This window comes from Macaca fascicularis, chromosome 1 (genome assembly GCF_037993035.2).
Source record: "Macaca fascicularis isolate 582-1 chromosome 1, T2T-MFA8v1.1".
Lineage (NCBI taxonomy): Eukaryota > Metazoa > Chordata > Mammalia > Primates > Cercopithecidae > Macaca > Macaca fascicularis.
Genome location: NC_088375.1, coordinates 56,281,856 through 56,570,213, shown reverse-complemented (window position 1 = coordinate 56,570,213; position 288,358 = coordinate 56,281,856). Strand labels below are relative to the sequence as shown.

The 288,358-nt window shown below is 36.0% G+C and overlaps 1 protein-coding gene, 1 long non-coding RNA gene and 1 pseudogene across 13 annotated transcripts; 1 reads left to right on the top strand and 2 right to left on the bottom strand.

The window, feature by feature from the left end:
• Window positions 1–86,687: 86,687 nt before the first annotated feature.
• PTPRC (protein tyrosine phosphatase receptor type C) lies at window positions 86,688–209,088 on the bottom strand. Of its 10 annotated transcripts, XM_005540329.5 has the most exons (33): window positions 208,991–209,088; window positions 208,787–208,902; window positions 153,798–153,824; window positions 148,877–149,074; window positions 146,076–146,216; window positions 143,222–143,365; window positions 142,369–142,443; window positions 141,242–141,268; window positions 138,486–138,719; window positions 137,203–137,331; window positions 135,615–135,752; window positions 132,360–132,479; window positions 128,250–128,408; window positions 125,948–126,153; window positions 121,743–121,803; window positions 115,660–115,768; window positions 114,937–114,971; window positions 112,365–112,474; window positions 111,720–111,810; window positions 111,553–111,629; window positions 109,566–109,602; window positions 109,371–109,468; window positions 108,576–108,701; window positions 101,740–101,897; window positions 101,406–101,541; window positions 99,583–99,732; window positions 95,522–95,612; window positions 94,174–94,307; window positions 93,103–93,237; window positions 91,334–91,456; window positions 90,933–91,111; window positions 89,282–89,417; window positions 86,688–87,777 (listed from the first exon to the last, which is right to left on the bottom strand). In XM_005540329.5, the coding sequence occupies exons 2-33, from the start codon at window positions 208,857–208,859 to the stop codon at window positions 87,502–87,504; spliced, it is 3,933 nt and encodes a 1,310-aa protein (XP_005540386.3). In that variant the 5' UTR covers window positions 208,860–208,902; window positions 208,991–209,088; the 3' UTR covers window positions 86,688–87,501. The 10 variants fall into 10 exon arrangements, with proteins under 10 accessions (XP_005540386.3, XP_045250394.2, XP_005540387.3 ...); XM_045394459.3 differs by lacking the exon at window positions 135,615–135,752; XM_005540330.5 differs by lacking the exon at window positions 143,222–143,365.
• LOC102146457 (phosphatidylethanolamine-binding protein 1 pseudogene) lies at window positions 154,523–168,229 on the top strand (annotated as a pseudogene).
• A 17,225-nt stretch (window positions 209,089–226,313) lies between the features above and the next one.
• LOC102117400 (uncharacterized) lies at window positions 226,314–286,640 on the bottom strand. Of its 3 annotated transcripts, none has more exons than XR_010584684.1 (4): window positions 286,529–286,640; window positions 242,783–242,879; window positions 241,258–241,329; window positions 226,314–235,326 (listed from the first exon to the last, which is right to left on the bottom strand). It is a non-coding gene; the product is annotated as an uncharacterized lncRNA (long non-coding RNA). The 3 variants fall into 3 exon arrangements; XR_012431078.1 differs by lacking the exon at window positions 286,529–286,640 and adding an exon at window positions 251,412–251,549; XR_010584685.1 differs by lacking the exon at window positions 241,258–241,329.
• Between the last annotated feature and the right edge of the window lie 1,718 nt (window positions 286,641–288,358).

Sequence of the window (288,358 nt, the reverse complement as noted above, 5' to 3'; positions counted from 1 at the left end):
TGGAATGGTGTTATGTCCCCTTAGAGGGCATAAGTTGAGTGCTCTTAGGAGACCTTCTTCATAGATAGCAGAGATGTTTGTGAAGTTGGTGTAATTTGAGATCAGCGGAGTCGGAACTATATTCACCCTCAGTCCTATTATGGAGCCTAAATTTTCCATAGCTATTTCGTTTTGGTTTAGGTAAAAGCTCTTTTCAAACATAACGCAGAAGTGAGGGCAAAGTAGGGAAATTATAGGTTATCCCATTATAAGCTTTTAATAACTTTTCTCACATTAGTTTCTTAGATGAGTTATATAGTCAAGGAAAGGCTTTGGTGGAATGAGTTATAGCTGCAAGAGAATTTTGATGCCTGCTTTCATAATGCAGTGCCTACGGAAAATATCAAACAAAGTTTAAAATTCTATGAAAAACCAACCATTATCCTTAGAAAGAAAGAATTCAGAAAACATGAGATATACAGTAAGGCCTGGGATGAACAGACCTGGTTATGTTCCCACACGTAGGTAGTGTTTACACGTCAAGCTTTAAGTTACACTCTCAGGTTGAAATTCTAGTGGTAGGAGTTTGGACGAGGTACTTCACACTCTGATTCCGTTTCCTTGTGTCTAAGCTACAAACAGTTTTAAAACTGACTTTATAAGGTTGCTGTGAGTTTGAATGAAGTATATGTGTATATATACACATATATATAATGAATATATACATAAAATATGTAAATCTTTACGAATAAATAAAGAATATATAAATAAGAATACAATATATATTTTTATATAAATAAGAATAACTATAAAACATCAAGTGGTGCCTAGCTTTTCATAAGACTTGAAAATATTAGTTATATTATTAGCAGGAATCTTAAAAACTCAGAAGCAGCACGTTTCTGGAAGTAATGGGGAAACTAAAGGGGAAGAAAGAAAAAGAAGTTCCAGGGTCTGAAGAGGCACCAGTGGTATTATTTCAGTTCAGTGTGCCTTCACTGTGGTCAGCTGAGTGACTCTAAAGTTGGTCTAGGTCCTCTGGTACCCAAAACTTAACAAGCATATTTTGAGATGGGATTTTGAGGCTTTTTCCATGTTGTGGGGATGATTGCCTCATTCTTATATCAGGAGATAGAAAGTGTGCTATAGAGGAACATGGAGACACACGCGCGCACACACACACACACGCGCCACACAAGCGCACACACGAGTAGTCACATACACTGACCTTGTGATCATAAGACGAAGATCTAAATTTCAGCTCAACCCTTAACAGCTATGATCTTCAGCCTGTTACATATCTTTTGGATCCTCAGTTTTCTTATTAGTAAAATAAAAAATTAAATAAATATCATCTTTTAGTCAAAGAGTATCTTACCTATGTATACAACTGATAAGAATGATTCTTCTTTGAATAAAATGGGGAAGACATCGGAGTTTTGAAAATTCATATCTCCTCCCTTTCCTTGCTAATCCCCTAGATAGTTGGATAACACTGGACAAGACAACTTCCCACGCCCCTTTCTGCTTTCAGTCAAGTATTTTAACCACAGCACTCTCTTCTTTGAAGTAAAATTATCTATAGAAGTTGTGTATGACATCTTTTGCCTCTTCTGCGGAATGACTTTATATTTTGCTTTTTCCCTACTTTAAGGCTTCTTAAAATATATCCTTATGTCTTAGCCAGGCATGGGGGCACACACCTGTCATCCCAGCTACTCAAGAGGCTAGGAGTTCAAGGCTGCAGTGAGCTATGTACTCTAGCCTGGGTAACAGAATGAGACCCCATCTCTAAAAAAAAAAAGAAAGAAAAAAAAAAAAAAAGGTCTTATATTTATTTATTTATTTATTTACTTACTTACTTACTTACTTACTTTTGAGACGGAGTTTCATTCTTGTTGCCCAGGCTGGAGTGCAATGGCATAATCTCTGCTCACTGCAACCTCTACCTCCCAGGTTCAAGCAATTCTCCTGCCTCAGCCTCCTGATTAGCTAGGATTACAGGCACCTGCCACCACACCTGGCTAATTTTTGTATTTTTAGTAGAGATGAGTTTCACCATGTTGGTCAGGATAGTCTCCAACTCCTAACCTCAGGTGATCCACCCCCTTGGCTGAGATTACAGATGTGAGCTACCACGCCCAGCTTAATTGATTTTAAATAGAATAATCAGTAAACGACTACCGGGAACACTTTTAAAGTATGATAAAAGTACAAATGTGTTCATATTAAGCAATCATTAATAGATCACTCTCAATAATCATGAATGGCTCTTACTTTTACAGCCTAAAAGTGGTCTAAATCTCTCATTGCTGACAAGAAAGAGCTTTCCTTTTGTAACTCATATTTGTAGCTTTCATTACATTTATAACAACTGTAGCTTATATTCAGGCTTCTAGTATTTGGTAGATAAAAAAAGGATTTGAAGTCAAAAGAGCTGGTTTTAAATCCAGCTGCTACCACTTACTAGTTCTATGAAATTTCACCAAATTCTTAAACTTTTGGAGCCACATGTACAGCTAAATTATGTTCTCCACTGTATTCATTTGTTTTGTTTTTTGTTTTGTTTTGTTTTGTTTGAGACAGAGTTTCCATCTGTCACCCAGGCTGGAGTGCAGCAGCGCGATCTCGGCTCACTACAACCTCCGCCTCCCTGGTTCAAGTGATTCTCCCTCCTCAGCCTCCTGAGTAGCTGGGATTATAGGCGTCCGCCACCACGCCCGGCTAATTTTTTGTATTTTTAATAGAGGCAGGGTTTCACCATGTTAGCCAGGATAGTCTCCATCTCCTGACCTCGTGATATGCCTGCCTTAGCTTCCCAAAGTGCTGGGATTACAGGTGTGAGCAACTACACTCAATTGTTTTTTAGAACACTGTACTTTCTTGATCATCCTCATAGTTTATCCTCTGTGTCCTTTTTTATGCATTTCAACTGTCTTTGTTGGTTCTGCCTCCTCTTCTCACGTCTCATCATTACAGTGCCCTGGGACCCAGATCTTCATAATCTCTTCTTCTCTATTTGTAACCATTCTCTTGATAATCTCGACCAGCCCAAAGCCTTTGCATAATATCTATATATCAATACTTCCCAAGGTTAATCTCTAACTCAACCTTTGTCCCTAACTCTAGACTTATATGTCCAACTGCATACTTGGTGTTGCCACTGTGCACTAGATACACTTTCAATATGGTCAAAATCAAAGTCCTTGATCTTCCTCCACAAACTTCTTCCATGTCTAGTCTTTCTAATCTCAATTTAAACGACCCCATCATAATAGTAGTTTAGGCGAAAACCTTAGAGTCAGCCCTTTCATCCCCCAAATCAAGCGACTTAATTATTGGCTATTCCTTATGATGGTTTCTATTGTAGCCAGGGCCACCATCCTATCTACCTGAATTGTGATAGAATCTCACCTCATTTCTCCTCTTCCTTGGGCTCTTGGCAGTCTCTTCTTCATGAGGTACAGGGAGAAATCCTTTTGAAATGCAAACCTGATGATGTCACTCCTCTCCTTAAAGCCAGTAATGGCCCCCCTTTTACACAGAGAAAGAGAGGAATTCCCAGCAATGGCCCCCCAGAACCCATGTGACCCTCCACCTTCATCTTCTATGGCTCTTCACCTTGTATATTCCCTTCCAGCCCCAATGGCCACCTTACTGTTATTCTAATAGGCTTTCTCACAGGCCTGTCACACTCCTCCCTTTTCATCTTTGCAAATGAAGATATGCCCTATACCCGCAGCACCTTCCCACAGATATCTTAATAGCTATTTTTTGTCTCTTTCAGGCCTATGACCAAATAATTGGCTTTACAGTGAGACCTATACTGGCCATGTTGTCTTATTAGACAAACTGTTCCCCAATCTACCTCTCAAATTTATCTTATTCTGTAGCATTTAGCCCCTTCCAATATATTACACAATTTATGCAGTTTTTATGTATATTAATTGCATACTTTCTCTCTTCCACCACTAGAATGTAAGCTCTTTGAGTGGAGAGATAGTTTCTTTTTTAATTGATTCATCCTAAGTGCCTAGAATAGTGCATGATATATAGCAAGAGATGAATAAAATTTTAGTTTACTGAATGAAAGAATGAATGTATATTTTGAAGTGATTAAATAAAATAGTCTAAACTACAGCACCTACCACAGTGACTAGCAAAGAGAAAACACTAACCATACATTATATTTATTGTCAAGCAATTTGCTGGGGATACCTTCTGGGGACACTGGATCACTGAATGTATCATTTTGGTCATGTGGAAATAGCTCCCTATATAAAGTTCTATATGAGTTCTAAGAGCAATGGGGTTAAAACAAGGAAACTTAATCTGAGGGATTTTTGTTCATCAAATCCCACACTTGTTTGCATGATGATAAATTTTTGGTGTAAAAAGACTATTCATGACCATTTTATCAAACAAGATTGTTGTACAGTGTTTCCCACCTAATGGTAAGCAGTGCATTACCTTAGCTGTCTTCAGGCTGTCTTTTTCTGAACTTATTTATAAATGTCTCTAGAGAAATCATCACACTTTATTTTGAAGGTTTTAAGAAGTATCTGACACACATGTCTCACAGGTATTTCATTAAGGGCCTAACGAATGAAATGGTTCACATTTTATAACTAAAAAGAAATTCCCTTGATATCAGAACAATTATTCAATTCCTTAATACTTGTGATGAGCAATGCTTGTGAAGTCACAGGAATCAACATAAATAGCCTTTCTGGACTTTGCAGGTCTTTGGTTTCCAGGTTGGAAATACATGGTTACTATTTTTGGCATATGCAAGACTTTTAAGAATGAATCAAATTTCTACGTTTACTTTAGGGATTAACATATACAGGCAGGGCAGATTAAAAAGCTGTAAAATCTTTGCAACTTCAATAAAAAGACATGAAAAATGTTATTTTTAATTATTTTAGTTATATAGTGCTGATAGCAGAGGCGAAATCGAAACATGGAAAACAAGATGCTAGCGTAAAACACCTTATTTTTTTGTTTGTTTTGTTTTCTTCAAAGAACATTTATCATGTGTTTGAAGGGTACTGAGTTAACAAGGCTCTGGTGCAAACCCTACCTAACCATGGGGTGGAAGGTTTACAGCAGTGTCACTTCCAGCTGCCAGCAGGTGCTGCTCTGGGTATCAGGCTAAAGACTCGATTCATTAAGTTCTGCCACTCCAGTACTGTACTCTTTATGACAAGAAAAACAAGAAGGAACAGTGAGTCTCTTATATTTAACCCATAAAACTTAACACTCTGACCTCAATCATATAAACCAGAAGTGAAAGAGGCAATTGCAAATCTGACCAATAAAACTGGTAAAGCACTTACATACTGGGAGTAGAAGAATATATGTCTTCGTGTAGGGGAAAAAGAACAATCTGCAAATTCCTGTTAGGTGGTACCAGAACTGGTGTAGTCCATATCCTCTGCAGCATTTTAGATGTGTTTGTGCATGCTTGGTACACTACTGGGTGGCCTCATTACAAGCTTGGTTACACAAGGGACTGGGGAAGCCTTGGAGTAGAAAGATATATAAGAGAAGGGCCACACCACCAAAGCCTCTATTGTGGAGAGAAAGTCAAATCCCAAATCTGTTCCTTTCCTTCTCTGTGTCAGGACTGAAAAACCCATTTGTGTCCTAGAAAGATTTTAAAGTAGATACGAGAGAACTATTTTGTACTAAAACCCAGATGCAGGGCACAAGGCAATGCTCCTTTGGAACAAATCCTTCCAGGCCTACAGCAAACATGAGGTTTTGGTGCACAGGAACCTCAGCTTGTTCTGCTTTATGCAGGCAGAAAAGGCCTAATGATGAATCTCTTTATCTTTACATGGAATCATACAAAAAGGTCCACCACTCCCATAGTTTTGCTGTATTTAGGGCTAGAATAAATCCCTTTTAAGGCTCCTTTCTGTGTTCTCCTGGAAGAGGTGGGGTGGAGAGGTTGAAGACAGGGAAGAAGACTCTTGCTGAGAATGAGAACCTGGTTGATGCCTCTTTTGTTTAAGGAAACTCCAGAATGTGTGCTTGGGTAACTTTGAGTAGTTTGGGGTAGGTGGTGAACTGTGACACTGTCTTTCTAAGGAAGTCGCTGGTAAGTAGAGTATAAAAGAATAAAACAGTCTTTAAGGAAACAGACTCTGAGTAAAGATGGTCAGTGAACCAAGGAAGAAATGTTAGTAATTTATTGATTTTTAAAATTCACTTAAAAGTTTTCTATTTATTATTCTCCGATATCATCTCCTAGTTATAACTCAACTGATAGTAAACATGTGCCACGCACAATGGTTTATTTGTTATACTTTTGATGAATTATGGAAAATATGTTGCCTTCAATATGACATACAGTAATGTGAGGGAAAGTGGAGTGGAAACGAGGGACTTTTTGAGAAGCAAGCAAGGAGGTCTGGAGTAGGCATCCTTAAAATCGTTTATGTGGCTGCCAGCATTTTAAGATGACCCCCTATAAATGCAATGAGCCAGAACTACTGCAATTATGTTATATTACATAGCAAAGTAATTTGACAGATGTTGAGAAGGTTATTCATCAGTTGACTTGAAGATAGGGGGTGTCTCCCGGTTGACCTAATCTAATCACACAAACCTTTTAAAAGCAGACTTTCTTCCAGCTGGTAGCAGAAGACATTCGAGATATTGGAAGTTTCAGGGAGATTTGGCATGAGGTTGGTTTATTGTGGAGATGGAGGGGAACAGGTGAAAGGACCTCAAAGCAGATTTTAGGAACTAAACGTGACCTCCTGACTGAAAGCCAGCAAGAAGACTGGCACCTCACTCCTGCAACCACATGGAAGTAAATTCTGCCAACAACATAAATGACCTTGGAAAGAAATTCTTCCCCAGATATTCCAAGTAAGAATGTAATCTAGGCAAGACTTTGGTTTTAGCCTCATGAGATCCTAGATTGAAAACCCAGCTGAGCCCTCCTAGACTTCTGACCTACATATCTGTGCTATAATAAATGGGTGTTGCTTTAAGCAGCTAAAGTTGTGGTAATTTATTATGCAGCAATAGAAAACTAATACACTTGGGGAAACTGAGATGAGAAAATGCTGGTTTTCTTCAATAAGTGGAAGGACATTGGATTAAAAGTTTGGCAAAAAGTGCCTGGAGGATGTGGAACCATCTAAGTGTCAGACAATAAACAAGGGTAATTTTAGGTCAACGCTTATTAGGCATTTTGATTAGGTGTCCAAGGAATACCAAAATCCCCTGTTTGCTTGTGTGGCAGCCATGGGAATGTGCCTCTCAACCTTCAACCACAGAAAGTGTAATTGAACTCCAGCTGCTGCTCTTTGAAATCCATCACTGCTTTGTACCAAGGCTATGCCTGTAAAAGGGCTGCTCCTTGCCAATCATTGAGTGCAAACTGATTCCTAAGGCACGGTCATTTTGGAGCAACAAGAGACTTTTCCGATGGCTTTGGTTTGAGTTCTTGACAGCTTTTGTGACACTTCCTTAAACTGTATAGAAGTATAGGTGCTTCCCTCCAATCTCTCTTCCCTTCCTCCTACACGGGGATGAGACTTGCATCCTATTAGACTGTTTTCTCAGTCCTTCCTTCCTTCCTTCCTTCCTTCCTTCCTTCCTTCCTTCCTTCCTTCTTTCCTTTCTTTTTTAGAGACCTGATCTTACTGTCATCCAGGCTGGACTGCAGTGACATCACCATAGCTTACCCCAGTCTTGAACTCCTGGGCTCGAGCCATCCTCCGACCTCAACCTTTTGAGTAGCTATGACTGTAGGTGCATTCCCCCACATCTGGCTAATTTTTTAAGACTTTTGGTAGAAATGAAGTCCTGCTATGTTGCCCAGGCTGTTCTCAAACCTGAAACTCCTGGGCTTAAGCAATCCTCCTACTTTGGCTTCCCAAAGAACTGGGATTACAGGTGTGAGTCACTGCACCTGGCCTTCACCATTTCTTCATGCAGGCTTTTTTTTTTTTTTCTAACAAAATCCATGTAAGCTTAATACTGTCTTAAACAGTCTGCTTTTTGGAGAATCCGGAGTAACACAGCTGGATTCTCTCTCTTAGTTTCAATATGAACATAAGACAAATGCTGATGACACAAATATTACCAACTGAGGCTTTGGGTCTGAGTGCTAATGTAGACCTGTTGTAAACCAGGCAATACCTCATCAAGCCCCCTTCACCTCAGCTAAATTATAACCATGTTGACCTGAATGTACAAGGATCAAAGGATCCTGTCAATCCAAACTTGAGCTTCAGATTCTACCACTACAATAATGGGATGACTGGATGAGTCAAAGCATCTCCACCAACATCAGAAGAGAAGGACTCAGAGAAAAGAACTATTATGTTGGTGCAAAAGTTATTGTGGTTTTTGCCATTTAAAAGTAATGGCGAATACTGCAATGATTTTTGTACCACCCAGTAAGAGCAAGTTCTTGCCTTCATGCCTAGATTCCAGTTGGCAGTAACTCTGGTCTAGATGTCAAATGGGTCAAAAAAGCATCCAAGGAGAGGGGGAGTGACTAAGTGACTCTTTGGCTTCACTACCTCAGCTACTAGTCTGGTTGAGTGGAAGGAAGAAATAAATTATGACGAGAAGAGCTTTCATTTTTATTTTCTTTAAAGCATCCATTCATAGAAAATGTGGAGTAATTAGTGACCTGGAAAACGACCACTCAATCAAGATTACTCCTTCCTGGGGAGGAAGATATTAAAGAGAGCAGCATAAAAGAGACTGGAGCTCTCCTTTTGGAGTCACTTTGTAGCTTGAAGGTGTCCAAATTTCTGGAGATGGCATCAGAAGATAGGACTGTTGTAAGGTCAGCAATTGTCTTAGTTCTCTTCTCTGATTCCTCTTCTGGCATGGATGGAGATGCTTTGACTCAACCAGTCGTCCCATTGCTGTAGTGGTAAAATCTGAAACTCAAGCCTTCTCCTTCTGGCCAACAGAAGTATCAGCAGTGAGATATTTGCATGAACTCAGCAGGCTGCAGGAATGTCAGGAAAATACTTTCTCACCTCAGGGGATCTGGGCAGAAGAAGAAAAAAACGGCAAATATCAGAGGATAACATAGTACTGGACACACATAACCCACTCTAGGATCATCTCAGCCATATTGGATGACAATTTAAAGGAAACTTAAGGTCCTATAGTAGCAGACAAGGATTAAAACCTGGGTTGTAAAAGTTACAAACACATTGAATAATCCTTGGTAGGCATAAATGTATTGATCTGCTCATAAATTTGAATTTTATGCCTCTCTCACTTAAAAACAGACTCAGTAAATACACTTTCAAGTACTTATTATTTCCTCCAGACTTAGTTGGAATTTAGTCCTTCTGTCTAATTAGATGTAATTTCTGTTTTCCAATAATGTATATGTATTAAAAATTATGTGAGAACTGCTTTTATTTTATGAGCTGCAAGTATACTATAATACAATATTTCTTAATGTTAAAGATTTTTTAAAAGATGAGATGTGTAAAGAAAATCTATGCTCAACTCTTTGAAAGTGATACACTATACCAAACTGTGTGCCATACCCCATTTGGGCTATCATAACAAAATACCTTAAAGTAGATGGCTTATAAATAGCAGAAATTTATTTATCACAGTTCTGGAGGCTGGGAAGTCCAAGATAAAGGTACCAGCAGATTTAGCATCTGGTGAGAGCCAGCTTTTTCATAGATGGCTATCTTCTTTGTAACTTCACACAGTGGAAAGGACAAGGGAGCTACTGGGGCCTCTTTTATAAAGGCACTAATTCCATTCATGACCTAATCACCTTTCAGTGGCCCTTCCTTCCAATACTAACACATGGACATGAGAGAGCTTATCTCTCTCTCTCTCTCTACTCTTCATGAGGATGCAAGAAGACGGCTATCTGCAAACCAGGACATGGGCCCTCACTAGTCACTGGCTCAACTAGTACCTTGATCTTGGGTTTCTCAACCTCTAGAAATGAAAAAAAATAATTTTTTGTCATTTAAGCCATCTAGTCTATGGTATATTTGTTGTAGCACTACCAATGACTAAGACAATCCTATAATTCACAACTGAAAATTATTTGTCTTAAAACTGTTGGCATGCTATAAAAATGTTTTTTAACTTTAAAGTAATAAATGAGGTTGAAATGTAGTCATTGCGAAATAAAGTTAAACTTTGTGTCAACCAACATCTATGAATTAAACTGGCATTTCTCTTTATACTAGGGTGATTTTTGTATGCTATAGTTGGCAAAGTTTGTAAATTATAAATCAGTAAGAGACCTATTTAAAATATGCTTTTGATGAGAGTCCTGAACGCACCCCTGAGGTTCAAGCTAGAAGACATCTCACCTTCAAGAAATTCTTCTGCATATTATTTGCCTAGACCCACTGAGGGGAAGGACATTATACGAAGAACAAAAGATCACTATTGTTTTTTGTCAAAGATGTTTTTTTAATAGGTCCCTATCAAGGTATATTTTAAATAATATATGAAAACCCTATCATAACAATTGAAAAAATAAACTGGTTCTGAGGCTAGGTCAAGGATTCAGGGATTGAGAGATCAGGAAATCAAATTTTATACAAATAGAGGACCCAGAATAAATCATTAAACCTGATTTAACATGTATTACTACAGTTGTTCACTCTCAAAAGGAGTCAACATGGAAGGCACTGAAAGAGCACTGGCTTTGTAATTCAGTTCAAATCCCAGCTCTGTCCTTTGCCCTTTGCTTTCTGTAGTTCAGTGTTTCTGTGCCTCACTTTGAAAAGTAAAGGAGATAGGAAATGTGAAAATGAATATCATATATATGAAATGGATGGTAATGAGGGCATATATTTTAGGTAATGCCATTTTTTTTTCTGATGCCTTTCAGCCAGCTATTGGGTCAACTCTTAATTCATGGCAATGAAGTCTTTTTGGGAGGCCAGAAAGACGGTGGGCAGTTAGGGAAAACCTGAGTAACTGAAAACAATTGAAACTTCAAGATTCTGTAGACACTGTTTTTACCCAAGTTAAAAAAAAAAAAAATCAGGTATCCTTTGTGTTTTGTTTGCTTTCACTCCTCTTTCCACGTTTTTCTTAGAAACAATACAAAGGGAAGTGCTGGAAAGGAAGGTGTGTTCCCTTTAAATGATACAGAAGAGGGAAAGGGAAGTGTTGGGTACAGGAGGGCATGGTCCCTGGCTAGGGCTCCACCCCTAGGACTGTCACCACGGACCTATGTGAGGACAGGTATTTTTGTTTTTCTTCCCAAATGTTGCATTTCCCAAGACCACCCTCACCTGCCATGCCCTCATCCTGTGCCTATAAAAGCTCCAGAACCCCAGCAGGCAGACACACAAATGGCTGGACATCAAGAGGACGTCAAGGGGAGCACACCAGTGGATAACAACACCTACAGATCCTGGCACACTGGCAGGCCATCAAAGGTGGAACAATGCAGAGTTTGGCTGGAGTGGTCAGAGGGAAGCCCGGGCCTCTGAGTGGCTTGACTCCAGGAGAAAACCACCTCCCTCTGGCTCCCCCAACTTCTAAGAGTTATTTCCAATCAATAAAACCTTGTACTCATTCTCCAAGCCCAAGTGTGATCTGATTTTTCCGGTACACCAAGGCAAGAACCCTGGGATACAGAAAGCCCTTTGTCCTTGCAGGAGTCTAATTGAACTGACTAACACAAACTGCCTACAGATGGCTAAACCAAAAGAGCACCCTGTAATACATGTCCACTAAAGCTTCAGCTGTGAACATTCACCCCTAGACACTGCTGTGAGGTCAGAGCCCCACAGCATACCTGTCTGTATGCTGCCCTAGAGGTTTGAGCAGCAGAGCACTGAAGAAGTGAGCCACACCCCCGTCGCACACCCTGTGAGAGGGACAAGAGAACTTTTCCCATTTAAATTGGGGGCTCGTCTGGGATCTCGGAAGGTGAGTGTGAACAAAAGCGAAACTGCCAGGTCTGCCTTTCTTCCAAAACCCTACCACCTCTCTTTCTTTCTTGTGGGTAAGAGGCTATGTTTTCCTTTCATCTCTTTTCTTTCTTGCACACAGTTGAAATGGCTCTTATTTCTCCGTTTATAATGTTAAGAGTTTTGCTGCAGGCTATGGCAATGTTACTAAGTAAAATGAGCATTTGGCTCAACCACCAAAGGTGCAAATCAGACCAATTTTTCCTAGAGTTACCATGTATGCCTCCACCTTGACAGTCATAGGCACGCATGGCTCAGGGCACCTTTCCCCTCCCAGCTCGGGTGTGTGGGTGTGCCTGCAGCAGTCAAAGACCAAGCCCAACAGCCATGGGCGGGGGGAGGCTGGATAAAACTGGTGGTAGCTGGGACCCTACTGGGTGCTTCCTGCCCAACGTGCCAGTGAAACCTTCCCTCCCCTGGCCAAGGAATTCAGCCTGCTCTGACCTAAGGGAAGGATGGGAAAGTTATAAGGATTAGAGGGACCCACTTGCACTATGTCAGGGGTTCTTCTCCCAGCATCTCCCCCTTTTTTCCCCTTAAACTGTTTTTCTCTTTTTTCATTTTCTAAGTGAGAGGGGTCCCTCTCCCAACTCTGTTTCTGGTAGGGAAGTTAACAGAAGAGTGACCCTTGCTGGCTGAGAACTGCAGATTCAGCAGGGCACATGTGAGACACTCTAAACAGAAACAGCCTCTAAAATGCCTTTTCAGTCCCGAACTAGATTCTAAGCTTCAGGCTGAGGTCCTAGAAAGAAAAAACGGATCCAAAGCCAGGAAATAGGCACAATGTAAATGGGCAGGACCAATTACTGTTGACTAAATCCCCCACCCCATGGAAGGAGGCCATGGTTCATGGCATAAACAGGCCCAGGGAACTCAGAGTTTGCCAACAGCAGGGAGAAAGGGAGGCATAGGTGAGGGCAGTTAATTCTGATTCTCCAGGTTTTCCCTGCTTTATGGGTACATACTGCATTTGTACCTAAGGCCGGCGCCTGGCTAAGGTCACTGGGGCTCAGGGACAAGAAGTGGAAAGTGAAGGGAGGATGCTCACCTTCTCTCTCCATCTCACCCTGAATTTTTCAGTGAAAGAAGAAAGGGAAATGAGGATGCGTCTTTACCCTCTCTTTCTGAATGGACAACCAGTTCTCTTCACCACCCCCAGCTTATACTCCTCTGGAGTGTGTCCTGAACCATTGGGATTGCTTTGACCCTCAGAATCTGGAGGAAAAATGCTTCATAGCCCTCTGCACAAAGGTTTACCCAAATTGTGGTTTACGGGAAGGACTGGGTTGGCCCCAGGAAGGAACCCATTCATTTCAATAGCATCCAGCAGTTGGAACTTGTCTGGAGATGTGAGGACAGATTGTCTGAGGCCCCATATATGCAGGCTTTCTATACCTTACAAGGCAATCCAGACCTTTGCCAAAAGTGTGAGATTGATCCAGCTCTCCTGTTTGCCATCTCAGGGAAGGCTGTATGGGGAAAGTCCAGGGCATTAAGTCCCAGAGGCACTCCCAGCTGAGGAGCCGACTTCCTCCAGCCCTGCTCCTCTGGGTTCACCCAGACCTCCCTATTCTGCTTCAGCCTCTCACTTGTCCCCTCCTAGATATCCTCACCCTAAACAAGCCCCATTCTCACTCTTGCTGCTCCAAAAGATGCCCAGTGAATTTGGGACCAGTAAGGTCCAGGTCCCCTTTTCTCTACAGGACTTAAAGCAAATTAAGGGGGATCCTGGCAAGTTTTCAGGTTACCCTGATAGATACATAGAGGCTTTCGAGAATTTCACCCAAATAGTTGAGCTCTCCTGGAAAGACGTTCCGTTACTTTTGAATCAAACCCTGATGGACACTGAAGAACAGACTACTCTGCAAGCAGCAGAGAGACATGGGGATGAGCTTTGTATCACCTATAGCATCAGGGAAGGAGGCGAATATTATCCCAACTGGAAGAGAAGCAGTACCAATGGATGACCCTAAACGGGATCCTAATGATGAGGTTGAAGCCTGGAAGAGGAGACACTTTCCGGTGTACATAATGGAAGGCTTATGTAGAACTAGAACCAAGCCTCTCAATTATACTCAGTTGTCCATGATCGACCAGAGATTTGATGGAAACCCCACTGCCTTCCTGGAGAGAATAAGAGAGGCCTTGGTAAAGCATACCTCTCTCTCTCCTGATTCAGTCGAGGGACAACTAATACTAAAGGATAAATTTATTATCCAGGCAGCTCATGACATTAGGAGGAAGCTACAAAAACAGTCCCTGGAACCAGACAGTACTTTAGAGAACCTCCTGAAAGTAGCCACCTCAGTCTTTCATAATAGAGACAGGAGGCCCTGGAATGAGAGAGGAAATACAGAAGCTTTAATGGCCACCAAGCAAGCTCACAAACCCCAGAATTCTCAGTGTGCTCCTGTTAACTGCTAAAGATATAGCAAGAACAGTTATTTCATTCTAAACGTTTATCCACGCCCATGCAAGGTTTAATTTCTTTCACCTGGGTGAAACAGCACAGGGTACGATGTTGTTGTTAGTAGATTTTACTGCTTGTCTCTGTAATCTTTGGCACTAAATTCTTTTTTTGTATAATACACATATTTAACCCATGCATACTTAAACTTATAAAACTTGTTTTTTCCCTCTTACGCCTAGAAGCCATCAAATTCCAAACGGTCGGACAACCAGAGCCTCAGACAATGGTTCTCCTTTGTTAGAAACCCTTAGATAGGCCGGGCGCGGTGGCTCAAGCCTGTAATCCCAGCACTTTGGGAGGCCAAGACGGGCGGATCACGAGGTCAGGAGATCGAGACCATCCTGGCTAACACAATGAAACCCCGTCTCCACTAAAAATACAAAAAAATTAGCCGGGCGTGGTGGCGGCACCTGTAGTCCCAGCTACTCGGGAGGCTGAGGCATGAGAATGGCGGGAACCCGGGAGGCGGAGCTTGCAGTGAGCCGAGATCACGCCACTGCACTCCAGCCTGGGCGACAGAGCGAGACTCCGCCTCAAAAAAAAAAAGAAAAAGAAACCCTTAGATAGACCTCTGGGAGGAGTCTGACTGCCATTTCCCCCAAAACAACACCCGGCTGTCAGCAGGAAACAGCTAAGACAGGTCATCCAGTTAGACGTACCTCTTTGGAGTGGGGAAATGATACTAAAGGGAAGTGCTGGGAAGGGAAGGGCATGGTCCCTTTAAATGATACAGAAGGGAAGAGAAGTGCTGGGTAGAGGAGGGCATGGTCCCTGGCTAGGGCTCCACCCCCAGGCCTGTGCCTACGAACCTAGATGAAGACAGGTATTTTTGTCTTCCTTCCAAAATATTGCATTTCCCAAGACCACCCTGGGCTGCCCTGTGTCTATAAAAGCCTCAAGACCCTAGCAGGCAGGGACACAAGCTGCTGGACATCTGGAGGAATACATCTGCGGAAGAAGATGGAAGCAGCTGGACGTCAAGAGGCTGTTGAGGGGAGCACACCGGTGGAAGAGCACACGACGCTGGCACGCTGGCAGGCCATCAGAGTTTGGCCGGGGTAGTCGGAGGAGAGCTCGGGCTGCTGAGTGGCTCAACTCCAGGGGAAAACCATCTCCCTTCTGGCTTCACCATCTGCTGAGAACTACTTCCACTCAATAAAACCTTGCATTCATTCTGCAAGCCCACATGTGAACTGATTTTTCCAGTACACCAACGCAAGAAACCTCGGAATACAGAAAGCCCTCTGTCCTTCCGGTAAGGCAGGGGGGTCCAATTGAGCTAACACAAGGCACTTACGGATGCCTAAACTAAAAGAGCAACCTGTAACACATGCCCACTAGAGCTTCAGCTGCAAACTCCTAGATACTGCCATGGGGTCGGAACCCCACAGTCTGCCCGTCTGTCTGCTCCCCTAGAGGTTTGAGCAGCTGGGCAATGAAGAGGTGAGCCACACCCCCCAGTGCACACCCTGTGAGGGGGACAAGGGAACTTTTCCTGTTTCAGAAACACCAAAGTACAATCAATCCATCAAACGAAAAAAACAACAACAGCCTAAAAGACAAGGTTGATGTGAAGGAGAAAAATACAGTATGTATAATGCTCAAACTGATTTTTAACACTGGACACTTGAGAGTTGTCAATGTTTACATGATTCAGACATACCAAAATGCTAAATAAATTCCCCTAATATAAAGTCAGTTCTATACATTTTAAGAATCAATTATGGGGAGCCAGGAGTGATAATTCAACTGAATAATTTTCCTCAAGTGTTAGGCATATGTAGAAATGCCTAATTGTAAAGTAACAAAAATCATCCTGAGTGTTTCAATTTCATGTTTGCCTAACAACCAGTATACTCACTAGAAATGACAAGTTGTACACATTGCATTATAGGGGAAGCTATAAAGAAGTTCAAACTTTTTTCCTCTACTTCATTCTTAAACATGAAAAGACAACTGTTTTGAGCTGAATTTGTTTCTTTTCTAATAGAGTTATTATAAAGAGTTCTCCGCCTCCTCCTTTCAGGCATTTCTGAATGTTTTTATTTACTGTTCGAGCAATTCCAGGAACTACGTACCTGTGGTTCGTGGCATTCATGTTCTTTATAGGGCCCCACGTTTTCAGGGAGGTTGTAAAGCTTTTATTATTTTCGGAGAAATCTCTGCTGTTGTGGTAAGGGTGGATTTCTACTCTGCTGTATTTGATATGCCTAAAAGAACATTCTTATTACAATATAACAGTGAGTACTCAAAACGACGTGTAGAAACAGGAAGAAGTTTGAGCTAACAGAATTTATGTGAAAATGATGCACAGGGAAAGATAATGGGATGGGGCTACGCCATAGAGACTGCGTCTGATCCATGCTCATCCTTTACAACCATCAGTCTAAGCTCAGAAGAGGGAATCTCTTTGCATAAGGGCTGTCTTTCTCCTTCTAACAATTGTGGGAGGCTTGATGTTCTTCATTGATCTCAAACAAGGATTAAGAATTTTTATTAAAATGGGGTTTAGCAAACCACTACCAACCAATAGCCATTGGAACCTTTAATAAATGATGAAAATTTTATGCTGTTATGAGATTAGTGTAATCTTGGTAGCATAGACATGGTTCTAGGTGATTTGCTATTTGGCTAGGTATAGATTTAAATGTATATTTGAGGTTAGTCTGAAGTTAGGACTTAATTTTTAAAGAAATAGTGATAGTTTCTCTCCCACAGTTTATTTTAGACATCCTGAAGCTATCATGTAGACTAATACTGCTACTGTCGCGTCTCAGTTTGCTAACTTACTAGGGGCTTACCTATACATGCACTGATTTATCTACATCCTACTCCAGTTGGTCTCTCTGAGCTTCCAAAAACTCACAAAAGCCATTTTGAATTGATGACACTGCCAGGGAACCAATGGACTGTGATTTATAAAAGGGTGACTGATCGTTTTTTCATGTCTTTGATATGTACAGACCCTGCTGAGAAGAGAGCATGTGCCACATTTCTTGAGGCAGCACATTTTCTCTACATTATGGTATCATGGACTTGGCAAAACATGGCTGGGAAACATCTAGCTAATGTTTAAATAATTCCAAATATGGCATTAACTATCTAACAAAGAAGGTATATTTACACTGGGAAACACTGAAGAGCATATTTAGAATAACTCAGTACCACTTACGTGGAGGAGGACACTAACTCAGTATTATAATTAGAAGAGCAGCCAAAGTCTCATAATATTGCAAACTATCTTCCCTAATGTAACATGTACATTTCCTATATTATCCATTTTGCCTACTTCACAATATTTGTGTGTGTGTTTATGTTTTGACAATAGAGTACCTTCAGCATTGCACTATAGTATTGAGTCTCCAGCTAAAATACAAACACTATTTAGAAAAGGTGACATGTTATGCTTTGCCTGTCACAATCATTCCAGCTGTGACATTTAGAGTAATGAGATTTAAAGTGGTTATATATTTAAAAGACTAGATGAAAGACAGAAATAATTTGAAGCAATACTGAAATCTGAAGTTGCCTCATTGGCATTTCTTCATGGTCCAAGATCACCTTTAACTCAATGTAACTGAAGGTAAAATCATTTACTTCCCCACCACACCTGATTGCTTTATTTAGACCCCTCTGCCTTCCCAGTCACTTAGTATAGAAACCTCAGAGTTATCTCTGACTCCTCCTTCTTCTCGGCTCTTCTTGTGACATTTGTTGATGGATTCTGACATCCTACCTCCTTTTCTATCCATATGCCTTGGTACAGGGCTTATGATTGACCATGTAGACATTGCATGAACCTGTTCAGGAAGCTGCTTGCAATTAAATTAATTAATTTGTTTAGCTGCTGTATCCTTTACTAATTGTAAATTAATTTATGATAGAAAACATTATTTAGTCATAGTTTTTCATTAATTCATTGATATCTAACAAAGCCCATTGCCTAGCTTTGTGTGTGTGTTTATGTATATTTTCATGGATGTGCAATGTCTTTTGATAAAATTCAGCATTATGTAAATAGATACAAGCTATAAGTCCAGGAAAGCCAGGTGACAGCATTAATGATAATATATACTATTTTTGAATGCCTACATTGTGCCAGTTAGTTGAGACATATTCTGTAAGATCAGTCCAACAACCTTCAGAGGCAAGTGTTACTAGTCACATTTTCTAGATAACTAAATAAAGATTCAAAGATGTTAAGTAATTGTCTAGATCCATCTATCTCCAGAACCTTTATATCCATAAAGACAGGTGCTGTGGAAAGAAGGAGAAGGTGTTATGAACAAGAGATAGAAAGGTCTTGATGATATGCTTTTGCTTTTGTCTTAAGTTTTGCTCAGATTCCCAATCTGTCCACTAAGCTCCTTCAGGTATACTAGGAAAATTCATGTTGTGTTATAAAAATTATATTTGGATGAGCAGTAATAGAGAATACTGGGTAGTCCAACACTCCATACATGCATATAAAGTTACTTTTTGATTGTAGAGCTGTCATTTTCAGTTAGGAGGCGCATAATCACGTGCATGTGCATATGCATTTATGTGTGTCTGTTGTTTGAAAGGCCGATATTTGCACTCCTTCAAGTCTCCTGACAAATCTCTTTTCAGAGAAAAATCAGGATACTTAGAACTTAGTGTAAATTGTTTATTGCATTTTGAGAATGCTGCAAATCCTTTCTTCTCTTGACTTGAGCTGCTAAGCTGAAGCCTAAAGCTGATTACACAATTGTGTCCTAGAGTATTTAAAATAACTTTTCAATGTGTCAAATATGATAAATGTTGAGACTGACCATTCGTGATTCTTTCTCAGATTGGGAGTTCCTTTCAGAATTAAATCACAAATATTCATGTACAATGTATGTCTGAAGTGGATTTGATTAAATTGCTCTGTATCCCATGTTCTGGAGAAGTATTCTATCTGAGTTGTATTTACTATGTTGAAATTTATTTTTGAAGTAGAATTTCACTGTACAGGTGTCTTTCTATTGTGCATTAGTGGTTTTTGTTGTTGTTGATTTTTACTTCCTTGGCTAAAAAGAAAAAGTCGTAAGTCAGTCAACTTGACAAAGATTCTTGTAAGAATTACCCCATTGTCACAGAGATGTTTGATGTAATTGAACCAACACTCCTTAACTACTTTCCATATGCAAAGAACTCTGATATATGTTTTTGTCTTATCTAATCCCTGACAACACGGTGAGTTGGGTACCGTTATCTCTATTATATAGATAAGGAAGCCAGGACCCAGAAACCATAAGGGACCTGCTAAGGTCAGGCATTTGGTAATGATATGAATTCTAACTTGGGATTTTGAGAACAGAACAGAATTGTATAAATTGTCTCCTCGAGTCTCAAACCCTACTAGCCACCACACATGTTATTTTAGCAGTTCCTCGTGGCCTCAGAAGTGTAAAGATTATGATACCCAAGACACCTTTGGAACTGAATTATGGCAGATCCCTAGCCTGCTAAATAGGTCAGAGATTTGAATGAACATAGCATTGTGAGTACAGATTCTTAAAACTTCAAAACATGTTTAAAATGCTTTCTCGATCAATGATTAACATGAAAGTTTATTTTCCAGTCATAGGAAAGAAAACTATAGAAAGTTTGTGGATAAATAGCTCAGATTGTAGAGTCAAAAGCTTAGGAGATCACCTTTAATACTTTTTAGCTTTGTGACCTTGTGTAAGTTTCTTAACATTTTTGAGCCTTAGTTTCTTCTTATGGAGTATGGAGATAATGGCACTTATGACTTGTGAGGATGAACTGGATGTTCACTGAGAACTATTGTTATAATTATTATCATTCCTGTAAGACTTTGAGAAGGTAAATTACATGATAAAACTTTTTCAATGGTTATTATTATATTTCAAGACATGTGATTGGAACTGAGGTATAAATGGTCTATGCAATGCGGTAATTTTTCCCTCAAATTTATGTTACCCAGAGGGTAGAATTATGCCATTACTTTTAGTTTCTCATGATAAAACATTTTGGGAGAAGTTATCATATGATATTCTTCCTATCTCTCAGAAGTATTTCATAAACTATTCTGAGAAGTCAATAATTTCCTATAATTTATACAGCACTTTTAAAATTCTTAATATTTTTTCTACTTTATAACAACACTATGATGTTGAAAAGCTAAATATTACCATTCTTATTTTAAAAAGTAGAAAGTGAAATTGAAAGTGAAGTTTCAGTAAACAAACACATGTATAAATCTGGAGTGCCTTCTCTTAGACCATGCCAAGGAAACATTTTCTCAAATGATAAGAAAAGAGAACACAAAAAAGTCAGAACGACTTCAAAACTACTGTGATTTTTTCACTTTAATGTTGAAGTCCTTTAGAAGCTTCTCAAGCAAACACAGAATCCATTGCAGAAGTGAGAAATCCATTGATTAACTAAAGATATTTTCTCTTCAAAATCATGATTCAAAATATTTGCTCTTACTAAGAGGAGAAACTGAGCCTATCAAGACATTCTATAATAAATTTTCACAAGTAATGACATTCTGGAGTTATGTTAACATGCATATTTTATCTCTGCATTATGATTCAGTCTCAAAATAAAAATTAAAATACTTTAGAATATAACATCCTTGACAGATAGCTCATTTAAAAAATTGCTACCTTTTCCTGTAGAGCCTAGATGTTGTGGGTTAATCAATGTGTGCAGCTTTAAAAGACATAAACAAACACACTACCAACCACACCAAAAAAACAAACAAACAAAAAAAAAACCCCTGAAAAACCCACAGGCGTTCCTACTTCCACTGAAGCTAATGGATGCCATTATAATCTTACCAATAGATGTAAGCAGAGGAATCTGGGTGGGGTTTACCAAGGAACATTTAAAAGAGAACCGACTTGTATACTTTGCTTCTCTTTCTATCTGTCTGAAACGTCAACTGCAGGTGCAACAGAAATGAGGGAAACATCAAGAGAATACTTGGGTCTAGAGTCAAGATACCCTTGAGCTACAGCACCAGCCTTGAATTAACCATCTTGATTTTGTATTATTATAAACTGAGTGAATGAATGACTTAGTGACTGAATGACACAATGAATGAATTCTGATTTTATTAAAGTCATTATCATTTGAGATTTCTGTTATATAAGGTCATACCCAATTATTAAGTGAAATAATATCCACAGGAAAAAGTGACCATACATGAGCTCAAGCAGTGACTTAGTGAGGCCATCTGCCTACACGTAGTCACCATCTCTACAAAGACACAAAGTAAAATAAGCCCTTTGAGAAGTGATGGAAAAAAAAGACTTCATTGATGAAAACTAAGAAATTATATATATATATATATATATATATATATATATATGCAATATATATCCATAATTACTAGTATTTCACTTGTTCCAAACTTTATTACACTGAAAATAATCTCACTGTAGACCTGAAAATTAAAGTAATATCATAAAACTTAATTTGCCTTTTTTTTTGTTTTATGTCAGCTCAATTCCTTTTACAACCCAGTAAACTTTCATTTGAAATAAATGTAATAGAGCTAAAGGTCTGCCATAATCTACAGAACCTGTAAAAGGTCTGTGGTCCATAGACATGAGCAGCCACTAGCTGAGCACCATATGCACACAGGTGATGATGAAATCTGCAGTTTTCAAGGAAGTCCAGGCTTCCCTTTAGCCCTGTGGCTGGGCTATATTTCACAGCAGCAGCTGGAGTGAACCGAGGCATGGAAGCTCAACCACACAGGCCTTAGCAGGAGTTCTCAGACTGTCTGCCTGCCAGGCTCTGTCCTGTGATCTGTGGGCACCATTCATAAACTTGGTTTCCCATTAAAAAAAAAAGAAATACTTTAAAAATCATGTATCTTCTACTCTTTAAAAACATAGCCCTGTGATAACTATTCAGATTAAAATATGACAATTAATACTTGTTGTGTTGATTTAAATAGGATAAGGTAGGGAAAAGACCCCAAAGACCTTTTTTTATTAGACCAAAGTGATACAAAAACAATGTATTTAATAAACTCAGCCCTGAAACCTGGACTCACACCCAGTTTTGTTAAGAGCAACAGGTGATGGGGCTGTGAGCAATGAAGACTGCTGGCAGGCCCTGGCCCTGCTGTCTCTCAGTTGAACTCTTGTTAAATGTGCTGCTCCAGGACCCATTCTCTGACAAGGGGGATATCCCATTTCCCTAGGATATAAGACAACTCCAAAAAGTTCTTCAATTTTATTACTGTAATCCCTGGATATTTTCTTGTCTCTGTTGAAATCTTGCCTTAGCATCAAATAGCTTCTACCTCCAAAGCTTTTAAATATTGCTAAACTTTATCATGAATAAGAAACAAAACACTGTGATTCATGACAACAGATGGGATCCTCTGTCATCATTTCCCTTAAAATGGATCTTACAAATGACCTATTTTACATATACAATATATGTGAAATATGGTTGTAGTTGCATCAAATTATAAAACTAGAGGAGTATTTGATGATGAAGAATGAAAATGCAAGTACTACGAGGTGGAAAACACTCAAGTCAGTATCAGTTGTCACCCTAATAGGAATTACAAGTTAGTTTTATTTTGTCCCCCTTTCCAATGCAATATATTAACTTTCTAATTAAAGTAAATGAAGTGAAGTCAATAGTATGAGGAGAAGTCAAGGGAAACTTCCTTGAGGGGTTTATAGTAAGCAGAATAATGCCCTCTCCCAAAATGCCCATATTCTAATTCTAGAAATCTATGACTATCTTACTCTACAGAGAAAAAGGGACTTTGCAGATTTAATTAAGGGCCTTGAAGTGGGAAGATTACCCTGGATAATTTAGGAGTACCCAATATAATCCCAATGGTCCCTATAAGTGGAATAAGGAGGTCAGAGTCACAGAGAGACTTTTGAAGATGCCACGCTGCTGGTTTTGAAAATGAAGAAAGGAAAGTCTCCATTCCATAAGACAATGTGGCCTCTAGGAAACAGATTCTCTCTTGGAGTCTCTGGAAGGAAGGCAGGCCCGCCATCATCTTGATTTTAGCTTGGGAAGACCTATTTTCAACTTCTGACCTCCAGAAGTGTAAAATAATACATTTCCATTGTTTTATGCTACTAATTTGGAGAAATTTGTTTCAGCAACAATAGGAAACTAATACAGAGTTGATATTTGGTTTGAATCTTGAAGATTGAATTCAATAGAACAATTATGGAAAAGAGTGCATTCTCATCAAAGGAAACAATAAATGTTAAAGCATGAAGGTTAGTAGGAGGATGTCAAGTTGACTTGCATAAAATGAAGATATATGTGAGGAGATACGTGTGTGTGAGGTCAGATTAGGTGACAGAAGGATATTCATATACTCAAAGAATTTATCTGCTCTTCTAAGGAGTTTGAAAAATGAGGAACTACTGAGAAAGACTTAATTGTATCTACATTTGGGAAATTTTTTAAAATAGCAGTCACAAGAAATGGAGCAAAACTGAAATGCAATGATAGCAGTTAAGATCCAAAGATCCTAATACCAACCAGGAATGATATTTGATATGACCACCTATATAGGAGCACTAGGATGGAGCAAAGGCATAGCTAAGGTGCTGGCTGGATACCAAAGGAAAACTTGAGTCTGGTTCTGATTTGCATATGTAGCAACTGAGCAGACCTGGCAGGATCAGAATAATAACTACTGTCCAAGTGTCTTAGAAATACCCTGGCCCCTCCATCACTGCAAAAGAAGATGCACAGTAAGAATTTTCAGTAAATTGGAGATGTTATTTAATAAAATCATTCTTAGAAATACGCAATTTAAACTTTACTGCTGTCCAAGAAAAACAGACTTATTTGTGACTAGAATTCATGCACATTAGCAGGCAAATCTTTAATTTTCTATTTATCTTACACTTTTAACTACTTGATCTGTATAGGAGATTAATTCTCTCCATTTTTACACTAATCTAAATAAAGAGTCATTTTGACAAGGTTTTGAGCACTGATTAGTCGACAACAACCACTACAACAAGCAATCCCCAGGAAAGCTTTCTATTTTTCATACCTCTGTATATAGGACAATGAGAAGTCATTTATTTTCACCATGTAATAGAGTTTGAATCTTGGACAGGTTTTCTTTTTTGAAGCAATTTACAAGAGCATGAGATACTCAAACATGCCTTATATTAATTCTTTGTTAAGAAAGCATTTCAAAATATTTACTCACTTGTTTTTCTTGCCTTTGAAGCCCAAATCTTTATTTTCAGTCTTTTGCAGATTTCCCAATATACTTAGGCATAGAGAGAGCATGTGCTGAAGTTTCTTCTTAGAACTCACCTATATGAATAAATATATAAGTAACAATCTGTGTGACTCTTAAATGTGCATTTTGCAAATTACGTGTCAAATACAACATATTATCTGAATATTCTAACCGTGTCTTTTTTCTATATAACTCATCAACTTTTCACTCTCAATAGAGGTGAAGACGAGTTATTTGTTAGACCTGACTTAGTTTGACAAGCTTACATGACTTGCAAAGAAGTTACCAATGGAAACAATGTTTTTGTCTCACAGTATATATCCATATTTTTTTCTTCTGCAAATTTCTGTGAACCATTAACAAAATGAATATTTGCAGATATTTTATTCACTGAAAGAAATTGACATTATATTCATTTTGCCTACGTGTAATGACAGAGCTATAATAAAATAAATTAAGACATACTGTGATTATTTCAATATTATGATACCATGATACTGGTGTAAAAGTATTAAGACTGGAAATTGAAATTGAAAATATGTGGGGACCATCTCTGATCAGTAGAAATGTAAATAAACAATTATAAAATAGTAAAATCATATGAAAATAAATGATTACATAAATGTTATTCATTTTCTGTGAAGAAACAATTAAGAACTTTCTTTTTCTAAATAGAAAATAGACTGATAGTATAAATCTTAAGACAATGTTAATAGATGCCTTTAAAGCTAAGGATAATCTGCTGAAAGTGACAGAAAGATAGCCCTGTTTCCCTCATCATCCCAGCTAAAAATAGCCAAAGTCCTACATAGGAGTGAGGCTGTCCTGGACACGAACGCATAGTTGGTCTGCCTGCTGACTGTAGACACATGAGTGAATCATCTGACAAGCCCAACCCACAGCAGAATTCCAAATTAAATAAATGCTTGCTCTTTAGGCCACTAAGTTTTGGGGGAGTCATTGTGGTAATAAAGAATTTACACAGAAATTAATACCGAGGAAAAGTGATACTATAACACCTAAAATATATAGTGTTGGCTTTTGGAACTAGGTGGCAGAAAGAAGATGACAAAATGGCAAGCAAAGTGTTAGCAAGGCCTAAACAAAAATGGTGAGAAAATTATGATAAGTCTGGTAAAATGGACACATGCTATAAAACAGCAAATAAATCTGTTTTTGAAATTGGTTAAGAAGAAATTCAGGTAGACTATTTAAAGTGTCATCTGGCCTGCACAGCAAAATACACTATCATTAGAGTGAAAAGGCAACCTACAAAAACAGGAGAAAAATTTTGCAATCTACCCATCTGACAAAGGTCTAATATCCAGAAATTACAGGGAACTTAAATATATTTACAAGAAAAATACAACCCCATCAAATAGTGGGCAAAGGATATGAACAGACACTTCTTAAAAGAAGACATGTACATGACCAACAAACATATGAATAAAAAGCTCAACATCACTGATCATCAGAGAAATGCACATGGGCTTGATAAGTAGTTGGAATTAAGTCTAGATAGAGAAGTTTATCACTAAAATAATCATAGGTATTGTTTTTATAATTAGAGTTGAAAGAAATCAGATTCATAGAAAACCTAAAATGTTTTTAAGGGAGTTATATAGGAAGAAGTGTTGCCAGATTAAAAATTAAGGTATTTGAAAATTAAAAAGCCTTCTGGGCTTTCAACATTTTTTGGCCAAGAAAGAACTAAGAAAGTTCCTCAAAGGCCCTGTTTTCTAGTGATGTCTTTAGAGTGGCCAAGGAGGCGAGGAAATGGAAGTAAAGTTGACTTGAACAATGTAGGGGTTAGAGATGCCAATATCCGCAAGGTCAAAAATCTATGTATACATTTGACTCTCCACAAACGTAATTACTAATGGCCTACTCTTGACCAGAAGCATTACTAATATCATATATAGTTGATTAACACATTTTTATGTTATATGTATTATATACTCTATTCTTACAATACTGTAAGCTAGAGAAAAGGAAATGTTAAGAAAATCATCAAGAGTAGAAACTATATTTACTATTCATTAAGTGGAAGTGGGTCATCATAAAAGTCTTCATCCTTATTGTCTTCATGTTGAGTAGGCTAAGGAGAAGTAGAAAGGGGTGGTTTTGCTGTCCCAGGGTGACATGGTGGAAGAAGAGGAGGAGGTAGAAAAAGAGGCAGGGGAGGCAGGCACACTCAGTGTAACTTTATGGAAATATATTGTAATTTCTGACTTTTTGCTTTTTCGTTTCTCTAAAAATATTTCTATGCAGTAATAATTCTTCTTCCACCATTTGCTTTAGTATCAGTGCCATTATCAGAGAAGGATTCTTGTCATAAAAGAAGTCAAAAGCAGTCTTGAATAATCAAATCTTTCTTCCACCTAATTGTCCAATGTCAGTTTGTTTTCTGTCACTGCTTCTTCTATGCCTTTTCCTCATCATCTGACACTGGTTGGGAAGCACTCAATTCCATTGAGTCGTATTCTGTTATTCCTCTGTTGTGATGTCTATTAGGTCTTTAATTTCTTCAGGACCCAGATCTGGAAAGCCTTCATCTTTCACCTTTTTTTCCCCCCTTTTTGCCATATTCACAATCTCTTTCATAATTTTCTTAATTGGCTCTGTTATAAATCTTGTGAAGTCAGGTACAACATCTGGATACTTTTCTCCAGCAGGAATTTATTGTTTTGGGGTTGGTGGCTTTCATGGCCTTTTCTATAACAATGATGACATCTTTAATAATGCAATCCTTCCAGACTTTCATAACGTTCTTCTCTATTGGGGTTCTTCTCCATAGAATTGACAATCCTTTTCATAGAGTACTGTGTGTAGTGAGCCATAAAGGTCCTTACAGTGCTCTAATCTAGAGCCTGAATTAGAGATACTGAGTTTAAGAACAAGTAGACCACTTCAACATCTTTGCCACTGAATTCATGGAGTTCTGGGTGGCTAGGGATATTGTTCAATACCAAAAGTACTTTAAAAGGCAGTCTCTTCCCGGCAAAGTGCATTCTGACTTTAGGGAAAAATATAGATAGAACAACTCCAGAAACAAAACAAAACAAAACAAAACAAACAAACAAACAAAAAAACCCTTCTTATTCAGGCCTGCTTGTTGTGCAACTAAAAGACTGGCAGCTGGTGTTTATCTTTTCCCTTCAAGGTTTGAGAGTTAGCAGCTTTATAGATTATGGCAGTCCTAATCATAAACCCCACTGCATTTGCACAAAAATATTGGGTAAGCCTATGTTTTCTGTCTTAAATCTTGGTGCTTGCTTCTCTTTCTTACTAACACATAGTCTTTGTGGCATTTTTTTTTTTTCAAAAATGAGGCACTGTTGTCTACATTGAAAACCAGTTTAGGCAGATATCCTTTCTCCTCGATGATTCTCTCAATGGCACCTCGGAACTTGTCTGCTGCCTCCTGGTCAGCAGAAGCTGCTTTTCCTGTTATCTTAACATTTTTAAAGCTAGCCCTAGCCCTCTTTCTAAAATCATCAAACTATCCTTTGCTGGCATTAAATTATCCAGCTTTAGATCCTTCACCTTCCTTCTGCTTTAAGTTGTCATACAATGGTTTTTTCCTTAAATCATATTAGATTCTTATAGGGATTGCCTTTTTCATACAATCCTGCACCCACATAAAAGCTACATTTTTGATACAAGATTAAAGCGTGTTTTGAAAAAAGTATAAGATTTTCATGACTGCTTGTACAGTTGCAGTGAGGGCTTCACAAATTTCCTTTTCTTTTTTCACAGCAGCCCTTACCCTGGATTCATTTATCTTGAAATGGCAGGTAACCACAGCCACAGACCTCAATATACAGTTTACACTGAGAAATTCAGCTTTGTCATTTAATATCATGACTTTTCTCTGGTTCTTTGGAGCCCTTGCAGCATCATTAGTGGCACTTTGTTTTGAGAAAAGTCAGGGACCCTGAACAGAGGGACTGGCTGGAACCACGGCAGAAAAACATAAATTGTGAAGGTTTCATGGACATTTATCAGTTCCCTACTCTTATAATTTCTTATGCCTGTCTTTACTTTAATCTCTTAATTCCGTTATCTTCATAAACTGAGAATGTATGTCACCTCAGGACCACTATTGTACAAATTGGTTGTAAAAAGTGTGTTTGAACATTATTGAAGCAGAGCACCTTGAAAAAGAACAGAATAACAGCTATTTTCAGGGAACGAGGGAAGATAACCATAAGCTTTGAATGCCTGTGGGTTTAGGCAGAACAGAGCCATATTTTTCTTCTTGCAGAGAGCCTATAAATGGATGTGCAAGTAAGAGAGATATCGCTGAATTCTTTTCCCAGCAAGGAATACCCTGGGGAAGGAATGCATTCCTAGGGGGAGATCTATAAACAGCTGGTCTGGGAGTGTCTGTCTTATGCAGTTGAGATAAAGACTAAAATATGCCCTAGTCTTCTGCAGTACCCTCAGGCTTACTAGGATTGGGAAATTCCAGCCTGGTAAATTTTGGTCAGACCAGTTCTCTGCTCTCCAACACTGTTTTCTGTTAAGATGTTTATCAAGACAATACATGCACAGTGGGACATAGACCCTCATCAGCAATTCTAACTTTGCCCTTTACCTTGTGATCTTTATTGCCCTTTGAAGCATGTGGTCTTTGTGACCTACTCCCTGTTCATACACCCCCTCCCCCCTTTTTTTTTCTTTTTTTTTTTTTCTTTTGAGACACAGTCTCGCTCTGTCACCAAGGCTGGAGTGCAGTGGCGCAATCTTGGCTCACTGCGAGCTCCGCTTCCCAGGTTCACACCATTCTCCTGCCTCAGCCTCCCAAGTAGCTGGGACTACAGGTGCCTGCCACCATACCCGGCTAATTTTTTGTATTTTTAGTAGAGACGGTGTTTCACTGTGTTAGCCAGGATGGTTTTGATCTCCCAACCTCATGATCCGCCCGCCTCGGCCTCCCAAAGTCCTGGAATTACAGATGTGAGCCACTGCACCCAGCCCCTTTTAAAATCCCTAATAAAAACTTGCTGGTTTTGCAGCTCAGAGAACATCACAGACCTACTGATATGTGATATACAGAAAATATATATGTGAATATATATATGTGATATACAGAAAATATATATGTGATATACAGAAAATTCCTCTCTCTGTACTCTTTCTCTTTATTTCTCAGACTGGCTGACATTTAGGGAAAGTAGAAAGAACTTACATTGAAATATTGGGGACCGGTTCCCCTGATAACTTTGTATACTGCCATGGTGTTCATCAGTGCTTATGGTATTCCACTAAGCAGAATGAAAAGTTTGTGAGAACTTAGAGATCACTTTTTACTGCAATACACAATTTATTGGAGAGACAACTTGCTCCTGTGGAGATGATTAATGTCACAAGGTATTTTGAGTGGATACTCACAACATGTGAGCTCACCATAATAGCAACTGCAGGTGGCTAAAAAAAAATTACACTCATACAGTATGTACCACAGTTAGTAACATAGTTATGATTTAATACTACATCTTTACATTCATTTACATTTCTGTCCACTGCAAATGGCACCATGTACAATTGGTGTTTGTGTCAGTAGTTTCAATCAATTTTAACTTTTTGTAATTGGTATGTGTATACTTTATGGTGAGTAAATTATAAAATAAACAAGTATCTACATATATTTTATGCATTCATGACATACCCATATTTTTCTTATTTCATTTCCAGGCTACATGGTTCATCTGAGTTTTTTAAATTATCACAAATGTCCAAAGTCTTTTTTTATATAGTTTTTGAAAAAAATCTGCTTACAAGTGGACCCATGAATTTCAGACTCATGTTGTTCAAAGGTCAACTGTAGTCTCAACTGGCAAAGTCAAGAAAGAACACACAGGTAAAATCAAAATCCACAGAGAACAATTAACTTGAGAATGTCCAGATTATAAAACAAAAAACAGTACTTAATTAAGGGCTATTTCCCACTCACAGAGTAGGAAATTTGGCAATATTTGCTCAGTAGGATTTCAGAATGCTGTTGGTCAGCGACAACTCTTTCATTAATTCTTTTCCAAATGAGAGTATTTGTTATAGTTATCATGCCTCCTTTCTACCTTTGTATGTTAGGAGAATGTGGGATACTTAAATTGTCTTTTTGGTCCTTTAATCTCTGCATCAAGAGGAACCGTATCAGGACCTGATATAAAATTTCAAGCTTTATGCAGCAATTTCAAGCTTCATGCTGCAATTGGATAAGACTTTGGGGATCTTGGGAGGGGGTGAGAGGATTTTGCAAGTGGAAGTGATATGACTAGTTGTGGCAGAAGGTAGAGTAATTATATATTGATGGTCAAGAAATGCCCACAAGTCTTCACTCTACCCTCTCTTCAGGGCCTTTGCAATGTGACTTTATAATTCCTCCCATCAAGAACTCCTTAAATTTGTGGCATTTTTTTCCAAAATGGGACTCTGTTGTCTACATTAAAAACCTTATAAATGTCTTATAATTGCCATTTATCTACATGTCTAATTTTATGCCAGTTCTATACTGCCTTAATTACTCTTGCTTTGTAGTACATTTTAAAATTTGGAAGTGTGAGTCCTCCAACTTTGCTCTTCTTTTCCAAGATTATTTTAGATATCCATTGTTGAGTTGTTGTCTATTGTTAAAAGTAGAAACAAAACCTAATTAAACACATGTCATTGGCTTTGGACATAAGAGGTATTTGGTGCTTTCCCTTTAAATATGAACATGTTTAGCACAGTGCCAGCTACATTTTATGCACCTAGTAAATGTTTATCCCCATTTATGTCTGCTTTCTCTTCACACACAAAGGAATATCTTATAGTGTAAGATAAACTTTGGCAGCTATTAAATATTTTCTGTGTGCATATTTTGGATCATAGGATTTTCTATCTTTCAATGCAGTATATGGTATATGGGAATAACCTCTAATGAAACACATGAGATCACAAAGTTAACACATAGTGATCTTAGTAAAACATGGTGGGAACTTAAATCATCTGGTCTAGCTGTATAGCACTTCGTGTAACAATGCAGGGCCAGATATGCACAGTGCTGACCAAGCTAGGAATGATAATATCTGACAAGTTAGGTTGCTTTGCTTGTTGATATGATGATCTTGAGAGAGCTGTCAGGCACTTTATGCCTGATGAACTGTAGAGCAGCCTGTGCTTCTCTGACTGTGTTTTTTCCTGTCTGGGATGTGGGGAAATAACAGAGACATAAACCCCCGGAACCTCTATTTAGTGGCCTGGAACACTGAGTTTTTTTGTAGGCTATTTTCTGGGTATTGCTGAAATTTCCCACAGAAAGCAAGAGCCACTAAAATCACTTCTCTGTCTGCTAAAGGGATTTTCTCATTCTTTGGATCCCTTCTCTCACCTCCACTTTTTGGGTCCACATCCCTTTTTGAATTTTCTCCTCTTTCTTGAAGGGTGACTTATTATAATTACATACTTCATTAGACATTGTTATGCTCTTCTTCCATATCCTTATAGCTACAAATTTCCTGACTCTCCCTGACATTCTTGCCAAATCATATTTTTTGCAAAGGTTTCCCAAACTGGTGTAATTATAATAAAATCTGAAGAAGAGGGTGACGATTTTGGAGAATAGTCAGACACCAAATATACTTTTAAGTAGCTGTTGTATTCTAGGCATTCTGTTAGCTACAGAAGACACATCCATTAACAAGATGGATATCTCCCTTTCCACACTGTTAAACAAATACTTATATATGTAGTAAGTGCTGTGAAAAAGTGCATATTTCTGTTGGGAGTAGCATTTGGCCAGAGATATCTAGAGGAAATTGAGACTTGAAGAACAAATATGGGAAGGTTGATGGAAGGAACATTCCATCCAAAGGAAATAATGTATGGAAGCCCTGGGGTGGGAGAAAACACACCCTGTTTGAAGATCTAAGAGAAATTCTATATTACTGGAACTTAGAAGAAAGAAAGAAAGAAAATGAGGTTGTGCATTTGGAAGGAGACACCTGAAGTCAGTCTTAGAGACCACTTTTAGGATTCTATCCTAATGCCTAGGGGAAGATTGATGGTTCATCCATAAGACTGGCATGAAGGGAGTGACATTTTCAAAAGATGCATCTATGGATTGGAGGTATATTGGAAGGGGTGCAAGGAAGTATAAAGAAAAATAAATTAATTTATTAACTCTTGAAAGATGGAAACTGCAAATCTCGAGGTTCTGGGAGAAGAAGGCATGGATAATGACATGTTGGTTGTAGCCTGAGAAAGTAGGGGTATGTAGAAGTTAGACATGCCATACTGTTGATATTCCAGAATGCCAGAATGGGAAGGATGTGTGCATCACTCTAGGCAGGTGGGGTTATTAACAGTTTGGGGTATGTTAAATTGCATGCCTGGAATAATACTTTATGAAGGGAGAGCACACACTTCATAACATTCCTAAATATTAAAGTCTATTGAGTTTAAGCTCTTGCTAAGTTAGGAATATTTTTGCCTGTCTGTTCTCATCTTATACTGGATTTCAATAAAATGGATTCTTCATTTGGGTAATAAAACTCAGTCTGTTGCTTGTAAAATTTGAGCACACATGCTCACAAGTCGTAGACTGAAGAAGGAGACAGCATGAGCCAAGGTCTTTGAAGAGAATCGGAAGGTTGATGACTGAGAAGCCTCTGCAAAATACATTAATGTCTATTTTTACCTCCAGATGGAACCTTGAAAGGCAAGGCCACAGGACAAGGGATGAGCCAGAGCAATGCCCTTTACTGACATAGCTTGGGAGTCACGACCGTGGACTCTTAATAAACCTGTCATGGTGATTTTCATGTGTTGATTCTCTGGGATAAAGCACAAAATTTAAAGGCAACTCTATGTCATTTTATGAGGAATGAGGGAGTGGAGAAGGTTTGGGAAGAAAAAACAAAAAGGTGCCAACGCATGTATTTTAACAATCAAAGGAAGCAGCTTACTTTTTCCCAAGTGAAGTGAAGCCGGTGGATAGCCCTTTCTTGTGCGTTTGTGCTGCCGCTTTGCCTTTTGTGGTAGAGAAATAACTTGGATTCAGGAGATTCATATGCTCATGGGATCCACAAAGCTTGTTTTGATGAGACTCTACTGTTTAACCCAGCAAGGGTAGGTAGCCAATATTGCTTGCTTTCCTGTCTTTCCCGTGCCTCCTCTTGGTTCTTGGAAACAGACTAAGAAGTTATAATTTTGTTCCCTAAATGCTTCATGCCTGTTTTCCTGCTGTCTGTTATACATATATGAGTCATTTTCCAAATGTTTAAAAGACAAAAATATTGTGTCAGAGCTCATTGTAGCACCCTGAAATTCTTTGAAGAGACCAAAATCTCTAATGGAAATTGCTCTGAACCAGGAACCTTGATAATAGCTCTCTATTATAGTTCACTTTGTCACTCACTGGCTGCATGAACCTGGACAAGCCAATATGTGTCTTCAGGCTTCAGTTTCCAACCGTGTGCAATTTAAAGCATGGATTGGATGATCTCTAATCATGTTTTTATGACTTTTTTGGTTGTATGAAGAACTTGCTCTGTTAGATATACTCAAAGACTATAAACATGTTAACACAATGGTTATCACTCCAGAGCTATTGATGAAAAGAAATTAGGACGAAAAGTGAAAAAGGAGAAAGAGAAGGACAGAGGAAATGCCAGACTTTAGATGATGTGACTCATTTTAGTACTTGAACTGTATTTGGGCCAAATAAGAAACTTCATTTAGGTTGTTGCATCAATCAACTTAAGCTAGATTGTGCTGCAGTAACAAATAATTGATTATCAGCATCATGAAACAATAATTTGTTTTAAATTCACATTTTATATCCAGCATGGTTTGGTTGGTCTTGGCTCTGCTTCATATTTAGTCATTTCTGGGCCTGGGCTTACAGAGCAACCTCCACTAGGGATATACCATTCTTGAATCAAAGGCTACAATAAAATCACATGAGTGCTCTTAGGCTGCTGGTGAGAAGTGGCATGTTTCACTCCCATTTCCATTTTATCAGCTGAAGCAAGTAACCAGGGCAAGCCTGACATCAGTGGAAGCAGGAAACACAATCATCTTACAACCACAGTAAGAAACATTTAGGATCAATAATGCAGTTGAGTACAGTAGCATTTTTATGAAAACTGAACAAAATTTAGTGGCCCCATCAAGGGAAGTAAGGACATCTGACCATAGATGTGCTAACCAAAGTCAAATTGTAGTCTACAGAATCATCATTATTGATGATCCATGGAGAATTTGTTCCAGGACCCCATCAGATACAAAAATTCACAGATACACAAGTCTCTGATATAAAATGACATAGCAATTGCATATAATCCATGTACATCCTTTCACATACTTTAAATCGTCTCTAGATTACTTATGATATCTAATACAATGTAAATGCCATGTAAATAATTGTTATATTGTATTTTTTTTTCTCTGTTTTGAGGCAGGTCTCGCTCTGCCACCCAGGCTAGGAGTGCAGTAGAGAGAATACAGTTTACTGCAGACTCAACCTTCCAGGCTCAAGCAATCCTCTGACCTCAGCCTTCCAAGTAGCTGGGACTACAGGCACACTCTACCATTCCCAACTAATTTTTGTATTTTTTGTAGAGATGTGGTTTTGCCATATTGTCCAGGCTGGTCTTTTACTGTTGAATTGCTATCTTTTATTGCTTTTGTTTTTGAATATTTTTGATCCATGGTTGAGTCCATGAACGTGGAACCTGTGGACATGGAGACCCAACAATAGTACTTAATGTCTTTCTAACACAGCTACCTTAGATACTCTGGAAAAATTGTATGCCAGCCAAAGCAGTGGAACAACCATATTCTACTCACTGGATTGTCCTCAACTGTTCAACAATACCTCCCAAACCTGTTCCTGATTTCCTCCCAACATGCAATGACTCCATTCTCATTGTGCTCTTACCTGTTTCACTTAGTTGGATTATTTCTGTTCAAAAATATGCATGATTTTTAAAACTCAGAGTTTCACAGCTCTTAAAAGTTGTATAAACCACTGTATTTATTCGATAAATGTGGGTGAATTTGGCTTCCTACAAAGCAATAACGAATCTTCCACATATGAAGTTTACCGTTTCTGCAGATGGAAAACTGTGTAACTTGCTTCTCACATCATTGTTTTCATTTTGCAAGATATGAGTTTCTTGAATATTGATGTCACCTATAATACATAAAAATTAAAGTAATTTAGTGCACCTTAGCTTGATAGCTTTCTAAAGATATAAACAAGCTACTTGGTTTAATGAGGGAAAAATATTTGTCTAAAGGAAAATGGACTGACAGCTTTGTTACATATTAAAAATCAACCAATAACTATCTTTTAGTGTTGTTGGTGGTAGTTGTTTTGTTTTTTTAAGCAGGAAACACACAGATACACTCTAAAAATCATTCTTAGTAAAAGTCTTTAATATCATTTTACTTATAGATACTAAGTATAAATCCTCCATTAAATCTGTGTTAAAATATAATATTCTTTTATTTGTCAATTAATAATTTGTAATGGCCAGAAAGTAACCATTTCTAAAGCAGTTCTCTAGACAAAGTAAACTTGTAAACCACCATTAGATGCTTTTGCTCCTTCCTCTCTGTCACGTGATATTAAGAAAGACTGACCTGGGTGTGGTGGCTCACACCTGTAATCCCAGCAATTTGGGAGTCCAAGGCTGGCAGATCACCTGAGGTCAGGAATTTGAGACCAGCCTGACCAACATGGAGAAACCCCACCTCTACTAAAAATACAAAATTAACCGGGTGTGGTGGCACATGCCTGTAATCCCAGCTACTGGGGAGGCTGTGGCAGGAGAATCATTTGAACCTGGGAGGTGGAGGTTGCAGTGAACCGAGATCACGCCGTTGTACTCCAGCCTGGGCAACAAGGGTGAAACTCTGTCACAAAAAAAAAAAAAAAAGAAAAGAAAAAAAAATTCTTGGGACATGTACCATTGTGCTAAATCTTCCGTTGATGAACATATTGCAATCTTTCCATTGTTGCTTCACTTCTCAGCTTTTTATGCAGGTACATTTTTTAAATTATCAGCAGACAAAATATGTCTCATCCTTTTCCTATTTATTCATATTCTTTTCATTTGCCATTTTTCAGTATTTGGAGTATGCTGGCCATGAGTCCCACCTTACAGACTGGCTCACTGAAAGATTCAAATACTTCCTCCAGTCAAATATCCCCAACTGTTATTTCCAACAATTCCTTGTTACTTACCGGCTTTATTACTTTGGGCTTTTGTTTTCAACTTCTGCATATTGATTTATAACTAACTGTTATTTTTAGCTGTGTAATCTTAAACTAGTCACGTGAATTCCCTGGATTCCAGTTTTCTTAACTGTAAAATGAGCAAACTATGAGAATTCATCCATGTTGTTATGAATATAAAATAAACTATTGCTAATAAAACTCTTAAAATAGTGCCTGGCCACGGTAGCTCATGCCTGTAATCCCAGCACTTTGGGAGGCCAAGGCAGGGGGATCACGAGGTCAAGACATTGAGACCATCCTGGCCAATATGGTGAAATGCTGTCTCTACTAAAAATACAAAAATTAGCTGGGTGTGGAGGCGGGCGCCTGTAGTCCCAGCTACTTGGCAGGCTGAGGCAGGAGAATAGCTTGAACCCAGGAGGTGGAGGTTGCAATGAACTGAGATCCTGCCACTGCCCTCCAGCCTGGTAACAGAGTGAGGCTCTGTCTCAAACAAACAAATAAACAAACACATAGTAAGTGCTCAATAAATGTTAACGATTACTATGGAGATCAACACCTGTAATAATATTTAGTTTTCTAATTCAACTTTCCTACTAATGCAGCCCTTTCCATTTCTGGCTTTGAAAATAAAAATGTTTTCAATAATACAAGAAATGCATTTAACAATTTTACTTACAAAACAGTTTTGCACATAACATTTCAGTAAGCTCCATGAAGGTAGGAATCTCTGGCTTCCTGTCTTGTTCAGTGTGGTAAGATGTTTCTTGGTAACTGCTGACTGAATGAAAAACCGAATAATGTCATTTTATACTTGCACCCCTGAGTCTCATGAAGAAATGGTGATATATATTAAACCAATCATATTCATTTGGTAGGGCTACCATAACAAAGTACCACGGATTGGATGGAGGGCTTGGGCAACAGAAATTTATTTTCTCATAATTCTGAAAGCTATAACTCTAAGCTCCAGGTGTTGGCAGGATTGGTTTCTTCTGGAAGCCTCTCTCCTTGGCTATAGATAGCCGTCTTCTCCCTCCGAATTCATATGGTCTTCCCTCTGAATATGTGTGTTTTTCTGTCTGTTTCTTATAAAGACATCAGTCATACCGGTTAAGGTTCACCATAAGGATCTCATTTTAAACTTAATAATCCCTTAAAGTGCCCCCTTTCTCCAACTATAGTCACATGTGAAGTCCTGGGAGTTAGGACTTTCACCTATGAATTTTGGAGGAATTCAACTCATAACACTAGTCTCTTATATGAGAGTAACATAGAGAACCAACCTTTAGTTATCAGGTCCATTTCTCTTCCATCAAAATGTGCTTTACCTTGGTATCAGTGGCCATTGCTAAGCAAACAAACATTTGACAAAACTAAGACTCATCTAAGGGTCCAAAATTCACATGCAGAAAGACGTGGGAATAGAGATTAAAAATCAAGATCCAAATTTTAAAATTGGCAGAAAAATGCTAGATAAACTACTAAGTGAAAGGAAGTCAGGATGAAGGGAGAAAGGAAGAAAAAGGTCTACTAGAAAAATAACTTTTTGTGTGTCTCTTTTTATTAAAGCTAACTTAAACACACAAAAGAAAGTTGTTTTATGTCAGTAATCTAAGAATTAGGGGAAAAGGTAACATTAGCCATAATATTGTTAGAATCCTGCTTAAATCATTTTTAAAAATGTATGCCGATCCTAAATACTCTGAAAGAATTGATAAAACAAGAGCATTTTTAAAAAATGTATATACAACAAACTACCAACAAGCAAATAAAACCAAAATTAATTGTAGAGTTTTTATTAACTGCCCTAGAAGTGGTTCTATTTGTGTCAGCCAACAGCTTGTCACAACAACCACAACTGTTATGTTCAAATTGTGCTGCTTAAAGTCTCAGCCCTTGAAGCAGTGTTCCACACACTATTTCTGCATTAATCCATGAAGTTAATAAGCATTTGTCTCCCCAGTGGTGCCTCACTGTCTAACTGAACTACTTATATCCTGTAAATTTGCAGTCTGTTTGACTTCTAGAAAACAAAGCAGTCAGGCTTGCCTGATCTCATCAGTTTAATCGTAGAATATCTAACCTACTCCACAACCCTTGTATCTTTATATTTTAAAAATTGGCAAAGCAAGAGCTGTTATTAGAGACATGTGTTCCAGACTGTAATCAGAAATTGTGAGTCTTTCTGGATGAACATGAAAAGATGAATATAGTATATTAAAAACGAATGTGGCTAATGAATTACTATGTGCCGAAATTCCCATAGTAGTCATGTATAGTATGACATTGTTGAGGACTTAAGTAACAGTCAAAAAACGCACTTTCCAAGGAAAACGATTAGCCCAGAGAGTCATGAATCTGTCAAATAACCCAAAAGAGTGAGTGTATATTGGAGATTCTTACATATTAATCATAGTTTTACCTGAAAGTTTCTTAGCGCTAGCTAAGTTAAGTCTGAGCAGTCAAGAAATAGCACATATCAATCAAAGGAGCTTTATCCCAGAGATATTTGTGAACAAAAATGTACCATTCTGTGAACTGCATCCTTAGAGGTTTGTACCTTCTTGGTACTAAGCAAATTGATATCATGGTTATATAATGTTGCAGGGAGGCAGAGTGCCATAAAGATGCATTCATTATAAAGAACAAAACCAGATACACAGGTCTTCTTTCTGTTTTGCCATTTGGACAGTACATCACAAAAGCCTTCCCTGTTTTGTGCTTAGTGAAAAAAAAATAAGAATGACTAGTATTCATAAAATACCTATTCAGTTCCAATCACATTTAATGATTTAATAATTAAATTTGATGTTAATCCAATTATCAGATTGAATTCATATAACCACCCTGTGTATGGAATATTATCATCATTCCCCATTTTAAACCATGAGAAAGGGAAGCTAAATAACTTTCTAATGGTGGCACACTCAATGAGTGGTAGATCGTGGACTTGAACTGGCGTATTTGCTGCCAGAGTACAAAAACTAACCACTATGCTCTACAGCAATTTGGGGCATAACATTTAGTTAACCTTAGCCTAAGAGAGAAAATGCTGAAAGCAGCCATGCATGAATGTGTCTTAGTAGGACAGAGGCCAGGTTTCTTTCAAGGAAGAAATAGCAATAGGACTTAGTCCATGTAGAGAACTTCCTCTGTGAACACTGCAAGCACCTTTTAAGCAGTAATGAAGAGTAAGGATTGAGATCCTGGGTTTGACTACCAGGTCTACTGCTCACCACCTATGGGACAATGAGAAATTCTTCTAACTTCTCTAAGTTTCAATTTCTTCACTATTTACTTAAGGTAACAATAGTATTTATCTCATGTTTGAAGAAGTAATACAACTTTCTTATTTTTAATATTTTGAAAAATAATGCAGAATGTATTAAGAAGCACACATCATTAAGTCCATTTGACAGAAGAAAAAACTAGGATGTAAAATTTACATTAAATTCAGTAATTTCTGAAGTCTAAATCTATGTTTTTCCTCCTAAAATGTGTAGCTTATTATAACCACGGTTTTTATCTAAATTTTCAAAAGTTACAATTAACTGTTAGGTGATAATAAATTCACTGTCAATGGGGATGTTGATTTATATTGTGGGGTCCATCTAGCAAAGAAGTGACATTTAGTTAAAATATGAGCTACGTAAGCATCTTTCCTGAGCCTGAGATATGGTGACTTGATGACCACTAAAATATCTGACCATCCATAGCTTTGACTCCTTGAAAGATTTCAGATTCTGTTATCACGCTTCTTCATGTAAGCAGAAAACAGTGTTATAGTGTCTTTCTCCTTGGCTAGTTACCTTAGTTGGTTATTTTATGTTTCTAACTACATTGAATTATTGGGTCCAGGCCAATATATTTATTACACTGTGAGCAAGTAAACTTTGTGTTCTACGACCCTAGGGTAAATCCTGAAATTCATCAAGATTCCTTGAAATGCAAGTATGGATGAATAAACTCCAATTCATTTCCAATTCTGGGAACTAGACTAAGATATATGCACTAATAAAGGCACTCTGGTAGCTTTATTTTTTATTCAAAAAATATTAATCCTTGGGTAGAAACAATTCACTACAAAAAAAAGCTACATTTTGCAGAAGGTCATTTCAGTTTTATTAGTACTAATGTTGGGTCTCCTTTCCTGAAATCTGAAATTAACTTGCAAGTTCTGAATTGATACTTAATCTACGCCTGCCATGCTAAGTGAGATAATTTTTAAACTGAATGTGTGAATGAATGAATGAATGAATGAATGAATGAATGAGTGAACAAATAAATAAATAAAATACCTGTACTGGAACACAACTTTCAATTTAATTTACCATTCTAGTACCCTCTGCTGCCTTTTGCAGACATTATAAGTATGTTAGACTGAAAGTTGATTCAAGAAAAAAACAGAATTCTCTTTGAACTATTTTATTTCAACTGTGTATTCTCTTACATGTTATGTAGAGTTTATGTAATTTTGTTTTTGTAGAATCAAGTCTCTCATGAGAGCTTTATTTTCTTTCATTTGCATTTATTTTTATGCCTTGTCCTTGCTATTTTTATGCTCAAAGGCCATACTCAGTTATCATTTCAAATAAACAAGAGAAGATCAACTTGAATGGACTGGAACAGAGAAGAGATGCGCACATCAAACAGCACTCCGCCATTTACCAAGATGCAGTGATACAAAATTTGCTGTAATTTTTAAAGGTAATGAGAATAAAGTTTTAGTCAAAAAAGGGGAACAGATCCTTTGAATCAATGCAGAGGAAGGCTTTGAATATTGCCCAACACAAATTCGTAAATTTTCTTAAAACATTATGAGACTTGTTTGCATTTTCTTTTAGCTCATCAGCTATCATTAATGTTATTTTATATGTGGCTCAAGACAGTTTTTCTTCCAGTGTGGCCCAGGGAAGCCAAAAGATTGGACATCCCTTTTTAAAATAAATCCTCACTGAGATTTTATGTAAATGGAGTTGTAGTGACTCACAATGTTAGACATAACATCCAACAACATGTATGTTTCAATTTCCACTTCCAGAAATGGAGCAACTTTTATTGGACTTGCCCACCTTGCCACAAAATACCATCTTAAAATGGAATAAAATATGCAAGACAATCCTTAAAAAAAATGGGCAACAGAAAGACAAGACTGTGATCCTTGAAAGAAAGAAAAACATATAATGAACCTTATATCCAGCCCAGGTTTCTGCTTGAAGGAACTTTCCATACTGCAGTGCAGATGCATAGACTCCAGATGGAGAACAGTGGGCCATTCTGGTAAAAGAAACAGAGATTGGAGTCTGGGATGATGAGACAGCTGGAATTTCTGGCTCAAGATATCAGTAAGGGGGAAAATACCCAGAATGGGAGGCCCCAGAAGTTTTCATGGGATTCCCTCTCAGGTTCTCTGCCAAGAGATTATTTGACACACACAGGCAGGCCTCCACAGGGTCAGAATAGTGTGGCTCCTGGGGGCAGATTGATGAGTAAAGACACTTGGTATTGTACAGTGCTAGAAAAGGTGATTTCTGGTTCATCCGGAGGGACCAAGCCTTGCTGAACACCTTGGGCATTTAGTTGCAACTTCCAAAATATTATACCTTAAAAGTAAATACCACTCTCTAATGTAAGATCTGAATCCCAGAAACAAGATCCAAACCAAAGTTTAGGGTCCTAACTTAACATAACCCATCACTTACTTGTATTTCTATAGTTCTTGTCATTTTGCATACCCATTCATATTTTTTTATTCATTCAGTAAATAGCAAGTATTCACTAAGCTCTCATTATATACATTAGGGTACAACGGTAAGCACTTTCATGTTGTTGAGTATACATAAAACATCTCCTTGGTATTTGCCTTCTTTCTCATTCTTTTAATCACTATCTGCCCACCAAAACCCAAAGCAATTTTTCTGAGCCACATCTCTGTATTTCAATTTGAATATAATTAATCTGAAACCACTATTCCCAAGCTAGAGTGAATATAGCCATTATAATGGCAACTGGAAAACTCTGTAGCTGTGATCAATTGAGAAATGAAAAACAATCATAAGTGAGCAGTTCAGGCATTGCTCATAATGTCTGTAACTCATGCTTTATTTTACTATTATTGTTTCAGATTTAAAAAAAGCTTTTTCCTTTCACTCTGAAATTATAAAATGAGAAATATAAACCAATGTTTTAATGCTATATCAACTTTGTAGTAACATAAACATGTTGATATTTTGAAGTGATTCAAATACTTTTGGTCATCAAAGGGTAATTATTAGACATGTTCAACAGTTTATAGAGTTATTTGATAGACTCTTTCAATATGTACAGACATAAAAGGAACACAAATTCTTTTCTTAAAAGAATTTAAAGCATAGTTCACACATCATAATGATCACATTTCTCTCCCTAAATATTTTCAAAACAGATATTTTTACCATTTTACAGATAGAAAAACTGAGATTCATTTTATATTAAGTAATAAAATCCAGACTTCTCAGGCCCTGTCCAGCATATACTGGCTTCCAGCAAAGCAGCTCCTTGAATTTAAATTTTCAAAAGAGCTGTTTCCTATTCTAGGCTTACACACATTTGATGTTGAATTTCAAAAAGGCAAAAAGCTCTTTGTGTATGAGTTTCATTCTGGCAAACATAAGTGCATTTTGCCATAATGTGGGATGAAATGAGAAAAATTGAAAAAGTATATTAATTCTCTATTTAATTGCAATGGTATGAATTAGAGTAGAGACTCCTTACAATGCTGTAAAATAGGGTGATATATTTTCATAAAAGAATAATAAACTAAAACTACATAGAAATCAAATGAATTTCGATATGAGTTATTAGAAGAAATTAAGGTATGTCTACTTTATTATAACAGTTCCCTAAATTTATCTAATGTTTATAATTTTGTATTGTATACTGAGATTAAAAGATGATAAGATTTCTAATATATGCATAAAATAAACCACAAGAAATTCTAACCTCTGGAAGCTATTGTATTAGCATTAAGCCCTAAACTTAAAAAAAGAAAAAAAAAATGTAACAACAGCCAAAGTAAAAAACGCTGAGTCTTAAGTCTACTAATCTAAAACTAATCAGTGGCTATTTCTGAAACTATCTATCTAGGAAGAGACTCCGAGACAATTGTGTTTTGGGATTAGTGATATAAGTACTGAGAGTAAAGTAATATCTTTCACTTTTGAAATCCATGTGTCCCTTGGAAACCAGTGGGCCTGAAGCACCCTGACAATATTGGTGCTATACATGAAGGAATGATACCAACATTGAGCATCAAAAACAGAAGTGTACATATTAGACCAATGATTCTCAACCAGGGGATGATTCTGCTCCCAGGAGACATTTGTCAATGCCTAGAAGCATTTCTGATTGTCACAGCTTGGGCGTGTACCTAACATCTAGTGGTTAGAGACCAGGGAGGCTGCTAAACATCTGCTGAGAACAGAAAAATCCCCTATGAGAAAGAACTATCTGACCCAAAATGTCAATATTGTAGAAGTTGAGAAACTCTGAATTAAACTAGTATTAATAGTAATCACAACTTTTAAAAAGCATTGAGATAAACCTATTAACATGTGTCTTAGTTTGTGTTGTACTCTTATAACAGAATACCTGAGACTGGGTAATTTATAAAAAAACAGAAATTTATTTCACACAATTCTAGAAGCTGGGGAGTCCAAGATCAAAGCACAAGCAGGTTTGGTGTCATGTAAAAGGCCTAGTCTCTGCTTTCAAGAATGTGCTTTGAGCACTGTATCCTCCAGAGGGAAGGAACACTCTTGCTCACAGAGCAGAACCATGGAAGGGCAAAGAGAAGATGAGAGAGTGGGCAAGACAAGGCCACCCTTTTGTAATGGCATCAATCTCGCCCATGAGGGTGGAGCCCCTGTAGCCTAATCACTTCTTAAAAGCCCCACTGTTAATACTTTCACGATGGCAACTAAATTTCAAACTGAGTTTTGGAGGAGGCAAACATTCAAACGACAGCAACATGTAAATAAAGTTGTTTGTAGTAGGAGTGAATTTTTAAGATTTCTTTGTTGGTAATTGAAGTGTTACCATATATGGTACATAGATTAGGTATTTTGCAATCTTTCTTGACTGAAATCAAAGAGGCCTTTGAACAGGAACAATGAGATAGCTGATATGGTAGCTCTGTGTCCAAATCATATCTCAAATTGTAATCACCACGTGTTGAGGGATGGACCTGGTAGGAGGTGATTGGATCATGGGGGTGTTTTCCCCCATGCTGTTCTCATGATAGTGAGGGGGGTTCTCATGAGATCTGATAATGTAAAAGCAGCAGTTTCCCCTGTGCTCTCTCTCTCTCCTGCTGCCTTGTGAAGAAGGTGCTTGCTTCCCCTTTGCCTTCTGTCATGAATGTAAGTTTTCTGAAGCTTCCCAAGCGAGTGGAACTGTGAGGTAATTAAACCTCTTTCCCTTATAAATTACCCAGTCTCAGGTATTTCTTTATAGTTCTGTGAAAACAGACTAATACAGAGAATGGGTACAAGGAGTGGGGAAAAGCTATAATGATAACCTGAAAATGTGGCATCTACATTAGATATGGGTAACAGGTAGAGGCTGGAACAGTTTGGAGGACTCAGAAGAAGACAGGAAGATGTGGGAATCTTTGAAACATCTTAGAGACTTGTTTAATGGTTTTGACCAAAATGCTGGTAGTGATATAGACAATGAAATTCAGGCTGAAGCAGTCTCAGATGGAGATGTGGAACTTCTTGGGAACTGGAGCAAAGGTCACTCTTGCCATGCTTTGGCACAGAGACTGGCAGCATTTTGCCCCTGCCCTAGAGATCTGTGGAATTTTGAATTTCAGAGACATAAGTTAGGGTATTTGGCAGAATAAATTTCTAAGCAGCAAGGCATTCAAGAGGTGACTTAGCTTTTTCTGAAGACATTCAGTCATATGCATTCAAAAAGAGATGGTTTGGAATTGGAACTTATTTTTGAAAGGGAAGCAGAGTGTAAAGGTTTGGAAAATTTGGAGCCTGACCATATGGTAGAAAAGAAGAAAAATCCATTTTCTTGGAAAAATTCAAGTTGGCTGCAGAAATTTGCACAAGTAACAAGAAGCCAAGACAATGGTTAAAATGTCTCCAGGGCTTGTCAGAGATCTTCACGACAGCTCCTACAATCACAAGCTCAGAGCCCTAAGAGGGAAAAATGGGCTGGGTCCAGAGCCCTGCTTCTCTGTGCAGCCCTGGAACATGGCACTGAGCATCCCAGCCACTCCAGCTCCAGTCACAGCTGACAGGGGCCAAGTTACAGGTCAGGCCATTGGTTCAGAGAGTGCAAGCCCAAGTCTTGGCAGATTCCACATGGTGTTGGGCCTGCAGGTGTTCAGAATACAAGAGTTGAATTTGGAGAACCTCTGCCTAGATTTCAGAGGATGTATGGAAATGCCTGGATGTCCAGGCAGAAGTCTGTTGCAGGAGAGAGCCCTCATGGAGATCCTCTGCTCGGGCAGTGTGGAAGGGAAATGTGGGGTTGGAACCCACACACAGAGCCCCCACTGGGGCACTGCCTAGTGGAGTTGTGGGATGGAAGAGGGCTACCATTCTCCAGACCCTAGAATGGTAGATCCACCAACAGCTTGGACCGTGTGACTAGAAAAGCCACAGGCACTCAACGTCAGTCTGTGAAAGCAGCCACAGGAGCTGTACCCTGCGGAGACTCAGGGGCAGAGTTGCCCAAGATTGTGGGAGATCACGCCTTCCATCAGCGTGGCCTTGATGTGAGACAGGGAGTCAAAGGAGATTTACAGCTTTAAGATTTAATGACTGCCCAGCTGGGTTTCAGACTTTGTTTTGGCCAATTTCTCCCATTTGGAATGGAAACAATTACCCAATGTCTGTACCCCCATTGTACCTTGGAAGTAATTAACTTGCTTTTGATTTTACTGGAAAATAGGTGGAAGAGTCTTGCCTTGTCTCAGATGAGACTTTGGACTTGGACTTTTGGGTTAAAGCTGGAATGAGTTAAGACTTTAAAAGACTGTTGGAAAGGCATGATTGGTTTTGAAATGTGAAAAGAACATGAGATTTGGGAGGAGCTGGGACGAAATGATATGGTTTGGCTCTGTATCCCCACCCCAATCTCGTCTCTGATTGTAATCTTCACCTGGTGGGAGGTGATTGGATCATGGGGGTGTTTTCCCCCATGCTGTTCTCATGATAGTGAAGGAGTTCTTATGAGAACTGATGGTGTAAATGTAACAGTTTCTCCTGTGTTCTCTCTCTTTCCTGCTGCCTTGTGAAGAAAATGCTTGCTTCCTCTATACCTTCTGCCATGATTGTAAAGTTTCCTGAGGCCTCCCCAGCCATGTGGAACTGTGAGTTAACTAAACTGCCTTCCCTTTGCCCAGTCTCAGGTATTTCTTTATACTAGCAGGAAAATGAACTAATACAATAGCATGTTAGTTGTGATCAAGGTACTGTAACTTAGGACTATATTTAAATTAAGTCCATTAAAAATTTCAAGAAAACCAAATGTTTGTGCTTTTTATCATGGTTTTAAAATATGAATCATATTCTTATGCACTTCTTTTCCCAGATAACATGCTTTAGGGGGCCAGAATCTCACTAGAAATTGCCATGAAATTTATGTAGATTAACTAAAGCTAAAAATAAAGTAGATTGATTGACCAAGTTGAAAATAGGTTCTTGCAAACTCTAGACCCTGCTCAGATGCTATTCTGAGCACATTCCTTGTTAATGTACCTGGTGCAGTGTCCTACTGAATCAGCATTTGTTGGTGAAAGTAGTATTATTGATGACCACAGCTACTTATAGCTTCAGAGCAACAGTTAATTATTAATCCCAGACCCAAATATTGTACATGTCAAAACAAAACCGTTAAATATAACAAGGTTGTGGAAATTTTTAAAAGCTGCTCTAAATTCATACAGACTGAATGAATACTGATTTTGAGGCTGAGGATAATAGTAATGACATGAGTAGAGATGTGAAATCTATGTGAATTACACACAGTTTATGAATGCTAATGAGGAAAGAACAAGATGTAATGATTTTTTTTCCTGAACTGAATATGTACATCCTTGCTTTTACTTTGAGAAATTGTTTTTTGAGGGCTGAGCTAAATTAATAACTTGCTTTCCAATAATATAGTTTTATTCACAGAAACCTTAAGTTATTCAGTCACTTTGATAAATTACTGTTTCACTCTTTCTATATAAAGTGGGAATAATATTGTGGCTTTCCCTAGATAATTCAGGGGTGAAAGGTACTATATAAAAGCATAGTATTTATTATGAAACTGGCCTTATAGCTTATAGATTTCATGATGATTTCATTTGGGCTTAGCTAATGGCTTTTCCATTATTGCTGGGTAACCAGGAGAACATGCTGGATCCTATAGAACTATCCAAACTGGAATAATCTCAAAGGTTCCAACCACAATGGTAAATGTGTTGGCTGTGCTAGAATCCTTTGAGGGCCCTGTGGCTTATGTTGATTAATCGCCTTTCACTCCTAAGCCTTTACATTTAATAGTAAGTGTTTTAAATACTCTCTTTCTGAAGTGATTTCCAAAGCTCTTTGCAGTTCTAAAATGCTATGATACTCTATAAGTACTATTGTTTTTCTTTCTCACAAGACAGTTTCTTCCTTTGAGTAGACACTGATGAATGAATCACCTCCTGAAATACCATCAACATCAAAACAGAAATCACCCCATTGTCATAACTGCAGGTAGAAGAACTTCAGGATAGAATCAACCAGATCAGAGTTAACAAAGAAGGAATGTATACAAGACATTAAAGCACAATGCTTTTAAATGTTCCAATAAAATTGAATGTAATGTATTTTTCATATATATTTTTAATCCTTCTAATGTGAGAGGTAATTTGTGAAAGAACATGTTAAAAATAAAAACTATAACAATGAAAACTAAAGTTATTTAGAAATATAGTTCTAATGAACATACATGCTATTCTAGGACATTTTAGGCCATCTAGAAACTCTCAAACTCTACTGACTCCACTGTATCTGTGTTCTTCAGTCAGAACCTGAAGATATTTTCATGATTTCTTACATAAGAATAAACAAAACTCTTTGTCATCAAAGATAGATTTTTTCCAGCACTTGCTTTAGAGAATGAAATGTATTGGGTATTGTATATATTTCTAAACTAATTTGTTTTCATTAAAACTATATTCTGCTCATCAAGAAAAATAAAAAGAAGGATAAGGGAAGAAAAGGGAAAAACTAAGGAAACGCTAGGTGAAAAATAAAGCAGCAGTCATTCAAAAATATTCATGGACTACAGAGAAATCTGAAGGTCTCTGCTTTTAATACTCAACATCTGCCTTTAAAAACATATCAATCACATGATCACTAGCAGCTGTTGCAATTCGACTTTTAATCAGCCATGATTTTCAAAAGAGAGAAAGAATGTCGCTGGATCAGTGGATGGAAAGTTATTGCTTAGAATGCATCAACTTGGAACTGGAAACCAATTCAAAATTTAAAAAGACAAAACTTTACTAAGCACTGTAAACACTATTATGTGTAAAGTACTGTGCTATGAACAGCATAAATGGTCGCACATGTTTGGAAGCCCGAAGAAAACAATGCAGGTTGTGACATGTATTCAAACTGATACATTTAATGTCACGTGACATGTGTTTAAAAAAAAAAAAACTCTACCAATCATAGCAAGGCAGGAAAACACAAAAGCATCATATATTTCAATCACAATAAATACTGACTGGAATGGATCCTCCAAATTTTAAGGGACGATTCTTCTCTAGGTATCTGTAACTCCCACCGATGCTATTGGAAATTAATAATTCGTGTGGGAGTGAGAACATCAGGGATTGTAGCAATTTTACATCTGTCAGGAAACAGGCTACTTCTGGTTTGAATTACCTACATGCTTCCTTGGAGAAAACTTGTCAGGTCTGTGCCATTTACCTTTTCATGCTGGCAACATGCTAAAAATTATTGCATTAAAGCAGGGCATGTTGTTCCAAACTAAAGAAAAAAAATGTATTTACTTCCAGCACAGGATACTTTTAAATTTATCAACCATTTGCTTCTAGAGCTGGTCACAGAGGAATCACTGGTGTTTAATAAGATCAAAAGAGAATTAGATTTACATGTGACTTACGCTGGCAAAATAGCTATTTGTTGCACCCCAGGAACACGTATATTGGGAATGTTTTCTCTAGTGTCATATTCACTGAGATCATGGTGGTGATAATGTTTCATGTGTGATGGCTAAATAAATTTCAATTGAATTCCCTTGGAAGATGTATATTTACAGTCCGAGTTTTCCTTAAATGACAAAAACAACCAATTTATTTTTTCCTGTATTTATTATTTATTATAAATAAAAGGCATAGATGAACTATAGACATAAATATTGCATGGTGGTTAATTTTATAATGGGAAATGATTTCTCATAACCGCTCTAAATTATATCCTACAAGATTTATGAGCATAATCATGATTGTTAGCCATCATATCTTGCTCTAGAGCACAGCAAACATTTATTGAAGACATATGTGCCTATACCCTCATATTCAAATATTCTATATTCAAAAATGATGATAGATAAACATATACAAAGGTATGGCCTTTGCTTTCCTAGAGTTAAGTCATAGAACAAACAATAGGACAGTTGCAACTGGGATGCAAATGGAGATTAAGAGGAGAAAATAATGGCTTCTGTCTTGGAGTGGTAGAAAGAGTGGGATGAGTACCTGAGAAAGCTTTACTGGTGATGGGATATTTGTGTCAGCTCTGTGGTGTGTGAAGGGCATCCTAAGTAAAGGAAAGCACATAACTGGTAGCAGCGTAGGTAGCGCTGAACCAGAAGCATGGCTACAATTTAGCACAGATGTTGGAAAAAGAAAAGGGATGAAACAGAGCCCCTAAACTGTAGCTGGATTGTAAACAGTTTTTCTTGCCATGCTTTCATATGTACTACAACAACAACAACAACAACAACAACAACAAAACCTGAGAATCCATCCGAATATTATTTTCTAACTCTGCTCTGAGAAGTCATAAGATTTACATGGGGATCCATCAGTGACAAAAAATGTGGGTGAGATAAGAAGAGGAATGAGTTCCAGCATCCCAATTCCCTTACAGATTTCAGCCAGATATGAGCATCGTTTATCCACCAGATGCTATTAAAGAAAGGGTGTTGCTATTTAAGTAAAAATAAATAAATAAAGCAGTGAAGAAGTTTAAAAATCACCACATTATATTTTTGAAATGAGAAAACCACAGATAAACAATATTTCAGTTGGTTGGTTGGTTGATTGATCGGTTGGTTAATTGGTTAGGTGGTCAGTTGGTTGGTTGGGTGGTTGCTTAGATGGTTTATAAAGCCATTCTGACAGCTGTTGAAGAATGTGTTTGAGGAGGACAGACCACTTTTGAAGGAAATGCAACAATTAATGTGAGACATAATAGAAACCTAAAATAGGTCACTTGGAAAATGAAAAAAAAAGAGGGCAGACTTATCCAGATGGACTGCTTAGCACTCAATACCAAATTAGAAAGTAACATGGTTTAGAGGTGGGGGTGTACAGCAGGGATATCCAAAGTGTAAACCATGGGCCTGCAGCATCAGTATCCCTGATAGTCTCAGGGCCACCCTAAACTTCTTGAATCAGAATCACTGGGTCAGGAGCAAAGTGGGAGGAAGTAAAAATCTGTGTTATAACATATCTGCCCGATGATTTGTATGTGTGACAAAGTTGTAGAAACACCTATATAAAAGGTGAGCCAATATTCCTAGTTTAGTAAATAGAGGGGGTAGTGACTGAAAAAAAGGTATATTTGGAGACCAAGATAATTGTTACAGTTTTGGATATGTCATACTTGATATAATTCAAGGTTATCCAAGTAGAAATTAAGAAATGTGAGTCTGGATCTCAAGACAGGAGTTAGGATGGGTTATTGATGAAGGTAATACATGCTGCTTTAAGAGTAAACTCCTACATTTTAGTGTCTACACCTGCAGGCATTTGTTTTCTGTTTGTGTTAGGTCCCAATAGGTATTACTGATTGATAGGTTTCTCAAAGTTTCTCCAACAGGTGGCCTCACTGATTCACCAATTCTCTGACTGGTAGTCTCATCAGCCTCAGGATGCAGGTAAAAATGAGCATGGAAGACCATGCATGGCAAGCCCAAAAGATGTTACTTGCTGTGATATTATGAAATAGATATGTGGTCTTGGTCCACGTTTCCTGGTGTACAGCTCCTAAAACACTTGAAATCTTCAAAGTTATAAGAGTGTATTTTGTAAGCTAATAAGATGAGTGGTTAGTGGGGCTCCTAGGTAGCTTCAAGATAAGGGTTGGACACCACAAAAATCCAGCCATGATTACAGGGTTAGGACTATTAGACCCACCTCCCAACCTCCAGGGAGGGAAGAGCGATCAATGGTTGAGCTAATCAATGGCCAATAATGTAATCAATCATGCCTATGTAATGAAGCCTCCATAAAAACCCAAAAGGACAGATTTCAGAAAGCTTCTGGATAGCTGAGCATATGGAGGCTCCAAGAGGGTAGCATGTCTGGAGAGGGTATAGAAGCTTTGCTCCCCTTCTCCTGTACCTTGCCTCCAGATGCATCTCTTCCATTTGGCTGTTCATCTGTATTCTTTGTAATATCCTTTATAATAAATGGGTAAACGTAAGTGTCTCCCTGAGTTCTATAAGCCATCCTATCAAAGTAATCAAATTGGAGAAGTAGAGTCAAAGGAACCCTGATTTGTAGCCAGTCAATTAGAAGTATAGGTGACAATCTACTACTTTTGATAGGCATCTGAAGTGGGGGGCAATCTTGTGGGACTGAATCCTCAACCTATGGGATCTAACACCTGGATCAATAGTGTCAGAATGGAATTAAATTATAGGACACTTAGTTGGTGTTTACTGAAGAATTGCTTCATAAATAGGGAGAAGCCCACACATCTGGTGTCAGAAGTGTTGTGCTGTGTGACTATGTGAGAACAGGAAAACCACTTGGTTTTTCCCATTTCTATACTAGCATGCCAACTTGAATGGGATAATTCAATCATTTGGTCAAATCTTGCTGCAAGACAGGTGATAAAATATATTCTAGCTGTGAACCTAGGAAGAAGGAGACAGAGATTTAATAAAATGTCAGCCGGTCTGGGCCACTTTTGGGTACAGCAGTTTAAGAATCAGAAGTACATGGAATGCTTTTTGAAACCATGGAAGAAGACAGACTGTTCTATTTAACATGTCTTTTGCCAAAAAGCAGCATAAATATCATGATAAGACATGTCGATATGCTAGTCAACTGATGAGATGTATTGCATAAGCATAAAAAAAAAAGTTCACAACACTTTCAGACACAAAGGCAGAAAATTAGGAAAATAGAAGTAAGGCCAACAATATTCAGGATATCGGAATTGATTTTGCTTTCTTTTGGAGGACAGCTCATATAGCTAAAGATTTGTCACAGTTTTTTGAGATTGAAGGAAGCACAACTAGTCATTAGGAAACCCTATTCTTATCCTAAAAAGTGATTATTGTAAAATAAATGCATACATACTGCTTTCTTGAATAGATACAATATTTATGTAAATGTCCTTTTTCATAGTATTATTTATATTTTGGCTTTTCTATGAAGCACTCAGTTTGTCTTACAGTATCTCATTCCTTTCTTAAAAAACCACATACCTAAGAGCTAAGATCGTAGATGTATTGAAAAGTGATAGAATAAGAACTTAGCTATAAAAGGCTTTTATCCAAAGGCACAAGATAAAATCAAATCAACTGTATTAATATAGAAGGGAGTTGAAATTTCCAGTGTTGATCTTATTTGATAGCTGAAAATGATCCACACCGCATTATGTTTTTTTCTTCGGAAAACAATCAGCTTAGTGGTGAGCAGGAAGTTAAGTAACTTAAAATAATTCCTTTATATACTATGCAGAGTATATAATATAAATATTATAGAGTATATAATATAAATATAAATAGAATAAACAGAGTATATAATATAAATATAAATAGAATATAAATATTCCTTTATATACTATTTCTTCATTTAGTTTTCATCTATCTTTGCAGACTTACTCACTTTATAATTCCTGGCTTACTAGTTTCTCACTGTCATTCTCCCATCCTCATCACCCAGCCCCAGCAGACCTGGAGAGAGCTTCAAGAAACTCAGAAAGCTTTGTGGAGCACATTTGAAAACAAGAGAGGAAAACAAGCAGAAAGACACACAGGCTAGACTTAGAAAATGATTTAGAATGTTCTCTTCATGGCTTTTCCTAGTAAGGTAAGGGGCCAAAGTAGTTCACTCCATTGATATTTGAATATTCACCATTGTAAGCCCTTTTTCACACATGGCATGATAATATTATATAATTCAGATATGTGTTATTAGGTATAAAGGAGATAAGAACTACCTGAGACCTAATAGTATTTAATAGACTCCAAATTATCTCTATCTTGTTATCATTAGTTCCTGTGACAGCACTAGATGAAATCTCCCAGAAGAGGGAGCTGTGGTGGACTGGAGGTTTGCCCTCCCTCTACTCAGACAGGTCACACTGCTAACAGTGGGCTATGGGTTGCTATGGTTATCACACAAAGCTGCTGAATAGGGAGGGAACTGTGACAGCTGCTGTAATGTGGAGGGGCCCTTAACCCCTGTAAACTTTTGTGAAAGTGGTTTCCTTTGTGATGAGCTTGAGATGTTACACTGCTTACTTTCGTGTTGCCAGTGTATATCCTGAGGTCAATAAACTTTCCTAAGATTGTGTGACCCAGACTGGTGTTTGCCTTCAAAACATTACCCTGGCAACCAGAGGGAAGTCTTAGCTACAGAGAGAGGTAGGGGCATCCTAGTGACCTTTTGTCTGGAATGTACCTCCCTCTCTTCTCGAGAAAATTCTAATCATATTTCAAATGTCACTTCTTTTCCTGAGGTTTGCCCTACTTGTTTCCCCAGATCATCTCAGAAAAATCATTTCCCCTTCTGTGTTCCTATTGAGCTTTAGGCCAAATCGCAAACACAAAACAACCGCTTTAAGTTGCAGTGGTAGACAAGGTAGCTACACAGCTTTGCAAATTTAGTGTCAGCACGTCTTCATCTCTCAAACTCAGGTGGGCATCTGTTCTTCCTAAAAAAGCCAGGATAGGACAAAGCCTATTTCAATTAAACTGTAGGCCAAAGGGATGTGAGGAACAAAAGATGCAAAGAAGAGAAACAAAGTCACACAAATAGAAAGGTTATCACTGCATCAATAATTCACCAGTGGCAGGCCTTTAGAAGGTTTACTGGGAGGAAGTAACTCAGTTATACACAAAGAGTAAATAATCTGAATTTAAATGAATACCAAAAACGTCAAAAAGGGCAATTTTTCTGCAAATAACCAAGAGAAACTCTAAAATAAAGAACTCATATTCCAATCCAGATTAATACTTATCCAGAAAATGTCGAGATCTTGTACTTCAAAGAAAAAGGAAGGAAAACTATCTTTAGTTATGATGGTGGTTTCTGTTTGTTTTGGTTGTGATATTATTATATTATTTTTAACTAATGTCTAATAATGAAAAGTATATTAATAGCTATTAATAACATTTATTGATAGCTTATGATGTGCCAGGTATTTTATTGTATACTAAGGACTTCACATCGACTATACAACCAAGTATTTTTATTGTTGATATTTTTCAAGTGAGAATATTGAGACTTAGAAAGGTTAAGTTACTGGCTGAATGTGACAAAGCGAGGCCAGTTACAAAAGGTAGGATTGAAGTCATGCCTTCTGGGTTAAAAATGTGCTCCCTTTACCTCACCATTATATTATATTGTGAGGACTTTTATGTGAACATCTATAATACTGTTTACCATCATCATAACTTGTATCCTCGGTGGAGGAGAAGACAGGGGCAAGGGTCAGGGCAATTATACCACAAAGCAACGAAAATACTGATGGGGCAAGCTCCTCCAAGGGAGATAAATGGATGGGTACAAGAGGACAATGACTTGACAAGGGACAGAAGAATCTTCTAAGCCAAAGAGAGCAGAATTGACTGAGTGGGAGCATAAATCAGTGCCTTCCTGTGAGCAGTGGCTTGGAGACCCAAGCTGGTTCCCTCATGCTACCCCATGATGTCAGAGTGCTTTGTTTCCAGGTGTCCGAATGAAAGAGAGAGAGTGGAGAAGGTACACCTGTTGTTGACTGACTTAGACAGAAGTTCTCTGCTCACCGTCCTTCAGTGAGAATTGCTCACATGACCAGACCCATATGTATGTGGGAAAAGAAAACACGGCCATTTGGTGAGATCTAAAATTCTAACAAATCCATTAATGGTTATAACCCAACAGTTGATTTGTTTTCTGCTTATTTCTCCAGCCCCAATCTAACCAAACCAGTCTTCTCTTTATCTATTTTTGACACCAAGACTCCACTTGACAGTCTTCGCAGGTATTGTTTCCCTTCCTTTTTCAGTAGTTAATTCCTGCATATCTTACAGAGTGCCTTTTTTTTTTTTTTTTTTTTTTTTTTGAGACGGAGTCTCGCTCTGTAGCCCAGGCTGGAGTGCAGTGGCCGGATCTCAGCTCACTGCAAGCTCCGCCTCCCGGGTTCACGCCATTCTCCGGCCTCAGCCTCCCGAGTAGCTGGGACTACAGGCGCCCGCCACCTCGCCCGGCTAGTTTTTTTTTTTTTTTTTTTTTTTTGTATTTCTTAGTAGAGACGGGGTTTCACCGTGTTAGCCAGGATGGTCTCGATCTCCTGACCTCGTGATCCGCCCGTCTCGGCCTCCCAAAGTGCTGGGAATACAGGCTTGAGCCACCGCGCCCGGCCCAGAGTGCCTTTTAATTACATCTTCAGGGAAGACTTTTTTGGCTCGACCAAATCCTAGATAAGGTTCTCGTAACACCACCTACCATTTTTGGTTTCAGTATCAATTTTATACTTTGTAATTATTTGACTAATTTTTTTCTCCCCTTCTACTAATAGACTGTAATTTGAATGGGAGCTGTCTTTTTGGTTCATTGTTTTGTTTTTAGAGATTTACAATAGTAGATACTTAATAAATGCTAGCTGACTGAATGATTGACTGACTGGCTGAATAAATAAATACATAAATGATTGACTGACTGGCTGAATAAATAAATACATAGTATCTTTATTAGCATTTTATCACTAGAAGCTTTCAAAGAGTAGAATATCACTTGTCAAAAATGCTATAGAAGAACTGGTATTTGAAACCAATGGATTATTCATTTATTTATTCATTACATACATTTTGAGTGTCTGTACTGTTAGGGATTATGAGGCACTGGAGACCAATTTGGAACTCAGAGAAACTTTCCATCAATCACCATGCTTGCCTTCATCTGGTCTTTGAACACTCTTCCTTCTACCTGGAGCCCTCCTTCACTGTGCCTTTTTCTTTTTCCTCTAACTAATTTTTAAACACCCCAGGAGTCTCAGCTTAAGTGAATTTCATCCAGGTACATCCATGACTCCCAAAATCTGTTTTAAAGGCACTATGTGTCACTTGTATGTTAGTTATCATGGGGTATATAGGATGGGTGAAAACAGGTGTGGCAGACCACTGCTGCTCCCCCAGTGTCCACCCTTCTCCACTGACATATCATGAACTTTTAGCTGAGCACAGAGCCACCCAGTTAAAGACCACATTTTCCATCCTTCCCGCAGCTAGGTGGCTTCTTGCAGCTGGGCTGGCCACAGGACTACACATTGATGAAAGAGATGGGCGTAGATGTATGTATGACCCTTTCAGGTCTTTTCCTTGTTTATGATTGTCCATAAAGTCCCCTGATCCCTTCTCCCTTTCTTCTGGCTGTAGTAATAGCAAAAATTGGAGCAGACTTCTCGGGCCTATAAGTGTGGGGCATGGCCCTACCAATCCACAAACATACAGGAGAGAAATGCACATTTGCTTATTTATTTCATGATACTTTGGGGTTTGTTAACAGAAGCTTAGCTTATAATCTGACTAGTGCAACAGAGATCATATTTGTAAAGTTTATCTTCGTATCCACTTCTTGATGCGTTGGATCTGGCGGATAGTAGGAACCTAATAACTATTTATTGAATAAATGAATGAGTAGTTTGGTAATGTCAAAATGAGGGGTGTGATGATTCAGGCTGGGAAATGGCCAGTCTCCAGGTAATAATACGAACCAACAAATACATATTAGGCTTGATTATTCCTTGCATAGAGAGACACATAACCTAGATGAATATATATTTATATATGATATATATTTAATAAACATTATATATTTCAATAAATATTAGGCATATTATATTAAATATATAGCATACATTAATATATACTATATTATATATTATATCATTCATGTTGTTATAATTTAGTATGTTATAAATGTCATTAAATTATAATTTTATTATATTATACATATTATAATATAGATAATACATATATAAAACATATTATTTTCCTTAGAGGAAATCAGTTCATTATTTAAAGACTGAAGGAAAAATTGAGATGCATAGGCTGAAAGGCAGAGAATAAAACAGATTTCAGCAAATTGTTAAGTTATTAACTGTTTGGTGATTTTTCTAAAAAATGAAAACTCATATTTAAGTAATAGCAATCTGTGAGAATCCTGAGGGACAGCAGTACAGTTTCTTTCTTTATTCTTTAATAATTGGTGTTTTAGTTTTCCTATTGGAGACACTTGGCTTAATTTTGGTGTCCTATGTTTACCTCCCTAACTTGGCAGCAGTACCTTTTCGTAGACTCTTCAATCTAGGGCTAGAATTGGGTATTATCATTGGAAACAGAACAATGCTAATTTTCTTTATTCCGTTTTTTTCCCATTCTTATTTAGACTTAGTTCATTTTTAATCATTCTGTTATTTTTTTGTGAGTGCAGCCATATTTTTAAATATATGCATACTTACACAAGATCTACTTAATGGTAACAGGAAGGACCTCCAGAGCATCTGCCCCAGTTACTTATCAGGTCACTTTTTATCCTCTAAATATAGATTATTCATTGCTATCACTATTTTTCTTTGTAGTCTATCTTTATTGGGGTTATTCTCTCCAGTAGTGATCACTACGACCTCTATGCAGTTATTTCACTGATGAATCAATCCATATAATAATCTGACAAAAATCTTAAAATGACTTTTTCAGGTTTAGGTAGCGGATTACTGCAATGTAATGATTACTGAATTTGAAATATATGTAATTCATGTAGATGCTGAGTGCTAGGAAAATCTCAGAGTTCAGGAAAGGAAGTCTTCGTTGAGATGGTATTACCAAAGTAATAACTGCTAGGCCTCCTTAGGCCTTGTCGTGGATGTCCTAGAACATCACTTCTACCACATCTTATTGGTAGAAGCCAGTCCCAAGGTAAACTTCAATTTCAGTAACAGGAAAAACAGTCTACGAATGAAATTGAGGAGTGCCAGGGAGTAGCAGTTGGTGCCCATCTTTGCAAACTATTTACTATACACAGCACACTCTTGAAGTCCAGAAATTTGTCTTCCACTATTTCAGAAACATATGCTTGAATATTCAGTTTCCTCCATTTTCCTCTTTATTTACCACACTCTTGCACATATGGGATCCCACTGTCCATTTTCTATAAATATCATTTTCCTATTATATAAAATATTTTAAAATACAGATTTAAAGTTTTTTTCTCTCCTATAATTTTTCTTCAGGTTCCTAATTAAATTTTTAACTCCTCTTTCATTTTGCAACTTGATGGCTTTTTCTCTTTCATTTACTTTCTGGTATCTGTCAGTTCAATATTTTAAATTTTATTCTCTTCTTTGAACACTTGTAGCTCTACTTTAACTAGAATTCAAATTGCCATTTTCATAAATCTGTTTGAGTTTTTGAAGGGTGACTTGGGTCATGGTATCCATTTACTTCCTGGTGATGATAATTTTATATCTGTGTTCAACAACCAGCTTTTTTTTTTTTTTTCATTTCTACCTCTTTTGGGAGGTAATAGTTTTGCAGAGATTGTATTTTGTTTCTTTTTTGAGTATTTTTGAATGGACCATCAATTTGTGGAAGAATATTGTAAGATACAATTTCTTTGCTGTCAGTAGGATATTCTCTAATAAAAGGTTTTGTTTATGTGTGTGAAAGTTGATTTAAATTTTCCTTCTATTTTCAGCTATTAAATATCAGCAGCTGCATATAGCTTATAAATCCCACATTTTTCACTCTATCTTTTAGTTGCATAGACAATGCACTTACACTCTTCCTCTCTCCTCTGGATGTGTGCTTTCTATACATGCTCAGCTACAATTCTCTCTCTCTCTTTTTTTTTTTTTCTGAGACAGAGTTTTGCTCTTGTTGCCCAGTCTGGAGTGCAATGGTATGATCTTGGCTCACCGCAACCTCCGCCTCCCAGGTTCAAGCCATTCTCCTGCCTCAGCCTCCCAAGTAGCTGGGATTACAGGCACATGCTACCACACACAGCTAATTTTGTATTTTTAGTAGAGACCAGGTTTCACCATGTTGGTCAGGTTGGTCTCGAACTCCTGACCTCAAGTAATCCACCCGCCTCGGCCTCCCAAAGTGCTGGGATTACAGGCATGAGCCACTGCACTGGGCCCCCTCAGCTACAAGCTACAATTCTTAATCTCCTTCTCACCCTTTCCCTCCTTCTGCTGCTTCCTCACGCCCTTGTTACCCTCAGGCCTCTTCCACAGGCACCAACATGGCCCAGTATCATCATTCCAAGCAATGACTTCACAGTTTTATCCTTTGGGAGATGTGATATTGTTGGGGAAGTCTGTTCTTTTCCACTTTTTTCCTGATTGTCTTCTCCCAATATCATCACTCACCCTAGTTGTCGTCATATACATTTCATATATACTCTCTTACAATCAGTGATGTTAATACTTTTTTAAAAGCTCCAAATTGCCTGTGTAAATATTGTAGCTACAGCGTTAAAAAAATTCTTCTATTGTCTCTTATACCTACAATTAGGAGCTGCATAACAACATTTCAGTCAATGATGGACCGTACGTACGTTGCTGCTCCTGTAAGGTTATAATATCATGTTTTTACTATACCTTTTTATGTTCAGATATATTTAGATACATAAATACATCCTATTGCATTACAATTACCTACAATGTTCAGTGCAGTAACATGCTGTACAGGTTTGAGGCCTAAGAGCAACAGACTGTACCATACAGTTTAGGTGTACAGTGGCCTATACTATCTAGGCTTGTGGAAGTATACTCTGATGTTCTCACAATGACAAAAGAGCCTAACAATGCATTTCTCAGAATATCTCCCCATCATTAAATGTCTCATGACTGTATATATGTATTTATGCACACACACACACGCACACACACACACACAGACTAAATATATGAGGTAAACAAATGAGGCCACAGAATTCATAGGCACGATTCAAAGAATTCAATGTATGAACACCCAGTACCCAGCTGGTATTCTGAAAGAAACAGAATATTAATAGACCTTTGATGCTCCTGTGTGATTTTATCAATAGCATGCTCCTTCCCCCTGTCCACAGGTAAGCATGTCCTGAAGGCTGTATCATTAGTTTGTTTGTTTATATTTTTAGAATACCGATGTGTATACATGCATGCATACATACATATATATGATTTGTAAAGTGTATATTGTTTACTTTTACCTGTTTTGGGCCTTTATAAAAATGAAATGATTTTTTAAGCACTCTTCTACAGTTTCTTTTTCTTTTCTTTCATACTCATAGCTGTCAGTCATTCATTTACATTCATTTTATAATTATGAAAGTTTCTCAAGTATATATAAAATCAGTGTGTTATAAAGCATCATAGCTTCAAATTTGCACATTTAAAACTAAATGTTTGTCAAAGTTATTTAGTAGACGTTTATTTTTCCAAGTACCACTGTATAGAACCTATTCAACTTTTATTATTTTTCTGTTTTAGTTTTTCACAGGACTTAGAATTATGTGTGCATGTGTTTATATTTGAATATTGATTCTGTACTGGTCATACTTGTTACAAGTATATACTCCAAGTTTCTGACTTGCTTTTTCATTCTTAATATATCTTTCAATGAACAAAAGCTCTTTTAAGATACTGAGTTGTATAATTTTTTTTCCTTTAGGGATGGTGCTATTTGTATCTTGTTTACAAAGTCCTTCTCTCTCCTAAAACAAGAAAGTTATTCTCCTATTTGTTTATCTAAAAGTTTACAATTTTCCTTTTGCATTTAAGTTTATAAATTATGGAACTAACATTTGTGTATTATATGAAATAGGGAAGCAATTTAATTCTTTTCCATATGACCAATCAATTGCCTCGGTAGCTTTCCCCATTGATCTGCATTGCTAAGTCTATTGTAAATTATGTTCCCTACAAATTCACAAGTCCGTTTTATTAGTCTATTCCTAGATTACTGCCACAGTATATTAGATTGAGTATATTTAAAACATATTTTTATGTCTAGTGATAGAAGTTCTTTGACCTGAGTTTTCCAGTCTCCTCTATTTTTGTGATTCTCCTTCCCCTTCTCCCCACCCTCTCCAATTTATTCTCCTCGCATTTGTCTCCCTCTTTCCTCATATTTCTTTCTTTCCATCTTTTCTGCATCTCTTCTTTTCCTTCTACTTCTCTTCCTATAGTTTTTCCTTTTTTATTTCTCTCCCTGTCTTCCTCTCTTCCTTTATATTCCAATCTTCCCATTCCCTTAATTTATTCTTGAAAGGACTAATAATTGTTTGACTCTCAAATAAACTGTAGCTAAGTATAGGAGACAAAAATATGAGTGGGATTTAAGTTAAGGGAGAAACTACTTCTAAGAATAATAAATTCAAAGGGAAAATTGAGCAGGGATCCAGAAATGATTCTTGTAGTAGGTAGCATTTGAGTTAGGACTTAAAGTGACAGCTAGATTTTAGAGTGAATATCTCCAGGCTCAAGGCCTTCCAAGTAGAAGAAACACATTGAAATAAGTTTCAGGAAGATAAAAATATAGGTGATGGCATGCAGTAAGTAGAGCATTTCAACTAGTCCATGGGTGCACATGGTAGAGGGTCCTAAGTCAGCAAAAGAGAGTGACCTTAGTGTCCTTTCCTTGTGAGTCATTGAAGAACCACGAAAAGATATGCTATAGGAAGGTTATTTCAATGTGTTACATAAACCAAAGATGGGAACAACTGGAGTCCAGGAAACCATAAAACAGTACTGGCATAGTTTAGTCAAAAGGTAGCAAGGGCATATGCTAGAGCCTTGGCATCAGGAATCAAAATAATAGACACCTGCCAGTCTTTGCAAAAAGACCATCAACCGGTCCTGGTAATCATGGGCAGTGAGGGAGGGGATGAGATCACAGACAGCACTGAGACCTTGACCCTGGAAGAGTAGGAGGTTGCAAATTCCATTTACAAGGACTGGATGGGAATATCTAGTAGTGTATTGAAAATGTGAGTTTGGTCTCTCTGAGGAGCAGCTGATGCCACACAGACAGAGGAGGAGAATGTGTAGAAGTGGGAAAATGTGAATTTGGATACTGTAGTATAGTGGAAGCTAAGAAAATATTCTCCTCATCATTGAAAATGGTCAAAATCAGAGTCACCATCCCACAATTAGAAATAGGCCAGCAGGACCCCTTGTCCTTGGGGAAATCAGTGTCCATCTTCTAGGTCCAAAGCCCTTAGAATGTTTACTGTCAGGCCGTGGCATTGAGGAAAAGGCAGTGGGCTGTTGGTGTCTGTAGGCCCAGGTTAGTGGAGGATGGGGATGAGGAAATTCATGCTTATAGTGTCATATGCTACAGAAGTCAGGAAGCATGAGGATTAAAATGAATTACTAAATTTATTAATCTAGAGATTATTATTAAATTTGGAAAGACTAGTGGCAGGAGAGGATTTGGGGCTAGAGATGAGAGTTCAAAGATTTGAAGATCAACTAAGGAAGGAGAAAATGTAGACAGCTGATTTACACTATAATTTTGAGAATTTGGAGTTGATCAGGAGAGAGGTCTGGTGGGCTGAGGAGCTATGGGGGATGGAAAAATAGAGCATTGTTTTTAGAATGGGGAAAAACTTGTTTGTAGTTCAGAAAGATAAAGAGAAGAAACAAGTTTGAAGAAGCAGAGGCTGATAAACTTGTGGAGTAGTTTGAGTCTATGGAACCAAGAATACAGGTGGAGGGGTCTCATGTAGGAAAGAAGGGATAAGCAATGCCTAATCCTTTGAGGGAGAAGAAGGCCTGAAGGAATTGAGATATAGAGGGATTTTGAGTTAGGAAGGTACCTACCAAGGAAACACTCTGAATCTTCTGCTCTCAGTGAAGCAGAAGAAGGAGTCATCGGCTTAGAGTGATGAAGGGGCTGAGTGTACTCAGAACTGAATATCACAAAGGGTTGCAAACAAATAGCTTTGCAAAATGTGATCAAGATTTAATCACCAATCTGTGGCAGCATCCATAGAAACATATCTGGTGTTTTTACAGGCATACCTCGGAGATACTGCGGGTTTGGTTCCAGTCCACCTCAATAAAGCGAGTTACACACAACTATTTTGGTTTCCCAGTGCACATAAAAGTCATGTTTATACTATACTGTAGTCTATTAAGTGTGCGATAGCATTATGTCTAAAAAAAGTACTACCTTAATTAAAAATACTTTATTGCTGAAAAATGCTGACACAGAGACTTGAAGTGAGCACACGTTGTTGGAAAACTGGCGCCAATAGATTTTCTCAAGGCAGGGTTGCCACAAGCTCCTATCTTCAGTTTATTAAAATAAATCAGTGTCTGCAAAGCACAGTAAAGCAACATGGAATAGAACAAGATATACCTGTATTATTATGCTGTTGTTGGTATTGCTATGGATGTGCTTAATTTCAAATTTGCTTTCCTACTAATATTAGCACTGAATAGTTGAGGGAAAACTTTCATTTTCTGCCTTACTGCTTATAAAACATGTTAATAGGTAAAAATAGAAATCAAAGCCATCTTTTCTTTTTGTGTGTGAAATTACAGAGTACAAGTTTAAAAAACAAGTTTTCGTTTAACTCTAGAGGCAGACCTAAATCTTGAGGGGCATAAAAAAAGATTTCACATGGGAAGCTGGATTTTTAGGCTAATGAATGCAACTCTATTTTTGATACTATGCTGTGTGTTTATATAAAATAGAGGAGCATTTTAGGCCAATTAGTGGCTTGCAAACCCTATACTTTTTCCAGCAAGGACTAAGCTTGACAAACTTGAGAAGTTAATACAGAGAAGCGTTGGCAGTGGATCGTGCGGTTGGCTTGACTCAAGGCAACAAAGCTTTAGCATAAATTAGTTTTTATTTGTTAAAAGAAAAACAAATTCTGTTTGTTTTTGTAATACAGTTTGTTGGTTCTTTTAATTTGGGGGAAAATTTGGGGAATTCCAGTTCTCAGAGAAGTGAGAAGCTGAGCTCAGCATGAGCCAGGCCCTGGCTTCCAGGCCCTGTGTAAACAGCCACATGCGTCTTCCTCAATACACCTCGGTTTGAGGCAGCAGGGCGGGCCTGTTATGCCTGGACCTCAGCTGAACCAAGAGTGCTAGCCGGCCAATGACTGCTGTGTGATCCACAGTAGATTATTCAGACCACCAAAGGGAGCCTGTGGCTCTTCTCCCACCAACCTTTAGCCCTGACTTTTATGTAGTGGCTGTGGAAAGCAAATTTTATAGAATGCTATTACTTTGATGGAGAGATGATCTCATCCTGTTCGCGAGTTTTGCAGATAAGAAAAGTGAAAATAGGACTCAGAATTTGGTTGAGTCAAAGCAGACTGGTACAATACCTGACAAACTCAATTCCCAAGTCGAAGGTCCTTGAATATAAAGTATACAATCAGTAGACTCCTTTTCAGATGTCCATGTGAGAACTACAGTAAATGAGGGGTGTGTGTGTGTGTGTGTGTGTGCGCGCGTGTGTGTTTTCATCCCAGTCTAGAAAAAAAGACAGACATGAAAATCAAATGACTTGTAGCACAGCTAATGGTAAAATCTTCCAAATCCAGAATTCCTGTGATCATTGTGTTCCACTCAGCAGCATAAGCCCCAGTCTTCGTGGCAATTCCCAGTTGAAGTAAAGCTCGTTGCGGCTGGAGAAACTTGATGTGATTGTTGCTACCTGTCACTTATTTTCACGAGTTTGTACCATTTCAAGATTTGTGGCGCAAGGGTTTCTTTAGAAGTCTGCAACTAGTATTAGTTCGGTCCTTTTGAACTTACAAAAGCAGTGTCACATTCACAGTACCTTTGGTACTCACAGTAACACTATAAAGTGTTGTGGCAGATATTGCTAGTTGTTGCCAATTTCTATTTTCTTCTTCTATAGTAACAGAATCTCTGCTTTTTATATGGACACAAAAGCCACATATCCCAGCCTAGTTAGGTGTGGCCATATAGCTAAATTATGGCCAATGAGATAAGAGTAGAGGTAATGAGGTATAGGTAGAGTTAATGTTTGGAAATTCAATGTTCTGTCAACAAACGGCGACAGCACACTCTCCACTGGCTGGAATAATGCTGGGCTTGAGAAACCTTGTTCTAGGTGATTTTGATACATTCACGAATAATAAATGCATATTACTATCATTATAAAGATAAATGGTTGTGTGACCTTGTACACATTATTTAATCATTCTAAATTTGCTTTTCCAATCTAAATTTGAGATACTAATAGTCGCCATAAGGGATATGATAAATATTAGAAGGGAGGTATATAAAGTGTGGATGACAGTGTTGTCAGTACTAATAGCAAGCAGAGCCTGGTTTTGAGAACTGTAGAGTGTGGGGGACAAGAGGGGAAGAGATACAGAGGTGACTGCAGGAGTGGGACTGAGAGGCAGTGGCCGGTGTCAGAAGGCCTTCCTCTTTTTCGTGAGGTGGCTGTGGTGCATTCTTTACTGAACAGGACAAGACTCTGTGGTTAGTGCTGGAACTCTTTGTCCTGAGTTAACAGTAACAGGAAGAGTGACTCAGTATCCAGCCTCAAAGGATGGAGAAGCTGAGTCTGGTTTGAAACTTCCTCTCTCAAGTCAGGATTTGTCTGGGAACTAGATGAGTAGAAATGACTGTTAGTGTGCTCCATAGAGACCAATAGGCCCAGCTAAGACAGGCTGGGTGGGAAAAAAGGCCGAGGGGATGACAGAATTTGGGCAACAGGGATTTTTATTAGCCTGGTGGTTTGAGCTAAGTTTTAACAGCCAGTAGACCTACACTTGAATCCTAGATCTACTACTTAGCAACTGTTATTGGTACCAATTTCCACATCCTTAAAGTGGGAATAATAGCTAGCTTTTGAAGTCTGTTAATCATAGCCATCATCTACTGAATTCATACTGTGGATCAATCGCTTTTGTAAATATTTGTGCTCATGATCTTAAGTAATCTTCACAATGCTGGGAGGCAAAAACCGTCATGATTTCCAAGTTACAGAAGAGAAAACTGGGGCATAGGGAGGTCAGAACATAGACTCACACGATCAAACTCTACTTCGTTGTTGCTTTTCCACTTAGGATTAAATGAGAAAATATAAAGTACTTAACACAATGGTTGGCTCATTGCCTTGAATAAATAGTAACTTTTAAATATTATCCCAATTTTAGAGATGAAAACCATGAAGCTAAGAACATCAAAGCAAATGTCCCCGAACTGTGTGACTTTGTTGGTAGAACAAGGTTCACGCGTTTAACTCCACACAGTTTTGATACATTCTGCCTTGAGCCAAAAGGGTATCCAACAGTGTGGAAGCAGGTGCCTCACCCAGGATGGAGCAGGATGCTCCACCAGCTCTCAGGGGTCATGCCTGAACTCTAAGGACATGGCTTTATCCTTCTCAGGATGTATTCGTCGCCTGCTACATCTTGAACACAGCAGCCATGAGCAGTCTTCATCCCATGACCGCTGCCCGCCCCTTGTTTCCGCAGACCCAGACTCCTGGAGTGCTCGAGTCACATGATCAAGCGCTCATTTCTGTTTGTGAAGTGTCTCAGCCAAAAGGAAAACCATTAGGTATCAAATTGCAAGTAGAAAGCATCCAAGAAGCTGCCTATTCCAGCACCAGTTCCTGCCAAAGAACCTTAAATAAACTTGGTGGAGGGAAGATGTCTGAAATTACTCAGTACGCAGTATATTTAGTTTGTTAGATTAATAATAGAACTTGATTTCATCTAACTAATTAATTTGAGTTCTAAAAGCAGACACAAATAATAGGCTTCGTTTTTTTCTTTCATTCTGATTCCCTTTGGGGAATTTTTTTTGGGTAAAATTTAGTCAATGTATTACTAAGGATAAAAGAAGTGAAGTAGTTATCTAAAGAGTGAAGTAGTTTTTTATTTATTTATATTTTTAACCAAAGGTGAGAGGTAAAGTCAAGCAATTTCTCTAACAATCAATTGCTATAAACAGCAGTAACATGGATAGAAAAGAATACTTGAACAGGAAAAAAAATCAATACAACTTAAAAACCACAATTAAACACGTAAAATGTTTGCCTTCATTTTTGAAAAGTATCTTATCTCAATACAATATTTTCTGAAGGAAACTGAACAGTTATGTCCCTATTTTAAAAAAATAAGTCTAATAAGGTAGACATTCCTTATGTTCTACATGATTTAATGAATTTCATGACACTTGACTGACTTCTCATTGCAAGGCACATTAATATAAATGACTCTCACTAAGCAACAAATGCTGGAGACAGAAGTTCCTCTGCCCTGAGAGCTCCCTGTGAGAGAGAAGAGGGTGAGCAGGAGTCAGGCACGTCCTTGTTCCTAGCACTTGAAATGGGAGAGGACTGGCCAGAAAGCAGAAGAAAACAAGATCTAATGTTTTACCTTTGAGTAAAATTTATTTTCTTGGAAAAAAAAAATACATGGGTGAGAGTGCAGTTCTCCATACTCGTTTAAATGCTCCAGGAATAATTTTTGGAGGAACTGGAGTAAAGTTCAAGGCAGATGTTGAGACTGGGAAACAAAAAAGTAGTATAAGATCATTTAGTAAGGAAGGGTAAGAATAGGCTGAAAGGAGGCAATTCAACAAGACCAGGGAATAGTTGAATGTCAGAGTCAGGATTAAACACAAAAGTAGAAAGTTGGATATTTAAACCGTGAGATGTTAATACATGTAGTTAAGAGTGAAGCAGTAGAAAATTAGCTGAGTAGGCAGAACAGGCAAAGCATCAGGACAGCAAAGAAACCCCTAAATTAATGGGCGGAAGAGTTACAAACACAAAAGCAATGAAAGGTCCAAACCCCAAGCTGTGAAATCAGTTGGTTCAAACTGCCAGTCACAAATAGTACATGAAGGAAAATTTAAAGTACTTACACTTAATAAAAAGAATTTCCCTCTCCTGGGACAGCAACAGTTTGAAGAAGAGAAAAAGTGTTTGTGTAAAAATCAAGGACATTTTGCCTTTTCCCATGAAGCTCTGAAGAAAGGAAGAAAGCTAGGGAAAATAAGAAAAGATGGTTTGCCTCTCTGGGACACGTTCCTCCTGGTGACATTCCTCTTCCTCCCCCTGGTCTGATGGTGGTGTAAATAGTCCTTCTTAGCACACAAAGTAGATAGGCTATATGCTCTGCAATACAGAGTCTGCCTTTTTGGGATCTATAAATCAAAGATGCCACAGATATGTGATAGTGAGTCTGAAGTCAATACAGGTCATAAGGACAGATTAATTGATCCTGTGAAGATGCTTTGCAGACGACAAACAGTTGACCAAAATGATAACTGACCGTGTGGTTAAGGGGTCACATTCTCTAGTAAGGTGGTACTTCCCAAACTTGTTCACCTCAAGAGCTCTGAGTAAATGAAAATAGTTAGAAGACATACTGGAGACATGCATGGTGGCTCACACCTGCAATCTCAGCACTTTGAGAGGTTGAGGCAGGAAGATCACTTGAGCCCAGGAGTTCAAGACCAGCCTGGGCCACAAAGGGAGACCCCCCATCTCTAATTAAGATAAAGAAATTAAAATAGACAGATGTGGGGGCATGTGCCTATAGTCCCAGCTATTCAGGAAGCTGAGGTGGGAGGGTCTCTTGAGTCCAGGAGGTTGAGGCTGCAGTGAGCAGGGACCATGCCACTGCATTCTGGTCTGGGTGACAGAGGGAGAGACTGTGTCTAAAAAAAAAAAAAAAAAAAAAGACACACTGGAGTAAAGAGGATGCAGGAGAAGATCTAGTTCTCATGCGAGGCCTCTTTATCCTTGCAGGTAACCTCAAGGTTCCTGTGGCTTCAGAACAAGGTGAGGGATATGAGGATCGATGTCAAAGTATACAAGGGCCTCCTCCACATGGTTCGGAAGCTTTGCCTTAAGAGACAGTCTTAGATCTCCTGAGTAGTTACTCTTAGAGGCAGGGAGCCATACAGTTAGATGAATGAATATAAGCAAATGTCAAAGTTAAACAGAAATCCTGGAAAATGTTGTATAGAGAAACTGAGTCCAACACAGGCTAAGGTGATGTCTCAAGTGGTAAATATAAATTAATGAAAGAGTCATTATTTCCCTGGAGTGAAAAGGGAGATCTTCTCTCTTCCCTCTTCATTTTCTTCCTCCTCCTCCTCTTCCTCTTTTTCCTACTCTTCTTCCTGTTCGTCCTCCTCCCAACATGTATACAAATGCAATCAACAGAGGCAGATAAAGAGAAAAGTAACCCAGCAGACCAACAGCAACAATTTTATACAATGGAAAATAGGACTGGTAAAATGTTCAGGCTGCTGTGTTTTGTCAGGCCAGAGCCATGTTTTTTAAAATAATTGAATTTGTGTGCTTTTCAGTAAAGTATATGTTTTCCATGTTTTTGAAGCTGCCACCACTTAATATTTTATCAACTTTTTTCATTCATTTTTGTTATTTTTCTAACCTCTGAAGATATTTGAGTTTTGCAAACTCCAGCTTTTGAGTGATTCAGAGAAGACCTTGAAACCAGCATTGTGAGAGGCATAACCTCTAAAGATGGCCAGTCCAGCAGAGATAAGCTTGGGGTCCAAGGAAAATAATGTACAAAAACAAGACCACAACTAGCAGGAAGACAGAAATGACTTCTAGTAAGAAAACACTGTTACTATGAGTTATCATAACAGTTTCTAATTTTTAAATTATAAACACAGATTTGTGCATACACATTTTTTCTAAAATATGTATTTCTTATATTTTTTTTTATTAAATATACGTCTAGTTTACCACTGTATTTTGTTATTTAGTGAATTCTTTCATTTCCAAGTGTATCCAAAGAAGATGTTGGAGTACCTAAATTTACATGAACTTAATCTGTCATCTGACTAAGATACTGCTAACTAAATATTTTGGCAGAGAAGACTCTTTATTGAGTCTTCCACATAGCCTAGAATACATTGCATAAATGAACTTCAGGGAATGTATTTTTATATTTGTCAAAATACAAAGCCTTTGTAACATTGTTCGGATTTGGGTCAAAGAAAAATATGACCCAACCTGTAACTCTGTATCTACATATATTTTTTGCCAGCTAGTGTTGTGTGAAATGAAGAAAGGTATATGACTGAAAAGATTAGAGTAAGAAATCTACAAGTGAAATCTCTGACCCTAAAAACGCACACACTTCCCAGGACTGCCTGCTGTCATCAATGAGCTACGAGTGGATTTCTATAAAGAGTAAGTAAAGATACCAGGCAGGTCCACTTTGGGAAGATTGTATGAAACATAGTTTAGAAAAAAAAAAATTCTCCAGAAAGAATACAATCAATTTATCCTATAAGGACTTTTCTTAAGTAAGTGTTAAGTAAGTGTAGGCAACCTCAGTAATATAAAATATCAGCATACACCTGAAAACCTGTACTGAAAGCAGGTAGGACTGTACTGTATGGTTTATTGACACGCACATGTAAGTTGCAGCATTTAGAAACCCACCCACCATCAGAATCAAGCCATTGTAAATGTTTTAGCGCAACCTGGTGGTCATTCTGTTTTCTACAACAAGGTGATAAAAGGCATTCAAACACATCTATTTAAAAATATTTCAGTATAATAAAATCATCCCAGAGAAAACAGATTGTTCCCATGAAATTTACTATTCTGTGTTACCTAATAATAAAATATAAAAATAAATTGATAAAAAACATAGTTTTTAAAACTTTGCTTTTAATTCAGCATTCATTTAGAAAGGAACTATATATATTGGGTGAAAAAGCATTCAAGACTGAAAATCCAGTCTTCAAAAATTCATTTTCTTTTCTCAGAGGATAAATTTAATCAAACTAATTCTTTAGATTATTTAAAACATTCATAACTTGGTCTTAGAGAAAGGAAAAGTTGGAATTTAAAAATAAGTAAATTATATTTACGTAGAAAAACTCTTAGAAATCCACATATAAAAACTGAATGCTTATGATATGTTGTTTTACTAATTACTAAAAATTTAATGTAGAATAATAAAAAAGTGTAAGATCATTTTATAATTTACTTGTCTGTTATCTCTAGCATACAAACACCACAGAATTCATTTAGGTTGTATATGAGCCTTATAAGTTTTTTTAAAAAAAAGAAAAAGTTGTCTACTTCCCATAAATCAAGACTTAGGAGACCCAGTTTGATGGAGATTGAAATCCTCAGAGAAGATTTACTTTCCAGAGAGCATTCAGGGACTTATTTCTTCTAAAATTTTAGATGATAAATTATTGGGGTCAGAACTGTTAAGAAGTTTGAATATTCTTTCAAGATTTTCTTTCTAGACTTTGAAGAACAGTATCAAGCAAGTACATAAATAAAGCCCAGAGTTTCCACAGTGCATTTATCATCAATCCACTGCCTCTCACCTCTTGGGGAATATTTACATTTTCTTTAAAGATGTTATGATTGTACAGGATTAAATATCAGTCTTATTTCTAAATTAATGATTTAGTGTTAATCGTCAAGCCAGTAATTCTAATTTAGAGATGTATCTTTATGGAGAACTTCAGCTTCAAATGTGATTATTTTACTGAACTTAGATGGAATATCTACTTGGTTGTCTATAATGGATTAGCCCAACTTTAAAGAGCTTTACACAATGGAAAAAGCAAGTGCTTCTCTTACTTAATACTACAAAGAAATTATACTTTCCCTTGGTGAAATTCACTTATTTTTTAGCTTATTTCTATGAACATGAGCTATTTCATACTTATAAAAGCTTAATTTATTAAAAATATAGATTCTCATGAATAAAATTATTGTTTTAAATGTCCATTTAGTAATAAAGTCACTTCACTGCGTCCCTGTAAAATTCATGAAACATCACATTATTTGTACAATATGTTGTCCTATGACAGAACTACCTGTTTGGTTAGATGAAGTGGAATTGTTCAATGTGCATCCAGATGGAAGTTAATGGCACATTTGTTTTTGCACATGTCTGCTGGGAAAAAACGTCAATGGAGACTTCTGGGACATCATATTTTATTAGCTGCTTTAAAGTAATACCCATTTCCTGTCTTAAAACTTGGTAGGTGGCGTGTGAAATTATTTTTAGTTAAGGTAAAGAAACTAGGCAAGAAGTCCTACAGCCAGGTGCTCCCCTCCATGTCAAAAAAAAAAAAAAAAAATCTTCAAGGATGAGAGGCCTCAGAATAACTTTGCTAAGTCGACTTGGCTTCATTCCGTCACTTTTTAAAATTCCTCTCTGAATTCCCCTTACTTAAGCCCCCACTTTCGTGTCCCAGTCTCACTGACACAGTGTTGTATGAAAATTTAACTCTGCTGTCTAAATGGGGTTTGGGGCAGACCATAAAGGCCCCCCAAAAACTTGATTCCTTCCACTTAAAACACCTCCAGTAAATGTCCCCCAAACACATCATGTGCCAGGTGCTTGAAAGACAAGTGGCAAAGTGGCAAGCTCACTGGGAGATGAACTCTGTTAAGGCGAATCAAGAAGAAGAAAAGGCACAGGGGGTAAAGCATGCAGTGAAAATGTTGAAAATGGTTAGTCCCATTGGAGAACTAAAGCAGCTAAGCATCCTGGAAGCTGGAGAAAACAGCACCACATTTATTCTAAGACATAAAACCAAGTTTGTGAGTGATGTGGTTGAGAAAGAAATGATAATAAAGTTGAGAACTATCTGTAGTACATATTTTACTGGAGATTGATATAATTTGTATTTCAAAAACATTATGGGGGTGGCTATGTATAGGTAGTGGCAGAGCATATACAGGATATTACCCTATCTTCTCAATTTTCTTGTGAACCTGAAATTACTCTCTAGAAAGTCTCAAAAACTAAAAAAATTAAAAGTTCAGTCATGGCTAAAACCAAGGTGATTTATTCTTATAATAGCAATTAAAGCACACCTATTGCACATTTAGATGTTTCCACTACTGCAAGTTGCTACAGAAAAGATATACAGATAGGTACAGGTGTAGTTTCTGATGTTGAGGAATGATGTTCCCTAAGGAAGATACTTATTAAAAGGTTACAGTGGAATATGATATATACTACAGTAGAATTACAATCAATGTGTTATGAAGGAAAGATGAAGAGACTAATAAACTCTGACTGTGAGGCAGTGAGACGATCTTTACAGATCTGGTAATATTTGAAATGTGTCTTAAAGGCATTGATGTTTACAATAAGTGGGAAAGAGCTCAGGTTATCTCATCAAGGAAGTCTGGAGCTGGGCAAAGGAAACACAGATAACAAGTGCAATACCTGGAATAGGAAAACATTGTAACTAATATGCTCGGAGAGCTATTTCTTCATAGAGCATCCACACAAGGTGATTAAAAGTGAATACCCTGAGAATAAATTAATAAGAATTTGTGGAAGTACAATTATATTTAAGAGAGAAAACATCAATAGAAGATACAAAAAGTTGAAGATTCTCGAAGAGTAGAACAAAAGGATAAGAAGATTTTTTTAAATTGGCCACAAAATATAAGAAAAATTAGGGAATGCAGACGTTCAATACAAAAACAAGGTTCTGTATCTTCGCCCTTTCACACATAAATACCCAAAGAAGAATGAAATGGGTAAAACAGAGAAAAAGAGATACAGAAAGAAATTGACAGGATAGGCAGAAGTGAGTAAATTATCAAGGGAACAGTCAGTGCTGAAAAACAAAAGAGAGATTCCTTTAAAAATCTGAAGGAAACTAATAGACGTGGAAGATTGAACAACTGCCCCTGAAGGATGCCAAATGTATGAAAGAGAAATTCAAAGATACAGTAAATTTAAAATTTCATGAAAAAAATAAAATCTGAATAGAAGGATTAAAAATACACATTGTGTCTCAGGAAGAATCCATACAGAAAGACTGGCACCAAGATTGAGCAGGATGGACTTCATAATTTCAAAGATCAAGAAAGAATCATACAATCATCCAGGAAGAAAAGACAATTAATGCTTATAAGAGAAAACGTTTGGTTTGGCTCCAACATTTCACAGCAACAACCAACGACAGAATTCCATGAAATTAAGGTTATACAATTCTTTGGGACAAAAAAAAAAAAGACTCTTAATTTTTTTAAAAAAATTTTTGCTATGCTTTCTTTCAATCATAAAAATGCTACATATTCTCAAATATTCAAGATCAGAAGGAAACAGCATCATAAAGAAGTTTGACAAGACCCACTTTAACTTTATGATGAAATCATGCTAGTTAAAGATGAATGAGGCCGGGAGTGGTGGCTTACACCTGTAATCCCAACACTGTGGGAGGCCGAGATGGGCGGATCATGAGACGTCAGGAGTTTGAGACTAGCCTGGCCAAAAGGTAAAACACGGTCTCTACTAAAAATGCAAAAATTAGCCGGACATGGTGGCACATGCCTGTAATCCCAGCTCCTCTGGAGGCTGAAGCAGGACAATCGCTTGAACCTAGGAGGCATAGGCTTCAGTGAGCCGAGATTACGCCACTGCACTCTAGCCTGGGCAAAAGAGCAAAAGTGAGACTCTGTCTAAAAAATAAATAAATGTATATATAAAGAAATAAAATAAAAAATTTAAATTTAAAAAGATGAATGAAAATAAGGATTTAAGGATTTTAGCAATAGAAAAACCCTACAAAGACTCTAGATTCTGATTCATTTTAAATGTAGGCCTACTGCAGGGCTCGTTTAATATTGTGGATTTAGCAACATAAATACAAAAAATATCAAGAAGTGTAGAGAGACAATGATGGAGGAAGTTTGAATATGACAATTCATTATCTTGAATAGCAGGAATATATATAATAGTAAGTGCAGTTAAACAATTTTGAAGTTTTTATGATCTTTCTTTGGCTTAGGTTCAGTATGAAGTCATAAAATATATGTTGTAAAAAAAGAAATTTGAGTATAGGTTAAAAAATTATTTTTTAACTTGTTACAATTCTTTTTTCTTTATTATGTTCATGTGAATTAAAAAATAATCATTTTTAATATAAGGAAAATCTGTATTTTATGTTTTCAAATTTTTGTTATTACTAGATTTTTCTACATTTTTAAAAATATAAAAACGGACCAGGCATGGTGGCTTATGCCTGTAATCCCAGCATTTTGGGAGGCCGAGGCAGGTGGATCACGTGAGGTCAGGGGTTTGAGACCATCCTGATCAACATGGTGAAACCTGATCTCTACTAAAAATACAAAGATTAGCTGCGTGTGGTGGCATACACCTGTAATTCCAGCCACTTGGGAGGCTGAGGCAGGAGAATGGCTTGAACTCAGGAGTTGGAGATTGCAGTAAGCCGAGATTGTGCCACTGCACTCCAGCCTGGCAACAGAGCAGGACTCCGTCTTAAAACAAAGAAAAGAAAGAAAAAAAAAATCTAAAAATATTCTTATTTAGCCTTCCTTCTTCCTCCTTCCATCCTTTCTTTTCTCCCTTCTTCCTTCCTTTCTTTCTTTCTCCCTTCCTTTCCTCTTTTCTTCCTTCTATGTGTAGATAGAGAAACAACTAGAATCATATCCACAAAAATATAATGATGTTTATATCTGTAAGTCTGTTAGGGAATTTTCTTTAACGATTTTTCAAATAGGGAATAGATTCACAGTTTAAAACTCAGAACTGTATGCTAACATGTCCAAGCTCCTTCTGATGTCACCATCTCCTGCCATTCCCTATAGGTAATGAATAGAGTACCTTAGTTTCTTTAACTGGATGGCCATAAATGGGCACTTTAGTTGTTTCCAATAATTTCTCTTTTCAAAGGAAGATGTAATAAATAATCTGTACATGTATTTTGTAACTGAATAGATATTCCTCGAGGGTAACTCCCCAGATGTAGAGTTTCTAGGTAAATGTAGAAATACACCTATACATTTGATAGCTATTGCCACATTGGCCTTTTTAAGGTTGTTTATTTTGTCCTGGTAAAATCATGAAAGTTCTTATTTCCCCACAACACTGAAAACAGGATATATTTACTATTGAAAATTGTTATCTCAGTGAAGTTTTAACTACCATTTTTCTTATCTGAGTAAAGTTGAGCATATGTTTAGGGCCTTTTGGAAATCTTGTTCTGTGAACTCTCTTTTCTCCTTTCACCACTTTCCAGCTGGATTTGGGATAGTTCATTAACATTTTTATTGGTGCTTTTCTGTGTCACTTGCTTTTTTAAAATAAGGATGTATCGTTTAACAAAATAATATTTATTCCAAAAAGCACAAACACCAGAGATCAAGAGTTTGGCCCAATAAAAGACAGGGAAACTTCTTCTGAGATAGGAAAGGAAAAGTGAATATGATAAAGATATAATATATTTTTAAATGCACAAGAACAAATTCAGGCGAATGTCTGCTATTTTTTTCTAAAGTGAAAGAATCAATGACACTTGATGAAAGTAGTAGCCATGGAGATGTTCACATTTGGGAGAATACTAAGGGGGATAGTAAAAGAGATCAATTGAAAACAGGAAAAAATCTATTCATTACATTGTGGTCTGGAATTGATGTTGGAATCATTCATATTTCATAGTGCCAATAGGTAAGTTTTATTTTTTAAAATAGTAATAGTTTCAAGTAGAGCAGCAGCTGGAGTGGGAATGGAGGCAAGGAGGAGAGAAATCTGACTGATAAAAGCTTAGTTGTTAATGGAGCTGATAGGCCACCATAGGAGAAGGGACTGATGATGCTGTTGCACAAGGAATTGAAGTGAGGGCATGGAAAAAATTAAATAATTGAAATAAGAAGAAATACTAGACTTTTCAGTGGAGTAGCTAGAAATTCCAGACAATATCCAATTCTTCCCTTTTTTTTGCAAAAGTTAATATTATAACGTGTCTTGCTCTTGTAATAATTTCAGTTGCCACATAAAATCACAAAATATAAGTCTCAGCTAATATTCCCGGACAGATGTCTTATACATAAATCTCCATAGAATTATATAAAATAATAAATAGCCTACAAAGGATGTCATCTTGTGATGCTAAATAAAATTAATCTCTTCCTTTAACATTATATAAATATAGAGTTGACTTTATTTCTGAAATTCAGATGTTCCTTAAATGACTACAGGACATTGAATTAAAACATACTGTAGAAATCTGTAGAGAGAAACTTATAAGACTTTAGTAATTTGACTAAAGTTGTCATTGATTCAACTGGTTTTGACCTTTTTTAACTTCTTGCATTTAAATTGGAAACAAATATTTTGCTATCTCCTGAAAGAACAAGTAGAGTTTATTTCCCACTGACTCCCATCAAAGAGAAACTTGACTTCCATGATTTAATGTCAGTTTAAGCAAAGAGAAAACCGCCAAAGCATATTTTATTTATAAAAATAACTTGGTTCATTTAAGAATGCATTTTATAAAACTGAAACTGACTGTGAGCTCAGATGAGAAACATTTGACTGTCTTAGGGGAAACCCATACACTTGCACACACACTGGAAAAAACAGATTAAAGTGTACTACCACATTTATATCCTTGATATGCATTTTCTCAGATAATTCACTTGACTCTAGCTATTGAACAATCACTTCTTGTTTGTTAAAGTAAGTGTGATTCTTTACATTTTACTTGTGTTCCTTCAAGATGGATGCAAAATTATCATTTAAGATTACCAGATGCTCTAAGATAGTATGGGATCAAAGTCAAGATTCAGCATCTAGGACAAAGATCTGGTAGATTATTAAAGAGTTGGTAACCTAATCAATATACATCCAGGTGAGAAAAAAATAGTGTAAGGTAAAAAAATGCATTAAAAAAAAAAACAAACAAACAACAAAAAAAAAACATGATGTCAAAGGAATCAGTGCTAAAACCTTCTACAGAGTGTTACCTTAAATACCTAAGCGTTCTTTGCTATTGTCTACAAGGATCCTCCACAATATAAGAGAAATAATGGGAAATTTATTTGCCGAGTCAATTCAGAGTAACTCAACGCAGATACTAGATGGCCCTTGAAAAAGTTTAGTTTTTTGAATTTCTGGTAATTTTGACAAAAACATTCACATTTTTAGCTTTAGATCTTTTCCGTATTCTTTGTTTCTACTGCCGCCTTTAGCCTAAGTTGTCAATGCAATGAAAACAAATACATATAATTGAAAGCTCTTTTATAATGGCATTTGCTACATGCCATGTTTTTAAACTACAATAATCCCTTTCACTCCTGTCTTATAAATTATAGCATACTTCAAAAGCACAGAAATATAATTCATGATGGACTAATCTGTGTTAATGACAAGTCAGAATTATTGATTACCCATAAAAATTCTCAGCGGACAGTGACCTAATACAACATCAGGAGACCCCTACATTAAGCTTGTGTTAACCAGCGGGGACAGGTTCTGCGGATGACCAGTTTCTCTTCCCAGCTTTCATACCATGGCCAGATTATTTCCTTTCCTGGTGCCACATTCTCTTCCCACTTCAAAACGTGTACATAAAAAACTAAAGATTACACAACCTGTAAAAATTCAATAAAATATTTTTATTCTTTGGTGGGATACCAGCTTCTATGACTGTGATTTCCCTGCTATCTATGAAAGATATGACTGAATCCAACAAACTTCCCTTTTCTGAAAAATTAAATAAAAATGCACCAGAGTTTCCACTTTTACTGTGGAAAGGGTGAATAAGCATCAAGAAAGCAATGTTTTTCTAGAAGGAAAAACATGGGTTGTTTTACATAGAAAGTCCATTTCCAGGGAACTGGAAATACTAAGCTAGGGACAACTAGATCAGAAGAGAGCTCCCTTGGACTCAATGTGTCACCCCGGATAGAGTTAATGAGTCACACTCCCCATAAATGTGGTTTGCATTTTATGGTGCCCTGTTAACTTGTTTTAAATACTGGTTGATGGGTCCTCTGACAAACACACAGAAATGTGATCCAAACAGTAAGAACTTGTTCTGATTACCAAATTGTGGGACAATGGAACAATGACGTTTGTTATTTATTGTAGTGTTTTATTTCCTGGCACTCATTTCAGCCATGAGGTGATCTTTGCTCATACAAATTATGAGAACAATTCTTTCCCATGGTTGTTTTAAGAGTGTGTTTATTTTTATATAATAACTTCAATGCTGTGAGTTCGTCTAAGCTCACTATGTTGTGCAGTGTTGAGAGCATACATTACACACGGTTTTGGTTTTTGTTTTCATCATGAAATAAAGAAAAGACATAAAACAATTTAGGTTGTTTTCTACACCAATTTTTCAAAGCACATGAGCTTGATATTTGCAAGGTGGATTATGAGCACAGCCTACAGTGTTTGGAAGAGCTGGTTCAAGTCCTGGCTCTGTCACTTGCTATAACAGACCAGATACCAAACTTTTCTAACCCTTTACCCCATATACAATGGAAATAAGAATATATGTGGCATAGGATTTGTCTTAAGAAACCAATGCAAGTGTAAAACAAGTGATAAATACCTGACATGTGTTGCATCTCAATAACCTTTAATTATAATAATAATTTTTTAATTATGTGTAATGATATGAGATACATATTCTTGATTGAATCAGTATTTTTAAAGTTCCCATTTGCACACTAATGTAAATAGTTTCATTTAATCTTTTCATCTCAGGATCTGACAAAGCTGAACCCTCAAATGTTCTTCTAAATATCTTCAACTTTTATTTTAAGTTCAGTGGTACATGTGCACGTTTATTACATAGGAAAACTTTTGTTGTGGGTTTTTTTTGTACAGATTATTTCATCACTCAGGCATTAAGCCTAGTACCCATTAGTTATTTTTCCTGATCCTCTCTGTTCTCTCTCCCTCCAATAGGCCCCAGTGTGTGTTGTTCCCCTCTATGTATCCATGTGTTCTCATCATTTATCTCGCACTTATAAGTGAGAACACATGGTATTTGATTTTCTGTTCCTGAATTAGTTTGCTAAGGATAATGGCCTCCAACTCCATCCATGTCCCTGCAGAAGATATGATCTCATTCTTTTTATGGCTGCATAATATACCATGAGGTATATGTACCACATTTTACTTGTCCAGGCTATAACTGATGGGCATTTAAGTTGATTCCATGTCTTTGCTATTGTGAGTAGTGCTTCATGTGTCTATGTATCTTTATAATAGAATGACTTATATTCCTTTGGGTATATACCCACTAATGGGATTGCTGGGTCAAATGGTAATTCTGTCTTTAGGTCTCTGAGGAATCGCTACACTGTCTTCCACAAGAGTTGAACTAATTTACATTCCCACCAACAGTGTATAAGTGCTCCCTTTTTGCCACAACCTTGCCAGCATCTGTTGTTTTTTGCCTTTCATAATAGCCTCTCTTATTGGCATGAGATATCTCATTGTGGTTTTGATTTGCACTTCTCTAATGATCAGCGATGCTGAGCTTTTTGTCACATGATTGTTGGCCACATGTATGTCTTCTTTTGAAAAATATCTTTTTATGTCCTTTGTCCACTTTTTAAGGGTTTTTTTTTTTCTTGTAAATTTAAGTTCCTTGTAGATTCTGGATACTAGACCTTTGTCAGATGCATAGTTTGCAAACATTTTTTCCCGTTCTGTAGGTTGTCTGTTTACTCTGTTGATAGTTTCTTTTGCTGTGCAGAAGCTCTTTAGTTTAATTAGATTCCATTTGTCAATTTGTGCTTTTGTTGCTATTGCTTTTGCCATCTTCATCATAAAACGTTTGCCAGTTCCTACATCCTGAATGGTAGGTATATAGATTGCTTTCCAGAGTTTATATAGTTTTGGGTTTTACATTTAAGTCTTTAATCCATCTCAAGTCAATTTTTGTATATGGTAAAAGGAAAGTGTCCAGTTTTAATCTTCTGTATATGGCTAGCCAGTTATCCCAGCACCATTTATTAAAAAGAGAATCTTTTTCCCATTGTTGTTTTTTGTCAGGTTTGTCGAGGATCAGACAGTTGTAGCTGTGTAATCTTACTTATGGGTTCTCTATTCTGTCCTATTGGTTATGTGTCTGTTTTTGTACCTGTATCATGCTGTTTTGGTTACTGTGGCCTTGTAGTATAGTTTGAAGTGGGGTAGCATGATGCTAACAAATGTGTTCTTTTTGCTTAGGATTGCCTTAGCTATTCAGGCTCTTTTATGTTCCCTGTGAATTTTAGAATAGTTTTTTTTTTTTTTTTTTTTTTTTGAGACGGAGTCTCACGCTGTTGCCCAGGCTGGAGTGCAGTGGCGCGATCTCGGCTCACTGCAAGCTCCGCCTCCCGGGTTCCCGCCATTCTCCTGCCTCAGCCTCCTGAGTAGCTGGGACTACAGGCGCCCGCCACCGCGCCCGGCTAATTTTTTGTATTTTTAGTAGAGACGGGGTTTCACTGTGGTCTCGATCTCCTGACCTTGTGATCCGCCCGCCTCGGCCTCCCAAAGTGCTGGGATTACAGGCTTGAGCCACCGCGCCCGGCCTAGAATAGTTTTTTTTTTTAATGTGAAGAGTGTCAATGGTAGTTTAATAAGGAATAGCATTGAATCTATAAATTGCTTTGAGCATTATAGTTAAATGCTTTGGGCATTTTAACGATATTGCTTCTTCTTGTCCAATAGCGTGGACTGTTTTTCCATTTATTCGTGTCATCTCTGATTTCTTTGAGTAGTGATTTGTACTAAAACAACTAGAGAACCAAGAGCCAACAAATCCCAAAGCTAGCAGAAGACAAGAAATAATCAAAATCAGAGCTGAACTGAAGGAGATTGAGACACATGAAAAAATTCAAAAGATCAATGAATTCAGGAGCTGGATTTTTGAAAACATTAATAAAATAGACCACTAGCTAGACTACCACCACCAACAACAACAAAAAAGCCCAGGACCCGATGGATTTACAGCTGAATTCTACCAGATGAACAAAGAATAGCTGTTACCATTCCTACCGAAACTATGCCAAAAAAATTGAAAAGGTGGAACTTCTTTCTAACTCATTCTATGAGGCCAGCATCATCTTGATACCAAAACCTGACAGAGATACAACAAAAAAGAAAACTTCAGGCCAATATTTGACAAACATTGATGCAAAAATTCTCAACAAAATACTAGCAAACCAAATCCAGCAGCACATCAAAAAGCTTATCCACCATGTTCAAGTAGACTTTATCCCTGGGATGCAAGGTTGGTTCAACAAACACAAATCAATATACATGATTCATCACAGAAACAGAACTAAAAAGAAAAAACACGTGATTATCTCAATAGTTGCAGAAAAGGCTTTCGATCAAATTCAACATCCATTCATGTTGAAAACTCTTGAAAATCTAGGTATTGAAAAAACATACCTGAAAATAACGAGCCCCATATGTGATAAACCCACAGCTACCATCATACTAAATGAGTAAAAGATGGAAGCATTCCCACTGAAAATCACCACAAGACAAGTATGCCCTCTCTCACCACTCCTGTTCAACATAGTATTGGAAGTTCTGGCCAGGGCAATAAGGGAAGAGAAAGAAAGAAAGGACCTCTAAATAGGAAGAGAGAAAGCCAAACTATTCCTGCTTGCAGACGTCATGATCCTGTATCTAGAAAATCCCATAGTCTCAGCCAAAAAGCTTCTCAGGATAATGAATAACTTTAGCAAGGTCTCAGGATACAAAATCAATGTGCAAAAATCACTAGCATTCCTATAACCAACAATAGCCAAGCAGAGAGCCAAACTCCCATTCACAATTGCCACAAAAAGAATAACATGCCTAGGAATACAGCTAACCAGAGAGGGGAAGGAGCTCTCTGCAAGGAGAACTACAAATGTTCTTTTAAGTGAAGTAGATGTAGTTGATCCTTCCATGTTAAAACGGCAAGATTTAAAAAAAAAAATAGGATGCCAAGTTAAATTTAAATTTCTAATAAACAAGAAACAATTTTTGGTGCAAATATGTCCCAAATACTGCATGGGACATACTTGCACTAAAAAACTATTCCTGTTTCATTTAAAATTCAAATGTGACTCAATGCCTTGTATTTTATCTGACAATCAAATTCCATGTCATTGTGAAGAAAGTAATCATGGATAGTTTAAGTAAAGAAGAGTTTGTCTTTAGGGGATCATAGCAAAAAACAAGAATTCATTTGTTGTCAATTATCAAAAGCTTTTAATTGTCACAAACATAATTAAAATTTGCAATCACTTTTGATTTGGGCAAAGAATAAAATGTAAAGAGGTTTACAAAAGAATGAATACAAATAAAATGGACCCTTAGAAGAATGAATCTTTTCACTTAAAACAGGAAATAAAAAAGCCTAATTTTGAATGTCTTTGAAGAACCTGAAGATCATTCCAGATGTAAAGTTTGTGTAAGAGATTGAAAGCACAGCCTTTTCTACTCATTTTAACAGATATTCATGTCCTTTGAAGCAATACATTTGAAGGTCTTCATATCAAGAAACATGTTTCAATTAGCTAGGAGCAATTATCATTCACTTATTCAGATCTAACATGGTGTTATGAGGACATCTTAGAACTAATATCTGGTATAAATCTAAAATTAAGATCAGTCCTAGTTAGTTGTAAAAATAAATTTTATATTTAATGTTTTAGAGGGAAAAAACAAAAATAGATATGAAAATTTATCTGTACAACTATAAGAATTCTGAGTGGAAGCTTAACACATTTAAAATTATCATTGCAAAGACAGACGTTCAGCTAATAACTTTACACAGTTTTCCTCTTGCAAGAAAATATTAAAATGTATATCTCTTAAATGAAATATTTATCTGTCACTTATGTACACAATTAGTAGCCTGGGACCTGGAGTCTAGGGTTACTACATGTATCTTTTATGCCCATCGAATTCTAATACCAGGAATAAAGCAAACAACTTTAAAAGAAACCTAGAAGTTTCTTTTTGCCCAACAAATGGAATATTCTGGATTCAGAACATTATCCCTACAATGAACCAGGCTTTTGTAAGTCAAAACTTTTTGCTTAATATTTCTGACTGGGTCCTGGAATTAATAATGGCAGTGCCAAAGTTTAGCAAATAAATCTTTTATACCTTGTAACAGATCCCCATGAATGCAACCCATAGCCATAGACATAGACCTATAAATCACATATTATTTCTTTCTAAAGGTAAAAATCATAGACATATAATTCCATGTTGGTGCCATGGGTATCCCTTCTGTTTAGTATATGTTCTCACAAAGTAATGGGCTTTCTTAGCCGCTTTATCTCTTTCTTTACAACAAATTCCCATATGTGGAAAAAAAAATGTTTCAAGCTTGATTCTTAAACTAACAGAAATTATTATTGCTCTATTTTCTAAGTAGTTTTTATCTTTGAAAAGATAGTGTCAGGTGGAAAATACATTTAAAACACACAACTACCATATTTGGAAGATGTTACTTGCAATAGAAACTTCTGAAGAAAAACTTTGCTTGTAGATTATTTAGACTTTCTGCTATTTGTATTTTGAAGCAATTCACAGAAAAAGTAGGCATACATCATAATGTTCTATTGAACTGCAAATTTTAACTACATTATCTAGAAAATGGCAACTGATCAAGTTTCAATAGAAGAAAAGAAGGCATAATGGTTTGAGTGACTGAAGAGATAAGTGAAAGCAAACTTTATTTTTTGTGCCTATAATTGGTGACTCTAATCCCCTTTTCTCGCTAGTAGGTAAAGATGTAATAAGTAATCTTAATATAAATTAGAAACTATGGCTTCATTGTAAAATTTACTTCTTTCCGTCTGTTAAATAAGCACGAGGATCTATATAATACTATAAGGGTTAATTGTTAATTTTATGTGTTACAATAATGAAATAATTAGAAGTAGGGACACAAAATAAATGTGAGTTGAATGGACAGCAATTGATGCTGTATAGTTAAGACATATAAAATCAGACAAAAGAGTAAAGATGTAGAAAACCAAACCAATCTAAAGGCTGTATTTGACCTTTGTAATAAGCTATTACAGAATTCATGAAAATGAGTTTTTATTATTTCATGAAACATACCACTATTCTTGATTTTTTTCTAGATCTTAAACAATTATTAGACTATTGGATAACTGGGGCCTGTAAAATTGTTCTGCAAATGTTAATAACTGCATTAAACATATTTCAACAGGTGCATACACATTTCAGATTTGAACATATAACACAATGTATTATAAACAAGAAAAAAATAATCGTTGAATTTTATTATTAGTGATATCCATTCCTGGTAAAAAGAATCTAAGCATTGGAGAAGTTCAAAGTAAATGCTTTAATGAAAGTTATGAATGGTATTTAACATGAGACCTATGCATATGCAATATTATATTTTTCATATCAATGAAAAATTCCATAAAAATAGCTATGTTAAATTTCATATGTAAACATTTAACAAATATATTTGTATTTTTTTATTTTTATACAATGAATATTAATACATATTGCATTGGTTTATTTTAATGATGTTTATTTAAGTTCAATTGTACAAAACATAATTCGTGATCAAAAGTATCAAGCAATAAATTTTAAATATTGTACAGGGAATAATAGATGATAAAAAATTGTAAACCCCATGTAAAGACAGCCAGATAAGCTCACTGGAAATTTTTTAATTAAATAAGCTTAAAAAGATATTGGATTAAATGATAATATATGGAATATAAGATTTCCAAATGTTAATTTAGTTAACTGTTTTGTAGTAGCTATACACACACATACCACTTTTATGTACTATCTCTAGAAGTAAAATCTGGAACTATATAAGATATATAAGATATATATGAGTAGAACAAGGAGGACATCTTGAGGTCATTTTAGAAATGTACATGATTTTATAGTCTGCACACAGTTTATGATTTTAAAAACAGATCCTTCAAGCTAAGTAAACACTTCTAATATAAAATGTATTTTTTCTTGATAAAAACAAAAAGGCAAAGCAAAAGCTTTTAGATTCACTTGAAAGAATTCTCTTTCTCTCACACACAAACACACGCATACACACATATACATACACATGTAAAGGTTACAAAGAAGTTGTTTCTTACTGAATAAGAAATAAAATTTTAAAATAAGCATACGTATGTACAAACTGTTCTGGCAAAACTATCTTAAATATTTTTCCACAGTAGTAAAATAGAACCCTTCCACAAATATTGGTTCAATACATTTAATTAATCCACTGTATACTATTTTCACTTCCTACTTCTAGAAAAATAGAAATAACAGCTAACAGGAGGTTTGGAGTTTCCCCATTTATGTCTTTTCCTATGAACCTTGATTTAAAGCTGGACTTGCAGGACCATTGACAGAATGTTCTGGCCCTTCAGTGCCACTTGTGGTTTCAGAACCTGTAGCCTGTTCCTTTGCTTCAGGGAGCTTTTCTGTGGCACCAAGTGGATTAACACAATTAGCATCCTGCTTTACTTTGTCCACTTCATTATCAAATTCAATTTTATCTTCTTGATGGTTGTTTTTCTTTACTTGTCCATTCTGAGCAGGGTAGGTGCTGGCAATGATGTCATATAGGAATTGGTATTGCTCCTAGTAAAGGAATTAAGCAGGAAATTACACGAAGAAAGTTGATGTCATTTTTTTTATGCCAGATGAAGATTAGCAAGAACTAATGATTTATTTGTGGAAGTATTGGATGACAGAAAAGTACTTTGATATGTTCTCATAAAGACATTTAAATAATTTAGTTTCTTTATGGTCCTAAAGGGTTGACTGCAGGGTACTTTTTGAACTTTACCTTGGAGCAACCCCAAACTGGTGTTCACTCCTCTCATGGGCCATTTCCATGCCTTTGCTCATGATGCCATATTTTGTACCTATCCTCCTGTCTAATGCCTACAAATCATTTAAGAATCAGAGCAGGAATCACCTGCTTCAAGAAGCGCTCCTTGATTCCTAAAGTTTAAATTAAATGCCCTCATTTGTGTTCTTCTTATAATTTCTCTGTCATTTTACATACTACATTGATTAGTAAATACCTGACTTTCCCTCAAACTCACCAATTAGACTCTTTATAGCAAGAACATATAGCAAGCATTTGATACATTTTTAAGTATCAAGATTTGAAATCTCAATATCATACATGATTAAAAGCTTTATATAGTTTAGTGAGTAATTAAGTTTACACTGTGAATAAGGATTAATTCCCAGATGACCATCTACAGGTACTACCACCTAGAGGGTATACACGATAGATCGATTACAAGAAAATAAAACTTATTTTCCTCCCTGTATGCACATTTCTTTGCAATATGAATTTGCAGGCCCTCTCAAGAAGTGGGGTCTGTTTCCTACCCCTTGAATCTGGGCAGGCTTTATGACTTATCCGACTAATAATATACAGAAGAAGACATCTGTGTCACTTTCAAACCTGGGCCTCAAGTGGTCTCACACAAATCTTCTTTCCTCTGTGGAACTTGCTGCTTTAATGTGAATAAGCCTGGGCTAGTCTTCTGGATGAGGAGGGACATGTGGCCTACTCGCTGTTGTTGCCATAGCTAAATGGCAGCCACATGCCAGCCTGCTGGCAGTGTAGGTCACTTTAGACCAGCCAAACTGTAGGGCACACATCAGCTGAAGGCAGACACATGAGTCAGCCTGGTCTCTATTGGCTGAGCTTGAGGGCATCAGCAGAACATTCCAGCATATCATTAGACTACTGAACCATAATAAATGTTACTTGTTTAGGCCCCCAAATTTGGGGGTGGTTTATTACACAACACAAATAGATACAGGAGTGAAGGCAAGAAAATTAAGAAATTCAGGAGCATTTAGGGAAAGACTCTTCATGAACTCTCACAACAAAGGGCTAGGAACTTTAGGCTCTTATTTAGATTGATAACAATTTAATGTGAATTATCATGTAAAAGTAGAAAAGATAAAAGAATAGGAAAGAAAATATAGGAAAGGAGAGAAAAGGAAAGGGAGAAAAGAACAAAAGAGAGGAAAGGAGAGGAGAAAAAAAAAAGGAAACCATCAAAAAGAAAAAAAAAAAGTTCCAAGCACGTTAAAAGCAACAGTGAAGTATACTTACAAATGTGGAAACCATGCCAGGCCTAGCTTTGCGTAGAGCTTTTACCACTTGAAAAATATCCACTACCTCTTCTGTTTCCGCACTTTCTAAGAGATTTAACAAAGCACAAAATATTCCCGTTTGCTGAGATCCATCCCTATAAAAGAAAGAAAAGGTAGAAAATAATCCTACTTGTTACCAAAAAGGATGATATTAGAATAAAAACAGGAAGAGAGAGAATATATTTTTTACTTTATGTTTATCATAATTATCTTATTCCAACCTCTTTCAAGAACCAAATTATGTATGCTAAATGCATTTTTAGGCAAACTTTTTCAATTTAAGAGTATGATAATCCTGGAATTGAAAACTTATTTGTCTTAGGCTTTAAAAATATATTTTCTTTTATTTAGTATTTTATAGATTTTAGTGCATTTTTATTTACATCTGAAGTTGTTGAAACCAATATCAGAATCTCAGTATGATAGATAAGGAAACTAAGATTTCAAGAAGAGAAAGGTATAGCTTGAAGCTGATGTAACCAGAACTATTAGACCTAATATTCTGTAAATTACTAGAACACATGCTTCTTCACTCTTCTGCCTCTCTACCACGTTCACAAATGTTTTCACTTCTGCATCAGTAGAAAAGTAATATCCAGTAGAATTATTCATTAAAAAGAGAGCAATTAAATAGTTTACCAAACAATGAGCAGTATAAAGCATTATCATGAAGATTCGGTTTAAACAATATGTTACCAGCAGGGTGCTTTAGTTATTGTACATAAATCATATTCTAAGAAACATATATAGTTTTACAGTGTAAACTTCCCTTTCTCAGCTTTCTTTCCACATAAATGCTGAATATTTGTATATTTCTAAAGGCTTGATTCTAGTGTATGCGATTCCAATAATAACAATTAGACTTTTTCAGAAATTCTAAAAGCTTTTCACTAGATTAACATTCCTCATTTTACTTTAATGTTTTTCATTTCTCATTTACTTCAATATTCTTTTTCGTGTAAACTTTTATATTATATATCCTTCTTTCAATTATATTGCTTATTTAAGATGAATATGTAAGCATCTATCATCTATCACAGATGAAGGAACTAATAAAATCCAGTAGTATTATTGATATTATCACAATCTTTGCCCTTTGGTTCAGTTTAGAAAATTAAATAATGAGTTTCAAATCAAAATTGCTAACCTTTGGGATTTCAGTTAATATTTAACTTAAAATATGTTTAATAAACTTCATGTTCATTAAACATATTAGGTGTTTTTGTGACACCTAATAGAGTAGATCAATGTATATGAGTATATGTGTAATGTGATACCCATCTACCTATCTGTTCACACACCTTTCCATTCATTAATTCATTCACACAGATGACATTCCTGGCTCAATGTTAGCTACTAAGGAATCAAAGATGACATGACTCCAAGTATTAAAAAACACAACTTAAAATTACTGCACTATAATATAACCACTTCTATTATATTTCTATAATAGTTATGCTGTGGAAACAACCAAGAGAGTGACTGACTCCATAAGAAGTTTTTACTGTGGTTATGTGTTTCATATATGAGGATAAATAGGTAAGACAACATGTGAACCGGGAAGTCAAGCATTATGATTTTTGGAGCACATTCTACCAAATCCCACCCACCTGCAGTGAATGAGGAGAGGTGTACTCTTGTGATGCTTGTTCCCTTCGGAGGAATTCTTCTGGGGAAGTTTTTCTTTGAGGACCTGAATCAGAGAGACTAATTCCTTGGGTTCTGCAGGAAGCTGCTCCACACTCCAGTTTGTATATTGGTACTGGTACACAGTTCGAGAGTCTTTCCTCTAAAATCAGAATTGAAGAGAGCATTAACTGGAGTGAAGGTCAGCTTATTTTCTAATTTGATAGTCATATTTTCTTCACAATTACTTTTATTTAAATAATTTTAAAATGTTATTCTGAAACATTATGTATATGTTGGCCTTGCCTGCATAGAGTAATTTACATTCATTTTGCTACCAGATCCATTATACGAAAGAAACATACTCCCAAAATTGTTTCCATACCTTGGAATGTCTCAGTTCAAAGACACGAAGGGTGTAAGTTGAAGATTTGTTTGTGTCTTTCATGTCAACTTCGATATCTCCATATGTTTGCTTTCCTTCTCCCCAGTACTGAGCACAGATTTCCTGGATAAAAGAAGACAATTCAACAGTTTCTGTTTGCTATTTAAAGTATGCAAAGGATCAGTCTCCTTCTTTCTCCCTTTCTCTCTCTTTCTCTGTCTGTGCCTCTTTTCTATTAAATGAAAATTATTGTTTGCTAAATTTGAAACCTGCTTATAAAAATCCAGAATCTAGTTTAAGCATTGGGGACTCATTTAATAAATATGTGGTATTTCCTTGTGTAAGAAAAGGGAAGCTGAGCACAATCGAGGTGGCTGCGACACCCCCGGAACAGCTGTCCCCCGGAACAGCTGTCTTCCTTAGTGTAGGTCTTTGAGGTTTGCTCCTCTTTTCCACATGCTTATCATCACCTCTTCAATATTTATGGCTGGCATGAGTCAATGTTATTCACGACCCTTTCAATAACTCAGGTCCCACTGTCCCTTCAGTGGTTCTTGAGGAAGAAGGCTGCATCTTTTGGAGCTTTGTCTCTGTCATCTTGTTGACCAACACCATGAGCAGCTTTATATATTTTGTCTGCATATCTAAGGAAAGGGCCAGATTGAAGAGTAGATGAATCACAAAAGTGTTTCTTCTCGCTACCAACTGTTGTCTACCAACTACGACCCATCAATTTCTGACAAATACAGGCAGTCCTGCCTGTACTTCCATCCTGTTTCCCAGCTTTCACAATTTATATGAAGGAAAAGATTGTGGGAATTCCACGCTAGAAATCTGGACATATGTTCCTTTAAAACAGAAAACATAAAAAGCAACTTTCCATGTACAGGGGAAGGGGACCAGGTGAGGGTGAGAAAGAGTGGGATTTGGGGGAGAGAGAGGGACATAATAAATCTTAAATCTTTTGCATACTTATAAGGTTATTCACTGAATAAGCTTGAACATATGTCAGATAATGTGGTCGGTGCTAAAGCTGAGTGAGATCTACCACCAGGGAAATTTTAATAATAACTGAAGATATTAAGGAAAGGATAAAATATCTGTCACAAGCATTAAGTAAAAGATCAAATTATATCTTAGATTCACCTTCAACTATAGACTTTTATGGCAATAAATATTACATGGGAATAAAGAAAGGAGGATACAGATATATTTTTCAGGACTTTGGTCTTGTTAAAAGCATAGGGTCAAAATTGGAAGAGAGCACACATTTAGTTACATGGAACATCAATAAGTTTAGACTCAGTGATGACAATGCAAATGGTGTGTTCAGGCTTGGGCACAAAACCTGCTTGTCCAGAGTGGAGAGGATGGAAAACATAAAAATGGGAGGAAGATGAAAGACACATGACGGGGTGATTGTCGAGGGCGCTGGATATCACAAAAAGAGCTTGGTTTTTATCTTGAGAAAATGAGGAAAACAGAGTGAAAATGTAGCTGTTATTTGCTGTGACACTGGCATTGCTGCGTCCTGGCTAATCTGTGAGTAGCATGCAAGACTGGAGGGGGCAAACACGAGAGACTGTCAGAATCCAGACATAGCTGATGGAGGCCAACACCAGGGTGAAAGGGGTAAGATTGAGCAGACAGAATAGTGTGATGGAGGGCTAAAAAAGATGTGGGTATGGTGATCAAGCAAGCAATCCAAGACTGGAGAATGAAGTTTTATGACAGAAAGGTTTAAAAAAAAAATCCTCAAAAGTACAAACCTGGTCTCCGTGTTTCAGTTCTGTCAGCATAACAATAACTTTGACTTTTCTTTGGAAGATCATCTGCCAAAAGTCACCAATGGTCTCCTTCAGTGGTCCCTGAGCAGCAATCATCACTTCAGGTTTCCAGTAGCTCTTTTTAGACAAAAAAGGGTGGGGACTTTGTTACTACAGAAGAGAGCTCAGTAGATTCTTAAAATAACTATTTTGAAATAGAGTTACTTAGTTTGATATCAGTGCTGTCACATACAAATAGTAAGATTCCTATGTCCAAGAAACAATGTAATAGCTATGTGTAAAATAATTATGCAGATAATAATTCTTAGCTAATAATGTAAAATCAAGATTACAACATATCTTGGGAAACAAGTTTTCCTTTCCACAAAAGACACACCTTTTTGTTTCTCTATAAAGGTTAGTGTGATTATAACAATAAAATACTTAAGCATTTGAAATTACCTTCATCATGTCTATACTAATTTTAATTAGTGTCTTTATATTTTTATTGTATTTCTTAATTAAACTAATATTCCATGAATGTGTGCTTTAGGAAACTGGAAAATAAGTAAATCCAACTTAATGTATAAATAATAAATATTTAATAAATGACTAAAGTTTCATTGTTTGAATTCTCAGTTAATTAAAAAGGTGGGGGATGTGACACAGACTCACCTAATAATTCAGTTAATCTGAATGAAAAGTTTCTAACCATACAAATATGCAAATTTGGCTTTGCCTACAATTTGGGTATCTGAGCATGTATAAACATTTTCAAATACTTGTATTTGCTCAAATTTTACTATTTTTAAAATTGATGTGATTATAGCCATATTTGTCATAAAATATAACCAATAGCATTAACTTATTTTGTATCAGGTTATTAGGTTATAGTATTTTTAAATCTTTCATTAAGTTAAAATGTAGCATTGAAATTGAAACTCTTATGTCAATCTATATGTAGTTATGACCAAGCTCATTATTCTTTTATAAAATCACTTAATGAATGGCCCTAATAACATAGATATGACTTTAAAATGGCTGGATCTTGGGTTTTGCAATTTAAGTACCTACCATTATAAAAGATGCATTGATGTATTTGCTTGGTTCCTCTGAATCACTGTCATCATCAGAGGATTCATCTGAATCATGGTCACTCTCTTTACTCATTTCCAGCTCATGTTTAAGTGGCACTCTGTTATAGTCATCTATGTAAAATAAATCAGTAGTAAGCCTTCCTTTAAAAAATTAAATTTCTTCTTCATTGTCATGTGGAAATTTGAAAGTATTTAAAAAGGGACACATTGCATTATGAAAACTTATTGATCTGCATGAAATAAGATCCTATATAAAATTCAGTACTTGTTGATAAACAAATTATACAACAAAAGTCTAAGGAAAAGGATTCCAGGAAAAAACATGGAACATAATTACATGTCAAACAACAAATACATATCATAACATTATATATGATTATTTAATTTTTGATACATACACTTTAGTTTCCCATACAATATTATAATTCTGCTTGATATAAGTTTACAAAATACATAGCTTAGATTTTTTCCCTCAATTACATTCCAGTAACATTAAATTAACAATCTTATATAGGTAGCTTTGATTAATTACTTTTTAGCCCAGAAAATTATTTGATCCATAATTTCTCACTGTTTCTTAATTGCTATAATTTACAATAACTTGGTCAAATGATTTGATTAACCATATCACCATCAATTCCATATTTTAAACTACATTCGTAAGGACTCCTGTGGAAATCAACTAGGTCAGCCATGCACTGATCTGATTTATTTGGTCGTCTAATTTATCAACTTGTGTTATATTTTATCCATGCTAATTTTAGTTTATGCAGCTGAATAAAATTACCATATGTGATGTTAATATGCTTAAAGAGTAGAATTCAAGTCTTGAAACTGTGCATATTGTGATCTGTTAAATTTGATGATTTAGAGTTTATAGAGTATATCCCCCTACTTTCAACCTCCCAGATATAAGGGATAAAAAGGAAACATAAAGAGAACAAATGGATGTAATTTTTACTATTTGTCAATTACTCTGGAGTAAATAACTGAAATAAACTAAAAATGAAAGAAAATGGGTAAAAGAGACTTGCTCTGTTTTCTCCCAGCTTTAAATATTTCACTTTTACGACAATTCATTTCTGAAATAATTGGTAAAAAGAAAACACTGAATACAGTCTACCCTCCAAAGCCCATTGTAAATGTTCAGGATTATAAGTCTTTGCAATAACTAGTATTTCAATACCTATTAACTTCTTCCCTATTAACAATCAAATGTTGAAATCTTGCTTCAAGATCATTTGTATGAGTGTGTGTCCCACATTAAACAAATCCAAAAGAGCTTAACTTTATCTGATATGAAAAAAATAAAATAAACTACATACATGGGATGACATTAGAATTCCTGTTTTTATTTTTATTTTCTTCCTGATTTCCAATGTGCTGTGTCCTCCAGCTCCTATATGAAGGAAGTCTCTGAAGAAAAAAAATGAAAAACTCATTTAAAATGTAAATATTGGCTTATTGCATAATAAGATGCTCCCTAAAGAAAAGCATTTCATTATTTTTTGTGAAATTTGCATATGCTCCCTATAGGCCATAATTTTTCAGTTTGCCTCTGATTATTTTTTTCTTTAAATTGCTCAGGCATTTAGTCCTTTTGACAGGGTGAGTATGAGCTAAAGATATATAATATGTAACAGACTATGTCTCCTTCTTCAGAGCTGCTTGATAGAAAAATAATAGTTTGTTCTTACATAAGTTGAAAGCACTAGACTGATGTTGATCTATATTGCAAAAGCAATGGTAAGTTATTTTAAGTTATCAGAAATAAACTTTGGAGACACCACATTCATAGGAGACTTGGCACATGTTTTGAAAGTTGATTCTTAATTTGTTTACACCTTCTAGATTGATTTCCTCTCACCCACAGTTACTAATTAGTCAGAAGAGATCTATCATTTCTACAGATGAGGCTCACAAATCCTTTTAGTTTTCCTTCCTCCTACTTAATCTAGTCTACCCTCATTTGTCACTTGTAAAACATCAACAACTTCTTAACTGGCCTCTTTGTCTCCAATCTCGCTTGCTCTCATCCTTCTAAAACACAAAACAGAAGATGCTTTTCTGAAGATTAACTTTCCACCACTATAAGAAAACAAAAAACCTCCTCAAAATAGTGTAAGAAGTCTTTAGTGATATGCCCCTGACTATTTCTCCAGCCTTAAACCCTTCTAGGTCCCTCCATACTTCTACCAAACCAGCTTCCTCAATTCTTGGAAAGGCCAAGCTTTTCTTTAACTCTTGGCAGATAAACTTGTTTGTTGTTGTTGTTGTTGTTTGTTTGTTTTTGTTTTTTTCTTACTTGAACTACCTTTTCCCCTTTTGGTTGCTCTAATAACTTTTCTTACCCTATAGGTATCAGTTTAAATGCCAATTTATTCTGGAAGACCTCCCTGCCTCCAGTCTTTCCTCTCCACTAGTCCTTAAATAAGTAGTTGTCAAGTGAACAATATTTAATGATAATATTTAATGTTACAAATAACTTAAACTGAGAAAGCTCCTCATGTACAATTCAGTAAGATTTTATATACACACACATGCATGTATATATGTGTGTGTATATAGATATATATTTTTTCAGCATGGTACCCTCGTTCAAATTAATCATGGCACTCTGTTTCAAACCTCATTCATAGCTATGTAATTGAGTGAAAGCAAACATCATCATTGAATTTTAGGCCACTTAAACACCACCATGAGCTGCATGAAGGACCACATGTTTTGGAAATTATTATAACACCTTGTGCTCTTGTGAGTGTAGTCACCGAGGCAGCCTGTGCCCTGTAGCAATACTCAGGATTATAGGTGGAATTAATGGTTCACCTTCATCTAAGACACAAAGGATCTGTCACTCTTAAATCTCTGCCTGCTTCACATGCCATCACAAGTCTAAGCTTCCCAGTGCATCCACATTCCCCAGACTTTTATTCCTGAATGGTTATTTGTATCCTCAGATACAACCCAGTCTCTTACACCTTACCCAACAGTGCCTTCCTCCCCTGCCCTCTGATGCTCATAGTCTGTCATCTGTGAACTCCCATTTATCCTAATCATCTTCTTCCAACAGTCACTTCACCTTTTATTTTCTTTCCACCAATTGAACTTTCCATCACTGAAAGTGATGGAAAATTGAAACATGGATGTCAGCTAAGAACACCACCAATAACTCGGCAGCCCTTTTAGGAAAAAGTTGACTTTCCCCCTCATACTCCTTTTACCTCACAGCTTTAAGAAAAGATACGTGTTCTCCTTACTCTCTGATTCTACTTGCAAACCATTTCTACTTATTCTCTTTCAAATAAACCAACCACTCTGATATTCCTGCCATCATATTATGCTAGCTTCTATCCACTGCCCTTCACTGGGAAGTGTCAGGGATTGATTTCTAAATCACTCCACCTCATTTAGTTTTAGGCTTGGCTAAGTATGTGCTCTTCTTTCCAAGGTCTGTCATCATTTTTGGTTAATTCAACATTGACAAGAATGATCTATCCAACACTCTAGTCCCTTCATTTCTTAGCTTCTTCACCTCCCATGACTTTCCCTCCACTTCCCAGTCATCCACTTTCATCATTCCACCTTTGTAGGTTTCATTCCAAATACCACATCACCTCTAAAATCACAACTTCAATTATCCCTGTTGTTGAAAATTACCCCTATTATTCCTGGTCATTTATTCTAGTATGTTCAACCTAGCAATCTGTAATTCTATCAAAATGTCCAACCTATTATCCTTACTGCTTTCTCTCACCTCCCTCGTGCGGCCAATTTGCTTTTTATTTTCCACCTCAGTCATCATTCATTTGTAAACACCCTCAACTTGTTTGCCTCACTACTTTCAAATAGACACTTTTCGAAATCTAGATAGGTTTAACTCAACCATCTGCACACACAGCCTTGACCCTCAAAGAGCTGAATGCTGCTATAGAAAACAATACAACCAACTGACTAATTCCTCTTTAAACTTATAATGATAAATTTAGATGATCAAATGATAACTTCTGGCAATCTGCCTAGGGTGATTGCTTTTCTACTTTGAGATAACTAGTTCATACCCTTCCTCAAGCATTAAGCTCTTCTTTGCCCTACTCGCTCCTGTATCTCTCAACTCTCAACTGATGATCTAGCCTCATATTTTCTTGAAAAAGTGATAGATCATCAGGCAAGAGCTGCCTCAATTTCCCAATACTAAATTGACCAACCGACTTGCATCTCTACCCTCATCTTCTGTCTTACTGTCTGCTTAAATGGAATAATTTCACTGCTTCTATCTGTGATCTGGATCACATCCTCTCATCCGTCTTCCCGTGACCACTTGCAGATCATTTTGACTCCTGTGCCTAGAATTGTACTTGGCACACACAGCAGAAACTCAAGCACATTTGTTTAGTGAAAAATAGTCTGTCTTTTCTATAGTAAATAAACATTCATAAGAATGTTTAACTTAAATGTATAACTGTCTCTAAACAGCATATGTGTTTACATGGATTAGTAGGGCAGGTATAAGGTATATTGAATATGGTTAATTTATCAGCTAGAAAAGCAAGAAAACAACAATAAAACACTACTCTGCTTGAGACTACCCTGTGCCTGCTAGTTCTTCCATTGTAAGTACAGGTCTTCTGGGGTATTGAGTCACTTGGTGATTACTGCATGCTCCACCTCCACCCCCATCTTAACTCCACTTTGATCCTAAACATTAAATGGTTCTGCATCTGACTAAAAGCATACTCCTGGTCTTTAGAAACTCTGAATTTACCAGTTCGGTACATTACAGAATGACTCACTAAACTGGAAATCATAGGTGGAACAAAAAAAACACAAAACACTTTTTTGACAACGGAGCAATTTGAGGACAGATATGCCAAATTTCTGAAATTATAGTGAACTACATGCTAGGTTAGCTGTCAGAATAATTGCCTAATAAATAGGTTAGGACACATGTACTTATCCTTTACTGTCTGTCTGGCAGCTCCAGCCAGTTCAACTTCCTAAGCAGTCATAAACTCTTCTAATGATTTCCTTTACAAACGAAAACCAGATACGGTTTTTAAAGGTGATATGCTATATTGCCTTTGGCAGATGAGTTTTGTGGCTACATACTGTTATCTTGACACTTTATTTTATACCAGCTTAATGAGGAATGACCGAAAGTGTTAGTAATAAAGTCAGATTTCTGGGTCTAAAGAAATCTATATAATTGTTGTGTGGATTCAGGCATTTCTCTTAACTCGCTGTGTCCTAGTTTTCTCATCTGTGCTCCACTGGTTCTGGTGAGGACCAAACACAAGTGCTATGTCAAGTGCATAGCAAACACCTAGAAAGTGGATGACACTCAGTAAAAGTTGCCTGTAATTATTATCAGTGTTGTCACCATCATTACCTGGAATTCAGCCTCTAGTGGAGATGGCTCACTGGGTGGATCCCTTTTCTTCATGTTATGTAGATATGGATGTAATTCAGACAAATTCACTTCTGTTTCTCCAAACTGATTGTATTCAACCAAAGCCTGATGGATCAAGATGTACTGGGCCTACAATTTCAGGAAAAAATACAGATAATTAACTAATAATTTAGAGTCCTGCAAGTCATATTTAATTAAAATACACATTCCCCATAATTTTGCTCATATTGGAACAATACATGGCAAAGCAAACTGATATCTATAATATTTATGTGATACCTATAATATTCTGGAAGTTCACTCTCAGAGTTTTCTGGAATATGAGCAAATTCTATTTTCAGATTATTTTTTCAGAAAAATTACTTTACAAATAGATTATCCATGTACTCTGTATTGCACAACTTTTATTCCTAAAAACTAAAAAACATTGTATGTTACTTCATTTAGTAATTATTGGGACAATAAGCCAAATTACTGAATGTAAAACCATAATAAATTTCACAGTATATTCAAGAGGTAAAAAAGCAAGTTGTTATTCCTTAGAAAACCTTTTTAAATAGTTTTTAGAACTTTCAAAATAAGAAAACTATTTTTTAATAAGAAAATTATTTTTTTAATCCAATATGCCAAACCCAGATTTAACCACTCTTAACTGCTTATTTTGTTTGAATCCAGTATTTTCAAGGAAATAGTATACTTTTGATAATCCTCTTTAACTACCACCTTTAGTTCCCTGAGTTTGGCAGTATCTTTCCACTGTACTTTATTTTCCACTGTAAATCATTTCTTTTTATCTGGTTAACAATTTGTTTTTATATTTCTACTCTGCTATCTATGCATCTATAATCATAAGCACTGTACATTTTAGTGCTTTAAAAAAATCACATGAATTATATCTTGAATGTTTCGTGTGCCAACTTTACTCACTCATTGTTTTCATCTGAGCATCTCTCCAAACAGACAGACACAAACCTAGATTATTGCTTTCTACCACAACATAGCATTTGTTGTACAGAGAGTTCACATGTCCAAATTTCGTTTTCCTATTCCCCTATTGATACATATTTATGGTATTTCCATTTTTTCATTGGTATATATTTCAGTTTTGTGGGTTTTTTTTTTTTTTTCTATTCTTGCAAATGTTTCTAGTTGATGCTTCTCTTGGGTATGTGCACATATGTGATTTTTGTGAGGTCAAATACAGACATTTTTAGTAATAACCATCACTTACAATCACCAAATGCATAGCATGTGCCAGAGACTTGTTTAAGTGTTTTACTTGTATTACTTTTGGGGTTATAAGTCTGTGAGGTATTATCATTGCCTCCATTTTACAGATGACTTAACTGAGGCGCAGTCAGACTAAAAATACTTAATAAATAATACCACTCACCCTTGTATTAATAATTAAAAACAAGATTTGGAACCTGAAAGTGTAGTTTCTAAAACCAGGCTGTTGACTACTATACTATTCCGTCTCTTCAGTTTAATTTTATGAGATGATGCCAAATCTGTTTTCAGCGTTTTTAGTTTTCTTGCCAATCTGATATATGTTAATGGTAGTTCATTATTTTAAAAAGTATATGTTTTGTGGTCATCTTTCTTCCACAGTACTTTTAGGCACTAATGAAAAATGCTTCTAAGTATTTCTGGTGATTATCACATGTCTTAGTTTTCAGGAAATCATCTACTCTTTGAAGTTGTGAAGAATTTCGATTTTTTAAAATATCATTAATATCACTTGGAAAAGATTTAAGTCCAAAGAACCAAAGTGAGAATAATCACTAAAGGTTAGAACATACCTCTACTTGAACCATCAGGCATCTCTGTCGCCTTAGCTTGACAACGTAACCATAAACATCTACTTTGTTCTCAGCTTCCAGGCCTTCTAGCATGGCATCAATTCCAATATAGGTGCCTGTGCGCCCGACACCAGCACTGGCAAACCAAGCAAATAAAAGGTAAAGGCATGATCACGGTAAAGCTGCAGGTGTGAAACAGATATAAGAATCTAAGTTTCTCCCATAGGTTGTTTCCCAAAATAGCAATTGCCAAAGGGAAAGAGGTCTCTAACAGCCCTAGGCAGGTGGATTCTGTTGGAGTTGTTGTTGTTGTTGTTGTTGTTGTTTTTCCTACCTGCAGTGCACCACAATGGGACCACTGAAGAAATTGCTGAAGGCATTCACTCTCCTTCTCAGTTTGAGGAGCAAGTGAGGATCCTCAGGCACCCCGTGGTCTGGCCAGCTGGTAAACTGAATGTGAGTCACCTCTCTTCCAGTTGCTTTTTCTTTTTTCTAGTCAAGAGATAATATATTCTTTGAAATGATTTTTTAAAGCAGACTATGAAACATAAATAAGTGGAAGGGAGTACCAATACAGAGTCTCCTCGTGCAAACATAAACCACTCAAAAGAGTTCATAATTTCCTCAGGTGTCTTATACATCTTCTCAGCCATGACTGCATTTTCCTTTTTAATCAATAACTAGTAGCTAAGATATTGTGCAGGACTTGCATGCACTACCCGGTAAGCAATATCTTACCAGTAAGGTAAGTAAGGTAAAGAAAGTATAACCAAAATTTCTAGGAACTTGCATGCTGTCAAGCCAAAAAAAAAAAAAAAAAAAAAAAAAAACAAAATAAACATACACCATAAAAGGGGGGTGCGTGGCTGAAAGCTTTTTGGATGTGTGTTTAAAATGATATGGTAAAGGTCATTCTCACAGCTGTTTAAAATACTTCTACTTGATAGGCCAGCAAGCAGGACTCATTCTTATGTGAGCAAAGTCTGATTATTTGATGAACATTATATTCCTTAGACCTTCACATGGTAGCACTGTCAACTCAGAATGTAGAGAGGATTAAGGAAAGTCAGCCCCAGGTTACTGCTCAGGTTTGTTCTAATTTCAAGGTAACCACCACAAGATGCATAAGTCATAATTCTCTCACCAGGTATAAAGAACCATCTACATTTAGATAACAAAAGAAACATACAAACTGAGTTAATTAACACCAGTAAACCCAGACTACAGAATGTAGCCAGATAATCATCAACCTAGAAATATACCCTCATATCTATGGATCCGGTGCCTTTGTGGCTTAGTCAAACAAGTATTTAGCCAGAAACTATTGATAGGATTGTTTCACAGCACTCTATAGACATAACAATTAGTAATACCATGGAAATCTAAGAAGACCTATGGAGATATATAGAGTAAGTCTATTTCTTCTGTAGAAAATGTATCTAGACTATACAAAAATAAAATTTAGATTACTAAAAGGCCTACAATAAATGAAGTTAAGAGAAAATCTTAACCCCCTATACAAAGACTTGTATTTTTTTTAAACAGCTCTATTAAGAGATGTTTTACAATCTTGATAGGTTGCATGTATCCAGGAATTTATCTATTTCTTCTAAGTTTTCCAATTTATTAGCATATAACTGCTCATAGTAGCATCTAATGATCACTTAAATTTCTACAGTATCAGTGGCAATGTCTCTTTTTTCATCTGTGACTGTATTTATTTGAGTCTCCACTCTTTTACCCTTAGTCTGGCTGAAGGTTTATCAATTTTATCTTTTTTTTTTTTTTTTCTTTTTTTGAGATGGAGTCTCGCTGCAAAGCCCAGGCTGGAGTGCAATGATGCAATCTTCACTCACTGCAACCTCGGCTTCCCAGGTTCAAGTGATTCTACTGCCTCAGCCTCCCAAGTAGCTGGGATTACAGGTGCATGCCACCACACCTGGCTAATTTTTTTTCTTTTTTTTTTTTTTTTTAATTTTTAGTAGAGATGGGGTTTCACCATATTGGCCAGGCTGGTCTCAAACTCCTGACCTCAAGTGATACAGCCACCTTGGCCTCTTAAAGTACTGGGATTTCAGGCATGAGCCACTGCACCTGGCCTGTCAATTTTATCTCTTTTTAAAAGACAACATTTTATTTCATTGATGCTTTGTATTATTTTTTTATTTCAATTTCACTTATTTCTACTTTGATCTTTATTTTTTTTTTCTTCCAATTTACCGTTTGGTTTGTGCTTGCTTTTCTAGTTCTTTGAAATGTATCATGTTGTTTATTTGAAATTTTTCTTTTTTAATGCAGGTGCTTACTCTTACAAACTTTTCTCTTAGTACTGCTTTCACTGTATCACATAGGATTTGGATTGTTGTGTTCCCATTTTCATTTGTTTTGAGAAATTTTAAAATTTCCTTAGTGATTTCCTCATTGAATCAGTGGTCATTGAGGAATACATTGTTCACTCTCCACAAGTTTGTATAGTTTCCAAAATTCTTGTTATTGATTTCTAGTTTGATTGTAGTCAAAGAAAAGTTTATATAATTCATTTTTTAAAATTTTATAAGACTTGCTTCATAGCATAACACAAGGTATGTCCCTGAGTATGATCCATGGATCTGAAGAATGTGTATCCTTCAGATATTGGTTGAAGTGTTCTATAAATGTCTGTTAGGTTCATTTGGTCTAAAATGCAAATTAAGACCAATGTTTCTTTGTTGATTTTCTTCCTGGGTGATCTGACTAATGCTGAAAGTAGGGTGTTGAAGTCTCCAACTGCTATTGTATTGGAGTCTATCTCTCTCTTTAGCTCTAATAATATTTGCTTTATATATCTGTGTGCTCCAGTATTATGTGCATATATATTTACAATTGTTATATCCTCTTGCTGAATTAACTCCTTTATCATTACATAGAGACAATCAATATCTCTTTTATTCGTTTTTGTGTTGAAATACACCTGTGTGATATAAGTATAGGTACTCCTTCTCTTTTTAGGTTTCCATTTACATGGAATATAATTTTCCATCTCTTATTTTAAGTCTGTTTGTGTCTTTACAGGTGAAGAATGTTTCTTGTAAGCAACAGATTGTTGGGTCTTATTTTATTAATCTATTCAGCCACTCTATGTATTTTGTTTACAGAGTTTAGTACACTGATATTCAGTGTTATTGTTGATAAATAAAGACTTACTCCTGCCATTTTGTTATTTCTTGTATGGTTATTTTGTGGCCTCCTCTTCCTTCTTTCTTTTCTTCCTGTCTTCCTTTAAGTGAAGGTGATTTTTCTCTGGTGGTCTGTTTTAATTTCTTGCTTTTTATTTTTATGTATCTGTTGAATGCTTTTGGATTTGGGGTTATCATAAGGCTTGCAAACAATATCTTATAATCCATTATTTTATGCTGAAGACAACAGAGATTGTGTAAACAAACTAACAAGCAAAGTGTAATATAATGAAAATGCTACATTTTAACTTCATTCCTCCATTTTTTATCATTTTATTATTTCAATTCATTTATTATTTTGCTCTCCGTGTCTTGAAAAGTTGATGTCACCATTATTGTTGGTACCCAAAACCTGAATGGACAACAAGTAATGAGATGGAGGTTCTAATGAAAAGTTTCCCAGCAAAGAAAAGCCCAGGACCTAATGGCTTCATTACTGTATTTTACCAAACATTTAAAGAAGAACTAATACCAATTCTACTCAAACTATTCCAAAAAATGGAAGAGAAGGGAATTCTTCCAAACTCATTCTACAAAGCCAGTATTACTCTGATACCAAAACCAGACAAGTACACATCAAGAAAAAGAAAACTATCAGTCAATATCCCTGCAAAAAGCCTCAACAAAATACTAGCAAACTGAATTCAACAGCACATTAAAAATATCATTCGTCCTGATCAAGTGGCATTTATCCAAGGGATGCAAGGATGGTTCAACATACACAAATCAATTATTGTGATACATTATATCAACAGAATGAAGGACAAAAGACAAATGATCATTTCAATTGATGCTGAAAAATTATTTCATAAAAATTCAACATCTCTTCATAGTAAAAAAAACCCTCAAAAAACAGGGTAATGAAGGAACATACCTCAACAGAATAAAAGTCACATATGACATACCCACAGCTAGCATCATACTAAATGAGAAAAAACTGAAAGCCTTTCTTCTAAGATCTGGATAAAGACAAGGATGCCCACTTTCACCACTGTTGTTCAACATAGTACTGGAAGTCCAAGCTAGAGCAATCAGACAAGAGAAAGAAACATATGGCATCCAAATTGGAAAGGAAGAAGTCAAATTATCCTTGTTTGCACATTATATGATCTTATATTTGGAAAAACCTAAATACTTCACCAAAAAAACTATTAGAATTGATTCACAAATTCAGTAAGGTCATACGATACAAAATCAACATTAAAAAATAGTATTTTTATATGCCAACATTGAACTATCTGAAAAAGAAATCAAGAAAGTAATCTCATTTGCAGTAGATAAAAACAACATAAATACCTAGGAATAAACTTAACCAAAGAAGTAAAAGATCTCTACAATGAAAACTGGGAAATATTGATGCAAGAAATTGAAGAGGACATAAAAAATGGAAAGCTATTCCATGTTCAAGACTGAGTATTGTTAGAATGTCCATACTACTCAAAACTATCTACAGATTCAATGCAATCTCTATCAAAATACCAATAATATTCCTTACAAGTAGAAAAAAATAATCCTAACACTTATATGAAACCACAAAAGACCCAGAAAAGCCAAAGCCATCCTAAGTGAAAAGAACAAAACTAGAGGAATCACAATACCTGACTTGAAATTATACTTCAGGGCTATAGTAACCAGAACAGCATGGTACTGGCATAGAAACATACATAGAGCAATGAAACACAATAGAGAACACATGAATAATTCTATAAGTCTACAGTGAACTCGTTTTTGACAAAGGTACCAAGAATATGCATTGGGGAAAGGACAGTTTCCACAATACATTGTACTGTGAAAACTGGATATTCATATGTGGAAGAATGAAACTAAACCCCTACCTCTTGCTGTATATAAACATTAAGTAAAAAATGGATTAGACTTAGATATAAGACCTTAATCTATGAAACTACTAAAAGAAAATGTTGGAAGAACTCTCCAGGACATTGGTTTGTGCAAAATTATTGAATAATGCCCCACGAGCAGAGGCAAACATAGCAAAAATGAACAAGTAGAATTACATCAAGTTAGAAAGCTTCTGTACAGCAAAGAAAACAATCAACAAAGTGAAGAGACAAGCCACAGAATGAGGGAAAATATTTTCCAACTCTCCATCTGACAAAGGATTAATATCCAGAATACAAAAGAAGCTTATAGAACTTTATGATAAAAAATCTAATAATCTGATTTTTAAATAGGCAAAAGATCTGAACAGAAATTTCTCAAAAGAAGACATACAAATGGCAAACAGATATATAAAAAGGTGGCCAATATTATTTATTATCAGAGAAATGCAAATCAAAACTATATTATCGCCTCGTTCCAGTTATAATGACTTATATATAAAAGACAACCAAAAATGAATGCTTGCAAGGATGTGAAGAAAAGAAAACCCTCAGACAATGTTGGTAAGAAAGTAAATCAGTACAACAACTATATAGGACAATCTGGAGGTTTCTCAAAAAAAAAAAAAAATAAAAATAAAACTAAAAATAGCACTACCATATGATCCAGCAATCCCACTGTTTGGTATATACCCCAAAGAAAGGAAACAGTAGATTGAAGAGATATCTGCACTCCCGTGTTTATTGGAGCACTGTTCATAATAGTCAACTTTTGGAAACAACCTAAGCATCAATCAACAGATGAATGGATAAAGAAAATGTAGTACATATATACAATGAAGTATTATTCAGCCATAAAAAGGGGTAAGATATAGTCATTTGCAACAATATGGATGGACCTGGAGGACTTATGTTAAGTGAAATAAGCCAGACACAGAAATACAGACTTCATATATTGTTACTTATTTGTGGGAGCTAAAATTTAAAATAATTGAACTCTTGGATATACAGAGTAGAATGATGGTTATCGAAGGATGGGAAGGGTATGGCAGGGGTGGAAATGGTGATGGTTAATGTGTACAAAAATATAATTAGATAAAAAGAAGAAGATCCAGTGTTTGATAGCACAACAGGGTGACTATTCAACAATAATTTATTATGCATTTCAAAATAAACAAAACAGTATAATTGGATTGTTTGCAACAGAAAGAAAGGATAAATGCTTGAGATAATGGACCCCCCATTTACCCTGATGTGATTGTTATGCATTGTATGCCTGCATCAAAACATCTCATTTACCCCATAAATATACCTACCATGTACCCCAAAAAATTAAAAATAAAATTCATTTGTTGGAAATAAAAGATACATTTTACATACCATAAAGTTCACCAGTTTAAAATGTACAATTCAGTATTCATATTACATTCACTAAAGGATACAACCATCACCTTTATATCTAATTACAGAACATTTTCATCATCACAAAATGAAAGGCTGTTCTTATTTGCAGCCACTCCCCTTTTCTGTTTGACCTCCTCAGCTCCAGGCAACCACTGATCTACTTTCTGTCTTTATTGGCTTGCCTATTGTGGATTTTTCATATAAATGGAATTATATAATATGCATGATGACTTCCATTTTAACTATTATCTAAGGCCACAATGACCTCCTTATTTTCTGAACTAAACATTCCATCGCTGCTGCATAGTTAGAACTTTATACTTCTTATAGTGTTCTCTAATTCTGTCATTTCTCTTATGGAAAAATTAATCTTTTTCATAAAAGTAGAAACTCACTGACAATAAGGACAAATTGCTTATTCTTTTAACAATTCGATTATGTATTCAACACATTTAATGGACCTTCCCTCTTTTTATAATACTTCGAGGGTCACAGTATAATACTTTCGATTTGACTTGGACAAAAACGTCTTGACCAGTGACTTAAATTTGACCCTATTGGCTTTTGTCATTGTTCCAACCACAGCTTTTCATCCTAAAGGTTATCAAAAATAATTTTTCCTGATATATTTTAATTTCTCAAATTTAATATTCCATAATTATATTTTTATAAAAACAGTATCAAAACAAAAATTATGTAAAAAACAAACTCACATTTACAATGTTCAATTTCTGAATGATGTAATCTGGACATCTTTTGTGCTGGTTGATCTTTACAACAACATCTCCAAAAGCCCGAGTGCCCTCTTCCATTGACGGCCAGTATTCTGCACACTTGTTCTGTATTTGAAAACATTATTAAGTATTTGAATTTTTAATTTAAGCCAATTTTTATCCAACTTTCTTTAAAGAGTGAAAACAAAACCTATACTCATTTGAAATTCTCAAAACATTTGTGTAGTTCAAGCATATATAAACCTTAAGCTGTGATGCTTGATATATGTTCTATTTCCCACTTATGAGTGCTGTAGAATTTCCTTCATACTTTTTAGCGAGATGATCTTTCCAGGCTTACATGCATGTTAAGAGAGGAGACAATCATTTGTCAGCAAAAAAGATGTGATTGCTTGTGGTTAATTTTAGGTAGGGGGACAGAGAGGCTTTTACTCCTAAAGTCACATTACATGACTCACCACCTATCTGCCCAAGGTCAGTTTTGTTTCGAGTATTAAGTTCTTGTGAAGCTAAAACAGTGAAATTTACTGAACTTATAACAACACTGCAAAGAAACAGGAATCAAGTTTAATTAATCAGAAACAGACATATATTTGTATGTTAAAAGTTTTAGTTTTCTACAGGTATGAAAAATTTAAATAAAAGTTAATACTGATTAAAATAGAGAACTCTCTGTTTAGTCATGAGGCAGATATACGTGGCTTTTCAAAATGCCATTCAACACTTTATTTTCCTAACCCCAAGATCCACACTATGAATCTTCTTTGTTCTTACCCTGTTTCCTTCTTCACATCGAGTGACCATGACAATAACTGTGGCTTTCTGTTCCCAAATCATCCTCCAGAAATCATCAACGGTTTCATCCCTGGGACCTAGGAGGTAAACAAATAAAAGTTGATAAGAAATGTTTTCTTAAAAGTGCTATAAAATAATTTTTCAAAAAGAATATTGGATTATCAAAGAAATTACCTTGTGCAGCAATGTATTTCCTGGGTTCTTTGAAACCCTATTGAAAACACATGCAAAGATATGTCATTTGCTGAACATTCAATTACTCATTAACATGAAAAATTGTGAGTTAGAGGAATTGCCTTAGATCCATCATTTTGTGATTGTGAATTTCTCTGGGCAGTTTCAAAGTATTAAGGGGATCTTATTAATTGGTGGTCAGGCATTTAATTTGCTCAACATGTTAGCATTTGCAAAGAATATTCATGACTTTCATGTATCTTTGCTGTAAACTTCAAGCAATTTTAACACTAGGCTTCATCTTCATCTGGGATGTTGTTATAATTTACAAAAGTGCTCTAGACATTTCAACATTTTATATCCTGCCAACTCTTATAGGATCATCTGCCACTGTTTAAACCTGCTCACCAGCCATGCAGTTACTTTTGGGATTTTTACTCAATTTCTTTCAACAAATCATTCTTGGATTTTACCCGCATTTTCACCTCTTAATTTCTGCTGGAATATGATGATTCCCTAGACTTCTCTGCCATTTCGGATAAGAGATATAATAACTTTCATTTCATTACCTACAATGTCTGCTTTCTCTGCTCCTGTTACCAAGATAAAGGAGTACAGAGGCAGATAAAATATTATACTGGCTTCTTCCAGAATTATCTCAGACTCCTAAATTCACCTCAGCAATGAAAGGAGCTCTTCAGAAAGAGATGGCCTTTACCATTGGATTAAATTTGAAACATGGGTCACAAGAATTCAACATTAATTTAAGTAACTTCCTGAAACTTCTATCTCATGACACAGTATTGCGCATACATTCATTTACTTAATAAGTATTTATTGAATAGCTACAATATGTTAATCACCTATCTAAAAGCAGAAGACATATGCTTTCTGGGAGCTCCAAGTTCCAATGGAGAAACATAAGTAACCTGATACCATAATTACCATATATATTTGAATAGAAAATATAGTTGCTTCTGGTAGGTGAGGACACTGGGAAAATGGCAGATTTGGGGAGAAAAAAAGATTTTTTCAGTCTGTATATATTTTTATACTGTTTAAAATTATTTAACCTATATAATGGATTAATTATTTAACATTTGTATAATAAATTAAATTTTAAGATATTTTAAATAAATTAACCACGTACAGACATTTACATTTCTGCATAAATCCAGTGGACAGATGATCTGTGTTGATGAGGAGTGTCTGCTGAAATTTAGTATGATTAAATTAACGGATAACATTTTGGAGTCAGTCAGACTCTGGTTGAATTTCAACTCAAGTATTTACCAGTTGTGTGAACAAGGACAAGGTAATTAACTAAACTGAGCCTTCCAGTCCTCACTTATATGGCACATGGCTGAGGCAAATGTGGGCTTCTTTTGAGAAATACATGTATAGATTATTTAGTCTAATATCTAGCACACAAGAGGTACCAGAGTACATTAAATTAATTCTTAATATAATTTTGTTTGTAGAGGAAAATTCTGTTATACCCAATACCAATAGTCACATAATAAATATCCTTGCAAATATTAATAATTTTCTGTTTTTATCAGTGACATATGGGCTCACTTCAAAATATTTTTAATAATATTTCTAAAATTTTGCCGAGACAAAGAAGGAGCTGAATGAAATATACAGGAATAAGAAAAATGCAAATTTTGGCCGGGCGCGGTGGCTCACGCCTGTAATCCCAGCACTTTGGGAGGCCGAGGCAGGCGGATCACAAGGTCAGGAGATCAGGAGATCGAGACCACGGTGAAACCCCGTCCCTACTAAAAATACAAAAAATTAGCTGGGCGCGGTGGCGGGCGCCTGTAGTCCCAGCTGCTCGGGAGGCTGAGGCAGGAGAATGGCGTGAGCCCGGGAGGTGGAGCTTGCAGTGAGCCGAGATCACGCCAGTGCACTCCAGCCTGGGCGACAGAGCGAGACTCCGTCTCAAAAAAAAAAAAAAAAAGGAAAAATGCAAATTTTTACTCACATCAATATAGCTGGCATTTATGTAGTTTGACCCTGCATCTCCATTTATCTCAGAGAGTTCAACACGGTTATAATCATCTGTTTAAGGAAAAGAAAAATAAACAAGTAAAATAATGAATAATCAAGTGGCCTAAATATATGGGAATTCAATACTCGGTAAGTACTCACAAGGAAGAATGTCAACATAACGGTTTTTATTCTGGTTAAAGGGCTTTCGAGCTTCCTTTATAGGAAACTTGCTGAACACCCGCGGGATGCTCTGAAAGAAACAATGATTTCTTGGATCACAGAAGATTCAGGAAAAATGATCGTTTTGAGCAAATGAGATATCCTGTAAAACATTTTCCTCATATTGCTAAAAAAAATTTGCTTAGAGTAATTGAAATTAAGATCAGGAATTATGTAAAAATAAAATCACTTTTTTAAAAAAAATTAATGATTGACAACTTTCAGAACAAATCTCTTGAGTAGGGACAAATTTAGGATTAGTTGTTGTGTCACTATCAAATTCATTTAAAAACAGATACTTGGATGAGTACCTAGAGTACAACTACAAAATCAGCCAAATACATTTTGTGACACAACTTCATAATACAATAAAGCATTACATTGAAATATTTACTAGCTCCACACTATAATCTCGTCAACCTCTATGAGTCTCCTTCTGGTTCATAGATATCTGCTAATAATATCTATTTTGCTTATGTTGCAATATCAAGTGGGATAAATTATGAAGGCAAATTGCAATATAAATACATTTAAAGTGGAATTGTCTTGATGTTGAATTTATCATATAACAAAAGCAACACACACCTGAAATTCAGCCAGAAAAAGTCTTCCTTCATCAGCAATCTTCCTCTTATAAGTTTCCAACAAAATATCTGCATGGATTGGCTCCACATTCATCAGTTGTTTTTCATCATCTGGAAACATATTAAAGATTCAGTACTAGTTATATGTGTCTTTCAGGTGGGCATACACATTTCATTAAATTTACACCGTGTACTCAATCCTTTAGCTTCTTTCCTCTTCGTATACATTTCATCTGAGAAATCTCACTCACATCCAAACATTTACCTACAAATCAATGACTGCTCAATCTTGTACTTCAGATCTCTTCCGGGCTTTATATTGTTCCCTCTACCAGAATGTTCTTCCCCATTTTCTATGCTTAGAGAAGGGATGCCAGACTAAACATCACCATTATAAGGACATTCACATTTGTTTGATAATATGTATTTTATAGCAATTGCCATACTTATTTATTTATAATACAATTATTATTTTTCTTTGTATTGTTTTCATTTTCAACTTGTAAAATGCTGTAAACATGCAAATGAAATAAGACAATATGATTAATACCCTTATACCCATGACACAGCTTAATTTGATCATCTGTTTACACTAAACGGTGAAACAGTTGTGTTAATTCGTTTTGCTTCAAGTACATGAAACACATGATATACTATGTTTGTGAAATAACTTACTAAATAGTAAAAGTATACTAACCATAAAAAGCTATAATTGCATATGGAACTTGAAAACCAAACCCTTTAGAAAGGTAAGATAATTTAATCTGTCACATATATAAAAAGTATGTTTCTCCCACTCTTCCATGTACTACTGATAGTATTTCTTTCAGTAATCATATTAATTTTACCCATTTAACAGATAAAGAAAAAAGGTATCCATGAGGGCAACCCATTTGTCTTACTACCCATGGAAACTTTCTATCCAATCACAGCTATCAAACTGGCTATATGCAATTGTTTCTTTAGGTTGTTGGGAATGCCTGGTATTCATTCATTCTGAACTGAGGGCCACATTCAGGGTTTCATGGGGTCTGAATGAGTAAATTCTACTGCATTCCAAGGTGCAATCAGAATCAATTTTGAGATAAAATATTTCATTGACACTTTCCAAGTCCACCTTAACTCCTTGAGATGGATTTTCCTTTTCTGCTCAGGTGTTTATTACTGATTGTGCTCTTCATTCCTCCCTCAGCTTATGAAAATGAATCCTCAGGATACCCTATCTCAGTGTTATTTATTCACTAATATTTATCAAATCCTAGATACTCACTTTGGTACTGGGCATAAAGCAGTAAATAAGAAAAAAAGCCTCCATGCTTTCACAAAGCTTACATTCTAGTTAGGGGAGTATAATCAACAACCAAATGAATAAATATGTAATAAGGGGTCAGATAGTGTTACATTCTGCAAATAAAAATAAAGCCTTTTAAGGAGCACAAAAGATTCAACCCTAAAGTTTCTGCATAGAGACCTGGTACCTGCTATTACCAGAGGGAAACACTTCTAACACAGATTAACACAAAGGACTTCTGAAATTATTCCTGTCTTAAGCATGAGAAAGCAAGTAAATTTCTTTATTGTAAACAAAAGTTCAATTTCTGCAAAGGTTCAACTTTGTCCCTTTTTATTGGATTAGAAATCACATTTTAAAAAAATTAAATAATATAAATGTTGAAAAAAAAGATAAACAAATTTGTTTTCTTCTCCTAAGTAAAATTGCTGTTCTTTATCCTGTCCATAAATGCGTCTTTAGTGGGAGCAGCCAGCATTCCACCCCGGCAGGGACTTGAGGAGATGTACCATCTCCCCATCTCTGTGACTTCCATCCACTCTTCCCTCCACCACTCCCTAATTTGTTGGTCCATTGGTTCCCCACAATCTTAACAGACCAGATTTCCGCCCTCGCACACAGTTTTCTATCTTCTATATATGTATAGAATCATACACATTCAACTACTAGGGCATGTATCAAATTACCGTCGTATTTCTTGATATATCTGCTTTCCTCTATTAGATTACAAACCCTTTAAGGGCAGAGTCTGTGCCTGTCACTGTAGTACTCTCAGTACCTGGCACAATGCTTGGCGTACACTGGGAACTTCACAGGTGCTGAGTGAGTAAAGGAATTTAAGTTTTATCACTGTATCAACAGAAGTCCAAGTTAAATTAAAAATGCCCGGTTCTTATTTAAAATGAATGGGACTGGGCACAGTGGTTCATGCCTGTAATCCCAGCACTTTGGGAGGCCAAGGTGGGCGGATTACTTGAGGCCAGGAGTTCGAAACCAGTATGGGCAACATGGTGATATCCCATCTCTACTAAAAATACAAAAATTAGCTGGGCCTGGTGCTTTGTGTCTGTAATCCCAGATACTTGGGAAGCTGAGGCACAAGAGAATTGCTTGAACCTGGAGGCAGAGGCTGCAGTAAGCAGAGATTACACCACCACACTTCAGCCTGGGCGACAGAATGAGACTCTGTCTTAAAATAAATATAAATAAATAAATGAAATAAAATGAATGGATTCAAATGCAGGGGAAGGAATATTCATCAGCAAAAAATATGCATACTTACCCCTTTCAACAAGCTCCTGTTGTTCATCCAAATTGCTGTGAAAACAGGAAAAATAAGTTTCTATATTCTCAAGAAGCACAGAATTCAGTTGGTATTTAACTTATATTTAATGAATACATTGAAGGGAAAGGAAGGAAGTCAGGGAGAAGAAAAGGAGAAGAGAGGAAAGGAGAAGAGGAAAGGAGGGAAGGCAGGAAGAGAGCCTGGAGCAAAGGGAGGACAGAAGGATGGGAGAGAGGAGAGTCAGAGAGGAGAGAGGAGGGTGAGGGAGGAAAAGAAACAACCAAGACTTGTTTGCTAAACTCACATAAGTAGCCAAATGATTTTATTTTAAATCTTCTGTTTTTCATAAGATGTGGTTGTTTCTGGCCAACGAAACACATTAACTTCCCCAGACATCTACCTCCTTTCTTTTGCTTTCGTCACTCCTAGATCCCTCTGACCCACTTTGTACTAAAAAACACACACGTTCTTTTCACTGGTTATTATTAAACAAGTCCACAATATTATTAGTAAATTAGGAAAATAACATTAATGTTTAATTCAAACCAATAAAACCATACTAAAAGTTTTTGATTAAAAGTTCCGTCATGAAGTGGGCTTTATGCTGTCTTCTCTCTAGTTCATGTATTTCATTTAACTGGTTCCCTCACTGCCATATGGATATGTGTTTGCACCATTACTACTACCATTATTATTTGAAAATTCATAATCAACTCTTACCAGGATCTTTTCTTATGTAGATCATAGATTTTATAGAGAACAACAAGTAGGGCTATTGATGTCACAATAATCAGAAATGCCAGAAATGCTATCAGTGCCTTAGAATTATCTAGAAATGAAAAATAATACATTCAGAGAACCATTGTCAAACAACTTGCTAGACTGGTTGAATAATCACCTCCAAAGTATTTACATTTTAATATTTTTCAATTTATTGTGAGGTTTGAAAAAATAAACATTTTAGAATAAGGTCAAATACAATAAAGTTCTAATTCTGTGATTTTGGCCATATTGTTTAGAACCAATAAAAACATTTTATATTTAAGGAGAGTAAGAAGAGAAGAACAATTCTCTTTCTCTTGATTAAATAAAGTTCTTTTATAAGACACATTTAAATTTAATTCTCTTTTTTCCAGACACTTCAGTTTGAAGGGATCAAGGAGGTAATCCAGTTATTATAATTTTTGGAGACAAACTCATATAGTTTAACTTCGTATGCAGAAGAGGGTAGTCTCTTAAGGGGATGAGAAAGACTTCTACTTCACAAAGATAAACCCTCTTACCTGTTCATTGAGGTGTAAAATCAATTCAAGAGACAAAAATGGTTTCATTCTGTAGTTAGGATAAGACTTACCCTGACTTAAATATTCACTAAGTTTAATGTGAAATCCTGCCTTTTCCTAAGGAAAGGGCATAGAAGAGAGGGTGTGTTGGAAATATCTCCAGTATATTCACCTTTTCTTATGTAGTGAAAATGCAGCAAAATAATGCGGTGACTTAAGAGCCTCAGCTCCAGAGCCAGACTGCTTAGCTTCCAACCCTAGCTCTACCACTTCTTAGTTGGGAACTTGGCCAGATTTCTTATTATCTTTGTCCCTCCTTTCCCAAAATCCTAAAATGTGACTAAAGGTGTTGATTCACAGTAAACACGTAGCACGGTGGCTGGGACGTAGTAAGCACTAATTATTCACTATTCACAAAAAATATTTTTGGCCTTTGGTCGTCTGCCAAATTCAGCTCTAGGCACTTAGGATATCTACAAAAAGAAAAACAAGAGTCCTGTTCTCATAGAACTTACTCTCTAGTGAAGAAAAATAGATAATTAATAATAAACAGAAGAAATAAGTAAATGGTGAAATAGGTTAGAAGATAAGAAGGACTGTGAAGATAAAAAGGAAGACAGTCTGTGGAAATGCTACAGAATATAAGGCAGAAAAAAATATTAGTTTTCAGGAAATTTGCATTCTCTTTGGGGGAAACAGACACCAGAAAGGTAACTGAACAGACAAGCACAGTGTCTTACCCCTGTAACCCCAGCACTTTGGGAGGTTGAGGTGGGTGGATCACTTGAGGCCAGGAGTTTCAGAGCGAACTGGCCAACATGGTGAAACCTCATCTCTACTAAATATACAAAAAAATTAGCTGGGCATGGTGTGTGTCTGTAATGCCAACTACTTTGGAGGCTAAGACATGAGAATTACTTGAACCCAGGAGGCAGAGGTTGCAGTGAGCCAAGATTGCACCACTGCACTCCAACCTGGGCGACAGAGCAAGACTCTGTCAAAAAAGAAAAGAAAAAAGAAAGGTAAGTGAACAAATGAAATAATTATGTATTTTTTCATATAGTCTGAAAAAAATAAGTAGGGTGATAAGGAAGTAGAGGGGACGTATTTTATGTATGGTGAGTGGAGGCCTTGAGCATGAGACAGTTCTTCCACAACTGGAAAGATGGAAATGACTCTACCAAGCAAACAGCTGCCAGAAACAGTTCATCTCATGATCAAAATTTCTGTAACTGGGAACTCATACAAATAGGAATATTGAAAGTAATTTCAGATAGAGACTGTAAGACCTGAGCTTGAATTCAGGCTCTGTCATTTCTTTGACTCATAGAGCAAATAGATTAAATTATCCAAACTTGAGTTTCCTCATATACAAAATAGAAATAATGTTATCTCCCTTAACGGGGTATTTATACTGCTGGCATATATAAAGATGGATAGATAGATGAATGTGAATATATAGGTGGATGGCAGTGAACATTTTTAGGCAAGAAGTTCTTATTGCAATAGGCTCCTAAAATGACCCAAAGTGTTCCTTGTCTTATCTCTATCTCAAATTCTTTTCACTGAAATTGTCAATCCATACCAGTGATTACTAGTATACGTATATCAATCAGCATGATTGTTTCCAGATTTTGTGAATAAAAACCTCATCAGAGGCAACATCTAACCTCTAGAACACTCTGAAGTGAGATTTTGCAAGAAACTGCAAATGACTATAAGATAGCATTCCAATCCATAATAATGAATTAGATTAGGTTATAAAAATATTAAGCAGCATAAGACTTTTCTCGATAAACCTAATAATAAAATAGCCAGTCTTCAGATAAGCTTGCATTCTAAGCACACATGTGTTTCCCCCTTCTTTCCAGGAACTCTGCCAATATTAAAGAACTGAAAATGTCGTAGATCTATAATGACAGAGAAAATGAGAGAAGGGAAATTAGAGGTAGAGCAATTTCAACAAGTTGTAGAAGGTAGAAAACAAAGGAAAGGAGGCCACAGCCTAAATCAAAGGAACAGATTCCATTTGCTCAGAATGCCTGAGTCTCAGGTTTGAAAGTGACATATGCAGTAAATGTGAAACATGGGTCAGAACATGGAAGTCAAATGTCTATTTACAGCAACAACAACAACAACAACAACAACAACAAATATCTTCTTGAAAAAATACTACCAGGGAGGAGAAGACAGAAGGAAAATTAAATGAAAGCAGTGAGAGACTCAGAATAAAGTCAGACCCAGTACAGAGAAGGGATGAGGTGCAGGACTAAAATTAGGAGGACACTGTAATTGTCCACATATGCAATAGTTGGACACCTATCTTCCCGTCCTACTGTGAGAAGAACCACTTTACCCTATGACAAGGAGTAGGGTGATTCTGGAGATTAATTTCTGCAGATTAATTGATTGTTGGTGATAATGAATGATATCAGAAAAAAATAAATCAACAATATCATAGGAAATCTCCTCAGTCATCAAGATCTTCTAAGGACCACAGAACATCTGATCAACCTTTCCTTTTGTCTCACTGTGACTATGACTAGACTACCAATAAGAACCAAGCTCTTAAGGAAACCAGCAACACCAAAGGGGAACGCCAAAATAATAAGTCGACTTATGAGTTCTATGACTAATAGACTTGACAAAAGACTATGGGAAGAAAATGCAGCAAAGAATTATCAGATACATAAATCTTCAGGTTACAAAGGTCAATAGCATCCAGAAAAATGGATGAAAAAGATTCAGGGCCGGATTCACACCTGTAATCCCAGCACTTTGGGAGGCCAAGGCAGGAGGATCATTTGAGATCAAGAGTTCAAGACTAGCCTGACCAACATGTTGAAATCCCATCTCTACTGAAAATACAAAAATTAGCCAGGCATGGTGGTGAATGCCTGTAATCCCAGCTACTTGGGAAGCTGAAGCAGGAGCATCACTTGAACCCAGGAGGCAGAGGTTGCAGCGAGCCAAGATTGTGCCACTGCACTCCAGCCTGGGCAACAAGAATGGAGCAAAACTCCCTCTAAAAACAAAAAACAAAGCAAAACAAACAAACAAAAAATTCAGGTAAGACCAAGAATAAACAGAGAAACCTAATATTTCCAGGGGGGGAAAATCTGAAAACAGACCAAAATAAATAAATAAATAAATAAATAAATATGTGTGTGTGTGTGTGTGTATATATATATAATATATATGTGTGTGTGTGTATGTGTATATATATATATATAGAGAGAGAGAGAGAGAGGGAGAGGGAGAATCAGGATGAAATTAGAAAGTAAAATTGGATTCAGGAAAATAAGACAGAAATAATTTTTAAATTCTAAAATTTTTAGCTTAGAATTTTATATCTACTCGATACACTGAACAAGTGCCAGAGTAGAATAAAGATATTTTTATGTATGAGAGAATTGGAATACTTTTTTCTTATACTAGAGTGTATATGTTAGTGAAATCAGAAGGAAAAAAAAAAGTGTGATACAGCAAATCTAAACCAGAAAACTGATGGAGGAATATTTTAAGATGGGGTGTGAGAGTCCAGATCAGAAGAAGAAGAAAGGGTCCCCAGGAGTTCAATTGACAATGACATCAAAATACGGGTGGTGGAATGTTACGCTGGGGAATCCCAACAACACATCTCTAGTAGCTGTACCCTAGTAATTCACAACCCAAGTCCTTTCCTGGAATAGATATCACTATTTTCAAAGTAACTATATTATTTATCTCTTAGGGTAATGATATTGTGAGCGGAGAGTGAATACAATGTTGTCTCCTTTGTGGAAAAAGGATGCGGGCTAATTTTTTTGGCTCCATTGACCTGGAAACCTGATAAAAGTGGAATATTAGCTGGTTACCAGACAACATTGCTAATGGCAAAATGACCCTTGATTGCTAAATTACGCCTGAACAGGGAGTGCTATATATGAACTCTATTGTCCTCATGGGAAGTACTAGCTTTGTGTTTCCCTGAGTGCAGTGCTCGCTCATAACTGAGCACACCCTCCCCTGTCGGCATGTCTGGAAGCTATGCCCATGGAAATAGTATAAGAAATACGATTCCTTTTGGAATGCAGCTCCTACACCTACACATGTGGTCTCATTCTCTCATATCTCAGTTGTCTTTGAGAGTGTCATAAGAAAAGTAGCTGGATTACTGCGTGCACTGCTGCAAGGGTTCCTGCTGCAAGGATTCCCACTGCCAGGCTCCCTTGCTAGCATGCTGTGCTTTCTGTCCTGTGTCTTTCCAAGTGAAATAGTTCCAGATCTGGCCTATTAAGATGTGAGTGTGAGATGTTCAGCTGAGTCTATGACCGCTATAAATTATTTACAATTTAATAGGAAAGATTCCATGAAGTCATTTTTATTATAAAGATATTATAAAAGAAAAAGGTAATGTGGAGATAAAATCAAAGCTATATTGCTGGATTTTTTTTTTGACATTTAACACAAAGAGGTTTTGTTTCATAAATCTGAGCAGAAAGAACTACAACTTTACAGAGGGCTTAGTAAAGCAGTTTGGAAAATAAGCTGTTTTTATATTTTCTCTTTTGACTTTGCATTCATATCAGTGACTGTGCACATGCATATGTATGTAAGAGAGGAAGACCTAGAAGTGGCAAAGATAGAAAGACCTAGAAGTTGCTGACAACAAAGTACATACAGTTTAAATAATTCTATTTACAATGTTAACCGGTAGAAAAAGCCCAAAATAGCATACTAGGTCTCCTTCCTCCAAAGGCTCAGATCAATTGGTAATGTTAGTAACTCTAGAAAGAGCAGTATACAATATTGCTTTTACATATATATGTATATATGTGTATATATGTATATATGTGTATATATATGTGTGTGTGTATATATATGTGTGTGTGTGCGTGTATATATAAATATGAAGGAAACTATAAGGAGACCCAAAAGTAGAAATGGTTAAAAGTGGTTGCCTGGCAAACAGAATCGTGGGTGGGGAAAGTAACATGCAGCTGTTATTTTCATTATTATAATGAAATTTAATCATAAGTAATTTTTTCATGTACACCTTTACTTTGATTAAAATATTTTAAATATCAATGATAAACATTTACATAACTATATTGTTATTAGGGAGGGCTTATCATAGCTTCCATTAGGTAAATCAAGACAGACTTATATCAAAGGCCCACTTCTGCTAAGCATATGCTAAAGAGACAATAAAATAAACAGATAATCTAAAATAGTATGCAAAAAATGTTACTAACATAATGATATTTCATAAACATAATCATAATTTAATAGTTTGGGTATATAAATCCTCTTATAAATTCAACAATCCTTTAATAATTGGATCTCCTAACTTGAATTTAAGATATTGTATTTTAATATATTTAGCCTATATATATATGGTTTTACTGACAATTAAAAATATCATATTTATGGAAAAGACATAATTGAAGCATTTAACAATCAAATGTGATTATAAGTGTAAAATAAGCATTTATATATATCTTAATATATATAATAAATAGCCCAGTGATAACTTACAAGATGTTGATTCACGTAAAATAACTGGTTCTCCAGAATATTTTCCATTGTGATAATAGGCCTGAATTTCAGTAACAAAAAGTAAAATAGTTAGTTTTCTAATTATTTCTACATTATATTATAATGTAAAACATATATATTATTTTTCACACCATGCTGTGTATTTACATTAAAAGTATGCTGATTTGCTTTAAAGTTAAACTTCAAGGTTATGTCGGTATGTTGTCAAATATATTTGAAAGACAAAAAGATATCTTATCTCACTTAGCAATAATAATATTAATAGTTATTAAACAATTATTAAATAGTTATTTAAAAAATGAAACTGGATGAAGAAATAAAATCCAATACATCAAAATGTTCATAACTAAAAGTTAAAATTCACTATTAATAGGCTAATATTTCATTTAAAAAGGAAATTCAACCATATGCTGTTTACTAGAATTATACATAAAACGCACATACTTTTTTAATGGCCCTGAAAAAATTTACTATATAGGCATAAGGATCATAAACACCTGTGTCTCATAAAAAGTAATGCAAATAAAGTGAAAACAATTTAAAGTAATGCAAATAAAGTGAAAAACAAAGGGAAACTGAAAGGAGCCAAAGAGAAGTAAAATCTTTGACCAAAAAAATTTAAGTAAAATATATTTGAATAATATCATTCAAAGAGAATAATAATAAATATAATAAATCTGACAAATATATATCTAAGCTTTTATCCTATGGAGAATATATAATTTACTCAATATTCACAGAATATTCATAAATATCATACACTGAGCTGTAAAAATTATTCTACAAATCCAAAAAGGCAGAAATTGTAAAAGCCAATTAACTTTTACAAATTAATAATTAATAGCAACAAGAAATTAAAGCCCCAGAAATGTAGAAAATCCCTCTTAAATAATGGATATATTAAAAACTCCTCCAAGTTATAACTGCACACTCATTAGAAATCATCAATAATCAAAATGTTTTACTTTAAGAATCATTGATTACATATCATGTGAAGGCCTTCAGAAATTAGTGATAAACAATATGGACATGAGATACAGTCAATCAAAGTACAATCCATAGCCTTTTTTTTCCTTTAGTTTATAAAAATGAAAAAAAAATTACAAGGATGAAAACAGTTTTAATCCGAAAGTCACCTGAAGAACATCAAAATAAATCTGTGGAAAAGAAAAGTAATAATAATAAATCGACTTCATTAATTTGTTAACCAGAGATCACAATGGTGAAAAAGCTGAAATGACTGCTCTCTCATGAAGGTGTAAACACAAAACATGATAGTGGAGACAGAAATAAGCATAAAAAGAAGATACAGCAAGTATAACAAAGAAAACAAAAGACAGTCTTTTGAAGAGTAGGGGAAGAGAATTCGAAACTGAGTATCTCCTAGTTTGAATGTTAAGGTTCTATTTTAATATGATGTAAACCTATATTTTTCCAGAATAACTTATAAGATTTGAAGAATGGGAGAGGCATATTCTAGGAAGTGGGAAGAGCATGGAGTGAGGTAGCTAGAGAGAGTAACACCTAGATGCCTCTTAGAAAATACAGAGAAACCAGTGCACCTGGAGCTTAATGGACACTGGGGAAGCAGTGGGAAATGAAGCATAATATGTGATGATGTGACAATAACAAAATATTTTCTCTACACTGACTATTCTTTGAAAAAAGTATATATGGCACACTCACTCAAAAAGATTAAAATATCTGAAAAGACTAATCCTATTGAAAGAAAATATAAAAGAGTCGTAAAGAATTTCTCTGCATGAAAGGAATGAAAACAAATTTTTCAGGAACAAATCACTCCTATACTATTTAAAGTTATAGAGTATAGGCTTCGCACAGTGGCTCACGCCTGTAATCCCAGCACTTTGGGAGGTAAGGTGGGCAGATCACTTAAGATCAGGTGTTCCAGGTCAGCCTGGCCAACATGGTGAACCCCCGTCTCTACTAAAAATACAAAAATTAGCCGAGTATGGTGGTGCATGCCCGTAATCCCAGCTACTTGGGAGGCTGAGGCAGGAGAATCGCTTGAACCTGGGAGACGGAGGTTGCAGTGAGCTGAGATCACGCCACTACACTCCAGTCTGGGTGACAAAGTGAGACTCTGTCTCGAAAAAATAATAATAAAAATTTTTAAAAAGTTATATGATATAGAAAAACTGGAACATATAAGCAATATGTTTATCAGATCAGTGTAACCTTTATACCAAATTTAATAAGAATGATGTCATCCAACGCCTATGTCAACAACATCTCTACTCACTGAATGATCTCCTTTTTGAATATCTACTAATAAAGACAATAAAATAATAGACTTGATTTCAATAATACTCTGAGAGAGTAGCACACAATGACAGAGCAGGGGTTTTTCTCTTAGAATGTGACAATGGTTTTGCATCATATAAACAAATCACACCAGGCCATCACAACTATGGCATCATCTATCATAATGCCATAAAAATCGATAAAATCTAACCGACATTTCCAGTTCAAAAACAAAACCAAAAAGTTTATAAATAAAAAAAACATTTCTTTAAGTGATAAAGAATATGGGCCGGGCACAGTGGCTCACGCTTGTAATCCCAACAATTTGGGAGGCTGAAGCAGGCGGATTACTTGAGGTCAGGAGTTCCAGACCATCCAGGCCAACATGGTGAAACCCCATCTCTACTAAAAATACAAAAATTTGCCGGGTGTGGTGGCAGGTGCCTGTAATTCTAGCTACTCGGGAGGCTGAGGCAGAAGAATCACTTGAACCCAGGAGGCAGAGGTTGCAGTGAACTGAGATCGCACCACCACACTCCAGCCTGGGCAACAGAGCAAGACTCCATCTCAAAACAAAAAACAACAACAACAAAAAAAACACAACAACAAAACAAAACAAAAAAAGAATATGGAGTCATTTGTCAACATCATATTAAAAAGTTAACTATGGAAATTTCTATTTAACAGGAATAAAAGTGACAGATACATTTGTTTAAAAATAAAAAGGGGAATTATGTAAGACTTAAAGTGCTGTGAAGAAAATTAAAAGGCAAATTATAAACCGATAACAACATTTATTACGCATGTGACAAAGAGTTTACTATCACTAATATTCAAAGCATTTCTCCAGAGAAAACTGGATAAAAGAGGTAAAGAATAACACACAGAACAATAAGTAAAGAAACTTCATTAAAATAAAGTTTTTTACCATATTTCAACCCCCAAATATATTTCATACCATATTTCAACCTCCAAATAAAGAAAAAGAAAGGCATATTCAGTGTTGGTGAACTTCTCAAGAAGCAGTCATTTCATGCACTGATACACAAGGACAATTTGGTAAATTTTATAGAAAAAAAGTTACATATCCAAAAAATCCCAAAATACGTATACATTCCTTCTAACCCAATAAATGCATTATTAGGAATTTATGAAACAAATTATTAAAGACATATTCAAAAATTTTGCTTTACCAATAAGTGTGTTATTTGAATGTTGTTTATATTAGAGACCAACATAGTTATAGTTAATAGAATATGATGAAGCCATACATAGAATATTTTGGTCATTAAATACTACACAGTAGTTAAATATTTAACATAGAAAGGTGTGCATGATATAATGATGTATTAAAAATACAGTTTACCAAACTGTATTCTGAATGTTGATAATACATGTGTTAAATGCATAGAAATGTGTATGCTATGAAAATATATGTACAAAATATGATCAGTAGACAGTGAGATAATGAGTATTTTAAATTCTGTATGCTCACTAGTATTTTCTAGGATTTATTTCAAATATTTTCTAATCTCAAGGTACGTGTGAAATTTTGCAAGTGAAAAATTCCACATTAATAAAGACAGAAAGCCAAAGTAAAGAAAAGGTAGATTTGGTAAAGTAATAATCTGTTGTGCATAAAGTGTTGTGCTTCTTAACACAGAAGCAATAATTTAACTATAATTAAGTCGTATTGAAGTTCTAAAATATTCCAATGAAACATTTGCTTTACACCACTGACTTTAGTTATAGGAATAAAAATTTTCAAGTCAAAAAATTGAGACTTTTTAAGTATGATTCCATTAACATCAGAGCTTCTCAATCTCATGTGAACAGTGATCTTAAAGTTATTCAAGTACTATGAATCAATCATTATCATGTATGTTGGTACTATAGTAATGTAGAGAGCATACTTTTACCTTAAGATTGTAGTATGTTGAATATTGAAGATTGTTTACAGAGAAATCGCACTCAGATTGTGACAGATTTCTAACTAGAGTATTTCCAGCTTCGACTTCCAGAAGGTAAAGTTCAGTGGGGCCATTAACGTCCCTGGGAGCCTCACACTTGACACGCATACTATTATCTGATGTGGAGACAATCATGTTCTGGACCTGGCTTGGAGCTATCAAAATGAAGAAAGATTTGTCATTAATAATTTAATAGAGGCATGTGTAAATTATTTGACAATACTTGGATACAGTATAAAGTATTTTAAGTGTTAGCTTGGGGATTATAAATGAGAAAGTTATGATAGTACATAAATTAAAAAGCAATATAGAAACCCTGAAAAATAAATCACTTATTTATTTGGTAAGTATTAGCATATAGGTTGTACATGAAGCCATGTGAGTTATTGCAATCCCTGAAGGAGAGTGTGTAGAATTAAAGAATAGAGAAAAAGGGAGCGGAGTGGGGAAGAGAGGGAGTTTTGTGAGAGGAGAGGAAAAATGTTGTTGATTGGGAAACCTCTAAGGCCTATTATACAATCCAGACCCTCCTTTCCTACAGTGCTAATGTTATCCTGCTAAACTCCTAGATGGGTTCTTCAGGAATAGAAACAAATTGTCTGCATTTTCTGTGATATAGAAACTCAAGAAAACAACAAATGCATAGAGCTCCAGGACCTGAACTTTCAAACCAAAACCTAAATGACCTTAAAAGTGTTTCACATTCAGCCGCAAACAGCACATTTCTTCACAAATACAGAGCTCGTTAGGGTCTCTGGAGCTATAGATGCTGCCTTAAAACAGGGCATTTCTTCTTCCCTGTCCTCGATGGAGGTTAGCAGATCTAGCTTTCGGCCTGGAAACTATGGAGAGATTATACTAGTGGCAAGAGCCAAACGCCATTGAAAGGAAATCTTAAATGGATAACGTGACATAAAATAAAACAGTAAGTAGTTGAGGGTAATGAAGAGAAGAAAATGTTAATAAAATATTATATTTTATGAAATGTTTTATCAGGTGAACAGAGGTCAGTAGGCTAATGCTTTATGAGACACTGCTAGGTTTCTGATTACAATTAATATTTCCAGATAGTAAAGACAACAGCAAACAGTGAATGTTTTAATCTAAGTTGGTTAGGTAGTTAACTGCTTGAAATTTTACAAACTGACGCCAGTTAAGATGCTTTTATGCTTTGAATCCAGGATAACGGTTTTCTGAATTTTTTGATTTTACATGTTTATAAGCCCTAGATATTAACAAATGTGCCAGGTAAATGTTTTAGCTAGAATAAAGATAGAAATATTGTAGGCTCGTAAGTTCATACTGTGTCCGGAATTGGTGGGTTCTTGGTTTGGCTGACTTCAAGAATGAAGCTGCGGACCCTCACAGTATTACAGTTCTTAAAGATGGTGTGTCTGGAGTTTGTTCCTTCTGATGTTGGGAGTGTTCTGAGTTTCTTCCTTCTGGTGGGTTCGTACTGGCCTCAGGAGTGACGCTGCAGATCTTCCCGGTAAGCGTTACAGCTCATAAAGATGGCATGGACCCAAAGAGTGAGCGGCAGCAAGATTTATTGCAAAGAGCCAAATAACAAAGCTTCCACAGTGTGGAAGGGGACCAGAACAGGTTGCCGCTGGCTGGCTCAGGCAGTCTGCTTTTATTCCCTTATCTGACACCCACATCCTGCTGATTGGTCCATGTTAAGGAGAGCTTATTGGTCTATTTTCCAAACCTTGAGCTAGACACAGTGTGCTGATTGGTGTATTTACAATTCCTTAGATAGACATAAAGGTTTTCCAAGTCGCACTAGACCCAGGACAGTTCAAGCGAGGTGAATGTGGGGCAGAAGTGCTGGGGAACCTGGTGCAACCTCCGCAGCTGCTGGTCCGGGTGCTAAACCCCTCACTGCCCTGGGCGGGACTTGCCAGCTGGCCGCTCCAAGTGTGGGGCCGTGGAGCCCGCACCCACCCGAAACTAGCACTGACCTGTGAGCCGCTGGCCTGTGAGCGCCGTGCACAGCCCCCATTCCCACCGGCACCTCTCCTTCCACACCTCCCTGCAAGCCCCCGCAAGCAGAGGGAGCTGGCTCCGGCCTCAGCCAGCCCAGAGAGGGGCTCCCACAGTGCTGTGGTGGGCTGAAGGACTCCTGAAGCACTGCCAGAGTGGATGCCGAGGCAGAGGATGCCCCAAGAGGGAGGGCTGCTAGCACGTTGTCACCTCTCAATGCCTTGCTTTTTACCATTTATGGAAAGAAGCATTAAAACATATAACTTACGTGCACTTTCAGTTGTGAAATTACATGTTGCAGCAGTTCCATTACGTTGCACTTTTGCAATGATGTAGGCATGTAATGATAAACTATAGTTTGTATAAGGTTTCAAATTTTGCAAATGATATGTTGTCAGGTGTTTATCCAGACTGAGGCATTTTTTTGCTGAGGAAAAACGTGAAAAAATTTAGTAAGTCATTAAAAGTCAGTACTACCACATATCTAATTTGGTCTCTACATCATATTGTTCCAAGTGGACTTCAAACTATTGAGTGATTGAAAAATAAGTACATCCTTGATACTCAAAAGTACCTACAATTATCAGCCAGTGTATTGAAGAAATTCAGTTATCATTGGTAAAATTAAATATTGAAAAATTATGGTTTTATATCATTAATTTGGTACATAAAATATTTAATGAGTTCAGACTCATTTGTAAAGATGATCTCTTTTTTTTCTGAGAAAACACAGCCCCCAGTGAACACTATAAGTCTTGAGTTGCATGTTTCAGAATGATTCTTTTTTGGAAAACCTTTTCTGATATGTAATCTCCAAACTTTGAACATCGATCAGTATTAGCTACTGTTTTGAATGTTACATGCAGAATCCATTTGATCATCAGTCATTAGGTTGATTCTATCATAGTAATTTGAACACTAGAGTAATTAATGGGACTTGTGAGAATGAGGGAGTTTCATGCTGGAAGTGGAATTAAGCTGTTCATTGAAAGGTAAGTGGAACTGAGTACGTGTAAGGGAGAAAAGAAAACCTTACAGACAAAAGAAGGAATGTTTTTGAGTTTAGGGACAAACCTGATCAGGACAACAGCTCTGGCTGGGGAGGCATATGAGAAGTAGGACAGTGTCTAAGTGTGTTTTCACACTCAAGCAGAAGAGTTAGCACTTGTTAAGTAAAAAAATCACCAGCTGCTGCTATTTTTGAGTAGCCAAGTGACATCAGGAAAGAGGATGATTAGAGTGACAACATGTTTCTGGAGAGCAGTTACAGTGATAATAATAATATAATATCAATAATGATTTTAAAAAACAATAACTCACTGTATGTGCCAAGCACTGTTTCAAGGGGTATACATGAAATAATTAATTTAACCATCACTGCAACTATTATCTGGCACTCAGTATCATCTGATTTTACAGATGACAAAACTGAGCCACAGAGAGATTAAGCAATTTGTTCTATTTTTTTTCTTTAAAAAATAAAAGGCATTACACAAAATAACTTCCAGCGACATCATGGTGGTCTTGAAAGGTGCCTATTGCTTTCAGTAACTTTTGAAAAATAATCCTTTAAATCCAATCAAAGCACAAAAGGTCTCTTCCCCAATTATCCAATTACCAAGAAGCTTCACTGTCACTTGCCCTCATTAAGTTAATGAGATAAAACTGCAGTTCTCCAAAATATTTTATGCTAAAAATGTGAGAAAAAACAAACAAACACACTTGGGAGGCCAAGGCGGGCGGATCATGAGTTTAGGAGATCAAGACCATCCTGGCTAACACAGTGAAACTCCGTCTCTACTAAAAATACAAAAAAATTAGCCGGGCATAGGAGCGGGCGCCTGTAGTCCCAGCTACTCCGTAGGCTGAGGCAGGAGAATGGCGTGAACCCGGGAGGCTGAGCTTGCAGTGAGCCGAGAGGCGCCACTGCACTCCAGTCTGGGCGACAGCAAGACTCCGTCTCAAACAAACAAACAAACAAACAAACACAGGAGCAAAAAGAAAACAGATCAAGCTACTGAACTTGAACATCTATCACATTTTCTGTTAACCTCAGTTTCATCATATGAACTATGAAGATATGTGTGCACATCTCCACTGAGTTATTAAAATAGTTGATAAAATCTTTAAATAATACATAATAAAAAATAGCTGCTAAATGAAGAAAACTAAATTAATGTCAATTGCATTTTTTGTCCTCTTTTAATCCCTCTCTTTTAGAGACATTGAAAAAATTAAATTGTGAAGTAATGAAGTGAAATTTAATATCTGATTAAAAAGTAATACAAACTGCAAATTTCATAGACTTTCTTCCTGTGGATTTTTAATAGTACTTTTATTTAAAATGGTGAGAAAAGTTAAATTGCCTTAACAATACTATAATCCTATCAACTCTCTTTGCTTTAGGTAACACGGGAGGGGAGAGAGGTGTATGTTTGAGATGAAGAAGAAAACAAAAGCAGAGCAGGCTGTTTAGAGTAGAGCTGGCTCCAAAGAGCCCTTTATGCAGTGTCAGGGCATGGTCCAAAGCTGCATTCAGTCACCAATCGGTGGCTTTGGAGAAAAGAAAACACACAGCCTGATATCATCTAGCCTCCCCTTCTCAGCCATTCAATCCCGTTTAAGTGTTCTATGCGGACAGCTATTAAATTTGAGTAACACTATTTAGTTGCCCAATAAGAAGGACCCATGCTAGTTGCCAGCAAACAAAGCAAAATTCAATGACTGCTACTAACTCATTACATCCTTTTTACCCTAATTATGCAAATACAGTGGAAATACAGTTTTAAAAAAAAACTGTGTAAAATTTAAAGAGCCATAGACGCATAAAATGTCTACCATATACTCTGACATCGACAATACTCTCTAGCAGAGAGAGTGTAGACATTGAAGAATGCAGCAAGGGAGAGTGAATAGAGGATTCAGAGAAGAGAAAAAAAAAACGAACAATGTGTTCTCATAGAAGCTACACAAAGTGTTTGTAAAAGAGGTGTCCAATGAGGCAGACAGTACCTCTGTTGTTTTATCTTCCTGGAATTTCCATTTTTTCTTCCCCATAGACTTAACTTTTAAATTTACCGTAACCTCAAATATATTATATATATTTCTTTTCCTTGGCCTTTGAATGTTAATTTGAAAACTACATGCATATCTAACTTTGCTTTAGTAGTCTGATTATTAAGACCTAAAGACACTAGCAAAAAAAAAAAAAAAAGGCCATTAAAATATAAAATAATATAATGAAGAAAAATAGTCTTTCACTTTTCAAGTTTTGAAATTTATGTCTGGTTCCTTCCCCACAGCACAGAGTGACAGAATTCTGTAATTTTTTTTTTTTTTTTTTTTTTTTTTTTGAGACGGAGTCTCGCTCTGTTGCCCAGCCCAGGCTGGAGTGCAGTGGCGCGATCTCGGCTCACTGCAAGCTCCGCCTCCCGGGTTCACGCCATTCTCCTGCCTCAGCCTCCCGAGTAGCTGGGACTACAGGCGCCCACAACCGCGCCCAGCTAATTTTTTGTAATTTTTAGTAGAGACGGGGTTTCACCGTGGTCTCGATCTCCTGACCTTGTGATCCGCCCGCCTCGGCCTCCCAAAGTGCTGGGATTACAGGCGTGAGCCACCGCGCCCGGCCCTTCACTCCTATTTTAACCTATGGATAAAAGAATAGAGAAAGGGTTATCCCAGGCATTGAGGATGATGCTCTGAGATACTCCACTGATGTTATTTTCTACAAACATTTTAGATCCTTTAAATTGTCCAGAAGATATTTGTTCTCTTAAATAGCACATCATTTGAACATTTCATGAGTAAACTAGTCATAGCACATTTCTTTCTTGTTTTTTTTTTTTTTTTTTTTTTAATATATTACTTCTGCAGAAGTCTAATTCTAAACTTAGAACTATGCTCCCAAGATTATACCAACCTGGTCTCAGTGGTTACATGGGCCCATGCTCATTTTTATTCACCCAACATTTTGTCTGTATTATTAGCTGAAACAAGTTTTACAAGGGGTTTACTTGTTTGTTGGTTTGTTTAGAAGTCTGAATGATGAGTTCAAAGTGGTTAAAATCACTTACATAATACTTGCAAGACCGAAATGAGTATTGTCATCCAGAGATTTTCTGTCTCTAGGCTTTGCAGCACAAAGATTTAAACTAAGATCAAGAAAGACAAGCCAATATTTAGAATGTTCTAGATTTTAGTCATTTCTGAGACTGGAAAGCTTTGAATGAGTGGAAGCAGTTTTAAGATCTGGGTGTATACTATGACTATCCCGTCTCTCAGCAGAGAGCTTCGTGGCTCACTGGCTCGATCAAAATTTCTAGTACTTTCAAATTCTTGATTTCTCTTTTCTGATGAAATTAAATTCTACACAGATTACCTGTCTTGCTTACATAACAGAGAGTAAAATTATGAAATGATCTTTGAGGGGGATTCCAGGTAATTACTCCTTGATGTGCATCTTCATGTCTACAAACAACATTCTGAGGCTGTCCTGGAACTGTTAAAAGAATAAGAACGTTAAGTAATATGAAAAATAAGACCTGGATAAAGCATTCTTCATATTATAAGCATGCATTATTGATAACCATGTTTTGACAAATGATGAATTAAAAATAAAATTTAAAGAAATGCATCTGGGCTTATTTAATTTGTTTTAGAGTAAATTCCTTCAACAAAGTAAATGTCACACCAGATTGGCATTGTGAAACCTAAGCATTCCACTGACTTGAAGATATCTGAGAACCCCCTCTTCCTTTCATACACATTATTCATATATATTATTACCCAGATACTACCTACAAATCCGGAGATTTGTAGGTTTTGCTGTGCTGAAAACCTAGCATTCACAGCACTAATAAATGTAGCAATCATTGAGTAGCACTTGTCATTGCTTTCAGTAACTAGTCATTTGAAACTGAGAAAAACTGATAAATGTTTAAATAAAGTGTATGAAGTAAAATTGACATTAAAATGTACCCATTTGAGGTATAGTTTAATGAGTTTTAACAAATGTATACATCCACATAACCAACACCACAATCAGGATGAAGAAAATTTCTGTGATCCCAAAATGTCCTTCTGTGACACTTCCCAGTCAACTCAGTTCCTTTGACCAGACTCACATAGCGTCTGATCAAATTTCTGTTACTACAGATTAAATTTGTCTTTTTACCCATTGCATATAAATAAAATTAAACAGTAAGTACTTTTTCACACCTAACATATTGCACTCAATGTAATGTTCTGAAGATTCATCCATTTAGTTGCATGTGTCATAGTTACCTTTTAAAAATCTATCAGTAGTTATTGTAAAGATATACCATGTTTTACCTATGATTCAGCAGTTAATACACATTTGGGCTGTTTCCAGGTTTTGGCTACTATGAATGAATCTGCTTTGTCATGTTTCCTCTTTGGTAAATACCTGTAGTGAAATTCCTGGGTCATGGCTGCACATCCTAACCAATAGTAGTATCTGTCTTTTTAAGTTTAGTCATTTGAATGGATGTATAGTATTATCATCTCGGTATTGTTTTAATTTGCATTTCTCAGATAACTAATGATGTTGAGCATCATTTAATGTGTTTATTAACTGCTTATATATCCTCTTTTGTGAAGTATATATTAAAAATGTTTGTCCATTTTCAATTGAGCTATTTTATTCCTTATTTTGCAGCTGAAAGAGCTCTCTATATGTTCTGAAAAAACTTCTGTTGTTGAAAAATTTAATTTTGATTTTTACAAATGATTTATTACTTTTTATTTCCTTAATGGCTTCATCCAAAGAGCAGGAATGTTAAATTTTGATGAACTCCAATTCATCAAAAAATTTTTATGTTTCTTGCTTTTGTGCCCTAAGAAATCTTTGCTGAAGGCACACATTTTCTCCTATGTCTTTTGATTAGAATTTTTATAATTATAGCTTTAGTATTTAGGTCTGGAATTCATTTTGAATTAATTTTTATGTTTGTTGAGAGGTGAGAGCTGATGTTCATTTTCTTTCTACAGAGATACCAGTATCATTAGTTGAAAAGACTATTTTTCTCCCACTGATTTTTGTGCTTTTTTCAAATATAAAACATAGTTTTCTGGGATTTCTATTTTGTTTCACAGATTGATAAAGAATGTAATAATTGTGGTACTTATAAAAATATATTAAAATTTTCTAGTTATGCTGAGGATATAGTTTTTACATAGTTTTATTTGCTCTTCTTGTAGCTATATATTATTTTGGAGGATTATAAGGAGACATGGATTTAGGCAGCCTCTTTAGCCTTCAACTACCCTTTTTATATAAAACTTAGAATCACGGGCCAGGCATGGTGGCTCATGCCTGTAATTCCAGCACTTTGGGAGGCCGAGGTGGGCAGATCACGAGGTCAGGAGATCAAGACCATCTTGGCTAACACGGTGAAACCTCGTCTCTACTAAAAATACAGAAAATTAGCCGGGTGTGGTGGCGGGCACCTGTAGTCCCAGCTACTTGGGAGGCCGAGGCAGAGAGTTGCTTGAACCCAGGAGTCGAAGGTTGCAGTGAGCCGAGATCGCCCACTGCACTCCAGTCAGGGTGACAGAGAGAGACTCCGTCTCAAAATCAAATCAAAACAAAACAAAACAAAACTTAGAATCACATTAGTAAGCTGTGTCAAAAATTTCTCAATATTATCGTTAATAAACAAGTTCAGTAATGTGACAGATTGCAAGATCAATACAGAAAAAGCAATTGTATTTTTGTACATTAGTAACAAATCTGAAAATGTGATTAAGAAAACAACAGCATTATAACCAGGTATAAACTTAAACTAGAAATAAATTTAACAAAAGAATTATAAGACTAATGCACTGAAAACTACAAAACATTTTGAAAATAAATTAAAGAAGAAGACACCTTGTGTTCATGAACTGGAAGACTAACATGGTTAAGATGGCAATATTTCCCAAATTGATCTACAGATTCAGTGCAACCCCCGAAAGAATCCCAGATGACTTCTTCATAAAAATTGAAAAGTTGATCCTAAAGTTCATACAGAATTCCAAGTTCCCTTAGATATTCTAAACAATCTTGAGAAAAAGTAACAATTTGGGGGAACTTACAGTTTCCAATTTCAAAGTTTACTACAAAGCAGCAGTAATTGACAGTGTAAGCATGACATATAAATCTATAAAATAAATCTGAAAGTTCAGAAATAAACCCATCATTATGGTCAACTAATTTTTGATATGAATGGCAAGACTATTCAATGGGAGAATAAATAGTGTTTTCAGCAAATGGCACTAAAAAATTAGATGGCCATAAGCAATAAAATGAAATTAGACTCTTACCTCACCCCGTATACAAATATTAACTCAAAGTAGGTAACAGAGCTAAATTTAAGAGCTAATGCTATAAAATTTTTAGAACAAAACATATGGATAAATCTGCATGACTTGGCAATGGACTTTTACATATGACACCAAAAGCATAAGCAAAAGAAGTAAAAATAGATAAATTGAGCTTCGTTGAAATAAAAAGCATATGCTTAAAAAGTATCAAAAACAGTAAAAAGACAACTCATTTCCTATGATTCTCAAGGAATTATAAGAACATGAAAAGGAAAGCAATTTTATATATAAATGTAAGTAACATACTCACTCCCAAAATCTGTTTTTATAAGTTTGGTTATGTTAATATACTTGTGGTTATTATAGAGTATTTCTGAGTCACACTTATACTCATATTCAGGTTCAAGGTTTTCTAAATAAATGCCTTCCTTATTATATGTTTTATTACCTGAAATAAAGAAATATTTCAAATGAGTATATCTATGCAATATTTCACACACACATTTATTTTCTAATTTCACATTTGTAATTCTCTATTTAATATTTATCAGATTGAAACATCCATGGAGATTGTCAAAATAATAAAAGTAAAAGATCCTGAAAATAATTTTGCTACATTCCACTTTTAAGAAAATACAGGCTGAGTTTCCCTTATTCAAAATTCCTGGCACCAGAAGTGTTTTGGATTTAGGTTTTTTTTGGTTTTTTTTTTTTTTCAGATTTTGGAATATTTGCATATAAATGATAAGATATCTTGGGGATAGGACACAAGTTCAAATTCAAAATTCATTTATGTTTCATATATGCCTCATATATGAATAGCTTGAGGTCATTTATTTTTCTCTGGGGATGCTGACTAAATTCTGTGTTGTGTTTCTGCATTTTGACTATGACCAGTCACTTTAGGTCACATGTAAAATTTTTCACTTGTTTGAGCCACATCATGTTGGCACTCAAAAAGTACTGGATTCTGAGAACATTTTGGATTCTGGGTTTTCAGATTAGGGATGCTCAATCTGTATATAGCAAATATAACTTAAAGTTGAGATTGCACCTCAGCTAGTCTTTGTCTAACAGATTCTCTAGAGAAAACATTTTATTATCATTGGTCTGTCTTATGTTTGCTGTTCCTTTCCTCATCCGCTTGCCTCATGGCCATGAATCTATACGATGATGATTATGTAATGATTACACCCAGTGCAATGCTCCATCCTCTATGTGTGTATCTGTGGATGTACGTGCATGCACATGCACACCTGCGCACATCTATCTGTCATGCCAGCTATGGCCTGGCAGATGGCTTTATGTCAAAGGGTGGGAGAGTTCATCGCATTAAATTCAAATACACTTTAAAAATACTATCTCAATTATTAGTTGTCTCAATTCAAACCCAAACATATCCCTAGATGCACTTGCTCTTCTTTTTCTGCTGTCTTGTTATTTAAGTGTTCTTGAACTTGTGTATCAATTTTGTTGATGCAGAATGGAAAAAGTAAACTCTTGAACCATACAATCTTGTATTTGTTTTCCTTCATAACAGAGTTCGTGTATTATTATTTTCTTATAACACCCTTATCTCATGATCTCTTCAACAATGCCTGTGTATAATAATTGCCAAGAAAATTATTGTAAATTAATTGACTTTTAATTTTTAGATATTTATTTTTCATGAGAAATATTCATTTTGTGAATTTGTTTGAATGGTATAAATAATTTAATTATTTGACTCTAAATATACCAGAGACCAAGAAAAAGACAAGAAAGAAAAAAGACAAACAGAGGGAGAAAAGAGAAGCAGAGAGGAAGAGAGAAAGGACAGAGAGTAAAATTAAATAATATCTAGAGCAACATTGTACTACAAAAAAAAAAAAATTCTCTGGTCAATGTTATATTCTTACCACATTGAAATCTGTAGGTAATTTTACTTTTATCACAAGCAAAGGTTTCAATAATTTTCCATTTTAAACAAATAGTGGTATTTGCTTCTACATCCGGTGTACAATCATCTAACTGAAACTTTTCAACCTCTGTCAAGAAGATACAGAAATAAATTTGATTAGTATTTCATAATGTGTGCCCCAAGCCCTCACTAATTCCTAACTTGTCAGTTAAAGCCACTGAAATTATGCTAATAACAGAATTTGGTAAGTATTGAGATTGCTATGGGAAAAGTCTAATAACTCTAGGGATTTGGTGTTTTTTAAATTATTTACTTTATTATTTTTAGCACCATATATTTTGGTAGTATTTCATTTATAAGTTATACTACATTAAAAAATGAAATGCAAGCAAACATTGATAAAATTGTAGCTTTTGCACATTTTAAAACAAACACTCATTCCGTTTTGTATTTTTGTTTATATCTTCAATTTTTGTTTACTCTTTACTTTGAATTGAATGATTATTATAAAGAGTATTGGGGGTTTCCTTCTCGGGAAATGCATTTTTAAGTATTGTTACCTTCTGCGTTTAATTAGTAATTTATCTCAGTAATATTTTGGGAAAATGAATAAATTAAATGGATTTTTAACATATTTAAATGTTAATAAATATATTAATAGTCTCGAATTATTAAATAATATGACTTTTTTTTTAAATTACACAGCTCTGGAATCCCTTTTCCAGAATGCTTTTGGCTAAGAGATGCTTCCCTGGAGTCTGCCCGACGCCTGTCACCCCCTCCTCTTTCCCAGCAGTAGCTTAGCTGACAAAACCAGCTTGATCTCCCTCACATGACCATAACCTTCCTCTTTTGAATGTATTTGTTCTTCCCGTACACATCAAATCCTTTCTGTTTCTCCCTAATATAATTAAGATAAATGTGTACTTAAAGCAGAATAAATATATGTACATATGTAATTAATGACTTCAGTTAAGTAGAGGAGAATAAAGAAAGCTTGTAGACAATCACTTAGCAGGATAAATCATATTTAGTATATATGAACATCTCCCTGTTAAAGAAGTAGAAGTGGTGATTTATGATTATAAACAGAAGGCTTATATGACTCTATCATTTTTACTTGGTTAAGAAAGCAGAAAGTTCACCCACTCTTTTCCAAGGGACTTCCTTTTCCTCAGCCCTGTTCTCTCACCAGACCAGTTCCTGTGACCAGTGGAGAACACCACACGCGAAAGTGTACTGATTTTATAAATTTATGAAAAGAAATAAATTGATATTTACCTGGTGGCACATCTAATTTTAATTCTTTATGACGATCTGTACATGAATTATGAGATACGAAAACATTCATTTCTTTACATTCTGGAAGATTAAGCACCTCATTGTTTGTGCAAATATTGTGTGTGTGATTATTGTTTGTACATTCCACATTCTCATTAACATTTAGCTTTGCTGTAAATAATTTAGTTTTGTTGTTATATAAGTAATCCACAGGGATGGTTGCATATTTTTCAGCTAAAAGAAAATAGAACATTGAGTGTTATCTTATTTTTCCAGAATAAACAAAACCACATTCATGCAAATGCCAAAATATCAAATCAACTAACCAAATATCCCCAAAAACATGAAAAGGAAGAAACATATCAGATGCCTCCCTATCATTTTTCTCGTAATTCTCTGTGCTTTACTGCCCTATCAACAACCCCAGCTTGTAAATTTATATTTGAATGATTACCAGATGAGCGTCTGTCTTCCTAGCTGGACTTGGAATTTCCATGAGAGCAAAGTCTGGTCTATTTTTATTATCACTGTAAATCTAGGAATATGCATAATATTTATCATTAATGGGAACTCACTAGTTACTTGTTGACTTGATGCACAAATAAATGATGCATCTGACACATTTATTCTTGCTTTATAATTTTCTTGTTTTCTAAAATGTAGTTATTAACTATCTGTCTCTTCATATATGTGGAGCAGTAATTACTCAGACACCAGAAGCCCTCATTCATTCCTTAACTTGGATAAAATTATGATTGATAATATACCTCCAAAGCACCTTTTTTTTTAGTGTCAACAATTTCTGCTGAGTGATAAAAATATCTTTACAACAAATATAAATTTATTAATTCATTGTTATTCACCAAAAATTATTAAGCCTTTGTCATGCATAAGACATGGTCACCAACACTAGGAATTCAAAGGCAAGTTAGATATAATCAGCTTTTAGAAATGTATCCTCCAATGTGAAGGCAGACACGTGCATGAATTGCAGGAGACATACAAACCTCTAAAATAAGATTATGCCAGAAATAATGTGGCACTAAAAAGAGAGAGATCTGTTCCATTTGGAAGGTATGGGACAGGATTTCCAGAGAAAGTGACTTAGTTTGTGTTTTAAAATATGGACAGGAAATAGAAAAATAGACATGGGGTTTGGGGAATGAGGTTGGAGCAGAATTCCAATTGTAGAGGAAGAGCAGGAGTGGCCACAGAGGCAGGAAGGAACAGTATATGTTTAGAAAACTGTAAGTGGGTGACTCATGCCTGTAATCCCAGCACTTTGGAAGGCTGAGGCGGGTTGATCACCTGAGGTCAGGAGTTCAAGACCAGCGTGGGCAACATGGTGAAACCCCATCTCTACTAAAAATAGAAAAATCAGCTGGGCTCAGTGGCATGTGCCTGTAGTCCCAGCTACTTGGGAGGCTGAGGCAGGAGAATCACTTGAACCTGGGAGGCAGAGGTTGCAGTGAACTGAGATTGTACCACTGCACTCCAGCCCAGGCAACAGAGTGAGAAAAAAAGAAAAGAAAAGAAAAGAAAAGAAAAGAAAAGAAAAGAAAAGAAAAGAAAAGAAAAGAAAAGAAAAGAAAAGAAAAGAAAAGAAAAGAAAAGAAAAGAAAAAGAAGGAAGGAAGGAAGGAAGGAAGGAAGGAAGGAAGGAGGGAAGGAGGGAGGGAGGGAGGGAGGGAGGGAAGAAAGGAAAGAAAGAAGGAAGGAAGGAAGGAAGGAAGGAAGGAAGGAAGGAAGGAAGGAAGGAAGGAAGGAAGGAAGGAAGGAAAGAAAACTGCAAGTGGTTCCATATTACTTAAGTGAAGAACATAAGGAGGCAATGATGCAAGAAGAGAGGAGGAGAGGTGAGTAACAACATGATTATAAAAGATAATATTAATTAAACATACATATGAAGGCCACTCTTTGCACTAAATGTACGGAAAGCTACTGAAGGCAGTGACTCCAGTGGTGAGACTTAGAAATGAATGGAGGAATAAGCCCTGATCATGAAGAACCACTTTGCTTCAACTGAGAATCAAGGAAGAAAATGAGAAAAAAAAAAAAAAAAGAGAGAGACAAACTGTTTTCAAGTATCTGCTTTGAACCAGCCCCTAACAAGCAAGACACAAAGAGAGAGAAAGAGAGAGAGATTTTTCCTCTTGATAAGCTTTGAAGGTATTATCCACATTTTATATTTATCATCACACTGAATCCTTGTCCTCCCCCTGTGCACCAACAAATTTGCTGTCATTTCATTTTTTTTCAAATACCTAAACTAAAATTAAGTAGCTTTACCAAAGTTGTCTAACTGGAAAATTTAGTTTTCAACTCTTATTTTGGATTCCAGGGTTATATGTGCAAGTTTGTTACAAAGGTATATTGCATGATGCTGGGGTTTGCAGTAAAATTGAATTCGACACCCAGGAAGTAGGCATAGTTCCCAATATAGGTAGTTTTCCAACCCTTGCCTTCCTCCCTCCATCATCGCTCTTGTATTTCCCAGTGTTTATCATTCCCAACTCTATGTCCCTGTGTAGCGAGTACACATCCTGGTACTCAAATCTAGGTCTGAATATAAAATCAAAACATCTTACTACTAAGAGATACTAGCTCTTAAAATTTGAGACTAGTCATTGGTGAGAAATTAGAGCCAGTGAGTTCAGCTTGCTAGTGGGTCCTGAAAGCTTGGAATAAAGAAAGATGTAATTAAAGTGCTATCCCAAAGTGAGGTATGCTGAGGTATATTTAAGTAAATAAACTTACCACATGTTGGCTTAGATGTAGTAGTAGCTGTAATGGAGGAAAAAAGAATGTAAATTACTAAAATTTTGCTTTAGACTATCTGCCATGTCATTTTGGGGATTTACAGTACTTCTACTTCACAAAGTCTATCCAGTTAGATTTAACAGAATATGAAGAATTTGCCTAGTACAGGTTTTCATTTCAAAACTTAAAGCATTATAAAGGAGTGAGCTAATTCTACAAACTTTTTCATGAATATACCCAATAAATGCAATTAGCAATATTAAGACTTTTAGGTACACATCTAATTGCAGTATAGCAACATGGCTGAAGATTCACACAGCCAAAAATATTTTAAAGGTCTTCATTTGTTTGATTAGTCTCGATGTCAATTTATATAATTATAATTCCCATAGTACGAAGTTCATACTTTTCGTTTACAAAAAAAAAAAAAAAAAAAGTCAGAGAAAAGGCAAGGACTGCTTCATTCTCTAGATTAGCTTTTGTAAGCTCTTTGCACATCTACTAGATCCAGGGTAACAAGTTGCTCTCTCAACAGATCGAGTAGTGTCTTGTGTGGGTGTATGCATTTCAGTGAATAATTGGGAGGACATGTGCTTTGTGTAAGCTAAGAGATCTCTGCTCATCTCGATTCTGGGTTGGAAGAATGTGGAGAGAATGGTGGGCTTGTAAGCTCTGATCAGCTTACTTGCTGATTCACACATACCAGTATTGCTGTAGCCACCCGTCAATGTCTCTTTCCTTTATCTCCATGCCCTCTCACTGCTTAACTGGAACTCTGCAACCAGCCCTATGCTGCTCACTGCTTGCAATGGACAGCCCCTTTGATGGGCCTGTTCTTTCCCATACTAAGACCTAAACCCCTGAGAGAAAAAGTTCCAGTAGATGTGGTTATTTCTCACACATGCTTTCTGATGGATTATGACAGTAACAATTATATCCTGATCTCATCAGCTGTTGCACTGCTAAGCAGAGAAATGTCTTCCTGCTGTTCCATCACCCTCAGGATTCAAACACTTAATGCAACTTAAAGAAAGCAGCCTGAGGTAGAGTGGGTAGAAGGCCCTTGTGAGAGCACATCACCAGGCACGTGGGGATTGTGTGGCTGTGACTGAGGGTAACGTCACCTATTGTTGGGGTTGAAATGACAGTGCTTCCAGAAGGGCTCGGAGTGGTTGTTTCAGAGGCATTAAGGTAGGAAACTGCAAGAAAATGAACAGAAGAATAAAAGTTAATGTGTTTGTTATATTGAAAGGTAAAAGAAAAACTCTTTAGCAAAGATAATTTCCTAATGGAATCTTTTCTCTGTGAGTCCTCTTTTGATTTGACGTTTGCTTGTTTTAAAAATAATAAAGTGAATCAAAGATTTATTTCAAGTCATTTAAACTGAACATTGTATAAATTGAGAGAAAACTATTCATTCCTTGATATAATTCTTAGTTGATGTGCAATCTTCCTCAAACTATTCATTTCCCTTTCATTCGCAGCTTTGCATATTTGGATTCTAATAAGGGTCACAATTACTCTTTTAAAATATTTATTACATACCAGATTTTACATATTCAGTCATCACATTAATATTTTGAAAGGAGTGTTATTATGTCCATTTTTACACAAAGCAAATCTGACATACAGAAAGTATTAGTAATTTGCCCTATAATCAGCTAGGAAGTTGAAGAAACTGGATTTGATCCTAGAGCTATATGACATTAAGGCCTATTATTGATTCTTCTTTGCCATGGACTTTTGTAATGTTAATAATAAAATAAAATACGCCCAGAAAAAGCTTACTGGCAAGTTTCTTTTGCGTAATTTGGTGTTAATACGTGAGCATTTGTAAAATGAGAAACTAGATTAGAAACTAGCTCTTTTATTATTGTGCAAATAATATTTGGCACAATAATAAAAGAGCTGCATTAAAGTTTTGAGTTTCCATTTCATTATCTATAACTGAAGACACCTAGAGCACCATAGTCAGACCTGAGGTGTTCGCTGTGATGGTGGTGTTGGAGGTGCGTGCAGGTAAGGCAGCAGAGCTGTTGCGTGCAGGGATGAGGGTGGTTGCTAATGGGGAAATTGGGTCTGTAGGAAAGGTGCTGGCTGTACTCCTCTCTCCTGGGACATCTGCAATCAGAAGGGCCATCAGTACCATCAGTTGTGTCTGTCATGCAATGACAATAGTCAGATAGCCAACATGAGCACAATTACTAAAGTTAAGGCAAAGAAACAAACCTTCAAGCCCTTCTGCTATACCACGACACATATATTCTACAGAACCGTACCCAAAACACCAGGGCTTATGGGAAAGATGACTTTAGGGGCAGACAACTGGAAACCTATGTGGCTTCATAATCAGAGCACAACTTAAAATATATATATATATGTATATATATGTGTATATATATTTATATAGTTTGGACAGCCCAAGAAGCCTAAAATGCTGGGCTGCAGGCTGCCTTAGGCAATATAAAAAATGTATCAAAGCAGTAGAGACAGGTGCTGTCTTAGTGGTGCTGAGACCACGTAGATGGAGGTAGAGCTCTGAGTGTGAAAGGTTGGCACAGGAGGAAATGCAACTTGATACATGCTGAGAGCCTTGCAGGCACACACCTCTCTGGGGAGGGATCCCTGGGTGCAGGTGCTCAGTTTTAATTTTCTTAAAATAGAGCTGAATGGGATCCTGCCTGTGCCACAGCATGAGCTCAAAGGTTTTCTTTTTTTTCCTTTCCAGCTGAAGGTTACAATTCTACTTTCACAATTCAGGCTCCCCTGGCCAGGAAAAATCAAATTGGCTTGAAATCCAACAAGCTCCACATTACAGTGGCATCATTCTTTTATTTTCCAATCACATGGGGGCTAATTGGTATAGAATCTAGGGTTGTAGCCAAAGAAACTGCACATTGTACTGGGTTAGAACTTTTCATTGTCAGGCTTCAAATTATGTAAGGTATTTTACATCATTGCCCAACATCACAACCAGAATTACAGCACAGGCAATCAATGTATATTCATTTGGTGCCTACTAGATGACTAGCACTATGCTAGTTGCCATGGAAAAAGCAAAATAAATATGAGCTACCCTCTATTCAAGAGCTTGTTGGGTTATTTTCTGTCAAGATCCCTGGGGTCATCAGTTCAATGACGTGAGATTAATCTCACATTTGCAGGCAGAGTCTGTATTTCAGCAGTGATACACGCATGCATGTTCTGAACATGGCTTTGATTTGAGCATGCAGGTGTCTACCAGTTACAAATGCAGTACAGTCTATAATTTCACACATACATTCCATTAGAATTGAAAATGCATCTTCCAAATAATTGAGCATGGGTTCTCAGCTCAGTCTTCAAAAGCCGCTAAACCACGAAATTTAACTAAACCATAGAACAGAATAAACAACATAAACATGAGGTTTTCCATTCTGGATCCCCAGAGGAGGGCTTCAGCAGAACATGTAGAAGAGTGAGGAAAGCTCATTTATTCATCTTTTAAAAAACTCATTCAGACATAGAACTGGCCCCCTGCAGAGTTTTGAAAGCAGCCTTTTTCCACCTTCTTTTCCACACTCCTCTCACTCACTTGTTCTGTTCTCCCCTCTCCAGCAGACCCTGCTCCCAAGCCATTTTGAGGCTTCCACTCTCAACCTCCCCGAACTCCCTACCTTCCCTCCTCCTCACTTGAAAACTTCTTTTCTCTTGTTATGCAGGTACTCTCAGTGGTGGTTATGGGTGGCATTTACAATTTTAATCAGTTTGATTAATCCTAATAGATTTTTAAACAGTGGAATTAGCCACTTTGAGCAGAAGAATTCCTGGATCAGGACACAGCAGACTAGTCTGTGTGACAACTAGCCCCCAGGGGTCAGTCCCCTTTTGTTATTTTCCAGTTTCTTCCCTTCCACAATTTCGGGTTCTGTGGGTTTGCTAAAAGCTCCAAATATTTTTATTGTGGTTCCCATGGCAGCCAGACTAGGTGGAATGAGGCAGGTGAGGGCGGCTCTTCTCCCACTTGTTTAAAGAGGGTGGATTGTCTGGAATGACTTTTATGCCAAGGGCGCAGTTTTAATACTGCAAAATAATAATTATTCTATATGATGTGCTTGATTCCTACCTAAAGCAAGACCATGTTCCTGCCAGCTACATAGGTCTACCATTTATATCTTTAACTTTCAAGCGTTCAGATCACTGAAATTACATATGCGACTGTGTGGATTTGTGATCTGACAAAAAAACATACTTGTTTTTCTTGCATATAAAAGGGCACCACGAAGTGATATGGAGACTAATTTTGAAAAGAAAAGGGAGGAAATATTTTGTACTGTTGTTATAAACACAGAGATGCCATCCTGAAAGATTCTTGATGTTTGAAGGGGAAACAAAACCATTCCTTTCTTTTTTCTCATTCTGTAAATAACAGTGTCATTGTGGTTACAACTTCTCACTGCCCTTCATTGATAATAGGAGTCACTCTTCAGCCTGGTTTCTGTTGGTGTAAAGTCTTTAAGTAAAGATTTATGCATGTTATTTCTTACTTCTAACAAAAAGTTTTCCTTGTAGAATAATTGCCTAAAATATATAAAAAATAGACTGTCCTGAATACCTCTTTCCTCCTGAGCAGATTTTTGCTGTAGTCTCACAATTCTCATTATTATTTCATCTCTACTAAAAAGACAATTGTTCTGTGGTTTCACATTCCTAAGAGTGACTGAAATTCCAAATTCATCAACTAACAGTAGCTGCACGTTAAATAAGTGGTTAGATTTCCTCACACCATTCTTAAATACAGGTAGTCGTCTTGCACTCTTCATATTTGCACAAGTCTAAAGGACCCGCAAACCTGAGATATCATTGCTGCGTGGGGTAGGGCTGAGTGTGGTATTGGCGGCGGAGCCGCTGGGTGTCTGCGTGTCAGTTCCAGTAGAGGGCGTCTGCGAGTCTGCATGCGTGGGAAGGTGAGGCGTCAGTGCTGATGAAACACCTAAGGTAGGAAAGTGAGATCATTACATCAATCTTCCCCCACTGGAGATGAATAATTTATTAAGAGGTTATAAGGAGCAAATTGCGATTGTAGTTTACCAAACTGTGAAGTGACCGTATCTGTTAAAATGTGTCTATCAGTATTTAAATTTGCTTGACTGGAAAGTGACAGGCACCTGAGTCCTCTATTTACATATCCTTGGGAGGTTTCCTGAGCTGGATGCAGCCACAGAGAATTCGTGTTTCCAGGTGGCATTACTGACTTTCAAATCACTATGAGCTTTCTGAATTCTCCATCAACTCTACAAACTGACAGATGCAACATTTCTTTGTAAGCAGAATAAGAAAGGAATCTTCCAATATACTAGTATCTCTTACAAATTACAAAGAAAAGAAGAAATTTAAAAATGGACAAGAGATGTGACAAACATCTACCTAATATACACAAGGGTCCAAAGGTATATGAAAAAATGTTCAGTGTTACAAACAAATTTTTAAATGTAAATCAACATGAAATATTTCTAACTAGCATACTGGCAGAGTTTGAAAAGGTTGATAAGATCTAGTGTTTGAAAACATGTGGAAACAATCTCACATGTCCATGCTTACACACACAGTCTCTCACATACTCACAAAATCATATGTTGAGAGCCTGGAGGATATACAACAGTGGTTAAAAAGGTATCTTTAAGGAACAGAATTTAAAGGGATGGTATTTTCATTGTGTGTCTTTTAAGTACATATGAAGTATACACTTTATATACTTTACTCCTATATGTATATATTTATATGTATGTATATATAGGATTAAAGTATATACACACAATACATACATATATTTTATATATATTTAACAGTATATACAAATATATATAACATATACCCATCTATATTGAAAATGTTTTGAAATAGTCATCAACTATTCTTATAAAAATAAAATTACACAATTAAATTTAATGTTATGCACATGGATGGTTATTGTAACCATTTTCAAAAATGAACAATTTTGAATAGTGTATATAATATTCTTAGAAATATGGACTAAAGGATTTTTACCCCAATTATATCAATAAATGAAAAAATTGCATTCAGCTGTATAAATCAATCACAATCATAAATTAAATAACTCATATAGACTTTATTCCAATAGATAATTGAAACATGACCTGATGAAAAGATTATTTTCTAGAAAAGAAAGTGTGTTTTTATTTGAAAGCATAAACTTTTCTAGGTAATTTCACCATCAGTATTATTTTGCTAGAGCAAATCAGTATTTTAAAATTATTCATCCTTATTTTCAATCTATTCTACTTTAAACCTTTCTCATACTGTGCTCTATCTGTAAATTTATGGCTTAAGTGGTTTTAGATTTTTAAAATGTGGAAATGAAAGTTAGGAATGTTGCACGTTTTTATTCGTATATGTGACATGAAATACAGAACCTTCAAAAGGAAAACGCTATGTAACACTACTCAGGCAACAAACAAAATAATAAAATAGCATGAGATGTTCTACCTAGTCATCAACACCTTCATCCTTGCCTTCCTTTAGTAAAAATTTTGGGCAATGTGTTCAAATTTTTACAATGTTTAGACAGAACCTAGTCACTACTCTGCTATGGTGACAGGGAAACAAATGGAAGATTAAATGCACAGTCTTGTACTTGCTGTAGGAAGGCACTGACTGTTTATTTAACTGCTTACTATATCCAATAAACTTCATCAGTATGGTACTCAAAATACTTTGAAGTACCCTAAACAAAATTTCTGTGATGGTGTTATATACGCTTGTTTTTTCAAATGAAGATAAATGGCATTGTTAAACAGTTCAAATAGCTTAGTATCTTTTATCAAAGTATGTCTATAAACCTGTTTGCCCAAAAAAAATGTCAACATAACACATTATTTCAGGAAAGCATGAACACTCTCCTGATAGTAAATTTGAGTACTGAATACACTGGCAGACCTGTTGCTAAACATTAAATGAGCATATACTTATATCAGCATTGTAAGGAGCATCAGTGTCCCTCCTTGGCAAAAATATCTCTCACATCAATCTGATTTTTTCTGGGAACATGGCTACATTGCCTTTTATTTTACCAGTAGAACTCACCACCTTAATTAAAAATGTTTTCAATAATGCAAATGCTCTTAAAAGAAACTCATATAACAAAATTGGGTTGTCAATTCTCAGAATGGATTTAAAAATAATACATTCTCTATCTTCAACAATTTTTGGATAAAGAGAATCTAGAATGAAACAAAGAAATGGGAAGATTCCCGTTTAAGGCACCTTCCAAGGAGAGCAGGACTGATAATCTCTGAACTTGGGAAATTCTCATCTGTCCGGGTGGCAGGAAGCCAAGCGGGAGAATCATGGAGAGTGTGTATAGATCAGAGGATACTAGAACAAATTTCCCTCCTGATTGTCCTTGGAGATCTTGCCTCCCTCCTTTTCTCTCTGCACTCCCTAACAACATGCATTAATTACTTTGGTCGATCTATATTTCACAGATACCAATTTCCTGCAATTTCTGCACTTCAACAAAATCACATCCTCAGAAACTGTGAAAATAATTTAAAGACAAGTTGTACTGATAACTTTAGAATTTTTTAAATGACATTGCCCTGATATTTAAGTTAACAACTTTTGTGTGCCAACCTGTCGTATTAAAAGCACTAGCGTTATCCAAAGAGTCCGGGGATACGTGGGTTGAAGTATTGTCTGAACTAAGAGATGGTGTGGTCTCTGAGAAGTCATTTTCTCTTTCAGAGATGCTTGCGGGTGAGAATGCAGTGGTGTGAGTAGGTAAGGGGTCACTTGAAAGTGGAACACTGGGCATCTTTGTCGTTCTCCGTCCTGTTAAATTAATGGAAAATGGAAGAAGGACAAAATAAATATGTGAATCATATCCCAAATGTATGCTCATCCCAGTATACTAACTCCCCAGTCCATTATAGTGTATATATACCTATATCTACACATACATACACACACACCATACATAAGTATATGTATATGGTGTGTATATGTATTCATAAATATATATACACAAATATACATGCATACATACAAATATTGATGCATACAGAGATACATATAATATATAGACATAGATCTAAAACAAGTTACAGAACGTCGGCTAAAGATAACAATGGGGAAACGAAATTGAAAGCAGCTTCTCACCTATCCAAAGCAATTGTGTTCAGAAGGATGAAGCATAATGGGTAAAGATGATTAAAAAAATTAAAAAGTTGTAGATAAAGAAAAGGATAAAGAAAGGCAAAGTTAGAAGGTTTTTAGGAGAGCTAGGGTTTCAGGAGAAAAAAAATGAAAGACAAAACTTCTATTTATTCATGGATATATATACATATATATATATTTGAGACAGAGCCTCACTCTGTCACCAGGCTGGAGTGCGGTGACGTGATCATGGCTCACTGCAACCTCCGACTCCCTGGTTCAAGCGATTCTCCTGCCTCAGCCTCCCAAGTAGCTGGGATTACAGGCATACACCACCACATCCAGCTAATTTTTGTATTTTTAGTAGAGACGGGGTTTCACCATGTTGGTCAGGATGGTCTCGATCTCCTGACCTCATGATCCACCCGCTTCGACCTCCCAAAGTGCTGGGATTACAGGTGTGAGCCACCACGCCCAGCCTATTCATGGATTCTTAAAAAAATAAATTAAATGCAAACAAAGCAATGAAAATGTGTATAAAGGACTGAAAAACGAAACTCACAACTAGGTTTACAAACAACCAAAGTCTACAGAAATGTCTTTGACTTCATGATAACAAAGAGATACAAGTTAAAATACTGAAATAATTTCCACAGTTCAAGTTTCTTTAAAAAGAGGAAAATACATCACAATGTAGTAGTGGAATAAGTTTATGCACAGTTGACATGAGTGTACAATGGTTAAAAAAAAAAATATTCTGCAGGGCAAATTAGCACTACTAATTAAAGTCCTTTAAAATTTTTTCATGCTCTTTTACTGAAAAAAGCGGTTTTCTTTATAAAAGAATAGAAAAATGCACCAAATTTGTTAAAAAAGAAAAAACTAATGTGATCTCTGGATGCTGGGATTATAAAGATGTATTTAAATTTTTTTTTTTTTTTTTTTTTTTTGCTTAACGTATATTTACTTTTTGAAAAGCAAAAAAATATATTTTAAAATATTCAATTAGGCAAAAACTGAGCTATATCACACAACAAGTAATAATTAATTCAGTTCAACAAGATTGGGTAAAAGACAATGGCATAAATATGGAAAAAGGGAGAGAATGAGAGAGAAACTAGAAAAGGAGTAGAGATGATAGGACAGAAAAGAGTTAAGAATGAAAATTGCAATATTACTCAATAGAGAAGAAAATGGAAATAGTATTAAAAACAGCTTTATTCATTAGTATCAAAGTTAAAGTTAATTTTTACTAAATACAGAAAAAATTCATCTTAATTATATTGTACTTCAGAAATGTCAATATACATGAAATATTGCAGAACTATTCTGTGATTACAGAAATGCAAAATGATCATAGACTTGTTATGTGTGTTATTTTCCAAAGAAAAACTTTAGTCTCTAGAATTTTATAACCAAATACCTCACAAATAAATCCATCAAACTTTTATCCATAATTACATGCCAGCATATCCAACTAAGTACAGTAATAGGATAGTAACTACCTCTAGTCTTCAGTATAAAATCAGGTCTAACTTAATATTTTTTCATCTGCTATGCATTGAATAAAAGAAGGGGAGGAAGCCGGGCGCGGTGGCTCACGCCTGTAATCCCAGTACTTTGGGAGGCCGAGGCAGGTGGATCACGAGGTCAGGAGATCGAGACCATCCTGGCTAACACAGTGAAACCCCGTCTCTACTAAAAAAATACAAAAAATCAGCCGGGCGTGGTGGCGGGCGCCTGTGGTCCCAGCTACTCAGGAGTCTGAGGCAGGAGAATGGCGTGAACCCGGGAGGCGGAGCTTCCCGGGAGGCGGAGCTTGCAGTGAGCCCAGACAGCGCCACTGCACTCCAGCCTAGACTCTGTCTCAAAAAAAAAAAAAAAAAAAAAAAAAAAAAGAAAGGGAGGGAGAGAGGGTGGGAGAAAAGAAAGGAAAAGAGAAGTGGGTGGGAGTAAGGTGGTGGAAAGAAAGTAGGAAAGAAGGGAGGGAGGAAGGAAGCAGAGAGTTTAGAATTCTTTCTATTCACATTAAGTCACTGTCATCATTATAGATGATTTTTATAATGACAATTGTAATTTTGTCATTATAAAAGATTGACAATTATTAATTTGTTATTTTTAGATTAAACCAATTCTGGTGTCTGCGGGCTTCCAATGATCCCTTTTGCTTTGAGAGAAATGTTGCAACAAGTTCCCTTTATCGTCCACTATCATTCTTTTATTAGATGTGAATTACAAACAGACCAGAAAGAAAATTATGCAACAGTCTCCTTATAATAGTATGTGATGGTTAATATTGAGTGTCAACTTGATTGGATTGAAGGATGCAAAGTATTGTTTCTGGGTATGCCTGTGAGAGTATTGCCAAAGGAGATTAACATTTGAGTCAGTGGACTGGGGGAGGCAGACCCTCCCCACAATTCCCCCAAACTCCGCCCAATGTGAGTGGGCATCATCCAATCAACTGCCAGCGAGGCTAGAAAAAGCAGTCACAAGAAGGTAGGAGAAGTGGGCTTGCTGAGTCTTCTGGTCTTCATCTTTTTCTCCTGCTGGCTGCTTCCTGCTCTTGAACATCAGACTCCAAGTTCTTCAGCTTTTGGACTCTTGGACTTACTCCAGTGATTTGCCAGGGTTCTCAGGCCTTTGGCCACTGACTGAGGCTGCACTGTCAGCTTCCCTGCTTTTGAGGTTTTGGGACTCCGATTGGCTTCCTTGCTCCTCAGCTTGCAGACAGCCTATTGTGGGACTTCACCTTGTGATTGTGAGTCAATACTCCTTAATAAACTACCCCTCATATACACATCTCTCCTATTAGTTCTGTCCCTCTAGAGAATCCTGACTAATACACAGTACTATGCTATTTTGATAAGTAGCATTCCTGAAGATACTTCTGGCCAAGCAAATTCAGTCCCAGGTGTAGGAAGAAAGGTTTTCAGAGAACCACTCTCCTTCATATCTTTGCACACATCTTAAGTTCAATTCACATTCCCGTTCACAAATAAGAATTTAAAATTAGAAAACCTGACTCAATTGCCAATTCCACATTGTTCTTGAACCTCCACTTTGCAAATTCTCCTGGTTTCCATTAATGACATTGTTGTGGCCAGTATTTGGGAGAGACCACTTTCCTTTGCATTTTGGTTAACAGTGTTAACTTACCTGGTTTCATCACTTGGAGGCTTGTCATAATAGAGTCAATTCAGAGGTAACAGAAACTCCCTCAATAAGGTGATGAGTCATCTGCCATTTTAAAAAATCACTACCCATTCTACCTTATACCCATCCCTTTCCTGCAAAAATAACCAGTTGGTATGGTTGAGATGAATCAATCTTCTGTAAAAGTTGGAGATACTAAGTTGCATTTGAGTAGGTGGCATAAACCAATCACAATCTACTATGCAGGAATGACTTTCATTTATTTATAAAACATCACTGTCATGCTAAAAAACTGTAAAATTATGTTAGACCTTTTTTTAAAATAAGGAAATATAGTTCTTATGCAGATTCAGAAGTGTTTTTGTTAGTATTTTCATGGTTATTTGTTTTCTTCATTTGGACTGAATTTTTATTTATGACAAAAATAATCATTTTAATAACCCAATTTCATGATATGTTGAATGTACATTAGTTGTGACTGTGCATTACTATATTAAATCAAAATTGTTTTCATCAATTTACTTACCTTCTTAATACGTACTGTCAACCATATGATTATGCAGGAAATAAATAATACATTTTCAGTAACATCATTTAAGTGATGTGATTTTTTTAACCATCTGCAATTTAATTTTCTCTCTTATTTTGCATGTACTATGTATGAATTTATTTGCAGCATCTCCGTTTTTTAAATTTAATTTATCTCAGGATCAAGACATTTATTAGGACTATTAATTGAATTGTTCAGTAGAATTTGAAAATTATTATGTAAAAATATCTTAATAGTCTCAAAGGTTTTGTATACCATTGAAAAACGCACCATACTCTTAAAGAAATATAGACATATACAAACCTATTATCTACATATCTATAACATAGATAGACAACTCTTAACCTGCTTTCAGACTATAAAATTTTGTGATCTAACTTAAATGCATTTATTTGTAGTCTTAAAATATTAAAAGAGAGTAGAAACCTGTTGTGTGATTTACTGTCAAGTTCAGGGAAAGTTACTATTTATACACAAAACATATATATAAATTTAATAGCATGTTTAGGTAGTTATTAAACTTTATAACATATAAGCAGAAAGTTTAAGAACAAGTGAATGTCAAGAATCATTCATGATTATAAAATTTATCCTTAAAAATAATTTCAGTGATAATAATAGAAAATTGTTATTAAATATATAAACTTTGCAACAAGAATATAAAATAGTAAAAATGCAAATATTAATTCTTACCAGTGGGGGAAGGTGTTGAGCCTTGCCCTGCAAAGAAGAAACAAAAATCTCTTAGAAAATTTCAAATTTCATTCATATTCATGTAAACATATATTAGATTTTTACATGTACCTCAAGCTTATGATAGAACATTCACCAAGTGGCAATTTTCAGTAGCTTTTACCCTAATGAAACTATATTCCCTCTCTTAATATCATGTTTACAAAGCCCAAATATGTCAAAATTATGTTATTTATTTTTTGAATGCCCAGGCTAAATCAGAAACATAACAGACTAAAGGATCACTATCAGGATTAATTTCAAACCTGCAAAAGACTTTTGAAAAACTTTTGAAACATTTTTTTCCCAAATGCATTCATTTATTTAGATAATGACGATTAATTGAGCACCTATTTTGTGCTAGACATTATGCTACATGCTAGGGATATAATATGACCAACATATAAAAATTCCCTGCCCTCAATGAGCTCAATTTAGTGTGAGATATGAACAAAAACAATCAATACAGCGTGATGACAGGTGAGACAGAATGTGCTAAAGGAGCACATAACAGGATCATCTTATTTATATTTCCAGGGTTGGTGGTTGGCTGGTAGAGGAGTTGATACAGAGGATTTCTTGGATGTATTTAAGGTACGACCTAAAGGATTGCATATAGCTAGCTTGGTCCCAGAGGAATAAGAAGCTGGGATTTATCTTACAGGCTTTAGATATCCATTAGAGGGATGTCTTTAATGGGAGGCCTAATGGAGAAACATTTGAATTTTAGATCAACCTTTCAGGAAATGGAAAATGGATTATTAGAGAGCAAAGGTGAGGGCAGGAAAATCAGGAGACTAAAACCAAAGCAAAACAGACAGAGATGATGTTCTACATAAGAAGAATTGTACCCCAAAAGAAAGGATGGGGAAAAGGACCTATGAAACGCTTAAGCAGCACCAAGACTTCGTAAATCCTTGCAAGTGAGAATAAAGGAGAAAGAGTAATATGGAAAATATCTCAACTGATAGTTTAACATGCTAGTGAGTTGTAGTTTCACTGAACTTAAGAAATAATAAACAATGAGTAGAGAGAGGTGAATTGGAATTTGCTTGAGATTCCATGTGAAAATGTTTAATAGCATTTGAACACAGAGGTTCGTAGCTCATGCTATACATCTGGGTTGATGCTATAGATCAGCATACAGATACATTTTACAGCTACAAAGGTGAAGGAGATCACCAAACTATGTAAAAGAGAAGAGTCCTATTGGGTGAACCCCACTCCCGATATTCAACGTGGGTTCTTTTCTATTTCCCTAAGTGCTGGCTGGTCTGAGAAACAAAGGGAAAGAGTACCAGAGAGAAATTTTAAAACTGGGTGTCCGGGGGAGACATCATATGTCGGCAGGTTCCGTGATGCCCCCCTTAGCCATAAAACCAGCAAGTTTTTATTAGCGATTTTCAAAAGGGGAGGGAGTGTACGAATAGGGTGTGGGTCACAGAGATCACATGCTTCACAAGGTAATAAAATATCACAAAGCAAATGGAGGCAGGGCGAGATCACATGACCACAGGAAGGGGCAAAATTAAAATTGCTAATGAAGTTTCGGGGACCCATTGTCATTGATAACATCTTATCAGGAGACAGGGTTTTAGAGCAGACAACCCGTCTGATCAAAATTTATTAGGTGGGAATTTCCTCGTCCTAATAAGCCTGGGAGCCCTACAGAGACTGGGGCTTATTTCATCCCTTTGTCTACCACAGTAAAAGACAGCCACCCCCAAAGCGGCCATTTTAGAGGCCTACCCCCAGGGGCGCATTCTCTTTCTCAGGGATGCTCCTTGATGAGAAAAAGAATTCAGCGATATTTCTCCTATTTGCTTTTGAAAGAAGAGAAATATGGCTCTGTTCTGCCTGGCTTACTGGCAGTCAGAATTTAAGGTTATCTCTCTTGTTCCCCAAACATTGCTGTTATCCTGTTCTTTTTTCAAGGTGCCCAGATTTCATATTGTTCAAACACACACGCTCTATAAACAATTTGTGCATGACCACAGGGTCCTGAGGCGACATACATCCTCCTCAGCTTACAAAGATGATGGGATTAAGAGATTGAAGTAGACAGGCATAGGAAATCACAAGGGTATTGATTGGGGAAGTGGTAAGTGTCCATGAAATCTACACAATTTGTCAGAGATTGCAGTAACGACAGGCGTAAGAAAATATAAAAGTATTAGTTTGGGGAACTAATAAATGCCCATGAAATCATCACAATTTATGTTGTTCTGCCATGGCTTCAGCCAGTCCCTCTGTCCGGGGTCCCTTACTTCCTGCAACAGTGTCTAAGATAGAATCCTGAAGTTCAGTGAATATGAAGGAGAGAGCCAGCATAGGTAATCAAATTTTCCAAGTAGGAGAAAAACTGTAGCAAACAGGAATAAAGAGTAGAGGGTAATTCAAGAAGGAAGTGGTTGAAGTGAAATAATATGGGGATTAACATGCGGGATAAACATGGGAGAGTAACATGGGTCAACTGGATTTATCATCTGGGTTTGTGGAAATGTTGAAAAGAGCAGCTTTCTTGGCATCATGTGAACTAGATTCAGTCTACAGTGAAGTGCAATGTTTTCATCCCTCATCTTAGTAAATGCCTACTTAAAAAATTCTAAAGTTCTTTTCCAAATGACAACAAACTCAGATTATTAAAGGGAATCAGAGATCAGATGGAAGAGTGAATTAGCTGATACTTAAGGTGACTTCCTGCCTTTATATTCTATCTTCTGAGAATAAACTGACATGAAAACGTTTTCTTCCTTCAGAGTTGCTGTCAGAGGAGCATCACTCAGTATTTTTCAATGACATTCCCTGGCTTATTCCTTGAAGTAAAATGTATTTTTATATCATTGATGGGTGATACATAATTATTAACATATTTACTTTCTTATTTTCTCATTGTATTTCTCTTTTTCTTAATAATTCATACTTAAATATTGTTTTTAATTGATATGGTTTGTATTTTTGTCCCTTTTCTTATCTAGTTAACTTTTATCTTTCTGTTTCATGTAAACTATTATTATGTTTATTTTCCCATTAACAGTGTTCCCACTCTTCTTATTTGTTCTTATTTCCCTCTAAATTAAGGTCTTAGAATTGTGTTGGTTTGCAAAAGTGGTAATAAGAAAAAAATATTAGTATAGTAATAATTAATACCTCTCATGTTTGAAATGAAAGGAAGTGTCCTTTGTTGTTTGTGAAGAACACAGCATATCGCCAAATTTAAAATATCCAAGTTGCTTTTGAGTGTGTGAACATACTTTATACAACACATATATCTTCTTTATCTGAGAAATACATGAGCTCTTAAGTATCTAAAATTATGTTGATATGCCCCTTCTCATGCAAGCACCTAATTCCTTGGAACTTGAAACAAGTTAATTTAGTTCACTTAGGTTCAAGAAACATATATTTTTGTGCTGGCATGCTGTTAGAGACTAGGTTCAAACATGATCAAAGCATGATCCTTGCCCTGGAAAATCTTATAATCCATAAGAGACATATATCTAGTTATCTGCAAAGACATTTCACTCATGGATACACCTGATTAAGACTAATAATCAAAATTGCTCCCATCAACATCAACATGAATCACATAATAAGAGGAAGAGGAGGAGAGAAAGAGAAGCAGCTGTAGCCAAGAGTTTTGTGTATAAGAAGTGATTCATAAGTAATTGTTGGATTCTTTTAAGCATGAGTAAGTGCAAAGGAGAAACCAAACAGATCTGATGATAACAGCTTTAGAAGAAGAGTCAAGGAGCAAGCATTGTAGACCTTGAAAAGGAGATTGAACTTTTTCCTCAGAATGATGGAAGCCATTGGATCAGTTAATACAGAGGAGAAATCAGAAAGTAAATTTGATGACAGAGAAAAGAGGAATCTTAATGTTACCTGCACCACTAATTCCACAGACCACTATATTCTATTGTTCTGATTTACTACCTTGTTGTCACCAACTATAGAGAGCGTTTCGTAGAAGAAAATTATAATTCATCATCCGTTTACTACAGAAATGAGAAGAAAAATGCTGGGACACTATGTGAAGCTATTTCTTTTTGAACAAAAGAACTGTGAATACCTGAGTAAATATACTAGAACTGTTTCCAACCAGTACACTATGCATCAGACTACATACATGTTCCATGTCTCAGAGAGATTAATAAACTTCCAAGTGACCCAAAAGCAATGAGTTTTTTAAAAGAAATACATGATGTATAGTATTTTAATCTAACTTCTGAAAAGAAGGACAAGAGGTAAATTACCAAAGTGGAGAAGACTGTCTCTAATGATTTACTTTTTTAAATAATAATTTTAAAATGATATTTTATTATTATTAATTGTTAATATGTATTGAGTGTTTACTGGGTGCCAGGCACTATACTAAGTCTTTTGCTTATGTTTTTTTCTTAAGCACCACAAAAACCCTACGAAGCTTAGAAAAGTCAAGTGTCTTGGCCAAGTTCACAAGGCCAGTTTAGTATATGCGAGCCAGATTTGAACTTGAGCCTGTCTGACTTTACAGGCCATACTCTCACTCATCAGACATCCCTCTTTTCCCATCAACTTGTCTTGACAGCCTTTCCTCTTCGTATGAAATTTTAAGTATGAAAATCTTTTAGAGAAGGTATTTATTAAAAACTCATAAGCTAAGTAAAAATGCATCTTAATCATAATTTGACTGCAAGTAAATTACTAGTAGTGCTACAAATGCTAAAATAACCTTGACCCTAAAAATAGATATGCAGATTAAATCATAATATGCTGAGTGAATGCTCTATAATGGTACAAACAAATATTAGAGAAAACTCAGAGGTGTGTCGACTTAATTTATTACAGAATATTGTTTTGACAGGAAAGTCAACCAAATCACACTAATATCAAGCACAATTACTAAAATTTACAGACTTTTTGTTTAGATGTTAAGAAGTTTCTGGAGCTAGAGGACAGAATAACAGGCATATATATATATATTTTTTTTTTCTGAACTCATCATCGCTTCATATTCAAAATTTCCTCAAATCTTTTCATCTTTAATGCAGCAAAATTTAATATCCTTGGAAAACAGCATAATATATAAAGATCTAACATTTTCCTTTCTTCTATGTTCATGCTTACTTCGCATAAAGGCCTCTTGAATTGAATATGTGTTTATTTGTACACCGATTTATCACTGGATATGATTCTAAATTCCTCCACTGAGTGATTTTTAGGCTACGCTGTATTATTTCATTTTTATATACTGTTTCAAATATGCACATGAACACACACACACACACACACACGCACACACGCCCCACACCATTTTATCTTTTTAAAACAAAATTCCAAGACTTCAGCATCACTGTTTAGACTTAGTGTAAGACTAAACTCACTTGTCCTCATGGTCATAAAATCCCTATAAACAGATTTTTAGTTTTGGTAACACTTTTAGTCAACATGATCCATGACAGAAAAGTGTTTTTGTCCTTGAGAAAAACACATAGAATCAATTTAAAATAAAAATTTTAAGTTAAAAACTACTTCAAAATGTAAGCCAATGCCCTTAAGAATATAATGTAGACACTAGAGTGATCCAACTTGAAGCAACATATCAATTTTCACAAGCCATGTGCACTAGATTACATAAGTCTATGTTTTCAATCTTTTTAATATTAAAAATTTTAGCAGTCTTAAAGTAGGAACACACTAAATGTGACCTATATAAAATAGCTTAATTAAAACACCTACATAGCATCTAAAGGACATGCCCTCCAAAAAGTGATCTAATGACTGTGTGTGTGTGTGTGTGTGTGTGTGTGTGTTTGCTCCTGTATTTTTTTTTTTATTATACTTTAAGTTCTAGGGTACATGTGCACAACGTGCAGGTTTGTTACATATGTATACTTGTGCCATGTTGGTGTGCTGCACCCATCAACTCGTCAGCACCCATCAACTCATCATTTACATCAGTTATAACTCCCAATGCCATCTTTCCCCTCTCCCTGCTCCCCATAATAGGCCCCAATGTGTGATGTTCCCCTTCCCATGTCCAAGTGTTCTCATTGTTCAATTCCCACCTATGAGTGAGAACATGCAGGGTTTGGTTTTCTGTTCTTGCGAAAGTTTGCTGAGAATGGTGGTTTTCAGCTGCACCAATGTCCCTACAAAGGACACGAACTCATCCTTTTTTATGGCTGCATAGTATTCCATGGTGTATATGTACCACATTTTCTTAATCCAGTCTGTCACTATTCACAATAGCAAAGACTTGGAATCAACCCATCTAATGATTTTTATATCAATGTTAGCAGTACACTAACAAATACTTTGGTGGAGAATGCCTTTATATATTAAATAAGGTAGGGGGTAGGTGAAGGTACTTAACTACTTAGAGAAAACTATACAACCAAATATCTGCAATAATTTATTAATGTCTCTATCATATTTTAATTCTTCCTAAACTACATGAGCAATGACTTCAATTGTCTGTTGCACTTCATATGTGCAAACATTATCAAACATTACTAAAATCATAGATAGAAGCTACTGTGCTGAATCTTCACTGATAGAAAAAAAGACCTGATGAGATTAGTTGTGGCCAGGTGCAGTGGTGCACACCTGGAATCCCAGCACTTTGGGAGGGAGAGGCAGGTGGATCACTTGAGCCAAGTGATCCAGGCTGGGCAACATGTAAAACCTCATCTCTACTAAAAACACAAAAATCAGCCAGGTGTGCTGATGTGTGCCTATAGTCCCAGCTACTTGGGAGGCTAAGCCCAGGAGTGGGGGTTGAGGCTGTAGTGAGATGTGAAGGTGCCACTGCACTCCAGCCTGGGTGACAGAGTGAGACCCTGACTCAAAAACAAAAAACAACAACAAAAAAGATTGGTCGTATAAGATATTCAACTATTTCATGACCTATCCATTTAGACTGGAGTATATGGTTAAATATTATTCTGCTTGTCCAGTGCAAAACAAATGAACTGATGTAGTTACCTAATTTGTTTTATGTATGTAGACAGCCTTGTACTGTACCCTAGTTCCTGTATTACTTAAAAGTGACAATATATTCTTAGTGGAGTCAAACAGATTTGGGAAGAGCAAATAACATTTTTGCATAAAGTACTTAATAACTAGTGCATAATAAATATTTATTTAATATTTGGAGATTATTTAATACAAATTACACTACAATATATGTAAACATTCTTTATGAACAATACTGGGAAGGTGTGGAAAATAGGTAAAGAAAAATATGTGAAATAGTAATGGAAATTAAGAGGGCACACGTGTAGGTGTGTGACAATAAAGAAAAGGCACCACTATTTATCAAAGTATGAACTGCATTGAGCTTTCTCTCAAATTCTATGAACACATCAAATCAATATGAAATGAAACACAGTAAAATATCTAGTGTTCTACATATTACAGTTACTACATTCTATAGTTTAACTTTTATTTTCTAGGGATGAAATTTTTTACATTTTTTTAAACTTAAAAGCCTTGCGTTTTCGTTAGTCAAAGGAGTATTTAGTAATATTTCAGTAGGTGGCACCATAGCACTAAAAATCTGTAAATTATCTAAGAGCTCTTTTTCCCATTATAATCCTGTTGTGAATCACCAATGGAATTGACTAGATACATTAAACAGATGAAAATGTAGATAACAGAACATTTGATCTTCAAAGCTGTGTTATTCTAACACATGTATTGTTACTGAATTTACCTTTCCCAATATGTTTCTTTTACAACTCAAAATGTTTAAATGATGACAAATCAAAGTTACCTTGAAGTCACACCCCTAAGTCCCCGATCAGAGATTTCAGCAAAAACTAGGAATCAATTTGAGTGAAAACGGCATTTCAAAAGACATACTTGGGCTTTAAATACCACCCGTTCTCCCTCCCCCCTAAAAAAAAATGGGATGCTATTTCCAAGGGAATTTAAACCTGTCTAGTTCTGCAAATCTGGGAAAAGTACAAGGGCAGAAGGGTAAAATAGAATAGATGAAATAAATACTTATTCTCAGCATCTGCCCTAAAATGAATGATAGCATGTTTTGAAGGTTGAGAATGCATACTTGACCTCCATAAACATAAAGGCTGTACAAAAGTGGAAAAAAGCAAATCAAGACAAAAAATAAGGGTCAGCTGAAACAGATATGTATGGCTTTCCTTTCTTAGCAATGCATGATAATAATAAAGTATACAATAAAAATAAGAGAATTACACTTTTCTTTATGCTGGAAATCTTCTATGTGATCCACAGACAATAACTCTAACAAATCATATTAAATTATCAAGTATTTATGGAGTAAGCACTCTGGGCAGTGACAAACCAGGGGTTAGGATTTCAGAAAACCACAGGAAACAGTCTTTTCTACCCTCCATTAGCTTAATCAGTCAATACAATAATGATAGCAACAGTTTACTGAAATGTTATGTAGCAGACATTATGCACACCTCTTTTATATATATATATATATATATATTTTCCTTTAAACATCCCAGCAAGTCAATGAGTTAGCATTATTTATCCTTTTTTATAGGGAATGAAACTGGGACCTAAAAGAGTTAAGTAAATGTAAGTAAATTGCTCACAGGCACACACAAGGAAAGTGTTAGATTTGATGTAGTGTCTATTTAATGATTTTCTTATTCTTTATGTGGACTTTATGTTAAAATATTGCATATATTAATATTATGTTTGGAATCTCGTGAGTAAAGCACTTTCTGCTTATCATCAGAAAATAATTCCAAAGATTTCTACTCAGACAGAAGCAAAGCATTTTAGTGATTATTGACACACATTTCATTCGATAGGAAACTAAGACTCAGTGAGTTTAGTGCCTTTCTGATTTCATTCAATCCAGTTAAGGCACGTGAATTTATGAACTCCACCAATGTCCAGAGAATTTCAACATCCCTTTATTGAGGCCTTAAATACAAACGGACATCCAAGAAACACTAGACCAAAGCCTCTAATAAGAAATAAAGATGGAGCTCAAATAAACAAAAGAAGGACTTGGGAGAATGAGGCAATGCAAGGAGCAAAAGAAAGGATAACCAACTACAATTCATATTTTCAGAAATGATAAAACATTGCATCCCTGAACAAAGAGCAAGAGGTTATAAAAAGCAACATTTCAAGATCAAGAGAAGAAGTCAACAGATACTGGCAAAAATCTTTTTTTTTTTTTTTAAAGAAACAGAACAACAATAAAAGATAACATTTAAAAATCACAAAATATCAAGAGAGGGGTGGGAGCAAAAGACTGTTCTTATTTACTCTAGGCCTTACAGTACTATTTAAACTTTCAAATTATAGACACACATTTTAAATAATAATGCAAATAATAAATAAAAATATCATTATGTAAAGCAGAATTGAGGATAAAGATGGCAAATTTTGGGGTCATGAGAGGAATAAAATCAAATAATTAAAAAAATTTAAAGATAGCAATCATATCTAGTTGTCTCCCAATGAATTATGGTGTCCAATATTTAAAATAATATTTTTTGCTTGTGAATACATATGAGTTTGCAAACACACACCTCTAAAACTAGGAATGCATTTGTAGGTATTTTATACCTGACCTAAAACATCATGTTATATATTGCAGGCATGTTGATTAACAAAACAATTAATGACAAAAAATTAATAAAGGCTGCTAGATAACCATCTAAGAACAATCAGTTACACTGCTTTTTTTCTGTCTTAAAATATTTATCTACAAGTCAGGGGGAAAATGATTATCACTTCCTGTGTAATGATGGTCAAATTGAAGTCTTTGATTTAGATATGTGTGCCTTTAAATGTCCCATAGTCAAATCTGTTTCAGAAGTAATTCACGCTACATACCCTTTGGAGATATTTATAAAGTGTGTTAATATATTAAAAGCATAGAAAAACTTATGTCACTTCGTTTAGCTCAAGATCTCCTAAAAGTATTTGCCACAAACTCATTTTTTCCCATGGACATACTATAGGACACTTGTACGATGTAACTGCAATGTTTCTGAGAACATAGTTTACAAAATTGTGGCTTGTTATCAGTTATGTATATTTGTGTGTGTATAACCAGTATTATTATCCTGAGTAATCCTTTATTTGTATTGATCCTGACTGGGCATATTTAAATATGATTAAAAGGTGTATATTTCTGGGCTCCAACTCTGGAAAATCTGATTTAGTATATTTGTGGGGTAGCGTGATCTGTGCACTGATACTTTCTTAAAGCTCTGATGGTGATTGTGATGGAAACAAGGGTTAAGAACAACTGAGAAAGATGCTTCCTTATCCATATTTTCTTTTTAAACATTTTCCAGAATAGGTTTATTCCCATATTAATTGTATTTTTGCTTCTTATGAAAATGTATGTTTTCATTTACCTAAATCCAGGGATATATACCTGATTTATACAATATACTTCAGATAGCAAAAACCATTTAATTATATTAATGTCTTAGTAAGTATACATTTTTGTAGCTCTTTGCTTCCTCTAGGATCGGTTGTGAACATCGTTAAAGTACAAAGAATCATCAAAAGATGTTTGCATAGGTGGTCAAATATTTTATTAGTGTATTTATTGCTATCAACAGCGTTTACTATTTAATAAGCAGCTACTATGTGGATGACATTGTCTTAAATACTGTTACATATTATTTTATCTAATCATTGTAGAAATCCTACAAAGTAGATGGTATTCTCTTCTTTTCACAGACGAAAGTTCAAAATCATAAATATGTGTATGCAAGGCTAAAGAACTTGTAGCAAAATGAGTCTAGATTTAAATGCAGATCTGTCTGACTCTAAAAACCCCCATGCTTGTTCAACTACATTGCGCTATAAGGAAAAAATATTTAATGCTAAATCCAGTATTTGTGCTAAAGAACTATTAGGGACTCAAAAATGAGTAAATATTATGTATAATCATCAAAATGGGATTCAGAGTACCACACATTAAAATTTATTGTTAAAAAGTGCAAATTGCTGGACAATGACTACAAAAGGGGTAGATTCTTATATTTCAGAAAAACAGGAGAGGAAAAGTGAATAGGCCTACAGCTGACAAAAATGGTAGAATGAACTTGTCTGTCCTTCAGTATTTTTACCCAAATCTGTAAGGAAAGAAGAACAGAACATGCTAAAAAAAGTCATGATTTTATTATGTCTGTGCTTTGAAACAAAGCAAAACAAACAAAAGCTTTTGCCAATCAACCTACACCTTGTAAAAGAAGTGGGGTGAGGGAAAGAATAGGTGAATGAAGCTCCCCATAGAAAATAAACAGTGCTAAGACAGTGAGTGTCTGTGAATTTAATCTAGTTCTGTAGAAACGTGTTTACAGCACCAACCACAACCCTTTCTAAATGAGCCATGAGAGAAATTAAAATTGTACTTTTTTGTGAACTAACTACAATATAATAAAAAATTCACAGAAAATAAATGTTAGATTATAGGGAGTGCACCTAATAGAAACTAATCTCCCATCTCACAAACAGAATCAAATGTCCGCTGAGGCTGCACAAAAGCCTTCCACTCCTAAAAGCCGAGAATAATAAAAGCAAAGGCTGATAAATGCACTGCTTATTTTTTCTTATTTCCCTTTAATGAAAACTCTGAACAGAAACACTTGGTTTACTTTCAAAATCATTAAAGGAACCCAGGCATAATGGGAAAAGCTACACTTTCAAATAGAAGAGGTTTTCAATGTGTTGTTCTCATAAGACTGCTGTTTGCACAGCTAAAAGCTAACAGCAGTGTCTTTACTGCTCTTGTGGTTTCTTCTCTTCGGTGTACTTCTGTTTTTCTTATTCTGAGTCTTTATAGGAAAGGAAGAGGCGCAGCTCATGCGGTTAAGCACACAGGCGCTACCAAATGGTGCAATACGTTGCCATAGCACCAGCATAATCAGCCCTATCTCGGGGTTAAAACCACAACTTCTCTAGTTGACGTTGAGCTGCCTGACTATACATTTAACTGCTACAAAATGCTGAATTTCCAGATTGATTTGTGTTTGCTTCAATAGAAATGTATTTCAAAAGTAAGGTTAGTTTTATTATGCGTTTTATTTCAGAAGCACTTCATTTTGAAAAGCACTCACGAATGCTATTTTGATGACAAAAATAAGTTAAACCCAATCTTATATTTAAAAACATAAAAAGTCACCGTTGATTTGGCCAGCAATTAAACTTAATTAATTCATTACATTATGAAACTTGGAGAAAATAGATCACAAAGAAAAAAGTAAGACAAAATGTTTATTTGTAAACAGAACTCACATTCCTTTACCACTAGATAATGAAATGATAAAATATAGTCTAGGCAAGGATATTTCCTATTTGTTCAGAGACATTATCATCACATATGAAATACAACCCTACCAGTGGGAAACATGGCATTGCACGCTTTGCAAGCAAATGCACTGCGCTAAGTTGAACAGCTTCCTAGATACACACTTGATAGTCTCATGAAAGACAATGCCTGAAAAAAAAGACATGTGTAGAAACATTTTGCTGCCTTGTCACATTCCCTGATACCCTGCAGCCCTAGTTGGTAACCATTTTCCATGCTGTGTATTCCTACCAGTTGTCTTATGTTCTGACTAAATAATTATTTCATAAGATAGAAAATATTAAAATAATATATTAACATTCATTAATAATAAATCCTGAAAAGGATAATGAGATCCTTTTCATTTAACTTCTTTGGGAAAATTCATATTGGGCCAGCTCTTCATCCCTTTATACATCAGAAAGTGGTTTCTCGATCTTTAGTAAACAAGGAACATTTACCGAATACCTACTATTTGATACGTTATCATATATAATCCTCCTAATATTTCTATGTGATAAGCATTATTATTCTTGTTTTATAAAGGACAAAAGGAAGACACAGCTGGTTTAAATATATTGCTTTGAATATAGAGTAACAGTGCAAAAACTCAATCCCAGGTCTACTAGAATCCAAAGCTCCTGCATTTCCTCCTAACTCCATAATGCTGCCTCCTGGGAATAGAGGATTCAGAGCATCCATTTCACATCATTCTCCTGAATTTCGGTACATAGTCCTTGAATTCCTAGTATCTGTGGTCTGTGGCTTCCTCTTACTTTCCATTGCCTTTACCCTGGTCCAGGTACTTATCATGTCCTATTTCAATAATGTTTATACTCAGTTTCTAAACTGACGACTTCCTCCATCCCTTCCCCATGCATGCTAGATACTGCCACATTGATCTACTTGTAAAATGCAGTGATGTGTGTCCCTTTCCTGTTAAAATATTTTAGTAGATTCCAAACTCTTTACTATTCACTTTACATCAATTCCTCTGAACTTTATATAACTTTACATCATTCCTCTTCAGTTCAAAGGAGACTGTTGTATCTTTTTTTTTTTTCTTCTTCTTCTATGAGAGAGTTTGCTCTGTGGCCCAGGCTGGAGTGCCGTGGCACTATCTCAGTTCACTGCAACCTCCACCTCCCGGGTTCAAGCGGTTCTCCTGCCTCAGCCTCCTGAGTAGATGATGGGATTACAAGCATGCAGCACCACACCTGGCTAATATTTGTATTTTTAGTAGAGACGGGACTTCACCATGTTGTCCAGAATGGTCTCGAACTCCTGACCTCAAGTAATCCGCCCGCCTCGGCCTCCCAATGTTGTGGCTATTAAACAAGACAGTTTGTGAAGCTTTTAGTAATATTTTTAAAATAATATAAATGAACCCCGGCTTCCCTGGCTAGTTTTCAGAGGCTGCCGAGTCGCCGTTGCGCCTGCTCCTGGCCTAGTAGAACGCCCAGCTGCGCGCTCCGCTCTTGCGCAGCCATGCCAGGGGGACCTCAGCAAGCGATTCAGTCCCTTGAGCCTGCAGGAAGGGGACGGGCAGCCGCAGCACTCGCTGCCTGTCACCTACGCCAGGGCGGCGGTGGACGAGCTGGGCAAAGTGCTGACGCCCACCTAGGTTAACAGACCCTCCAGCATTTCATGGGATGATCTTGATTAAAGGAAACTCTACACCTTCGTCCTAACAGAAACCGATGCTCCCGGCAGGAAAGAGCCCCAGTACACAGAATGGCGTCATTTCCTGGTGGTCAACATGAAGGGCAATGACATCAGCAGTGGCACAGTCCTCTCCATTACGTGGGCTCGGGGCCTCCGGAGGGCACAGGCCTCCACCGCTATGCCTGCCTGGTTTACAAGCGGGACAGGCTGCTGAAATGTGACCAGCCCATCCTCAGCAATGGATCTGGAGACCACGGTGGCAAATTCAAAACGGCATCCTTCGGTCAAAAGTACGAGCTCTGCCGGGCGTGGTGGCTCACTCCTGTAATCCCAGCACTTTGGGAGGCTTAGGCCGGTGGATCACGAGGTCAGTAAATCAAGATCATGCTGGCCAACGTGGTGAAACCCCGTCTCTACTAAAAATACAAAAAAAAAAAAAAAAAAAAAAAAAAAAAAAAAAAAAAAAGCTGGGTGTGGTGGCGCCAGCCTGTAGTCCCAGCTACTCGGGAGAATGAGGCAGGAGAATGGCTTGAACCCGGGTGGCAGAGGTTGCAGTGAGGCGAGATCGGGCCACTGCACTCTAGCCTGGCGACAAAGCAAGACTCAGTCTCAAAAACAACAACAACAACAACGACGAGCTCAGGGCCCCAGTGGCCAACAAGCATTACCAGGCTGAGTGGGATGACTTTGTGCCCAAACTGCACTGCACGAGCAGCTGTCTGGGAAATAGGGGGCAGCTCAGGGACCTGAACTGTCCCAGAGGCCCCAAGCCGTGTTCTCCAGTTCAGTGTTGCATGTATAATAGATTTCTCCTCTTCCGGCTCTCCTTTGCACAGGCAAGACATGAGCAGTCAGATGGTTTAGGGTAACTTCTTCTGCTACCTGGCCTTTATAATTCTAGTCACTCACTCACTCTGGTGTATGTTTTGATCAAAGTGGAACTCTATTTTGAGGAATATTTTGGTACTGTGATGGGGTCATCAAATTAATATGAAAATAGCAATGCAGAGTTTAAAGAAGAAAAAGCTGGGGGAAAAAAGACCAAGCCTACAGTAATAGAGCAAAGCATCAAAGAATCTTTAAGGGAGGTTACTCACGCGCCACCCCCCCCCCCAAAAAAAAAATAAAGGAAAAAGGATTGGTTGCCTCTCTGCCTTTGTGATCCTGAGACCAGAATTGTACTCAGCGTGTTTTTATGGTGCTGTCGCTGACCTAGAAAACCAGAGGCTGACTGGCATGGAGGCTACACCCCAACACGGTGCATCTCAGATGCCTTAATAGGCGTCAGTATCTTGCTCTGGACCCTTTAAAAAGCAATCCTGGAAAAAGCATTAGGGAGAGTGGCTTTGCTGTTGTTGGGGCATGGCCATCTAGACTGGCAGCAGTACTCATTGACAGCTTATTAGGAATCCTTACAACTATAGTTGTTAAATTGATAGCTCTTCATGGGGGTAAGAAAAGCTGATCTGGAGTTGTTGAATGTTGGGTTAATTCTGCTGTTTGCTTATAATTGAATAAAAATAGAAATGTTGAGTGAACAAGATCAAAAAGTTCTATAAATGGTAGTAATTACTGTTATTGTTACCACCATCTAGATTATCACCTTCAGGCATTTTGACTTTTTAATTTGATTTGTCCTTCTTAAAGGCACTGGTGAAATCAGCATCTCTTGTATCCTACACAGTAGTTAGTTTATAGAAGGACAATAAACATTTTTGGATTTACTCTTAGTATAGTTTGTGCCTATGGTTCCACAGTAAAAATACTTTGAGCAATATAATTTTGAAACTCACTGTAAGATATGTGTAATTCCTCATTTCATAAGATGGTATTGCATTTCCTCTTGGCATTTTCATGTGCTTTTGAATTTTCATATGTATCTACATTTATGTTCATGCAATAAAGAACAAAATGTAAAACTGTACCTGGAAATATACATCCCTATGTGGAAATAAAGAGCTGGACTTTATATTGTCCTCGGAATGACATAGTTTTGAATCCTAGCTCAGCCAACTAAGGTCTTATACAGGTTAAGTGATATTTGTGAGGTTTAGTCTCCTTGTTTTTAGAGCCATAATCATAAAATCTAGTTTATATATGAGTTGATATGAGGATTAGATAAAGCAATAAATGCAGGAGGCTTTTGCTTGTGCATAGCTGAGAAAAATTTGAATCCACACAGTATTGTTTAAATTTAATCATTTTGGTCATACTGTAGCCACATTACAATGTGAAAGTGCAATCGTTTCCTACTTTCTATGGAAGCAGGGAGGAAGAATGCCTACCCTATTCTTAGGATAATAATGGAAGACTCCCCCAAAATAAGTAATGTTTAAGTTAAGAAGGATATGTTTGAGTGAGGTAGGAAAGGAAAATGATGAGTCTTTTAGAAAAAAAAATAGCAATGTGGCCCAACGTTGAGATTCTAGTACATTTCAGAAAGTAAAAGTTGTTCTTCCTGGCTGAAAAGCAAGATGTAAGGTAGAAGTGTGCTAGAAATCTTTCTGGAAAATAAATGTGACGCTGATAATGAAGGCCCTCTCTTATAAACTGAGAATTTTTAACATTATCCTCAGGTGACAGGAATTATTATAGAGCTGTCAGTAGGTGATTAATCCCATTTGTGGAATGCAGAGCGGAACTTAGGAATGCAAGGTTGGAGATGAGGCCATGTATCAGCAGGTTGTAAAATGCTTTTAGAATTTAAAATGGACAGCAGGACCACAGGTAATGTTGGATAAATGTTCATTACAGTTAACACCAGTCTATCCTTCTGCTTTTTTCACTCAGTGACCACCAATGGTAGTAATTTTCAAAAGAGATTCAGAAATCCAGTTATAGATAAAACTAAGAGGTTATGCAGGCTGAGCCACCCATTCTTTTAATTGGGACACAAAATCTTATTTTATTGTTAATTATGAATAGGGTAAGAATCTAAATATGCCTACCCTCTTGACCTTGATTTCTGATTTTTACATAAATATTCTATGATCATGCAACTTGTACTGAGCAAAGAAGAAAAGAAATCTGAGTTATGTTCCTAGATTACAGTATTTAGTGTGCCCATTAACTTGAATACACCTATCTCATTCAATGCTGTATTTTATCATATTCTTTTTGCACTTCCCTTTGTTCCTTGGAGGAATTTAAAGAAATGTTATCAAAAGCAAGGCTTATGAGTGATCAACTCTCAAAAAGATACCAACTCAAAATAAAGATACCAACTCTCAAGATGTGATTTTCCAATGACCTGTCACCTCTGATTCTATCTTTGTGCAAGGCAATGGGAATGACTACTCTCCCTCCCCCCGCGTTCTGAATGCCAGGCCTCACTTCACTGAACAGCTCAGAACAAATCCAGAGCCATGCAAAGTCTCAGGAACCCGGTTTCTTGGCATTCATCCAGAAAAGTACTTCAGAAACCCCTCACTGACTGATACAGATCTACCATCTGTTTCTTAAGTTTAACAATTGTACAGAGAAAGTTTTTCACAGTTGGATGAAAAAAAGGCATGGTCTCTTTCAAGTTTGTATTCAATTTACTATTCCTCCTGTTGATTGGCTGATTCCCAAATGTCAAAAGAACACCTAATGCTTATGTTGAATCTATACTAAACTAGTCACCATTTTAAAACTCAGAAGTACGGTTCCTAAAGACCTTGTAATGTCCAGTACTGCCTTGGGCATTCATACAGCGCATTAATACTCCATGTACTGAATTAAATAAAACTGGCTTGACTTAGTTATTAAAACAACAGCAACATTTACAAGCCCTTTAGCAACATTTGAAGAGTGGGTCTAAGTAAAATTATTCATTATTTGTCTGGTTTTCATTTCAAACATTTATTTTACTGATTTTTAATCTTAATGTAAACATTTTAATTCCAGATAGCATCCAGAGCTTCGATCTTGAGGTACAGTCTAAGGTAGGGATGATATTTCGGTCTTTGACACAGTTCTACAATAATGCTTCCAATATTCTCTAGTTATCTTTTTAAATGAAATTAGTAGGTACAACAGAAATTACTTACCCATTCCGAGAATATAGCTCCTGACCTGATAAAGCTAGACGGAAAAAGATGGTTGCCTTTCCTTTATAATGAGAAACTCTTCCAGGGAAAATTGACTCTGTGTTTTCAAATGATCAGTTTATCAGCATACTTTTATAATTCATACCCAATTTATAGAGATATAAAAATAGTTTTATGTCTCACATTTGATGAAATTCAGTTCTTGACACAGTATGTCATTTCATGGCATAAAATAAAGAACACATTTGGGTTGATCATTCTATGGGAAATCTTAGGGAAAGTTTATAGATTTATCACTTTTTGCATTATTTTGTCTCTTTATGATAATTTAATCCAATAAAACCTAGTCAGGTGGAAGATCAAACTAAAATTGGATGGATTCTTATTATTAATGAGATATTATCATTGGCATATGCTTTTTAAAAGAATAAAAGCTAAATATTAGTAATGAAGTAAAGATAAAGCACATTTAATGAGAAAGTTTTGGGGATTTTTTTCTATAATAGATACATTTTATTGTCTATTACCTACCTCAGCAAAACTATATTTTCTTTTAAATTTAGATGTTTGCTTCTCATCAATATTAATTCTAAGTTGAAAGAATATAATTACTATTCTAGTAAAATGTTTAGAACTGAGAAATATACAGTCATTTTTTTCTTTCAAATTCTTAAAATCAGGCCTTTGGATCAAATAAACATTTTAGTTAGGTGAAATTCACATGCTATTTTACTGTCAATAACATCTCAGAGGATCAGAAAACTAACAGAGGCAATGAGCAGTTTCCAAAAGAAAAAAGGCAGAAAACCATCACAAATCCTAGGGGACTAAAGATACATAAGAAATAAATGCAACATGAGGTCCTAGATTGGATGCCATGGCAGGAAAACAACAATATTGGAGAAATGGGCAAAATTCAAGTAAAGGTTATAATTTTGGTTAATAGCATTGTACCAATGGTTACTTCTTAGTTTTAACAAATGTACTCTTGGCAAATGTTAACATTAGAGGAAACCAAATGAAGAGTAAATGGGGACTTTCCTAACTGTCTTTGAAACTTTTCTGTAAATCTAAAATTATTCCCAAATTGAAAGCTTATTTTTAAAAGGTTTGTTTGTAACTAGTTCAGCAAAAGATGAAGCAGAGCATAGCATAGATTCATTTTGTTTCACTTTAAAATTGAGTGTTTTTGTGATTAGGACATTTTCATAGCACATCTTATAAATGTTTGCAATCATAGCCCCAGTTATTATGTTATAATTATATGTTATTATATATGTTATATATATATAAAATATGTGTGCCATATATATAACATACTATTGTATATTATGTTATTATTATAGAGTCATAATGCAGATGATGAAGGCTACCATTACTAAAAAGACAGTGTTATCCATCCTGACATTGTAAAATTGTAAATTTTCACAACTGTAAAATTTCACATTTAAAAAATATAATAAAGCTTACCTACCTATCTGCTTAATACTTGAAACTGCTTTATAGAATTGTCATTCACTAGCTGTGAATTTATTGTTAAATGCCTTCATTGGACATGATCTCATGAGTCTTTGTGACTGGACAGCATCCCTCATCTAACTCAAGTGATGAGCATGAGATGCCGCTCCAAGTGTTGTAAAAAGGAGACACGACCTCTAAGCCAAAGAGGCTGTGTCATTCTACTGCGTATGAGGAACAAATGCAACTACAACAAAGGTCTTCATTTTAAGAAGATAAATCTGGATTAAGTCAAAATACATAAAATAATTTGTTTGGAAAACTTTCTGATTGCTGCTTTATGGTGTACAAAATGAACAACAAATGTCTACTAATAAAAGTTTGATTTTATGGTTTTTAGCCTCTAGATACATACATAATTCATCCACATGGGAAAAATCATTACATTAAAACAATTTTGGGAGAGAAGTACATTATTAATACTTTAAAATTTCAATTTCTTAAATTTGGTTTGACTTTCTACAACATACAAGGAAAGTTAAGAAAAAAAAATCAGAAACCAAAAGGCTTATTCTACCGCATTTCTTGGGAAATTGTCTCACTTTGAGAGTATATGATTCTTTAGTCATTAATTACACCTTCTCTATTTTTCTAGAAGATTGTTTTCCATAGTATCACTGGAGGAGCAGTTAAAATGTACTCTTCCATTTTTCTGAATAATAAACTGAGGGTGGAATTATACCTCTGTAATGGAAATAACCAAAACAATATCTTTGAATGTATTGAAAATAAACACTTTCCTCTTCATTTACTCAATAAATATTTTTAAATGACCATTATTTGACTGGGCATGTACACAGCACTTATTATGTATCAAGCATTATACTAGGTTATATATACATATATATATGTGTATATACCATACACATTAGCTTCCTCAATCATTGTAATAATATGAAGTATATATAATTATTACCTCTATTTTAGAGACAAAGAAAGCACAATAAGGCACAATAAATAACTTGTTTGAAATCATTCGGCTTGTGAGTAGCTGAGAAAAATTTGAATCCACACAGTATTTTTTAAATTTAATTATTTTGATCATACTGTAGCCACATTACAATGTGAAAGTACAATCATTTCCTACTTTCTATGGAAGGAGGAAGAATGCTTACCCTATTCTTAGGGTAATAATGGAAGACTCCCCAAAATAAGTAATGTCTAAGTTAAGAAGGATATGTTTGAGTGAGGTAGGAAAGGAAGATGATGAGTGTTTTAGAAAAAAAATAGCAATGTGGCCCAACGTTGAGATTCTAGTACATTTCAGAAAGTAAAAGTTGTTCTTCCTGGCTGAAAAGCAAGATGTAAGGTAGAAGGGTGCTAGAAATCTTTCTGGAAAATAAATGTGATGCTGATAATGAAGGCCCTCTCTTATAAACTGAGAAGTTTTAACATTATCCTCAGGTGACAAGAATTATTATAGAGCCTTCAATAGGTCGTTAATCCCATTTGTGGAATGCACAGTGGAACTTAGGAATGCAAGGCTGGAGATAAGGCTGTGTATTAGCAGACTGCAAAATGCTTTTAGAATACAGTTAAAATGGGGCCATGCACAGTGACTCATGCTTGTAATTCCAGCACTGTGGTAGGACAAGATGGGTAGATCACCTGAGATCAGGAATTCCAGACTAGCCTGGCCAACATGGTGAAACCCCATCTCCACCAAAAATAAAAAATAAAAATTAGCGTGCGCCTGTAAACCCAGCTACTTGGGAGACAGACAGGAGCATCGCTTGAACCCTGGAGGTGGAGGTTGCAGTGAGCCCAGATGGCGCCACTGCACTCCAGTCTGGGTGACAGAGCAAGACTCCATCTCAAACCAAACCAAACCAAACCAAACCAAAAACAACAGTTAAAATGGTTTCAGCTACAACTAATAGAAAAAAAGGAACTCAGAGTAAACACTAAGGAATTTATTGTCTTACAAAACAGAATTAGCTCAATGGTTTGATGATGGTATTGGGACCCAGATTCCTTCCATATGTTTGCTCTGACATCCACAGGGTGTGGGCCAAACTACCCTACTGGTCCCAAAAATACTAGGTGCCACATTCTCATCAAATATGAACCAGAGACGGGAGAGGGGTCTTGTTTCCTTTTGTCTCTTTTTAAGATTGAGGAAAAAGCTTCCCTAAAACTCCTTCACATTTCACTGGTCTTACTTGCAGCACTATCAAAGGGAATGCAGTTACCATACTTCACTTTGACCAGTCTGGATGTAACTTTAGGTTACGGGAAAACAGCAAAACCCAGTGAAATTTTAAGTCATATGGAAAGGCATGGATAACTAAATAATTAAATACAAAATAATTTTAATGAGGGTTTCATTAGCAAGAAAAATGCAGAGATATGAGATGATAACAATCTCAGAGACTACTGCAGAAATGTGAGTGGCCTAAATCAAAGTTGTGGCAATGGAAGCAGAGGTGAATATTTTAAGACATGAAGAATATAGACTTCCTAGCATGTTCTTTGTAAGTCAATGCTGAGTTAAGGGAAAAGGAGAATATGTTCTAGGTTATATTGGCTCAGGCAAGTGTATGGAAGCTGATATAATTCACCAATATAGGAAATATAACAGCAAGGCAAGTTAATGAAAGAAGTTTTTGAGTTCAATAATGTTGAATTTGGGATACCAGTGGGATACTAGTTGGAAATGTCTAGTACATAGTTGGAGAAATGGGTCTTTAATACAAAAAAGACAGCAGAACTGGAGATATAGATGTAGAAGTCACAAATTTATAACAGACAAATTAAGCAATGGGAGTAGGTGATTTCACCCTAAATGATAGCATAGGGTAGAGGAGACAAAGTTCTAGAATGGAATACATACCAACACCAACATGTAACAAGGGAATAGAGAAAGAGGAGCCAGAGGGCTGAGATAAATAAGAGAACAAGAAGGTAGTTTCATGTTTCATGAAAATTGGGGGAGGACAGAATTTTGAAAAGAAGGAAGTTGTCAATAACGTCAAATGCCTCTGAGAGGTGAAGTATAATAAATGCTCTAGCTTGGTCCATTGGGTTTAATTTATTGGAAACAGGGCGGGGGTGCAAGGGAGGTGATACTAGTGTATGCATGGAAGTTGTTTTGGTGGTGTGCTGGGAGAACAAGCCAGAAAGCAGTAAATGTGAACCTGTGAGAGTGTAGACTTGGAGGCTAGAAAAAAATCTTTTAAAAAAATCTTTTAAGAAGTTTGTGAAGCAGCAAAGAGCAATCGAGAATATGAATTAGATAGAGACTTGTAAAGGAAAGTGGGTATTTTTTTTGTTAACTGCACTGCCATTCAAACTTGTCTCAAAATTGTGTCTGGGTGATAATATATACAAATAGTTTTGGAGTCTATGGAAGAAATGCTCTAGACTTTGAAAATATAAGGTAAATATTTCTGGGGTATATAATATATTAAATCTCTTAGATGATTTAATTTTTAAAATTTTTTTGTGTAAGTTATTAATGTGTCCAAAGCTATTTTGTCTTCCTTTTTCTATGTATTTCTTCAATGGTGTCTTCTTTTATCACAAATCTTTAAACTCAGAACTAATCACATTTCATATTTAGGATGTTGAATATAGTTTTCATATCTAATAAGGTCGTATAACAGTCTTTAATAATTATAAATATTTCATTATGGAGATTTTTGACTTCCAGTGCCTTTCTTTTAAAATGCTAAGAAAAATAAGAAGCAGAAACATTTATATTCAGTATTTCAGGACAAGTCTGTAAAGTAGGCCCTAGTCAAGCTATACCAGGGGTATGTTTCACTCATGACCTATTTAACAAAACGTCTGTATCACTATAAAAACTCCTGAGATAAGTATAGAAGTTAATTCAAAAAAGAAGCTAGTAATACTTATATGCTTCATTTGGCATTAAGAATAGTAATTATTCTTACAGTTCCGTATTAAGGTGCTCGCAATAGAAAATAAAATTAGTATTAGTTTTCTTTATTAAGGTCCTTTGGGTGATGCCAAAGAAAACCTGATATAAATTCATTTCCTTTCACAAATGTGATTTTCATAATGATGAGAGTAATAACAGAAGTGGGTAAGAAGATGCCGCATTTTGAAAAAAAAAGATTCCATCGTTCAGTTGACTTTAAAGCCCCAGGACTAAGTAAGCTATTCAGTTAAAATAAAACCTGATTTTAAAAAATTCCCGATTGTATATTTTTGCACAAAAAATACATTGTTCATTTTCTTTGGGGAAAGAAGGGGTCTGGGAGTGGCTGGCAGGAGGTCTGGATTAGATTCTGACTCTGCTGTTAGTAGGAATGGGCAAGTCAGGGATTCACCATGCCATGGATTCCATGTCCGTGGGATTCAGCAGTGAGATATTAGGGAAGCTTAAAACATAGTATAAAAATAAAGTGAAAACTTTAAAAAGTGAAGGGAAATATATATATACACACACATATATATGTGTATATATATTTAAATCTAATAATACATTTTTTTCAAAAGAAGTAAGTAGTTTCATGAGTATATAGCAGATTAGGTAGTATGATGGGCGACACAGTACATGAAAGGAGGCCAGAAAGCATAAAAGGAGGACATAGGGTGCAGGTGGGTACCTGCGGGTAGCAGAAAAGGCTGGCAGACAACAGATGTGAGCATGACCAGTCAGAGATAAAGAGCCTTATGCAGGAATGTGGTGACAGGGTAAACAACACTAAGTATTAGTCATTTTCAAACATACTGTCAAATCTACCACGGTTTGAACTCTGAAAATAAGTGTGTTCATTTTTGTGGTTACTATGCAACCACTTAGATATTTCTTTGTAATTTTTGCCCAATGTGCTAGTTTTGGGTACTATTTCAACCATCTTATTTGCAAAGAAGTCAATCTTTTGAAACTACTACCATTAGACTGAATCACATAAAAGTATTTCTTTTGTAGGCCAGCAATAACCAAATATCATCAATTTCAAATGTTTGAGCCTGTATGTTACATTACACCTACTTTATGTGTGCAAATATCTTCAAATTAATTGTACCATAGCTCTCAGGTGGTCTTGTTACTGCCTCCATGGATAGCTGGCAGGTAAAGTGGGGTTTTCTTATGCTCTCTTAATTTCCCTTCAATACATATCTATTCACCTAAAGACTAATTCTTCCACAGGAAGAAATGGATTCCCCAACTCTGAAAGGCTGAAACATTCAGCCATGCCCTTTTGGGATCTGAAATCACCTGTCCTTACACAGAACCTACCTAATTCCTTATCATTCATTCTCACTTCAAACTTGGTCATGTATCTTTTCTATAAACTATGTAATTAGAATTATCAGCACCATTTTATATTTACTTTCCAGGTACCCAAGGGTGTTTATGTAAGTTTCTCAGGCCCCCTTACTTACGCTATCTCATATTGTTAATTCCTTGTAGTGGTATGAAAGGTGCTTGGCAAAATTAAAGCACTCAATTTGTATGCAAGTCCATAACACAGACATTTTAATACTTTCTGGTCCTTTGTGTTATGCCCTTCCTTCTCTTCTTGATCTACCTAACTCCTATATTGTCTTCAAAACCCTAATTTAGGTGATATTATTTTTTGCTATCAAGTTACACTGTGCTTATGTTTATATATAACTTAGCTGGGCATGGTGGCATGTGACTATACTCGGGAGGCTGAGGCAGGAGAATCACAGGAACTCAGGAGTTTGAAACCAGCCTGAGCAACATAGTGAGACCCTGTCTCTAAAACAAAACAAAACGAAAAAGACATCGCACCATGATACCACCTTGGATTTGAGTAGCTGGAATGCTCTTCCTCCAAATAGCCATATGGCTGGCTTTCACTGTTTTTGCTGGTTGTCCAATATTTATTTCTGTAAGATCATCCCTGCCACTCTAACAATCATTATTCTACTGTTAGGAGAGTATATTTTAACTCTCACATCTGTATTCAGTTAGCTAAAAGCTAACATTGTAAGCTAAGTTGTGTATACAAGCTAACACATGCAATTTTCTAACAATGCCTCCCTTGCTTTGCAGAAATATGACCGATTGCCTACTTCTTCTCAGTCCTTATCTTTATTACCATCTTCTCTCTTGCTGTGCACCGCCTAGAATGCCTGAGACACAGCTACTACCTATTGAAATTCTAGGATTTAAATTCTATCAACTGCATGGAAATTTCTCTGAACATTCCACTTTCACTGATATCTCCTTTTATATTTCCATGACACGTTATGAATTGACAGTTTGCATATGTGTAGATGTCTTGTCCTACGAATAAAATAAATATGTTTTCAAGGCAGAGACTGTGACTTTCTTTTCTATATTCTTACTAGCATCTAGCTCTGTGCTTTGCAGTTAGCAAGTATTCCATAGCACAGTAAGAATGACTGAATGAATGGATGAGTGCCATCTACTCCTTTATTGTCCATCAATAATGCACCCAAGGCTAAATCCTAGCTTTCCTAACTCACTTGGCCAGACCAGTTGACATTCTTTATTCCCGTCTGAGGCAGGTTGCCTGTTTTTTTCAGTCTTTGTACATTGGGAAACTTGTCAGATAAAAGGCCTAATATAGATTCAATCATATAAAATGACTATCAGCTACGGCAACTAGAAGACATGATAAACATTCCAAAGCTATTCATAATCCCATTCTTCCTTGTTAAATGCTACAATAGAGGCTGGAAAACAAGAATAATTTCTTTCTCAGGGACCCCTTCCCACCTCTGACAGCAATGAGTGGTTATATGTTACATTTCTGGCCAATAAGTGTAGACAAAAGCTTCTGGGGAAGGTTTCCATCCCTGAATAAAGAGGCAAAATCTCACTAGGAAAAATATATTACCACTTTGCCCTCCCTTTCTTTTTGCTGGAATGTGGATGAAAGGTGTGGATGTATAGCATCCCAAATGAGATAGGAGATGCTGAGCATGAGGACAAAAGCCTATCGAATGGGGTGTCAGAAAAGAAACATCAAAATATCGTAAGTTGCTTAGAGCATTATTATGTTTCTGTACTAGTCATGGATTTCATTCCTTTAGATCTTTAGTTGTAGAACTCCAATGTATTTGAACCACTAGTGATCACATTTTATTTTGTTTGATAGCTGAATACAAAGCTGGCTGATTCAGTGATCTACAAGGTCATGAGTGAGTTATCTTATACTCATCCTCATTTAAGCAAATTATGTTTAACTTAAAAAGACAAATGAAAATGAATCTATTTTAATAAATATATTATTGGTGGAAATATTCATAGTCTACCTTGAAAGGAGTGTTATGTTAAGATTGTTTTGCTTATAGAGTAATTTATGCCTTTAATTTCTGTGTCTAGTCTTTCTAAGCCAGAATGAAAATCTGTTCATCATGATCTCTGTTATAGCCCTCTGCATATTTGAAGGCTGCTGTTATATCACATCATATATTAAGCTCAGTTAATAGATTAACAGACCCTTTATTTTTACATTTACTGTAGTATCTAGACATGGTTAGCAAATGCTTTTATTATTCCCTTATTTTCTTTATAAGATAGATGAGTATTACATATACCAAAGCATCTGCTTTGGAGCCACTATGATCACTAAAAGAATCTTTTCATTGTTCCGACCTTCTCCTTCCTACATGTGTGGAAAAAACACATGATTCCAGACATACACATGGTTGTCTAATTCTGTTGTTTAACCCTCTATGAACAGATGTCCGCAATGCTCCCTACACACCTTTTTTTTTTTTTTTTTTTTTGAAACAGGATCTTGCTCTGTTGCCCAGGTTAGAGTGCTGGAGTGCAGTGGTGTGACCATGGCTCACTGCAGCCTCCATTTCCTCGACTCAAACAATTTTTTCACCTCAGCCTCCCAAGTAGCTGGGACCACAGGTACCACACCCAGCTAATTTTTGTATTTTTTGTAGAGATGGGATTTGTCATGTTACCCTGTCCAGTCTTGAACTCTTAGGCTCAAGTGATTCCCCCGTCTTGGCTCTCAAAGTGCCTACATCTTTAAATGTGAGTATTTGAGCATATTGAATGATAATGACCTGCCCTTTGCAGGTAAAGATATACTAATAACATAATATAAACAGTACATACACTTGGGTTGTCTTTCTAGGACTGGGAAGAGAATCATACTCTATTTTTCCAAATTCTCATTTTATCCTGAATGTGCCAATGTAATTATTTGCCAACACATTGCCAGACATGCTCCCTAGTCTGTGCTATAGCGTTTGTTACCATGCACCACACTGAACATACTTGAATATTTCTGTCATGTTTACCACCCAGATGGTGAGAATCCAAGGAAAGGAGACACTTGTACTAAGTTCATAGTTTATCTGTTCTTGGAAACACATAACTGCACGAAGAGATCAGGATGAAAATATCATTACAGTTACCCCAATTACCTCAAGGTGGAAGTCTGGGCCAGACAACCACAGAGACCTGCCATTGCAAAACATCTCTCTGTATGCCTGGGGGACCTGGCTGTTCTGGTTTTTCACGACCTTTGACATCTGCCTGTTCTCACTTGGCTCCTGCCTTACCCTCAGGGTCCCAGTAATGACTTCTTGACTGTGACAACTTTGACGAAAATGCATTCATCAAAATTATAATAAAAATTAAAATATCTTTTTAAAAATATGATACTTCACTCATGTATTAAATTGCTTTAAAAGGCTGCAGGGATGTTCCAAAAACACCCCCCACCCCTTGTACTGGCTCCAATCCCATTCAGATCCAAAGGGTAACTCTCCAGATTAAGATACCTGGATTTTTCATGATAGTCCCCCAGAACATTAGCTTTAAGGGAAAAAATATAGCATTTTGGTCCTCTTCCGGTCATAAGCCATTTTTTAATATGGGAGTATCACAAAGTCAAAAAGAAAGAGCCCTTAAAATATTTCTTCCAATGCTAGAGCCTATGTGGACATAAGGGAGAGGCTTAGGGCATGGGGAGAATAAATACTTGATTTCAAATCTAGCAACTATCAGGATTATAAGTGACCTCGGAGAGGAGATTTTGTATTCTTCCAAAACAGCCTATTCTAGAGCTTCACACACACAGCTCTGAAGAGGAAGTAGACATCTGAGATGAAGAGGAGAGCAGTTTCTGGTATATCTGGGTTAGAGTTGTCCAAATTTTCAAAAAGCATTCACTATATCGTATTAAAGGCCACTGTATCTGATTTTGTCATCGAGTAACATGACTATTAGAAATGATGGTTGAGAAAGAATTTTAAAAAACAGTTCTGTGTTCTACATGGAAGTAGGAAGGAGTGTCTGCACTGGGGCACAATAAGATTGTTACAGACTTATGGGATCACATCATGTCCTCTGAGATGTGCTCTCACACAGATAGTAGGGACTTAGTTTTTCTCCCACATAGCATCTTTAAGTCTCTTCTTGCTACCCAAATAATATATTTTGAGGCCAATACATTTTGCAGTTATGACAAAATTCACATCCAAAAGCTATTTAAAACAAATATTTTCCAATTTTTGTACCGTTCCCTCTCAAATGTGGGAAGACGGTCTGTTCCTTTTTTCTCACAGCCACAGACACTGCCTTCCGGAAACAGAATAAAAACCCACACTGTTCTTAATTATTAAAAAACCAATTTTCTGAGAACATATACACTTAATTGATATAGAAAAGTTATAGCAAACATTATCTTAAATAGTAATATTTATCATTCTCATCGCCCCTAGAGCATCTTTAACATACTTTTCCTTCCATGAACTAAAGGCATGTAGGGTTAAAAAAAAGGATAGTTCTGGAAACATTAGTAGTGTTTATTATGACTATTAATATAGAAAAAATATTTTGCTTTTGTCTCCATACTCTGTTGTTAGGCAGGTAACATGATGTCATACATTAATAATAAAAATAATAATAGCATAACAATGAAAATAATAATTACTAACATATATTCAGTAATTTTTATTTTCCAATCATTTATTCTTTAGTACCTGTGAGGTATGCACTCAAATTATTTTCACTTAAAGATGAGGAAACTGATGCACAAAGAGGTTTATCACTCTTTCCAGAGAAATGTAATAAGTGGCAGAGTTGGGATTTAAATCCAATAAATCTAGTTATTAAAGTCTGCAATCTTAACCATCACAAAACTACCTTGCAGTCAATATTATATATCAAGGCCACTAAGTCAGCTGTGGATTCAGAGGGTGGCTACAGGTCTCCAATGCCCAGGTCAGGACTTTGTCCATTTGACCAAGCTTCTAACTGAAGTCTTCTTCAACTACCTCCAGAAGCTTGCCAGTACCTCAACGTATTCAGGCTCAAGATTGCTTCCTTCTATTTCCAGTTTAAAGCTTATTTAATTGGATGAAGGAATCTTACAGCTAAAAGTGCTCCTAAGAATTCTATTTTTCAAAAGATAAAAAGTTAAAGACCATTATTATTCCAATTGTTACCACTACCAGCTTGGTTTGGCTCCATTAATGCACGAAAAGAATGAAATTCAGCAAGGAATAGAGGGAAGCAGGTGTACTCAGCAGGGTTCAGGTCTAAGAAATTTAAAATTACACAGAAGAAGTAGTCATAAGTTCAGTCTTGCCTGCAGTGCAATTGTGCTGGGAGATTGTCTTTACTCATCAGTAGGTAGTCATAGACTCGTTGAAATCTATTGCATTTCCTAGCTGAAGAGACATGGGAAGTACAACACAGATGCTCCATCTCCCCTTTGGCCAGTAGCTCTTGCTCTGGCCAGGGGTCAGGCATTATTCAGCTCCTCCCTCCCACATGTGTACAATGGTCATATGGCACAGTTACATCAACTGCAGAGAGGGAATAGTTAGTTCAGAATGAAAGCGTGATAAGAGATCCTTATATTGAAGGAAAAACTATAGTTTTCATGATTCCTATGAAAACATTTAAGTGTGACAGTTATAGAAGCAGACATGTTAAAAGAACAGAAACATAACTGTCAAATAGCTAAGGTTATCTATAGTATCTGTAAAACTATTTTAGGAAAGGAGAAAGGAATACTGGTCAATGTGTGGAAAGTGAAAAAAAAAATAAAAATAAATAAAAATAAAAATAAAAATAAGGCAGGAGTATCCAGAATACGGAGAGAACTACATTTTAGGTTTTTCACAATTCCTAATTACTTTTCCCTTTTTTCACCCTTTCAATCCTCTTCTATTTCTCTTATTTCTATCATATAAGCCACTCTATTAAGACATTCTAGTTTAAAATATATATTGACATTTATGTATATACTAATACGGTCTCATGGTTATACACATACACACACACGCACAAGTGCGCGCACGCGCACGCGCGCGCGCACACACACACACACACAGAGCTCTCAGAAAATTCCCAGCCAAAATGATCCTAGAATCAAATTGTTCAGATCAAACCTTGGCTCTGCCTTTTATTAGCTCTGTAATCTCAAATAAATTGCCTACATTTTCCATGCCTCAGATTCTTTATCTATAAAATAGGAATAAGAAATACATATACATCATAAAATTATTGTAAGAATTAGATGAGTGAATAAATGTATGCATTAAACATAGCACCTAGCACATATGAAGTCCTGAATATTATCAGTTGTCTTCATGATTATTTTTATTGATATTACTATTAATAAAATAGCCAACACATCATGGAAGTGCGTTTTCTAAATCTGGTTAGGTTGACTCTGAGATTGCTGATTTGTGCAATATAAAAACTGGTTGACCAGTTGGACGTGGTGGCTTCTTAATCACCGTCTTTTGGAAGACAAGTCTTTGTTCATTCAAGGTACCAGGTCCCTGTGTCCAGTCCAGTAATATCACACATTATAAATGAAATTGAAAACCAAGAGTATTCAAATGAGGTTAACCGGAGGTAGATAGTGGGGAGGGGAGCAAGATAATGTGTCAAATATGGAAACTTAAAGAAGTTTATTTTGTCCTAAGAAGAAATAGTATAGATGAAAATACAATAAATACATTCAAATACTTGAAGTATTATTATAAGAAAGAGGTATGGTCCTATTCCATACTCCTGTAAGGATAAGAATTTTATCTCATTGGCTTATCAGTTGTTCTCAGTGTTTTCTGGAGGCTCAAGCTAGTCCCCAAGAACCTTTTAAAGGTTCTTCAAGGTCAAAATAATACTAATTAAGTGTTATAAGTATGATTATTTACCTAATAGTACTAAGAAGTTATTTTTATTTTTCTCTCTTTCTCTCATTAGTAGAAAATTAGTGTTTCCAGAAACTATATGGTATATAATATTACAACAGATAGAGAATATAAAAGCATATATGAGAATCCAGCTATCTGTTATTCAGACAGACATTTTAAAGATTTATTAAAATGCAAAAAAGTGACACTATTCTTATTAAATCTTTGTTTTGTAATATCTGGTTGTTTTTCATGCAATATGTGCTATTTATATTAATATATTTGTTTATTACTACTATTAAATAACTAAATATTTTTAAATTCTGTCTAGTTCATTTTACAATAAATATACATAACTCACATAGACAAAAGCTCTTTATATTCCACAATTATAGCTAAAAATTGAGTTTACGTTTAAGAATCACGTAGGCAAAAGCTCTTTATATTCCACAATTATAGCTAAAAATTGAGTTTACGTTTAAGAATGTTTAAAAATGAGTCCAGAGACTAAAAGGCATGAGAACCATTGGCTTCGATAATAATGTCGAAAGATTTTGAAATCACAAATTTCAAAATATTTGAGCAGTTCAGCACTAAATTAGGCTTTTCTTTTTTTTCTTAATACAGTCTTCAGAAAATATTCAGTGAGTGTGTGTGGTAAGAGGGATATATATACGTTACTCCTAGTCACCTCTAAGGCTTCTTTCAACTCAGATTCTGCCGCTCCATTGGGAAAGGAATTGAAAAAGAGAGCTTACTGAAAATACTGTTCTCATAAGCCTGGTGTGAAAGTTAGCAGCTAGGCATGTGGTTAGTTTGGGGGTGAAGCAAAAAGTGAAGAACCCCAGTGCAAGAATATAATGCATTTTGAATCATTGTACTGGTGGTAGATTCTCTAATGAAGATGATAAGGCTCAAGGGCTTGCTGTCAATTACTTAGATTTCATAACGGGACGTCTTCTCAGGAGGACGGAAACTGGAATCCATGTTGGCCTTACAGGTCTTCTCTGAATATTCCAGAAACTAATAGTGAAAATTAATTCAAGATGGATTAGAGACTTAAATGTTAGACCTAATACCATAAAAACCCTAGAGGAAAACCTAGGTAGTACCATTCAGGACATAGGCATGGGCAAAGACTTCATGTCTCAAACACCAAAAGCAACGGCAGCAAAAGCCAAAATTGACAAATGGGATCTCATTAAACTAAAGAGCTTCTGCACAGCAAAAGAAACCACCATCAGAGTGAACAGGCAACCTACAGAATAGGAGAAAATTTTTGCAATCTACTCATCTGACAAAGGGCTAATATCCAGAATCTACAAAGAACTCAAACAAATTTACAAGAAAAAAACAAACAACCCCATCAAAAAGTGGGCAAAGGATATGAGCAGACATTTCTCAAAAGAAGACATTCATACAGCCAACAGACACATGAAAAAATGCTCATCATCACTGGCCATCAGAGAAATGCAAATCAAAACCACAATGAGATACCATCTCACACCAGTTAGAATGGCAATCATTAAAAAGTCAGGAAACAACAGGTGCTGGAGAGAATGTGGAGAAATAGGAACACTTGTACACTGTTGGTGGGATTGTAAACTAGTTCAACCATTATGGAAAACAGTATGGCGATTCCTCAAGGATCTAGAACTAGGTGTACCATATAACCCAGCCATCCCATTACTGGGTATACACCCAAAGGATTATAAATCATGCTGCTATAAAGACACATGCACACGTTTATTGTTTATTGTGGCACTATTCACAATAGCAAAGACTTGGAATCAACCCAAATGTCCATCAGTGACAGACTGGATTAAGAAAATGTGGCACATATACACCATGGAATACTATGCAGCCATAAAAAAGGATGAGTTTGTGTCCTTTGTAGGGACATGGATGCAGCTGGAAACCATCATTCTTAGCAAACTATCACAAGAACAGAAAACCAAACACCGCATGTTCTCACTCATAGGTGGGAACTGAACAATGAGATCACTTGGACTCGGGAAGGGGAACATCACACATCGGGGCCTATCACGGGGAGTGGGGAGGGGGGAGGGATTGCATTGGGAGTTATACCTGATGTAAATGACGAGTTGATGGGTGCTGACGAGTTGATGGGTGCAGCACACCAACATGGCACAAGTATACATATGTAACAAACCTGCACGTTATGCACATGTACCCTAGAACTTAAAGTATAATAATAATAAAAAAAAGATTCTTTCAAAAGGTATGATAGATGCACACATGGTTTGCCCTCTAAACTGTGTCACAGATGACAACCTCATAACCTCTACCTGTTGTCCTGGTTCTACCATTTATTTCAACACAAAATACTCGCAAACACACACCACACACATACACACACACATACACACACATATATTTGTGTGTGTGTATGTAAATTACATATTTTCCTCTTTCATATAACTTTATATTCAAAATTTAAACACAGCTGCACAAAAGATAATTGTGCAAATCACAGGAACACAATTCACAAAGGAAATGTAAATAAGCATATGATAAAACCCTAAACACAGTAAAAAATTAATCACAAAATGATAAATTGAAGAAATATCAGTTTTTATAAAAACACATTTGAAAATGATAAAATTAAACTCTGACAAAAGTATGTGAAAGGAAACTCATACAATGCTAGGAAGGGAATAGAGAAAACAACTTTTCTGAAAGCCATTTGTCAATATCTATGAAGAGACTGAAAATGTTTTCATTTTTTATCACAGGAATTCCAGGCCTAGGACATTATCTTAAAAAAAGATCGAATATATATATCTATATATCTATATCTATATATAGATATATATATAGAGAGAGAGATGGACAAATATATATGTATATATAAATATATATATACATATATATATTGACAATGATTTCTGTATAATGATATGCATTTTAAAGAAAAACTACCAAAATATCCTTCTTTGAAAACGAAAAAATCTAGTTTTACAGAAAAATTAAGAAAAATATTCTTGGCCAGGAACAGTGGCTCATGCCTGTAATCCCAACACTTTGGGAGGCCAAGGTGGGCAGATCACCTGAGGTCCTGAGGTCGGGAGTTCGAGACCAGCCTGACCAACATAGAGAATCCTCGTCTGTACTAAACATACAAAATTAGCAAGGCATGGTGGTGCATGCCTGTAATCCCAGCTACTCGGGAGTCTGAGGCAGGAGAATCGCTTGAACCTGGGAGGCATAGGTTGCAGTGAACTGAGATCATGGCATTGAAATCCAGCCTGGGCAACAAAAAAAAAAAAAAAAAGAAGAAAATATTCTTCAAAGCCATGTTGATCATTAAACACACACAGTTGATTTCCTCAGACAGTCCGAACTATTGTGTCCTCAAAATGAGCACTCCACCCTCTGTCCCTCCGTAGTGGAGCACCTCCACTGCATGGGGCCTACACAAGAAATCCCACCTGGGGCGGGGTCACATGCGTCTTTTCCACCAATTTGTCTTCTGTTCCCTGGCATAGAGCAATACTAACATTTGTGAAATATTTGTAGAAAACACAGCTGCCTTTTCTACAAAAGATGCCAATAATTACTATAAAATAGTATGTGTCTAGTGGCAACAGACAAGAGAACAAGGCAGAAATCAAAACATGAAGAAGCTGGTGTCTCCTTCTTCGAGATCAGGTGTCTCCACTGGCCCATTAATTGTCATAATGGCCTCTGAGTTCTAACCTTAAAAAAAGTATATTCTCTTATCTCTCGAAATTTTAATTTTACTTGAAATAAGTTGGTTCTCAACTTCAAATTCATCATTAAGATATTTGTAAAATATGACATTGAGAAATGCTGTCTGGAAAGAAAATACTTTTCCTTAGTACTGCAGAGGCAGAATGCCACAGAAATGCACATACTTCCTGCGCATGTCTGTAGGGTAGTACCGTATCACTTATTCACTTTAACATTCTCAAACGATTTGATGAAAATACTCTTTCTTCTAAAGATTTTTACTCTAAAAGGAAGGGATAGCTGGATTTTTTTTTTTCTGATTATCATGAGCAACCAGAAAACTGTGCTACACTCTCTAAGGGGACACAAATTGTCATAATTTTCCAGAAAAGAACATAATAAGAGCAGAAGTACAATTCCATCAAATCTTGCCACATATGTGTTATATTTAGTACTCTGGGTAACAAATGCCAAACTTTTAACCACTTTTTAGGGGTGAGAGGAGAGGAAAGGACAGAGCAGGCATAGAAAACTTGTTACATTAGTCTGTAAAAGAGCAAGCAAAAGACTTCACCAAAGTTACCACTTCATGACAAGAAATATTTTTCTTATATAGGAGAGATTGATAAATCATGAGAAACATTCTAGGTTATCCTTATCATTCTGTCTTAAGGAGGTATGTATACATTGCGTTTCTTTCAGGAGCAAATTACAGTCCACATTGCTTTATTTTGTTCCCTCCTTGTATAAGAAAGCAACATAATAATATAATACCCAAGCTCAATGTTTTGTCATTTTTACTATCAGATTATCAGTCATAGTATCCGTCTGTCTAAACAAAACATGCTAAAATATTCCCATGATACCAGATTATCTCATAGAGTTATAGAGCCTCATCAATTCATGTGTGTCATTATTAATTCAACAAATATGTATTTAAAGGCTACTCTGTAACGTTCGGCTCTGCCTATACAAAGGCAAAGGAAAACATCTCTTTCTCTCTGAAAGGTGCTTAAAGCAGAAAGAAACTAAAAAGCAAATAAGGAAGGGTATTCCAATGAGACAGACCAGAAAGACGTCCCTGTGGGCATGTAGGATGGCTGAAATCTGTATGTGCTCCCCACCTCTTCCCTGGAAAGGTGAAAAACCTGTACTGTTGCACAGAGCTTGGGCACAGTTTAGTTTAACACACATTCACCGAGTATTGAATCATAATTATACTATTTTTGTCTATGGAAGAGATGCCACAAATGCATGTTTTATGGGCTATGAAGAAAGTCAATGTCAACAATAAACCTAAAAAAAAAAAGTTTTTGAGTTCATTCTGGAGTAAAGCAGAGACATTCAAAGATGGGCAGCAACTCGAATGGAAAGAGGCCAGCTGTAAAACGTCACAGAAGACCTGCAGTAGAAATACAATCCTGAGGTGAATATTTAGCAAGAATGGGCTTGCGGACTTCTGGTATTTCCATTTGGGTGGAGATTAAAAAAAAAAAAAGAGCAAAAGTTTTCTCATAATATTTTGCAACTTCTGCTTCCGGACCCAGTCAGAGCCCAAAAGCAGCAAGAGAGGTAAAATGAAAACACTGAACATTGTTTTTTTTTGTTTTGTTTTAAATAGTAATTGATTTTTCACTCATAAAACTGAGTATACTTAATTCAGGTATGCTTGAGATTTCAAATGAATATCTATAGTGAATGTATTTTTATTTAAAAGGAGAAAATGGTTTATTCTTGACATCCTTTATCTTAGCTTAGAGAGAAATAAAATCTTCATTGTATGAATCCAATAAAAACAGAAAATAGTGTGGCTTACAAAAGTTAGATTTTTTTAAAGGAATAAAATGGAAAGCACCAGTAATCTGATGATAATATTAAATAACAGAAAAAGTCCTTGCCATTAACACTTTATCAACTAGTAAACAGAAAAATCTACTTTCTTAAAGATTAATTATCTACAATGTGATTAGCATAAATGCACAGCTAAGTTTTCCTGCTCCAGTAAGTGAATATTTTAGATTTCAGAACGAACTTTGCTTTACTAGAAAAAGGTAAATCAAAATATTTAATCTACATAAGAATACATATAGTGTGTGTGTATATATATAGATAGATATACTATACGTATTAAAAAGAACCTCTTGATTCCATCCTATAGTGGAGTTAGAATGTTCTATTAACACAAGTAGATATTTCGTTTTAAACAAAACTGATTTTTTTTCCTACTCTAATTTAATCTCCTTGCCTAATGACCTGTCCTCCAACAGGTCTGCCTACTTAAACAATTTCTAGTCACAGGATGTGGCTGCCACAGTTTTATCTCCATCTGGCAGAACATAACCAAACTGCTTGAGCTCTCAGCTCCCATTTTATAGCAACTAAACTTTCCTTGTTCACCTACTCCCCCACGCCACCTCCATGACGTGCATTTCTCGTAAAACCACAGATCAGTAAACTTCCTCAGGGAACTTGCAGTAATATATGACAAAAAAAAAAAAAAAGGGTAGTAGCCCTGTGATGTGTAGCAGAATTCATCAGACTAGCTCTCTGGTCTGGCACTGATTGCCAGGCAAGCTTCCATTGTACCTTCATAGTTCATGCACAATGAGCTATCCCTGTATTAGACCCTCGTAGGTATTTGGATCCATGGGCAAAAAACTGAGTAGGGGAGGGAATAAAAGGGAAGCAACACCACCTTTTAAGTCAAAAACTGAGGATAATAGATTGCTATTTCTTCTATATGCAAAGGATGAAAATATACCTGTGACTCTTTTCACTATGAAATGCTTAATGTTTGTTCTAGCAATTCTTACTGGAAATCACTGCCTTACACAGTTGCAAATGTCTTAGATTAGTATAATGAACATCTATGATTGGAAACGAGTCCCTGTTAATCTCTGAAATAATGACCAAATTGTTGTAATCTCTGGTAAGTACGATTCGTAAATACATGGGTAACTCTCACAGGACAAAAATTACATCCTACTTATAGTGAATATATTTTTATATCATTTTGTTAAAACTTTTTAAATTTTTCTAATACTTAATACTTAATTGTTACTACAAAATTCTCACCTGTGAATATTTTAAGTTTTTTAAAATTGTATGATATCTCCTTTGCTCATTGTATAGAGTACCCAACAAACTTCATGGTGAGTAATGCTTAGTGGGTGCTTTCTGATGAAGCATCTGGTAGTTTAACCAACTGGTCTAGAATAGCACAATGTTACTGCTGGGAGCCATAAAGAAATTATTTCAATGAAGTTTGTAGTTTGCAGTTAAGTTGGCGAGGGTAGTCAATTTTGCCCTCAGTTGACGTTTGGTAATGGCTGGAGACATTTGTGGTTGTCACAGTCAGAGTAGATTGGGTAAATGTGCTGCTGTGTCTAGTTTGCAGAGGCAGGAGTGTTGCTAAGCATCCAACAATGCCCAGGTCATCTCAATTCTCCAACTAGATTGTCCACAGGGCCAAGATTCAGAAACTAGTCTAAGCTGTAAATCTCACTGAAAAAGAAACCAAGGCTTAAAAAAGTCAAGTGACTTATTGAATACCACATACCAGAATCTCAGTCTAGTGAAGAGGAATTAGTAATAGAGTTAGGATTCAAAACTTGTCCATAAATGCCTAATCCAATATTCATTTCATTGTATCAGGCCAAAGGACAAATACCTCATAATATACTGGAGGAATTCTAGACCAAGTTCCCTCATTTTTGGTGTAACAAAGGACAAGTCACTAAATATCTATGACTTTCAATTTTCTCATTTGTAAAATAGATGGGTTGAAATAGATTATTTCTAAGATCTCTTGCTTCTTTAAAATTACTTGTTGTACAAATAATGCTACTTTACATTATAGTAGTCTCCAAATTTCCAAATTCCTATTCTCTTTGTTTCAATGTTTTCTCTTTTTAAAATGTTTTGTGCAGGAATTCTAACTCAAATAAAAGCAGGAAATATGTCAGCTAATTAAAAAAAAAAAAATCAACCAGCAACTTGAACAATACTTGGCTCTCAGTAAATAGTAAAGAACATCAAAACATAAAAGGTATTCTTATTTGTTATTATTTAGTGGAAGACACATTCTCTGGTCCTTTTATATCTTGTATACAAATTAACTTATTTTGATTGTATCCATGCAATCTAAGACAATAAAAACAGAAGAAAAAATAGCCACATAAACAGAAAAGTGTTGTTACTGATTTAATTGAATTGATTTGACATTTTCAGTCCACTGATATATTTCCTGAGATAAAAGTTGCCCTAAGTGTTCATGAATCTGTAGTTCATTCTTAGTAATTTTAACATGAAAAAACTGATGTGTTTAAATTTTCATTTTAATATTCATCTTTTCTATAAAATATTGTAAAATTCTACTCTCTAAGATACTATTGTTATACATATTTATTACTATTATTACATATTAATGTGAATTTTGAGAAACTTTCCTTTGCATGATTTTCTCAAATTACAAAGTATATAATTCTCTTATAAAGGACAGCAGGTTTAAAATGGAGCAAGGAGCTGTGGAAATGTATTTAAGGGGAGGGAGAGGCCAAATTTGGTTGTTACACACTATATTTTATTGATTAAAGAGTCTGGCAGATTAATTGCTATAACTGTAAAATAGGACAACAGATAAAAAGAGAAAATGTATAGTTGTCTTTTCTTCACTAAAAAAACTAGTACTTGTAATCTGTGTATATAAATTTTTGGTGTACCATATAATCCCTACTCTCCTTTCATTATAAAGTGAGGGAATGAAATCTTAGCTATTGCATTGTTCTTTCAATCCACTAGTTAATTCTTTTTAATCAGAGGAAAATAAGCTATCATTTATTTATTTATTTTACTCAAAAAGAATTTTAATCTGACCCATGTGCCATTGTTATTGTTAACCTCTAGACATTTTAACAGCATTTTGATGGACCTTAAATCAATTAACACTATAAAGGAAAACATCTGTGGCTCTAATACATTTTAGAGTTGCTCTTAATATTTTTTGTAAGGATTTTAAAACACATTTAATTACATAAGGCCACTGAAAATTCCATAATTCACTGTGTGGTAAAATACCAGATATTAAAATCATGTCAATTTTATTAACAAACATGAAGCATGCATATCTGTAAGAGGGAGTTATTAGAAAACCCAGCGGAAGGAAATGTTTTCTTGCCCATCAAATCCAGATGTTCAGTTCATAAAATGGAGGCCTAGAAAAAAGGCAAGTTATGGCACTGAATAACATTAAGAAGTGTTACCTCTGATAAAATTCGTGGACAAAATAGATTTTTAAATAAATAATGCTTTACTTTCGTCTTAAAGTAGTATTTTTCTACTTTACATGTGGAATAGAATAATGGATGAATTAAAATAAAAGGCACACGATTTCCTTTTCCACAAGCACCTTTATGTAAATATTAATATGTTTTAAAATGTAAAGAATACTCTTTAGCAAAAAGATAGATCCATGGGAAATATTTTCTTTCAGACACTGACAAAACTTAAACTGGAGCAAAGATTCCACAGAACCATGGCTCTATGGATGGTATTGATTATTTTTTCTTTTCCTTGGTCTGTTGCTCTTTAGCAAATATAGATGTTTATAGAATAATTACAAAATAGGAGTTCATGTTGACAGTGGTTGAACATTCTATATTTCAGTATTTCAATTTGTAAAATAATTTATGAATCATTTCTTATTTTTTAAATCAAGATTTCAACTTTTATTTTAATTCTTAAAGTGAAAAACCAAATGAGAAACTAATCATAGTTTCTATACTCCTTTATAGTTTTCCAAATTCTTAAACAGTATAACAATTCCTCAAATATTTTACACTTAATGAAGTGATTTTACATACATTTTCTATAACCACCTTATAGACACGTAAACTAAATTAAAATTTAGTTTAAGAGAATGCATTTTATTAAGGCTAACAAAAAAGTCCTTTGATGCTTTGAGCATAACACATTTGTTCTTGAAAATTGACTAATTAAGATAGATGGGAAGATACGTACAGTTAAATTGATAATAGAAAGTACCCTTTACAGTGTTCCTGAAAAATAGAATGTGATAAAACTGGCACAAATTTTACATTCGACAACTAAAGGTATTTTTATTATTCTTATTTTCTTGTCTTTGAAGTACTCCTTATATTGTATCTGACTTGTTCTACTTCCAGAATTTTGAGGTTCCACTTGCCTTTGATCTCTCAGTAGCCATTCCCAATAGTTCTTTCATCCACACCATCGAGCTGCCCTTGACATAACACCACCTTTTATTCTTAGAAAAGGGAAAATATTTTATTTCAAAGGCTTTGGTGATTTTCCCTCATGGGTCACCCTGAAAGTATTTTTCGTCTTCCTCTAGGTGAGAACCTCTTATTCCTTGAGCCTCTAGATGGATTCCCAGGTTCCCTCTGTTCAGAGTTACCATTCAGCAAGGAGGAATCACAGCTATTCACATTTCAATGACGCTGATTCCTCTTTTACCTAGATGGAATGCTATTTCTTTCATTCACACTTTATCCTTGAAATAATGACCAAAAAAAAAAGGGGGGGGAGGTAATATTTGTTTACATAATTGGATTAACATCTGAAAATGGATTACTTAGGTTTGCTAGGCTTTTATTATCTTTTATTAGATAGATATTTTAATATCTCCCTGCTGCTTACACACAACTACATTTTACAGCATTGGGAGTAAATTATGCTTTCTGATTTCACAAATGATAGTGCCTACATGCACGCTTATCTGTTTCTAACACACTAATATAGTGTTTGTATTAAGTGGGAGAGATTTCTTTCAATCTCTTCCCCCTTCTCCTCCTCTCTCTCCCTCCCCTTCAAGTTCTCTCCTAGTCTTTTAAATGAGGATTAAGCAGATGTGCTTAAACGGCAGCTTTATATCTACATGAAAATTAAGCAGCGACAGGAAGAGAAAGCTGCACAGCTTTCTCCTGTACTGAGCTTTTTCAATACATTCTCACTACTCTTGAGATCACAGTAAACTGCCAAAACACCTGATGTGCCCATTTTTCAACTTAAGCAAAATATCATAATACAAAATAAATATCGATAGATAATATTTTGATTACTTACTCTTTTGTTTTAACCATAATTCTGTTTTCCCTATTAAGACTAGTGATCAAGGATTATACATTCGTTGAATAATCTGTAGAACTAGAAACAACGTAGAAACAAATCTAAGACTGAATAGCCTGGTGTGCATTGAAGCATCATATGGAGTGCCAGGCACATGAGAGACATTCAGTGTTACTTCCCTTTCCTGACCCCTTCTTTTGCAACTTTAGTACTGTATTTAAAATTAGAACAAGGAAAATTAAATTGAATTATTCCCTTTTAGGATATGACAACCAGTACATTTTATGATAAATATCAGGAAACACAAATTAACAAATTTGATTATGTTAAAGACAAGTATAAACTAGACTATACAATGACATGAGCTTGTTAAATGAGATAACATTTATAAAATGTTAACAGAAGTGCCTGGCACAGAGTAAGCCCTATTTTTTATTAGCTAACTTTTTCTTATTAGCCAACTACCAGTAAGTACAAAATTAAGTAGCTCTAAAAAACATGTTTTAAAGAAACCTGCCAAGCCTGAGATCAAAATTACACACAGAGATATACATACACCGACAAAAGGATTTATCTCTATTTATGTGTGGTTTAATTTTCATGATATTAGATTCCACCTAATAACTGCCACATTGATGACAATTACTTTTTAAATTTCTCAAATAAATGGAAGGTTTAACTTCAATTTTAAAATAAACCAGTTATTTAACCAATTCACACACACACACACACACACACAATCTCAATCTGTTCAAGTATTGTCTTAAACAATATTTTTAAATATGTATCAAAACAAAACATAAGCCACAAAATGGTTCAACAGAGCATTACCTTTGCATGAAATTTTCAGTTAAATTTCTAATTCATTCGTCTCTCAATATATTCTGTAGCTTTTATTAAAACAAATTATGTTAAGTTGTACCTCTTTCTTTTTCTAATTGTTAAGCTAGCAAGGGATATATAGGTAAAGACATTTAATTCTTCCAAATATTATTATAAATTCCTTAATAATTACTTTTGTAACAATATTAAAGTTAATAGAGATATTTACCAATAGCGTGTTCACAATAAACCTTTCAAGAGGAGACATAAATTCAGATTTTTATGTGGAATTTACTGAATTCTCACTACAATGCCAACCCTTTTCAACATTCAAAGCAAAGTATAATTCCACTTTTTTTCACTGGCTACCTCTTCTCACTATCTTTTTCTAGCTCCTCCTTGTGTCTCTTCCAAATACGAAGTTTCCCAAAGCTCAGAAACCAGTCATCTGCTCATCTCTAGATGTTTATTTACACTGTCACATGCAGTCCTTTAGCTTTAAGTTCCATCTGAATGCAATGACTCCTATATTTATGTCTCCAGTTGAGACCTACTGAATGGGCCTCAGCCTCTTATCTCCAATGGATTTCTTGACATCTCTACCATCTAATGAAAATCAGACATCAATAACAGCCCAAACATAACATTGGATTGCCAACCCCCTAATTTGGCTCTTTCCCTCCCCAGTGCTTATGGGGGGGAAAAAAAGCCATTCTCTAAAATGTCTTTGTCTTTTCCATGCAGCCAATTCTCTTAATTTTATGTCAATCTTTCCTTTCTTTTTACCTGTGTTGCCAACACTTGGTCCAGATCACATCCCCTTTCTCTGTCCTCCCATTCAGTCTCCTTATAACTGGTTCCAGGCTTTGCCTTACTTCCAATCTATTCTCTTCATAGCAGTCAAAGTGATCTCTTCAACACAGAAAGAATATTAGGATATTCTGTACTTAAGAATTTAAAATGACCCCTTCCCTTTATACTTCAGGTAAAATTAAAGTTCTTTCCATTTCCATCAAGGTCCTATGGGATCTGCCTTCGGCTTATCTTTCTAGCTTCACCACAACCTGCTCAGTTCTTACTCACCATACTACAAGTGCTTGACCTTTCTGTGCCTTGAACCCACCAATTTGTTTGGTTTTGCCATAGAACCTTTACTCCTGCCAGTCTCCCTCACATGGATCCCCATATTCTTGCCAGTCAACAAGTAGCTCAATGACTCTTCTTCATAAAGCTCTTCCCCAATCACTCTGTCTGAAGGTGCATTCACCCCTAAATCCGGCTCAGGCCTGTCTCTACCATATTACACTACTTAATTTTCTTCACAGCTTTTATATATAACTGAAGTTATCTCAATTTGTTGTTTGTTTTCTTGCTATCTCTCACTACTAGAAAGTCAGTTTCATAAAAGTAGGTACACTTTCTGCTTTATTTACCACTATGTCAGCACTTAAAACAGTTTTTATCTCAGCAGGGGCTCTATAAACAATTGATGAATCAATGAGTGAATCATCTCATTTAATATCTCTTGTTATTATTTCCATTTTACAGACAAGGAAACTGAGGCTTTGGAAGGTAATTTTCCCCCAATTTTTCATCATTGTAAGTCTCCAATGATGAAATTGGAATGGAATCCAGGCAAGATTTCAAAGACTGACTTCTTTAAAGTACTTTAAAAGTAGCGATTATCTGAATCTGACATTTACATTAACATTTCTTCAAGTTACTTGTATCAGCTCCCTGACCTTTTCCTTTTTCTTTGGTTTATCTGTTTCCTTCATATCACCACTTCCTTTCAGTCAAAACTCTCAACTGATGTCTTATGCTTCATTTATGTTTCCTTAGCCATTGCATACCTTTATCATACCTAAAGCATGAATAAGTAAATTCAGAAAATAAGAACATGGGTCGTTGGAAAGTAGAAATACATGGAGTTTAGTAAGCACAAGTTAAAATCTTATTTTATAAACCAGACTATCTGGAAATCTAAGTCTAAGAAGTCAAAATAGAATATGAGGCCTAAATTATCTGATTGGAATCCACATTTATCACATGAACCAAACAATGTTTTGTTTTGTTTTAGTCTCCCTAAAGTTTAGTCAACTTGTCTCTGGAATACAAAAGTGTAGGATGGGTTTACCTGGTTCATTTAATATGCTTTTTGGATGACTATAAGAAAATTATCTAGTGTCTACACTTCCTGGAATAAGATGAGAACCTTATGTGTTTTCCATGATCAAAGTATTTAACAAAGGTCAAGTTACTTCCCTTGCACTTCAAAAAAAAAAAAAAAAAATCTAGATACTTTGGTGAATTATTTAATGTTTTTCACTTTATGTAATATCAAAAATGAGTTAGGTGGGGGAAAATCCATTCTTTCCATCATATCACTCACCTCAAGACAGACTCAGTCCTGTCCTTTGTTAGCCTCCTTTTCAGGATGATTGTAACACATCACATCAGCATTCAGGGTGAAGACAAATTAATCAAAGATGTCTTTTTGCTTTTTATAAAAGTCATGCAATCGTATGTGAATTTGATCTTGCTAAAGACACAGAAGCAGCTCAGTACACAATGGTTCATGTAAGTAGCTAAATCAGGTGAATGAACTTACACGCATATGTCACACGAACAACCTCTGAGAAACTACCAGCTCCCATTCAGTCCTGCTGTGATTTACCCATCATCACGCAGTCATGTCTTAAATTCCTGATTATTAAACTGACCACTAAGAAGATTGATTGAGCGGAAAATCTAGAATCAGGTCTATCTAGAATCAGATAGACCCCGATTAAGACCCCAGCCTTCACCCCACTCCCTACAACTCTCATTTGCTATTAGCTGGTGACCTTGGAAAATTAGAAAGACTACAAAAAAAAAAAAGTAAAAATTTGTTTGTGTGCCATGTATTTCTGTACGTTTTCCCTTTTCTCTCCACATAAACATTTTATTTTCAGAATAAATTACAAAACAAACAAACCAAAATAGGACTATTGTCTAGTACCTCTTCAAATCTACCAACTTTATTTATTGAATATCTAATAATAATCTATGCATCTCAGTGGCAGCACCAGAACTTCTATAATTTAAAAGTCTGCAAAGAAAATCTAGTTGTAACAGGGACCTGGAGGTAGTCTTGTAAGAATATAAGTTTTACTTAATATATTATATATAATCTTAAAATAGTGATTTTTAAATTTATAACTTATAAAACATTTATAACACCAATAATTATCTGTAGCAAAGTATATTATTACTTTGAGGAGAAAGTTTTGGGGTGTTGATGAAGATTTTGGGAGATTTAAAACACCATCTCCAAGAAGCCACTGATACTAAAAGAATACAGCTTTCATGGGATATGGTATTCTGAGCCCACAGTACATGGAAAACACTCACAAAATAGTTGTTTATCAAATGAACCAATAAGTTAATAAATTACTGAATAGATCTAGTTGTCCTAGTCAAATGAAATACTCAGAAAGTTTTTAGATCTTGAGAACTGGAAACCTGAAATTCTTATTTGCCTATTTATTCATTTCTACATTTTTCAAATTGTCTAAAATAATCAAGTTTACTTGGGAAAAAAATCGAACATGAAATTTCATACACAGCATGTGATCAAAAGATAGAGAAAGAAAAACAATTTGTTAGCAAGGGCTCTAAGCAATTTTCTTTTTCCTTCTATTTCTTGGCATTTGCCAAATTTTCTATTATGTAGAAAATTTTACCATAAATAATTCCCATAAATAACAATAAAAGGACAGAATCAAAATTGTTTTTAAGAATCATTAAGTGCCTTCTACATACAGAGTTTAGTTAAGCTGACAGACCATTCATTCATTTTTTCAGCAAACAAGTACTGAGGACCTGCAGGCACTGGCAAATAAGCACAGACCCAGTTATAGCCTACATGAGCTCACCAGTTGCTGCAAGAGAGCCCAGTAAAGAGAACTCCAAGAGAATTATTCAAAGAATCATCACAGCAGAAGAACACCTATGCAGGTGTGAAAGGGGCTGAAGAGCAAGGGTTATACAAGTGGGGTGTGGGCTGTCCAGAGGAGGTGCTCTTTGAAGAAAATTTTGAATAGAATTTATAATTTGCCATATTGAAAAAAGGATGTGGAGAGAAGGAAAAACAGCATGGCCAACAGCTGGAAGACCACACAAGGTCACATTTTTAGAAAAATGCAAGTTACAAAAAGAGTCACAAAGTGGTTACAGATAAAGCTAGATAAATCTGAAGAGATTCAATTAGATATGTGTGTGCAATGCTAATTGCTTTTATTTTTCCTAAATGCACAAAGTCCAATGTAGGATGATTTGACACTTTCCCCACACACCATTTTACATTGAGAAGATGTTGAATTTATCACATTGATTCTTCTTTTTACTTTTTGCTCCAATAATGAATAAGAAGTTGGTATTAAGTGTGAAAGCTAATAAGAGGAATATTATACAAACGAATGATAATTAAAACATAATAATTCTAGACTACTGAGCAGTCTTAAAAGTGTTTCTAAAGTTTCCATTGGCTAGCTAAGAAATAATCCAAAGTGTCTTAAAATTTCAAAATGAATCTAGCTCAAAGAGCTGTCAATCTCCACATTAATGTCACTCATAGAAATTTCAACACAACAAAAAATTGAGAACGGTTAATACTGCCCAATCTGTTTGACAAAAATGAAAAATTACATAAATCATATTTTTGTAGCATTGAGACACAAAACCAATTAAAAAACTAAACTAGCAGTAGCCAAACTACACACATAAAATATTTATGGCCAAAGAGAAGAATTTAAACGGTTTTGGAAAATTTAGATCTGTATTGTTTGAAAAGAATTGCATTTAGAAAAGTAATAACCACAAAGGAAAATTCCCAAAAGCATAAGCTATATTCAGTAGAATTTGACATGGGTAAAATGGAGTCATGAATCTAATAGTTATGTAAAAATTAAACGAAAGTGATGCTGCTAAATATTAGTTCAGTAAAATGAAAATTAAAATGGAAAAACTGTCAAGGATTTAACTAGGGAATATATATATATAATAATCAGGGAATTAAATTGGTCTAATGGAGTTTTTTTCCTCCAAAATTTATCTTCGAGGAAAACTCATAAATGTTGGTATATTCTAATAAAATATTTATTTTCATAAAAGTTGAGCCAAAACATACTTGGTATCAAATCATGGGTTCAGTATATTTTCTACCCATAGGAGACACTGAAAGAGGGATGGACAAAGGTGAGTTCTGCCTTTTACAGAGATTATCCTGGTAATGGTGGGTATGGACACAGTAAGGACTGAAGGCACTTGAGACTTCGGGCTATTTTTACAATAAGAAATCCCTGGCAAAGTAGAAGGCTGTGGATTTACAAACTATTTAGACTGTAGAATCTGGAGAAGCCTGAAAAATCTCTGAAATAACGCAAAGTTAAAAGAATTCAAAGGCTTATAACGGTTTATTCCTCTACCACTTAACCTTAAACTATCCCTTTATCTCCTCACAGTGTCTCAAAGGAAGAGATATCATTTAGAATCATGTTTATGCTAAAGGGCTATGTGCTCTGATTTCATGGGCTCACATGAAAAAATTTACAACTTCTCCAAGTATCTCATAGTTTCAAAGCATTTTCACAAATGTTATCGCTTTTAATGCTTATAACACTTTATAGATGAGGAAACTGGGTCTCAAGGATGAAAATTGATTTAGCTCAAAATCATGCGATTCATAGAGTTAGATTTTCAAAATATTTCTCACTACAAATGCCATGATGTTTCCCAGCTTGGAGTGGTTTCTGTCTCCCTTTCTATTATGCTTAATATTTTTTAATCAATAAATGATTACATTTTTCATCAAGTAGATGTGTTAAAATATAGTGGACACACTGTATTGCCATGATATTGTCGTTTTGATATTGTCTCTTAGCATCATTGTTATTTATATAGGTTTCTGTAAACTATTGTCTTAAATGCAGGACAAATTTTATTTTAATTTAAAATGCAGAGAATGTCTTCTTGTCTATCAGTGATTTCTATTAAGTTCGCTATACCAGTTGTTCATATCCTAATACATGTGAGTGTGTTACCTGAGTTACCCTCAGCTTTTGCCTTCTACTCCTACATTAGCAAATCTCTATTTTGGAGGGTAGATGGTTTTCTTCCAGGTACTCACATTTGATTACTTTCTTAAATATATGAATGATGGTCATTTATACTTCAGTATCATTGCATTGTAATTACAGTTTTGTAATAAATACCCTGTATAGTAGAAACTGAAGTTTCAGTTAGGTGGCTTTTTCCTTTCAGACACTTGACTCATTTTTAGAGGAAATAAATGTTGAATCTTTATATGCTGTAGAGTTAAGCATCATATAATATATTTGTTTAAGTTTCGTCTCTACTAAAGACTCTAATAAAAACCGATAATTTTGCTGATTGTCTTTTAAGAAATGAATCAATTGAAGTTACTATGAACGGATACAGAAGATGGTTGTTGACTTCACTAATATTGACTTTATGTATATTTATTCTTGTCCTGGATGAAAGGGTAGGAAAGCTTTTGTTTCTCTATTTGTTCTTGTTTTTGTTTGTGATTCCTGAACATACAATTCTCTGCTTATAGCAGTCATTCCTAGACTGTTTTAACAGAGTGATATTGAAATAGCACACTGACATACAAACAGGAATGAAGATTAAATATTTTAGGCAATAATTAGATGTTTTCTAATCTAAATATTGGTTAAAGCCATGTACACAAAATCCAGTGATTACTATAATTTTTATTCCTGTGTATTTGGATATTACATAGAAATAGACATCACATCATATTGATAAAGTCTTGCCATATTTTTTTTCTGTGCATCATACCCTAAAAAGTGCTGTCTTTATGTATGCAAAAGTCATAGCACTAACCCTTTGGTATTAGGCCACTGCTATGGGGTTGGGTGTCTAGTACTTACAAAGATATTTAGACTAGATTGAAATTAATTTTAAACTGAAGATATGTTACATTTCCACTCTAATTGTTTCCCATGTAAATAACTACATAAACCTATATGATGTCTAGAAAAAAAAAATCAAAGTTCAGCGTTAATGAAAAATTTCTCTCTCTGCACCAAGCTGACATATACACACATGGTCTGAAGATGAAATCTTGTCTTTGTGAACACTGTATATTTGCCAAGAGAATGAACCAACCTCAGTACAAATCTGTGCCCCTTACCTACTCAGATTGACATTCATCACTACACTATCTGAAAAGAAATTATTCCCAGCTCTCTACAAACTTTTGGTGTGCAAATAATGCAACACGTAGAGTGCACCATATTCCATCTGCCTTTGCAAGCAATCCCAGAGCACTAGCATCAGTGCTCTAACCAGCAGTTGCCAGGACTGGACTTGATCTGTTTGTGTTATCACTCTGCTAGATTTGTATTTCCCTCCCATTCACAACTTTTCTTCCTATGGGTATGTGTATCTGAAGAATAAAATTGGCCCTCCAAATTACATTACCTAGAATGTCCAAAGAGCAGACCAAAGAAAATTTAGGAACAACATTCTCAAACTATGAACTTTTAGGAAGTCAGGAGGATCTTTCCAGACAAGAGGTGAGATAACAAGAGTAAAGAAGGGAACAAAGAAAAAACAAAACAAAACAAAACAAAACAAAAACAAAAAGGCAAGCCTGTAAACATCTAGATCTAAAATCAATTTATTTAATCTGGACAAAATAGTCCTGCTACCTTCATCCTCCCACTTTGCCTCTGGTTAATTTTTTTTATCTCATATTCTCCCTCTTTTTGACTTCCCTCTTTCCTTTATCACTATAATCTGCAGTTTTATTGTTTTAAAATCCATGATTTATTCAGTGCCTGGCGATAAATCAGATATGGGAACTACGTGTTTATGCCTTTTGTGTCTCCTATACCTGATTTCATGTAGGTTATAATGTCAGTAAATCCACTAATTCACATGTTATCATCATCATCAATCACCATTACAACAACAAATTGAAATGACTTGGAAAATGCCAAGAAAAGGTGATAAAAAGTGTGCAATTCAGTGGAGATATTTTGTGGCAAAAGTGACATAAGAGAACGTAATAGAAGAGGTAAGATTTGCCCAGAGTCTTAAACACCTTGAGAAAGTATAGAGGGGGGTGTTAAAACTACCTCCTGTTTATTTCCTTTTAATCAATCATAGAAGAAAAAGAAAGAAAGAAGGAAAAAAAAATCCCTTCCCAGCTCCAGGCCTAGCCCCCAGATCATTAGTGGAATCAGTTTCTCTGGCAAAAAAGATTAGAATTTATACCAAAGGCAATGAGAAGAAATCAGTATCCCTTTGCTTTTCATTTTATTTTTTAATCTGCAGATTACGTTTAAAAGAAAAGGATGAGACTTCAGACTGATTAAAAAAATATTACAATTTTGCAGGTGAGAAATAATAAAGCCATGAATTAAGATGATGGCAATGCAGATGTCAAAGCAAGAAGTTATTAGAGATTATTACAAAGCAAAATTTCAGGACTTGGGGAGCATGTCAATGTCTGGATTTAGGAAAGGAAGTAAGTTCCATGTTTCTGAGGGATGAATCTAGAGATGGAGAATCAGAGTGATCAACACGTAATAGGCAATGATATGTAACCAAGTGGAGAAAAAAGAACAACACAGGCCAAAGTCTGAAGTTCATGGAAACGCCAAATAGACAAACATGGATGATAGATAGATAGATAGATAGATAGATAGATAGATAGATAGATAGACAGACTAGTATATATAACCCACAAATATATAACTAGTTTATGTGTGTGCATATATATAAAGAAATATATGTTCATGTATATGAACTAAGTTCAAGCTAACTACTCTGCCCCTATACTTAGTTACACAGAACAAAAGAGAAAAAGGTAATATAGGCCCTAACCCTTGTAGCCTTTCCTGTAACAAAGTACATTTCAAATTCTAGCAATGGTAAGGGTCACAGGCAGGCTTTTAGGAGAGAATTTTTTTTCAAATCAATAAGTAATTCTACTCACATTCCCAAATCTCTAAATTATACAGTATTTAGAACTTAAAAGGACTGCTTACCAAATTCAATTAAATAATTTTCATTGAATGTCTGTGATGTACAAGGCACAGCCCATGTTTATAACATGAGATATATATTTTTAATACAGATGGAAAAATGAAGAATTATGTCCAGGAAATGAGTCTTAACTGTTATGACTCATAACAAAACTCATCATGTACCTCACATAGCATAACCTATATACTCTCAACTGCCATGCTATGGTGTGCTAGATCTGCCTGGCATTACAACTTTATTAGAACCAGAGAACATTCACCCTCGCCTGCATTCTTAAAACCATCATTGTCCCCTAAAATTATTTAGAAATTTTAAATAAAGTTTGGTTTCCAGTTGCCATCACAAAGAGGCACAGAGCAAGAGGATTAGGAAGTCTTCAGTAAAACTGAACCCTGCCTGGATGTTGCACTGCCAAAGACTCACTTTGGCCTTGTCCATGTGTGCATTTTAGAGATTAAATAAAATATTTGAATTGTGCATAGAGTTACCATTGATGGCTTTCTACGTTTGGCTCTATTTCTTTATGCTTTAGAGCATACAGTATAAAATTTGTTCCCCAAAAGTTTATTACTTCCTGTAGGCACTAAACTAATTTTGACACGTAAAAATGAAACATAGAATCCAACTCATTTGTTGCTAAAAAAGAAAAATATATAATTTAAAGCATTGAGAATTTTCCAAATTATACATCAAATCACAAAATGTTTCTTGCAACTTGAAAGGATTATAAACAATATTTGCAGATACAAATGATTATATCTGTAAATGTTTTTCCACAAAAAAGCATATATCTCAGGGAGTCTACAAATGTCTTTTAGAAAAATGTTTGCTCTCAATATTTATGTGAGCAACTGAAGATAAACTTGATTTTTCAAAATAAATCTATGTGTATCCATTTATTTGCTATGGTATACATTATTGAGCAAAGCTGATGTAAAGGTTTCTAGATCCCATTATATTCTTATTTCAATTACAAATTCAAAGATGTGTCTTATGGTTTAAAAAGTCCTGTAATAGTATGAGTTGAATTTTTATGCACAAAGGAAATATTTCACACTCTGATTGAAGCATATAATAGGATATTTGATCTATTTGGGAGGTTCGGAAGTTTGCCTGGAATAAAAAGCAATGGAGCTAGACCTGAAGAAAATAATAGAAGCTAAATGAGTATAGAGAGAAGAAACGTATTCTGGCTTGCAAAACGTCTCAGTATTTCTTTATGGTCATTTAAAAATGCTTTTCAACATTTCCTCAGTGGGAATTTTAAATGAAAATCTGTTCTGATTTGTAATAATATACATGATCACTTCACTGAAATTATTATTCTTTATAATTTACTTTTTATTATGATAAGCTTTAAAGGGATGGTAACTTGATAAACATTTTCTGTACTAAGACAAATGCTGCATCTATATAGATTTTTTTAAAATACATCTTTGTGATAAAAAACAAAACAGCCACAACAACAAAAAATTATCTTATGTTGTTTTTCTTTCCTCTCTCCTAGGTTACTCCAAATAGAAATTGACAGTGTAACATGCTCAAGAGATAGCTACTTCCCTGACTTTCAGAGGAAAGGAGAACGGTAAGAGTCAAAAAAAGACTTCAAAGTGAATTGTAATAAGCAAGTTGTTTTAAAATACTTTTTATATTTTTTGCAATTTCTACAAAAGTTTTATTTTCAATGTCCTTTCAGATACTACATCATAAAGAGAAATATTAAATATTCATTATTAGTTACATTATATAATCTATTGAAATGCACTCATGATTCATATTGACACCGCTCAAGAACTATCCATTGAATAGAGGATAAACGTGCAAAGATTTCAAACTTTAATAGGCATTGGAAGTCCAACTAGTTACATTTTCCTACGGAATACAGCATTTGCATGATTTTAAGAGTTTAAATATTTCTATCTCATCAAGGCTGTAATATTTACCCACCACCCAGGAAGGGCGGTGGCTCCACAAGAATTTCTAAAGCAAAAATGTATTAAAACTACTAACAAGAAACTAAAAACTTGATTTAAAATACATTCAGTGATAAAAATTGCAGAAAGTTAATATTTTACTAAATATCTCAATATAGTTTTGAACTATTATATACCCAAGTATTCAATAAAATATGTCAATTAAACTCAAAATTTGAGGAAGCAAACTTCAGGTCTGGAAAGAGGGAGTGGCTTACATACAACCAAAGCTGTCTTATGACTTTTTAAAAGACCAAATTTGTTAAAAGAATAAAAACTCACTTATTTTATCATTTAAAAAGTTCTCAGGCTTTTATAAATGTATGTTATTGTCACTTCGGAGGTTAAGTAATAATGTTGCTTTTGTAATATCTTTGAACAGTTGTAAATGAAGATAGAGATAGACAATGCTTTTCTTTTAAAATTGTATTTTTTTTGTCCCTGAACATTTATGTCTTTTTAAACAGAAACAATGTATTCTGTCACACAACAAGCCTGTGTCTCCCTGAGACAACAATCTTGACGGTTTATAGCAGGCTTCTCACTTCCAGTTACCAACACATTTAAAGTATTTTTATGTCTATTTCAAACATTCCTCCAAAAAAGAAAATATAATTTAAAAAATATTAATATCCTTGTACTTACCTGTCACAAATACTTCTGTGTCCAGAAAGGCAAAGACAAATGCCAAAAGTTTAAGCCACAAACACATGGTCATATCTGGAAGTCAGCCGTATCCCTAAGAAACAGCATGCGTCCTTCTGAAAGGCAAAATAATTGTTATCTCTGTAGAAGTTTTTCTCTGTGAAAACGAATCAAAAATGTAAAAGTAAATAAATAAATGCATACTCTCCACTGTTGTCTTATCAGACGAGGAACAATTTCCTCCTCTGTTACCCTAAGAACAAACCACTTGCTCGCTGCATGAGCTGCTAGGTGATGATGTCAGATTCGGTTTTACTAACTTCTCCAAAAATACTGTAAGGGTCCTCTTTGCAGGAAGTCAAAAAAGTTGTTCTAAGTTAGTAGAATGGCATTGCACTTCCTTAATTCAAGTAATTACACCAAGTTAGAAAGCTTTTTAAAAGATTTTCCCATCAAGGAAGATGTTTTTAAACTATCCAAATACTGCTCCTTTACAGTATCCATTACGATTTTTTTTTTAATTAAATCCCTACAAAATAATCAATAATTTTCTTACTTAAGAGATGAGAAACAGATTCAGCATGAGTGTAACAAAATGGGGGTTGGCAAGATGATACAGTACCTGACTTAGTAGAAAGTATCAATATTTGACTTAATAAGATGGCCAAATGAATGAAAAAACTACCAGTCTGGTTATTTTTGGCACCAGTATCATTTACCATTAGAGCATTCAAAACTCAGCAATATGACAGTTTTAGCAGTAAAACCCATTTCTTATGCAAAAGCACTTTCAGACAGCTTAACAGTTTTGCCCCAAATCTTCCACAGATATCCTTGTGAAGCTAGGAGTGGAATCAGAATGCCATTTCTACTATAGCTACAGCAAACCCTGCTTCCAAAAACTAATGTTTCTGTGGCTTAGGATGTTCTTGGTGCTACTGATGAGGGAAAGGACAGTGAAAAACAAGAGATATCTTTAACAAAAGTTAACCTGTTTCCTTTTCCTCAGCAATGCTTTTTCAACTTTTTGACAAATAAGACAACTAATTAATACACAATGCCCTTCATAATTCTGATGTTCTTGGTTAAGTCCATCTATTAGGAAAACACTTACTGGCAAAGGTATAAATTCAACAATACAATTAAATGAATTGGTGTTATTAATACAACATTTATATGCCTTTAAAAATAAAACTATACACACGTGCAATTCATGTATTTGAACAATAGATGATGCTTGGGGGACTTTTAGACAGACAGAGCCCCTGTGGTAATTCTGCAAACTCTAGTTGGGAAGATTATTGTAGGACTCTTATATTTAAGTAAATAAATCTTTTGATATTTACAAACATTTTTGTTTTACTCTTACATCGGCTGCTAGGAACCACAGAGCCAAATTTCTATGACACTTTGTGCAAATGGACATAACCCCATAGCTTAAACTCTAAGTAATAACCTTTTAATAAGATTGTAGTTAAGAATATTATTTTACTATGATTATTATTATATTTAACTTATGGAGTGCTTACTATGTGCCAGAACTGCTTTGCACTTTACTTACATTGTATAATTTGTACAATACCCTTGAGCTAGATAATGTTATTACTCCCCATTTTATCTGTGATGTTCAGAGAGGTTAGTTGATTTGTCTAAGATCTCGCAGCTAGGATGTAGGCAAGCTATATTTAGAACCCAAGTCTCCAAGTTTCATTTTGCTTTCCTTTTTACCAATCTTTCTGTACTATGTAAATTTATAATACTCTAAAAGATAGCCCTTTGAATCAGTGAAAATGAAATTATTCTCTTTTTGCAAATGTATTTTTAAATAAGATAGCTGTGCAAGTAAGCACTAATTTTCATGTGGGTAGGCCTAATAAAACATCAGGGTCAGAACTCATGGATTTGAATACTCATCTCCTCAGCCTACATCTTAAAATACGTTTGCAACAGAAAACTCTTTGGGGATTAGCTTTAAATATCTTTAAGCAAATACTTGTGTTCTGTTAGCTTACTGTTATGGCAGAATATTTGGCAAAATGAGAGGCCAAGAGAAAAGTGTATATGATCTTTTAAAAGGAAGAAAAGTATATAAAATATACTCTATAACAATGTAAGTTTAGCAGCCTTAAACAGGCATTTTAAAAGGGCTTTGTGGCTTTACAAAAACAGTAAAAAGTTAGGAGATTCAATTCCATTTCAGACAGGTGAGAAGACAGATTCTACCCAAGGAATCCAAGATAGATTAGCAACAAATGAGTTGCATTGTATGTGTTAATCCAACACGTATATAATGTTTTAATGTATTTATTGTGTTAAAATTGAGTTTAGTGTCTATAGGAAATATTAGAATTTTAAGTAACAAAATCTATATTGTATATTATAAAGGCATAAAGACATAGAGCTTGAAATACAGAGACATCAGCAGATAAATGTATATACAATTCTGATGGCACAGAATGCAGACAATGGCAACCCAGAGGTTTGATAGCCTGAGGTCCAGGCTGTCAGGTGGGTAAGCAAGAGGGAAGGCCCTAGCAGCTTGTTAGGAGACAGAGCTGGGCTGCCCTTGATGTTATACTACACTAAGCAGGACATCCAGGAAAGACTCTGGGTAGCAGCTGGTCTTTCCACAGGGCATCTGGGGAAATTTCTACTGTATCACATACAGGCCTGGCATCCAAGCCTTCCACTTGCATCAGCAGAAAACTCTCAAAGAAAATAGAAGGAGTATTTATGACATACTGACGTGATCCACTCTCACTGATTCCCAGAGGGAGGGTGGGCTGGCTGCTGATAAATGGGTATTTTGCAAAGAACAACTGAGACTAGGAAATGGCCAGGAAGTAACACCAGATTTCATACATAATAAATATAATGGCACTTATTGAGTAGCTGAAAACAGTATGTATCCAAAGTCATCTCAAACTTTGATGAAGAAAATTTCAAAATAATCATAGCTAATCAACTTACAATAGATTTTTAAAAGCTTAAAAACTTAATATTTACTTAAATCAATCATTTTCCAGATTTTTAAGGCTACATACAGTAGAGGTTATATAAAGACAGAAACAGATTACAAGTTAACTACAGAGGCAGATGTTACTCATTCGTTCATTCATTCATTCACTCACTCATTCATTCATTCATTCATTCACTCACTCATTCATTCAACAAATACAGAGCAAACTCCTATGTAAGCCAGTCATTTTACCTGACAAGAGGAAAAAAAAATGGTGGTGAGCAAAAACAGTCATGCTCTGTTCCCTATCTATACTTTAGTGGAAGACACAATAATTAATTATCCAATCATCATGACACTTTCATCACAAAGGAAATACTTCACATTCTGATTTAAGCATATAATAGGATATTTGGTCTATTTGGGAGGTTGGGAAGTTTGCCTGAAATAAAAAGCAATGGAGCTAGACCTGAAGAAAATAATACAAGTTAAATGAGTATGAGGAGAAGGAAAGTATTTTAGGCAGAAATAATAAATTTAAAGGAGGAGACTGTGTTCAAGGAACAGGAAGAGATACGTGTGGCTGACGTAGAAAGAAGCAGAGCCTGGAAAATAAGGAGTCTTCGGAGGGAGATGACAGCCAAACCTTGCCAGGCCTTGCAGGTTCCAAGAAACATATATTTACCCTAAGAGGTAGGAGGAAGTTATGAAGCATTATAAACATCGTTCTTGAATTTTCTTACCAACCATCTCCATGTTCCAGATTTTATACCATCATTTGTTTCTCTATCCTCATATTATATGACTTCTTAATAGCATTAAACACAATCTTTCCTTCTCTAACCATTATGTTTTGTCAGCTTCCAAAATATCATTACCTACAAATTTAAATTTCCTTAACCCTTATATTCCTCAACAGTTGCCATATTGGGTCCTCTTCCTCTGTCTGACTGTTTTTTTTCTCTTTCAGATGGAATCTCGGCTCCGTCGCCCAGGCTGGAGTGCAGTGGCACGATCTCGACTCACTGCAACCTCCACCTCCTGGGTTCAAGCGATTCTTCCGCCTCAGCTCCCCAAGTAGATGGGACTACATGCACGCACCACCATGCCCGGTTAATTTTTTGTATTTCAGTAGAGATGGGGTTTCACCATGTTGCCCAGGCAGGTCTCCAACTCCTGAGCTCAGGCAATCCACCCATCTTGGCCTCCCAAAGTGCTAGGGTTACAGGCGTTAGCCACAGCGCTCAGCCGACTTTTTTTTTTTTTTTTTTTTTTCAGGGTCTGGCTCTGTCAACCAGGCTGGAGTGCAGTGGTGTGATCAGGACTCACTGCAGCTTCTACCTTCAGTGCTCAAGCGATCTTCCCACCTCAGCCTCCTGAGTAGCTAGGACTGTAGGTGTACACCACCACGCCCAGCTCAATTTTTGTAGAAATGGAGTTTTGCCATTTTGCCCAGGCCAGTCTCAAACTCCAGGACTCAAGCAATCCACCTGCCTCAGCCTCCCAAAGTGCTAGGATTACAGACATGTGGGCTACCTTGCCCAGTCCCTACCTAAGTTTTAAGTACTACTAAGATACATTACAAGCTCAATCCTGTACCCACCTCTCTCTTTCTGCGTGAGCTCCTTCTCGGAACGACTCGCGAATTTATATTTCCAGGCAGATCTATTATATATTTGAGATCTCTAGATTCACATTTTACTACCACATTCTTAACTAGTCCACCAGATTGTCTCATAGCCAACTCAACAGAACATAGAAGTCTTGATCTGTCCTTTCTTTAAACCCATCCCAAATCTCAATTATATTTATATCTGTAAATGCACCAGTATACACACAGCAACTTGTAACAGAAGCCTAATTTTCATTTTTTATTTCTCCTTTTCTGTCACAACTATTAAATCATGAACAAATCCCATTCATTCTCTCTCCACTATCTATCTTGTGTTCTGTTTCCAATTGTACCACTTAGAATCAAACCATCATCACTGCTCAGGCTTTTAACTAACTTCCAAGCTTCCATCTTATCTTCCTTCAGTATTTCCTCCAAAGAGAAATCAAATCGATCCCTGTCCATACAAATCAAGTTGGGATAAGTCCTTACTTAAAATCTGTCAGTATTTTTCTTATTTGCATGTTTAATAAAATCTCAACTCTGTATTATTTCTCCACCCATTTAATACACTTCCACCTGGTTCACACTATGCTCTAGTCACACTGATTTTTTTCTGTTCCTAGAAATGTCATGCTCTTTTCTATTTCAGGGCTTTAGCTCTTCATTCTTCCCAAGATGCTCTTCTGGTTCCCTCCCACCAATCACTCTACATAACTTCCTTCTGGTAACAGCATAAATGTCACTTCCTCAATGGAGTTTCCCTGACCATCCTACATAAAAGAAGCCTCTCTAAGTTACTTTCTATCTCAGAACCTTGTTTGTTTTCTCCAAGTTCTGGGATATATTTGTATATTCATATCCACCTCCCCCACAAGGGCACAAGCCTGTCCTCTAGATTAGGGGTCTCCAATCCCAGGGCTGTGGACTGGTACCCATGTGTGGCCTGTTAGGAACCAGGCCACACAGCAGGAGGTGAGATGCAGGCCAGTGAGTATTACCGCCTGAACTCCACCTCCTGTCAGATCAGCGGTGGCATTAGATTCTCTTAGGAGTGCAAACCCCATTCTGAACTGCACAGGAAAGGAAACTATGTTGCATGGCCCTTATGAGAATCTAACTAATGCCTGATGATCCGAGGTGGGGTGGTTTCATCTGAAAACTATCCCCTGACCCCAGTCCATGAAAAAATTGTCTTCCATGAAACCGGTCTCTGGTGCCAAAAAGGTCAGGGACCACTGTTTCAGATGATAGACCATGAGGCCTGGGCAGTACTTAATATAATGGTTGCCATATGTGATATATGTTAAATGAATAAATGGAAGAATGAATGATAAGATTTACACATGAAGCTGTGGAGTGGTCAACATATTGGGGGTTGGCAAGAGTAAGAATTGGGAGAACGGTGGAGAAGCTTATGCTGTTGCACAGGCAAAGAATGATGACAGTAGGAGTGTTTACCAGTTAAATAAATTACCAAATTACTTAACTCTAGCAGTTACAAAATTGTATTCACAATTCTTATAACACAATTGATATCCTTATCAATGAATGAAAATATAGGAGAGAATACTTCTACATCTCTAAGATTTGATCTAGAAATACATTTTTTGCAATCTGTCATTTTGTCTTTTGAAAATTTAGGCTTTGAGGGCTGGGCGTGGTGGCTCATGCCTGTAATCCCGGCACTTTGGAAAGCCAAGGCAAGCAGATCACTTGAAGTTGGGAGTATGAGACCAGCCTGGCCAACATGGTGAAACCATGTCTCTACTAAAAATACAAAAATTAGCCGGGTGTGGTGGTGTGTCCCCATAATCCCAGCTACTCAGGAGACTGAGGCATGAGAATCACTTGGACCCACGAGGTGGAGGTTGTAGTGAGCCAAGACCATGCCACTGCATTCCAGCCTGGGCAACAGAGTTAGACCCTGTCTAAGAAAAGAAAAGAAAATTTAGTTTAAGCATTGAGGAAAGAAATATGTGGTACTGTCTTTGTGTAAAATGCAAATACAGACAAAGACAAGTCTTACCACTGGCAAATTGACCAAGGTAGGAGGTGGTGCTGCTTTGAAAGTTTTTCTCACTAGAACCTTAACTTTCCTGGTCATCTTAGATACACGCAGTGCATATATACCTATGTATCAGTGATCAATGCCAGCACTGTAGTTCTTTAACATGATGTTTTAAGAAACTATTTTTCCTAGTGGCCAAGAAACATGTTAAATCCTAGTTCTAGCAATGATCTCATCTCTCTAATATGGAGATAATAATACTTTTAAGTGTTGCCATGAGAATTAAGCATATTAATTAAGCAAACATTCAATAAATGGTATAAAGTAAACACAGTTGGTTATAATTAAACATACACCAACATAGCATACATCCTATTCCTCTTTCTAATCCCAGCAGAAGAAGTATAGGGAGGGAGAAGAGTTCCCCTAGGACCTGACCAGGAAACATTTTTGCATTCTGCCATTTTGTATTTTGAAAATTTAGGCATTGAGAAAAGAAATATGTAGTACTTGATAAAACATCTCTCTCTGCCTTTGTGTAAACTTCAAATACAGACAAAGGTTAGTAGAAAAGAAATACGTGTTCCCTTCTGCAAATGTCCCAGGCAAAGTCCTGATGAGTGCTAAAGATAAAGAGGAGGTGAAAGAGTTAAACTAGATATGAAAGTAAAGTGTTCAACTGGTCTGAAATGAACTTCGGGTTGTTTTTACTCAAAAGTTACTAGGAAGTTGAGGGACCTGCCATATATATTGTTAAAAGATGGAAAGAGGAAATTAAATATTCTTAGTTTTATTAACTTAAAGGTACTGTTGGTTTCAAGATGCATCCTGGCTTTGGCAACACTAAAATAATGTTTTATAAAACGTGCATCTTAGAATCAATGAAATACAGAAGCATAGCGGACCAGTGGCAAGATAACATATGATGTTTAATATTTATACCTGATTGAATCCAGACTGCTTAATAAACCAGTAATAAATACAAAGAACTACAAAGCATAGGTAATGAACTCGGAGACCAGTTTCCAAATCCATCTTAATGAGAAAGTCTTGTAACTTTTCACACATGAAGGCAGTATTCCACCCTGGAGTGGCCTTCTGTGGATTTCATATTTTTCTTGTTCCATGAGGTCTAAGCTGAGATGTGTTTGTTTTACTTCAGGTCTCACATTCAGTGTTGCAAGCCATGTATAACATTTGTTGATTCCTCTGATGGCTGCAGGTTGCTGAAACCTCTGCCCCTCTGTCTCCGTCTGTCTCTGCATCTCTTTCTGCATTGACTCTTGGCAATGACTCTCCTGTCTGGGTTCTGCCATTTGCGTACCTTGATGCATAAAGACAGCATGGGGCAAGTAGAGCAGAGAGTTTAAAATAGCTTCCAAATTCTATGAGGATATATAATGTTGGAAAATATAACAGTATAAAATAGATGTCATAAATCCGTCCATGGTCCATTATATATGCTTAATTATAACCTAGTGTGTTTAAACCATTTATCGAATGCTTGCTTAATTAACTAATTTAGATTTCACGACAATGCTAAGATAGTATTATTGCCTTTTCAACATAATAGAAAATAAAAACAAAACATCATGCACACTTCACTGTATCTCTGCTGTCAGTGATGTTTTTCTCACACCATGTCTACCCAGCTGGTGTTCTGCTCACCTGCATTAATTTGTTTACCTTCATGTGCAGTTTTTCATCACTTGTCATACAACTCACATACTCTTTGTCATCAATTTGATGTGAAGCCATATTTGGTAGTGGTTTCTTACTTAAAATATAATGGTCTGTGTATTTTTTTTTCCACACACACAAAAAAATTCTAGAAGTCCATCTCTGAATCACACAGTGGTTTCAATACACTGTGGAACAGCAACATAACATCAATAAATAATCAGTGGACAGTGTTATCAATGTTGCAGAGGGTGTAATTTCAAATTAAAGTTTCTGCATTCATTTTGTAATTAATTCCAATAGAAAATGATCACACACACACACACACACACACACACACACACACACACAGAGCTTCTTTGAAAAAGCTAAAGCGAATCTCAAAATTGAAAGAACATAGATGTAGTGATGTTTCAAGTTTGTAACAGAGTCACAAAGTAAACAGTGACAGGTTACTTATGGATTGAACCCTACTAATCTAAAGTAAATAAAACTGGCCGGGCACGATAATTTGCGCCTGTAATCCTAGCACTTTGGGAGGCCTAGGCGGGTGGAATGCCTGAGCTCAGGAGTTCAAGACCAGCCTGGCCAACATGGCGAAACCCTGTCTCTACTAAAAATACAAAAAAAAAAAAAAAAAAAAAAAAAAAAGCCAGGCGTGGTGACACATGCCTGTAATCCCAACTACTGGGGAGGCCAAGGCATGAAAATCACTTGAACCCAGGAGGTAGAGGTTACAGTGAGCCGAGATTGATCATGCTACTTCACTCTAGCCTGGGCAACAGAAGGAGAATCTGTCTCAAAAAGAAAAGAAAGGTAAATAAGGCTGAACTAAATAGAACAAGAGCCAAACACAAGTAAGAATGTGTAATTTTGATAAATGTATTCCTAGAACTTCAATCTTTTGCAAGTCTCAACAATCACACTCTTGACATCTCAAAGTCATTATATATTGCTTTAGCCAATAAACACATTAAAAAGATTCATTCTCTACTCTGATTTGTCAAAAGTTTTTATCATACAAATTCTGATTATACTGGCTTTAGTTTAATAAAATCTTAAGTATCTCTCTGGGTTGACAAAATGCAATGTAATTTCTTACCCATTTTATTCTTAAAAGCAGCAGCCAGTATGCTGAGTTAGGTAGGTTCTTGCAGCTATTTCAACTCTCTTTTCATCACTCTGTATCATTCTTGAAACTAACTTCCTCCAATTTATCACTAATACCTCTTCAAGTAACTTTCTAAATGTATCTTAAGTTTATGAACTTCTTCCTGTTTAGATTATCACTATCTTAGTCCAAGTTACTAACATCTCAAATAAACAACTGAAACAGCCTCTTAACAGTTTTGCCCATATTTCCTCTAACATTATTTCTCACTAGCCAATCCATTATCCATCCTTCATCCTAAGAAGTCTTTTCTGAATAAAATCATATAGTGTCTACCGTACCCCTATCCCATCAAATCTAGGATTAAAAGAAAAATGCCTAAGAGGACCTCAAAGACTCAGCATCAATGCTGAACTCGCAATGAAGCCCCAGCTTTCACCATCTTTCTAGGCTCCTCATCTCAGTCACACAAGTGTTGGCTTAGACCCTGCTTTTTACCATGGTCTTAGGAAGGTAATTGATTCTCTGTTTAGTGCCCTCTTCACCTTAAAAACTCTGCCCCCACCACCCATAATCACCTAGCAATATTCTTCCAATCCTTCACATATGAGCTCAGTTGTACCAGTCCCCAAGAAGTCCTCCTTGTACTTCTCTCATTAGACCAAATACACTACCATGGGTCTCCTAGGATTATTTTTTTTTTCATCTTCTTTATGGCACTTGTCAGATTAACTGGGGGATTATTTGATTAATTTTTGTTGCTTTCAGAAAATCATACATTCCATGAAGGCTAATACTCTAGCCCATAGGCAGAGGTGTACTACAATCAGTTGCTGAGTTGAATGAATAACCACAAAATATTTGCTGATGCTTTGGGGCTACCTAAGACTCTTAGGTCTTTTCACAACTCTGACATAGAGAATAAATTTCCTGGGAAGAGGGTTAGAATTAATTTGAGTTGTGGAAAGTAAAGGAGTATGATGATTTCTGAACACATGAATTGAGGTTACAAAAGCTTATCTGCTAACTTGTTTAGTAGAGCACCTTTATTCTTCCTACTTACAAATTCATTTTCTACCCTGCATGCAGGAAGAAACAAAATGTGCATGTAAAACCAAAGTTATCTCCCAAAGATATAATTCTATTTTAATGGAAGATCCTATTTCTCTAAGTACTGTTAATGAGTGCTAATGCTATCTGCTGGAACAATTAGATCCTCAAATTTATAACGACTCAAACATAGCAGGAGCTTATTTCTTCCCTCACGAAACAGTTCAAAGTGGCGTTCCAAGGTGGGCAGCTGATCTTCTCCATATAGGGATTCAATTAATAGTATTTTTCATTCTGAAACCCTGTAATCTCTTGGCTTTTCTGTTGTCTGCATTTAGTGGCAGAAGAAGAAGGAGTGTGTGCTTAAGGCACACACAGTTCTTAAAGGCCTAGGACTGGAAGTGACACAGATCAACTTGCCACCCACTCCACTAGCAATAACTATTCACATCGTCCAGGCCCAGACACCAGGGGGTGGAGGTGATGGGAAATGTATTCTTCTTTTGGGCATTCACTAGCCAGTCACAGCTCTAAACTGTGGAAGGGAAGTATAAATATGAGTTTTGGGGGACAAGTAGCATTTCTGCCCCAAATAACCTGAGTTTGAATAAGAAAAAGTTGTCCAAGAGAACTTGATGGTAGAAACAAGAAAGTACTGAAACATTCTACTATATGTAGAGTACAGTGGGAATAAAAATAAGTAATACCTTATCTATGTTGTCAAGGAGTTCAGTCCAGGGAGGAAAACGACAAAAGCACAACTACCTGTAATATAATATTATATGTGATAGATGTATAAACAAATATATGTGTATGTATGTTCAAAGTTTTGATAAAATACAAGTCTGTTAGAGCCTTCAGGATTTGCTTAGATCTTTAACATTTCCTTCGTTCTCTCTTAGAGGAATGCCAAGCATTGGGTTTTGTTGGTGCCAAAGGAATATTACTTTTAAAATGTTACTTGTTTTATAGACGTGCAGCATTTGTGATACCTTATTTCCTGTCAGATAATCTTGGTACTTTCATTTTTTATGAACTGTTGAGTTAATATGTAAGGTAGCAATTTTTCATGTTACAAAAAATCCTGTAAACTAAACAATATAACAAAGACATCACAGAAGTGAACTGAAGTGAAAATAGCAAACTATCATGTGCTTGCACAATTCTATAGGACTCACCATTTAAAGTACCAAAGGAGGAGTTTCCGTTTTAATTACTTATGTTTTTCTCAAAAACTACTACTAGTGGTAGTATATGGCTCACTACATTTCAGCCACTGTGCCGAGCGTTCACATGAATTTTCTCCCTTAATCATAGCACCAGGATGAGGTAGCTACTGTTAGCGTCATCATTTTTGCAGATGAGTGAACAGGTCCAAATTAGTAAAGAAACTTCCCATAGTTATTTATACTATAAGAAACAGAACTAATATTTAAACCCAAGTCCCAAGTTCAATAATATGAACCCTAAATATTCTACATTAAGGAGTTTTCACTTACAAATAGATCAAACTCTATGTAACTCAAATGGCCACCGAAATGACACAGAATTGAATAACATTCTAAATCAAACATACTTCCTAGCTCTAAGAATAAACAGTGTAAGCACATGCAATATAAAAGCAAATATTTTTAGGGAGTTGATATCTAATCTCCTCTATCTAACTTCTAAAAATTAACATTTGGAGCCCTCTTCTTTCTCCACATTTTCTCTTAACATTTTATTGATTCCCACCAATTGAAATACTATAGATTTCCAGGGACTTGAATATCCATCCATATTTTCTACCCTTAGCCCCCAACCTCAATACTCCTATTTTCTACTGCCTAAAATAACAAGGCACTTGGGTGTTTCAAGGACAACCATATCCAAACCTGAACTCTTGGTTTTCCCACTTTTCACACCTGCTTTCCTGCCCCAGCACACTCCCCTACCTTGATGAGGACACAGCTACTCAAGCCAGACACGTTGATGTCATCTTGGATCCTCCTTTTTCCTCATTCCCCATTCTCATTTCAAGCATCCAAGCCCAATCCAGAACCAAGTTGTTTCCATTCTGTCCTCTAAAATGTTTATCAATTTCATCTTCTCCTTCCCATATCCAATACCACCATGTCCAGGCAGCACCGTTTCTCTTCTGGAGACTGGTACAGCCTCCTAACCTGTCTCCCTGCTTCCACTCTTGCACTCCTCTAAGCCATTCCCACACTGTAGCAGAAAAGAGTTTCCTAAAATGTAAATAAGTCCATGCTATTTCCTTGCATAAAATCTGTTAAAAGGTTTTATTTGCAATTTAAATAAAATTCAAACTCCTTATCAGAGCCCATAAATTCCCATGAGTTCTAGCCTTCACCTGGTTCTCACACCTGATCCTGTACGACTTTTCCACATTTGCCTTCATCCCATTACATACCCTGTTACTTCAGCAGTTATCTTTCCGTACTACTTCTCATCACTGGAACCTTCTCGATTTTACATCACTGCTTCACTCTCACCTTCTCAGCAACACTTTTCTTGATTATCCTTTCTAAAGAACATCCCCAACTATTATCTACCTCATCTCAACTCCTCAATCATTTATTTCATAACATTTTCCAATAATTGTGAATTTTTATTTTTCACTTTACTAACCTTTTTTCTTTTTATTGATTTATTTATGTATTTATTTATTTTTAAATTATACTTTAAGTTCTAGGGTACATGTGCACAACGAGCAGGTTTGTTACATATGTATACATGTGTCATGTTGGTGTGCTGCACCCATTAACTCGTCGTTTACATTAGGTATATCTCCTAATGCTATCCCTCCCCCCTACCTCTTACCCACAAGAGGACCCCGTGTGTGATGCTCCCCTTCCTGTGTCCAAGTGATCTCATTGTTCAATTCCCACCTATGAGTGAGAACTAACCTTTTTTGTATCTTCCCACTTAACTGTAAACTCCATAAGAACAAGGGCTTTGCTTATCTTGCCCATCAAATCACTTGTGCCAGGAATGGTGCCTTTTGTTTTACAAGATGCCCAATAAATATCTGTTATCAAAGAAGATAGTGATGGTATAAATAAATAAGTAGATAAATAAAAGATGTGCACATCTTTTTTCTTGTGAGAGGAATCTCTAACATGAATGATTTTGTTAGATAGAGAAACAGTACAAATTTAACTTCAGCCACTAAGTTTTGAGACCCTTATACAAATAATGTACCTTTTCTTGGCACAATATCCTCAAATATAAGATGGCAGATAGTATTTTGCAAAATTAGAAGTGAGTTAAATGAAATGACATATCAAGCATCTAGCACAGTGTTTTATATGTAGAAGGAGCTCAAGAAATATTAGCTCCTTGGAGAACATAGGCTGTGATCTAGACATTCATGCAAGAAGCAAGGGGAACTTATTTCTGTTGTTGGTGTTGCCACTTAATTTTTCTCTGACCACTTAACCACTTTTTTTTATTTCCCTATTTAAGGAAAATTCTCTACCTCTTCCCACCGACAAAATTCTCTCTCACATTAGCTTCCTCAGCTAATGATTGGACAATCTATCATTGCCTCCACCAGAAAAATTTAAGATAGTTTCTTTTTGAACTTTAACAGTAGCTAAAGGGGAAAAATTAAAATGCTAACTTTTTTCAAATTATATCCTAGTCCAATTTCCAAAATATTTCAATCCATAATTTTGAGCTATTTTTGAACATGAGTTTCAAAAAACTACAAGCCCATCTTTTCCAACCCCTTACCTAACAATTTGATATCCAGTTATAAGCCCATGAGAATCGCCTACCTGAAGGAGCCTGCCACCATGCCTGCGGATGACACTTGTTTTGGATCAATGGACTTTGCTTTCACGTGTAATCAGTTGGCTCACACTAACTGTTAGGAGTTTGAGACCTTTGTTTCCTTTGAGAGAGACATGGTGTTTCGGGGAAATGGTCAAAAGAAACTGACCGTTCCACTTTATGGCCAGCACACTGGCTAATAATCACACAGGTGCTTTATTCTCCAGCCTGAACACATGAAGGGTTACCAGCTAATAATATTCCATGTTGTGTGATTTGGCATAAACTAGAAAATCAAGGGACTGCTATTTAATAACAAATAACTTCTTCACTAGATGAACCATCAGTTTATCCTAGTTTGGAAACATCTAGATGAATAAAAAATCTAGGACACTAAGAGCTATTAGCATTCTAAAATCTTCAGTTCTCAGTTGATCCTCATTTTTAAACTAAAGGTGTAAATTCGATGAAACTAGCATTTTCTTTTCCCCAAGTTTGAAATAAAGACATAAATTTTATCATGTTGATCATTGAACCCTAATTGTTAAAATGTCCACTGACTCGAGGAAAACAATTCAACAAAACCCTCTGCCCTCCAGAACTTCCTGCTCTGGGTGAAGTGTGTGAAGGTAAAGATGGTCACATGTTCTTTGACAAGACTTGAACAATAGAAAGAGCCTTGAGCAGCTTTCCATAAGGAGAGGATATGTTTGAGGTGATGGACATGCTAACTACCTTGGTTTGATTGTTATATAATCACACTATACCTTATAAACAGGTATAATTATTATGTTTCAATTATAAACAAAAAATGGCAGCTTATATGTCCTGTCTCTTGCACACTCATTCTTGAAGCCTTGAACCTTCAACCTAGAAATCCAACTACACTGTGGCTTCCATGCTGTGAGGGAGCCCAAGACAGCCACAAGGAGAAGTCATGTAAAGTAGAGATCAGCAAATTTTTCTGGGAAGGGCCAAATGGTAAGTATTTTAGGTTTTGCAATATATATGGTTTTTGTTGCAACTTTTCAACCCTGCAATTACAGAGATTATAGGTTATTTAAACAAACACGTGTGGCCATCTTCCAATAAATATAGACATAGATTTGAATTTCATATGTTTCACACCTCATGAAGAAGCAGTCTTCTTCTTTAGATTTGTTTAAACATTAAAAAATTTGAAAACCTTTTTGTTTGTGGGCTGCACAACCACAGCCTCAGATGGGTTTTGGCTGAAAATGAGAGAGAAAACGAGAGAAAAGAGATATTCAGCCAGCCCTCAATTGTTCCAGCCTACAGACGTTTATGTCATCTCAGCTGAGGTCCCAAGCATCGGAACAAGATGAGTCATCTGCACTGGGTACTATCCAAATTCTTAGCCCCAAGAATCATCAGATGTTATAATAATAAATTATTTTAAGCCCTAATTTTGGGAGTAGCTTATTGAGCAAAAGTAGATAACTGGAACAACTCCTAAAGCAAACACAACAATGAGAAACTATATATAGTTGTAACTCTGTGAACACATCACTAGTATTGCCTCTCAGAAATGCCCTTTAAAAATATACGTGTAATATATAATTTTGGTTAATAATTGATTTTCTTCGTGTCATTGATATATGCCATTATCAAAGTCAGCAAAGTTTTGTTACAAATCACATTGAAAGGTGTAAGTTATAGTAAAACCAAATAGGAGATGAATTTTCTAAGTTTGCTATTAGAAATTAGGTAATAAAAGAAGCTTTCAATGTCTCATACCTAGATTTAAAGGAATAAAGAGTAATCTACTCTAAAACTGTTCATTTGTGCCAGTCAACTGCAATTCCTCTTTCTTCTGGTAACCCTTTGAATATATCCTCCTCTGCCACTCTCACTCCCCATAACTCCAGAGAAGTTGTTTATAGAGATGGGGCACAGGTCTAAGCCCATAGGAATGCAGCATTTACCTGACCAAAAAAATTGGTTCTACGATAGACATATACCCCAATCATAGTCATTGTAGTCTGGTCAATTTTAAGTGGTATTTTGCAGAAAGAGATTCTCACTCCTGTTTTTTGTTGTTGTTGGGTGTGTGTGTGTGTGTGTGTGTGTGTGTGTGTGTGTGTTTGCTGGACTGAAAATTGGAAAGGCTGGAGTTTGGGTCTTCCCTTGCTACCATAGAAATTCTAAGTCTAAAGCCAAAGCAGCATAAATTCAACCATGGGGATGGGAACAAAGAGCTGTAGAGAAACATGATATTGTTTGCATACTCAATCTAGTATGTCAGATCTAGTTATATCCCTAAACGTTTTATCTTAGCCAATAAATTACATCTTTGCTTAAGTTAGAGTAGGTCAAATTTTGTGACAATTGTGACAGAAAGTGCAAAGTCCCCACATGGGAAAAGAGAATTTCTTCCACTGGAATATTCATTTACTTATTCTTTAACAAATATTTTTAGACTTATATCTAGTATATTCAAGCCACTAGCAATAGGACCCAAAAACACAAAAATAAGTAAGAACAAAGTCCACATTCCACAAGCAGAGGCTCACTACCAAGTAGTGAAGACAGACTTATAAACAAATATTAAAATGGAGTGTGATTAAATTGTCATGGCACTGAGACCTAAAGGAGGAAGTGATCAACTCTGCTTGAGTGGGCCGTAGAAGGTGCATAGGGGACACCTGTGAGCTGGGTGGGGGAAGGCAACAATTAACTTCCAAATAGAGGGTTAGCCGGTAGGAATGCAGGGAGATTTCCAAAAGAAACATCTCATTTGGACAGCTGTAAATACTTTATTTAGCAGACACATAATACGCAGAAGATGAATTTGGAGAGACGAGCTATTCTCAGGCACTGAAAAGTCCTGAATGGGATCCTCAAAGGTTTGGATTTCAATCTGTGAGCAATCAAGGATCGTCAAGGCATTGTAAGCAGGAGAGGCATAGGGGAAAATTTATTTTTAATAAAATCAGTAAGTAGCACAGGATGGGCTTGACTGAGAGGGCAATAATCATGACACCACGATGAGGATAAGAACCAAGGAAAAAGACATGAAGCTGTAACAGGAGCCAGAGGTGAAAGCTATTAAAAATGCCTTATCAATATGTTTGGGACTGTCAGCATGAGGCGAGCAGTGAAAAACTCCCAGATTATCCCTGAGCATCTAAAATAGTCAAACTGGTAAGATACAGCTGATGTGGATAAATGTAATTATTTCCCCATTCTCGCTTAAGTCTGATTTCTCCTGTTTTGCACCTGACAAATGCTTCCTTTTTTCTTCCTCTCTGCTACCAATTCATCTCTATTCTCCCTCAACAAAGAATGTACAGCTTGATAACAGTCTATTTTGTTTTTGTTCTTTCATCTTCTTTGTGTCATGACTCTTTCAGCAAACTTTTAATTGATATATTCTCTCTCTCTCCCCCTCCCTCCCTCTTCTCTCTCTCTTTTCTTTATTTTGTCCATGCACTCACAATGTGTCTCCTGACTTAAAATTCCAGGGGGGTGGGAAGTGGAGTAGAGATGTGGTGGGGATTGTTCAGACTTAAAGCCTAAGCACTTTTCAGGCTGGGTCCTCTACAACATTTTGTCCAGGTGGTATCTCACCAGCACATAGTGTAGGAAATGCCACCTTGGCCTATAAGATGTAAAACAGCTAATGGAGGGCTCAAATGTAGCTCTCCACAAACTTCTCTCTTACTTTTGATGTGGGCGGAAATGAGCACTGCCTAAAATGCTCCACTGGTTTCACCCCTCCTAGCTGGGTGGTGCAACTGCAAAGCAAGTGCTGTGAACCTTGTGAGCGAACATTTGAGAGCCACAGATCCATGACCTGTGGCAATAACTTAGGGAACTATAAAACCAGAGGCATACTGATGCTAACAATAGGAACGTGGCCTTTCCTTCATCTTACTACGGAATGCCTTCCTGGCCCACAACTCAAAGGTGCCCTGAGAGCAGCATCTTCAGGAGTGCTGATGCACTTCCTTTGTGATGAACTAAACAGCCTCTGCTCTGCTGCAGAGCAAGGGTGAGACAGGAACATGTGCTCACAGGAAGTCAGTGGTTCCCTTTTTAACAATACCTGCTCCCAGTTCAGCCTTTTATAACTGCCTCTCAGAACTTCTATGTGTTGGACAGAGAAGCTGGGCTCTACTCTCCTTGCCCTTCTGTGGGACTCCTTTCCAGTGGCTGGGTGGAGGGGAGTTTGCTGGGGCAGGAAGCAGCAGAGGGAGTTCCACAGCAAAGGATGAGACTCAGCACAAGCTCACAGCTGTGTGAGCCGAGTTCTGTGCCTAGGTTAGATTTCACCTGTGGTTGTGGTAGGGGAGGGCAGCGGAAGTGTAATTCCTTCCGCATGACAGCAGATCAAGGTTCATATGTATGTGACATGCATATTAGGGCCAGCAGTTCCTCCTAAACAGGAGAGGTCCTCCCCTCCATGACACACACACATCCTGCCCTTAACTAATATTTACATGCTAACTCTGGACGATTCTTCATTTAAATAAAAAATGAATAATTTGAGGACACCTGAAATGACTTGAAAATGTCTGCTATGCTTAGAGATAAATGAGTGATGACACCATGTGGTTCATTATCTCCACAATGGTAAGGAAATAATTTAAGAGAGAAAAACAAGGTAAATAGGACCATATCAATGACAAAACTGACCTTATCTTCTTAAGTATATTATGAAGGAAAGTATATATTTTCATCTTGACCACCTGAATTGAGCCCTGAAGGAACTCCATTCTTTAGATCTACCCTTGTGATTCCCACTGATTCAATGAATAAAATTCCTTGAAGCCTGCTCTTTCATTTGTTTCTTTGGAGCACAAGAACCAGGACTGTGTTGGAAGACAGTGATCCTCAGCCTGATAGTCTGTGTTGATATATTTAAAAGAATGTAAGTAAATCTACACTTTTCAAATAGAAGAGGAAGTATTCACGCAAACGTGTAGTGCCTCCCTGTAGATGGATATGATCAGCTATCTTAGCTGCAAGTTTACAATTGTTGACATACTATAGAGATGATATTCTCAAGAAAGGATCAGAAAAATTCACTAGTAGTGATATAGTGAATGGTAGAACTAAAAATCAAAGATCTAGGATCTCGTCTTTTGTCTGCTATTAATTAGCTGAATGGTGTTCCACAAATTGTTTGACTTTCTAATCAAGTCAGCAAGTCTCAGTTTTGTAATTGCCAAAACAAAGGATTTAAACTTCAGAATCTCTAAGGTTCACATATGCTAATATTTAAATATGGAAAGCATTATCTTAGTGTAAGGGCCCATTTCCCCTGAGTGAAGGGATGTAATGCACCAAGACAATAACAGCACAGCCAGGTTCTGGAGCTGTTTACCAGCCAAGGTGAATCCATCGACTTCCTCTGATGCTGTAAGGTGTCTTCTTCTATATCAATGTCCAAAAAATCTCAAGGATCCCTCCTCCATGGTCATTTGCATCAGTTACATTGGTGGTCTGGTTGAAATCAGCACATTAAGGTATGACTTCAATCTCCATTTGAAATCATTTCTCCTCCTAGCAGCTGATGAGGTTTTCCATCCCTCTCTGTTTCTGGGACTCCTGTGTCTTTCCTTCTCTCTGCAGCCAGTTTTTGCCTCTCTGCATAATATTTCAGATCTAGTTCCTGTAACTGGTAAGAAGATTACAATTAAACACGCAACCGAAATCTAGAAGTGTTTTGGTACGAGGTGTCAGAGCACTGCTTCTGGCAGCTTCTACAACTATGGATATGGTGTAGATAATTCTGTCAAAAGATGTATGGTCCTTAACATAGACATTAATGTCCTCAACAGTGCACATCAGCTGCCTTGCTGTGCATATCAGATTTCAGCAGCAGGGGCAAGTGGGAGTAGTACTGGCACCTTCAGCAAGTTTTGGAATGAGAGATGCCATCAGAGCTGTAAAAAAGAAAGACCAAGGATGGTAAGGGGTGGCATGAGGATGAGTCAAAGGTAGCATATATGAAACTATCTCCTCCCACCTCATAGGTGATACTCAAAACTACTTGAGAGAAATGTGAGGAAGGCTAGAGTTCACAAGTGGCAGAAGGGATACTGTGAACCTATTCTTGTCTATTGAGAATGGAATAGGAAACATATTTGGCACATATTTTAATAAGATGCTTTTTAAACTCCAACTGTCTGCAAATCACTTATAGCCAATATAAACAATTTATAGTTAGCATCTATACTTTCCGCAATTCCCAGAATCTTAACACTAATACAATGTTCTATGTTACGGTATATGCTCTTGGAATAACATGTCAAATACACTGAAACTCTAAAGTATAAAATATAGAGTATTAATAATCAACTGATTCACATTTATTTAAGCCACAAATTTGCATTGATTGTCTACCCTTTATTAGTTCAATGTGGTGTTATTATAGTGACAGTATACTAATGATCCAGTAAAAATGTACATCAAAATTAAGAATAATTTAGATAAATTTGGAGAGAGCATGATTCCAAACAATAATAGAAAAATGATGATACCATATTAATAACCATCATTTATTGGTTGCTGTTTTCATAAAACTCCTACATACATTACTTTATTTAAGTGTAAGAATCAATACTGAGTAGTATATTATCTCCATTATAGAGCAGGCAGAGGGATTTCAAAACAATGATTGCAAACTTATGGCTGTTTTTTTTTTTTTTCTTTTTGACTCATATTATTGCTGTGGCTCTTTTAATCTGAATTAATTGGTAGCATTCAAAAATAAGAAGAATTTACATAAAAATTTTATTTTTAACTTCCCTTTAAAAACAAGAATATTGTACAACACCAGAGTCCACATTCTCAGCATGACAATAATATGCTGATGTTGAATAATGTATATTCCTCTAAACAAGGCACCCAACTAGTCGCTAATATATTTTTTAAGATTTAATTGATATGTAATACACATATGGAAAAATGCAAGGATTATTTTTATAAAGTTAACACAAAGTTAATTTTTACATTAAGAAACACCCAAATCAAGAAACAGAACATTATTAACACTTCCAAAGCCCCGCTTGTCTTCCTTCCAAATGACTCCCACCACCAAACATCATCACTGTCCTGATTTCTTACACCATAGGTTATTTTTTTGCTTTATCTATTTATTTTTCTTTGAGACGGAGTGTCGCTCTTGCGCTCAGGCTGGAGTCAAGTGGCACAATCTCGGCTCACTGCAACCTCTGCCCCCTGGGTTCAAGCGATTCTCCTGCCTGCCTCAGTCTCTTGAGTAGCTGGGATTGCAGGCATTCGCCACCATGCCCAGCTAATTTTTTGTATTTTTAGTAGAGACAGGGTTTCGCCATGTTGGCCAGGCTGGTCTCAAACGCCTGACCTCAGGTGATTCCCCTGCCTCAGCCTCCAGCAACCACACCCAGCCAACCACCACATCTGGCCATTTTTGCTTGTTTTTGAGCTTTACATAAGTGATACACAATTTCTTTCTTGTGTGTGGCTTCTGTTCCACATCATTTTGTTTGTGAGATTCATTCATGTTGCACTGCGTATTTGAAGCTTGTTCATTCTGGTTGTTGTATAGAATCTATTCATGAACATATATCCATTTTATTTATTCATTTGATTTTGCTATACATCTGACTTCTTTCTAATTTAAGACTATTGCAAATAGTGCTGCTGTGAATATTCTGCTGATGAATATCTTTTGGTGAATGTATATACCATTTCTCATAAGAATTCCTAAGAATAGAATTGCTGGGTCATATCGTATACATACATTCAGCTTTAGTTAGACAATACCAAAAATATTTCCAAAGTGATTACACCAATTTGCACTTCCACCAGTAGTGTATGATCATTCCAACTGCTTCACTTTCTCGCCACCACTTTCTTCTCTCAACCTTGCCTTATGTATTGTTATTCCAATGTGGTGTAATAGTATCACATCATAGTTTTCATCTGTATTTCACTGATTATGAATGAAGTTGAATATTTTTCACAAGTCTGTTGGCCACTTAGGTAGCTTATTTTGTGAAGTGCCTGTCAAAGTCTTTTGTTCATTTTCTTTTCTTTTGAGTTTTCCTTCCTTTCCTAATTGATTTGTAGGAATTCTTTACATATTCTAAATACAAGGCTTTGTCAGTCTTGCAAATTATTTTCTCCCACATGTGGGCGTGACTTTTCACCTCTAACATGGTTTCTCATGAACAAAAGTTCTCAATTTTAATGTTATCTAATTTGCCTTTTTAAAATTTGTCCTTCTATGAAGAGTAATTTTTGTGCCCTGTACAGAAAATTGTTGGCCATCTGAAGTTTATGAAGATATTCTGCTATGTTTTCTTTTTGAACATTTATTATTTGAGTATTCATATTCAGATATACAATCCATCTGGAATTGATATCTGTCCTTGATGCTGAAGTATGGGTTGGGATATGTATTTCCACGTGGTTATCCAGCTGACCCAGCACCATTTACTGAAAACAAAACAAAACAAAAAATCCCTTCCTCTGGTGAACTGTAGTGGTTCGTTTCTGGATTCTATTCAGCTCTTTATCTATTTTTACACCAACACTCAAAATTACTTTACCTTTATTAATATTCATAATTACTGATTATTATAGGATTTCACTCTCTCATTCTTGCTTTTATACATTGATCTATAAAAATGTAAGCCCCCCAGCATGGTCCCTCAACATCGTCTTGGCTAATCTTGGTCCTTTGCATTTCTTTATACATTTTGGAAACAGCTTGGCAATGTTCTCAAAATATCTCCTGGGATTTTTATTGAGATTGCATTAGATACAGCAATTTAGAAATAACTTATTTATATTACTCATCTTTCAAACTATTAATATGGTATACACTTCCATTTATTCAGGTATTCTTTCATTTTTCTTGGGAAAGTTTTGTTGCTTTAATTGTAGATGTCTTACATATTTTTATTAGATGTATTCTTAAATAGTTGATGTTGTTTTTGTTTTTGTTTTTTTGAGACAGAGTCTCACTCTGTTACTCAGGCTGTAGTGCAGTGGCACAATCTTAGCTCACTGCAACCTCTGCCTCTCAAGTTCAAGTGAACTGTGCCTGGCCATAGTTCTGTTTTTTGATACTATTATAAATTGTATTGTATTTTTATTTTCATTTCCAATTTGTTTGTTCCTGATATAAAGAAATGTAGGCCAGGTGTGGTGGCTCACACCTGTAATCCAAGCACTCTGGGAGGCCGAGGCAAGTGGATCAGGAGTTTGAGACCAGCCTGATCAACATGGTGAAACCATGTCTCTACTGAAAATACAAAATTAACTGGGCATGGTGGCACACACCTGTAATCCCAGATACTTGGGAGGCTGAGGCAGGAGAATCACTTGAATCCAGGAGGCTGAGGTTACAGTGAGCCGAAATCGGACATTGTACTCCAACTGGGCAACAAGAGCAAAACTTTGTCTCAAACAAAACAAAAAAAAAAAAAAAAGAAAGAAAGAAAGAAACAAATAAAAAAGAAAAAAAGAAATGCAATTGGTTTTTGTTTAATGACCACATGCTATTGTCATTCAATGCTGCTAAAATCACTTACAAATATTAGTAATTTGCAGATTCATTTGGATTTTCTATGTACATGGCCGTATTTCTGCCATTCTTTGCCTTATGCCTTTTATTTCTTTTTCTTGCATTAGTCTACTAGGATGGGCCTCGAGTACCTTGTTGGGAAGCAGTGATGATACTGGGTAACAACTTTCAGTCCCAAACACAGGCAAAAAGCTTTCAATAATATCACATTTACTATAGGATATTCTGTAGGTTTTTACAGAAGCTCTTTGTCAGATTAAGAAACTGCCTTTCTCTACCCAACTCTCTAAGGTGTTTTTCTTTTTTTGCATCATAAATGTATTTATATTTTCCTACACCTGAGGAGATTATTATAAGATTTCTCTCTCTCATTCTCTGTCTCTTTTTTTAAATTATGTAGTAAAATTTCATTGATTGTTTTTGAATAGTAAAATTTCCCTTTAATTCTTGGAATAAAGTCTACCTGGTCACAATATATGGTACTAGGTAGGTCTATTATTCTTCGTACATTTCTCTGGTTTTATGTACTCATATTTTACTTAGTATTTTTGCTGTTTTTTTTTTTTTTTTTTTTTTTTTTTTTTTTTGTAATTTGCTAGAGTAAATTTTTGATAACAAGGTCCTGCTAGGCCAGGCACAGTGGCTCACACCTGCAATCCCAGCACTTTGGGAGGCCAAGACGGGTAGATCACTTGAGGTCAGGAGCTTGAGACCAGTCTGGCCAACATGGTGAAACCCCGTCTCTACCAAAAATACAAAAATTCGCCGAGAATGGTGGCATTCACTTATAATCCCAGCTACTCAGGAGGCTGAGGCAGGAGAATTGCTTGAACCCGGGCGGCAGAGGTTCCAGTGAGCCAAGATTGTACCACTGCACTCCAGCCTGGGCGACAGAGCAACACTCTGTCTCAAAAAAAAAAAAAAGAAAAAAGAAAAAAGAAAAAGATTATGCTAGCCTCTTAAACTAAACCGGAAGTGTTTCCTTTTTTGAGTTCCCAAGAAAAGTTTATACAAGTGAATGTTACTTCTTACAGTAGAGGAAAAAAAAAACTTGTGTTTTCCTCACCCATTTCAAGATTCACAGGTGCAATTTATATATAATCAAGGTTTTATGTGACATGGGATCCTTCAGAAATGAAAACTGAAAGACCCAGGGAAGACCATCTGTTTCTATGTTAAATCTAATCAAAGAAGTGGGTAATTTTATAGCAATATGATTGGACAAATATGTATGCTCTAATGGGAATAAACTGAGCAAGGCCTGTGTGTTCAGAGTCTTCTTGGCCTATCTGTGCAACATTTCTTTCTTCTTGGCATAGGGCAGGGCATCTGTCACAGGAGGGTCTTATGACCTACTTTCAGGAAAAGTAGGTCATAGACTGTTCTTTCTAGGTTTTATGGCTTGCTTTGGGGGAGAAAGTGGGGCAGGAGGCAAAAGGATGGAAGAAGGTCAGAGAGACCTCACTTCTGAGGCCCTTTTGTTTTCTTGAGCTCAAAGACAGCACGGCAAGGCACGATACTTTGGTGTATGATGTTCTAAACCCCAACATTACAAAAAGCATTTGGACCTGGAGGATTTTTGAGGGGAAAGAAGAGCAAAGATTTTAAATTTTAAAAAATCAATTTGTAAGTAAAAAACTTTTAACTTTCTAAGTCTTCTTGAGGTAGTTTTGATAAGCCATGTTTTCAAAAAAGTTATTAATTTAATACAAATTAACAACTTTATTGACACAATGTTATTCTTAATATAATTTTACTAACTCTTCAAAGTTTACAAGATGTGTTACAATGCCACTTTTTTAAGTCCTGGTATTGGCATTTTATATATTCCATCTTTTTTTGTTTGTTTGTTTTCCTAGAGATTTATTCACCTGTTCAAATAACAGGCTTCTATGTTTTCTTAATTTTCTCATATAAATTAAATTTATATTTCATTGTTTTTTTATTCCTATCAATATTATTTCCCTTCTTGTATATTACCTTGATTTGATTTGCTATTCTATTTTTAGTTTCTTGAGTTAGAAGCTTCGGTCATTGATTTTTAATGTTCAATATTATCATAAGTTACAACCTTAACTCCTTCATCCCTGAAGCCATTTGGGTTCACAGATCATTTAAATGACCATTAACTGGCCAGGCGCAGTGGCTCACACCTGTAATCCCAGCACTTAGGGAGGCCAAGGCGGGCAATTGGCCTGACGTCAGGAATTCGAGACCAGGTTGGCCAACATGGTGAAACCCGTCTCTACTGAAAATACAGAATTAGCTGGGCGTAGTGGTGCACGTCTGTAATCCCAAGTACTCAGGAGGCTGAGGTGGGAGAATCACTTGAACCCAGGAAACAGAGGCTGCAGTGAGCCGAGATCACACCATTGCACTCTAGCCTAGGCAAGAGGAGCGAAACTCCATCTTGAAACAAATACAAATAATAAAATAAATAAATGACCATTAACTTATCTAAAATCAGTGTGACGTGTTTGTAAGTTATACAAAGTGAATGATCAAATATTCAAATCCAGGACTGTCTGACAACTAAGTCCATGGTCTTTCCTATTCGTATAAAGTTGATCATATAAGCCAGGAAGCAGATGATATCCCCCACCAAAAAAAAGACAAGAAAGAAAGCAAAAGTAAAAGCAATGAATCTTGACTAATATCTACTTCTTGTCAAATACAGAGCAGCTTCTGGAGGAAATAGAGAAGGAACAGGAGAACCAAGAGAGTTATGTCTAGAGACTTCCTAATTGTGGAGCCTTAGACAAGTCCTTCCATCTTCCGAGGCCACTGTTTCTTCATCTGTAAAACAAGAAAGATGAGCTTATTATTTCCCAGGTTTTTCTCCACTATAACAGCAGAGTTTCAAAGAAGAAATGATGATTCATAATATTAAATGTTGCAGAGAGGTTAAACAACATAGTTTAAGAAAAGGACAATAAATTTAGTAATCAAGTAAGCATCATAATACTAAAAGTGTGATCCCAATTACAACAGTTTTTAAGATAAAATGGGTTTTATGCCTTTCTCAAGTAGACAGGGAAATCTGTGAGACGAGACATCTCCAACAGCACTTGCAAGTTGGGAAAAGTCATAGCAGGGCTAGGAGGAACCACACATAGACTTTTGTTAGCCAGATAATGACACTCAGTTTACTGAGTCCTCTTTCTCATAGCTACAGTGCTGTTTTGGTTTGGGCACAGGATAAAAATCAAGAAAGATCATGAATAGAAAAGAAAGGACAGATTAATTTAAGTTTTATCATCAAAGACTATCTGGCAAAAGTTAGTATAAAAAAATCTAAAAGAAACAGCATCATATCTAGATAGGGCAAACTTTAATAGACAGATAACGACACTCGGTTTTCTGAGACCTCTTACTCATAGCCACAGTGCTGTGCTGTTTTGGTTTGGGCACAGGATAAAATCAATCAAGAAAGATCATGAATAGAAAAAAAAAGGACAGATTAGCTTAGGTTTTATCATCAAAAGCTATCTGGCAAAAGTTGGTATAAAAAATCTAAAAGAAACAACATCATATCTAGATAAGGCAAGCTTTAATAGGACTAGTAAGTCATTGCACAAAGATGATTAGTGAAACATTTGTGACAAAATCCTTTTGTTGACCTAGGTCTTTCACCTATGACACTATGATGGCAATGCAAATTATAATTAAGAGCCTTAGTTCTCCCTGTTGAAAATATAGGAAAAGATTTCGCTTCTTTTTCTTAGCGCATTCACCTCAGAAAATTTGTAACTGTAAGCACTTTCTGTTCTCTTTATGATGTGTGTGGGGGCCTTTTATCAGCTTCACGACCCAGGGCTGTCCTTCTCAAGAAACTGGGAGCCATTTTTTGACATATACACGTAGCATCCCTATCTTCCAGTTTCTGTGGGAGGGCAGGATTCTAACTTCCTCCATGGGCATGTTGCTCCAAGTTGTAAAACTACCTCTTGTCATAGAGATACGATAAGTTTGTTTTATCCCTGGATAAAATCAATCAGTTAACAGAAATGCTGACTTTCATCACCATGGGAAAGTTAGGGTTAATTATGTGTGAGTGTTAAGTCTTCTTACTTGAAGACTAGTTATTGTTTTTATTGAAAAGGTGTATGCAATGGGTTATATCTCCTTGGCTATACATATGGGGGTGAGAGTCCTTTCCGCCTTGGTAATCTCTTAGCAGATTGCTTGTAAAGTGCATCACAGTCTGGCTTAATGCTTATCCTCTAGTGCTTAGCTCTACTATCTTTGTGGAGAGAATTTCTGGGTTGGGAGGTGATTTTGGTTTTAATTGTATTTTCACAACACGTATCAAGGTTGAATCCAGAACTGAACCATCTGAGACTCAAGAACACATTGCAAAATAAAGAAGCTCCTGCCTGGCCAGACTCCTTTATGTCTATTCCCAACAAACTAAATAGATCACTTGGCCAGAGGTAGATTGTTCTGGTGAAGGACAAGGAGAAGGGAGAGTCAATCCTACAATCTAGACACTTTAAATCAGAATCCCTTTCTTTGGTTCTCTCTCAGTAACTTTGTGCAGCTACGTAAGGGTCCTGTCCAAGAGCACGCTCTCACATTGAAGAAATAAAGGCAGATACTGGATTCCACTGTTCAAGAGCTCGGAAATGAAACAGAGATAAAGTTACCTGGAAGCTACTGAAGTATTTCAAGGTCTCTGGCTTATATGAGCCCCTTTCAAAGTGCTAGAAGATATTTAGGTGGTTTTGTTTTTATATTTGCAAAAGTAAGATCTTTCTGTATTCCTTTCAATGAAGAAGACCAACTAAATCATAAAAGCTTTAGCCCCCTGCTGTGAAAGGTAAAAAGAAATCGCAAGGGAGCAAGAAAGGGTGGAAGAGTGACACTGAATTTATGCATGTTTTAAAGACAGGATTTTCATATGAAAGTAGACACTTTCCAAAAATAGCTACTACAATTCTTAGAAAAAATTTTAAATTCCTGCCAAGTAATAGAAACTTCAGTTACCCAAATGACCTAAATTCTTGACATTTAACTAAAAAACCTGTCAGAAAATAGTTCACCAATATATCTGCTTTTCTTCCACATTATTTATTTCACACAATTAAATAGTGCCAGCTAAAAAGAAAATAGCATAATCCTTACAATGGTAGGTACCATCTTTTGAAAACAGAATGTTTTTGAAATTGGCAAATTTTAAGAATTTAGGAGTGTAAATTATGAAAGTACAATGTGAATATTATTTTGCTCTCACATACTGAAATATTTCAGCAAACATGCATAAATCGTTATTTATATGTAACTTGTTCATTTTATTATTATAAATATGTTAGGGTATGTGGCAGAAGGAAATGACAACCCTTTGTCCAAACATCTTTATTTCTAAAAGTTTCTGAATTAAAATAATAATAACATTCACTAAGTGTAACCCCAAGTGGGTTCCGGTATAGGGATATACAGAAAAAGCGGTCAGTAAAGGTTAATTTAAATGTTTTATAATGTATGCAAACCTCAAGTATGAAAGGGGGTGTAAAGGATAGGATATCCTCAAGCCTGCTGGAATCCTGAAGGATCCTGGGAATGAGCTCTCTTACTTTGTGAAGGCATAGAGTTTTACTGAGGCTTTTACCTTCAGTAAAGGATGGAAGCATGAGACTGGCAAGGTATACACAGATTTGGGAGTGTGCAGATGTGCACTGGAGGCAGATGACCTGGGCTGGCTTTCTATGGCCCCTACTCCACTCCCCTTCTGAAGGAGCTAGCTTTTAAAAGATTTACTCTATGAGGCCTATGGGGTTGTTGAAGTTGGCTAGAACTTTAACTTTTATCTTTCCTTCATCCAAATTTCCTGTGAGAGTCCCCTTGACTTTCACAAAATGAATGTGCTATAGAAGCTGAAAGAACAGTGTAACAAGAATGGAGATTTCATCTGCCTCGTTTTTTTTTCGAATCCAGTGGATGAGGTGCTTTGGCCTATTCATTTTCTGCCACTTGGAATTCCACATGGACAAAGATGGTAGTTAAATCCTCCGGAGCAAGAGCAGTGTCTGGATGTGATGTGTGTAAGAGGTACGGTGAGGCCAATTCAGGTTAGCTGACAATTCCTCTTGGGCACACGGGTGGTAGGGGAGAGGTACAGGCGCCATGGGATCAAAGGGCAAGACCTCAACAAACCATGCATTATACACAGATTCTTATTTTTTATGTTCTTCTGTAAATAATCTTAATGATTTAACAAATTTCAGCATTTGTTGCAATTGGAAGTCCTTTCTAACCAGACTCAAAGCCCCTGAAGTTTCCTCAGTTTTGTTTGTTTGTTTGATGGTTTTGGCTTTTGTTTTTGGTTTTATTTGGACATTGGTTTTTGATTCTGTCTTTATGATACAGTAACACAGAGCAATTCTCAAGAAGCAGTCCTGTGTTTGGTAATACCTGCTAATTAATTATTAATAAATTACTAATAATATAAAATAGTAATAATTGGATTCTTGTTCAAAAAAAGAAAAGATAAAAATTCTCTCATTATTCACAGTTAATTATCTTAGCAGCTCAAATGTAAATACTACAGACTAATGAATTAGTTGCTTACAATTTATTAGTAAATAAATCAATGTAATTTTTCTTTTTAGAAATGAACACAAATAATGTTTACTTGGTGCATACAAAATATTTCCTTGATCTTTGAGGTATATGACAGAAGCCCTAAAATTTTAAATAGTAGCAGTGTTTTTTAAAAAAGTTATCTAACCATTATAACGGTATAATTATTGAGATGATCTGTTAGATATCAATGTACTTTGATACATAGTAACAGCAAGAATGGCAATAATTTCATCACATTTAAAACAACTATTCCAAATACTCGTTTTAAAAACGTAAAATTTTCTGAGGAATACGCTTAATGAATTAAGTTGCCATATTCATCCAGCGTCATTTTACATAGGACGCCACTGAAGCCCATTGTTTATTTTCCCCTGAAGCACGTGGCTATTGGCTAATTATCATGAGATCTAGAAGTTGAATCACATTTCTAGGGTACCATTTCTAAGAAGTATCTAAAAAATTTATAATTCTTTTTTTTTTTTCATTTAATCAGACTGAATTAGAGTAGCCTATGTCTCTTAATGGAGGATAAGAGCACTTGGTGTAAAGATGGTCACAATTTTGACCCAATGGCAAGTAGAGACAGCCAATTGTCATAGCTCATTGGTTGTTTCTTCATTTACTGAATAAAGCAATGCATGCTAAAGGGCTTTAAAAACAAAGTTTGTTTGTAAAAATAATATTTTAAAAAGCTCTTTGGCTTTCAAGGCAAATGTTGTCATGTATTTTATACAACATGACATGTGTCGATGTGACAGATTTGGGGATTTCAAAATATCCTATTAAGTGATGTGCTTTTACCTGTAGAAATCTGAAAGTTGCCAAGTGAATCTCCCATTGGCACAAAGACTTTATTTACATAGTGTAACAGAAGCTGTTATTTGGGACCTTGCTAAATTTGGTGGAAAAAAAAAAAAAACGTGCCCCATTTATTTTATCACTTCTAAGTATAGAAGAAAATAAAAATACATAAAGGTAAGAAAATGCCAAAACCACGATGAATCACATAAAGTACATATTTTGAACACTGTGTCATGTAACCAGTGCTGACCACCTAAGCAGTAGCAACAACAGGGCACTTATATAATTTATAATAAATCCAGCCATATAGCTGAGTTTTATATTTTATAGGATCAAGATCCTCAATTTAGCACAAGAAAACAGCGCAGGAACCTCAAGTCAAAATGATTTCGGATATTTATTTTTGTAAATAATTTTCAATTCAAGCCTTTTGCTTTTCTATACTTAATCTTGTAATATGAAAATGTAGGCAGATAATTAAAAAGAAAATAGAAAATAACAAAAATAAACTAATGTTAATATTCACTTATGTTTTTAAGGTAGTATTTATTTTCTTGGGTTTGAATTAAGCATCCTGAAATTGTTATAGTCTAGGTTTCTTTGAAGCTTTGAGACTTTTAAGTTTAACAATATTACTAATGATATAAAGAGGTTAAAATGTGACTGCTGACATTATAATTAAAACTGCCAGATCTGGTTTACATAGGCTAACTCATTCATTTATGATCTACTGTGATTACTTTGTTTGTATATTGTGGTTGATATTGTAGGGCTTTATGTATTATTCATAACCTTATTATAATTAAAGTTTCTGTTTTGGACGACGTATTCTTAACAGGCTATGTCTGAGTACGAGTATGTTGGAAATTGTTCTCAACTAATTTCATATTCAAAATCTACAAAATAATTATCTTCGAAAGGCCCATAAAGTTTGAGGCATAATCTTTTGACTCTCAGAATTATCGAGTTTCCTTACGTAGATGGAATGTTTACTTGACATAGTAATAGTTCAATAAATGATAAGCATTGATTATGACATATGGTACTCCTGGCATTATATTATGCCAGGATTTCTTAGTCCCTGCTACTACTGACATTTTGGTCAGATAATTCTTTGTTGTAGGGATCTGTACTGGATATTATTAGATACTCAGCAGCACTCCCGACTTCAACTCACTAGATGTCATTAACATCTAGCAACAACCAAACCAAAATTTTCAACAACCAAAAATGTGTCCAGATATTGCCAATGTCCTCTGGGGTATAAAACTGCCACAAGTTGAAACCCCTGGATATTTTTTAAAATAAGTTAGGAAACCAATAGAAATGAGCTATATCTTTTACCTTTGATTGGTTTAAAACCACTTTCAATTAACATGGAGTCATCATGGCAGTTTTTCTCTCCTTCTTCCATAGCTATGAAACAGTTACAAGAGAAATGGAGAAAGGTGAGGTGTTATCAGGAGAGAAGGAGATGGAGTAATGCTAAATTGTACCATCTAAACTGTGTGGAGAACACATGCATAGGAATTGTTACTAGGTTGTTCTGTGGTCCATCAAAATCTCCATCTCTGACACATATAAATGCAGAAATTGGTAGCTTTTCAAGTAAAAAAGAATAGGCTTTGTATACTCCAAAGTGATTTTCAATGAAACAGAACATTTACATTTGTCCTTGCTATTTTCCCGGAGTGTGCCATGACAGAATCCTCACCCGGGGTGAACCTCCCACCGATGCCTCATCACACTGGCCCGCCTGTTGTCATTTTTGATGTGGCCTTGTAGAGTCCTGCTCAGAGCTGACTTAGCTCTGGGCTGCTCCTTACAGAAAATGTTAACAAGCACAGGCATTGAGGAAACAGCTCTCCTGCAGGGATTTTGACCTGAGGCCACAGATTCAGGAGTGAGTTTATAGCTTCATAGCATGTTTTTAATTTAGTCACCTCAAAGATTTGTATTTCTCAGACTTGCAAACTGCCCACCCCTCCTCCCATCCCTTGAGGGTCCCCCACCCCCATTCCCAACCCCAGAGGAAGTTTCTCTTGTAAAGAACAGAGAGTCCAGTTAGGTAACTAATGAGCTACATACACTGCTTGATAGACAGCTTTTTCCCTCTTCAAAAGACAGCTCATAGGGGTGCTTTGTGTTTGTGCACTACCAAAGTCACCACAAATCACCCCTTATGCAGCCACCTCCACCAAATTATTTTCTATTTATCAGACTTGATCACTAAGAGTAGCTTTTAATCTGAATTTTGACAATTGAAATTTTAGCTACCTCTGAAAACGAAAATAATCACTCATAGAATTAACTTTTTACACAGAAATTTCACATTCTGACGACTTGAAGTGGCAGGTTTTATACAATCTAAGTTTTCTCATTATTGACAGTTTTGTGTCTGGTAATTCTTTGTTGTGAGGTATGTCCTAGGCTTTGCAAGATGTTCAGCAATACCTCTGTCATTTACCCACTAGATGCCAGTAGCAGCCCCCTCCCTTCCCCCACAGTTTTGACAACCAAAAATGTCTCCAGACATTGACAGATACCCCCTGGGGGTAAAATCGCCCCTGATTGAGAACCACAGATCTAATGTGGCACAGAGTAAGTATCTGTCATTTGACTATGTGCTAGAACTTTAAGACTGTTACACATTTACTACTAGAAACACTTATAGTTACACATGACCCTTTTTCCCCCAAAAGGAAAACCCTTAAGAATTTAATTTTCAAAAAACTTTTTTACCAAATATCTTGAAAAACCCATTTATTAGAAAGCCATAGTTTTTCATTTTTTTGTGAGGGGTTTAAGTAATAAGTGTACATTTCCATAGTCAAGAGAAATATGACAATTCTCTCTGGCAGTTACATACCGGTTTCATGTGGACTTCCCAACTTCCTTGGATCAGGTCCATAACCTCTGTATTGCAGAGTCTTCAGGGGAAAGCTGGGCCGTGAGATAAGTTGAACCTGTTGTTAATCATGTATTTGTGATTGAATAATAGGAAACTGAGTGACTTAAGATTTTTCACTAAGAAGATATTATCAAAGCAGCAAGTGACAAATTTTACCAAATAGCATTATTAAAAATTAATTTAATTAATGTAGTTTTGATATCACTAGTACATGAGGTACATTTGTTATTAATATTTTTAATTTTAATTTTATAAAATAGATCGATATCTATGCAACTGTGTAGTTTCTTACTTACCTCAAGGAAGGAATTAAAATAGAGCATTATCTATTGCACTTTACAAGCATTATCCTTGATACATAAACTTTAAATAAAGGCTATTTGCTATAATCCATAAGAAAAACTCTGGTGAAGAGCAAAGAAGTTGTATGTAACAAGTGGAATAATTACAAAAATGGAAAAATAAAGAAGCACAAAAAATAGTGACATTGTAAAATGCAGTGACATTTTACACTTAACAGCTTTGCAGTTTAGAGGACACTTTTGTTATTACATAATAATGTATAAAAATTACATAATGAGACCTCAGTGAACAAAAGGCAAATAAATAATTTTTACTTATTCTTACTGTTACTAGAAGCAGGAATGGGATATGGAGTATGAATTTTGTCATGCAATAGGTGGAATACAGTACGATGAAGGCTTCTCGGTAATTTTGGACAGATATTCCAGGTAACTCAGAAATACATGCTGATCTCTGTAAAATCTTTCCTGCTGTGTGATTTAAAAAGAAAGGCAAGCTTGCTTGCAGGCATTATGTAACTGGCAACCGCAACTGGAGATATGTTATTGCCCGGATCTATGAGGTGCCAAACATGGATAGAAACAGCAGAACTCTAACGTAGAGTTCAAGGTTAATTAAGACATTGTACTTTAAATGACCAACCTTGTAGTAAGTGTGGAGAAGGGATTATCTCCAATTAGTGCATCAATTTTGAGGTAAGTTACCATCCGCATGGATTATTTTGGCTTAGCATGGGTTATAGATCAGAGTAAGACACAAAAGATGAAGAAGGAAATGTCAAAAGAAGAGCATCATACAGGGTCAGGAACAACAACAAAAATTCATTAGTTGCTTCTGACTAAAAGTCCTGTTAATAGTCTAATGAGAATAAATGGAAACTAATACAAAAGCATCGTTAGTATTTTATATTACTTCTAGATCATATTTATGTCTTTATACTTAGGTGTATCTGTAGAGTAAACCAGATATATTATTTCATATAATGGTTTCTTTTTTCCTCACTAGATATTTTATTAGCTTTATGTGGTCAAATGTTAAAAGAATAGCCTTCAAGTATTATTTCAAACTGGTGAAATGGGGGATCCAACTAATATTTTAGACAAAATTTTGATGCTTAATGTAGGAGGATCCTATAAAATTACAGAATTGATAATAGTTGGTTAGGTATTTACATATTTATATACCTTATCTCAGTATTTACATGGCTTTAATCAATATTATTTTACCTTCTTGTGTAGATGATCACATTATCCAATTGTATATCAAAGGGGCCTTTGGTAAAAGTGAGGAACTTGTTTAAAGAGTTCCTACTATAAATCTTACAGAAACTATAATGATAATTACAATTCTATCATTTATTTTTACATGTAATACACACCCCTGCTCACCTATGCATGCACATACTTACACACACATACATACATATAAATAACAGGCACTGTCCTATTTTCCTATTTGCTATATGTATGATGTTAGCAAAACAGCTACAGTCCCTTTACTCAAGTAGTTCTCAGTGGGGTGTGGTCCGCCCTAAGGAGTTTACGAGCTGCACAATGGGAAGATTATCAAAAGTTTTAAGCAAGGAGTTATAAAATCTAACTTACATTTTTATTTCTTTTTTTTTGCTATTTTTAAAAAAAATTAATCTCACTTACATTTTTAAAAGATCACCTTTAAAAAACTTTGCATAACATGATGCATGTACTATAGAGATCCAAAAATTGATGTAAGGATATCAGCTAGGACACTAGTGCATTGGTCAAAATGAAAATTAATGATGCTTGATGCTTGGAAAAAAGAATGGAAAGAAAGAGATGGAGAAAAATCAACAGGATCCAGATATAGTTTTGAGGTAAGATTGACAAGACTTGAGGCTTTGAATTTGAAGATGGTGTTGAGGGTAAGGGTGAAATTTAAAGGTGGAAATGTTCAAAATCAGAAACCTGTTTGTACAGAAATTAAAAGTTTCATGGCAAATTCATAAAGAAATCAAAAGAAAATATCAAAACTGGAAGGACTTCTTGATAAACAGGATGACATAATATTTTGAATTTTGAATTAAAGTATAGTTTTGATAAACTATACTGGATAAAGTATAGTTTTGATAATAAGGCTGATAATGGATAATCAAAGCTATATTAAAGTATAGCTTTGATAATGAAGTGAATTCCTGGGCTGACCTACTAAACAACTTTTGAATCATTTACCATTGAGTGGGAGAAATATGGAAGTCATAGTTGACTAAATTGTCTAATGGGGGTTCCCTAACTCCTCTCTCTTTTCACAACATATTTTGAAAAAGTCAGGTACTTCCTTTTTCAACTTCCCTTATAGCTAAGGACTGCCAGGTAGACTTGTTATTGCCAATAAGAAGTGAGTGAAAGCATGCTTCTGCTGCATGTGTTCCTAGAAAGATGTTTCTTACCTGATAAAAGAAGAGAGTCAGATATACTACCTCTTGTCTCGCTCTCTCCTCACTCCCTCCCTTATCCTGTTCTCCCTGTTATTTCCCTTGCTCTACCATGGATGTCTCTTCACTTTCACCTCATGTCCTCTGACATGTGAGTCATGAGCCACAACTTGGTTTAATAATGTGATTTGGCTGTCTCTACTCATGCCTGAATAGTTTTGTCATCATAGTTGCTTGGACCAATAAAATGGGAATGCAAGTGAGGTGTCATTTATGGGTAGTAGTGTTAAGAAGTCCTACAAATCACTAAATATTAACCCATAATTCTGAAAAATCAAAACTAAAATATCCTATTCCAGACATCTTGCTAAGAAGGCAATAAATATTGATGCGGTTTGGCTCTGGCGCCACCCAAATCTCATGTTGAACTGTAATTCCCAAAGTTGGGGGAAGAAATGCGTGGGATGTGATTGACTCACAGGGTTTGGATTTCCCCCATGCTGTTCTCATGATAGCAAGTGAGTTTTCACAAGATCTGATGGTTTAAAGGTATGTGGCACTTCCACTTTTGCTCACTCTCTCTCTCCTGCTGCCATGTGAATAAAGTATTTGCTTCCCCTTCCCCTTCTGCCATGATTGTAAGTTTCTTGAGGCTTCCCAGTCATGCTTCCTGTTAAGCCTGAAGAACTATGAGTCAATGAAACCTCTTTTCTTCATAAATTACCCAGTCTCAGGTAGTTCTTTATAGCAGTGTGAGAATAGACTAATAACGAAAATTGGTAACAGAAGGGTGGGGTATTGCTATAAAGATACCTGAAAATGTGGAAATGACTTTGGAACTGGGTAATAGGCAGAAGCTGGAAGAGTTTTGAAAGCTCAGAAGAAGATAGGAATATGTGGAAAGGTTTAGAACTTCCTAGAGACTTGTTGAATGGTTTTGACCAAAATGTCAATAGTAATATGGACAATGAAGTTCAAGCTGAGGTGGTCTGAAATGGAGATGAAGAACATACTGGGAACTGGAGTAAAGGTCACTCTTGCTATCATTTAAGCAAACGGACTGGTGTCATTTACCTCTGAACTAAAGATCTGTGGAACTTTGAACTTGAGAGAGATGATTTAGAGTATCTGGCGGGAGAAATTTCTGAGCAGCAAAGTGTTCCAAAATATGACCTGGCTGTTTCTAAAATGTTTGCTTATATGTGTGAACATAAAGATTTTCTGAATCTTGAACTTATATTTAAAAGAGAAGCAGAGCATAGAAGTTTAGAAAACTGGCCATGTGGTAGAAAAGAAAAACCCATCTTTTGGGAAAACGTCAAGCCAGCTGCAGATATTTGTATAAGTAAAGAGGAATCAAATGTTAATAGCAGAGAGAATGGGAAAAATGTCTCAGGGCATTTCAGAATCCTTCTCAGCAGCCCCTCCTATTAAAGGCCCATGGCTAGAAGGAAAAAGATGGTTTTGTGGGCCAAGTCCAGGGTCATTGCTTCAGAGGATGCAAGCCCCAAGTGGTGTTTGGCCTACAGTTGTGCAGAAGGCAAGAATTGAGGTTTGAGAACTTCCTCCTAGATTTCAGGGGATGTATGGAAACACCTGGGTATCCAGGCAGAAGTCTGATGCAGTGGAGGAGCCTTGACAGAGAACCTCTACTAGGGCAGTGATGAGGGGAAATGTGGGGTTGGAGCCCATATGGAGTCTATTCTCACACAGATGTAAAATTAAAGGAGGAGACCACCCCTCATATTGTCTTATGCTCAATTTCTGCCTCCAAAGAAAGAAAAAGTAAAAACTAAAAGGCAGAAATGAAATCCACAAGCAGATAGCCCGGCGCCACACCCTGGGCCTGGTAGATAAAGATCGACCCCTGACCTAACCAGTTATGCTATCTATAGATTACAGACATTGTATGGAAAACCACTGTAAAAATCCTATTCTGTTTTGTTCCGATCTAATTACCTGCTCATGCAGCCCCCAGTCATGTAACCCCTGCTTGCTCAATTGATCACGACCCTCTCACACGCACCCCCTTAGAGTTGTGAGGCCTTAAAGGGGACAGGAATTGCTCACTCAGGGAGCTCGGCTCTTGAGACAGGAGTCTTGCAGATACCCCCGGCTGAATAAACCCCTTCCTTCTTTAACTTGGTGTCTGAGGAGTTTTGTCTGCGGCTCATCCTGCTACAAAATACTACCTGAGACTGGGTAGTCAATAAAGAAAAGGAACTTACACAGTTCTTCAGGCTTAATAGGAAGCATGACTGGGAGACCTTAGGCAACTTACAATTATAGTGGAGGGTAAAAGTGAAGCAAATACCTTCTTCACATGGTGGCAGGAGAGAGACAGAGTGAAGGGAGATGTTTCACACACTTTAAGCCATCAGATCTTGTGAGAACTGACTAACTATCATGAGAACAGCATGAGGGAAATCTAACCCCATGATCCGATCACCTCCCACCAGGTCCCTCCCCCAACACTGGGAATTAGAATTCAACATGAGATTTGGGGGTGGGACACAGAGCAAAACCACTTCATTCCTCCCCTGGCCGCTTCCCCATCTGATGTCCTTCTCACAATTCAAAACACAATCATGCATTCCTAACAGTCCCTGAAAGTCTAAACTAATTCCAGCATTAACTCAAAAGTCCAAGTCAAAGTGTAATCTGAGACAAGGCAACTCCCTTCTGCTTATGAGCCCACAAAATCAAAAACAAGCTAGTTACTTCCAAGATATAACGAAGGTATTAGGCATTGGGCAAATGCTCCCATTCCAAATGTGAGAAATTGGCCAAAACAAAGGGGCTACAAGCCCCATGCAAGCTTAAAACCCAAGAATGCAGTCATTAAATCTTAAAGCTCTAAAATAATCTCCTTTAACTCCATGTCTCACATCCAGAGCATGCTGATGCAAGGGGTAGACTCCCAAGTCCTTGAGCAGCTCTGCCCCTGTGGATCTGCAGGGTACAGCCCCCATGGCTGCTTTCATAGCCTAAAGTTGAGTGCCTGTGGCTTTTTCAGGCACACAGTGCCAGTTGTCAGTTGCTCTACCATTTTGGGGTCTGGAGAACCGTGGCCCTCTTCTCACAGGTCCACTAGGCAGCACCCCAGTGGGGACTCTGTGTGTGGGCTCCAACAAAAAAATTAGCTGCACATAGTGGTAAAACACCTATAGTTCCAGCTCCTTGGGAGGCTGAAGCAGGAGGATTGCTTGAATCTTGCAGGTCAAGGCTGCAGTAAGCCACGATCAGGTCACTGCACTCCAGCCTAGGTAACAGAGCAAGACCCTGTTTCAAAAAACAAAATTGTGGGTGGAGGACATGAATGGAAACATATTTCAATTGATGGCAGTTGGCTTGGTACTATTCAAGGTTTCAGTATCCACTGGGGGTATTGGAATGTATCTTCTGTGGATAAAGGGACACTACTGTGTTACAATGCCTATCAAAAGCCTAGCAAAGAGAAAGGGCTCAGTAAATATTAACCACTCCACCTCTGGAACAATAGCCATAGAAATTTTACTGTGAGAGAGTAAATAGATGCTTAGTTAACTGTTTTCAAGTACAGTTTCTTGTAGGAAAAAATGTATACAATCAAATAAAATGTCCACTGTTGCAATATCCTGAAATAATTTGAAAAATTCAGAATCTACTTAGTTTTAAGTTCTTTGAGGTCAGGAGTGAAACCTAAACTTAAGGAGGCTATAAAGTACTAGATGTTTTGTGTCCTTTGTAATTAGCATTTGAATAAATACCAGGGGAAACAGGAAGTGAGCATAGAATGTTTCTAGATGCACATTCTAGATACGGTAGGGAGGCTCTGCTATCTGTCTCTGTAAGTCTGTTCTGTTACAATGCAGCTAAGTCTCACCATGGGTTCTCCCATCCCTAGAGTGCGCTCTTAACCTTTGTTCCTGGCCTTGGATCATTAGATCTGCAGTTGTTACAGCCCCAGATATTGGCAGCTGTATTTATAACCACGGCCTAATAACCCAACCATGAACTTTGACCACCACCATCTGGTTTAACGATGTGGCTTTGTTGTTCTCTAACAAGCCTGAATAGTTCCACCATCACACTTGCTTGGCCCAATGAAATGTGAGCGCAAGTGATGTGTGACTTCTGGGTGACAGAGTTAAACGCCCAGGTATGATTCACCAAGCTACCTATTCCCTGCCATATGATCCTGGGGGCAGATGGATAGCTGATCTCTGAGTGACTACAGTGAGCAAAGAAAGAAAGACTCCTGCCAAACCATGTGGACAGGTAGTAGAAGCAAGAAATTAACTTTTATTCTGTTAAGTATCTGAGATGTTGGTTGTTGTTTTCCACTGTATAACCTACTTTTCTTGACAAAACCCTCGTTAAAGCAGGGCCTGAGCTCCTCTCCACTATTTAAAGAACTCGGGGATCTATATCAGGACTAGCCATCCTGGAGATGTTCAGTAAAGATTATCTAATTGAACACAAAATGTCCAATAACAAAATATGGTTTTTTTTGAAGGCCCAATAAAATGGGTCATGTTTTAGTCTCATTTTACAATTTATTAAGGTCAATGACAGCAAAGAAAGTAGTATTTTTTAAGATGCTTAAACTAGAGTGTTAAAGTAGGGGAGAGGTTCTTAATCTATTCTCTTCACTCTTGTGTGAGAGAAGCTATCATTTAAAACCCTTGCTCATTTCATACTTCAATCCTACTGGCTTTTCTTTTTTCCTCTGAGACAGAATCAGGCTCGAGTGCAGTGGCATGACTTCTCGAGTTCCAATGATTCCCCTGCCTCAACTACTGAATAGCTGGGATTATAGGTGCATATCACCACCCCTGGCTAATTTTTGTTTTTTAGTAGAGATGAGGTTTCACCATGCTGGCCAGGGTGATCTCAAACTTTTGACCTCCACTGATCTGCCCACTTCAGCTTCCCAAAGTGCTGGGATTACTGGCATGAGCCACGACACCTGGCCCCTACTGACTTAAAAAATATGAAGTTGTATGGTTGAAAAGTAACAGATTTTTCTTCTACTTTCTTCCTTTTCTCACTTTTCAGTCAAATAATTGTAATGTTCCCTTTGTAAAGTTGGGAAGAAGGACAATCAAGTGGGTAGCTAGTTTCTTGCACCTCTGTGGAAGAGCTGAACTTCCTCTGTGAAGAGCTTCACCACAGGGCCCTTGGCACTGGGGGCAGAGTGGCACATTTATACCAAGCACCCACTTCCACTTTCTCTCTAACACTTGAAAACTTTCACAGTACTTTTTCATTAAGGCTACTGTCAAGTCTGAAAAATAAAGACATTGCTTCATTTAGAAGTTATATTACTTGTGGATTATTTAAACTCCCCTAAATAACATCTAGACGATTTAGTAAGAAATGTGTTGTGTAGTGTACAGTCAACTCAGATACAAAGAATGTAATGTACTTTAGTGAGTACATTACTGTACTTGTAAAATTAAAATTTAACCAACATGTTGAATCAGGCACATAAAGTATTGACTACATTCACTTGCTTCTTTATAGACATTACTTTTGAGGTTCCTCTTTAGTGTTTAAATAAATAATAAAGTAAAAGCACAAACAGGAAAATAGGCTTTATAATTAATTATTTTATTTTGAAGTTTTGTTCTTATTATTTTTACTCTCAAGAAGAGGTAAAGTATCTTTAACTGGGTGAAAAGCAGATTGTCTTTACCAAACTGTATGTTTGGGTGTTTATGAATTCTCAGTATCTTTTGGGGGTACATATATAGTGTGCTAACATTTGAAAGTAAATAAAGAAACAAATTCTGAATATAAGTCTGGTTTCATACTTTAGGTTATGATCAAGACAAGGTGATTTGTTCCTGGACACAAGGTAAGCCCATATGCCACTAGGTTACCCCTCACCTTGCTAGACGGAGCTGCAGATTTATCAGGGCAAACCTTATGGGAACATCCTCTATCATTCTTCAGATGATAAGGCACTGGCTCCCATATTGAGCTTTAACAATCCAGTGAGTGAAAAATGAAACACAGGGAGTATCTCTGGATTTAAAAACAGACATATAAGAAAAGTAAAATTATCATTCAACCTCAGGGTAATGGATGAAGGCACATCATGAATCTTAATCTTATAAATTTAATTTAATAAATGAAATACCTCTAAGATTTGAGGCTTTGTGGGATAAGAAACAATCACTGAAGACCTGCACTTTGAATAATCCAACATCAATTTTTGATTTTTATCTTACTCAATCTCTCAGCAACATTAGATATGGTTGACCCCTTACTATTTCTTGAAGTATTTTCTGTGCTTGACTCCCAGGATGCCATACTTTCCTGGATTTTTCCCCATATCATTGTCTTCTACTCCTTTGTCTTTTGTTGATTCAGTCTCAATTCTTCAGCCTCTGAAGTTTAAAATGTACCAGAACCAGTCCATGCACTTATTTAGCCTCACTCTTCCTACTGATCTCCATACAATGCCATGTGTATGCTGAGGACTCTAAACTATCCCATCTGTTCCCTGGTGTCCAGATTTGAATAACTGCCTACCTGACATTTCAACTTGCGTCTCAAACTTAACATAACTCAATTTTCCTCAATAAAACTTTCCTTTCCATTGTTATCCATGTTAGTATATGAGATCATGATTTGGGCAAAAAACTTGGAAATAAATCTTTATTCCTTTTTCTCCCTCATATCCACCCAATCCATCAAATTTTATCAGCACTTCCTTTCAGATATTCTATAATTGTATCATTTATTACTACCCTTGTCCAAATCTACGTTTTCTCTTGACCCGTTGCAATCAATTTTCTACACAGCATCCAACATGTTATCCTTCAAAATGTTAAATATTTTTCTTTTACACATACACTAATGCTGAAAATCTTATAATAGCTTCTCATTACACTTAGAATAAAACCACAATACTCTATTTGAGCACTTGGTTCTCTCTCTATTCTCATCCTCTCAGTCCTGTGAACTGTCTCAAGCTACATTGACTCTCACAGTATTTTTTGGCAAGTCAGTCATGCTCTTATTGCTCTTTTTAAATTTGCTTATCTTTCTGCCTCAAATGTTCTTCCTCAAGGTAGCCTCATGGCTCACTCCCTCAATTCCTTCAGTGTATCTTCAAATTAATCATTCAAAGAGGGTCTCAAGTAATGTATGCAAATCAATTCCACACTCTCCTTTATCCCTGCTTAATTTTTCTTCATGGTCACCAAAAACAAGCAAAATAATGAGACAATGATCTTCGATATATTGGACATGAAACAATAAAAAACAGCAGTTTGTGAAAGACTAGAGTCAATCAAGGTGATCTCTAATTTGCCTCAGCTTATTGACTTAAAAAAATAATCCAGACCTCAGAACAAGAAAGAGGAATGCAAGTACAGCCTAGAGAACTTCCTGAGTTGAGGAGATGAAACCAAGAGTCTGGGGAGACCAACATGGGTAGAGTTTTCAGGACATAGTATACAAAAATAGAAAGCTCCACCAAAAAAAAAAAAAAAAAAAATTCCAGAGACCTGCAGAAGAAGGTTGTTTTTTCAGCAGAATACTGATCAACACATGCATGTGAGGAAACCATCCAAAGCCAGGGGGAAAAAAACACTCAAAAAATTAGAGAAAGCAGTGTCTGGCATTAACACCGAGCTCTCACCAGCCAGAATGCACAACCATTTAATTCACAGGGCATTAGTAGGGTACTCAGAAGGGTCTTGCTTCAATAGTGAAAAATAATTAGCTCTAGACTAAACACTATTCTGGTCCCACATAATGAATCATAAAAGCAAAACACAAAAATATGAAATTGTTTTTAAGTAGCTGCATTCTAGAACAAAGCTCAAAAAGTTGTAGGAATACAAAAAACATTCAGTACTCCACAATGCAAATTCAAAGTGTTTGGCATCAAAAAAAAAGTTTACCAGATATGCAAAGAAGTAGGAAAACATGACTCATAATGAGAAAAATGTTAATCAATTGAAACTGACCCAGAATATAAAGCAGATCATAGAATAAGAGCATAAACAAATTAATACTGCATTCCATATATTCAAACAAATAAGTAGCAACATAGGAATGGTATAAGAAAGACCCAAATCAAATATTCAGAGATAAAAAGTACAATGTATGTGATTTAAGAAATACACCATAAAAGATATCCTGCTTATTAAGCATTAGTGATTTTGAACACATAACAATTAAAACTCTCCAAAACAAAACATCTAAAATAATTTTCAAAAATGTCATAAATGAACTATGGAACAACTTTAAGTAGCCTAATATGCATTTAATTGGAGTTTCCAGAAAGGGGTGGATAGAAAATACATTTGAAGAAATAATGAATGAAAAATTTCCAAACTTGATGAAAGCTATAAAACTGCACATCTACAAGAAGTTCCATGAAACCCAAGGACAAAAAAATGAAGAAAACTATGGCAAGGCACATCAAAAACAAATTGGTCAAAGCCAGTACTAAAAATAAAATATCAAAAACAGTTTAAGAAAAAAAGAACTTTACATAAAGAAGAACAAAGATGAGGATGACAGCAGATTTCTCACTAGAAACAATGCAAGTAAGAAAACAGCATCTTTAAAGTACTGAGAGAAAAAAGCATCATTCTATAATTCTATTCCAGTGAAAATGTTTTTCAACAGTAAAGGTAAGCTGGGCACAGTGGCACATACTGGTAGCCCCAGGTACTTGGGAGATTGAGGCAAAATAATTACTTCAGCCCCAAAATTTGAGGCCGACCTAAGCAACATAGCAGAACAATTGTCTTTTAAGAAATAAATAGATAATTAAAATAGAGCCAAAGTAGTTTTTTTGCCAGACATGGTGGTGCATCCCTGTAATCCCAACACTTTGGGGGACAAGGCAGAAGGATTTGAAGCTAGGAGTTCAAGACCAGCCTGGGCAACATAGCAAAACCTCCTTTCCACTACAAATTTAAAAATTAGGCGGGCATGGGGGTGCACACCTATAGTTCCAGCTACTTAGGAGGCTGAGGCATGAGAATTGTTTAAGCCCAAGAGTTCAAGGCTGCAGTGAAACATAACTACACCATTGCACTTCAGCCTGGGTGAAAGAGCAAGACCCTATTTCAAAAAAACAAAGAAAAAAATATTTTGGGGAAAGACAAAAGCTGAAAGAATTAATCACCATCATATCTGCGCTGTTTGGAAAAAAAATAAAAATATATTATGGAATTTATAACACATATAAAAGTAAAATGTATGACAACAATAATAAAAAGGGCAGGGAGGGGTAAATGGAAGTATCAATTGTAAAGTTTGGTAATGTACTGTTGCAAGGCTCTTATAAGTAATGTCACTTCAAAATAAACTAAGTTAAAAACGTATACTCTAAATCCTGAACAATGAGTAATACAAAGCATAATAGCTAATACGCCAATAAGAAAATGTAATAGAAACAAAAGGTTAATCAAAAAGAAGGCAGACAAAAGAAGGAAAGAGGTGAAAGTAAAACAAATGGACAAATAGAAAACAAATGGCAAAATGATAGATTTAAATCTAACAACATTAAAGCCACATTAAATGCAAATGGTCTAAGCATACTACTTAATGGCAGGTATTGTCATAATGGATATAGAAACAAGACCCAACTATATACTGTTGATAAACAGTAAACTTTAAATATACATGATTTAAAATTAACAAAATGAAAAATATACACCATGATGATACCAGTGCAAAGAAAGCTACGATCAAAACAGTTGATTTTAGAACAACAAATATTACAAAGATAAAACTGATCATTTCATAGTGCTAAAGTGGTCCATTGTTTAAGAGAATATAATGATGTGGTTCAAGAGCTTCAAAATGCATAGAGCAAAACCTGATAGAACTCCAATGAAAAAGACAGAAATCTACAATTATAGTTAGAGATGTTAATTTCTTTCTGTCAATAATTGATAAAAGTAGACAGAAATCATTAAGTATATAGAATACTTGGATGACACTGTCAACTAAATTGACCTGGTTGACATTATAGCACACTTTACCCATAAGCAAATGATTACACTTTTTCCAATACATGTAGGACACCTATCAATATAAATCATAATCCAAGCCATAAAACAAATCTCAATACACTTAAAAGAAGTCAATTCTTACAAAGCATGTTTTCTGAATACCATAAAACTAAACTGGAAAAAAAACAGAAATGTCTTTGGAAAATCCTCATTTATTTGGAAACTAAATAATACTCTTATAAAACTTACAAGTCAAAGAAATCAAAAGGAAAATTAGAAAGTATTTTGAAGTGAAATGGACTTATGGAAGAGCTGAATGAAAATTAAAACACAGCATATCAAAATTTTAGGGATACCACTAAAGAAGTATGTGGGAGTATTTGTAACACTAAATATCTATATCTAAAAATTTGAAAAGATCTCAAACCAATGACATTAACCTTTAAAAGCTAGAAAGAGAACAGCAAATTAAATTCAATATAGGTGGAGGAAGAAATTTAGTAAATATCTGAACAGAAATTACTAAACTAGAAAATGTAAAAACAATAAACAAGGTTAATGAAATCAATAGTTAATTCTTTGAAAAAAGTCAATAAAATTAATAAAGTTCTAGCGGCCAGTCTGATCATGAAAAAAGAGAGAGAGATGGTACAAACTAAAAGAATAGAGATAAAAGAATTGATATTACTACAGAACGTATAAATATTTAAAGGATATTTAAGGAAATATTATTAAAAAATACTTTTAAGCCAATAAATGTGAAACTTAGATAAAATGGACAGATTTCTTGAAAGACACAAGCAATGAAACATGCTCAAGAAAAAACAGATTTCCAGAATAGCACTATATCAATAAATAAATGAAACTTGAAGTTAAGAACCTTCTTAGAAAGGAGAAATCTGGGAATATGGTGGAGAAGAAATAATCAGAAATGGGCCTTCCATCACTCCCAAGATAATAACTGCACTGGCAGAATTTGTCTGATTTAAATATTTTGGAACTCTGGAATCTACTGAAGAATTGAAGCTTTTAGGGGGACACTAGAATGGTAAATTGTGATCAATTTTGGTCATTTTTTTTTTTTTTTTTTGAGGTGGAGTCTCGCTGTCACCCAGGCTGGAGTGCGGTCTTGGCTCACTGCAAGCTACGCCTCCCAAGTTCACGCCGTTGTCCTGCCTCAGCCTTCCAAGTGCTGGGACTACAGGCTCCCACCACCATGCCCAGCTTATTTTTTATATTTTTAGTAGAGACAGGGTTTCACCGTGTTAGCCAGGATGGTCTCGATCTCCTGACCTCGTGATCCGCCCTCCGCAGCCTCCCAAAGTGCTGGGATTACAGGCGTGAGCCACCGCGCCCGGCCTAATTTTGGTCAATTTTAACTCAGCACAGTAGCAGCTACTCATGCCTCACCTCGCCTTTTAGCCACATGGCAGGGAACTGTGCATATGTTCCTGGAGCAGCTTTCATACAACTTATGAGAGTGAGGGTGGGCAAAAAGGACGCTGTCCTCCCAACATTAGAGATCTGTGCTCAGATTGTCGATTGTTACTCTAATCATACAGGTGCTGATAAAGAGGTGGCAACTATTGTTGCCACATCTCCCTTAATTATTGCAAGCCCCTTCCACTGTGGCTGGGGTGACTTTGAGAAGATTTAAAGAGCTGGCACATTTGTTCTTTTTTTCTCCTTTTGGGACCTAGTTATTGAAAACAATGAAGTTCAAAGGCAACTACCTATACAGAGGAAATAAGAAAGTTACTGTGTATTCACAGGGAATACATAGAAAAAGCTCAGAGAAGACCTAAGAAGACCTTAAGTTTAAACCTAAATCTGATCCTCAACACAGAGACAGCCTACAACAATAAAAAATAAATAAATAAACAGTAAACATGCAGGAAGGGGAAGAATCTGATTTCTAGAGTTACCACATTATTAGATTTAAATGTCAAGTTTTCAATAAAACAGGAAAGTATTGCCCATTCAAAGGAAAAAATAAACTAACAAAAACTGTCCCTGGAAAAGACCTGATGGCTGATCTACTAGACAAAGGCTGCAAAACAACTGATTTAAAGGTACTCAAAGAACTAAAGGAAAAGAGAGAGAAAGAAAAAAAAATGTGTGAATGAAATAGAAATATCAATAAAGAGATAGAAAACCTAAAAAATAGAGATAAAAAACAATTCTGGAACTGAAAAGTACAATAAATAAAATAAGAAGTCCACTAGGAAGATTCAAAGGCAAATTTGAGCAGGCAGAAGAAACAATCAACAAACTTAAAGACAGAAAATTGGAAATTACCAAGTGTGAGAAACAGAAATAAAAAACAAGCTTGAAAAGAAGTGAACAAAGCCTAAGGGACCTGTGCAATACCATCAAGCAGACTGACAGATGCATTGTAGAAGTTTCAGGGAGAATGGAGAGAAAGTGGCAGAAAGTTTATTTGAAGAAATAATGGCCAAAAGCTTCCCAAATTTGATGAAAGACATAAAGATATCATCCAAGAAACTCAATGAACTCCAAGTGGGATGAACTCAAAGAGACCCCCTCTGAGACATATAATCAAACTCCCTAAACACGAAGAGAATCTAACAGCAATAAGAGAGAAGTGACACAGCCCACACTCACAAGGGATCCTCAACGAAAGTATCAGCAGATTTCTCATCAGAAACATTGGAAGTCAAAAGGCAGTGAGCTAATATATTCAAAGTGTTAAAAGAAACAAACTACCAAGAACCCTATGTTAGGCAAAACATTACTTCAAAAGTGAGAAAGAAATTTGGACCATCCCAGATATACAAAAGTTGAGAACTTCCCCACAGGCTGAAATGAAAACACACCGAACAGTAACTCGAAGCCACATGAAAAAATAAACCTCTCAGTAAAAGTAAATATACGAGCAATTGTAAAAGCAGGTATTGTAACAATGGTGTGTAACTTCACTTTTTGTTTTCTGTGTGATTTAGAAGACTAATACTTTTAAAGAAACAATTATTAAGTCAAAAAGCTAACATTATTCTACCTTTGATTTCTAACTTCGCTTTTTGTTTTTTACATAATTCATGAAACTAAGGAATTTAAAAATTTTTAGTTCAGATTTCTGGACACATAAGATATGGATATGTAATTTTGTGATGTCAACAACTAAAAAGCATGGAGATGAAGCTGTTAAAGGAGAAAAGCTGTTGTATGCTATTAATGTAAAGCTGGTATAAATTAAATGTAATAATACTGTTGTGACTTTAAGATGTTGCATGTAATACTTATGGTAATCACAAAGAAAATAGCTAAAGAATATAAACAAAAGGTAGTAAGAAATAAATTTAAACATTTCAGTATAAAAAATCAGCTAAACACAAAAAAGACAATAATTTGGGAAATAAGGGACGAAAATGCCTTCGGGCATATAGAAAACAAGTAGCAAAATGAAGAAAGTAAGTCCCTCTTTGTTAGTACAGTCATGCATAATGCCATTTCAATCAATGTTGAACCACATGTGTGACAGTGGTTCTATATGATTAAAATGGAGCTGAAAAATGTGTAACACCTAGTGACATTATAGCCATTATAACATCATAGTGTAATGTATTACCTTCTCTATGTTTATGTATGTTTAGATATACAAATACTTACCACTGTGTTACATAGCCTACAGTATTCAATACAGCAACATGCTGTACAGGTTTGTAGCCTAGGAGGCAATACCATATAGATTAGGTGTATAGTAGGCTATACTATGTAGGTTTGCATAAGTACACTCAGTTACGTTCACACACAACAATGAAATTGCCTTAAAATTCATTTCTCAGAATGTTTCCCCATTGTTAAGTATGCATAACTATAATTACATTAAATATAAATGCATTAATCTCTCCAATCAAAAGACAGAGATTGGCAGAATGGATTAAAAAGCATGATGTAACTATATGCTATCTAAAAGGGACTAATTTTAGATTGAAAGACACAAATAGGTGAAAAGTAAAAAGGTGGAAAAGATATTCCATGCAAATAGTAACCAAGAGACAGCATGGATGACTATACCAATTTCAGACAAAATAGACTATAAATCAAAAAAGTTCACAAGAGATAAATTGGGATATTATATTTTAATAAAAGCTTCAATATGGTATGAGGATATAATGATTAAAAATCTTCACATACCTAATAACAGGCCTTCAAAATATGTGAAGCAAAAATTAACACAGTCAAAAGTAGGAATAAATAATTCTATAATAATTGTTGGAGATTTCAACATTCCACTCTAAATAATAGATATAACAACCACATAGAAGATAAGTAATGAAACAGAGCAATTGAATAACACAATAAACCAACTAGATCTAACAGACATATACAAAACACTCTACTCAATAGCAATGGAATACACCTTCTTCTCCAGTGCATATGAGATATTTTCCAGAATAGATCATCTCTTAGGCCACAAATTGAGTCTCAGTGAATTTTCAGTGATGATGTACAGTATCTTCATCAGTCACAAATGGATGAAATTAGAAATCAATAATAGGAGAAACACTAGAAAATTCACACATTTGTGGAAATTAAACAACACTTTTTTTTGACAAATAATGGTTAAACGAAGAAATCACTAGGGAAATTAGCAAACACTTAGAAACAAGTGAAAATGCAAACACAGCATACCAAAACTTATGGAACGTAGTGAAAGCAGTGCTAAGGGGAAAACAGTAGCTATAAGTGTTTGCATTAAAAAAAGAAATATCTCAAATTATCAATCAACCTTTACTCCTTAAGAAACCAGAAAAGAAAACAATTAATCACAAAGCTAGCAGAAGGAAAGGAATAATAAAGATTAGAGCGGAAATAAGCAAAAGAGAGAATAGAAAAATAATGGAGAATCAATGAAAACAAAATTTATTTCTTGAAAATATTAAGAAAATTGGCTAACCTTTAGCTAAGTAAACAATAAGATAGATAAGAAATTAATAATAAAAAGATAAAAACAAATTAATGAAATCAAAAATGAAATTGGGAACATCACTGCTGATTCTATAGAAATGAAAAGAAGGATTCTAAGAGAGTACAATAAAAAATTGTACAATAATGAATTAAATAACATAGGTGAAAATAGAAAAACTTCTAGCAATACAAAACCTAAAAAGACTACAATATAAATAAGTAGAAAAATCTGAATGGACATATAACTACTAAGAAGATTGAATCAGTAATTTAAAAAATTTCCAACAAAGGAAAGCTCTAGAACAGTTGGCTTCACTAGCGAATTCTACCAAACACTTAAAGAAAAATTAATAACAGTCCCTCTCAAATTTTTCCAAAACATTGAAGACAAGATTGTCTTCTCTAATTCATTTGATAAGGCCAGCATTACCCCAATACTAAAGCCAGACAAAGATACTATAAAAAAAAAAAACTACAGACAAATATCCTGTATGAACATTGGTGCAAAAATCCTCCACAAACACAAGCAAGCCAAATTCAGCAGCACATTGCATAAAGTATACAAGATGAGTAAACGGGATTTATTTCTGGAATGCAAAGGTAGTTCAAAAATCAATATAATATACCACATTAACAGAATGAAGAAAAACAAACCAAATGATCATCTCAATTGAGGCAGAAAAGCATTTGAAAAATTCAACATTTTTTCATGATGAAACACTAAACAAACAAAGTGTAAAAGAAAACTACCTCAAAATAATAAAAGCCATATATGAAAACCCCACAATGAACATTTTACTCAATGATAAAAGACTGACAGTTTTTCTTTAATACAATGCAAGGATTACTACTTTTGCCACTTCTATTTAATGTAGTACTGAAAGTCTTAGCCACAGCAATCATGAAATAAAAATAAATAAAAGGCATCTAAATTGGAAAAAAATTAGTAAATTTAAAAGAGGATTATATTATCTGGTTACACATCATCTGCAACCAGATAATATTATCTTACAGAAAAAAAAACTAAAAAATTTATAAAAAATCTATTAGAGCTAAAAAACTCAGCAAAGGAACAAAATATAATGATATCACATAAAAATCAGTTGCTTTTTTCTTTTTCTTCAGAGATGAGGTCTCGCTCTGTAGGCCAGGCTAGAGTGCGGTGGCATGATCACAGCTCACTACCGCCTTGAATTCCTGAGCTCTAGGGATCCTCTTGCCTCAGCCTCCTGAGTAGCTAGGACTATAGGAGGGTGCCACCATGCCTAGCTGTTTTTTTAATTTTTTTTTCTTTTGTAGAGACAGAGGTCTAGCTATTTTGTCCAGGTTTGTCTCTAACTCCTGACCTCATAAGATCCTCCTTTCTCAGCCTCCTAAATTGCTGAGAACATAGGTCTGAGCCACCACACCTGGCACAGCTGAACTTCTACACACTAAAAATGAACAATCTGAAAAAGAAATTAAGAAAATTTTATTTACAATAACATGAAAAATAAAATATTCAGGAATAAACTTAAACATGAAGGTGAAAGACCTGTACAATGAAAACTACAAAACATCTCAGAAAGAAATTAAAGACAAGTAAATAAAAGCAAATCCCATGTTAACAGCTTTAACAAAAATTTTGTTAAGATGCCAATGCTACCCAAAGTGACTACAGATTCAATGCAACCCCTATTAAAACCCCAATGGCATCTTTTGCAGAAATAGAAAAACCCATCTTAAAATTCATATGGAGTTTCAAGGTATGATGAGTAGCCAAAATAGTCATGAAAAATAAGAACAAAACTGAAGGATTCACACTTTCTGATTTGAAAACTTACTACAAATCTATAGCAATCAAAACAATATGGAACTGACATAGCGATAGACATAAAAACCAATGGAATAGAATAGATAACCGAGAAATAAAATCTCACATATATGGTCAAATGATTTTTGAGAAGGGTGCCAAAACCATCCAATGAGGAAATTACAGCCTTTTAAACAAATGACACTATGAAAATTGGATATCCACATGCAAAATAATAAAGTTCAGTTCTCATCTAACACCGTATACAAAAATTAATTCAAAATGGATCCCTTACCAAATGTAAGATCTAAAATGATAAAACTCTTACGAGGAAACATAGGGCAAAAACTTCATGACACTGGCAATAGTTTATTTGGTATGACTCCAAGGGACAGGCAACAACAGCAAAAATGACAAATTGTACTTTATGAAAATTTAAAATTTTTATTCATCAAAAAACACTACCAACAGAGTAAAAAGCAACAGGATGCAAGAAAATATTTGCAAAATACATATCTGACAAGGAATTAATATCCAGAATATAGAAAGAACTCCTTAAAAACTCACCAACAAAAACGCAAACAACTCAATTCAAAAATGGACAGAGGACTTGAATAGACATTTCTCCAAGGAATATAGGCAAATCACTGGTAAACGCACAAAAAGATACTCAAGATCACTAATCATTAGGGAAACACAATTCAAAACTATAATGAGATACCACCTCAAGTTCATTAGGATGACCATAATGTCTTTAGATGGTAGAAAATGGTATTAAGATTTACTAAATGAGATACATACAATTTTTTTTTCTTTAAATAAACTTGAATTCAGTGCTTTTCCAAAAAAAAAAAAAAAAAAGAAAAAAAAAGCTAAGATATATTTAGGATGTACTATTTACAGACCTCTGCCAGTATGGAACTGCAAGAGATTATATTTTTTTTAATTTTTATTTAAAGTTCAGGGGACAGAAATACCATTCAACTCAACAATTTCATTACTGAGCATATACCAAAAGGAATATAAGTCATTCTGTTATAAAGACACATGCATGTGTATATTTATTGCAGCATTATTCACAACAGCAAAGGCATAGAATCGAACTAAATGCCCATCAATGAGGGACTGGGTAAGGCAAATGTGGTATATATATATATATACACAATATATATACAATGGAATACTATGTAGTCATAAAAAAGAATGGGATAATGTCCTTTGCAGGTACATGGGTGGAGCTAGAGGTCATTATCCTTAGCTAACTAACACAAGAACAGAAAACCAAATACTGCATGTTTTCATTTAAATGTGGGAGCTAATGATGAGAACGCATGGACATATATACAGGGGAACAACACACACTGGGGCCTGCCTATTGGAGGGTGGGGAGTGGAAGGTGGAAGAAGGGAGAAGATCAGGAAAAATAATAGGTACTAAGCTTCATACCTGAATGATGAAATAATCTGCACAACAAATCCCATGATACAAGTTTGCCTGTGTAACAAGCCATGATTTCTAAAAACAGTAAAAACAAAAACTTGGAAAATAAGTGTTGGCAAGATTGTGGAGCAACTGGAATATTTGTGAACTGTTTGTGAAAATGTTAAATGGTATAGCCTCTTAAATAGTATGGTAGTTCTCTAAAAATTTAAAGATAGAATTACCATGTGACCCAGTAATTCCACTTCTTGGTATATACCCAAAAGAATTGAGGAGTCTCAAAGAGATAATTTAATAGCCGGGTTCATAGCAGCATTATTTAAACCAGCTAAAATTTGAGTGCAACCCAAGTGTTCATTGACAGTTGAATGGATAAGCAAATATAGTACAGAGGAATATTATTTAGCCTCAAAAAGGAAGGAAATTGTGATATATACCGTAACATTGGATGAACCTTGATATTATGCCAAGTGAAATATGCCGGTCATAAAAATAACAAATACTGTATTATTCTACTTACATGAAGTACTTAGAGTAGTCAAGATCATAGAGACAGAAAATAGAATGATAGTTGTTAGGGCTGGGAGGAGAGGGAATGGGAATTTATTGTCCAGTGGCACAGAGTTGTGCAAAGAGTTCTGGAGGTGAGAGGTGGTGATGGTTGCACAATAGTGTGAATGTGCATAATGCCATTGAACTGTTTATTTTAAAAAAGTGAAACTACTGTGTATAACATTATAATGGTGTATATAAGTCATTATACATCTGTCCAAACCCATAGACTGTATAACACCAAGAGTGAATCTGAATATTAACTTTGGGCACGATGGCAGATAGGAGACAGGACTAACTTGCAGCTCCTACTCAGACAGAGCAGCATGTGGAGACTCACATCATAAATTTTTGATCCAAGAATGACCACAGGAACACACCAGGAAAGCCAAGAGAATCCACGGACCCTTTGTAGGAAGTGGATCACCCCTTCAGGCTCCCTGAGATGCCAAAAATCTGTCAGTCTGCTTGCTTTCTCAATGGGAAGGCTCATGGCCTGTGTCAAGTTCTTAGCTCTGGTCACCAGCTTCCTGAAAATAGACTCAGTGCTGTTGGGAGTGAGACTGGCCTTTGGGACTATAGGCTGAGTGGGAGCAGGGTAAGGTCTGTGACTGCCAGCTTTCCCCCACTTACCTAGTTACCTGCATGACTCAGCAGAGGCAACCATAATTCCTCTGGGAATATAACTCCATTGGACTGGGAACCACACCTCCATGCCCCACAGCAGCCAAAGCAAGCATTGCCTAAAGAGAGGCTGAGCTCAGACACACCTATCCCTGCCCCCACGTGTTGGTCTTTCTCTACCCACCCTGGTAGCCAAAGACAAAGGCCATAATCTCTTGGGAGCTCCATGGCCCCTATCCATGGCCTGAGAAACCTGAGAAACCTGAATATTTAACCAGGTTTTCCTAGGGCAAGTTTACATCTTCCCTATAGGTCCCCAGCAGATGCCTTGTGTGTGTGTGTGTGTGTGTGTGTGTGTGTGTGTGTGTGTGAGAGAGAGAGAGAGAGAGACAGAGTCTCACTCTTTTGCCCAAGCTGGAGTGCAGTGGCTCAATCTCAGCTCAGTGCAAGCTCCGCCTCCCAGGTTCACACCATTCTCCTGCCTCAGCCTCCCAAGTAGCTGGGACTACAGGCGCCTGCCAGCATGCCCAGCTAATGTTTTGTATTTTTAGTAGAGATGGGGTTTCACCGTGATAGCCAGGATGGCCTCAATCCCCTGACCTCGTGATCCAGCCGCCTTGGCCTCCCAAAGTGCTAGGATTACAGGCATGAGCCACTGCGCCTGGCCACTGTTGCACTCTTGAAAGTGCCACCTACTGGCTGGAGGCTAACCAACACAAAACCAGTGCACTAAACAAAAACACAATCAAGGATCTTCACAGAGTCCACTTCACTTCCCTGTTACCTCTACAAGAGTAGGTGCTGGTATCTACAGCTATAAGACCTGAAGACAGATCACATCACAAGACTATTTGTAGACACTCCCCAGTACCAGTCCAGAGCCCAGCTGCTCTGCTGGGTGGCTAGACCCAGAAGAGCAAAAACAATCACTACAGTTTGACTCTCATGAAGCCCCATTCCTAGGGGAAGCAGGAGAACAGCAAAACAAGGGAGCACCCTAGGGGACAAAAAATCTAAACAGCATCGCTTGAATCCCAGACTCTGACAGTCTACCCAAATGAGAAAGAACTAGAAAAGCAATTCTGGTACTATGACAAAACAAGGTTCTTCAACATCCCCAAAAGATCATACTAGCTCACCAGTAATGGATCCAAACCAAGACAAAAATCTCTGAATTGCTAGAAAAAGAATTCAGAAAGTCAAGTATTAAGCTAAACAAGGAGGCAACAGAGAAAGGTGAAGTTAAAGAAATCAAAAGCTATGTTAAACATCCAAACCTAAGAATAATTGGTGTTCTGAAGGAAGAAGAGAAATCTAAAAGTGTGGAAAACATATGTGAGGGAATAATTGAAGGAAACTTCCCCAGCCTTGCTAGAGATCTAGACATCCAAATAAAAGAAACTCAAAGAACACCTGAGAAATTCATCACAAAAAGGTCATCGTCTAGGTACACAGTCATCAGGTTATCTAAAGTTAAGACAAAGGAAAGAATCTTAAGAGCTATGAGGCAGAAGTATGAGGTAACTTATAAAGGAAACCCTATCAGATTAAGAGCAGATGTATCAGTAGAAACCCTACAAACCAGAAGAGATTCTGGTCCTATTTTTAGCCTCCTTAAACAAAACAATTATAAGCCAAGAATTTTGTATCCATTGAAACTAAGATTCATAAATGAAGGAAACATACAGTCTTTTCCAGACAACCAAATGCTGAGAGAATTCATCACTACCAAGCCAGCATGGCAAGAACTGCTAAAAGGAGCTCTAAATCTTGAAACAAATTATTGAAGTACACCAAAATAGAACCACCTTAAGCATAAATCTCACAGGACCAATATAACAATAACACAATACAAAAAAACCCAAGATATTCAGACAGCAATGTATAGAATAGTACCTCACATTGCAATACTAACATCGAATATAAATGGCCTAAATGCTCCACTTAAAAGATACAGAATGGCTAGGTACGGTGGCTCACACCTGTAATCCCAGCACTTTGGGAGGCCAAGGCAGGTGGATCACAAGGTCAGAGATTGAGACGGTCCTGGCCAACATGGTGAAACCCTGCCTCTACTAAAAATAAAAAAAAATTGGTCAGGCGTGGTGGCAGGCGCCTGTAGTCCCAGCTACTCGGGAGGCTGAGGCCGGAGAATGGTGTGAACCCAGGAGGCAGAGCTTGCATTGAGCCAAGATTGCACCACTGCACTCCAGCCTGGGTGACAGAGCGAGACTCTGTCTCAAAAAAACAAAAACAAAAAAAAACAAAAAAAGATATAGAATGGTAGAATGGGTAAGAATTCACCAATCAAGTATCTGCTGTCTTCAGGAGACTCACCTAACATATAAGAACTCACATGAACTTAAAGGGGTAGAAAAAGATATTTCATGCAAATAAACACCAAAAGCAAGCAAGAGTACTACTCTTATATCAGACAAAACAAACTTTCAAGCAACAGCAGTTAAAAAAGACAAAGAGGGGCCGGCTGCAGTGGCTCGTGCCTCTTAATCCCAGCACTTTGGGAGGCCAAGGCTGGTGGATCACCTGAGTTCAGAAGTTTGAGACCAGACTGGCCAACATGGTTAAACCCCGTCTCTACTAAAAATACAAAAATTAGCTCGGTGTGGTGGTGCGCATCTGTAGTCCCAGCTACTCAGGAGGCTGAGGCAGGAGAATCACTTGAATCCGGGAGGCAGAGGTTGCAGTGAGCCAAGATCACCCCACTGCACTCCAGCCTGGCGACAGAGCAAGACTCCGTCAAAAAAAAAAAAAAAAAAAAGACAACGAAGGACATTATATAATGATAAAAGGATTAGTCCAACAGGAAAGTATCACAAGTTTAAATATATATTTGCACCTAACTCTAGAGCTCCTAAATTTATGAAACAGTTACTACTAGACCTAAGAAAAGAGATAGATCACAGTACAGTAATAGTGGAGGTCTTTGATACTCCACTGACAGCACTAGACAGGTCATCAAGACAGAAGGTCAACAAAGACATAATGGACTTACACTATACCCTACAACAAATGAACTTAACAGATATTTACAGAACATTCTATCAAACAACTGCAGAATATATATCTTATTCATCAGGCCATGGAACATTCTCCAAGATAGATCATATGATAGGACACAAAACAAGTCTCAGTAAATTTAAGAAAATCGAAATTATATTAAGTACTCTCTCAGACCACAATGGAACAAAATTGGAAATCAACTCCCAAAGGAACCCTCAAAAATGCAAATACATGGAAATTAAGTAACCTGCTCCTGAATAATCTTTGGGTCAACAATGAAATCAAAGGGGAAATAAAAAATTCTTTGAACTGAACAATAATAGTGACAACCTATCAAAGCCTCTGGGATACAGAAAAAGCAGGGCTAATAGGAAAGTTCATAGCATTAAATGCCTACATCAAAATGTCTGAAAGAGCATAAATAGACAATATAAGGTGCCACCTCATGGAACTGAAGAAACAAGAACAATCCAAACCAAAGCCCAGTAGAAGAAATAACAAAGATCAGAGCAGAACTAAATGAAATTGAAACAAACAAAAAAATACAAAAGACAAATGAAACGAAAAGCTGCTTCTTTGAAAAGATAAATAAAATTGATAGACCATTAGTGACATTAACCAAGAAGAGAGAAGATCCAAATAAGCTCAATTAGAAATGGAACAGGAGATTACAATTGATAACACAGAAACACAAAAGGTCATTCAAGGCTACTATGAACACCTTTATGTGCATAAACTAGAAAACCTAGAGGATATGGATAAATTTCTGGAAATTTACAACCCTCCTAGATTAAAGAAGATATAGAGGAAGATATAGAATCTCTGAACAGACCAATAACAAGCAGTGAGATTGAAATGGTAATAAAAAAATTGTCCACAAAAAGTGCCCAGGACCAGACAGATTCACAGTTGAATTCTATCAGACATTCAAAGAAGAATTGGCACCAATCCTATTGACACTATTCTGAAGAAAGAGAAAAGGGGAATTCTCTGTAAATCATTCTATGAAGCCTTAATGCAAAAATCAGGAAAGGATATAACAAAAAACAGAAAACTACAGACCAATATCTCTGATGAACACAGATGCAAAAATCCTTGAGAAAATACTAGTGAACTGAATCCAACAGCATATCAAAATGATAATCCACCATGATCAAGTGGGTTTCATACCAGGGATGCAGGGATGGCTTAACATACATGAGTCAGTAAATGTTATACACCACATAAACAGAATTAAAAACAAAAATCACATGATCATCTCAATAGATGCAGAAAAAGCATTTGACAAAATCTAGCACTACTTTATGATTAAAACTGTCAGCAAAATTGTCATAGAAGGGGCATACCTTAAGGTAATAAAAGCTATCTACAACAAACCCACAGCCAACGTTATATTGAATGGGGAAAAGTTGAAAGCATTCCCCCTGAGACCTGGAGCAACAAGGATGCCCACTTTCACTGCTTCTATTCAACATAGTACTGGAAGTTCTAGCCAGAGCAAATAAAAGAAAGAAATGAAGGACATCCAAATTGGTAAAGAGGAAGTCAAACTGTTTATGTTTGCTGATGACATGACTGTATACCTGGAAAACCCTAAAGACTCATCCAAAAAGCTCTTAGAACTGGTAAGTGAATTCAGCAAAGTTTCAGAATACAAAATTAATGTACACAAATCAGTATCAGGCATCACATTACCAGACTTCAAACTAGGCTTGTAAGGTCTTAGTCACCAAAACAGCATGGTACTGGTATAAAAATAGGGACATAGACCAATGGAACAGAATAGAGAACCCAGAAATAAAACCAAATACTTACAGACGACTGATCTTCAACAAAGCAAATAAAAAATTAAAGTGAGTAAAGGACACCCTATTCAACAAATGGTGCTGGGATAATTGGCAACCCACATGTAGAAGAATGAAACTGGATCCTCATCTCTCACTCTATAAAAAAATCAAATCAAGATGGATCAACGACTTAAATTTAGGACCTGGAACCATAAAGATTCTAGAAGATAACATTGGAAAAACCCTTCTAGACACTGGCTTAGGCAAAGACTTCATGACCAAGAACCCAAAAGCAAATGCAACAAGAGCAAAGATAACTAGATAGGACTTAACTAAACTAAAAAGCTTCTGCACAGCAAAAGAAATAGCAAAGTTAGCAGACAACCTACAGAGTGGAAGAAAACCTTCACAATCCATACATCCAACAAAGGACTAATATCTAGAATCTACAAAGGACACAAACAAATCAGCAAGAAAAAAAAATTCCATCAAAAAGTGGGCTAAGTACATGAATAGACAATTCTCAAAAGAAGATACACGAATGGCCAATAAGTACATGGAAAAATACTCAACATCACTAATCATCAGAGAAATGCAAATCGAAACCACAATGTAATACCACCTCATGCCTACAATAATGGCCATAATAAAAAAATCAAAAAATAATAAATGCTGGAGGGGAGGTGGTGAAAGGAAATATTTCTACACTGTTGGTGGGAAGATAAACTAGTACAACCACTGTGAAAAACAGTGTGGAGATTCCTCAAAGAACTAAAAGTAGATCTGCCATTTGATCTAGCAATCCCATTACTAAGTACCCAGAGGAAAATAACTTATATGAAAAAGATACTTGCACACATGTTTACAGCAACACAATTTGCAATTGCAAAAATATGGAACCAGCCCAAATGCCCATCAATCAATGAGTGGATAAAGAAAATGTGGTATACATATACCTTGGAATACTACTCAGCCATAAAAAGGAACTAAATAATGGCATTCGCAGCAACCTGGATGGAATTAGAGACTATTATCTTTTTTTTTTTTTTTTTTTTGAGATGGAGTCTCACTCTGTCACCACCCAGGCTAGAATACAATGACAAGATCTTGGTTCACTGCAACCTCACCCTCCTGGGTTCAACCAATTCTCCTGTCTCAGCCTCTGCAGTTACTGGGATTATAGCTGCCCACCACCACACACAGCTAATTTTTTGTAGTTTTAATACAGACAAGGTTTCACCATGTTGGCCAGGCTGGTCTCGAACTCCTGACCTCAGGCGATCCACCCGCCTCAGCCTCCCAGACTGCTGGGATTACAGCCACCACACCCTGCTGAATACTATTATTCTAAGTGAAATAACTTAGGAATGGAAAATTAAACACCGTATGTTCTCACTCATATGTGGGAGCTAAGCTATGAGGACACAAAGGCATAAGAATGATACATTGGACTTTGGGGACTTGGGGGAAAAGGAGGGTTTGGCGAGGGATAAAAGACTATACATTGGGTACAATGTACACTGCTCAGATTATAGTGGCACCAAAATCCCAGAAATCACCACTAAAGAACTTATTCATATAACCAAACATCACTTGCTCCCCAAAAACCTATTGAAATTAAAAAATTAAAAAATTAAAAATAAATAAATAAAAATAAAACAATTTTTGGTTGGGCATGGTGGCTCACACCTGTAAACCTAGTGGAGACCAGCCTGGCCAACATGGTGAAACCCTGTCTCTACTAAAAATACAAAAATTAACTGGGCATGGTGGCGGGCACCTGTAATCGCAGATACTCAGGAGGTTGAGGCAGGAGAATTGCTTGAACCCAGCCAGCAGAGATTGCAGTGAGCTGAGATCGCACCACTGCACTCCAGCCTGGGCGACGAAGCAAGACTCTGTCTCAAAAAAAAAAAAAGATAAAGAAAAAGAAAAGCAATTTTAAAAAATGTTAACACTGACTTCTAGGTGATAATGATGTGTCAATATAGATTTATCATTTGATTTGTAACAAATATATTGGTCTGGGAAATCTCCATACCTCCTGTACAATTTTGCTATGAATCTAAAACTCCTCTAAAAATAAAGTTTATAAAAATAATTTTAAAAAATAGAAAAAAGTTTAATACAATAAACTTTATGTTATGCATATTTTACCTGAATAAAAAAATGGGAAAAAAATTCCCAAAAAAGAAAACTCTAGGTCCACATAGTTTTGCTGGTAAATTCTATGAAATGTTTAAGGAAAAATTTATACCAATTCTAAACAAACTAGTCCAAATAATTGAAGACATTATTCCTCACTTTGTATTAGATACAAAATCTGGACAAAGACATTAAAAAAAGAGAAAAGTACAGAGCAATATCCTTCATGAACACAGATACAAAAATATTAAATAAAATTTAGCAAATTGAAACCAAATCAAGTTTTGTCCCAGAAATGCAAGATTTGTTTAACATTTAAAAATCAATAGATGTAATGTATCGTGGTAAAAAACTAAAAAGAAAAATCTATTATGATCTTCTTAGTTGATACAGACGGAAGCATTTGACAAAATCCAACATTCTTTCCTGATAAAAATTCTCATCATACTAGGGTTAGAAGGGAATTTCCTTAACCTAATAATTGTCATCTGTGGAAATTCTATGGCTAATATTATTTTTAGTAGTGAAAACTGAATGTTTTCCCCTTAAAATGGGGATTGAGATAATGATGTCTGCTTTTATCTCTTCCTTTCAACATTGTGCAAGATATTTTAGCTCCCAAGCCAAGAGTAGTTATACAAAACACATCCTGATTTGTAAGAGAAAAGCACAATTGTCTTTATCTGATGGCAGTGTGATCATTTCTGTAAAAACTTCAGTGAACAGTAAGCTAATAAAAAAAAGCTAAGTGAGTTAGCAAGGCTGCAGAATAAAAGGTCAATATAAAAATTCAATTGTGTTTCTAACTGTTCCCAATGAACATTACAAATTGAAATTTTTAAAACCATGAAAATACCGTCAATAAATACCAACTACTTACATATGAGTCTGACAAAAGATGTTCAAGCCATGCAAACTAAAAACTGTAAAATACTACTGAGAAAAATTAAAGAAAACCTAAATAAGTACAGAACTGTTTCTGTTCATGGATGAGGAGACTCAACATCTTATAATGCAGATACTCTGCAAATTAATATATAGATTCAATGTATTCCCAGTCAAAATTTCATCAAGCTTTTATGTACAAATTGACAAGCTGATTCTAACATTTACTGGAAATTTAAGGGATCTAGAAAGCCAAAGCAATTTTATAAAAGAAAAAAAAAGATGATTAAGTCTACCTGACTTCGAGACTAATTATTCAGGTTAAAGTAATAAAGATGGTGTGGTATTGGTATTAAGATAGACAAATAGGCCAGGCGCGGTGGCTCACCCCTGTAATCCCAGCACTTTGGGAGGCCAGGATGGGCAGATCACGAGGTCAGGAGATCGAGACCATCCTGGCTAACACAGTGAAACCCTGTCTCTACGAAATAAATAAATAAATAAATAACAAAAATTAGCCAGGTGTGGTGGCAGGTGCCTGTAGCCCCAGGTACTTGGGAGGCTGAGGCAGGAGAATGGCATGAACCCGGGAGGCGGAGCTTGCAGTGAAAAAAGACAAATAGATTAATGGACCAAACTAGAGTCCAGAAACAGGCTCATACATATAGAGACAACTGAATTTTGGCAAAGGTGAAAAGGCAATGCAGTGGAGAAAACATAGTCCTTTGACAAATGGTGCTAGAACAATTGGATAATGGCATGCAAAATATAAACTTTGATTCGCATGTTACACCATATACAAAAATTAGCTAAAAATAGATCCTAGACCTAAATGCAAAACCAAAAGCATTAACATTCTAAAACACATAGAAAATCTTTGTGACTTTGCATTAAACAAAGATTTAATTGATATGAAACTGAAAGAATAATTCATTAAAAATTAATAAATTGTATTTTATAAAAATTTAAATGTGTGACCTTTAAAAGTTACTATTAAAAAATTCAAAGATAAATCACAGACTTGGAGAAAACATTTGCAAATAATATCTGTAATAAGGCACATGTTACAGATACTGAGTTATTTGTATTATTTGGATAATATGAAGAACTCTCAAAAGTTAAGAGTAAGAAAAAAATTCAATTGTTCAAATGGAAAAAAATATTTGAAGGGACACATCACAAAATAATACACGTGGATGGCCAAGAGGCACCTGAACAGATGCTCAACTTTATTAGTCATTGGGTAAATGAAAATTAAAACCATAAGATTAGAGTACATTCCTATTAGAACAGCTAAAATTAAAAATGCTGACCATACCAAGTGTTGCCAAGGATGTGGAGCACTAGAATTCTCAAACAATGAGGATGGAAATGTAAAATGGTGCAGTCACTTTGCAAAACTGCTTGCCATCATTTAAAAATTGTAAAAGTATATGTATTATATACCTAGCAAGTCCACTCCTAGTTATTTACCCAATAAAAATAACAGAATATGTCCAAATGAAGACTTAGACAAAAAATTTGTAGCAGCATTGTTTTCAATAACCCCAAAATAGAAACAACCCAATATGTCCATCAACAGGTTAATGGATAAATAAATTTTAGTATATCCATATAATGAAATACTACTCAGCAGGAAATAAGAACAAAGTGCTATTACACACAGTGACATGAATGAACCTCAAAATAATTAAGCTAAGTGAATGAAGCTAGATAAAAAGGGTAAACAGTATGATTCCATTAATTATAAAACTCCAGAAGATGCAAACTTCCCTATAACAGAAAGCAGATCAGTAATTTCCTCTGGGCACATGAAATGAAGGCAAGTAAGAAGGAGTGAGAAGGGTATTCAGGAAACATTTGGAGAAAATTGATGTGTTTACTATCTTGAAAGTGTGATGGTTTATAGATATATATATATATATGTGTATATGCCAAAACTTATGAAATTGAACACTTTAAATATATGCAATTTATATTATGTCAATTATGCCTCAATAAAATTGATTCTAGAAAGAGAGTTACATGGAATTCAGGCTGTTGCTAGACAGAAAGATTTTGTAGCTATCATCTTAGTGGTGATAGCTCAGGAGTTCCTGCAAAGAAATTCAAGGTGCCACAATTCTTCTAATATATGCAAAATTTGGGTGCCCTAAGTTATTTATAGTCAACTGCTGGGAATTGAATGCCACCTATATTAAGTTGGAACGTGTGGCTCTTTGGCAAGTTTTCTTATCCAGCTTCACGGAGTTGTTGTGAGGATTTAATAGCTCACATAGGAAGTGCTCAGTAAATGTTATTATGAGCACATGTTATAAAATGATTTATTATTATGTCAATATTTGATGGAGGAGTTTCATTGCTTTGGTCAGCTACTTAAAGTCTATGACTCAGAGAGTCAACAACTTCTCTGATAATTGAAGCTATGGAAGAGAATGAGATGATTCAAAGACAGACTGAAAGGCAGAGGAAATAAATGAGCACAGAACCTTGGGGGAATGTCTGAGCTTAAGAGGAAAGAGATGGAAGGGGAACTAGATAAGAAAACTGAGAAGTGATACAGAGGTGGGAGGAAAGTAGGACATGGTGGGGTCACAGAGTATAAGAGAGGAAATATTTTCAAGAAAAGAACAGTTCTCAAATGCTGCAGTCATGAAAAAGAAGCTCAAACAAGAAAAGGCCATTGGATTTGGCAATAATGAATTTATGTTGTCCTTTGAGACAGCAATTTCATCAGAGGGATGGGGAAGCAAGGCACATGGTATGGGGCTATGAATGAGTGGTTAGGCAGTGTAGCAATTATTTCACATCACTTTTCAAGGAATTTAGAGATGCATAGAAGAAGAACAAAAAGACTAATAGCTCTAGGCAGGGCTAAGAGGGTATTTCCAGTGTTAGGGATTACCTGAGCATGTTTTCAGGACTAAATGAGGGGACTGTGAAGAAGAGGTGACAGAAAACTTAAAAAAAGACAAAGTGAACTCTTTCAAAGCCAAGTTTTGAAAGAAACAAAAGAGGATAGGAAATAAGACACAGATGGAAGTCCTAGAAAACACTGAAGACCTTATGTTTTAAGAAAACTGGAACGAAAAATATAAACAACAAAAAAAGGAAGAGCGAGGACCAGAGGAGGAAAGTTGAGAACCCTGGTATCCTATGGCTGCAACTTCACTAGAGTAAGCACCACAGTCATAATCAGACAGAGAACTAGACTGTCACTGATGACATCAGAAGAATGAGAACCAACTTGAATTATCAAGAGTTAGATATTACCACACAGTTGACGTGCTATGTGTATGTTGGTTGAAGAATTTAAAGATATAAAGAATATTGCAAGCTCATGTACCTGACAACACATTATCACTGACTCAAATTTTATTTGGTTTATAGTAAATAATTATCCTAATGCCAAGAGCTACAAGCAATCAATGACCAAATGTACAACCATGAAATAAGGAACGTGACCGTTAGATACACTGGTACAAAGAGTATACCTCTTGGTTCTAGTTCCAATTCTGTCACATGGCCTTGGATTGGATGCTTTGCCTCACTAAGCCTTGGCATTCATCATACAGTTCCATTCAAGTCTAACATGGTAAAAATTAAATGTATTTATAAATGTACTTTATTTGCTTGTAGGTTGAATGACTGGCATGTTATTTTATTTCTAGAGATGATATTATCCTTAGCTTAACGAGGCTTGCAAAGTTGCTTTTCTTCTAATCCAAGACAAATATGATATTCCCATGACTAGATGAGAATAAATAATTGAGCAAACTCAAAGTTGACTGCCAGTCCTCTATACCTTGGGAGTTCAAACTAGTAGAGTCCTGCAGTCACTCTTAATTTCCAGCATATGAAGCTGCCAAAGTCATTTGACTGACTTCTTATGCCTCCTCTGTCACAGAGGCAGCCACTGCCCCTCTGATATTACATAGGTCACTCTAAACACTATGCAGAGTTGTATTTTAGAAATAATATTTCATGCTATTTAACTACATGATATTTTCCAGGGAGCCTGACTGCACATCAAGGAAAAGGGGTGCTTTGTTTCAGAAGGACTAGAATATAGCAGATAAGTATGAAGTTTCTGGAATCAGAACACCTGAGTTTTAATTCTGGCCTCACTGCCTACTAATTACAGCATAATCCCTCTAAGCCTCCTTTTCTCATCAGTAATATAGCACTGTTAAAATTTTAGTGTGCATATGCATAGAATATGCTTATGATAACATCTGACATATAAGAAGCAATGAATGTTAATCTTTGTAGACATATGCTGAATTTGGAGTATTTTTTATCAGTGAAGATCTCTTCTGTTTGGATAATAATATATTATATTTACAGCCTGAATAGAAATTACTTTTATTCATCTTGAAAAAGGCATGCTTTCCAAACAAGGGGCAGAAGGAAATCCTCTATACTTTTCCTGGTCTTGTCTTTTTAAATCCATGAGGCTCTAGAAGGCAAAGAAGTAACTAATGATCTGTAGCAGGCAGCCCAGCCCGTGTGGCATTTTGCTATAATAATTTCTTGTTCTCTACAAGCAATCATTAGGGACTGCCACCCTAACAGCATATTTTGTTTTAAATTAAAACAGCAACAGTAACAACAACAATTCGCCACCAAATTCTGGAGAGTAGATTAGGCTCTTCTATCACTTGAATGTTTAAATAAGAAATAATTACCAAAAGGATGAGGGTTAGAGGATATATATTCATCTTTGTTTATAAAATTGATGAGAAAGGTAATTTTTAAAAAGAAACTTAACTTTGTTAGTTCAATTTTAGATGCTGAAGAAAAAATCTTCATAATAAAATCAAAATCCTAACTGATTTTTAAAAACTGAACAAAAACATTGTGCACATGTACCCTAGAACTTGAAGTATAATAATTAAAAAAAAAGATATGAGGAGAAAAAAAAACTGAATAAAAACATGTCAGTATCTTGAATATGGTTTATATAAATGCATTCCCACTTACTGGTCAAGTGACAAAACTGCCATCAATCAATTCAACAAGCATTTATTGAATGTCTACTGTGTGCTAATTGTTTTTCTAGAATTAACGATATAAACATGGCTAACAAAGAAAGAGAGCCACAACTAAAATGCTATTATTAAATACTAAAGCTAGGAAAAATTGATTCTAAGGGAACACAGAGAAGAAATATCTAGCTCAGACTGAGGATCTGAGGTCATGTCAACAGGGTTGAAACAGGGTCTCGAAAGGCTGTTAGGAGTTAGCCTGAGACACATGGTGGGGGAGGGTGTTCCAGGGAGAGGAGTAGCATGTGCAAAATCACAGTGGCTAGAGAAGCGAAAGTGAGTTCGTATGTCCAGATAAGTGGTTCTCAAGTGGGGAGGAATTAGGAGAAGCAAAAAGAGATCATGAGGTATTTTTTTATCAAACTGCATGTGTCCTTCTCCCCGTTTTCCCATTTTTATATGGTCCTACAAAGGGCCATTGTAATGAAATGAATGCTTGTGTCTCTCCGAAGTTCATATGCTAAACCTCTAACCCTCAGTGTGGTGGCATTTGTATTTGGGGCCTTTGGTTTGCATCAGGTCATGAGGATGGGGTCCCCGTGATGGGATTAGTAACAGGAAGTAAGGCCTGAACTCTCTCTCTCACTCTGCCATGTGAGGACACAAGAAGAATGTGGCTGTCCACCAGCCAGAAAGAAAGCCTTCACCAGACATTGAATCTGCCAGCACCTTGATCTTAGACTTCCCAGCCTCTAGAACTGTGAGAAATAAGTGTCTGTTGTTTAAGCCACCTATTACATGGTATTTTGTTATAGCAGCCCAAGAAGACTAAGACAGCCATTTAATAGGGGGCATTTGAAAATTCTTCTAAAGTTAATCTGATCAGCCTTGCACTAAAATATTCCTCCACCTCCCTCCCACCCACCTACTCCTCTGTACCCCTATGGAGACCAATGGTCAAGGTACTGCTTGATATTGAAGTGTGTTAGTACAGAGGCTAAAGTAGGCAGAAGACTACTTTAGAAATCAATATGCCAAGCTGAATAGCTTAGAGTTTTAGTTGAAACAATACAAGAATTAGGCCAGAAAGTAAAATAACAATAATAATAATAATAATAAATGTGCATGTTAGAAGATGATTCTGTCGTAACTATACACTAAGGGTAGCAAACTTTCTGTAAATGGCCAAGTAGTAAGTATTTTAGCTTTGGCAGCGCATACCAGTCTGTGTTGCAACTGCAGCTAGAGCTAGAGTTTTGCAAGTCATACCAGTCTGTATTAACTCTGAAGCTAGAGCATGAAAGCAGCCAGAGATAGCATGTGAATTAAAGGATTTAAGTGTATTCTAAGAAAACTTTATTTACAAAAGTTGTCAGTGGTAATGAGCAGAATTTGACCCTGCTATAGAGAATGAACTGGAGAGGATATGACTAAGCTAGAGTCATATATTCCAATAACATAGCATAATTGACCAAGTAAGAAATGAAAAGGATTGAAGGGAGTCATTCGCAGAGGAGATAGAAGAGGGAATATAATTTAAATACACATAAGAGATAGAAACCATAGATCTTACAACCAATTAGATACAAGAGGAAATGATAATGAAAGTCCAAAGCATGGACATGACTTGAATGACAGTGTACATGTGACAGACCCCAGTGAATGGTGGCAAACCTTGTGGACACAGAGCTGTCATTGAAGAGAATATAGTACATGAGAAAGCTCTGCTCTCTGGCCACAAACCACAGCCTTGGCCAAAGTCATCATCTCCTTCCAGGAGCAGCTACATAATTTCCAGGATCCATTGCCAAATGAACATGCAGGATTCCACCTCCCCCTGTTGCTCAAAATTATTAAGAATTTCAAGACAATGAAAGTAAAGCATTAAACCAAGCATAGGGCCTTTCTAGGTGCTGGACCTTGTGTGACTGCACAAGTCATATGACCCTGAATCTGACCCTGCTCCATCTCCAGCACATGTACTAGCTTTAGCATGTCTATAATAAGGAACTTTGTTCTTAGAATCCAAACTTCTTAATTTACCTCCACAGCCCATTTTTTTGTAGTCTCCAAATCTACTACATAGACACAACAGCTGTATTTCAATAGTGATTTCAGCTTAAAGGAGGTTTTCTTTTTTTCCCTTACACTAACTCACATTTAAGATTATAGCAGAATGGCAATATGCATTGCCCATGACTGAGAATGAAGTTTGAAGGTGAGTTTTTCTCTGTGCATCATTTGACAAGTGCATTTTGAGAGTTTCTTTGAAAATGAATGCAAACACCAAAGTTTCAGACAGTAAACTGTGTTCCAAGGCTGGTGTTTCTTTAGAGATCTGTGGATGTCCTAGAAGACCAAACCTACCAGGAATCTTGTAGAATATCCTATGGTCAGTGAAGATGACTTTCTCTGACCAGAAGTCCAGAAACATATGCTGTCTGTGCAGTTCAGCCACCATTATTTTGTGCCTTTAATCAACTCAACATTTTGTAGTACATCTTCCTCAATGATGACACATGAGACCTGGATCTTCAAGATCTAAAATTTAAGACCAGGCACAGTGGCTCATGCCTGTAATCCTAGCACTTTGGGAGGGTGAGGCTGGTGGATCACTTGAGGTCAGAAGTTTGAGACCAGCCTGGCCAACATAGTGAAACCCCATCTCTACCTAAAAAAAAAAAAAAAAAAAAAATTAGCCGTGTGTGGTGCCATGCACCTGTAGTCCCAGCTACGCAAGAGGCTGAGGCATGAGAATTGCTTGAACTTGGGAGGCAGAGGTTGCAGTGAGCCAAGATCATGCCACTATACTGCAACTTGGGTGACTGAGAGAGACTCTGTCTCAGGAAGAAAAAAAATCTAAAATTCATTTTTTGTATTATGTTTGTTCCCATTACATAAAGCTTCTAAGGATCTATCGTGACTAGATATTGGATAATTTAAATCCAAATCAAAGAGCAAATTAAAATAAAAATGTGACCCTAGCCAATTTCAGTATTTATACATTTATACTCCATTTATAATTAATTACCTCCTTCTGTACCAAAATATATTATTTTCTATTCAGAGAAGGGTGAGACTGGCTACCCACACGCTAAAAATCTGACACAGAGGCCATATATACACAGTTGCTGGATAAAAAACACAGAATGCCAAGCATTTGCAAATATGTCAAACATACGTATACTTTAAAATGTGTTGTTTATTTGAGATTCAAGAAGTGTATGCCCTGTATTTTTATTTTCTAAATCTGGGAACCCTATACCTATGCTGAGTGGGAAACCAAGCCATATGGCTTCTAAAGTACCCTCTAGCCCTGAAATACTCAATTGCGATATGATTTTTTACCATTTCCAGTAAACTAAACTAAGACCAAACAGTAGAATTTGAAGGAGGGAAGATAGTGATTCAATAGAAGAAATCTGTTTATAAAGCAAAGCTATCAATTGTGTGCCCAAGCACAATCCATTTGATCAGCACCCCATCCGCCAGAGTACTCACTAATATAGAGGCTAGACAAATGGTCTACAAAGTGGGGAATGCCTTCCCACAGGAAATATTCATGGCAACCCATTGAAGTGAAGGAAGCAAAAATGAGAACGTGTGATTTTTTTTAAAAGAAAGAAGTATTTTGCTATAAATTAATAGAGAAATTGAGCCTGGTCCTCTGTCAGGAGGTAAAGATGTTCGGAAGGACCTGTGACAGTTTCACAACACAAGGGTTCAACAGAGAAATGCATATATTCATTTTCTGCCCTATTAAAACAGATGAATAAAAATATTTTTCATTTCTGAGCTTTGTTTTGCCACAAAGGATGTGGTACCTTTAAAAAACTTTAAAGCATCATTTTCTAAACTTAAATGTTACCATGCAATTTCTACAGGGTGTGAATTAATTTTTAAAACTATAAAATTGTAAAATCTCCCAATTATTGTGCAACAATACCTGATGAACATCAGAAATGCCAGGAATTTAATGGAAATATTTAAACAAAAACTTTTGCATAGTTGATAAATAAAATGTAACATGATTTAATAAGCACAGATAATAATATATTTCTTCTTGTGTAAGCTTGAGTTATGACAATCATTAAAACTAAGTATCAGAATTGTTTTATGATATAAATTTTTAACAATAATGAAATATATTCTTAATATTTTTCTCATAAGAAAATATACGTATCTATAAAAACCAAAAGTTTTGATATTTTACTTTACATAAAAATATTTCAGGGAAATTAAAATGTTTTGAATCATTCATAAATGAAATGAAACATATTATAAATTATATTTGTTTAATATTTGCCTTATCCTTTAATCTTCAATTTTGTAAATATTTTATTATATTTGATTACATTTAAAATTTATATAATTTATAAACCAATAACATTCAGAAATCAGAAGTGAAGGTATAAAAATTTCTATTGATAGTTGTATACTAAAATGCATATTCAGTGGCCTGCACAACTATCTATTGGAGGCATTGAGAACATACCTAAATTGGTTAAAGATTTATTCTAAATAAACTCTATGATTTGTCATTGTGTTTTTGTTTTTATTTTTCACCATCCTAAGTTTATTATTTGCAGCAATTCTACATTATTCCAGGTAAAACTACTCTTTCTTTTGGAGGAGTTGGAACTTTCCTGTTTTTGTAAATAAAGTTTAATTTGGAAACCCAGGCCAGAACTATTCTTAAATTGCTTTTTTGCTTCAAAATTTAGTGGGAGATGAGCAACACTGTTAATATCTAATTTAATAACTTCTACTATAGATTAAACCTATTTCCTCTTATTAAACATTGATAAAAATACATATGACTCTGAACTTGAATATGATTGCTAGATCCTTACCTTTAAAAAATAATTTTGTCATTTATAATTTGATTTTAAAAAATGTTATCTATTCTTTCTCTCCTTTTTGTTAATTTGTCTACTTTTTGTATTAATGCATGTGTGGAGCAATAAATTTTTTAAATAATCATTTTATTTTGTGTTTTGGAATAAGGAGTTAGCGAATACATTTAGAAAATATTAGATGTAGGCAAAAATAGAAAGTGGATAACTTAGAGTTGCTCAAAATTGCTGTGAATCCCATCAAAAAGCTTATCCACCATGAGCAAGTAATATATTTTTGTTTGTTTGTTTGTTTGTTTATTTTTAGTCAGACTTTTGCTCTTTCCCCCAGCCTGGAGTGAAATGCTGTGATCTTGGCCCACTGCAACATCCACCTGCCGGGTTCAAGCGATTCTCCTGCCTCAGCCTCCTGAGCAGCTGAGATTATGGCGCTCGCCACCATGCCCAGTTAAATTTTTTTTTTTTTTTTGTATTTTTTAGTAGAGACAGGGTTCCAACACGTTGGCCAGGCTGGTGTTGAACTCCTAACCTCAGGTGATCCACCCGCCTCAGCCTCCCAAAGTGCTAGGATTACAGGCGTGAGCCCCTGTGCCCAGCCTGATCAAGTAAGCTTTTTTTGAACTTAAGACAATAGCCACATGGCTCTCTCAATAGATGCAGAAAAGGCTTTTGGTGAAATTCAACACCACCTTCATGTTTAAAAAACCAAACAAACAAAAAAACCCTCTCAATAAACTGGGTTTTGAAGGAACATACCTCAAAATAATACAAGCTATCTATGACAAACCCACAGCTAACATCACACTGAATGGGCAAAAGCTGGACGCAGTTCCCTTGAAAACCAGCACAAGACAAGGATGCCTTCTCTCAACACTCCTATTCAACATAATACTGGAAGTTCTGGACAAAGAAATCAGGCAAAAGAAAGAAATAAAGGGCACCTGATATGATTTGGCTCCGTATCCCCACCCAAATCTCATGTCAAATTATAATCCCCACATGTTGGAGCAGGGGCCTGTTAGGGGGTGACTGAACCATAGGGGCAGTTTCCCCCATGCTTTTCTCATGATAGAAAGTGAGTTCTCATGAAATCTAGTTGTTTGAAAGTGTGTAGCACTTTCCCGCTCTGCTCTCTCTTTCCTGCTTCACCTTCCACCGTGATTGTGAATTTCCTGAGGACTCCCAGCAATGCTTCTTGTACAGTCTGTGGAAATGTGAGTCAATTAAACTTCTTTTCTTCATAAATTACCCAGTCTCAGTAGTTCTTTATAGCTATGTGAAAATGGGCTATACAATATTTCAAATAGGAAGAGAGGAAGTCAAACTATCTCTGTTTGCAGATGATATGATTCTATATCAGAAAACTCCATAGTCTCAGTCCAAAAGCTTCTTCAGCTGATATGCAACTTCAGTGAAGTCTCAGGATACAAAATCAATGTTCAAAAATCACTAGCATTCTTATACATCAACAATAGACAAGCAGAGAACCAAATCAGGAAGGCAATCCCATTCACAACTTCCACAATCAAAATAAAATATCTAACAATATAGCTAACTAGGAAGGTAAAAGATCTCTGCAATGAAAAATGCAAAATACTGCTCAAGAAAAATCACAGATGACACAAACAAATGGAAAACTATTCCATGCTCATAAATAGGAAGAAAAAATATTGTTAAAATGGCCATACTTCCCAAAGCAATTTATAGATTCAATAGTATTTCTGTCCAACTACCAATGACATTCTTCACAGAACTAGAAAAATCTACTTTAAAATTAATATGGAATCCAAAAACAGCCTGAACAGACAAGGCAATCCTAAGCAAAAAGAACAAAGCTGGAGGCTTCACACTACCCAACTTCAATCTGTACTATAGGCCTATAGTAACCCAAACAGCATGGCACTAGTACCAAAACAGACACATCAGCCAATGGAACAGAATAGGTAGCCCAGAAATAAGGTCATACGTCTACAGTCATCTGATCTTTAACAAAACTGACAAAAACAAAGAGGAAAATACTCCCTGTTTAATAAATGGTGCTGGGATAACTGGATAGCCATATGCAGACGATTGAAAACTGGACCCCTTCCTTACACCACATACAAAAATCAATGCAAGATGGATTAAATACTTAAATGTAAAAATGTAAACTATAAAAAGCCCAGAAGGAAACTAAGCAATATCATTCTGGACATAGGAATGGGCAAAGATTTCATGATAAAGATGGCAAAAGCATTGCAAAAAAAGCAAAACTTGACAAATAGGATCTAATTAAACTAAAGAGCTTCTGCACAGCAAAAGAAACTATCAAGAGAGTAAATAACCTACAGAATGAGAAAATAATTTTGCAAACTATGCAACCAACAAAAGCCTAATATCCAGCATCTATAATGAACTTAAACGATTTACGAGAAAAAAAAAATCCAAATACCATTAAAAAGTGGGCAAAGGACATGAACTGACACTTTTCAAAAGAAGACATATAGCTGGGCGCAGTGGCTCACACCTATAATCCCAGCACTCTGGGAGGCCGAGGCTGGTGGATCACCTGAGATCAGGAGTTCGAGATGAGCCTGGCCAACCTGGTGAAATCCTGTCTCTACTAAACAAAAAATTAGCCAGGTGTGGTGGTGGACACCTGTAATTCCAGCTACTCGGGAGACTGAGGCAGGAGAATCACTTGAACCTGGAAGGCAGAGGTTGCGGTGAGCAGAGATCGCACCATTGCCCTCCAGCCTTGGCAATAATAGTGAAACTCCGTCTCAAAAAAAAAAAAAAAAGACATACATGCAGCCAAAAAGCATATGAAAAAAAGCTCAACATCACCAATCATTAGAGGAATGTAAATCAAAACCACACTCATTGTGGTGGTATTTCATATACCATCTCACACCAGTCAGAATCACTATTATTAAAAAGTCAAAAACAAAAGAGAAAAAGGAATGCTTATACACTTTTGGTGGCAGTATAAAATAGTTCAACCACTGTAAAAGCAGTGTGGCGATTTATCAAAGATCTAAAAACAGAACTACCATTTGATCCAGCAATGCCATTACCAGGTATATACCTAAAAATATGTAAATCATTCTATTATAAAGACACATGCATGTGTACGTTGATTGCAGCACTATTCACAATAGCAAAGACATGGAATCAACCTAAATGTCTATCAGTGGTAGACCTGATAAAGAAAATGTGATACACATACACCATGGAATACTATGCAACCATAAAAAAGAATGAAATCATGTCCTATGCAGGAACATGGATGGAGCTGGAGGTCATTATCCTTAGCAAACTAATACAGGAACAGAAAACCAAATGCTGCATGTTCTCACTTATAAGTGGGAGCTAAATGATGAGAACACATGGACACAGAGGGAAACAACAGACACTGAGGTCTACTAGGCCATGAAGGGTGGGAGGAGGGAGAGGATCAGGAAAAATAACTAATGGGCACTAGGCTTAATACTTGGGTGATGAAGTAATTTGTACATGTACCCCTGAACGTAAACTAAAAGTTAAAAAAAGTGCTGTGAATTCTTGGTGACCTGAAAAGAAATAAATTGGACTAGAAATCACATGAATTTCGAGGTTAGTAATATGCATAAATGTGATCATTTGAGCAGTAGCAATCTATCTCAATAATAAAAAGATAAAAGTCTTCTCTAACTTAGGAAAGACAGAGATCATTATTTATTATAACTTTGTAACAAGTGAAAATAATTCTCAATATCATGACTAGGCCATATTTTATAGGCAAAGTATAATTAACAAAAATGTTTTAGGAATCGAAATTGTTAGATGTCCTTTTTGTAAGAAAGACAGACACAATAGAAATGATGTATATATACAAAAACAACATATATAGAGAGTTTTTTTCAACCTGGCTAAAGTAATTGCACTTTCTAAAATAACTACCTTTATTAATGTTTTAGTAGCTTATCAAGAAAACTCTCTATAAAGTGAAGAAAGGGAAAAACTTTCAAATGACTCACTGAGTTACTCTGTACTGACAGCAGATTGTGCAGGATAAATGAGCCCTGGGCCTGAATGCTCTCAGATCTTGCAGGGGATGTTGTGGCTTCTTACGGTTTCAGACTTGACTATGGACCTCTATTGTATTTTGCACTTGCTATATGAGGTTCCAATAAATTGTCACAAGCTTTGTGGTTACCAAAACCACCTTGAGAAATATGAAGAAGTAAAGGAGGGAGAGAGCACAGTAGTAGAGGCCCAAATGAAGTATTTTTATGTCATAAATTCCATAAGCACTTCTTCCAGCATAATCAAAGCACTTTTCCTCAGCTAATTTTATTCTATTTAAAGGAATATATGAAGATCTTGCATTCTAACTTAAGTCTTAGCTCCTAGCTCCTCATTCCTATCTATCTGAAAAACTTATCCTTGAAGATCCAACTCATCTCTTACCTCTTTTGTGACACCATCCATAAGGAACCTAGAATACTTTATGTAATGTTAACACACTGATTATCTTATGTTTAAAACCTGTCTTCTCAGTTGGAGTATGAGGCCTACAAGGCAAGGCACATACCTTATTCCTCTCCATGTTTCCAATGCTTATAACAGATCAGTTCAACATTGACAAATGCTTGACAAATAGAAAAAGGAAGGGGAGGGGAAGGGAGAGGAGAGGAGGAGTGGGGAGGGGAGGGAAAAGGGAGGGAAGGAAAGGGAAAGGAAGGGAAGGGGGAAAGAAGGAAAATAATGAAGGAAGGAAGAGAAAGAAAGGTAAAAAGAAAAAGAAAGAAGGAAAGAGGGAAAGATTAAATGAATGGACAAATGGATGAACAAGTGATGTTCAGAGAAGGCACTGGATGTGTTGCTAGTTTTTATTAGAGATTTGAGAAGAGTATAGCATAGTTCTCATTTAGTAATCCATGTTAAGCAAGCAATAGACTCAGCCTTAGCCTTGTATGGAGTGAAAGCGCAAGGAACGGCCATGTATTGGAGCCAAATTTAGTAGATAGAAATAAAAATTTAATACTAAATCAAAGCTAGGCGGATCATTAAAATAGAACTGTCAATCCAGAGGACCGAAGCAAAAAGTCAGAACCTAAGTAAAAAACAAAGAAATGGAAACAAGAAAAACTAGATGAAAGAAAAGGAAGAGAAGCAGAACCAAGAGAAATCCCTAAGGCAAAGGGAGTAATTACTACAGTTATTCATGTGCTGCTAATGACCTTAGCATTCCATAGTGACTAAGACATCCTGGAATAAGTTTGCCTGAATTCTAATACTGGTTCTATTGCTTACAGATTCCTTACCGTTACGTGACAGTTTCCTCATTTATAAACCAACGATGATAATAATACCTACCTCATAGGGTTATTGTGAGAATTAAATAAAATGTGGCTATTGCTATTAGGAGGTCCTCAATCAATTTGAACAAATGAAGTAAAATGAGAAGTTAAAAAAAAATGGCTTATTAATAGGATAATAGTATATATCAGTTTACTTAGACCAGTCCTGGTTTGTAAGTTATCCTGGTGCCTTGAAGTAGTATGTTCTTTCGCTGTTATAAAAACTTTAAAAACAAAATGCCTAAGAATTCTGTAGGATGTCAAGTTACAAAATAGTATTTTGAAACATGAAATAAAATACACAAATTTTAAAGAAAAATACTAAATTACACTTTATCAACATTTAAAATTTCTGAACAAAAGATAAACACCCCAAAAGATGACCAATTGTTCCAGTAATCAAGAAAATTCAGATAAAAGCACAGTGATAATTTGCTTCTATAATAGCAGATAGGTGGTTACAGAGCAAAATTCCCACGGGACCAAATAGAACTGGACAAATTG

Excerpts from the sequence above, each read along its gene's own strand:
- PTPRC (XM_005540329.5), bottom strand. The coding sequence starts at position 208,859 with ATGACCATGTGTTTGTGGCTTAAACTTTTGGCATTTGTCTTTGCCTTT. Across the intron at positions 111,811-112,364 it reads TTTTTCTGGCTGAATTTCAG|AGCATCCCGCGGGTGTTCAG; the intron begins GTGTGTGTTGCT and ends TGTTTCTTTCAG. Across the intron at positions 91,457-93,102 it reads AACTGAAACACGGAGACCAG|GAAATCTGTGCTCAGTACTG; the intron begins GTTTGTACTTTT and ends TCTTTTATCCAG.